General features: G+C 41.7%; 2 protein-coding genes and 3 pseudogenes across 7 annotated transcripts in view; 3 read left to right on the top strand and 2 right to left on the bottom strand.

Annotated features, from left to right (window-relative positions):
• Positions 1-59,512, bottom strand: part of Syne1 (spectrin repeat containing nuclear envelope protein 1) — a 290,715-nt gene extending 231,203 nt beyond the window's left edge. For 4 of the 6 annotated variants that reach the window (XM_045158728.1, XM_045158727.1, XM_045158730.1 and 1 more), the window contains exons 1-31: positions 59,363-59,505; positions 57,569-57,719; positions 57,032-57,190; positions 56,358-56,540; positions 53,379-53,480; positions 51,710-51,913; positions 48,859-49,066; positions 47,148-47,260; positions 44,547-44,752; positions 43,397-43,552; positions 39,324-39,615; positions 37,468-37,640; positions 33,475-33,784; positions 31,808-31,972; positions 27,145-27,501; positions 22,296-22,432; positions 21,629-21,806; positions 18,500-18,682; positions 17,300-17,443; positions 16,832-16,987; positions 14,579-14,743; positions 13,448-13,620; positions 11,419-11,572; positions 8,163-8,306; positions 6,728-6,892; positions 5,147-5,464; positions 4,035-4,190; positions 3,711-3,881; positions 2,350-2,676; positions 794-946; positions 42-209 (exon numbers count right to left, since the gene is read on the bottom strand). In XM_045158728.1, the coding sequence (XP_045014663.1) occupies positions 42-209; positions 794-946; positions 2,350-2,676; positions 3,711-3,881; positions 4,035-4,190; positions 5,147-5,464; positions 6,728-6,892; positions 8,163-8,306; positions 11,419-11,572; positions 13,448-13,620; positions 14,579-14,743; positions 16,832-16,987; positions 17,300-17,443; positions 18,500-18,682; positions 21,629-21,806; positions 22,296-22,432; positions 27,145-27,501; positions 31,808-31,972; positions 33,475-33,784; positions 37,468-37,640; positions 39,324-39,615; positions 43,397-43,552; positions 44,547-44,752; positions 47,148-47,260; positions 48,859-49,066; positions 51,710-51,913; positions 53,379-53,480; positions 56,358-56,540; positions 57,032-57,190; positions 57,569-57,719; positions 59,363-59,445 (5,754 nt within the window). In that variant the 5' untranslated portion in view covers positions 59,446-59,505. Of the gene's footprint in view, positions 1-41; positions 210-793; positions 947-2,349; positions 2,677-3,710; positions 3,882-4,034; positions 4,191-5,146; positions 5,465-6,727; positions 6,893-8,162; positions 8,307-11,418; positions 11,573-13,447; positions 13,621-14,578; positions 14,744-16,831; positions 16,988-17,299; positions 17,444-18,499; positions 18,683-21,628; positions 21,807-22,295; positions 22,433-27,144; positions 27,502-31,807; positions 31,973-33,474; positions 33,785-37,467; positions 37,641-39,323; positions 39,616-43,396; positions 43,553-44,546; positions 44,753-47,147; positions 47,261-48,858; positions 49,067-51,709; positions 51,914-53,378; positions 53,481-56,357; positions 56,541-57,031; positions 57,191-57,568; positions 57,720-59,362 lie in introns of all 6 variants that reach the window. The other 2 variants (XM_045158726.1, XM_045158729.1) reach the window with 1 other exon arrangement.
• Positions 59,513-74,329: 14,817 nt separating this feature from the next.
• On the bottom strand, positions 74,330-258,256 carry LOC101612525 (nesprin-1-like). The gene is made up of 33 exons (XM_045158732.1): positions 258,137-258,256; positions 248,253-248,600; positions 177,215-177,276; positions 157,216-157,311; positions 154,993-155,076; positions 151,830-151,850; positions 151,279-151,371; positions 149,376-149,554; positions 146,493-146,689; positions 143,953-144,062; positions 137,797-137,904; positions 135,438-135,575; positions 132,807-132,971; positions 114,097-114,209; positions 113,386-113,554; positions 107,728-107,824; positions 106,656-106,858; positions 103,807-103,971; positions 103,193-103,345; positions 101,560-101,703; positions 98,838-99,011; positions 95,682-95,840; positions 94,726-94,890; positions 91,684-91,818; positions 89,123-89,281; positions 88,788-88,996; positions 88,102-88,210; positions 85,997-86,161; positions 84,868-85,035; positions 83,312-83,482; positions 81,244-81,384; positions 76,879-77,039; positions 74,330-74,751 (listed from the first exon to the last, which is right to left on the bottom strand). The coding sequence occupies exons 2-33, from the start codon at positions 248,317-248,319 to the stop codon at positions 74,565-74,567; spliced, it is 4,467 nt and encodes a 1,488-aa protein (XP_045014667.1). The 5' UTR covers positions 248,320-248,600; positions 258,137-258,256; the 3' UTR covers positions 74,330-74,564.
• Positions 205,781-206,491, top strand: LOC101608647 (annotated as a pseudogene).
• A 3,824-nt stretch (positions 258,257-262,080) lies between the features above and the next one.
• On the top strand, positions 262,081-262,171 carry LOC123463816 (annotated as a pseudogene).
• Positions 262,172-271,879: 9,708 nt separating this feature from the next.
• Positions 271,880-272,725, top strand: LOC123463566 (annotated as a pseudogene).
• The last annotated feature ends 15,633 nt before the right edge of the window (positions 272,726-288,358 follow it).

Below are 288,358 nucleotides of genomic sequence, written 5' to 3'. Positions count from 1 at the left end.
CCATCCTATAGTCAGCAACTGGAGATCAGATGGACCCCTACCTTGTGATGGGCGAGCTGCTGGGTAATGGTCTCCAGGCTACTCGTCTCCAGAAGGTCAGGGGCCACCAGCCTGCTGGACATCTGCAGGAGCCACTTTTCTACCTCCTGGAGCTCACTGTTGTAATCCTCATGGTCTCTGACTTTGGCCTCCAGGCTAGAGACATGCTCCTGTGAAACCAGATGTCTATCAGAAGTGACTTTCATGGCAAAATAAAATAAATAAGTAAAACAAACCTACTCAAATCTATTCTGTATTTCAATAATGTCTAGGGTAGCTCATGCAGTACATAGAGTGGCTTGTATCAGAAACCTACGGGGATGGGTCTGGGGGCTTAGCAGTGGTAGAATCCATGTTCAGCACATGTAGGGTCCTGGGTTCCAGTCCCACCACTAATTAATTATTAGAAAACTATCAAGAATGGAGGGCCTAACAGGATGGTTTAGTGGTTAAGGTGCTTGCTTGGAAAGCCAAAGGACCCAGGTTAGATTCCCCAGGACCCACATAAGCTAGATGCATGCACTGGTATGCCCATTCTCTCTCTCCCTCTCTCCCTTCTTCCCTCTCCCTCTTTCGCTCTCAAACAAATAAATGAAAATTTAAAAAATTCAAAAGAATGGAATAAAACAGTTATCATGCAATTTAAAGGCCTTGTCCACTACCAGTCCTTTAAACTCTCCAGCAGAGGGGAAGAAGGGAGGGCATACATCTTGGCAAGTCAACATCATTTATAGCAGATTGTTTTCTCTCTCACCTTCCCTATGCTGCAGAGGTTCTGGTAGTCATGTTGAAGCTGATGTAGTTTGTCCTTTAGGGTCACATCTTGTACCAGTTCCAGGAGCGCTTCACCTTTCTCTTGCAATGAGGTCACAGATGGCTCATGGGATAGCACCACTTGTTGCAGAGACTTGCACCACAAAGAAAATAATAATAATGATACTAATGAATAATCTGGGTGTGGTGGCACACCTCTGTAATCCCAGCCCTTGGGAGGTGGAGGTAGGATGATCACTGTGAGTTCAAGGCCACCCTGAGACTAATATAATTAATCCCAGGTTAGCCTGGTCTAGAGAGAGACTCTGCTTCAAAATACAAAAAGAAAAGAAAAGAAAAGAATACACAGAGCTGGCTCAGCCATGTGAACAAGATGAGTATAAACAGATGGATGTCTGTGGCAAGTGGGACATGAGCTGCCTCAGAGAAAGATCAGGTAAATGTTTATTGAATCAGTAACAGAAAGCATTAGAGATAGACATCATGGCTAATCCAGTTTCCAAGTACGGCACAAGCAGAGCACGACGGAAAGGAATTCCATTGAGCTAAGTTGAACACAGTTTATGCTTTTATCTCTCACTTCATTACTTTTAGTAGAGACAAACAGATCTTAACATGAAAGGGAGTGAAGCCACTATTTTTTTTTTTTAGAGATCATGACATCTATTCCAGCTTGAGTTAGATGTGGCCCTAGGGAGATGAATGAAGCTGCAAACTTACTGAAATGGGATGAAAATGGTCCTTAAATATATGAGGGATTTGGTGGGTGAAGGGGAGGAGAAGAGACTGAGATTCTCATGGGCATTTTCACAGGACAGATCTAGGCTAAGGCCACACAGACATATCACTTGGAGTTGCTTGCTCAAACTTCTGCAGTAAAAGCTTTGTGTTAGGCCAGTACACCGTCATTCCTAAAGACCATCAATCACTATGTCATCCAGGCCCACTTGAAATAGATTATCTGCATGTGAGCTTTCATAACTGTCTCAACATTCTGAACAGGTAAAATATCTGTGTGTGTATAAGTATATATAACTGAATCAACATCACTATTTCCAACCTCATTTCTATGGGGTTTAGCTATAGTTAGTCAATTAGAACTTACTGTCTTTAAACTGTGATGTGTCTTTTTACATTTGCCATGTCACATTCTTTGGCCATGGATACCAATAAAAAGAAAAAAAATCAACGTAACTTCTACATGGAATAGATAATATTTATAGATACAGGAGCCTGATACAGATTACTTGGATCTGTATAACAGGATTGCAATTCTCAGAGAGTGATCTCCACTGATTAATTATATCAACTTTGGTTGCCAGTTCTCATAAACGGGTAATAGAAAAAGAAAAACACAAAACTCCAACGTGGTGTATGTAGTCAAATAAATCTACATAGGTTAACACCAGAAAGGATTTGTCTGATGTGAGTTGTAGCACTTGCATGGTCATGCATTTTGGGAATGATCTCTCTCTCTCTCATTTGGTTCCTGTCTGACATCTACACATTATCTGTTAATGGGCAGCAAGGACCTACCTTGTATTTTGATAATTGAGCTTTTTTCTCATATAGTTCCATTTTGGGTTCTTGTGGAGCATGGAGGATTTCCTGGTATTCTGCTATCCACCTACTCAGCGCCTTCCACTTATCTGAGAACTCCTTGGCTAAGTGAAGACCTTTCTCCAGGGACATGTGTTCTTTTCGGACAGTGCTGGTCAGTTCCTTCAGGTGTTCCATGTGGTCATGGATTTCTGTCCTCAATGTCTCTGCCTCACCTTCCTCTAAGTATTTTATAGCTCTTTCGCCTTTCTCCCGGGTTGACTTCAGCAAGCCGTGGCCTTTCTCCATGTCTTTTAACAATACCTGAGAAAGACAGTGGACAGAAAGTGAGTCTTATTCATCTCAGAAATTAATGGTCTTCCAGGTACCTTTCTTTTTAAAATTTTTATTTATTTATTTGAGAGCGACAGACACAGAGAGAAAGAGAGATAGAGGGAGAGAGAGAATGGGCACGCCAGGGCTTCCAGCCTCTGCATACGAACTCCAGAAGCGTGTGCCCCCTTGTGCATCTGGCTAACGTGGGACCTGGGGAACCAAGCCTCGAACCAGGGTCCTTAGGCTTCACAGGCAAGTGCTTAACCACTAAGCCATCTCTCCAGCCCCCAGGTACCATTTTTTGAGTCTACCTGCCTAAGTTTTTTTGAAGTTTGTATCCAGGTCTGACCTATCAAGAAATTAGAAAGCCTCTTTCCATCCAGAAAGCTTTTAAAATTCTTGATCAATGTACAAACCGGAAACTGAAGAACTCAATGTACCTTTTTTTTTTAAATTTTTTATTTATTTATTTGAGAGCGACAGACACAGAGAGAAAGACAGATAGAGGGAAAGAGAGAGAATGGGCGCGCCAGGGCTTCCAGCCTCTGCAAACGAACTCCAGACGCGTGCGCCCCCTTGTGCATCTGGCTAACGTGGGACCTGGGGAACCGAGCCTCAAACCGGGGTCCTTAGGCTTCACAGGCAAGCGCTTAACCGCTAAGCCATCTCTCCAGCCCTCAATGTACCTTTCACCTTCAGCAAATTCCCCAAAGATCTGAGTTTCACCTGGGTGAAGACACTTGGCTATGAGTTCTGCATTCCCTTTTCTTTTTTTTTTTTCTCATGTAAATGTCTAAACTGTCCTTAGTTAAGACCTGGTGGGCAACTGTTGGAGAAAAACCCTTCACACGTAAGTGAAAGCCAGGTTTGGTCTCAAAGAATTTATGTCTTTGAATTGAATCATGAGGATCATCAATCACATGGCACAGCGTGAACACATGAGCTTCCAGTGTCTGCTCACGGGAGGCACTTGTAGTGAGAGAACAGGAGAGGTCAGAGAAGCCCGAGGGACGCAAGCCCACCTCCAGGGTCTTCAACTTCTTCCCCATCATCGCTTTGTCCACTTTATCAATTTTGGAAGCCACGTTCTTGAAGTTTTTATGAGTGGAGCCATACCAATCAGAATAGGAACTGAGTGATAATTCAGCTTCTTCCAAACTCTGAATTTCCTCTTCCAGGAATTTGATTTGCTCCTATGGAAGAAAAGGGGGAAAATGAATTGTAACAAAAGCCCTGGGCAGGAGCCTTCACAGACCACTGGACGTCTTCAGTGGTGCTTAGTGAAGGAAGAGTATTTAGGCCTGTGATGCTGGATGTTCTGCCACGAGGAGTGAGGGTGGACTCACCAGCACTTGGAGGAGCAATGCCTGGTATCTAGAGGTCAACTGGGTGGCCTGGCCACTCATCCTGCTGTCCACATGACTCTCATCCAGGAGCTCCTGTGCTCTGGCTCCCACCTCCTCCACTTCATCTCTGCGCCCTGACAGCTCTTCATGCCACTTCTGAAATGGTACAAGAGTCAGAGAAAAAGCCCCAATCCCAGCCAGTCCTGAACAAGACAAACGCTGGATATATCTCCTTAATAAAACATGACCTCAGCGCTGGTGGGATGGCTTAGCATTTAAGGCGTTTGCCTGCGAAGCCAAAGGATCCCAGTTTGATTTGCCAGGACCTATGTAACCCGGATGCATAAGGGGCACATGGATCTGGAGTGCGTTTGCAGTGGCTGGAGGCCCTGACGTGCCCATTCTCACTCTCTCTCTCTCTCTCTCTCTCTTTCTTTCTCTCTCTCTCTCTCTCTCTTTCCCTCCCTCCCTCCCTCCCTTTTTCTCTCTCAGATAAATAAATAATATTTTAAAAACATGACTTCTGTAGTTTTAAAGAGGTGTTGGATGTAATCCTCGTGAATGATTTTCTAACACTATGATTAGCACTGTATGCTTGTGAGTTTGGGTACTTTTGTATATTTTGGTTCAAAAACTTTTTGAAGAAAGTGTTATACATTTGTCCATCTTCTTTTGACTTTGATTGATTTTAAAATACTTAAATGAATAATGAAAAAAGTTCCCAAGACCTACGTATTCTTTTAGGTATATGTATGAAAGTTACTTAAGAATGAGAATAAAATTAATGAATTATTAATCAGATATTAGAGAAAATTCATATTAGAATCATAAACTTAGTCTTTACAATGTTATCATTTGCATAGTTTTGCAAAGCAAGGCTTATGGACATAAGAAGAAAATACAAAATATTTCCACTAACCTATAATCTGTTAAAGATGAATTTAAAAATTAATTCCAAGGAAAGTACACCATTTCATAAGTAAGTAGAGAGAGACGGAAAGGATCTTGCAAAAATCTACGCTTTGGACAGAGACTCACTCAATGTTTTAATGAAACAAATTATGCAAAGATGAGTTGCTTTGGCAAGCATCAGGGATTTCCAGGAATTATACCTTCATCTGGTGTAGCTGCATCTCCTTAGTTGCCCGGTTAGACTGACGCTCTGTCCGGATACTAACTTTCTCCTCCATCTTCTTGAGCCATTCATCTACTTGCTGAAACTTCTGTTCCACCAGCCTCAGCTTGTTCACGACATTGTTGAACTGCATCCGGGTTTCCGAGAGTCTGTGCTGGTAAGTCTGCCAGTCCTGCCGCAGCGACTCCAACACGCGGTCTTCTGCCCGGGGAATGCCCGCCGGGATCACATCCTCTCTGGTGTGCAGCACGGCGTTGAGCAGCGCCTGACCCTCGGCACAGTGAACTTGCAGCTCCTACAGGGAAAAGGCACAATGACACGCCTCACCCACAATTCACGCTTGGACTCGTCAACATGCCTTAGCCAAGCCACTCCAGCCAACTTGCACCTCACATAAGAAAAATATGATTTGGGCTGGAGAGATGGCTTAGTAGTTAAGGCACTTGCCTATGAAGCCTGAGGACCCAGGTTCCATTCCCCAGTATCCACGTGAGCCAGATGCACAGGGTAGTGCATGCATATGGAGTTTGTTTGCAGTGGCTGGAGGCCCTGGTGTGCCCATTCTCTCTCTCTCTCTCTCTCTCTCTATTTCTTTCTCTCTTTCTCTCAAAATAAGTAAATATATAAAATATAAAGAAAAAAACAAGATTTTACTAGGTATGGTAATACACACCTATAATCTTAGCACTCAGGAGGCAGAGGTAGGAGGATCAGGAGTTCAAGGTCGTGCTCAGCTTTGACGCAACTTAAGAGGTCATCCCTGCCTCAAAAAAATATGAGTTAGCTGGGCATGGTGGCACATGCTTTTACTCCCAGGACTTGGGAGGTAAAAGTAGGAGGATCGCTGTGAGTTTGAGGCCAGCCTGGGACTACAGATTGATGGCCAGGTCATTCTGGGCTACAGTGAGACCTTACCTTGAAAAAACAAATTTATTCAGCCCTATAAAATATTTATATAACATTTAACATTGATGCTGAAGTCTGGAGAAAGATTCCAAAAAATTTCCAATTCAAATACACAGAGTGCTCCACACTTCTCTCAATTGAGTTTCTTAAATTTTATTTTCCTACATGCAAACAAAAAGGTTTATGATTAAAGGGCTAATTGTTTAAAACAATAACCTAGGCTTGTTCAGGATTGTAATGTGCTTAAAGCACCAGAGGCTTGTGGCTTTGTCATTGGCTGGGCAGAGCAGTGCACTTGCTGCTGAGAAAGGAAAGAGTAGACCCTCCCTGCACTAAGAACTCATCCTCTGCCAGGCTGTGTTTCAGGGATCCTGTGGCCAAGAAAAGTTGGGCCAGGACTGTCCTGGAGCACACATATCTGGGAGGTTGGATCATCACACCTGTTCGCTAGCTGCTCCCAGGTGCTAACCCCCTGACTCTGTAAGCTTGAACTAAATCCCTTCCTCCCTGGGCTGGATGCTCATCGCAGCAACTATCCACAACAATACGTATCAGCTTTTGCAGGATTAGAGATCATATAAACTTCCTATGGTTTAATATAAGTAACTCCATATTCACGATGGAGAAGCCTTTGTTTTCAGCTAAATTTTACCTGAAGATCCCGCAAGGCTGTCTCGTGAGTGTGGGTGTCCCCCTCAAGAGCTGAGTATTGGTCAAGTTTTTCTTGTTCTTCACCCAACCAAACTTCGAATGCCTTTAGGTCTCTCTGATACTCTTGGTGTAGGCGAACAAGTTTTTCATATTTTGTTACTGCCTCCTGTGATTAACATTGAAAATGATTAAGACAGGAATGTGTTACTAAATAAGGTATTCACGTGCTGTAAGAAACCACCTTTGGAATTTTTTTTTATTTTTTTTTAAATTTTTTATTTTATTTATTTATTTGAGAGCGACAGACACAGAGAGAAAGACAGATAGAGGGAGAGAGAGGGAATGGGCGCGCCAGGGCTTCCAGCCTCTGCAAACGACCTCCAGATGCGTGCGCCCCCTTGTGCATGTGGCTAACGTGGGACCTGGGGAACTGAGCCTCGAACTGGGGTCCTTAGGCTTCACAGGCAAGCGCTTAACCGCTAAGCCATCTCTCCAGCCCAACCTTTGGAATTTTAAAAAAGCACAATAATTAAATTATTGGAGTAACGAATGATTTCCCAAATGAAAGAACCTTAAAGGTCTATGTACAAAATATAAAAACAAATGCTTCATGACTGAAAGGATCTTAAAGATCATTTTGCTGAATTATTACCCAACACATGACCTAATGAAATGTTGCCTAGACATGCCAAAAATGATGTAACTTTGCTTTCCATAAAAATTCAATTTGGTTAATAAAAAATGTATATGTGCTTTGAGTGTGAATTTGAATTTAGTGAAGATATAATTTTCTGAACTTTGTTTATTAGAGTAGAATGTGTTAATAAAAGACTTTTTTGAGATGGCTATATGGAGCATAATAAATATTATGATGATTATTTCTCATTTTCTACTTTCATAATCAGTCATAAGATGGCATTTACATCTTTATTATGAAGCTTTCTAAAATTGTGAAACCATTATTAATATTTCTAAGTTTTAGTTAAGAATTATTTATTATATTATCATTGATATACTAACAATATCTGAAGTCTTTGGTTTCGCTAATGTTGGCTTTGCAATACTAAAATTCATTTGGCTTCATGTGTTCTGTCCCCACACAGTTGCCATTCTTTTTTTTTTTTTTTAAAAATTTTGTTTATTTTTTTGAGAGCAACAGACACAGAGAGAAAGAGGGGGAGAGAGAGAGAAAGGGCATGCCAGGGCTTCTAGGCACTGCAAACGAACTCCAGACGTGTGTGCCCCCTTGCGCATCTGGCTAATGTGGGTCCTGGGGAATCAAGCCTCGAGCCTGGGTCCTTAGGCTCATAGGCAAGTGCTTAACCACTGAGCCATCTCTCCAGCCCCCAGTTGCCATTCTTGAGATCAATGTATTTAAATAATCATGTTTCTGAGCACTCTTCCTTGGTGAGTCCACAGGACCCTAGTTAACCTACCTTGACCCTCTCTTTGATTGCTTGGTATCGCTCCTGCAGATCCTGAAATTCTAACTGTGTGACATAATGCTCTGTCATGCCTGCTTCCTTAACTTCAATGGTCTCCAGCAGGCTGCTGTGACTCAGCACTTCTTCATTTAACAGCTAGAGAACATTTTTAAAAAGTGACATGTTACTCATGACAAGCATATCAGTATCCACAGTGATTTTAATTGTACAGTTGACAAGTGACCTAAATGCCATCAGTTCCAAACCAGTCTTCAAATGGCGAATTTAGAACACTGGGAGAAGTCCCTTGATCTCCCAACCAGTCTAGGCTGTTCTTAGCTTTCACTTGGATTGCGAAGGTAGTCTCTGAGGCAGAGCCAAATGAAAGACGAGGGCCACCTGGGCCAAGGAGTCCACGGGAGACCTGAGCACATTGTCGTGGGAGGTTCCTGCAGCCTCTCCCAACTCACCCTGTGTCACCCTCCCCTGCTCACTCAGCTCCAGGTGTTCTCCATTCCCTAGTGCCCTAGGGCCTTTCCCTCCTCACCATGCAGACATGTGGCAAGAGGATTCTTTTCCCAAGTCCCCCCAGACAATTTTATCTCCCCATTAAGGGTGTAGTCCACAGGTCACCTCTTTCAAACAGGCCTTCCCTATCATCCTGTCACTTTTCTTTTTCACAGTACTCATAATTATTTATCCATTCATATGCTTATTTCTGAGTGCACATGTCTCCTCTAAAATATGTTTGTCCATTTTTTAAAAATATTTTATTAGAAGCTGGGCATGGTGGTACACGCCTTTAATCCCAGCACTTGGGAGGCAGAGGTAGGAGGATCACTGTGAGTTCGAGGCCACCCTGAGATTCCATAGTGAATTCCAGGTCAGCCTGAGCTAGAGTGAGACCCTATCTCAAAACCAAAAAAAAAAAATATATATATATATATTGTATATATATTTATATATATTATATATATATATTATATATATATTTATTTGACAGAGATATTGGGGAGGGGGAGGGGAGGGAGAATGGGTTCATACTAGGGCCTCCTGTGGCTGCAAATGAACTTCAGAAGCATGTTCCACTGTGCACCTGACTTTATTTGGAAATGGGGGGAAACTGAACCCCAGAAACCAGACTTTTGCAAGCAAATGCTGTTAACCAGAGTCATCATTTCAGCTCCAAATTTGCCTATGTTATTTACCTAGAGTGGGGGAGGGGCACAATGCCTGGAGGGGAGGGGAAAAGTTCTGCAAAGATGTGGATTTTCAAAGTTGTCACATGTTTCAGAAATAGAGTGAGGTTTGGGAAGGTGGAGGTGAAGGAGGTGCGGGGGATGGTGACCATGTCACAGGAGGTGATGAGAATTCTCACATATGAAGAGGATCAGTGTCACCCTGTAGACAATGGGGAACCAATGGAGGCTCTTAGCTGGGGAAGTAAGATATTCCTCCTTATTTGATGATCGCAGTCATTGATGGAGCCAAGAAACACAGTGGGAAATCAGGTGTCTTCTGGTTCAGGTGAGTAGGATGGACCAGCAGGAACTAGGGGTGAAGTGAATGAGAAATAAGGAGACTGGGGAAGGAGGTTTCTAATTTAGTGTTAAAGGATTTCCATGCATAAAATAGGAGTATGGCTCAAGACATGTTATTATATATAGTGAATGTGCCCTAGAGCAGGGTATGGCTAAAAATCAAAACTCTACAATATCTCTTGTTTGAATATTACTATCAATTAAAAGAAAGTTTTTAGAATGTACCTAGTTGAAGAATCTTAACATGTGGGGCTGGAGAGATGGCTCAGCGACTGAAGGCACTTTTTCCACAAGCCTATAAATGTCCAGCAACCATGTAAAGCCCGAAGCAATGTGATGCATGCATCTGGAATCTCAAACTCCTACCGCAATGGGAGGTGGAGCAAGGAGAGTCCGGAAAGTTCCTGTGGTCAGACTGGCCTTCCTCCAGTAGCAAACACTACGAGACCTTGTCTCAAGCAAGGTTGAAGAGGAGAACCAACACCTAGAAGTTGTCTTTTGACCTCTACACATGTGCCAAGCACATGTGTGCCCACCCCCCACCTGGCTGCATATGCACACAAGTAAAAATAATCCTCACGTGCAGAAGTATACTAACACGAGGAATGTGAGAAATGTAGAAAAGCAGTAATGTAGTGCTTGGGATGGAGCTTGGTGTTTCAATGCCTGCTTGGCAAATATGAGGCCTTGGGTTTAATATCCGGTTTAGGGAAAGGGGGAGTCCAATGGAGAAAAAAATATGTAGCAATACAGAAGAATGTGAGGGGCTGGAGAGATGGCTTAGCAGTTAAGATGCTTGCCAGTGAAGCCTAAGGACCCAGGTTCGATTCCCCAGGACCCACGTAAGCTAGATGCGCATGGTGGCACATGAGTTTGAAGTTTGTTTGCAGTGGCAGGAAGCCCTGGTGCACCCATATTCCTCCACCCACTGCTTCTTTCTCTCTCAAATAAATAATAAAAAAGTTAATGTGATAAAAAAAAATAAAGAGAAGTGAGCTGGAAAGATGGCTTAGCGGTTAAGGTGCTTGACTGCAAAGCCAAAGAACCCAGGTTTAATTCTTCAGGACCCATGTAAGCCAGACGCACAAAGCAATGCATATGTCTTGAGTTCATTTGCAGAGGCTGAAGGTCCTAGTGTGCTTATTCTTTCTTTCTCTCTCCCTCTTTCTCTCTCTCTCTCTCTAAATAAATAAATAAGTATTTTAAAACAGTGCTGGCAATATGGCTTTGTGATTAAGGCACTTGCCTGCAAAGCCAAGGGACTCAGGATGCTTGTAAGCTGGACGCACAAGGTGGTACATGTGTCTGAAGTTTGTTTGCAGTGGCTAGAAGCCCTAGCACACCCATTCTCTCTCTGTGTTTATATCTGCCCCCCCCTCAAATAAATAAATAAAAATAATTAAAAATATTTTAAAACTTAAAAATAAAGAAAATTTACATCTGAATGTCAAGTAGGCTTACTTATGAAAATATTAAAAAGTGGACACATTTTCAATGATCTGTGTCATAGACATAGTCTACATGATTGTCATGGCAGAGAAAAACTTCACACACTACTAAACACAAACAAAATCTACTTTAAAAAGACAGATATGATACTTCAGGACTCAGTATTAACTATTCTGTGTATACACTGTTTAGTATAAAAGTGATCATACTTTCGCCTGACCCCGGCACTCTACGGAAGCCGATAAGCAATTTCAAGGAGTGTGAGATCCGGGCCTAACCTTGGCTTTGCCGAGAGTGGTCACTTTCTCCCGCAGCTCTGTGTGCTGCCTGTCCGATTCATTTAGGCTGCCTTCCACTCCATCCATCCAACTGGAAAACTGTCGCACATCATCCTGATAGCTCGTCCATTTAGAGAGAGCTCCTTCAAGCTGACTGAAAGAGATTTGAAAGGACAGTAATCTAGTCTGAGGATCCTGTTGAGTCTGATGTCTGTCCCCTCCAGCTAGCAGTGGGTCCAAAGGCCTGGGACAGATAGCCGAACAGGGCTTATCCAGTCTAGCTGGGGATCTTTGGTGAAGACAGCCTCAGAAAACAAGCAATGGTTAGATCCAAGTTTGTCCACACAAGAGGCAAGAACCAGGGGGCACTAGAGAGGCCTGAAGATGAGCCCAAGAGGGATTCCCAGAGCAAGCCCTTCCTGTAGTCAGTACTCTGGGCAGGTAGAGAATCCACATTTAATGACACTCAAGTTGACGAGGGCCTTCAGAGCAAGAGAAAAAGAAAGGAGTTGTTAAAAGAAGGAAGGGGGATGGAGAGGTGGATGAATGGTTCATGGCACTTGCTTACAAAGCCTGATGACCCAGGTTCACTCCCCCGGTGCCCATGTAAAGAAAGATGTGCAAAGTGGTGCATGTGTTTGGAGTTTGTTTCTAGTGGCAAGAGGCCCTGGTGTGCCTATGCTCTCTCTCCTTCTTTAAAATAAATAAAAAATATTTTTAAAAAAATAAAGGAAGAGGCTGGAGAGATGGCTCAGCAGTTAAAGATGTTTGCTTGAGGACTGATGGCCTGGGTTTGATTCCAAAACACCCATATAAATCCAGGTGCACAAAGTGACACATGCATCTGGAGTTTGCTTGCAGGAGCAAGAGGCTCTGGCATACCCATTCTCATTCTCTCTCTCTCTCTCTTCTTTCAAATGAATAAATAAAATATTTTGAAACTTAAGAGAAGGAAGGGTAAGTCTGGGAATAATGTAGAAGGCGCATAGTACTCAGCTGACATAAGATCTAAAACTCAGAAAATCACAAGAGGGACAGAATTTCCTGAAATGGTCGAAGTATGACAAGTCAGCATTTCTCCTGCGCAAAGGATAGGCACTTCCTTGTCTCAATACAAGTCATCCCACTAACCATCTGAGCCTTGTTTCCTCGCAGAACTTACTATCAGTACCTACCCACATATACTCTCACACTTCCCCTGCAGTGAACGGCCAATAGACTTGAGGATGCTGCCTCCTGGGTCCCTCAGCCTGAGGATATTCCCTGGTGCCTGATGCATTCACAGCTCGAGGGCAAAGGGGACAATAAATGCCAGTAAATATCCCCAGGTCAGCCATCTACTACCCTCCTGCCTCTGATTGCCAAGGGATTATCATTCTACCCTCAACTGCCCTCCTGCCTCTTGGGAGTTTGTTTACTATTTCCCCCTGCCTCCACTCTTGGTAGGGATAACTAAGGCACACAGCATCTGACATTACCCAGTGCCACCCAGGCAGGCAAGTTCCAGCAGCCCATTGCTGAGATCTGTTTGGTTCTATTCCTTTCCTGGCCTCTTTCCCACACCCTGATGCTATCTCTTGGACGTATTATCTCAAGTTTCAAACTGTCTTTATATTATGTGATACATATCTATTGTTTTTTAAATGGGGAATAAGAATAACAACAAAAGTAACACATTTTTAGTTAGTTATATTACAACATAGACAAAATATTGCTGAACTCAAGGTTATACCCACTGCACTCTTTACATTCTTTGGTTCTAATGAGAGGAGAGAGCAAGAGTGAGAGAGTGAGACCGAGGATGGAAGGAAGAAAAAGAAAGGAGGAAATGAAGAGAAGGGAGAGTTATTGATGAAGGAAGGAAGAAGGGAAGAGAGGCAGGAAAGGAAGGATAAAGGGAAAAAGAAAAGAAGGGAGTAAGGAGGAAGGTAGAAAGGAAAGAGGTAGGAGGACAAAATAAGTCTGTTACGGAGGTATTTCACTCATCTTTCCGTCATGGCTGGCCAGTGCTGAGTATGGTTTTGCTCACCTTTTACAACGAATTGCTGAGGACAGGAGAGATTCCCACATATCCTTCACAGCCTGCAGCTGCTGCTGGATAGCAGGGATGCCTTCTGGAGAGGTATTCTGCAGGACATACTCCCCCCTGGTGACGACCATTTTCATCTGAATCTCCTTTTCTTGCCTCACAGATAACAGAGCCTGTAAAATAAGCACAGAAGCCCCCTGTGTTATCTTGCTTGACATTGCTGGCTTCAAGCAGCTCGGAGGTCCTGAAGATAGCAGTATGGTGTGGATGGAGCTCCTGGGGGAGTCACTTGCTGGTGAGTGCCAGTCGCCAGTCATCTGCTGGTCTCTGAGTGGACTTAGCACTGCTGGTCTTGAGTCTCCTCTGAATAATCCTTCTTTCCACTGACATTTTATGTTTCCACTTTTATATTATATTTTATTTCTTTGTGAGAGAAAGAGAGAGAGAGAATGGGCATGCCAGGGCTTTTAGCCTCTTGAAACAAACTCCAGATACATGTGCCGCCCTGTGCATCTGGCTTTATGTGGGTCCTGGGGAATGGAACCTGGGTCCTTATATTTTGCAGGCAAGCACTTTAACCACTGGCATATTTCTCCAGCCCTGTTTCCATTTTTTTTTTAAACAAGGGAGACTGTACATTCATGAATCCTCAAAGATTATGGGATGAAGAGCTTGTAAAGTTCATGGTAACAAGCACAGCTGGGGGAACAGACTTTCAGTTCTCCATAAGCACTGTTTTTTTTTTTTTAATTTTTATTAACATTTTCCATGATTATAAAATATATCCCATGGTAATTCCCTCCCTCCCCAACCCCACACTTTCCCATTTGAAATTCCATTCTCCATAAGCACTGTTTTTTTAATATGAGAAGGTGATTTCAATTCAGAGTTAATAAACTTTGAGTCACCTCATTTCCTAACCTGTATCTTGTTATCTTGCCTCTCTTGGCAGCCTCAGCTGTCTTGTGGTCACCCCACATCTGCTGTGGCAAGAGGTAACTATAAGTGTGACTATCCCACACAAACAGGAACGCGAAGAAATTTCTCATAGACAGAGTACGACATAACCCCAGGCAGATACGGACGAGACCATTCGAAACCAAAGTCTATAAGATATCTACAACCACGCACCTCAAGCTTGAGCATCCTGCTGTCCAGCACGCTTTTGTCAGATGTTGGGTGGCAGTAAGAATCCAGCAGGTGGACTGTATCTGTCATCCACTCTTGGAGTTCTTTCACCCCCAGGGAAAACTGACTGTGCTCTGCGACAATTCTGTCCAGTCTGGACACTTTTTCCTGCAAATGACAGATATGGTTTTTCTAGCTTTCGACAGAGATTTCATCATCTACAGTTACTCACTCTGAAGAGCTAACACTTTGTTTTTTTTTTTTTTTTTTAAAAAAAAAAGCTATTATCTCAGCTTCATATGCTGATGAGATGTAAGTCTGGCCTCACTGTATGAGGTATGTGACATATCCTAAGCAGGAAGAAACAGGTCAGAAAGTCGAACCATTACAATTGAGTGCCCTTCAAAATCTTTATGGGAATCATAGTGTGTTTTTAAATCAGTAACATTCCTTCCCAATGCCTTACTGGGATTCTAATCTCAGCAGCCTTTTGTTTTCGCAAAGCACCTTTGACTCAGCAGATACAGAAACTCCTACTGACCTACACTCCAGCTTTAAAAAATAGTGAATATTTTGCCATATGCTTAAACATACAAATATAATAAATGAGCATTTTAAATAAGTCACTATCATTTTGCATATTTCTGGAGTACAGTGTGATACAAAGCCTAATGTATATTAAGTATTCCTAAATTTTAAAAGATGAGACCATCTCTGTGGTTTATCATAGTTACTAATTTCAGGTAATATCCTACACAGTAAATTAAGACTTTATAAGACTAATCTATAGCTCTGAAAACTTGAAAGTATCAATTACTTTTAATACCTAAGTTAATATCAATGAATAAAAAGCTATTATCTATCTATTTTCTATTTCTCTATTACATGCCTATCTTTCTATTATCTATCTATCTACCTACATACCTGCCTACCTGTTTTTTGTTTATCTATTTGCCCAAACTAATCCAACTTGCAGAAATATCATTGCTTCCGCCACATGAGTACTAGGATTACTGTCATACGCCACTATTCCTGATACAGAAAGTTGTACTTATTTCCTTCTAGTTTCAGATATGACTCAGGGTGCTTTTTTTTTTTTTTTTTTTTGAGGGTTTCACTCTGGCCCTGGCTGACCTGGAATTAACTATGTAGTCTGAGGGTGGCCTCAAACTCAAGGTGATCCTTCTACCTCTGCCTCCCAAGTGCTGGGGTTAAAGGCGTTCACCACCATGCCCTGCTTGACTCAGGTTTTTTAAAGACAGAAAATGTAACTAATTGATCAAGTGATCAGGAGTGCCAATGTAAACTGGTTACTATGAGACTGTGGTAGTTTTTCAAAGATGTTTGATTGAAGACCTAAGTTAGAAAACCAGAAGTGATTTCACATTAAATTAAGGGAGGCCAAGCTAATGATTAAATTCCATGTTAACCTTTGAAATTTAAGAATATAGGAAACAAATGTCTCATAGAGTTCACATAGCATCAGAAAGACCTCTATCCCGGCAACTGGTCACTATCATGGAAGCCGGTGGCCTCAGTGAGGTCCTCTTGGATCCCAGGTACTCTATTCTAAGCTATTTAGAAAAAAATTAATATGTGACAGGACTCATTGCTCATTCTAAGTTCAGCTTTAGACGTGAAACTGAAACTCTCATCCTTAACTTGTGAAATGAATACAGAAAATTTCAAAGAATTTAAAGAAAAAATTCCAGGGTTGGAGAGATGGCTTGGTGGTTAAGGTGCTTGTCTGTAAAACCTAATGTCCTGGTCTTAGTTCCCCAGAATCCACGTAAGCCAGATGCACATGGTGGCACATGCATCTGGAGTTCGTTTGCAGTGCCTGGAGGACCTGGCAGACTGTTCTCTCTCTCCCCTCTTGCAAATAATTAAAAAGTATTCCAGACCAATAAAACTCAACTTGCTTCTGAGTTCATATTTTCTAATGAAATTTAATCTGAGAATCCTTTCAACAAAATCTCTGAAGTTTTCCTTCCTGTATTAACCCTTCAAAATCAAAGCCCTGGGGTATTTGAGTATTAAAAGGAGGCTCTCCATCTTCCAACTTCCCTCAGTGGTTTCAGAGCGCCACACTGAGATGCAGAACACGGGGGACATCCTCAAATTTCCAGGCTGGGGAGGGCTGACCCGGACACTGCACCGTGGGATTGCCAGAGTGGCCCCTGCACGCCCTCTGGTAAGTCCGGTTTCACGACATCAGTCAGTATCACACTCACACGGCACATGCCAGGCGTTTACCTTGGTCACATTGCTTAGCGCTAGATACCGGGAGGACAGCTGCGACACTCTGTGCACAAAGCTCTTGCTGGCAGCTTGTCCTTCCCACAGCTGCCTTGCTTTCTCCTTCAGCCTGTGCAGCTGAGGTTCGCGGCAGTGCACTTCCTCAAGGACAGACTGAAAAGCACAAGCGAGTTAACATTCAGAGGCTGGGGCAGACGAACACGCGCAGGACACAGCTGTGGCCCGAAGAGCATGACAATAAAGACTGGCAAGCAATCGGAGTGCCCCGGAGGAGGCTTCCTTGTCGCCAAGCTATGCACGAGAGGCGCGGGACAGGGAGGAAACGTCAGACCACATAAAATGCATCAGGAATCTGTGAGGACGGGAAGAGGCTACAAGTGCATCCTCAGGTGACATCATCTCATCCGGGTCTCCCAGCATGCAGAGGGAGTCAAGGCCGGGGCAGGCCACCCCAGCCCCGGTCACCTGCAGTTTCTGCTGCTCTCTTCTCTTGGCCGGCAGGTCGTAGAGGCGATTGCTGCTTTGGTGGACGAGCTCCTCTGTCTTGCTCAACCAGCTCTGCACGGGCTCCACACTCACTTCAAAGTCCCTCATCTGGATCTTCAGATTCTACAGGGTTTTCAATAATGCCAGGGACAAAATCAGACACGCACGTCGGGGTAAGCGCTACCAGGCTCAGGTCCCTGATTTCTTCATTCATAACACAGGGACATGAGTTTCTACGATTCTGTGATGACTTTAAAGATGAATTGCATTTGTGTGTATGTTAAGAGCCCACAACAAAGACCAAGGTTTTCTGTCACTGTTTTTTTTTTCTTTACTTATTTTTTATTTTTATTTTTTCCAGTTCTGCCCTCTGGCCTGAGCCCTGCACTCATGGTACCTGTTACATTCCTGGTCATTCACCATCACTGTCTTGCAAGGCGCCCCACAGTGATGATCACTTCATTAAATGGGGGGTGCCTCACTTTAAGAAAGCTGTTATCAAGGAGGACTTTTCCCCTGTCTGACAGTAATTCCCTATCATCATCTCTTTTCTCTCTTATGTCAATTACGATTGTAATCGGAATAAGGAGCCCAAAGTGTTGTTTTCCAAGGAAAAGATGTGCTTGTGAAAGAAGCATCAGCAAATCAAAGGTATGATTTCAGGAGAAAAAAAATAACTGCATGGTGGCAGAACTTGTTATGGCTGTAATAGATTGTCTTTAAGGGAAATGAATTGACATAAGCATTGTTTCTTTGTAAATTTCTCATCTAACACCTACTATCCTATGTTTGCATAAATTATCACAGGCCCTTGTACCCAAGGTACTTTGTTGCCTGACAGGGATATTTCCATTCATTCTCCTCAAACACTTTTCAAAACTGAGGCATTTCAAAATGAAAGAATAAATACTAGGCTGACAGGTGATGGGAACTGTCCCTATAGAGAGAATAATTGGGCAGGTCTGTGAGGACAGTCCCTATGCAAGGACACATCCTATTCCTTGGAATGCCTCATGTTCTGGGCATTGAGCTATACTTTACAGTGTTCCGGTTGCCCATTCACAGGCAAGAGGAGATGACAAAATCATGGACAATCTCACGCTATATTCAAACCAAGGCTGAACCATCAGCATCAACAAGCAGTCACGGGACATGTCCACGGAATTGGCTGTATTTTACCTCTAAGGCAGATTCTTTGTGATGGAGATTCGAATGAAAGTTTTTCCAGTCTTCTTTTGCAGTTTCAACTTTGGCCTGGATACTTTTCGCTTTCTCTTTGGTCAGCAGAGAACTTAGAAGTTCTCCCTTTGACAGCATCACATTCAGCTTATGCTGGCCATTCTCACTTTCTGACAAAAACTCCTACAAAGAATTATACAAAATTAGGTGCAAGAAGATTAAACAAAGCTCTGTGTATTTCTCAGTGAAATGACAGAGAACAAACAGACGTGTGTGTGTATGTGTGTGTGTGTGTGTGTGTGTGTGTTCATGTTGTGGCGTATGGGGTGTGTATGATGTATGACACATGCATTTGTGCATTTAGGTTTATGTTCCATGTGCATGTGTGCAAAGGCCACATGAACACCAAGAAGTGCCTTTCTTTCTTGCACATCCATGTATTTCCTTCACGGGGGGCTCTCTCTTCACCTGGAGCTGCTGTCTGTCATTAAGCTCCACTGATTTGATTCTCTAGCCTCTGCTTCCAGTGGCCTGGGTTAAAGACATGTGTGGCCACACTCAGATTTTTACAGGGGGTCTGGTGAGTCAAACTTGGTAGTCTCTGGCCCAAGAGGCCCTCATGCTTAAGTCACGAACATCTCCCCAGCACCAAATAAACTATTTTTATGACACGCATTAATTGACCTAGATCTCCTCTCCTTTAATAATTAAGTTGTGATGTATTCCATTTGCCTATATAAATTCTGGATTAATCCTCCCTAACAGCTGTGAGCTATCTTACACACTATTATCAATTAGCTGAAAAAATAAGCAGCAGATGAAATGTGGGCCAAGAGATCGTAAGAGCTGTGAGATGATCTGAGCTTGGTGGACACAGTAAACACCACGTGTGTAACCCACGGACCGGGCTGTGTCTTCGCTCTGAGCATGCTAGCTGCTCACGCAAGAGTAAACCCAACCAGGCTCGTGACTCACAGAACTACATAATAAAGTCAAACTCTCTGTTTAACCAAGACACAGCCATTCCCATAAAGAAGATCTTCTCTTGGAAGTTTCAATACAACAAACATTATTAAATAGAGCAGATGACAGTGCTGTCATAGTTTATCAATAATTATAACAGAATGTTTGCTGGCGTTGTTCTTACGAAGAATACATTCATGGCTTAAGCCGTGTCATTCTATCTATAACATGCATATTATGATATGCTTAGTTCTATAATATGTTTAGTTCTCCTATCATCAGGCTAGATCAAAAAATTCCTCTCCATACATACATAAGGAGATTCTATATGCTGGACTCAATACCTGCTAATAATTTCAGATAATAGAGAAGAAGTGGAGCTACCAAAGGAAAGTTATTTGCTCTGTTAAGAAACAAAAGCCTAGGTAGTCCATGCTGTGTCATTTCTAAGTAAAGGACTCTGACTAAGGTCCGGATGTGGTTACTCTCCCAAGGATCCATGCGTTGGAATCTTGGTTCTCAGTGTGGTAATGTTAAAAGGTGGGATCTAATGGGAGATCCCTAGGCCACTGGGGTCAAGCCCCAATCAGAGAGTTCTTCTCAAGGAATAATTTTAGCTGCTCCCTTGCTTCTTTTATTTCCTGCCTGATAATGTGGCCTCTTTCTTCTGTTCTGTGGTACATTCTGCCAGGGGACATTCACCAGAGCTAAGCTGATTCTACCAGGTTCTTGCCCTTGAACCTTCAGAACTGTGAGCTAAATAAAACTATTTTCTTTGCAAAGTAGCCTGTCTTGGGCATTTCATTATGATTAGAAAAATAGATGGGTAGAGCCCCTCACCAGGACATGTGTTTGAGTTGATGGCCACATCATACATGGAATGAGGCTGAGCATCAAGATAAAAGACTGTCCTTAAGAGCAATATGGGTTTCTCCAACACAAATTACTTGGTCACCGAGGTTCCCAAGTGCTACCCCCTTGCTTGAAGCAAAATTGGAAAAATTGTAAATGGAACACATTTTCAAAGCAAAATTTATCCTATTATATCATCAAGCAACATTCAAAAAAATTGAAATGGACACAGACTGTAATATTTGACTGCCTGCCTCCAGTACCGCTCACTTCATGGGCATTTAACTTTCTATATTTGGATGCCCTTTGCAACACATCCAAACTTTTTAAGCATCCACTCAAGACTGCTAGTACACAAAATAAGCAGACACATATGTGTATAAAAGATAATGTCTCTGCTACATGTACAAAATGAGGTTCAAGGTGGCATGTGAAATGCACCATTCACTTGTAGTTCATGAAGGAAAAACAAGCATAAAAAACAAATTAACCATTTAGTCTGCTTTTAGGATGTAGAATTTTATGGTACCATTACCACTGGGGTTCAGTTTTGTGTCCTCCACCCTCACCCTTACTCTCCCCTCCCACCCCAGAGACATACGGGGATCCCATGACCTCACCATTGAAACAGACCTAAAATGAACCCAACATGGCTCAGGGAAATTTGCAGAAATTTGCAGGGGCGGAAAGAATCTTAGAGCCACATGTTGGAACATTACGCACAGAGCCATTGTCCCTTACCCACAACTGACAGCTACCCCCCTACAAGTCACAACCCACATTCCCCTATGAGGAGGGTCTCTGCAGAGGGGGGAGGACAGGGAGGAGGCTAATGATGGTATCAACATGACTGTATACATACTGTGTACATAATTAACTAACTAATAAATAAATAAACAACCACATACACAAACAAAATCTGTCTGTAACTCTGGCATTTCACACCCCATCTCTGTGGATCACTGAGACCCTTTTATACAACAGATTTGTTGGGAGTGATGTGCTTACATTCCTGCTGAAATAAGAGTGAAAATTAAATGAAAAACAAGACCCAATTAAAGTGCTTGGGCACAGTTCTTATTATATACAAAGAGCTTTCACTGTTACTTAAACACTACTAATATATTAAATAGCATGTATTAATGAATATGAATGGACTAGACCCTCTGCAATTGGTTCATGGGCAAAGTTATTTGGAATCTAAATTTATTAAGCAAAACTTTAAAATGCATGCAATTTTAAGAAGATCCAGAAACACTTATTAATCCACTACACACAGAAATAACTGTTGGTATTCATTGGCAAAGGTCTTACCTGGATTTTCTGAAGGCTTGCTGAAACTTCACTAATATTCTGAGGTATATCAAAACATTTGGCAGTAGTGATTTTTGCATTGACCAGCCACTGCTGGAAATCCCTGAAGGCCTTTCGAAATCTTTGCTGTAAGATCTGTTCTTTATGCTGGCAGCCCTTGGATGCTTGCAAGCAAAGACTGAAAGGATGATTTGGAAATTTAACAAAAGGGGAAAAGTGATAAAATTGACTCAAATGATGTTTAACAGACTCAGCAGTTCATAGAGTGTGCATTTGCCTGAATTTAGTGATGCCCTTAACTCTTACCTTTATCATTAAAACCACACTATTAAAAACCCTCTAATTTCTTCATCTACCTTTTTTTAACACATGGTTGCATTATGTTGCCTGGGCTCATCTCTGTCTCATGAGATCAACGTGTCACCCTCACTAATCTTCTGAGTGGCTGGAACTACGGGCAAGCACCCCAAAGTGAAAATTAGCCCCTACTTTGTGTAAACATATTTTGAAGCCAAATATGGAGGTTCACACCTCCGATTCCAGCTATCCCCAGAGTTCAACTAGAGGATGCTTAGTTCAGGAGTTCAAGGGCAACATATGGAGACTCTCACTCAAAATAAATACAGAGTAAAAGACTACTTTGAATAGCAAGAAGATTCATGCTCACCAATTATATTCTCTTATCAAGCCAGAGACTTTCTCACTGTATGAACTCAGGTCTTTGGAAAACCGACAGAGTTCATTGAGCTGAGACTTCAGGTCCTCCGTGGTTGGTTCTGCTTTCTGTAGCTCATCCAGGATCTCCTAAGAAAGGGCAAGGGTTCAAGCACAGAAGCGGTGTGAATTCCATGCCCTCATTCTCTACATCCATCAACCATATCACATATCACTAGTGAGGGACAAATCAGACATTGAATTTGGTCATAAAATGACGTCTATTTTCAGGATTCCTGGTGGTACATGGTAGCAGTTGTGTAATTTGCTTACATTTCTAGTCATGAGTAGACATTGCGATAGTTAATCTTATTTGACGACTTGACAAGATGGAGAATCACCTAGGCAACGTCTCTGGGCATGACAGTGAGGGACCTTCTAGGTTAAAGTAGTTGATGTGGGAAGACCCAGCCTAACTGTGGACAGTATCATCCCGTGAGCTGGGGTCCTGGACTAAATGGAGAGGAGGAAGCCAGCTGTCACCCACACTCATCTCTACTAGCTTTCTGACTATGGATGCAACGTGGCCAGCAGCCTCTTGATTGCCTCTTCAGAACAGACTGTCACCTCAAACTGTGAGCCCACATAAATCCATCCTTCCTAAAGTCACTTTTGCTGAGTACTTCATTGCAGCAATGACAAAGGCAACTTAGAAACACTAGCATCTGGGCTGGAGAGATGGCTTAGCGGTTAAGCGCTTGCCTGTGAAGCCTAAGGACCCCGGTTCAAGGCTCGGTTCCCCAGGTCCCACGTCAGCCAGATGCACAAGGGGGCGCATGCGTCTGGAGTTCGTTTGCAGAGGCTGGAAGCCCTGGCGCGCCCATTCTCTCTCTCTCCCTCTATCTGTCTTTCTCTCTGTGTCTGTTGCTCTCAAATAAATAAATAAAAAATTTAAAAAAAAAAAGAAACACTAGCATCTAATACAGACAACTCTAGTGAAGTTATCAGATGATTAAGTAGTCAAACAACTCAAAATAAGAAGAAAGAGATAACACCCAACCTTGTTCAGAAAGACCTGAATAGATCAATGGGATATGTTTGTGTTGTTTAAAGGCAGAGAAAGATCATTTCAAGAAAAAGCAACATTTATTTTATATTAAATTGTATGCACAAAATTATTTTATGTAGAACATACAGTTAACTAAGGTTAACAAATTCTTATAATTCATAGGTCCAATTGACCTAGCAGCTCAGACTTTTCGCAGGGTCATCTATGGAGTCATGAAATCCTTGCTAAATGTCTGCTCCGTGCCAAGTATATGCTGCGCACTATCCTGTGCATAAAGAATCTCACACTTGAGCTCCGAGCTTAACTGAAGAAAGAGACTCATTAATGGCACCACGATCTTCCAGGTGATGTCAATCAGACTTACTATGCAATTACTTCCTCTGAATTGAGACATTCCATTTCAGAGTGGTGGGGGAAAGGCTGGGGGGGGGGATGACTAAGGAAGCTAAAGAAACAAGACTCAGGAAGTTACCACCTCAGTCGAATGGGGGCAGGGGAGGAGGGAAATAGTGGTACCAACACATGATGTGTCCATACAAAGTGTATTAAAATTAAATTAAAATGGTTAAAATTAAATTAAAAACAAAAACAAAGTTACAAGGACCACACTGTCCCTCCCAGAGATCTTATAAGTAGAGCAATTGTTAATGGAAAAGTGATGTTCTCCAATAGAACTGCCTGAAAGTCGGGCAGGAGCTCCAGGGAGCTGTCCCTCATGCTGGGATGGACATTTCTGTGATATACCTGCGAGTCCTTCACACTTGTGTTAGAAACCTCTCACCCATTCTCATGTAAAAGATTCCATTTAACTGGTTGGTTCACCAAGCTAGACTTAGGTGGAATCTTCTTGGTTTGCTGTTGTTACCCTGACTGGAATGAACATGTGTTTGTTCCCATCTCCTCAGGAAGAGTTCCACAGCATCCTGCCTCTCCCATTTCTTCCTCCCTCACTTCATGGCAAACACAGCCAGGTTAATCTATTTGAAGATTTAGCCTCTTTGTATCTGCCCATTCATTCTCCCTATTCCTTCTCTGACAGCACAATGGCCTCTTAAGTGGACACCTGCTCCACTACTTTCCTCTCCCACATTTTCTGTTTCTCCAGCAAGTTTACTTCTTGGCATTGTCTCCACCACTTGCATCTGGTCAAGTTGTAATCAGGCCTCAGGATTCAGCTCAAGTCCTGGCTCCTCATGGGATTCTCTGCCTTTTTTTTGCCTCCTTGGGCTGCCCATGCCCCGAGAACACATGGCATCTCACAGGTAACCATCACAGTGAGTGCTCTGGCTGGTTTCATGTTTATCTGTCAGCCCAGACTGTGGTCATGAGACCAAGGGTAAGGTTCTCCTGGCTGGTCCACTCATTACTTAGCTCAGTGTTTGGCCTAGAGGTTCTAAAATAACTGTTTCAGTTTTCTTTTCTCCTATTCCCTTCCCATCTCTGTCTTCTCTTCTTCTGTGTGCCTTGCAAAACATACTAGTTAAGCATTCCATCACTGACCTCCATCTCAAAGCCCTCAAAAACACGTGCTTACAAAATTCATACCAAGTAACTAGATATTTTATCTTTGAAATTCTAACTGCTAAACCAGGAACAACTATTTTACACCATATTGAACATTTCATTTAAGGCAGAACACTGTGAGAACTAAAATAATTTACCATCTAGGAAAAACATTAAACAATATTGATGTTCAAGTAGGTTGATTATTAATTACGTGACATTAAAAGTGAAGAGCATTAAACCAAAACTCTACATTTAAAAACTCATGCACAATTTAAACCAAGCCTTTCAGAAGAACCTTGCTCTTCATAAATGTTTCATTAGCTTATATACATCATATGCAGGTGAGCCTGAATGTATTTTTTCTTTGCATAGCTAAAAAAAAAAAGCCTATCTTTCCAACATTAGTAGTCAATAACTTTTAAAGTAAATGAATTCTGTAACCACAATAAACAGGTTTTTTTTTTTAACATTACATTATGTAGTTTGTAGGTGTTCACTTTTGCTTTAGAGGATTTCTTGAGCATTGCCTTGTTAATGTATAAAACAAATACTTATGAAAGTTCCTGATGGTTATTGTGACTGACAGCAATGACAGTACTTCCATAACTGTGAGAGGCTCCTGTCAGAACCAACCTGAGAAAAATCCATTATTTTATAAATATTTCATTATACAATCATTGTATATGAAACATTATCTAAATACAAAGATAAAATTAATGTGATTAGAAATAAAATATGGCCTATTAATAATCCATATATTATTGTCCTCAGGAACATTAACCTTATAGCCAGCTAAATGTAGCTGTGGACCTAAGGAATGGCTGCCTGTCACCGTGAACTTAGCACAACTGAAACCTGACAGTTACTATAGGGCAATCATGTATAACTTCATAGCCCTCTCCCATTATTTCTCTGAATAGTATCAATGTAAGAGATAATAATAATTGAAGATAATAATACAATCTAGATATAACTATATCTTTTTAATAAAAAAAAATCACTCATGAAGGGAATGGAAAGAAAGAAAACCAAAATGAACCACAAATATTATGACTAAGCTGGGTGTGGTGGCACACGCCTTTAATCCCAGCACTCAGGAGGTAGAAGTAGAAGGATGGCTGTGAGTTCAAGGCCACCCTGAGACTACACAGTGAATTCCAGGTCAGCCTGAACTAGATTGAGACCTTTCCTTTGAAAAACAACAACAAAAAATTATGATTAATTTTTTTCATAACCGAACTACATGAAACCATTTCCAACTGATGTATACCATTCTACAGAGCTAATTTATATGCTTTCCCCTGGTGCATTAGCCCAATGGTTAAGAAAAGCATGAAGAAAGCAAAAGTAAAAACAACTAACAAACATAAATGAAATAGCACCCAGTGATAGCTACAAAGATCTGGTTTACGGTGTGGGATGGGTGTTTCAAATATTTGATTCAAAACAAGACAAAGCTGGAAATACTACATGATTTCCTAACGGGCCGCAGCTATTCTGAAATGATTGTAACATAAATAGAAGCAGAGACGTTGACTTCACTCAACTTCCTCTTAAGGACATCCGTGACTCAGAGCTCCAAAGCCCCGCGAGTATGCAAAAGCGTCTCAAAGGTACCAAGGAATGAAAAAAGACAGAAAGAAACATTTTTAAGTCTCTACCCCCCTTTTTACTCCCCTTCTTTGTATTCTAAAAGATTTGGCAATTAAGTTTAAAAGTAATAGCCGGGAACCAAACAGTGAGCTAGAGAGAGGACTTGTGTTAATGCAACATTAACGGACTAATTCGAGTTTAGCTGTCAAAACCACATATAGAAAAGCCAGTCACCGTGAAAACTATCAGCTGTGCTCCAGTCAATTATCAGATGTGTCTTTCAAAGCTATAAATTCAATCACTGCCTTGTCTGAAATAGTTAACTGGCAAGAAAACAGCTATGACTCTCTGTCTATTTATGCCTCTGCCCACAGGCCATTTCCAGGCTGAATGGCTGAATACAGTATTGCAAACTCTTACACCATCAGAAAGTAAAATGTCTCCACTGAAATTGTTTCCAATGGTGTTTTCCCTGAAAATGTTAATTTTTACCCATGTTTAATGGATGAGAAAAGAAAAAAAAAAAGACCTCACTTTCAAATGTAATTAGATACACACTTTTTCCAAATGTGAATCGTACGTGTTCTTAGTTAGCAAGGACATTTATTTCTTATTTTATTTTATTTTTTAGTAAACATGAGAGCTCCAAAAATATTGAGCTTATCCACCAACAGAAAACAGAAAGGCAACTTACTTGTCCTTTGTACCAGCTCTCCACTATTTCCTTATCCGTATTCTTGCCTTCCAGGAGGGTTAGCTGCTGGGCCCAGGTTTTCAACAGGGCACTGAACTGTTCCAGGGCCTGCTCGAGTTGGGCCACCTGGCCTGAGAATTCTCGCTCCGAGAGGGCCATTTCACTGACCACGGTCTCCAGGCTGCCTTGGGCTTGAAACACACTCTCTTCCCAGTGCTTCCAGTCGGCGCGCAGGGCCTGCATCTCGGCGCGCATGAGCTCACAGCCACTGGCAGCTGTGCGCTGTCTCACTGCCGGGGCCAGCGACTCCACTCTGCTCAGGCGGCCTGCCCCGATGTCTCTGGAATCTATCAGCTCCTGTAATGGAATATCACCATGGAAACCAAGGAGGCGGTGAGTCACTTGGGGCTGCAAGTTTTTTTTTTTTTCTTTTTTAAGTGTGTGCAGAAGGGAACTGTCCTGCGAGGAAGTTTGAGCAGTGTGGGCCAGGAACCAGAGCCAAGGCATCCACCAGCTCCCAAGTTATAGGAGCAAGGATCCAGTCCTGTAAGTGCCAGGATGGTGCCACAATCACCCAGGAAGTCTCCTTGTCCTAAAGTAAATCTGTTGGGCCCCCTGAAAGCAGCCATCGTTTTAATATGTGAAAGTGTTTTGTTAGTCCTTAAATATTTGCCTGGAGTGTACAGCTCCTAAAGTTAAAAAAAAAAAAAGCACAAAATCCCTATCTCTTCCTAAGTGGACTGACAATCAAACATGACATGCTAAACATGTATTTAGCCTGTTTCCATCATTTGTCACAGGATGGTGTCATTTATCACATTTCTGGGCTGAGGAGATCGCTCAATGGTTAATGGTGCCTGCTTGAAAAACCTACAAGCCCTCATTATTCATGTAAAGCCAGATGCACAACATACCAGGTCTGTCTGGAGTTTATCTGCAGCTGCACTATGCCCTAGCACATCCATACACACACACACACATGAAAACACACAAACAGATAAATAGAATTTTTTTTTAAAAATCACATTTCCATTCCACAGAGTCAGGTTAACCCACTATAATCAAAGAATGAACGGTATTCAATCTCAGATGATTTAGTACCTTAAGAAAGCATTTTTATAGCCACTAAAATCAATAATTTACAGGCTGCCTTAATTAAATGTTAAGTAAGCTTTAGGCTGGTTTATTTATTACTAATGTTTTCCCTTCAGGGGGAAAACAAACTCACCAGGAATGACAATTTAGAACTTGCTTTCAGTCTTAAGGCACACATATGTAAAGGGTAATATGATGCAATTAAAATACGCATTGTTGAGTAGGTAACTACCAGCATTTCTGAAGAGAGATGATTTCAAGGACATTTCTTTGCTAAAATAATTCCATGGTGGTTATATGTTTACATATGTATTGCTAAAGCCAAGTTGTTGTTAGCATTCATACAAAATTATGTTCACCACTGGACTAAGTAGAAGGAAAAGATGATTATTAGGGAACCAAAAAAATCTCCAAGAAAATCAATTACAAAGTAACAAGAGAAAAACTGAGACATTAGAAGTGATTCATGCTTCATAAATTATGTTAAGCATAAGGTGTATTTTAAGTAATCTGTATGTATGGTTTGTACTTCATTTAATTAGCCTGAAATAAGTCTGTCTTCTCATAATTATGTACAACAGAGCCACATTTGAGTATAAATCATTTGCAGTTCCAAAGTTAATTATAGGGTATTCTAACACATAATCACATGAAATGTGATTTTACGCATGGGTAAATGTGTCCTTACACACGGGTAGTACTAAATATGTACAGTCAGCTTTTCTCAGCCTTGCAATTCTGAAATCCATCTCTGCATATCAGTACATCTAATACTTAGTGGCTTTGATAAAGAAAAGGAACTTTGGAAAGTAGCATGTCTGACATGTGGATCCTAAAACTTAAATGACGTATGTGAACTACTTCAAATTTGGAGTTCACGTAGCACAAACTGTCAAAAATCCGTTTCCCAACATCCTCTCTTAGCCATCAGCTCAATTTTCTTTGGCATGAAAATAGAACAATGTTTGTGATCACTAATTCCACTGATGCCAGTGTGAATGTGGGCATCATTATTACAGAACACTTTTCGGTCTTGTGTTTGAGCTTTGAAAACTTTATCTATATGTGTGTGCATGCACTCACACCTTCATACATGCATATGTTTTACTTCAGAGCTTTCTCTTCTGGGAGATTACCCCTTGGGAGACTGTGGTGGCCATGGCATTTAAGGACAGATGATAGCGTTGTACTATTTTATTTTCTCTAAAGCTTTTTCCTTATTCACTAGCCTATATTAAGGCTTGACCTGAACTTCTACAGGATAGTCTTTGATAGACATTACTTACTCCTTCCCAAATTTAATTTTTTTAATATTAGCTGAAAATGCCACTTTTTAATTAATCAACTTATTTATTTGAGAGTGACAGAGAGAGAGAGAGAGAGGGGTGGGGGGCGAGAAAGAGAGAGATGGGCATGCCAAGGCCTCCAGCCACTGCAAACAAACTCCAGATGCATGCACCACCTTGTGCACCTGGCTTACATGGGTCCTGGGGAATCGAGCCTTGAACCAGGGCCCTTAGGCTTCACAGGCAAACATTTAACCACTAAGCCATCTCTCCAGCCCCAAATTTCATTTTTTTTCCTATTAATTCCTTTAGGTATCCTCCTACCTTTTGGGAATTATTTTATAATGGTCACGGAGAGAGAATGGGAGGTAGGGAGAGAGGTAGAGGGAAAGCAAAAGAGGGAGGGAGAAGGAAGAAGAGAAAGGGAGGCAGGGAAAGGGAAGAGGAAGAAGGAGGAAAAGAGAAAGAGGGAGGGGGAAAGGAGCAGTAGGAAGAGAGAGACTTTTTGACAACCTCCAAAACAGTCTTTGTTAAAGAATTATCTTGGGACTAGGGAGATGACTCAGCAGGTAGTAACACTTGCCACACAAGCGTGCGGGTTGAGAGGGCCTGAGAGGTCTGAGCCGTCATTCCCCGGTCCACACAGAAACAGCCCGGTGTGGCCACGTACCCCTGCAACCCCAGTCCTATAGGGATTTGAGAACAGAAAATCACTCGGGCTTGCAAAACCTGCAAGGTCCAGGGTCAGTGAGAAACTCTGTCTGCAGGAAAAATGTGCATGAGTGATAGAGGAATATACCTCGTGTTCCCCTGGGGCACAGGCTCTCACACATGTACACATATGGGTACATGGCTCATAGACACACACACACACCACACCACATATACTACATGGGCGGGGGGGGGGGGGGAGAATCGCTTTGCTTTCTCAAATTAACTTTCCAAGACATTAATCCATCGCTGCTATCTCCTCTTCCTCTCCTGCTAAGTCTATGTAGCCTTGAGCCTCACTTCCCCCACCAGTGGAAATGGCTCTCAAGGCTACTAAAGAGCTCATTTCTCCAATCAAGTGGGCAACCTTCATTCTCCACAGGGCCCTGGTGACAACCTTTCTCCATCTGAACTTCACTCTCTTTTTCTCCTCTCGCTGTTCTGTCTCCTTCCCCCTTTCTCTCCTTCAGTTCCTTTAGACCTTGAGTATGCCTGGATTTTGGCTCAGCACTCTGTGTTCGAATTGTTGAACACTGGTCTTGGATTCAACCTCTCTAACACCTTCAACTACAAACTACAAGCCGGTGATGTTCATCACTCTGCCTTCGACTCAGCTTCCTAACCCAACTAATGGCATGTATATTCATGACTATCTCCACCTCATGGTTCAAATTCTATCCATCATCCCTGAAATTCCCCGGTTTCCCCCTCTATAATGATTTCTCTCTGCATGCACCTATTTTCCTCAGATGTTGAGCTTTATTAATCTTAAGACTTGATATCCACCATTAACTTATTCATTCATTTTTGCAATAGTGTCTCATTATGTATGTACCCCTGGCTGGCTTGGCATTCACTACACAGACCAGGCTGGCCTTGAACTTGTGATAGTCCTCTTGCCAGTATCTTTGAGAGCTGACATTACAGGCATGTGACACCATGCCCAGCTCACCCAGGGCCCTTCAACCTTAGTCCCCACAGCCACTTAGTCACTCAGAGTATTGCAGGCACCAGGCATTATGTTAAATATTAGATACTGGACCTAAGTTAGCCTGCCAAACAACTCTCTGGGGCTGGTTTTCTCAGAGCATATTTTAATTCGTTTTTTTTTTTTTTTTTTTTTTTTTAATTTCCAGTTAAGAGGTGTAGACCAGAGACCCACAGTGCACAAAGTGACGTGGGCCTCGGCAGAGATGAGACACGGCACCTGGGCTCTCTAGCTACAAAGACCGACCTCCCACCCTGCGCTCAGGTTACGCTGGGCCAGTGAGGGCAGCGGGGCGGGATGTGGTTCTCAGTCTCGCACCCTCCTGTAACGAGCACATTGTAGATATTGAAGCAAGCACAATGCCACACTTTACTCACAAGTGTAAATAAATTCTTTCAACTTGTTTTCCTGAATCTTGTTTGTGTTTAGGATTACCCAGAGGTGAAGGAGTAAACATCACCAAAACTAGGAAGGAAACAATCTCACACCAGAATGTCGTCCACCACGTCCTAGCCACGAGTGTCCCATTGATCGCTGAAGAATACGCGATACAGTGTAGCGTACAAACAGCCCATTTTCTGACCTTGATTTTCAACAACTTTTTCTGGGTGGCTGATGAATCTCCGGACACATCTGACCATCTGTGGAGTTCCTCTTTGGCTGAGTGGAGCCAATCAGTGAATTCCTGGACAGCATCTAAGTACATGAGGTGGTCTTTCACAATCTCTTCCACCTTCCTCATTTTCTCCTAGTAAGGGAAGAATAGGTGGCCTTAGCAGTCATTATTATCATGGCAAACATGAAATCAGGCAACATGACAGTTTTGATCAAAGTCTCCCTGTATCTCTATATTTTGGTTTTTGAATTCCCTAAGCTTAATATTTTTCAAAAGAAGCCATATAAACTAGACTGCAATGCTGTGAGGAAACAATCCTTTTTCCTATGTTTACTAATTTATAAAAAAAATCACAATTATTGTAACTTTTATTGTTTGATCAGTCACTTGAGTCAGCATGATGTACAGCGTGAGGGCTGGCATTTAAAATGAGCTTGTTGAGGTCAAGCCACAGAGGAACTGGCCGTACGAGCAAGGATACTGCTTCCATGGCGAGCCTGATGACCTGGGCCAGGTGAGGCAGACAGACACTCAAGGGCACACAAAACGCAGCAAACAGAAACCCAGAAGCTGCTGAGAACTCAGCTCTAGAGCAGAATTAAAGCAGACCCCCCACGGCTCAGGTAAGTCTGTGGAAAAGGGGCAGGAAAGAGGGTGGGAGGGAATAGCCAGAGACATAGCTCCTCCCACAGCGACAGACTGACGCTCTAACAACTCATAACTTACAACTACGCGGTGAACACCAGCTATCCCCCACTAAGGAGGGGCCTCCGTGCAGCGGGGGCAGGGAGGAGGAGAATGATGGTGTCACCATATGATATGTATCCGTACAAAATTTCTACTTTAAAAAAAAAAAAGGATGAAGGAACATATGCTGACAACAGTTGGTATCAATAGGAAAATCAAAGTAAGGAAAAGCAAACTTTCACTTGATTTCTATAACTTTCACAGATATGTAGAAAGGAAAACTATGGAGGAAACTTGAGATTCATACAGAGCATCAAAAATTCTTGGTATCATATGAAACAGTCTATATTTTCGAGAATCAGAAAATAAGGAACAAATGTAAAACTTCATACATGTTTGAAACCTGAGACTTGAGTTTAATATAACAGCGGGATTGTAAAACGCTCATGGTTGATGGTCAGGCTTGCAAAACAAGCAGGTGAGTTCACTAATGATGTACGTAAGAACAGCAAATAAAAAATATATATATATAAAGAATAATCCCAAGATTCCAGAGAGAGAGCAATGCATGGGTATTCGCCAGTATAGATGAAGAATGATCTTTTTGTTACTAGTTTTTAATCAGCTTTAATGCAATAGTTTCCATCAGGGCCTCTTCATACATTTGTTTCAGACATTTGTCCCCTGATATATGCTGCTGCCATCTGTCCCCTCCTCTAGTGCCCTCTACCATGCCCCCCAACTGACTCCCTTTCCTCCCCCAGTTAGCTCCCCCTTTCTGTTTTCCCAATGTGTGTATGTATGTGTATATAGATTTCTATTTACACACACACACACACACACACACACACATATATATCGGCAGCCACATCAAGCAATTTTACCCATATTTTATTCTTCACCTACATTTTGAAGTTTTTTTTTTTTTTCTTGGTAAAAGCACTCACCCTGGCCACTGTCATTATATCCTGAAACTGTGTCCTCAGTTCTTCCTGCGCCGTTTCCTTGAAATACTCATCGTGGGTCTTCTCATACAGCTCCCTGGACATGGCCGCTAGGTGCTGCAGGGCTCCCGTGTGATCCTCTGCCTCGGAGACAACGGACTGGAAGTGGTCCAACAGGGAAAACTTCTCCTTCAGCCCTGGCTGCAGCTGTAAGGGATGCTCGACTTTCTGATCCATGGATTCCATCCACTGCTCCAACTGGCTTTTCCTCTCTACATAATCATTCCATTGGCTAATCACAGACTCCAGGTTGCTAGAGTTAATGAGGTACATTATAAGGTGAGTTACTCTGGTTTCTGTACCAAAGCCTAATTGCTAAGTCAATATGTCTATGATATTCTTAAAGATATTTTATTTTATTTACTTATGAGAGAGAGAGAGAGAGAGAGAATGGCCATGCCAGGGCCTCTAACCACTGCAAATGAACTCCAGATGTGTGTGCCACCTTATGCATCTGGCTTATATGGGTACTGGGGAATCTAATCTGGGTCCTTAGGCTTCATAGGCAAGTGCCATAACTACTAAGCAATTTCTCCAAGCCATTTTTCCCTGAATGCAATTATATGTGATAAAAATATTTTTGAATTTAAGAAGAAACTCAACTCTTGATCCACCAAAATGAGGGCACAGTTTATCCAAACAAGAGATATATACACTAAACTTTGAAGACACTACAGTCATACACACATCTGTAAATGCCTCTTCCGAATACTAATTGCCTTACCTACATGGATTAGTTTATAGAATATATTGTGGTTGTGAAAACACAGTACCAGAATAACAATTAAATTCCATTTAGAGCCTGGAGAGATGACTTAGCAGTTAAGGTGTTTGTCTGCAAAGCCAAGGGACCCTGGTTTGATTCCCCAGGACCCATATAAGCCAGAGGCACAGGTGGTGCATGCATCAGGAATTTGCAGTGACTGGAGGCCCTGGCATGCCAATTCTCTCCCAACCTCTCTCTCTCTCTCTCTCTGCCAATTTCTCTCTCCCTCTCTGAAATAAATAAATAAAAATAACAAAATACCAATTAATTCCAGTTAGAATATACTAATTCTTAATTTTCCTGTACTTAGTTTAAATTACTAAATCTATATGGTAATTATTTATTGACTGGAATTCAAAATTCAAGGTATCCTTCCTAGTTAAATAATATCATGGGATTGATTTTCAGGTAGTGATGTACATACAAACACATAATAACCATAATTGCATTCAGGGAAAAATGGCTTGGAGAAATTGCTTAGTAGTTATGGCACTTGCCTATGAAGCCTAAGGACCCAGATTAGATTCCCCAGTACCCACATAATTCTATTAAGTGCACAAATGAATGAAGGTTCAGTATGTTTATGAAAAATAGTCACAAATGTAATAGTAAAGGAAGCAGGTTTCAAAACAGTCAAATAAGATGCTTTACGGACTGGGCTAAAGCAAAGATTGTGTTGCTGCGTTTCACAGTCTCTCTCTCCCTCTCTCTCCCTATCCCTCCTTTTCTCCCTTTCTCCCTTCCTTCTTTCCTTCTTCTTTCCCTTCTGACTCAAACGCAGAGCCTCTTCCATGCTAGTGAGCGGCCACTGACCTCCAACCTGAGCCCCGGGAACTACTCTGCACTCATGTTCGCTGAATGCCCCGCCTCCCTCGTAAATGTGGTAAGACTCTGGAGTTGGGACCACACAGTAAATAAATACCCATCATTTGCTCTATCTGTCCCTTTTGTCTCAGTGAGAACCTCGTTTTATATAGCTTAGCATCTTCTCCTTTCCTGAAAGACTTTTTAAAAAAACTTTTTTAAAAAAAATTTTATTTATTTATTTGAGAGCGACAGACACAGAGAGAAAGACAGATAGAGGGAGAGAGAGAGAATGGGCGCGCCAGGGCTTCCAGCGTCTGCAAACAAACTCCAGACGCGTGCGCTCCCTTGTGCATCTGGCTAACGTGGGACCTGGGGAACCGAGCCTCGAACTGGGGTCCTTAGGCTTCACAGGCAAGCGCTTAACCGCTAAGCCATCTCTCCAGCCCAAAGACTTTTTTAAATGTTGGAATCCATGCCACACAGAACCACATTCCTATGCTGTCCCCAAGTATCTTTTGAAAACATATTTAACACGATCCGTGTCAGTTTACTGGACTGTATTCTGCTAGACTAGTCTTTGTGCCTTTAAAGGGCAAAACTGATTTTGTTTTGTTTCATTATTTACTTCAATCATGTAATCCTTGCTGCTGCTTTGAACATCGCTTCTTGTTGGAATAGATGAGCCAGAGCTCTGAATCTGTTTCTTGTGCTCAGCCTTTCATGATAACACCTCGGACAATACTCACCCACTCTCCTATTAAAACTTACAAAGCTGGCCTACTGCCAAGCACCAGGAAGTTATTTATGCTCCAGCAATCTGCTATAGAATAGCAGAGCCACACAGAACCTTACATTCTCTTTGCTGATCACTAAGATTCATTCTACCATGCAGAGCTGGTCTGTCTTCAGAGTCACTACCCATATTCCATATTAACAGAAAAGCCAAGAAATAAATGTAATCAAACAAAACCATATAAGGTTTAGGTGTAACCATCACTGCTTATATTGCAAAGAATAGCTATTATGATTTTTTTGCTATGAGCTTTCATCCTTTGGTCATCTGTACTGGCATCTACTTTTTAAGTGGTTTCATAGCATGTAGCTTACAGAATATGGATTTTGATGTGTTTCAGTCTAATTTAGTTATAACTGATAGTTATTTGTCCAACAATCCAGGCAGATATCAATAAATAATCTAAGAAGAGAGAAAGGATGATAAAAAAATCTTCCATTTGGGGATGGAGAGATGGCTTAATAGTTAAGGCATTTGCCTATGAAGCCTAAAAATCCTGGTTCGATTCCCAAAACACATGTAAGCCAGATGCACATGGTGGTACATGCATCTGAAGTTCTTTTGCAGTTCCTGGAGGTCCTACAGTGTTCATTCTCTCTCTCTCTCTCTGTGTCTCTCGCTTTCTCTCTCCCCCTCCCTCCCTCCCTCCCTCTTTCTCTTTCTAAATTATATAAATACAACATAATATTTTTAAAATAACACAAACTATGTACAAATGGAGTCATTATATTTTGATAGATGGCACACATGTTTTAAGTCAGGTTTAATATATGTCTTTACAAATATATGTCATTTTTTTGTAGTGAGAACTTAATTGTAATTTTTTTCAGCTTTTTGAAATGTACAGTACACAACTGTTACTTACTGGGACAAAATAGCACCGTAAAATTTCTTACTCCTATCTGACTGTTACCTGGATCCATTAACTAATCTTTCCCCATTCTCCTTCCTGCCACTCTCCCTGGCCTCAGATAACCCACATTCTACTGTGAACCTCTGTCAGATTCCACATATATGTGAAGTCAGGCAGTGCTTCCACAGGTCTGGAGGTTGCTGAATGGGATGGTTAGCTGCAAAATGTTCCTTTTTATAGAAGGTCAGCTCCCTGAGCCTCAGCTGCCAAATGACTAGATCTCCTTATCATTGAGATAAGCAGAAATACTCTATTGACTTCCTCCAATCCCAGTCTAGGTTCTGGTTGGGGAATAGATTTACACTGAAACTTGACAGCTGCCAAAAGTATAATCAATTCCCTGTCTATGCCTTTTAAAAGCTAAAAGTTATTAAAGGCTCCCTGTAAGGAGGTATTTTCCTGAGTCCATGCTATATGCAAGATTCCATGAGATAAAAATAATTCAGAAAGAAAACACAGAAACAAAAAAAGCTAATGTACCCATGCCAGTCTTTACCCCCATGGGAAATATAATGCCAGCAAAGCTTTGGCATGCTGACGACGAGCTAAATTAATGTGCTTGGTAACTTTACCACAGGCTATGTCAGCACTTTTACATCATCTTGCAAAGACACGATGTTTTATTTGGACTAGTAACCTTATGAGCAGACAGCGTACCCCTGTGCATGGGCTGCAGAGCTCATGATGTCAGCCCACACAGTTCTGAGCACCTCCAGCTGGGCCCGAATCGCCTGCTGACCTTCTTCGTTGCTACTTCTCAAGGCCTGTTCCCCCTTGCCAATAGCCATATTCAATTCCACTTCTCCTTCACCCTTCATCAAGAGGATGTCCTGAAATAGAACAGGGGAAATTTGTTAGTGGGAACATGAAAAATTCCTTTTTTTTTTTTTTTTTAAAAAAAGTTCTCTTTTCATGTGAGAATTAAGGTGGGGACTATCATACCTTACAGTGAAAATGACAGGCCTGGAAAGATGGCTCACTGAGTAGAAATGCTGGCCATGCAAGCATGAGGTCTTGAATCTGGTTTTCCTGTACTGGCACAAATTGTCAGGAGTGCTGGTGCCTGCCTGCAACTAGTACTGGGCTAAGTGGAGAACTGGCTGGCCAGTGTGGCTGAACTGGTGAGGTGCACATTCAACAAGAGGATCTGTGTCAAGGAACAGCGTGGCTGAACTGGTGAGGTGCACATTCAACAAGAGGATCTGTGTCAAGGAACAGCGTGGCTGAACTGGTGAGGTGCACATTCAACAAGAGGATCTGTGTCAAGGAACAGCGTGGCTGAACTGGTGAGGTGCACATTCAACAAGAGGATCTGTGTCAAGGAACAGCGTGGCTGAACTGGTGAGGTGCACATTCAACAAGAGGATCTGTGTCAAGGAACAGCGTGGCTGAACTGGTGAGGTGCACATTCAACAAGAGGATCTGTGTCAAGGAACAGCGTGGCTGAACTGGTGAGGTGCACATTCAACAAGAGGATCTGTGTCAAGGAACAGCATGGAGAGCTATAAAGGAAGACACCTCACACCAACCTTTGGCTTTTATGTGCACATGACACACAAGTATGCACACACATTTGCTGTTGTGTGAGTGTGGATGAATATGCATGCATACATTCACCCAACACACACACACTTCAAAAAGTGATAGCAGGGCTGGAGAGATGGCTTAACGGGTAAGGCACTTGCCTGCAAAGCCAAAGGATCTAGGTTCACTTCCCCAGGACCCACATAAGCCAGGTGCACAAGGGTGCGCACATATCTGGAGTTCGTTTGCAGTGGCTGGAGGCCCTGGTGCGCCCATTCTCTCTCTCCCTCTCTTTCTCTCTCTCTACCTGCCTAGTTCTCTCCCTTTCTCTCTCTAAAATAATTCAATTAAATTAAATTTTTTAAAAGTGAAAGCAATGAACTCTATGTTATACTATATGCTGGCAGTCAGGAAAACAAGGAGCCAAAGATCAACTTAAGTTCTTAGGAAACTGATCATTTCCAAGCAGAATGAGGACACCTGTCTGTCAAGGATCTAATCTCTCTTCCCTTCACTACCTGGAGAATGCCCATTCACAAGGTTACTTTTGCTAACTGTAGTCTGGGACGAAGGTTTTCCTTGTGTTTCTAACACACTGAGGTTGCTTCCCAGGGACAGTCTACCTACACGTCTCTCTAAGTAACCACTGACATAATGGTCTCTCTAGCTTGACCATGAACTCCTGGAGAAGGAGCACAAACTTCTACCACTAGATTTCCATCAATTAGCTTTGTACTTGGAGCAGAGTAGGTTTCCTTTACTGTTTCATGATTAGTTACTGACTAATTTTAAAAAAAAATAAAGCTAACTTAAAACAAAAATGTTTCTTTTTCAAAGAACATGAAATACCCTCATGTATATTTTGTCCATTTTTCCCTTAATGCATCATTATCTGATGTTCCTAAGACAATGTGGACATAGACTAGCCCCTATGGATCCAATCAAATCAATCAGTAGCCATTGGTGGCACCAGGCTGGACCCCACATACCTGTATCTGTGACAAGCGTCTCTCCAAGGTCTCCTTGCTCCCAAGAGTGCTCTCCGCAGAGGCCAGTCTGTCTTGGAGGTCCTTCACCCGAGACCACATGCCCTGCACTGCATCCTCCAGGGCCTCATGTTCCTGGAGGGCCAGCTGGCAGCTGCGCAGCCTCTCTTTGGTCATCCTGAGAAGGTTCTGGTAGCTGGTGAGAAGCTGGGCACACCGGCGGCTGCCTTTCCCTGTGCTGTGTCCTTCTTCGCTGAGAAGCTGCCCTCTCTGGGACAGCTTGTCAAGTGACTCTCTAGACAAATAGAATTGCTTTTTGTGAAAAAAAAAAAATCTCAAACATTCTGGAGTGCAGGGCAGTGACAAATGACTGTTGCTATTGGAGCAAAAACCAGACAAGAGCTCATGGCTGACATGCCTTTGATATTAGGATGCTGGGAACTGGACTGGCTGTAGCTTTATGGTCTTTCTTAATGTAGTCAATGCCCATTGAGAAATAGGAGTCTATGGAGGCTGTGTCTTCATAGAAATCATAATAACAGAGTCTATATCTTATTAAGAATTCAGTCCAGGGAATGGTCTGCACTCACCCTTAGCATTACTCTATTCCTTTAATATTCTAACCTAGCAAAGTTTCCTGAGGGTTGGAGAGATGGCTCAGTGGTTAAAGGTGCTTGCTTGCAAGGCCTGAAGGCTCAGTTTTGATTCCAAAAACCCATGAAAAGACAATACCCACATAAAGCCAAATGCACAAAGTGGTGCATGCATCTGGAATTCGCTTGCAGTGATAGGAATCCCTGGAAATTATTCATTCTCTCTCTCTCCTACCTGAATAAACCACTTTAAAAAAACTCCCTGAAACTTCTCACATGCTCTGCTGTTATATCTTTATGTGGACGCCTCTGCTTGGGACACCTCACCTCACCTGTTACTTTCCAAGTTTCCTCTTCCAAGTTCAGTGTACATCCCCTCCCCAGGCAGTATCCATGACAACCCAGGATAAGTGGTGGGAGCAAGACTCTTCTCCTGTGCCCTCTGCTCCTTGTCTCCTTCCTCACCTAATATACTTGCTGCACCCACAAGACTATCATCTTGTTGAATCCTGGGCAACTACACTCATTTTCTACTCCCAGGATTCCAACTCAATGTTGGGCTAAGACAAAGAAGGCTTTCAAAAGCCATGGTAGGAGCTGGAGAGATGGCTTAGCGCTTAAGGCCCTTGCTTTCAAAGCCTAAGGACCCAAAACCAAAGGATCTACTCTCCAGATCCCACGTAAGCCGGATGCAAAGATGAGGCAAGCGCAAGGTTGCACATGCCCATTAGGTGGTGCAAGTGTCTGGAGTTCCATTACAGTGGCTCAGGTGCTAGTGTAAATAAAAATAAAGCATGGCAGGATAATATACATATATGTGTTCATATAGATAGATAGATAGATAGATAGATAGATAGATAAGATTTCCTTGTTGTGCCTTGAACATTCTGCTAATCTTATTATGTATCTATGCTAATTAAGGCAAAAGGAAAACATCAGCATTGTGGGCTTGATATGCTAAGTTACCAAGTTCTGAATGTTTCTTTCCTTACTACATCTTGGCCAGCCATTTATTTTTTATCATAAATTAATAATATGTAATTATGTAAATGTATGGTTTATAAAGTGGTGTTATGGTTTATGGATCCAATATAGAGTCATGAAATCAAGCTGGTTAACGTATCTGTCACACTCAAATACATCACATTTTTTTGTGGCAAGAACATTTGAAAATTGGTGCCTTAGGAATTTTGAAATATACAACATTCTATTTTTAACTACTTTCACCATGACATTTACTAAAGCAAAACAAAACACTTTCCCATAGATCTCTTAGCATAAATTCTGAATTCCTTTATTTTTTAATTAGCTTGCAAAGTAGTAGGCTTTCTTGTGACGTTTTCACACATGTTTAAGTCGGTGGACTCCTCCCTCCACCTCCTATTCTCCCCATCTCCTTATCCCACCCCCTTTCAAATGTTCCTCCCCCACACTTCTCTCTTCCCTCTTCTATCTCATGTGTTCTATTTCCTCCCACGTGTCTCTTTCTTAAAGTCATTTTTACATTTTCTCTGCTAGGTCCTTTTCCTGTTTCCCTGGCCTCTACACCCCTCTCTTCCAAGCTTCTGTGGCCAACAGACTGGAGAGCTCAGACTTCTTATCAAATACCCGTCAGGAAAAACCTGGGTATCAGTCAAGAGTGTGAAAACATCTCATTCAATATTGCTGGGTTTACCACAAAAAAAAAAAAAAAAAAAAAAAAAAAAAAAGGAACTTGAAGTTTATCTTTCACTTTTTTTTTTCTTAATGATGGCTATGTAAACAAGCATCCTATGAACCACTTGTAGTAGCAGTTATACAATATGTTAACTCCTTTAAATGACATTATCTTGTAGTCTGCTTATTGAGGCAGGAGGGTGCTAAAAGCAACAACATGAGTAAAACAATAACCAAGACTAGATGTTTCATAGGCCACTACAAGATGACTTGCTGAAGCCATGATAAAGAGTCTCAGTGTCACGTCTGTATACTTTCTTCACAGGGTATCTCCCTCAAATATTTGAAGCTCTGGGACTATGAAGGTGAAAAATGTCCAGATGCTGGGGAGAAGCAGGTAGAAGAATTCAAGAGAACGAAGTTGTACGTGATTTGTCAAGTCTAGTGGTGCACGTCTGTAATGTAGCCCAATCATTTTCAGGGTCAGAAGACATAACTAACAAACAAACCACAAAACAACCAACCAGCAGCCAGGCCACCAACCAACCAACCAACCAACCAGCAGCCAGGCCACCAACCAACCAACCAACAAGCAGCCAGGCTACCAACCAGCCAACCAACCAGCAGCCAGGCCACCAACCAACTATCCAACCAGCAGCCAGGCCAACAAACAACCACTCTAAAATGTGTCCAGCACTTTGGAGGCCGAACTAGGAGGCTCCCTGTGTTTGAGGCTAATATGTTTGCTACAGAGTGAATTCCAGGTTAGCCTAGGCTACAGTTAGACACTTACCTAGCGAAAACAAACAAAAAATTTAATGAGGCCATGAGCCTCATCATTGATAAAATAGGATATTGAGAAATTATACCTGAAAAATAAGAAAGAAAAGAACAAACAAACAAGAAACTAGTGAACTATTCTTAACTGAATTATATCTGTAAGAAGGAAGTTTATTTTTTGGCTTATTTATTTGTGTGTGCACACGTGAGCATACACCTAAGTACATGATGCCAGGCCCTCTTGCCTCTGCAAACAAAGACCAGACTCCACTCTTTGCGTCCAGCTTACATGGTGGCCTGTGAGTTGAACCCTAGACCAGCAGGCTTCGCAAGTAGGCACCTTTAACTGCTAAGCTATCTTCCCAGTCCTAGCTTCTGCTTTTGTTCAGGGTCTTTTGTATATTAATTTTAAAACTTTTTTTTTAATTTTTATTTATTTATTTGAGAGCGACAGACACAGAGAGAAAGACAGATAGAGGGAGAGAGAGAGAATGGGCGCGCCAGGGCTTCCAGCCTCTGCAAACGAACTCCAGACACGTGCGCCCCCTTGTGCATCTGGCTAATGTGGGACCTGGGGAACCGAGCCTCGAACCGGGGTCCTCATGCTTCACAGGCAAGCGCTTAACCGCTAAGTCATCTCTCCAGCCCTATTAATTTTTAGTGTTGATAGCCTTTACTGTTCTTTACTATGTCTCTGAAATTTGGCATATTACTTTCATTACATAGAAGAAATTATATTTCTTTTTTTGTTTGTTTGTTTGTTTTTTTGTTTTTCGAGGTAGGGTCTCACTATGGTCCAGGCAGACCTGGAATTAACTCTGTAGTCTCAGGGTGGCCTTGAACTCATGGCGATCCTCCTACCTCTGCCTCCCAAGTGCTAGGATTAAAGGAGTGCGCCACCATGCCTGGCAGAGGAAATTATACTTCTAAACATGTTAGGTTGTTTATAAACAAAATAAGAACATGCTTTTTATTTGAATTAAAAATAAAGAAATAAAACCAAATAAAACATGTCCAGTCAACAACCTGCTCCACTTCTTTCCACACCTGGCAGCCAGAAGTTCTCCCAGAAACATTTCGGCTTTGTGAACTTCGTTTTTCTTCTCAGGAATATGCTGCTTGCTCTCTCCAAAGTTCTCTGTGCTTAACCTTTCCTCCATTTCATGGACCCACAAGTTGAGTTTTCTGTGCTGATCCTCAAAGCTAAAGAAAAGGAAAATACCTTAGAAAATCTCAGGCGAGCTCATTAGATGTTCTAATAGCTGATGTCACAATGACTTTCATGTGGCAATTAGTACCTCATGTTATAAAGAAAATTCAACATACGCTTGCAGACAGTATCCTACATTTTAGTAACAAAATGATAAACCATAGTATTTTTTGTTTTTGGTGTAAGTAGAACAAAATGTGCCTCCAAGGTGAATTGATTTCATAACTTATAAACGACAGTGGGACTGCGTTTCCATGTCAATATGCACTTAAGTTAGTGCCTTATAACAAAGACCTTGCATTGGGGCCAGTGGAGAAGTGGGGCAGTAGAAGCCCTGGGGAAAGAAGAGGAAGTGGTCTTTGTATCTTAAAAGAATTGATCTTAGCATAAAAATGCAAGCTTTGATTACATTGTATGATTTTCCAGAAATAAGGACAACAATCAATCACATTTGCTTGGCCATCAGAAAGACAATTTGATTCTACTGATATTTTGTCTCCCTGTGGTGAGGCAGAATTTTCCCTCTAATCCATTAGTACAAACATATATTCATTAATATAGATATAGACATATATGATTCGATTCATAGATAGATAGATATGAATTGGAATCTTGATCCACAGAATTCAATAGCTACATTCTGCCAAGATTATCCTAATTGAGATGGACACAGGAAAAACATTGGATAAACTAAAAGCATGCATAACAAATTTCTAATATATTGAGTAAGCTGAATCAACCTTTGGGTCATTTGCAAATAATGCTGGGTATAATTTTTTGGTTTGGTTTTTTTCTATGTAGAAAATAAAGCTAGATGAAGACTTGAGAGACTGAGTAATTAATTGTACTAGAATGAACCTGAGGTAAAGGTAATTCAAAACCTCTTATAACTGAAAGTCTCAATTTCCCTGACTGTCCCTACAGGGCTGTGAGTCATGGAGAACTAGGCAGTGTGTGGCAAAGCCTGCGTCGACCCAAAGGACCTACCTCCCCAGCTCAGAGGCACAGTCCTGGAGAGCCTGCTTGTCTTTGAGACACTGCTTCAGGAATGCTTGGAACTCTTCGTTTGCCCTGGTGATCTGCTCCTGGATGCTGCCCACGATTTGTTTTGACAAATGTGCATACAAAGTTTGTCCTTCTTGAGTCACCACATCAAGCTTGCTCTGCCCATCACTGACTGAGTCTAAGATGCCCTGTTTCAGGAAGCAAAGGGAATAGAGAATATCTGCTACTATTGACAGGGTCGCTCGTGGCAATGCTGAGTTGAGGGGGTAGAACAAGAGGAAGAGAAGCAGAGGAAGCTGGGGGGAAGAGGTCTAAGAAGGCTGGAGTGAGAATAGGTTCCTGGTTGAGGACAGTGCCAGCTAGCTATTGAAACCGTTGAGGAATAACTGAGAACAATGTGCAGATGAAAAAAAAAAAAAAAGATATTGTCATCATGGTCCTGTTCTTACTCTCCCTGCTCTCATTGTCCCAACAGGTCCCATCTGCTCGTGTGGTCAGTGTGACAATCCTCTCACTAGATAGTCTCTGGGCTCCTTCCTTCTCTTCCTCTTGTCTACCCTGCACACAAAGACCATCATCAGGAACAGAACGCTCTTTCTCCACATGCAGCTTTTCCTTGAAAGACCTATGCTTAGGCTTCCTCAAATCAAAAGCACCCCAAAATTCAGTGCTGGCTGTTCCCCCTCTGAGTGCCAGAGTACCATTTCTATTGTTGCCTGGACATTCATTTGTGAAATTCCAATGGGTCTCAAGCTACATAGTGATAACCCCACATTTGATTTTACCATGCCTCTTATAAAACCAGTGTGGTTTACTGCATCAATGTTTTAACACTGACTTCACATGCAATAGGTATTGACAGTATTTTCATCATGCATTGGGCCACAAAATAAACATGTTTGTTTTTACATAGCGTCCTGTGTGGTATAGGTTGGCCTTGAACTCGCAATCCTCCTGTATCAGCATCCTGAGGGCTGAGATCACAGGAAACCCACCACTCTACCCATTGATAATTTTTAAAAGTTATCCACAATACTTAGCACTTTGTTTTTTCTCAGATGAGCATCATGACCCCAAGTTTTAAAAAAATATGTATTTATTTATTTAATAGAGAGAGAAAAGAAGAGAGACAGAAAGGCAAACAGAGAGAGGATGGGCACACCAGGGCCTTCTGCCACTGCAAACAAACTGCAGACACATGTACCGCTTTGTGCATCTGGCTTAATGTGGGTATTGGAGCATCAAAACCCAGGTCATCAGGCTTTGCAAGCAAGCGTCTTTAACCTCTGAGCCCTGACAGTTTTTATTTCTTGCCTGTTAAGTGGCAATGACCTTTCAATCCTGAATTCATTCATTTTCCTTAGCCAATAAAATCCAAGTGACCTGTAAGAGCCACTACTTTAACTTGAATATAATTTGAAATTTAGACCCAAAGTTATTGTAAAGACACAAGGTATATTTTTCTTAAAAACAGACAGGGCTGGGGAGTTGGCTTGGTCAGAAAGTGCTAGCTATGCAAGCATGACCACGTGAGCTCAAATCCCCAGCACTCTAGAATGCGCACACCTGGGCTGGAGAGATGGCTTAATGGTTAAGCGCTTGCCTGTGAAGCCTAAGGACCCTGGTTCGAGGCTCGGTTCCCCAGGACCCACGTTAGCCAGATGTACAAGCGGGTGAATGTGTCTGGAGTTCATTTGCAGTGGCTGAAGGCCTTGGCACGCCCATTTTTTCTCTCTCTCTGCCTCTTTCTCTGTCTGTCACTCTCAAATAAATAAATAAAAATAAACAAACAAACAAAAAAAAGAAAACACAAAAGCACACACCTGGAATCCTAGCGCTTGGGAGACAGAGACAGAAGTTTCCTCAGGCTCGCTTACCAGCTAGTCTACTGCACTTGGCAAGTGGCATGCCAGTGAGAGACCCTGTGTCTTAAACAGAGGGGGCTGGCAAGGTGGCCCACTCAGTAACGTGCTTGCCACACAAGCATGAGAAACTGATTTTGGATCCCCAACACCCACAGCTGTACACCTGTAAACCCAGCGCTTTGGAGGTAGAGAATCCCTAGCTAGGCTAGGTGAGTCACTGAGCTCCGGGTTCAATGAGAAACCCTGTCTCATAAAATTAAAGTGAAAACAAATTAAAATTAAAAGGAGAAATAAAATTAAAGAGGAAATTCCTAGCGACTTCTGACCTACACACACACACACAAATAGAGCAAACGAAAATGATCCCACAATGCTGATAGAAAACCAATACAAGAATCCATGTTTTCGTTACAATAAACATTAAAAACATTAAATACCATGAACACTAAAATTAAGTTTCATTTTGAATGGCTTCTAAAATAAATAAACAACACAAACGGTGTTGAGGCTACCAAGCCAGCGCACGGAGATCTAGACACTCAAACTTCTATTTGTATCTCCAGTGACTTGTCACATTGCCTTGATTCCTTCTGAATCAATAGCCCAGTTCTAAAAGATAAAAACAGAAGAAGGATGGACGGAAAGAAGGAGGTTCACGAAGAGAGGTGCTCTGGGCCTCCCATCGGCGTGGGAGGAGGAAGGATGCCAGCATGCGTACCTGAAGGTCGCGGAGCCTGGCCTCTACAGCCTGGCTGTCACCAGTATGATTGGATGATTCTCTGGCTGCTGATTTCGCTTTGGAAAACCATTCTTGGAATTCCTGCATAGAATCTTTTGAAAATAATGAAAATGAGGAAGATATCCAAAATGTTAAACAAGCTCCTCAGATTATCTGAATAAGCTAGTTCTGCATTTGAACTCATCTCATCTTTGCTTTCTAAAATATTCCAGCAAGAAAATGACAATGTGGAAAATAACATGGCACTACATGTAGCCATGAGTAGTTATTGTACAGCGGAGACATTAGCTCAGAGAAGAGATGGAAAAGCCATTGTTATTGTAGACCTAGAATGCCAGGTTTTCCCATTGCACTTCTTTATTATAGTAAACAACTTGTAAGAGGGCTGGAGAAAGGCTTAGCGGTTAAGGCGCTTGCCTACAAAGCCAAAGGACCCATGTTTGATTCCCCAGGACCCATGTAAGCCAGATACACCGGGTGGTGCATGTGTCTGGAATTCGTTTGCAGTGGCTGGAGGCCCTGGTGCACCCATTCCCTCTCTCTCTCTCTCTCCTTCTCCTTCTCTCTCTCTACCTCTTCTGTCTCTCATAAATAAATAAAAATAAAAATAATTTTAAAAATAAATAAAAAAGAGTGTATATAAGAGTGTAAGGATAAATGCCCAGGGGTGTTAAAGCCACTTTTCTAGGTAGGCATAAACGTCTCCTCATTCTACCATGCTGACTTAGAGTGCTTCTGTAAACCCTCTTTCATGAGTATGTCTAGCCGTAAGAAGGTGAAACAGAGACGGGAAAGAACAGAGAGGCTTGGAGAGCTGGCTTAGAGGTTAAGGAGCTTGCTTGCAAAGCCTGAGTTGGAATCTCTCTCTCCTTGCAAAAAAAATTTTTTTTAATTTTTTGTTTATATTTATTTATTTATTTGAGAGCAACAGACAGAGAGAAAGAGGCAGAGAGAGAGAGAGAGAGAGATAATGGGCACACCGGGGCCACCAGCCACTGCAAATGAACTCCAGATGTATGTGCCCCCTTGTGGATCTGGCTAACATGGATCCTGGGGAATCAAGCCTCGAACCGAGGTTCTTAGGCTTCACAGGCAAGCGCTTAACCACTAAGCCACCTCTCCAGGCCTTGCAAATAAACATTAATAATTATAAAAAGAAGACAAACAGAGAGAGAGAGAGAGAGAGAGAGAGAGGGGGGGGGGGGGGGAATGGGTACAGCAGAGCCTCTAGCAGCTACAACAAACTTCCGATGCATGGACCACTTTGTGCATGTGGCTGGCAGGCTTTGAAAGCAGGCACCTTTAACCACTGAGCCATCTCTCCAACCTGGGCTACTTTTTGAGACAAGGTCACTGAATCAGAGCTCACCAATAAGGTGAGACTACGTAGCCAGTAAGTCCTACTGGCTGCTAGCCACTTGAATAGAAGTCATTTTCCACATGAAGTTCAAGGTCATTTCAATGGTGTACTCCTGCATTCTTTCTCAAGGAGAAATGGGGATCATACTAGGCATAGCAAGAGCCCCCTAACACAGTACTCCTGTTACTTAAATCTCAAAGCACAAGTGAATTTTAAAAGCTATTCTTCTGGGAAGGTTTCTCAAACGTTAGCTGGCAGTTCTAGGGAGCATTTGGCCTGGAATCTTTCTCCTAAATAGCTACTCTGGCTAAAAGCCCTGGGTAAGCTTACCGTTGAAATGTTTTTCCAGAGAATCCTGCAGGCTGGCCTGGGTGTGGGAGCACAGCTGGCTCACGGCTTCATGCTTCCTCATGAGCCCGGTCATTGCCCGGCCCAGGCTCTCCAGCTGCGCCGAGTGGTACTTGCGACACAGGCTGTTGAGATTTTCCTGGGTGGAGCTGATGTTGCCTTGCTGCCCTTGAAGCTCTTTCTGAATATCCTACAGAACGAGAGCACATGGAAGCAAACTGAAGGGTGTTCATCGCATTTTTTAAATTTATTTATTTGAGGGGGGTAGATATGAAGAGAGAGAGAGAGAGAGAGAGAATAGGCGTGCCAGGGCCTCCAGCCATTGCAAATGAACTCCAGATGCACACGCCACTTTGTGCAACTGGTTCATGTGCGTACTGGGGAATCAAACCTAGGTCCTTAGGCTTTCCAGGCAAGTGCCTTAACCATTAATCCATCTCTCCAGCCTTTTTTTTTTTTTGTGTGTACTTTTAAATACTTTTCATATTTATTTATTTGACAGAGAAAGAGAGGGAGAGAGAGAGAGAGAGAGAGAATGGGCATGCCAGGGCCTCCAGCCACTGCAAACGAACTCCAGATGCATGAGCCACCTTGTGCATCTGGCTTATGTGGGTCCTGGGGAATCAGACCTATGTCCTCTGGCTTTGCAGGCAAATGTCTTAACTACTAAGCCATCCCGCCAGCTAATATACATAGTTTTTTTTTTTTTTTTGAGGTAGGGTTTCACTCTAGCCTAGGCTGACCTGAAACTCACTCTGTAGCCCAGGCTGTTCTTTTTTTGTGTTTAGTTTTTTTGAGGTAGGGTTTTGCTCTAGGCCAGGCTGACCTGGAATTCACTATGTAGTCTCAGGCTGGTCTGGAACTCATAGCAATCCTCCTACCCCTGCCTCCCAACTGCTGGGATTTAAGGTGCACACCACCATACCTGGCTTGTGGGTTATTTTTTGTTTTTTGTTTGTTTGTTTGTTTGCTCAGGCTGTTCTTGAACTCATGATGCTCCTCCTATCTCAGCTTCCCAAGTGTTCTGATGAAAGGCCTGTACAACTATGGCTCACAATGGTAGATTTTTAAATTCTGAATCTGATGCTATTGAAATCCATTCAGTAGTATAACTGTCAGTGGGAAGGTGCTTTGAATACTTGTGGTAGCTCTGTATTGAAAACCTCACTGCGGTGGTTTGAATGTAAAATGTCCCCCAGAATTTCATACATTTGTGATTAATTCTCAGATTTGATCACCACTCAGTGGAGCCTTTGGGAGGTGGGGTCTTGCTGGAGAGTAACATTACTGGGAATGGGCCCTGAGGTTTTATAATCCAGCTCCCTAGGTCAATCTTGCTGCCCTCTCCCCACTGCAGATGTATGTTGAAGTAAGCAAGCTTCCTCCTTCAATGCTCTCCCTGACATGATGCCCCAGCAGTTAATCTAACCATATATGCCTTTATTTATTTGTTTGAGAGACAGAAAGGGGGGGTACACCAGGGCATCCAGCCACTACAAATGAACTCCAGACGCATGTGCCACCTTCTGCATCTGGCTTACATAGGTCCTGGGGAATCAAACATGGGTCCTTTGGCTTTGCAGGCAAGTACCTTAAGTACTAAGTAATCTCTCCAGCCCCTTATATGCCTTTTGAGCCAAGTATAGCAACTCCCCCTTGAAACTATAAGCCAAAATAAACCCTTTCTGTTCATAAACTGCTTCCAGTTAGGTGTTTGGTCCCAGCAATGAGAAAGCAACTGCTATGATCACGTCCTAGTCCTCCTTGGTAACAAGCAGTTGTTAGAAATGACTGGACTTTGGGCTCTAGTCTAGCATTTCAAGCAAATGATGTAGGTCCTTATAAACTTTTTCCTAGGATTATGGGTTCAGCCAGTTGATTAGAAACTTCCACAGTTCACATTTCTCAGTGAGCTATTGCGGGGTTCTGCCTCAAAATCCTGCACCAAGCCACAGCACAAGCAGTTAACCTCACCACGCATGCCCCTTGTTTCTAGCGTAGCAAGAGCCTTTCCTGGTGCTGGGGAGATGACTCAGTGGCTAAAGGCACTCGTTTGTAAAGCTTGCTGGCCAGGGGTCAGTTCCCCAGCATCCAAATGCAAAGTGCCATCGATGACAATGAGAAGTGGAGCCAGGAGAACCCAAACCTCACAGGCTAGCTAGGGCTGACATGCCTCGCAGCAAGTAAGAAACCCTGTCTCAAGGAAGTTGGGCAAAGATACTTCAAAGTTGTGCTCTAACCTGCACAAGCATGTTGGGGCATGTACACCCATACACACAAAACAACAACAACAATAATTATTATTTTAAAAAAAAACTAAAAGAGAATCATGTACAAATGCTCAGAAGTTAGTGTAGTACACATCCTTTACAAATAGTTCATCAGGATTACCATCTGTTCACGTTATGTGTTCTTGACAAAACACACACACAGACACACACTTACACATACACACACACACAACATTCTATAGATGAAAGAAGTCCTGAAGAACATAAAAATAATTAGGTGATGGAAAACTATCAGACACCCAAGTTTGAAAACTGATGAGAATTCTCATGGTTTCCATACACTAATAGACCTATGTGTCTATTAATAAGTGTAGGGCATGGACAGACCTTACAACAATGCCCACTTCCAGTTCTTCATGCCTGCACTTAGCTCTTCTCATATTGCTTACTCCTCCGTGTCCAGCATTATAAGTGAGTCAGAGGGGTGCTAGTATTTTCAAGGGTACCCCTGAAAGCAGAGCTGATGCTTTCAGTGGTCCCAGGACAGGAGGGCTAATGTGACTGCCTGTATGGAGCCCCGAATGAGAGAGTCCACCACTCACCTTGACTTTTCTCAGCCCTTCGCAAGTCTCCGCGCGGGCACAGCTGGCCAAGGCTTCCTCCACCGTCGCCAGCCACGCGGTCAAGTCGCTGATGAACCTCTCCACTTGGCTGCTCTGAGCCGTGAAGTCCCTCAGGGTGCCCTTTGCTTCTTCGGTCGTCTCTTTGGCGTGCTCCAGCTTCTGCCTCAGGTCGGCCTCTATAAACTAAATGTGAGGCAGGATGTCGTGAAAAACCCGTGAGGACTGAAAGAACAGCTCATCCAGGAGGAATTCTGTTTGTGTGCACCGCTGTCCAGAACACATTGGCTTCTCCATGGAAGCCACTCCAACACCAGCAGCACTTTCCAGAAAGGAAAATCGGGAAGTACGCAGTGCCAAGGGTGGCAAGCAATGAGAACATGGAAGGGGGTGGAGGGGGCATGGCAGCTAACCATGCATGTTAGGCTGGTGGTTTTGTCTGAGGTTCTGGAAACGACGAAGACCACATGCTCAGAAAGCCAGACAAAGAAGCCTACTCTTAATTCTCCCCTCGCCCATGTTCCGCCCAGCTGTGATTTTCACTGGGTCACGTTGAATGAAAAAGAACTGAACAATAAGGCCGTGTCGTTGCCATGACCTACCCTCCCCAAGAAACATTCCTTGGGGTAGTTTTATTTTTTCTCTTCCTGAGATGAGGTAGTTCAAGAAAGTTGAATGTTTCTAGCCCCTTAGTTGATAAAAGGACCTAAGTGCACTCTAAGCAAAAGTGTGGTGGTGGCTCACGCCTTTAATCCCAGCACTTGGGAGACAGAGGTAGGAGGATTGCCATGAGTTCGAGGCCAGCCTGTGACTATGCAGTGAATGCCAGATCAGCCTGGGTTAGAGAGAGACCCTACTTCTAAAAACCAAAAAAAAAAAAAAAAAAAAAAAAAAAGGCTCAATTCCACAAGCCAACATCCAGGGTTATTTGGTATAATCTTCTTCAAATTTAAAGCTTTATTTTTTCCTTACTTCTGAATTTCAAAGTGTTTGGCAAGTGCATTGGCTCTCACATCCTCTCCTGCTCCCATGGCCTCATCTGCCCATCTCTGGTGGGCTTTTCTGAGAACCTTTGTATTGATGGGACCTCCTGCTGAAGATCCCTCCATGTGCTGGTACACTCTTTCTTGTCTCTTTACATTGCCCTTCCCCAGCCCCAGGCATCTCTGAGGTCTGGGTTTCTGAGATCCACTCATTTTCCAGAGAGAATTGTTCTCTTGGATGATGTCCTGGCTCTCATGTGGTATGCTCACAGGGGGTCTCTTCCTTCCCTCTCATGATTTACTTTTGAGTGGCACCACCCTCTGGCACTAACCCCCAAATGGTACTGAGAGACAGGCCACCCACACAAGCGTTTCTTCTCTGGCTGACACATCAACGGTCAGCCAGCCTGTCATTCAGGGGGGGTGGGGGGGGGGAAGAGGTTGGAAACTACATGTTGGTGGCATCCAGCTGCAGGGGACAAATATCCTGCTCTCTAAATGGTGGCACTGACAACCTTCTGCCTACACTTAAGGAAAGCAGAGGCATTCCACACGTCTTCCTTGACAGTATGGGGTCATGAATGTGCTGTGTGTGTGTGTGGCGCTGGGGAAGGGGGATATGGAGAGACACTGAGTTAGTGGGAAGCGGGCATACAGTAATCACTCACCTGGAGATCTGTTGGTGTTTCTGGGTTCTTAGTTAATTCTTTAAGATCATTGACTTGGGAATGCAGTTCCTCCAATTTCAAGGCCTTGTTTTTAACTTCAGACTACCAAGTTGAAGACAAAGAGTAAAAGATTAACTAACCCAAAATATTGACGTGTTATGCTCCACATTTATTTCATACTTTCCAGAGCTAACATCAAGACAGTAACTTTAGGTAATGCATAGGAAATCTTTATTCACTTTCTGAGTGTGTGTGTGTGGGGGGGTGTCTAATGATTCTGCAATATGGAAAATGCTATACTTAAAAAAGTTCACTTGGCATGTGAAGGAATCTGTGCAATTTTCTTTCTTCCCAACCTTTTATTAGAAAAACACTGTTCTGGGAAAAGTGAAACGTTGACCAAAAGCTTGAGTCAGTGAGAATTTCCAATAGGCTGTCATTTATTCATTAGCAGTATTATTACTGCTACTATGGCAACACTAAACTCTCACAGACAATTTCAGAGCAAATGCACATGAGAAGCGCTCAGTGACTGTACTGAGTCCGCTATTCAGAAGGAACTTGTCAAATAAAAGTTCACAGAGCGCAGATGCAGGAGTCTGATTTGTTGGTACATTGACATCCAACATTTGACCTTCTCTTTGCACTGACATTAACACACAGAAGAACAAAGAGTCATGATTGAGCAAATGCCTGTCTGCTGCTTTATTTTGAGTTTCAAAGGAATATTTAGTAAGTTATGTCCCTCAACTTGAAAAACAAAAACTAGAATTTTAGTTTAGTTTGTGGACACAAACTTCTTGATGTCTTGGGCTAAGGCAAAAGCTAACTTATGCAGGAAGATGTGGGACTAACTGTGAGGCCAGCTGGACTTCTGTAGAACCTGGGCAGTCAGGGGTCTCAGCTGCTCATTCAGGGCACTGCAGGAGCAGAAGGGGCACTGCCAGGTATCTGGCTGGTTCCTGGGAAATGATTTTGTCCCTGTCATTTCCCAGCCAGTAATTTTTTGTCCCCTTAAAAGTCTGTTTTGAGAGACTGAACCTGGTCTTATTGAAAGTGTGTCTGAGGCTCCATAGGTCCTGGGATTTCTGAGGTTGACAGGAAAATGCTGGTGTAACAACTGTCTTTAATATGAAAAAAAAAAAAACCCATGTGTTATCTTTCACCACCTCTTCCGTCAGCATACGTGGAGCAGGGGGTCCCACAGTAAAGTCGCACACTAATCTATGGTGTTTCCAATGTCTAGGGTACAGATGCACTGGACATCAATAATCCAAGGGCCTAGATAATAGCAATGTAGAACAATAATTAGGTAATAACAGTGTTTTTTTTTTTTTAATAGAGCCTTGTTCTGTACCTTGACTGGTCTCACACTTATACTTATCTTCAAGTCTCAAGCACTGATTACAGGTATGCACCATTACACCCAGAAAAAAAAAATAATTTTTTGAAAATTCATTAACTGTGTTGATAGGATTTATCCAGTTGCTCATTTCTCTTCATTGTCTATTATTATTATTATCTGGAGTCTGCATAGAGCATGTGTGGCGTGGTGTGTGCTGAAGTTGCAGTGCATGCATGCGTATAGAGGCCATCCTCCTAGCTTTGCTCACAAACCTTTTTCCTCGAGACTGAGTCTCTTACTCAGCCCACAGCGGCCATCTAAGACCAGTCATCGAGTTCCAGAGATTCGCCCATCTCTGCTCCCTACAGAACAGGGGCTACAGAGGTTCACAGCCACATTCAGCTATTGACCTGGCTGCTGAGTAACTGAACTCTGGTGGCCCGAGGTTCTCTCTGTCCCTCATGCTTGCTCAGCAAGTGCTCTTAGCCACTGAGCCACTGCCCAGCCCTACAATTGGGTTTTTAACAATAGGTGCATTTTATAACTGGCTGACAAAATTCCCAAAAATTTAGCAATCGACTTCCGTGAGCTTGTGTAAACTAGACTTTAATGCCAATTTCACATCAGCAGTAACAACTAAAGAGGCCTCAGTAATCTTCCCTTCTGACTGCTTCTACTGCACATAACTCCTCTATCTCTGACCATCCTTACAAATCAGAATTAGATTGTAAAATCTTCAAGCATTATTTGAGGCAGAGGTTGCTGGATAGCATAGATAATACAGTCATATCTAGTTGAATCAGGCTACTGTTATGCATTTACTTATTTGTCAACCTCTGGGTGTGTGCCAGGCATGGGGCCAGGGCACCAGAGGGTATGATGTGAATTGTCTCGACCCGTATGGACACTACTGTCAATCATATGCTCTGTGAAACAGGTGCCTCTCCCCAAGCTGTTTTCCCTTGTTTTGTTTAATTAATTATAACTCAATTACCACTGCATATTTTAGATACAAGGTAATTATAGTGCAAGCAATCTATACTACAGAAAGTTAGGAAATTTTTTTATTATTATATTTTCAGTACTTGAATCATTGCCTGACTCTTTAGGAATTTCAAGGATGAATTTGAGAATGAATGCAATATACGGGAAGAAAACAGTTTAAAATAAATTGGTAACTACAGCTTTAAAAAGTCAGATACTTTCTGTGGATGCTTGTGACACTTTGACCTTCAATGTTCTTCTGTTTCTCAAGAGGAAATAAAAAAGTATAGCACCAAACATAATCATAGCACACTGTAAGTCCTCAGTAAGCACTTTTTTTGTGAGTGAAGAAAAATAGTCCCTAAATGATAGTGTTACAAATGCTTCCAATTCAGTTTCAAAAAAGAAGGTGCTGTGTTCTCAGAAGAATGGGACATTTTATGGGCCATTAAACTAGGATTTGAAGTAAAGAGCCCAGAATAAGAAATTATTAAAACGCAAAAATGCTAGCAGCCATTCAAAGTATAAAGAGCAGAAGATAGTTAAGAGTTTACAATACTCATCTGTGTTTCTAACTAAGAAGATGGAACCCAGAAATGCCTCATTTTCCCTCTCATAGACATTGTGTGGGCCTAGCATGGTTGCTTTACCTCAAATTCCTTAAGGAACTCTTCAGCTCTTCGGCTGTCTCTCAGGTTGTTGATGGTCTCAGCCAGCTGTGGCAGGGCGTTGTTGGACCATGCCTCAATCTCATCTTTGCTTGCAAGGACATCATCCCATATGGATAGGCTTATCCTCAGCCTCTCCATGCTGGCTTCAATTTTCTCTGATGCCTGGGATTGAAGAGAAAAGCCACACATGCCATCAGTAATAGGAGACTCTAGAATGCTCATTCCCACACCCAGGGTGGCTTAATCTGAAAAATTATGCTCTGAATGACAATTTTTAACCAATAAATTATTACTGTATATGGGTTGGAGTATCTGATTCAAGTAAATGGCAATACATACACAGACTGTATTCATCCTTGAGAGGGTGTTTGAGTTTCAGAGACTCTAGGTTTTCGCCTGTGACTTGGGAAAGTAAGGCTGCACATAGGAGTGGGCATTGGTTAGGTTTGAATGGAAAATTATTCTGAGTTGCAATTTTTAAAGCTATCAAAAAAATTTCAACTTTAACACTAAATAGCTCAAATATCTAAACTTGATGTTTCTTCACTTGGCAGTCAGCGTTAAAGATTCAAAACGAAATTCACATCCCTGATCATTTGGGACTGAGCAATTTAACTGTGTGACGGCGACCAAACTCCAAGGGGCACCCTTACATCCAGCCATTTGTCCACCGTGTTCTCCATGTCTGTTTTCACCAAGCTGAAGTCACTACTGTGTATCTGTTTCAGCTCAGATAACAGGTGTTTGCCTTTGCTGGTGAAACTGTCCAAGTCTTTCTGTTTACAATTCATTTCGTTCTTGGCGGCCTCATGCTGTGGACACAAATGTTTCCTTCATTAGTAAAACAATCAATGATAAAAGCTTGAAACCATTTGCCTCAAAGGAATTTAATATGTGGTTTACTTTATGCAGAAATTAATGACAGTTTATGTGTGCATGTATGTGCACACAAACACACATGAATACACATTATATATGTGTATGTACATATATAAACACACATAAATGCATATGAACTCTTCTCGTATTGCCAGAATCCTAGGATATCAGTATTCCTAGGCAGAGAAAAGAACTGGGATGCTAGAGGAATTACTAAGAGTAGTAACAAGACCAATTTGTGCAGGGAATTGCTTTAAGAACAAACAAACAAACATGGTGACCTACTAGGACGAAGGCATTTTGAATGTTACCTTGGAAAAAGCCCACTTCAGGTCCTCCTGATCCTTTATGGCAGCTCTCATTCCAATGACACTGTTGGCATTCTCTGTAGCTTTGGATACTGCTGACTTCAGGTTCTGATACTCTCTCATTAAGTCAATGAGTCCACAGCACTGGCCCTGGCTGTAACAAATGAAGAAGACTTCTCACTTAGTGTCACATGTCAGGAAGGAGGAGAGCTCTTTCCCGTAGTGCCTAACATATCACCGCATAGAGACGTTCACATATGGGCTCTGGACTCAGAGCAAGCCACATTCTCCTTGCGGAAGTCAGAAAGAACTCTGCGGGTTAATGCTGCTCAATTCTCAAGTCCAACATGTTGTCTAACTCAGACGTACTTAGATGAGTCATCCGCGTGCTTTGGGTTTCTGGATTGTTTTTTATGTTGCTTAAACTGCTTCATGATGGCATATGTTGGGTAAGAAAAGGAAAAAATAAGCAAGTAAAACCAAAAAACAAACAAGAAAGCAGTTAAGTCAAAAACCCATGAGATTTTCCTCTTCCAATTTAATTAACAAATTTTCATTGAAGGTGAATTTCCCTAGGAGTTGGGAAATTATGAAAAGAAGCAGTTTTGCACTATAGTAATATGATGCCTTTGAGCAAGTGATTTTAATCCTAAGATTTTTTTTTTTTGCCCCATAGAAACAGATGTGTATGTCTAAGGACTTGGGATTTAGACACCATTATCCATAATTGAGAAAAGGTAAGAATATAATCAAAATGTTTTAAAAAATTGGTTGATGATTGAATCAATTCCTGTTTTCTTACAATCGCAAGCTGTGCAATATCTAAGAAATCACAACCTAGAGGGACATTTGATGATACGGAATAAAGTTTGTGTGGTAAGGTGAAAAGTTAAAAAGCCGATACTAAGTGTCAAACATAATACAACTTGCTTTCAATTGCTTTCCCTGTAGGGAATGTGGATTGACAAATGTCCAGATGCCATTTGTAGAAAAGAGCATCCTTTCCATGAACATGCCTTTACAGTGCTGTCAAAAGTCATTTGATACAATGTGACTGGGTAGATTCCTGAATCCTTTGCGCACCATTGTGAGATAATGAGCTGCTGTAATGGTGAGAGATGTGTTACCGTGATCATTGAAGTTGTCAAAACTCATAGAATTGGGAGCTGCAGAGATTGATCAGTAGTTAAAGTGCTTGCCTGCAAAGCAAGCTTGAGATCGATTCCCCAGTACCCACATAAAGCCAGATGCACAGTGGTAGGTGCATCTGGAGTTCATTTGTAGTGGCTAGAGGCCCTGGTGCACTGATTCTCTCTCTCTCTCTCTCTCTCTCTCTCTCTCTCTCTCTCTCTCTCTCTCTTTCTCTCCATCTCTCTTTGTCTCTTTCTGTCTCTCCTCTCTCTGTCTTTGCTTGCACATAAGTAAATACATAAATACATTAAAATATGTTTTTAAAAAACACATAGAATTGAATAGAAAAAAAGGAGAATTTTACTGTACATAAAGTATAACTCAATTTTAAGCCATATAAACAGGACCCCCCCAAAAAAATCGAAATTTAAAAAATCGTTACTGTAACATTTTGTATAGGTTGAAAAGTTCTGCTTTTAAGTGTTGAATTGCACACTTGATTTCATATCAAGAGAACAGGCTCAGTCAAGCTCTGTAGGATGAGTATATATGGTGTTGAAAGCTATTTCGCTCTGGATAATATTAGAAATCAACAGAATGCAGACAATGTCCAGCATCACAAAACTACCTGGAGGCTTTAGCAAAATCAGGATATTTCAGACTTACTTCTCGTGAATTAACTTTTTAGTGTCGTCCCAGGTGACTTCCAAGCGGTTGACCTCCCTGTCCACTTCCGGTGCAGAAGCCATATCTTTCTGGGCAATTTGCCTGGCTTTGTCTCTCAGCCAACAGAGCTCGTGCTCATGAGAATTCAGCTCATCCTCCAGCTGGTTGAACACTCGCAACCTGCACGTCCAAATGTTACATTAGTGCAAATCTACAAAAGTGGGTGAACCAACATTTAATATTTCCTTGCCCTGAGCATCACACCCACGGGACTAGAAAATCCATTTTATGGCAGAATGACTTGAAAGTCACCCTGCAGCCCCGGCTGGCTTCTAATTCAAGGTAAATCTTCGTGTTTGGCTCTGATGAGAAGTGGGCGAAGGGTGGTGGGTAACCCTCACCCACTATGGTCGCCTTGTGTGCAAAGCCTGAAAGCGACTCTCAAGAGACGAATGGGGACAATTAAAGGCAAGTGGCTTTCACATTCACTGGGGGATATGATTCCTTTGTGTGGCCATTGAACTTGCCTGAGAAAGCCCCAACTTTGCTTCAACCATCTTCTCTCCCTCCTTCAGACCCCTTGGAGAGCTCTCTACCCATTCCTGCCTCCTGCACGTCAGGAGCTCTCCGTATTGTCTCCTCTCCCCTTCTCTTAAGTATCTCTAAGTATTATGCTCCGGCCTATAGATTGAAGTCTTTAACTTCATCAGGTAAGAATCTGGGTATACTAAATTTGTTGGTGCATTGGTATACTGGTGTGTTGGCAAGGAACCCCAAAACTCCTATTACAAATACTTCCCAAGTATCAAATTATTCATGAATTTTATCTTAAAACATATTTTAAAAGAAATAAGTTGCTACGGATAGTGCTAGTAATGCTTGGCATAGAATCTGATTTCTGGACAAATTAAAAAAATATATATACATCTACAGACACACACACACACACACACACACACACACACACACACACACACACATAGAAGAGACAACTGGCATTAACCCAATGTCTGATACCTCTGCTGCAGGGCTGGGCGGGTGGGTTCTTTTAACCGCTCCCGGTCGGCCCTTTCTTCAACGTCTTCAATGATTTTCAGGAGCTTCTCTCTCTGGTCTTGAAATGCTTTCTTCATGACCACCAGGGCCTCCGCCTCACTCTGCTTGGTTCCCAGAAGGCTCTGAATTCTCTCCACCTCCAAGCAGAGCTGATCAGCGGTGGCTCTGCAGGACGTCCTCTGTCCCATGCTCCCACTTTTCAGATGGTACTGGGCTTTGGAAAGAACACCATCGAGACCGATGGCAGTGGCTTCCAATGACTTCACGTCTTGTATAGCCTTGTGAAGGTCCTTTTTTAACAAGTCTGACTGCTTCTCGTTCATGCTGCTGGTTGCTTCCACTGTGTGCCTGAGCTGGTGGAGAAGTGTGCCCAGAGAGGCCTGGCTCTGGAGGAATTCTGCCAGCTGGGACAGGGCCCGCTGCCGCCTCTCCACAACCTGGCTGGCCTCGTCAAAGAGCTGGAAGCAGTCTTCAGCCTTACCCTGGAGGAGGTGGAGGTCCTCGGCTCTGCCCAGGGACTCCAAGCTTGCTAGGTGGCCTCGAAGACTCTGTAATTCCCTCTTTTTGCTCTCTATTTCCACAGCGTGGTCCTGAAAGGGAAGAGAATTACCGAATCTCAGCTGCTCTAAAGTGAATGGCAGATAGGCTGCAGGCTGAGTGATGTGGAGATGTGTTTTAAGTGTGGGATGGCTTCGTGCTTAAAAGTCATCTACAGAAAACCTTTCAGAAGTCTTTGTAAAAATTTCCGGCTTTGCTTACCTATATATTTTGTTTAAAACACAACTGATTTAATTATTTTTTAAGTCAGAGTTGTGCATTTTTTTATTATGTATATGTATGTGAGTGGAAGTGTTTGTGTGTATATGTGTATGTATACATATGTGTGTGCACACATCCCAAGACCAGAGAACAACCTCAGGTGTGTTCCTCAGTAATGGCTTTCTTTTCTTTTCTTTTTCTTTCTTTTCCCTTTCTCTTTCTCTCTTTCTTTCTCTCTCTCTTTCTTCCCTTCCTCCCTCCCTCCCTTCCTTCCTTCCTTCCTTCCTTCCTTCCTTCCTTCCTTCCTTCCTTCCTTCCTTTCTTTCTTTCTTTCTTTCTTTCTTTCTTTCTTTCTTTCTTTCTTTCTTTCTTTCAAGACAGTGCCTCTCACTGGCTTGGAGACACCAAGTAGGTTAGACCAGCTGGCTCGCAAGCTCCAGGGATTCTTCTGTCTCCATCTCCCTAGAGCTTAGATTATAAACTGGTGCCTCATACCTAAATTTTGGAGATTAAGCTCAGGTTCTTGTACTTGTGAGGGAAGCCCTTTACTGACCAAACCATCTCCCCGGTCCCCAGAGTTGTGTTTTGAGAGTGTTGTATATAAAATTTGACCAGCTCACCATAAACCTTGTTTAAAATTTGCAGAAAATTACCAAACTATGTCAGTATGGTTACTATGAAGAAGCAAGTCTCACCTAATTTAATCTAGACCATAACTGCCTCAGATAACTCTTGGTTTGATCACAAAACTTTACACAGTTTTTTTCATCACTCCAGGTCCATCAGAACATACACTGTAGAAAACATTCCCATATAAATCATTCTCTTCCCCTTTGAGGTATAAATCTTCTACAAGCCTTGGCCACTTAACCCAAGGGCAATCTCCTTGAAATAGAATTATCTAGAACAAAGCACCTTTCTTCAATCTCTCTCTCTGGAGTACAGGAGACTGTCTTTAGTGAGTGCCTTCCTCCAAGCTATAACATGGCCTCCTGTTCTGAAGATATGGGAAAGTTGCTCTCCCTTTTAAAAATTAATTTCTTGGGCTGGAGAGATGGCTTAGTGGTTAAGGCATTTGTCTGTGAAGCCAAAGGATCCAGGGTCAATTCCCCAGGACCCACATAAGCCAGATGTACAAGGGGCACATGCATCTAGAGTTCATTTGCAGTGGCTATGGGCCCATTCTCTCTGTGTCTGTCTCTTTCCTCTGTATCTCTCTCACTGTCTGCTTGCAAATAAATAAATAAAAATTTTAAAATTTATTTTTTTCAGAGGCAGGCTGTCATTCTAGCCCAGGCTAACCTGGAATTCATTCTGTTACCCCAGGCTGGCCTTAAACTCACAACAATCTTCCTACCTGTCCTCCTGCATACTGGGACTAAAGATGTATGCCACCACACCTGTCCGCTATTCCCTCCTTAGAGGCAACAAGACATCCCAACATAAAAATAACAGTGACTATTAAATATTTTCCTATTGAATGCTATTACATGCATACTATATAGCTTTCCCTCGTGATTCCAATACTTGATCAATATATGAATCTTAAACATTTCATGGTACCAGAATGAGGGAAATAATTTATGAATTTTGAATTACATCCAAGCTAAGTAGTTAGTTCTGAAAAAGATAAACCTTTAAAGCATTAGAATTTGTATTCATTTTTGGTATTAGAAAAAACAACTCCAAATAGGAACTTTTTTTTGGCGGGGAGAAGTTTCGAGGTAGGGTCTCAATCTATCTCAGGCTGATCTGGAATTCACTCTGTAGTCTCAGGGTGGCCTTGAACTCACAGTAATCTTACTACCTCTGCCTCCCGAGTGCTGGAATTAAAGGCATGAGCCACCATGCCTAGCCCAATTAGGAACTTTTAATAAAATGGGTATTCTTACCATTTTATCCTAAAAAAAATATTTGCTCTGCTATGAGGAAACAACTTCTTATTGGCATTTTCAATGTGTTTTACCTGAAATAGTTTCATTTGCTTAATTTATCTATATAACACATTGGCTAGACTGGTATATTCAATTATTAGGGTCATTTTCCTATGAATAAAATATTACACTGCAGCAAGCGTGCTTTCCAGTGTTGTGTCCCTGTGTAACTCTGTCTTCTGGATAAGCTTGTCTTCAACTCTGTTTTTATTTTTATTTATTTGACAGCAACAGATAAAGGAAGAGGCAGATAGAGAGAAATAGAGAGAATGGGTGCGCCAGGGCCTCCAGCCACTGCAAACAAACTCCAGATGCGTGCGCCCCCTTGTGCATCTGGCTAACATGGGTTCTGGGGAACCGAGCCTCGAACCAGGGTCCTTAGGTTTCACAGGCAAGCCCTGAACCACTAAGCCACCTCTCCAGCCCACTCGCCTTCAACGCTTAAAGAGTCACTTTACCTTGTGCCGAGTCACCGCCGCTTGATGGTCCGCCAAGCCGATCTCCGAGGTGGTCTGCAGTTCAGTGAGAAACAGCTTCAGCCACACGGAGATCGAAAGCAGCCGCTCATCAAACTGCTGCAGTTCTGAGGCCAACGACTGCAGAAAACTCATCCTGTGGGCACGACGATGTTTTAAAGTATCAGGTGGATGAAGAGAGAGGGTTCGTGGTGGATTTTAGGAAAGGAGCTGAACCCTGCCTCCCCAAGAGCAGAGCAAAAGACAGACCTCTGGATTTTTTTTTTTTTTTTCAGATTCCCAAACTCTGTTTCTACCACTATTTCCCATCTCAGCTAACATGGCCACCATCCACCCATATAGTCCCAGAAGTCATTTTTTTTCCTCCTGGTTTGATACATTTGTTTAATTACATAATGATTTTTCCCAAGTTCCTTTTTGCCCATCTTCCCATTCCACAAAAGCAAGAGCTTTATTTACTCTGCTAACCTGTGCAACCCAACTTTGGAAAAAGTGACTGGGATATGATCACGGATCAAAAAATGCTTGTATAGCCAGTAAATTAGTTGATAACAATAGACGATTGAAAAATCAGAGTCCAGAATTGATACTAAAAAATAGTAATAAGCTTGGTCAAATATTAACACTCATTGAAATGGCCTATATCTAGAACTCAACTTTTAAAATTGGCTGTGATGTTTGAATCCTTGAAAAATCATGCACATACTATCTTTACGTACATAAGTTATACTTTGAATGCCTTCATGCATGGTGTGCCACTCAAAACATACGCTGCTTATTTAATTTTTTAAGTTTTTATTTATTTATTTATTCATTCATTTATTCATTTGACAGACAGATAATGGATACATCAAGGCCTTTTGCTGCTGCAAACAAACTCCACATGCATGTGCGACCTTATGCATCTGGCTTTATGTGGGTCCTGGGAAATCGAACGGCGACCTGCAGGTTTGAAAGCAAGTGCTTTCCTCTGCTAAGGTACCTATCTCCCCAAGCCCCATCCTCTGCTTTTGTTCAGAGCACTAGTGGAGGATCCTGCTCTGGTTTGAAGAAAACTGCTCATCATTCAAGAGTTATTGATTCTCCTGTAAGCCTATCCTCAGCCCTTGGAATGCTCCTCTAGTTTGGTTGTCTTGGCAATCCCCTCTGCTCATCCCTCTCATTGGCTTCCTTTTTATCCCTACACTGATTTGTAAAATAACTGGAATCAAGCTGCCTTTATTCTCATGGCTCAAGTAGCTGACATGGTGCTTGGAATGCAACAGGTACTCAGTCAGTATTTGCTGATTGATTTAATTAAAAACTCAATAAATGTTTTCTGAGTGGATGAACGATTTTCCTAACTAGCCAAAGAGGTTATGTGAATAACCAGCATCACATCTGCAATCAATACTAATTTAAATAGATATCTTATTCTCTTCCTGATTAGAAAGACATAATTATTAATCATCTAATTAATTAAGAATGTATCTATTTTCACTGCATTTGCTGGAAAAGTGGCTTTCTTTGCTTTCCCCAAAGGTCTATGTTGGAAAGAAGTTGAGTGACTAATGTCAGGAACAGCGCGAGGGAAGCTTTCCGTGACTTTCTTTCCCTGGCACACGGTGGACAACACAAACATGACAACCTATTCTCGGCAGCATCTCCGAGGTGGCTTCATCACTGTGTCCTGACCCTAAGAATGATGTTCTGACTTCACCGCTGACGCTCATTTTTGAAGACCTTGATTCACAGCGTGATAAAGGAGATTTCTATCTCCTGCAATCATCTCCTGAACAATGAAGTAAAATGAAAGTGCCCAAAGCTAGCCTTTTTTAAAGCATGGTTCACCTTTAAAATTCCTGGTCACGGGCTGAAGAGATGGCTTAGCAGTTAAGCGCTTGCCTGTGAAGCCTAAGGACCCCGGTTCGAGGCTATGTTAGCCAGATGTACAAGGGGGCACACGCGTCTGGAGTTCGTTTGCAGTGGCTGGAAGCCCTGGCACGCCTATTCTCTCTCTCTCTCTCTCTCTCTCCCTCTTTGTTGCTCTCAAATAAATAAATAAATAAAAATAAACAAAAAAAAATACTGACCACCCTTTTGAAATGAAGAGCCAATGTTCGAAGCTTTTATTTATTTATTTTTTAAATAACTGACCTTTTGCTGATTATCTGGGGTAAATCTCTCCATCTCTCATCCAACTGCTCCAACTGCAGTTTCACCATTTTCACATCCTCTTGAGAGGCGACTGAGAACAGGGACTCCTTCAGCTGCAGGAGGCTGCTGTACACTGAGGCCTGGGATACAGCTTCACCCTGCAGTGCCTGAAGAGAGCGGATGGCTGGGCTCATCCCAGCAGCACTGACCCGGGCGGGCCATGCCGGGGAGGCTGGCTTCGCATTCTCACAAAACGTGGGGCATTGGTCGGAAGAAGGTTTTCGCTACTTGACTTTTGCAAAGGTTTGGGGGACTTTGGGAAGATGAATGTGGCATGCTCATGCTTGATAAAGTAGGAAGGTGGAGGGCAGAGGTTGGCATGCTCATAGTGGAGGCTGAGGTGCTTCAGACACCGGGGCTGGAGTTTTTCAAGAGAAGCAATCAGGGGACATTAAAAAAAAAAAAGAATCTCACTTGTTCTTAAATCTACCCCCAAAGATTGATGGTGAATGCTGAGGTATAAATATGGGATATGATGTATCTCTTGTATAAAACGATTTTTATCTTTTGGGTTTTGTGGCCTCAGTGGCATCACTTTAGGCAAGCTATAAATCAATGACATTACCTGGGGCTTCAGCAATACCTGGTATTATTTTTAATTTTAAAAAAATAACTGGGCTGGAGAGATGGCTTAGCGGTTAAGCGCTTGCCTGTGAAGCCTAAGGACCCTGGTTCAAGGCTCAGTTCCCCAGGTCCCACGTTAGCCAGATGCACAAGGGAGCGCACGCGTCTGGAGTTCCTTTGCAGTGGCTGGAAGCCCTGGCGCGCCCATTCTCTCTCTCTCCCTCTATCTGTCTTTCTCTCTATGTCTGTCGCTCTCAAATAAATAAATAAATAATGAACAAAAAAATTAAAAAAGAAAAATAACTCACTTCTGCCTGGCATGGTGGCACATGCCTTTAATCCCATCACTCAGGAGGTAGAGGTAGGAGGATTGCCGTGAGTTTGAGACCACCCTGAGACTACATAGTGAATTCCAGGTCAGCCTGGGCTAAAGTGAGACCTTATCTCAAAAAAAAAAAAAAAAAAATACTGAATTCGAAAGGATGTTATAAACCCCCTTGTTTTTGTTTTTTTTTTTTCGAGGTTCGGTCTCACTAGTTCAGGCTGACCTGGAATTCACTGTGTAGTCTCAGGGTGGCCTCAAACTCATGGTGATCCTCCTACCTCTGCCTCCTGAGTGCTGGGATTAAAGGCATGCGCCACCACACCCGGCTCTACTTCTATTTTTTTTTTTTTTCCTTCTGTATTGGTGCTTGCTAACATTTTCCTATTTGGCTTGAATTTAATAATCACTGTTGATTTCTTCCTATGTTCTATTATTTCTTATAAGCACATTTTTATAATAAAAATTTCATATAATTCCAAAAGTGGATTTATTGTCAGCTTGAAAGTTTTCAAAAGACAGCCAATCTCATTTCATCCTTTTTTTTTTCTCTCATTCTCTAAAAGGTCAATTGTATTACAATCTAGCCTCTAGGTTACAGAATTTTCTTACATACTGGGTGTGGGTGGGGGGGGAGATAAGGACAAAGTTCGGCTTATCATTTTATACTATTATTTTCAATATACCTTGATGTCTAGGGATAACATAAAGCAAAGTGAGGAGTAAAAGTGGTTAGAGGTTTCACTAACAAATTAGCTTTAAAAAAAAAAATCAACGATGCAACCCCACAAGAGCATTCTGTTTTCCATCTGCAGGCCTCCTTGGACTTGCCTGGACTAGCTGCAGTTCACCCTCGACTTTGACTCTGTCTGCAGAAGTGTCCATTTCCGGGGAGCTGGCGATGGCTTCACACCGCTCCAGCCAGGTCAAAAAGGATGACAGGTCTTTCTCAAGCCTAAGGAGACAGAGAGAAACAACCTCATCCAAAATGACCACGCTAGTAGATGAAACATTTCTGAGGTGGGTGTGCAACAGGAACTGTTGGAAATAATAGGACACGGGTTGTGTTGGTCCTACGTGTGAAAGTGCAATGCTGTGTTTATTTCTATAGGCACTTGCACTTTTGTTCACATCTGTGCAATATGGAGAGATAAACAGACCAGCTCTCCACTCTCAGGGACCTACCTGTACCTCATAATGAAGATCCAGATCTCGTCACAGTAGACGTGAAAGTCCACCTTACATGTGGGGCTGATGCTACCCATGACCACCACGATTCATCCCAAATTCCTACTTAGCAGTGGCTACAACTCAAGGGGGAAAGCTGCTCACCTCTGCCAATGTGCCAGCAGGTTTTCCAGCACGGTCTGTCTCGCTTTGGCCCTGTGTTGTATGTCCTCATACTGATGGTGGAGGTCCGCAGCCTCCTGGATGCTGGAATCTCTGTTCACCACCTTCCGCGTGCTGGCTGAGAAGGTTGTGACCGTACTGCGCAGAGACTCCAGGGCCTGGCAGAGATCCTGGGAAGAGTGCACAGGGAATACAGGAGTTCTGCCCAATCCACACGAGGCGTGGGCCATGACAGTGTGCACATGCCTGAAAATGCAGATGGCACCCCCCCCCCATGTGCTATGTTTGCTCTGACACACACTTACCAATGTAAACTTCAATTTTTAACCAACATGCATCAAGAGATTACCTTTGATAACTAGTAAGATAGGACAATTATAATAACATGCAGCAATAAAGTTTGTTTAAAATATATTGGTTGTTTATGTCTGGAATTTTCAGCAGCATGGGAAAGGAGACCTGTGTTTTCTCCTTGAGTTCTGTCATTGAGAAGTACATCCCCATAAGCATCATAGATGTCCGTGGTACTGAGAAGTGTCCCTGTATCAATTTGCAGTGAAATGTGGTAAAGGTGAGGAAAAGGTGACTTCAGGCATGCAGAAATCAAAAATGAGGTAGACAGACAGTTAAGAATCTACTGTTGGATTGGAGAGATTGCTCAGTTGTTAAGGTGCTTGCCTGCAAAGCCTAATGACCCAGGTTCAATTCACCTATACCCATATAAAGCGAGATGCACAAAATGGTGCATGCATCTGGAATTCATTTGCAGTGGCTTTGATGTGTCTATACTGTCTCTCTCTCTCTCTCCCTATGTCTATATCTCACTGTTTTCAAGTAAATCAAATATTTATAAAAGAGAACATACTGCTATATATTTTAATAACTTCACAGTTCCCTCAACAAAGAGATAAGTTGTAAAAATTGTATTCAATTTATGCAAACTATAAATAAAAATCTTATTTTTGCCAGGTGTAGAATGTTATCTTTCCTGGTAGACTCAGTTACATATTGACATAAATTCATCAAACTGGATTTTTCTACTTTCTTTCACCTTAGTGTTAAAATACATAAACAAGATACCATGCACTGACTATACATGTTAAACACTATGGGCCTCTTCTGGTCACTGTAGCTCCCTTATTCTGGGCTTCGGAACGTAGGTGAGCACACCACACGAGCATCAATAGGAATACTGTGTTTTTGTTTATCAGTTAACTTGTTTATCTTTAGTAGTTCTTTGCATAGAATTCTCCTTTTTTTTTTTTCTCCTTTCTATAAATTCTGATAAAGCCATCTCTCTACCTTGCTAAAGAATGACAATAATCACCAGTTCAGGCATCAGATCAAAAACCAGTCCCTGGAAACATGACACTGACTACATGCTTCATATATCTGAATGCAATCGGCTAATATCTGAAATTCACTATGTACCTACTGTTTTCTCAAACATTTAATTTTTAAAAAAAAAACCTGCTAAAGGAAAAGAAGATCTATTAAATCTCTAATGCGAAATATCACATTCTAATAAAAAGACATAAGTATATTTAATTTTGTTTATTTTCATTTATTTACTTGAGAGCGACAGAGACAGAAAGAGGCAGAGAGAGAGAGAGGGAGAGAATGAGTATGCCAGGGCCTCCAGCCATTGCAAATGAACTCCAGACATGTGTGCCACCTTGTGTATCTGGCTAATGTGGGTTCTGGAGAATCTAGCCTCGCACCAGGGTCCTTAGGCTTTGCAGGCAAGTGCTTATCCACTAAGCCATCTCTTCAGCCCATAAATATATTTTAAATGAATGTATTTAAAATGAATATTAAGGATGAAAACTTATTTGCACAATTGCGTGTCTTGTTACATGTGCTGAACATATTTGATCCATATCATTTCTCAAGTGACAGAAGATGTTTCCAATTTAACTATCATAAAAAAAAATTTACTGATTCCTTTTCAAGTACAGACTACCGAATTTTTGAGTGGATAAATAAGAAAGGTTGAAGCACACTCTTACCAGATGCTCCTGGAGAACCTTGTAAGTTTCTGTCGCTGAAGAACATATTCTAATTGGATCAGCAAGCTTCTCTTCAAACTCAGACAGAGATTTCTGGATCTAAAAGTGGTAGAAGACAAAAATAATATAGAAAACTATACATCAAGGTAAAAGGTTATGAGGGCACAGTATCTCCACCTTTCATAGATAACATGCAATCTGATGATTGTGTTTTTAAATATTTTATTTTTATTTGTTTATTTGTTTGAGAGAGAGAAAGAGGCAGAGAGAGGGAGACAGAGAGAGAGAGGATGGGTGTGCCAGGGAATCCAACCACTGCAAACGAACTCCAGATGCATGCGCCACCTTGTGCCTTTGGCTTACATGGGTCCTAGGGAATCGAATCTGGCTCCTTTCGCTTTGCCAGCAAGCACCTTAACCGCTAAAACTTCTCTCCAGCCCATGATGCTTGTATTTTAACAATGTATTTTGGAAAAAGTCTAAAAACCAATGTGTCCTATTATGCGAAAGGAAAAATATCAAGGCATGAACTTAATGCCACTTTTAATGATGTTCTTAGACCCTGCCAAATGTACCATGTGTATGATTATTAAATTAGTGATTGACAGCCTGGGAGATGATTAGCAGGCCGTTTTTTAATCCACTCTTTCAGGAGTGTTTATGACATACCTGTGTAAATAGCACATGCAATATACAACCTGAGCATGCCTGAACCAATTCTTACTTTTCTAAGATTCTCTTCAAACTTCTGCTCCTGAGATAAATGCCCCAGGATTGTCCCCTCCAGGCAGTGTGCGTGCTCTCGTAGCTCCTCCCAATGTCTTCTTAGCTGGGTTAACTTGGCTTTGATTCGAGCAGATTCTCCAGTGGTAATAAACTGAGCGAAAGACTGAGCTTCCTCCTCTAATGCTGCGATGCTGCCCATCCTACCTTCTATTTCCTGAATGGCGACCTAATATTGAAAATGAGAAAGACGACAAGGTGGGGTGAACAGGCATGCCTTTGGGAAGGGATACAATGATCTGCAGAGTCAGGAGAACTTCCTTGACTGATAGCCAGACACACTGGGATGTTTGAAGAGCAGTTGGGAACACGGGCCATGCTTCCTGATCTCACTGGGGGAGTTCAGACAGACAGACATGCAGTCAGCATCAGTAAAGTGCGTGTCGGTGGCAGGTGAGCTGGCTGGACAGAGAAGAAATACAAGGGCTGCTCCTTGCAGGGAGAGATACAAGCAAATCTTTCCAGAGTCCTCACGGCTCCTCTGAAGACTCAGAGAAGCATACATTTCTCTTATCCAGCACCTTGATCTTGTGGAGTTTATGTGTTGAGGAACTCACAAGAACACGGATATTTGCACTCATTTAGCTTTACCAAGGGTTGGTTATCTTATACTTCACCAAGTTCACTTCATTCCTATGTAAGACCAACCTTTTCAGATTTCTCAATCGTTATGCCTATTATTTCTAAATACAGAAGGCCTTGGCATAGTTGGCCTCCATCCTCAAAAGCCCACACACTTGGTCTAAGATGGTCTAAGTTCTGATAAGTTTTCATTTATCAAATTATCATTTATCAGGGACTCCACTGCTTTCTTCACCGGCTAGTTATTCTACAGCAAAACGTCTGTAGGCCATCGTTATTATTTAGGACAGAAAGGATGTTTTTTTGTTTCTTTTTAAAAATAATATTAAGCAATGTATGTGTGTGTGCATGCATATGTGCATGTGTGTATATGCACATGCATGTGTGTGTTTCTTTGGCACTGAGGATGTCTTATAAGCATTTATGATTATTTAGTTATAAGAAAATAAACATTACTTCTGTAAGGTAAAGGCCAAATCATTAATTCAAAATTTCATGTTGAGTTTCAGTTTCAGAGAAAGGAAAAACACTGATGAGACAATCAGAAACAGCATATATAAGATTAGAAGTCTGATTACTGTTACCTTTGTATTTGTATTTTTCATATTAGTGATTACAGGGGTGTCTATGACAGAAATTTGTTGTTTGAGCATGAATAACATCTTTATTCTTTTCACTGTTTTATAAAATATTCTCAGAAAACTATTCATAAATTAAACCAGGTGTGGTGGCACACACCTTTAATCCCAGCACTTGGGAGGCAGAGGTAGGAGGATCGTCATGAGTTTGAGGCCATCCTGAGACTACATAGTGAATTCCTGGTCAGCCTGGACCAGAGTGAGACCCTACCTCAAAAAAACAAACACAAAAAAAGAAGAAAAGAGAAAAGTACTCATAAATTAAAATAGTATGTATATATATATATGTATGTATGTATATGTGTGTATATATATATATATATATATATATATATATATATGGAGAGAGAGAGAGAGAGAGAGAGAGAGAGAGAAAGAGAGTTCTAGTATGCACCAATAATTGTTCTAGATGTTTACTACAATCAGTGAAGGAATCTAATTTAAGGACAAAGTTCGTCATTCTCAGAACAATATATGTCATGAATAAATGTGAAAATACAGTCTATAGACTTGTACTGTTAGATGTGGCAAAAGCATTTCTACCCAAAAGAACAAGATGAAACATGAACCCAAAATGTGTTCTTGCCATGTATAGATAGTGATTTGGAGTAGCATGTAGTGATGCACAAAGGTGGGTACCAATTAATTTGCCTTTACAAGCAGGTGAATGTTTATTAATTTTATATATCCTAAAATTTATTTAAGGTGAGGAAGCTAGCATAAATGTCACACCATTTTAAATATTCCCAAATAATGTAATCCTTGGTTTGAAGACAGAACAGAAGATAGAGTAGAACTTCTTGTTCTATTGTTGCTTATTTTCAGCAAACACATGTTTCCTGGCATTCATTCAATTAATATATTTTAGGTCATTTGCAAAATGCCATTTTGGACACACTACAATGCCTTCCCAACATAGTCATGTGGAAATCTGAAACTGAATATGTATTTTAAAATAAAATATGTAATCTTAATTTTCCCAAAGAATGACACTGAGATGACATTTGATCGTCATTATATTTTAAAACTGCTGGAATAAGATTAAAAGTAACAGTAAATAAATCATCAAAAGGAATTACAAAGCTTATGTGAAGTTCTGGAAGGAAAAATTTTGAGACCAAACTATTTAAATGTGCTATTTTCTTTTTCATAGAATTTAGTGAAAATGATGAAATGTCAATTTTTAAAGATGGGTTTAAAGATAAAGTTACCTCATGGGCATGCTTCAAGGGTTTGGCATTGACTTTCCTGGGTTCAGCAGAGCCAGCTGGGCATGCCACATTCCCTGTAGCCCTAATCCATGCAGAAGTGGGCGGAGGAGCAAGGCCAGTGTCCACCGTGAGGTCTGCCTGGCGCGTGATCAGCTGCCCCTCCCACCTGCACATGGTGGTAGCTTGTCCTGAGTCACCATGCGAAATGTGTCCTCACCTTGGTATTGACTTGATCATATTTGATAAATTGCAATGGTTTTCATTTGCAAAAATAAATACTGCAGAGAAGGACTGGAGAGATTTCTTAGCGTTTAAGGCACTTGCCTTCGTAGCCTAAAGACCCAGGTTTGATTCCCCAGTACTCACATAAGCCAGATGCACAAGGTGGCGCATGCAACTGGGGTTTGTGGTGGCTAGAGGTGCTAATGTGCCCATTCTCTCTCTCTCATTATCTGCCTCTTTATCTCTCTCTCTCAAATAAATGAATAAAAGGGGAAAAAATACTTTAAAATGCAGAGGAGAAAAGATATTGCTGAATTCTGAAAACTGTGTGTCATGAAACTGTATAAAATGGAGAGATAAGCACTCTAACCTTTTTATAAGCTGTTCTTATAAAATGATGAGAATCTGTCCACATAGTTATACTGGAAATTGGAAGGCCAATGTATCAGAATATATCTGTTCCTGCCACAAGCTCATAATTGAAAAGAGTCACCAGGTCTACCTACCTCCAGAAAGCAAACTTTTGAGCACCCCCTTGTGGTTAGTAAGGGAAATCCCCCCACTTTTTAAATTTTTTTTTAATTTTTGAGACAGGCTGTTTCTACACATACCAGGCAGGTCTGAAACTTTCTATGTAGGTCTGATGGCCTTCAAACCCGTGGCAGTTCTCCTGCTTGTACGTGGCCAGTGCTGGGGTTACAGGTGTGTTTGTCACTGCACCCATCTAACCCCACTAATTCTTGTGCTAAACATTCGGAATGATTTGTATGAAGGGACAGCTGTAAATGATGAATACATTTCATGTTGCATTAATGAATCACCAGAACACTCCATGGCGGGGCACTCAAAATCAAGAAAAAGGATATCGCAACCATAAAAGTATTTTAATGACATTGCACACAGTATTGACTTTGGATGCAGAAGTCAAACAGTTTTCATAAGCAATTTCATCTATACAGTGTTACCCAGTATCCGTCAAGACCACTTAGCTCAACATTCTGTGTGAATTTAATCTCTAAAGAGCCATAGAGCAAGTAGGGATGTGTCCTAGGGTCAAATAGCTTTTGGGGATCTACATATAAGAAAGGGGTGCTTAGAGGCTAGACACATGATAACGTAACGTGTGAGCAGGTCACCTTAATTTGGCTGAGCTGTATTTCCATGGCAGATGATGAAGTTTCCAAGGCATTGAGTTCATTTTCTTTCTCAGTTATCCAGATGGACAGGGTCTCAAAATTACTGCCAAAGTGATCCCACTTGGTTTTCACCATTTCCATGGTTTTAATACTAAAATTAACCAAATCAAGTTAAAGATTTAATATCTTAATATAGAATATCGACACAATTCTGCCCCTGTAAATCACCAGGAGAAAAGACAGCGATGGTCTTTGTGACTCCTTCAATGTTGAAACTGTTTGGACAGAATAAAAGGGGGGTTCAGTTGACCTGATTCGACTGTCAGTTTCTAGCCTTTCTGACTCTACTGAGAATGGTCACCCAATGAGACCGCGCCTGTGCTGGGTTATGAACGCAGCTGCCCTTCGAACGCAAGCATGCCAGCTCCAAAGTATTTGAGGCCGACGTAATCTGAATCAACTCACATGAGTGTGACTAGCGGCCTCCAGGACTTCTAACAATAAATTTCCTGAACAGACCTCAATACTTTGATGGTTCTATTTTCGTGGAGTCCTCCTGGCTCTACTGTGATGCTTCCTACTGGAATATGCCTGGGAAGCCCATCTTTAGGAATCAAGTTAAGAGTTTGTTGTTTGAATCCCATGACAGGGGAAAACTGCTCCGATCACTGGAGCTAAGCCTTTGCGTTCTTGTCTCCCATAATCTCAGTTATTCATTCATACACTAACTGATTCCAAAAGGCTTTTATAAAGTTTTATTCACCAGCCCTGATTTTAGATAACTTTGGCTGCCTCTGTGAGGAGTCTAGGGGGTAGAATTTCAACTGCAGATTCTCACTTTGTATTAGTTATGCATATATGACCAGGTGAAGATGGCTTTCAGGTTAGACTGAGAAACTAAGAGTATAATAACACTGCATTAACCAAAGTCCTTGGGTTAAAGAACAGAGTGTCCCTGGTTGACTAAAAAGGCACTTGAACAGATCAAGTAGTCACAATGACATCAAATGATTGTCAGATATAATATCATGGCAGTCTCAATTGGTATCTTGGGGACGTCTGAGGTGCTTAGCAGTTTAAGAAATACAAGCTATATTATACTGCAAGCTTTTAAGTAAAATAAAGGTTCGGGTGGATATTCCAAGTCATTTACAAGTAGGTTTCCTTCATAATAAACTTTGTTTTACTATTTACATAGATTTATGGAGACTATTCAATATAAAGTCTGAAGTCAGAATTTGTTTTAGATAAAAACATTTATCAAATTTTACAGTTTAGGTATAGGTAAACTTTCATTTTAAGGTCCAAAGTATGATAAATACTACTTTCACATTTTAAAATTCATCTTGGAAGTGATGTCTTATTTCTTAAGAGGTGTAGGCTATGGGGTTGATCTGTCACTACTTAGAAATGTTTAGCCTTAGGCTGGAGAGATGGCTTAGCAGTTAAGGTGCTTACCTACAAAGCCTAAGGACCCAGGCTCAATTCCCCAGCACCCACATAATAGCCAGATGCACATGGTGGCACATGTGTCCGGAGTTCATTTGCAGTGGCTAGAGGCCCTGCCATGACCTTCCTTTCTCTCTAATAAATAAATATTTAAAAAACTGAAAACAGAAATTTTTAGCCTTCTTATTTTAGAGACTATTGGAGGGTGTTTTGGAAAACAAGCTCAGAAGTTTCTCTCTTCCCAACTGTGCACCTAGCAGTAAATCCAGGAGCCAAAAGATGATTTCTTCTTTTCAGATAAGCAAATGCTACATGTGAAAAAAAAAAAGAAATAGATTTCTGATGCTAATTTCTAGATATGGCATATAAATCAGTGGCAACTTGAGTGTCAAGATAAAGTAGACCAGCTTCGAGTTGGAGACATGGAGTTTACTGTTGTGTGCTTAGACCTGGAATCTATGCTATCAAAATATCTTTCTTTCTAACTGGTGATAGCAGAATAATATAGTAAAAAAAAGTAAATATTGGCTATCTTTTAAACTCCTCTACTTTGTACAAAGGCCACTAAATTGAACAGATATGGCTTTCTTGTGAATGTATCAATTAAAGCTGCAATCACCACAGCCCTGTGTACTTCCGTTGCTAGGGAGTCTGGTTTCCTGGGTTGCGGATATTTTCTTTTGAATTATGAATTACTTCGTCCTCCAGACAAGCTGAGATATACAGACACTTGGAGCTTTTCAAAGACTGCTTGGAACACACGGGACGGGGAAAGACTGCATTAAATTGTGTCTCGGGCAGGAAAGCTCATGGCTTCTGAGGCACATACTCTTCTGCAAGGGCATCCTGGAGTGTTTTCACTTGGTCTTTGATGGAAGTGGCCTGCTGGCGGAGAAGCTGCCGATTCTTGGGTCCCAGAGGGATCTCAGACGCTTCCTTTACGAGGTTCTCAGCCTGGGTTGCAATCCCTTCCGTCCGCTTAGAAAATTCCTAGAACAAAAAGAAAAAATAGATGCCATAGCTGTTAGGTGGACATTTCAGACTTTTAAAGTCTGACCTCAGATAAGTTGCATATTCTGTATAGATGAAAAAATTGATGGATTAGATGAATTTCTGTGATTGTGTGTGTGTTTGTGTGCACACGTGTATGTGTGAAATGTTAATGTGTGCAAGCATGTGGAGGCCAGTAATTCATGTCACTCTCCACCTTATTTTTAATTTTGATTTTTTTTTTTTTTGAGGTAGGTTCTCTACCCTACTCTACGCTAGCCCAGGCTGACCTGAAATTCATTATGTTGTCTCAAAGTGGCCTCCAACTCAGCAATCCTCCTACCTCTGCCTCCTGAGTGCTGGGATTAAAAGAATGTGCCACCACACCCAGCCCCCGCCTTATTTTTTGAGACACGTTCTTTCAATGAACCTGGCATTCACTGATTTGCCTTTATTAGGTGTCTGGCAAGCCCGCAGGATCCTCCTGTCTCCACCTCCCTGAGCTCTGGGGTTACAGGTGTGTGCCATTATGCCCAGCTGTTTATGTGGGTGCAGGAGATCCTAACTCAGGTTCTCTTGCTTGTCTGGCAAGCACTTTGATGATTAAGCCATGGTCTCAGGTCACACTATCTTCAGTAATAAAACAGACTTCCTTCTGATGGTGCATTCAGCTTCTTTGCAGAAATATTTTCATTTCATACACAGAATCACCCATCTCTCTCCATCGTTACGCAGTGATTCTGAGAAAAATGGTTTCTTAGTTTTGCTGGATTTGGCTAATTGTTTTAAAAATTCTAACCATCCTTGGGTATGTTTATAGTTACAGGCCAGTTGAAAAAATGATCAGTAGTGACTAATTCCTCAAGCTTAGAGGCAACAGGTTTCTAGGCCAATCAATAGATGCATTGGTCTATTTACATGAGAAACATCTTATCCAATCAGTAACCTTCCTGTACATTTGTCAGTACAGAAAGGGTTTATTTGGTCCCTGGAAAGAGATAGTCTGTTGTTAATGGTGTTCAATCTTGTTTTTATATGCTTCCTTAATGTGAGGTTGAGAAGGTAGGTCCTGAACCGGTCTAATGTGGAGAAGACTCCTGCATCATCACTAGGTGCCCCACTTTGGCGACTGACATTTGAGGCTCTTTCATGTAAAGTGTAGCTGAACATATTTTGCTTGAAATGACGCTTTTAGTCTTCCATCAGCACATTCATTTCTAAGCATCTGCATTCTGGAAGGTGGCAATTATCATTCTTCTGCCTTTCATATAAAATTGAGGAAAGATGCTCTATCCTACCCACTGATTTTCAACAGTTATGAGCTATGTGAATTCAGAAGTCAATTGCTATGAGGCACTGGTAATTTTAGATGCTCTCTGAGTTATGTCAGGTAAATAACGCTGAATTTAAACTAGAATGATAAGCTCAGTGATAATCTTGAATGAAGAAAATTAGGTCTTGTTTCTCCTCATGTAAGAAAATCTGAAAGGAGGTTTAAGTTTTCATTTACTTCCCTCTCCTGAATAGACAGTGTAGAACTATGATGTAAATATTTGTAAAGAGCCAGCCTTTCACTCAAAGCATTTCCCAATATTATTTTATAACACCATATAAAAAGACTGCATTTCACAGGCTGGAGGGAATGCTCAGCAGTTAAGGTGCTTGCCTGCAAAGCCAAAGGATCTAGGTTCAATTCCCCAGGACCCACATAAACCAGATGCACCAGGTGGTGCACACATCTGGAGTTTGTTTGCAGCATCTGGAGGTCCTGGCATGCCAATTCTCTCTCTCTCTCTCTCTCTCTCTCTCTCTCTCTCTCTTTCTCTCTCTCCCTCTCTCTCTCTCTCTGTCAAATAAATAAAAATAAAATATAAAAAATAATTTTAAAAAAAGAGTCTTTCAGAGATCATTTATATAGTTCATTATAAGAACATGAAGGATAACATTACAATAGGACATTTTTATAATTTCAGGTTCAAATGATTTAGTGTCCTCACACAAATATCAATGTTGCCTCAGAGTAACAATTCCAGAGAATACAATTAAGAGATTCCATAAGAAAATGTGTAGTATTAGTAAAACATTACTTGTTACTACCATGCCCATCTGTGCTTTAAAGCAACCCATATTGTTTCCTGGGAACTGAGTCATTGCACATTCAGTTGTGAAGCCCATGAATCACACATAATCTCTCTGAATCCCACACATACAAGAATCACACATAATCTCTCTGAATCCCACATATTCAAGAATCACAACTCTCTGAATCCCATACAAGAATCACATGTAACCTCTCTCTGAATCCTATGCATACAAGAATCACACATAGTTGGGTGTGGTGGCACACTCCTTTAATCCCAGCACTTGGGAGGCAAAAGTAGGAGGATCACCATGAGTTCTAGGCCACCCTGAGACTACATAGCAAATTTCAGGTCAGCCTGGGCTACAGCAAGACCCTATCTCAAAAAGAAAGAAAGAGGGCTGGAGAGATGGCATAGTGGTTAAGCACTTGCCCGTGAAGCCTAAGGACCCCGGTTCAAGGCTCGGTTCCCCAGGACCCACGTTAGCCAGATGCACAAGGGGGCGCACGTGTCTGGAGTTCGTTTGCAGTGGCTGGAAGCCCTGGCGCGCCCATTCTCTCTCTCTCTCTCTATCTGTCTTTCTCTCTGTGTCGCTCTCAAATAAATTAAATAAATAAATAAATAACAAAAAAAAATAAAAAAGAAAAAAAAAGAAAGAAAGAGCCGGGCGTGGTGGCACACACCTTTAATCCCAGCACTCAGGAGGCAGAATTAGGAGGATTGCAGTGAGTTCGAGGCCACTCTGAAACTACATAGTAAAGTCCAGGTCAGCCTGAGCTAGTGAGACTCTACCTTGAAAAACCAAAAAAAAAAAAAAGAAGGGAGGGAGGGAAGGAAGAAATACACGTAATCTCTGAATCCCACACATAGAATCAGAAGTGTAAGGTAGTATTTCCCCATTTCCCCAATTAGGGCTTGCTAGAGACATGGAGAAAGTAATGTTGGAGAATGTGGATGTTTGCTTATGTGTTTTTCCTGAACTACTTAAAGGAAAACACAAGAGAGTCAGGGATCCAATAACAGCCTACTGGATTTCTGTCCCCTACCCTTAATCATTAATATGGGCTTTAAATAAGGGTGAAGGGGTATATTCATGAGGACAGGTGCCGAAGATAAGGTAGAAGTGATACGAGGCAAATCACCGGACAGAGTATAGGAAGAGGGTGAGACCCAGGGTTTACATCTGATGCATATGAGAAAGCAAAAGGGACAGTGGCAGTTTTATGTGACAGCGACTCTCCAGCAAGCTAACTCCTGGGTTAAAGCTCAGCAAAGAGCCCAAAATGGTGCCATCTATCTCAAAGACACCCTGAATCCCTGTAGCATTGATTCCCATATACAAGCACTTTCTACTTGAATACCAAATCTTTTACCTTTCAATCTGATGTCTACATCTGCTTAGAAATTCATCATTCAAACTCCCTTTAGGTCATGTGACTTTCTTAAACCCTCTCCAATGACCCCAGCTCCATGTCATGAGAGTGTAACATTCTGGGTCTTTAGGTTCTCTATGATGTTCCACAACTTTAAAAGTAAATGTCCCTTTATTGAGCTTTGTAACAGAGGATCTTAATCGAGCACTTTGACCCCCTGGCATGATTCCCCTTTCCAGCAATGTCTGCTCTCAGATCAAACTGCTTTTTTCAGTCTTACCAGAAATTCATTCAAGGTTCAGTTATACACATATGTGCCTCTGTTTTGGAATAGGCACTTTCCCAGTCCTGTGACAATCTTTTTTGAGAAAGACAGATAGAGGGAGAGAGAGAGAATGGGCATGCCAGGGCTTCCCGCCTCTGCAAACGAACTCCAGATGCGTGCGCCCCCTTGTGCATCTGGCTAACGTGGGACCTGGGGTACTGAGCCTCGAACCAGGGTCCTTAGGCTTCAAAGGCAAGCGTTTAACCACTAAGCCATCTCTCCAGCCCCCTGTGACAATCTTAGTGGTTGATGTTTAAATTTCTCTTAGGTTCTCATTTCCCATTGTGCTGAAGAGCGCGTCATCATCATAAAATACTAGTAACTGTTTAAATGAGTAACAACATTTAGTTGTGATAGTGGAGACAAGACAGGTGTTATTCTCTAATAAATGAATACCACAGAAACACTCGACCTGGTTTATATACCTTGGTCTGTTCCAGTTCTGAAGATAAGCTTTCCAAGCTGCTAAAACTCAGGAAGCGTTCATGGCTGGAACCTGTTTGGAAAAGGTATCTGACCACTGTCTCTTTGTTGCTCTCAAATCGCTCCCATTTCCTTAAGTTGACCTATATATTTTAAAACAATAAAATAAACAGCATTATCATGTAACAAATGACTGACGTGAACCATAAAATGCTACCTTCATTTCCTAAACCATTAACTTGCAGTAAACTCTGTTTGAGGTGCATTCAGTCACACTGGATAAAGATAAACCTGGAGTCTTCTATAAGAATTTCTTTGCTGGGTCTCCATGACTTCATCTCTGCAGAGGACATGAAGACTGGTTGACTTTCCCAGCTGTTCTGAAGTCTTATACATCTAACAGTGTGATTTACAAGTAGATAGGTGACAAAGAAACAATAATAACCTTTTATTATTGTCCTTAAAAAAAGGAAGGACTGTGTTAGATTTAAAAAGGCAAGGAAAACTGGAGGTTGGTGGACTGGGAGGGGGACTGAGACAGGTTTTTCTTCAGGAGAGAGCTTTATGGAGTCAGTTATTAATGGTTATTAAGTTATTAAGTTATTAAGGTTTGGAAGTGACCAAGACCACAGAGAGCACTCTAAGGCAAAGATGGAGGCTTTTATTCAGGAAAACACGAGCTGCCAGGACTGACTCTCAAGAGTGGAACGCGGCCAACTTTGAGTTACAGATAGTTTGCTTTATAAAGCTCTTCAGTTGGGGGAAGGTGAGGAAGGGAAATAGCTAGGGTGTGAGACCAGAACAGTGACCAGGTGACCTGGGAGATAAGGGGGCAGGAAACCTAGACCTGGGGCATTGTATGGCAAGGAAGAGATGATGGCTGGGTGGTTCCCTGAGGAATGCGGATGACCCACTTCCTTGTGTCTCATCATCATCGTCATCCTGCTGTGACTGCATTTTTGTCCTGACTTAACAATTCACACCAGAGAAAGAATGAGGGTGTTTTGAAGAAAGAGCCTTCATTTTCAGCAAGCAATGTGGGCTTCCCTCTCTTAAAGGTTTCCAAGGCTCATGAGAAGGCAGGCAGACCAAGTTAATATTGGACCTGCACTAAGACACATCTGTGGCCTTGGCTATGTGCAGAAAGTCATGGAGGCTCTGGACAGAAGAGAAGGGCTTATTAATGTGTGACTATAATCCAGGTTGCCTTGGACCCTGACAGCAGGGAGAGACGTGACTTGCTTTTCTGCCCTGCATCCTTGACAGTGCCAGGGATGGGGCCAGATTTGCTTTCCATATTCTCTCCTTAGGGCCTGAAGAACCTGGGCATTCTAATAGAGGTGCAGTAAGGAGAAAGAGAGAAGTAAAAAGAAGTCTTTAAAACGTGTGTGTGTGTGTGTGTGTGTGTGCGCGCGTGTGCATAGTGGGCATATAAAAGACAGAGGACAACCTGGGGGTGTCAACTGTCTTTTCCCACTTTGTTTGAGACAGGCTATGTTGTTGGTTTGTGACTGGGAAGGCCAGTCCCGCTGGGCCTCAAGCCATGTGGCTGTTCTAGATCTGCCCCCGTGGCCGGAGCACTTCAGGATGCACGGGGGTCACAGACGCATGTGTCACTATGTGGCCAGCTGCATGTGCACGCTGGGGACCCAAACTTTGGCAGGTTTGCAGAGTATGGGCCTTTAACCACTGAGCCATCTCCCCGGTCCCTCAAAAACCTTTGTTAGGGTGCTGTGTCAACATCACTAGCAAGCATTAAGGGGTCACCGGAGCATGTATTTACTTGCTCTACTTCCTGGAAGCTTGAAAAGATGATCAGATTAAATCCTGGCTTTGTCACCCACACATGAGGGTGTGGCAGGGGGGAACCAACTGTCAAATTTTCTTAAGCAAGCTGTTTACAGGAAGGCCTCCTAAGGCCCATGTGGGGATTCAAAGAAAGGACTTACTCATGTAAAAGTACTCTAGAAAATGAGAGACTCACAGAGATGAAAACCTGCATCTGCTCTTGCTGAACACGGGAGGTCAACCCCGCCCAAAGCTCCCCTGCGCGGGACGGGCCAGCTCTACCTGAATGCGGCGCTCCTGCCTCTCCCTGCTCTGCTCCAGGCCCGCAAGGCTGTCCTCCAGCGAGCGCAGCTCCTCCTGCCCGGGGCCAGGCGGGCCACCAGCTCCCTGCTGCGCCTGCGCCCTCTGCTGCTGCAGTTCCCTCCTCTTCGCTGAGATCAGCTTTGTCTTTTGCTGGAAGCAGTTGTTGAACACAGGAGTATGAATTGTGTTCGCTGCGGGCTAAGCAGGCCCCCAAGCAACCCTGCTAAGGACAGGCACAAAAAGACACCGTCTCCCGCAGCGTGAGCTGGGACTGCCCTTTAAGTGGAGGGTGGTGGCTAGAACAGAGATAATAATGGGCACCTTGTGCTAATCAGAGCTGGAACCATCAATAAACATTTTGTGTTTTGAACGGTCAATCATGTAAATAATTGGGTTTTGTGATTGTTTTACTTATGCGCAGATTTGGGGGATGTTTCTTATTTTGGGTATTACTCCCAAAGAATTTGGCAAAACTTATTTGGCATGCTCATTAACCAGCAATTGTCTTTCTAAAACATCAAAAGTCTCTAGTTGTATCCTTGGTACTGTGAAATGCAAATATGAAGACATTTCCTTCCTGGCTATATTTTGAGTGGTTAATGAACTGAGATATATTGTTAGGGGAGATCTGTGCTTTAAAGAAAAAAATTAATGAAGAATAATTTTCTGACATAATGGTATACAAATTTTAAGTAATCCACTTACGTGTTTTGCAAGTTTACACACCCATAATTAAGTATCTGGTCCAGTAATTGGCCGGAGTTTTAAAATACCAATATAAATATCTAGAATCATAGTTCTATATTTTAAACAGAAACCTAATAATATTCTAATGAATAAGAACAATTTTATATCAAACAATTCCTTTAACTCAGTATTTTTATGATTACTATTTAAATATATAAAACCTATAGACTGCTATTATACACATACTTTCCAGGCAATTTACGTTTTTGCTATGATATATAAAATTAGCTAGCATTTTATACATTCAATTAGAGGAAATTTTGTCATTTAGACAATTTTATTTGAATCATCTTTCCATTTATATTGCATTTGATACTCAATGCACTCTGTCTCTGCATGTATTTTAATATTTGGCACCATATTATCAGGAAATAAGTTGATTAACTTTTTTTATTATCAGAGTCTGTAAATGTAGGTCAGCGGTTGAGAAGGAGTTCATTATGTGTGAGATGTGAGATCTTGGCTTTAATCTCCAACACAAAATAAAGCTGATTAATAAAAATATATGTTCGCATGCAAAAAAATTCCTTCATTTCCATTTCAACTCTTTTATGAGCACGTGCTTACCTGATGCGTCAGGCGCTTCACGTGAGTTATAATTTCCTACTCTAAAATGTCTGGAAATTTGTACTGTGGAATGCTCCAAAATATTTATCAGAGACAACAGAAGTGCCATCTACTTTTAACCATGCAGCCAGGTACCTTCCCTTGTCCCCTTCTCCTTCCTGGAGCCTCGGAACCAATGTCCCATCAACAAGCAGGTACAGAGAAATAAGAGCCATTTCTACCTGGTGACGCAGTAATAACTGCTGGGCCTCGAGGAGACTTTCCGTGTCTAGGATCTTCTCCGCCTGTTCCTGGGCTTCCTGGGAGTCAGACATTAACTCCTCAAGAGAACTTTTCACCATTTCTTTGTACTCAACGCACTCTCCAAAGTTCCTTAATACCTTCTCAACCTAAATTTTCATGAAAAATAAAATGTAAATTTTATACTTGGTATAGTTTATGCATGTTTCAATGGAGGTGGATTGAAAAATCAACACTGTATATGGCTAAGTTGTACAACATAATATTTGGATATCTTTCCTAACAAAGGCAGTCTTCCCACACACCAAGTCATAAGAATTAAGTATCGATTCTACTTTCCCTTCAAACTTTGCACTCACAAATTGATTAGACTTAAGCAACCACCAAGGATGGAAGAGGCCCTACTGAAATGAACTTTGCATAGTTTCATCAATAGAGAGCCACTGGAATGCACAGTGAGAAGTTTAGAGTGAGTAGTCCTTGGCTGAAACAGAATTTTTCTGGGTTTTTTTTTTTTGTTTTTTTTTTGTTTGTTTTTTTCAAGGTAGGGTCTCACTCTGGTCCAGGCTGACCTGGAATTAACTCTGTAGTCTCAGGGTGGCCTTGAACTCATGGCAATCCTCCTACCTCTGCCTCCCGAGTGCTGGGATTAAAGGCATGCTCCACCACGCCCGGCTTTTCTGGGTTTTTTGTTTTGCCATATGATCTTACTATGTAGCCCAGGTTAGCCTTGAATTCACAATCTTTCTGCCTTAGCTATCAAGTGCTGATATTAATGATGTGTGTCACCATACCACATTTCTAAAGGCTTTTTCTTAACCTTTGTGACATAGCTTCAAGTGACCATGAAATAACAAGAGGGAAAAAAGTGTACATTTATCAACACTGGGCTTTAAATATAGATTATTAATTTGAACTACTCATCAAACAGAGCTCCAGTAATAACCAAACCTTGTACCTATCTTTCCTAATAATTGTCACATAAATAACTGATACCTTTTATTTCAACTACAGTTTCTTTGTGAAACTTGTAGACAAACTGCAGCCTGAGGAAGAATGCCAGAGACGCCTCACCCACATGTGTCTGTTTACAGTGACTGAGTGGCTTACCTCTGCCAGTGACGTCACCAGAGCCTTGAATGAGCTGGATAAGTCTGCCAGCTCATCTCCTCGATTTTGGGAATCCTTCTCAGAAGAAACCTCAATCAAAATTTGAAGCCTGGATTTCAGCCAGCTGAGCGTCTCGCCTTTTTTGGTAACATCGTTTCTGATTTCCTGGAGTGAAAGAGCACTTGTGATGAACAAAGTGCAATTGTGAACCAAAGCTTCCCAGCAGGAAAGAAGACAGCCAAAAAAGGGTTTGTGAAGTGGACAGAAGAGCTAGCTGTTGATTCACCACAGAGTGCCCACTTACGGTGCTTTACGCATCATGGCTGATGAGGACCTACAAAGAAAGATTTACCAACGCTTTTATCTAATAAAGCCAATGCTGGGCTTATTTAAAAAGAAACAAAACACTTCACTGACTACATAGTTAATTCCAGGTCAGCCTCAGCTAGAGTGAGACCCTACCTTGAAAAACCAAAACAAAAAAAAAAAACAAAAAACTTCATAATTAGATTGGCTAGATATTTATAGACATTTCTTTGATCGTAGAAAATGTGCTTCTAACAGGTCTATAGAAAATTCAGGATATCAAATTTCTGACACAAAATATATATCTGTGCATATACGCATCCATGTAAAATATATGTGTGTATACATATATATGGAGAGAGAAAATAAATTATGTTAGATATGGATAATACACACACACATATGTAGGTACACATTATTGTTTGGTTTTCTATAAACTAAAAGCAACATGATACTTTTGGAAAAAGGAGTGGTCCTCTGTCCTGGTTTGTTAAGTTAACATATTGATAGCTTTTGGTTGAAGGGCTTACTTATTGAAAATGTTATGAACATTGTAAAGATTTGTTTTCACTTGATTAAACTTAAATTTCATGTCTTCTGTTGGATAGCTTTTAGAAGTCAATGCCCCAGCTATGAAGATACATAAACAGGGTGTCAGCGAGGGGTACCAGCCGGAGCAGTGCTTAAAAGGCTCCAGCACAGCAGGCCTGGGGGATTAGCAACCGAGGGTGTGGTGATGGGGCCAGCCTGTCCTCCCACAGCCAATTCGGGGTCATCTAAGATAGGGACTTCCACTCGCGGGCCACCGCAGGGCTTTCCCTGGACACATGCATACAAGATAATAAGCAAAATGACCCTTCTGAATCTATACGGCAATGGCATCCAGCACTCGGGCATTTGAGGCAGCCATAGAAGTCCATTACTACATATATACATATATACATATATACATACATACATACATACATACATATCCCATAGGACAGGAACAGCAAGGTAGTATATTCTCTGTGTTAAAATGTTGACAGGGAGAATAGAAGAGACCAAAAAGAAGGAGATAGCAACACGGTAGGATTACTTGGAAAGTGGAGGGTGCTCAGGGGTATAGGGGGAAAGACTAAAAGATGGCAATAGGACAAAAACATGATCAAATTACAGTGTGCTCCTGCATTAAAATTCTAAACAAAACAGTTTTAAAGTGCTGAAGAGAGAAGGAAAAAAATCACAACAGCCTGTGTCTAGAAAACAAAGGCCTCGTGAAGGAGAGAGAGGGTCTGCTAAGACAGCAGTCTGTCTGTCACAGAACACGCACTGGACTCGGGCCTGGGGCTCTGTCATCCTGGCTGGGCCGACGACTGCGCTCTGGCTCGTGCAGGCTGGAGGGAACACGTCTAGCCTGACCACGAGAGGAAGAGGATGCTCAGAGACCTTGCCCAATCCCTTACCACTGTCCGTGCCCAGACCTTGCCCAATCCCTTACCGCTGTCCATGCCCTCGCCCTTGCGCAGTTCACACCGTGCTGGGTAGAAGGACAGGCTCCCTGGTTTTCTCACCTGTCTGCTGGGGTACACACCTGGGCATGCAGTTTCCCACTGTAGCATCTCACGCTAGGTAAGGACCACTAAACTCAATGGAATAACCCTACAGCTCTCGACAGGAACACAAAGGAGCTTCTCTTTAAGAAAATGCGCAGAAACCCAAGAGTTTTAGAGAAAGAGAACAGACAACGGTGGTATTAGTTAACTTATTTTGGAGATTATAATAAGCGTGTCCCTGTCCCATGGTGACGCAGAGCTTACCTCCACGGCACGCTTAACCTCGCCGTGGTTGGCCGCGCCCAGGGCCTCATCCTTGATTCTGCTCACCTGCTGCTGCTTGGCAGCGATCCACGATGCGAACTCAGCAGACCTGAAACCAGGCAAGCATTTTCTTACGAAAGGAAGAAAATAGCAGAAGGGTCAGAAGACATTTCCTGTTTGAATTTGCTCATGGGAATACAAGAAGTGCTAATCCGGTTGATTAAATCTTCTGGAAGCTTGAGCAAGGATTCAAGGAATAGAGAGGGCTGACCCTAAGCTTGGTAACTCGGAGGAAGTCCAGCTAAGGATAATGGTGTGTCCGTGAGCACCTGCAGGTGACAGGGGCCACTTGAAGTCGAACTGCACACGTCCCCCAGCTCCTGTGACACTAATGAGAAGGGGCAGTGGTCTCCCCGTGAGGAGAGGAAATGACAAAAGCAAAAAGGTATCCGACTGCTTCAGCCTGAAGGACACCTGAGTTATTTGGAAATAAAATACTTCAGTCTGTCTGGGACTGAAAGCTCTTTTCAAAACAAACCAAATAAACCAGTTGTAGACAAATGCATGGGCAAGATCATACAATCTGGTTTTCCTTATCCCATGTACTGAAACATAGGTCATTTCGTGTTTTATAGCATCTACAGATGTTAGATTAGGTCTTTCTCTGGAGACGCCCCCAAGACTACCTGCTGGCATAGTCTTCCCACTTGTCCGGGTCTTCCACGAGCTTCAAGTAAGTGCTGTCAACTGCAGCCTTGAGCTCTTTGAGAGCCGCATGACAAACTCCAGGCGTGTCCCTGACTGGGTCCCGGACTGGGAGTTTTACACACAGTTCCTCGATAAGCTGCAGCCTCTTCTCACAGACATGATGGGGACCCTTGTCACTGAAGAAAACCTAAGAAATAATCAATGCTTTTATCACCTCTGTGAAAAGCCACACAGCACCTCTACAAATTCACAGAAAACCTCAAGGCATGTCGTCAGAGCACCAGTGATTATGCACTTGGCTTTTGACATGTACCCTGTGATCTTTAATGATCTTCTCACTGCCTTCCTGAGGCGCCATCTTCATCTCCCGGTCCAGCTCCGTTCTGCACTCTTCCACGGCAGCTGAAAATTTCTTCTTCTCCACAGCGATCTTCAGATGGAGCAGGTGATAGGGGGCTTCCCCCTGAAGGTCCTGCATCCCATAGGAAGAACCAGGGAAAGAAAAACAAAGTCCTGTTTATGACTATGCGTGTTTCAAGTAGAAGTGTCACAAAGGATCTCAATATGCCCTCCCCACATCCACTCTCACCACTGCATGAGACCTCTGAGCCTCCGGTGGGTCAGCTGCCTTGTTTCCAGTGATTGCTCTATTTATTCTCCCTAGTACTCCTGCACAGGACCACTGTTCCCATTTTAAAGATTAGACCCTTGAGGCTCCAGGGCTAGTGGTGAAATTAAGATGTGACTCTAAATCTAAATCACACACAGATGTGTCATTACTCTCTCCCCAGCCTGGGTCCCCTTCTGATTTGTTGACCTCCCTGTGAGGTGGGAAGGGCAAGTAGTAAACTAATTTCACAAAGGCAGCACTCAAATAAAACTTCTTCACACCCAGCTCCAGGGCTTCTGAGCACTTGCCATTTGCTCTCCCTTACAAAGAACAAGGAATCAAACACACGAACAATGAATAACTTTTCATTACATTGCTTTCAGTTCATAATTTATGAACGTGAACTAACTTGTATCGAATAGCACCAAAATAATTAGCTTTATGGTAGAATGTGAAGATAAATGGGTGGGAAAATGCGGAGGGGCTACAGAAAGGCTACCCAGATCATATCCTAACAGTCTCATGTGTGTGCATGTAAAAACATATAATCTTCAGCTGTAATCCCTATGCTATCCTATGTTTCTGCTATGCTAAGCTTAGAAGCTTGGGTTGCTATAGAAACTAAACTTCATTTTAATGTGTGAGTGTATGTGTTCATGTGCATGTGGATGCACACATGGGGTGGAGGCGGATATGAATGATGTATATGTGGATGTCAGAGGACAGACTTGGGGGTCAACTCGAGAATGCCACCCACCTCCATTGAGATAGGGTCTCTCATTGGCCTAGAGCTCACCAGTTTGTCTAGACTGGCAAGCCACAGTGATCCTCGCGCCTGCATCTCCCCATGTGCTGGGACTCCACGTGCACACCACCTGGCCTGGCATTTTACACAGGCTCTGGACATTGAACTCAGGTCCTCATGCTACTGTACAGCAAGCACTTTGCCAGCTGAGCTATTTACTTGGAGCCCAAGAATCTTTTACTTTAATGGGATCAAATTTTGAATCTAAGAAGCAAAAAAAAAAAAAAAAAAAAAAAAAAAAAAATCATGCATTCACTTTCATTGTACTTTTCCTTGGAACAAGAGTGGTGTTTTAGGCCATATTCCAGGATTTTTAAAATTCAGAAACATAGCCGGTGGAGAAAGTTTGAGTTGCCAGGCATCCATAGCCTGAGACCCCTTCACAGAAAGTGAAAGGGTTGGCACCTCAGGAAAGCCTTGGGTAAGAGAGCCTTGAGGGGCTGTGGCTTTAATAAACACCTCTGCTGCCAGGGGCTGACGTCGTCATGTCCACAAGCCTCTATGTTCCTTGGCCCATTGCTCCCATGGTTCCTACACAGCTTGCGATACTAGGGTCACACTGAGCCGAGATAGGTCCATGCCCTGTCCCTCCTGCACACTCTCTAGCTGCTGATGCCACCCAGCTCCTCACCCTCAACACTGATGCTTCCAACCCCCGCCGAAATCATAACATAGAACTCAAGGCTTCATTTACTCTTCACCAATCGGAGTCCACCCTCTTCCTTCAAACTTTGCTAAATGGAACAGTTCTATACTTTGGGTTCTGATTTTACATTATATTATACTTTCATTATTTGCAACCAATTCTCTCTCTCTCTCTCTCTCTTTTTTTTTTTTTTATTCGAGATAGGGTCTCACTCTAACCCATGCTGACCTGGAATTCACTATGAAGTCTCAGGGTGGCCTCGAACTCACAGTGATCCTCCTACCTCTGCCTCCCGAGTGCTGGGATTAAAGGCGTGCGCCACCACGCCGGGCTCCAATTATCTCTTTTAACTGAACTCTAACTTCTTTGGGTGGGGGAAAGGGATTATGCCTTATTCACTATTGACTCTTTACTCATTAAATATTTTTATTTATATTTTCAGATTGTAGCTTTCTAAACTAAACAGTACAAGCATTACGCATGGCAAATGTGTGTGTGATTCCAAATAGCATACCAGCATGATTATTTTTTCGACTAAGACTTCATTAAGTATTGCTTGAAAAAGTTAAACGCCCTTTGTCACTGCTGGAAAAAAAAAAAATCAGGAACCCCAAGATAGTACTCAAGTAATATGCTTTAACTCATGCTGCTCTCCAGTGGAGACGGCCGACTTCTTCCGCGCCGCGCTAGGCTGCAGGTTCGTTTGTCTGCGCGGGGACCCGGCGAGGGCGAGTTGCGGCGCGTGCTCCGCTCTCTCCCTTCTCTCGGGACGCGGCGGTCCCGACCCCGCTGCTCCCGCTGATCCGGACTCACCTTCCACTGTTTATGGAGCTGCCTGACGGCCTCCTGCAGTCCCTGCTGCTCCTGCTCCGGAAGGATGTCCGTGAGCTCATCGCACGCTTTCAGGAAAGCGTTGAGCACCCTCTGGTCCAGCTGGCTGAAGAAGCCCTGACACACACACAGAAAAGCAGGGGTCACGATGCTGTGCGGGGTGAAAGGTGCTGTGAGCCCAGTCGGGGCTCCCCCAGTTCTGCGGTCAGCTGCTGCCCTCCTGAGGGCCTCCGGGCCACACCTAGTCCTCAGGAGCAAACCATTGCCAACCAGGATGTCAGTAAGAAGCTCTCGTATCTGGGGCTTGGGGAGGTGGCTCAGTGGATAAAACACCCACTGCTCAAGCTGGAGGACCCAAGTTCAGTCCTCAGAGCCCACATTAAAAAAAAAACAAAAGCAAAAACGGAGGTCACGGTGGTCTTATGTAATTTTAGCACTAGGAGGGGCAAAGTAGAAGACAGGAGAATTTCCTAGAAGTCCCCAGCAAAGAACACCACCAGGGTATGATCCAGACAGAAAGAGAAAACCTACCTCAAGTGAGTGGGAAGGTGAGGCTAGACCTCGAAGTTTTGTGTGTGTGTGGCCTCCATACATGCTCTGCGTCATGCACTTGTTTACATGCACTCACACACATGTGCACACACACACACACACAGAAATAATTTTTCAAAAGAAATCATCATACTTGACATTCAACTAATTCTTTTTATTAAAAAGTAACTTTCGGGCTGGAGAGATGGCTTAGCGGTTAAGCGCTTGCCTGTGAAGCCTAAGGACCCCGGGTTCGAGGCTCGGTTCCCCAGGTCCCACGTTAGCCAGATGCACAAGGGGGCGCACGCATCTGGAGTTCGTTTGCAGAGGCTGGAAGCCCTGGCGCGCCCATTCTCTCTCTCTCCCTCTATCTGTCTTTCTCTCTGTGTCTGTCACTCTCAAATAAATAAATTAAAAAAAAATCGTTAAAAAAAAAGTAACTTTCAGTTCTGTTGGCTATGATATCTTTGAAAGCCCATTGAGTGATCCTAAAATCCTGATTCCATAGTGATGGAATTATGGTTCACCTTTGATCGGGTCAGAATATGACAGAAGCTCTGATAACTTTCTCTTACTTAAGTGCAGTGCGGGCCGGTCCTGACAGTCCCTTGTGAGCCGTTACCACATTCTTCCACGTGTGCACAGGCTGTGAACTACAACTCTCACAAATTGAAATACTGAAGCCATGACTCCAAACGTAATACGACCTGAAGCTGGGACCTTGGGTGTTATTATGTTTATATGAGGTCATTAACGTGGAAGCTTCATAATAATATTAATGACAATATAGGAAGAGACCCTAATAAGAAAGCACTCCCTCTCTCATTTTCTCTCTCTCTCTCTCTCTCTCTCCTTGTGACAACATGGAAAAGGTCTGTAAACCAGAAAGAGGGGTCTCGTTGGAACCAGTCCATGATAGCCACCTGATCTTCGAACACAAGTCCCTAGAAGTGTGATAAAATGAATTTCTGCCACCAAAGCCAGTGGCCTGATATTTCATTATAGCAAACCACACACCTACAATATACACTTCAGTCTCACATGGTTCCAGGAGTATGAATGTACAGATATTTGGAAACAATGGTGATTCAAAACTGGTTTGGAGACTGTAGAGAGGGTTTAGCAGTTAAGCACTTGCCTGTGAAGCCTAAGGACCCCAGTTCGAGGCTTGATTCCCCAGGACTCACATTAGCCAGATGCACACAGTGGTGCATGCATCTGTACTTCGTTTGTAGTGGCTGGAGGTCCTGGTGTGCCTATTCTCTCTCTCTCCCCTCCCCTTTCTCTATCTATTGCTTTCAAATAAATAAATTAAATAAAATAAAAACTGGTTTTATAGGTATATGAGAGAGATGATCTGTGCTCTTTGGACACTGTGTGTGTATGGAGGGGGGGTGTGGGTGTGTACACCAGAGGACAACCTTGGGTGCTGTACCTCCAGTAGCATTTTAGAGATAGGGCCTCATTGGCCTGTAGCTCACAAAGTGAGCTAGACTGTCTGGCCAGGTAACCCCAGGGGTCCTCCTGTCTCTCTGCTTCCCTAGCACTAGGATCATGAGAATATGCCACCATGCCTGGTTCTTCTCCATCTGGGTTCTGGGAATCATGCTTGTGAGGCAAGCACTTTACTAACTGGCTATCTCCCTAGCACCTGGCCACAGACTTTGGCCTCAGCCTACAAAGCTACATGCCTAATACCACATCACCACCTGAGATTTGCACAGTCAATAACATTTCAGGGAAAGAAAATTGAAAGTACACGTTCCCAGGATGTTGCGCACCTCCACACATCATTTATACTTCACTATTTTCCACAATACTGATTTGATCTAAGCACGTAGTATACATATTAACATGGCCTCCCAACTGAGCATGGTGTGTGTCCACGACTGGACTCCAAGAGACATGGACCTACACTGTGAAGTAATGGTTTCTTAAATGAATGCAGAGGACTTAGCCACTCACCTCAAACTACTTTAGAGAATCTCTATGTAAACCTTTATGACTTAAATAATGAGTCAGTTGGGCTGGAGAGATTGCTCAGTGGTTAAAGTCATTTGCTTGCAATGCCTGAAGGCCAGGTTCAATTCCTCAGTAAAACCAGGTGGGCAAAGTGATACATGCATTTGAGGCTTATGTGTAGTGACAAGAGATCCTGGCATGCCCATTACCTCTCTTTCTCTTTCTTATCCATTCTCTGTCTCCCTCTCTCTCTCTTTAAAATTAAATATTTTAAAGCAATGAAATTAATTTGAGAACCTAAATAATGTTGACTTTCTATCTCTGTAGGTGAACAATTGTCTCATAAGTCAGCAAAGGCATTGGCCTCAGTTTTTTGCCAGGTATTTCCTGGGTCTACTATCTTCAGTGAACTTGCCTTTCCAACTCATCCCTCTTTCCCCCCCACAGAAGATTATCAAGACTTTTCCTTTGCTTGTGTAACACACACCATTCATTCACTCCGGGCAGACGTAGCACATGAAGCAGACTCACTGTGTGTCTCCGCAGGAGCTCCTCGGGATCCCCTTTCTCCTCCAGGCCCTCCTGTGCGACCCTCAGGACCTTCTCCAGCTCTGCACGAGACTCCTCGAATTTCTTCATCAGGCGACTGTTGGTTTCCATATGCTTCTTCCAATCTCCAGTTTTCTTTATCATATTCTTTATAGAAAAAAATACAGTTATCCCATGATATCCTTGGGGGAGTTTATTCAAGGACCCCCCCGAGCGTATCAAACATTTGCACACAACCCAGGCATGCCCTCCTGTATACCATACGCCACACCTAGAGTCCATATAACACCCATTACAATGGAAGTGTCTGGCAGCATTTGTTATATTCCATAGGAAATAATGAGAAGGAAAATGCTGTTCACTGTAGATGCAAGTTTTTCCCAAAATATTTCCATTCACAGTCAGTACAATCCACAGAAGTAGATTTGGAGAATTGCTGGCAATCTTGTTTTTAAAAAATTTTTATTTATTTATTTGAGAGCCATGGGCAGAGAAAGAGGCAGTGAGAGAGAGAAAGAGAGAATGGGCACACCAGGGCTTCCAGCCACTGCAAACGAACTCCAGATGCATGTGCCCCCTTGTGCATCTGGCTAACGTGGGTCCTGGGGAATCGAGCCTTGAACCAGGGTCCTTAGGCTTCACAGGCAAGCGATTAACCACTAAGCCATCTCTCCAGCCCACTGGCAATCTTAATGGAAACATTATCTTTGTTTATTTTATTTTATTTTATTTTTGCTTTAAAAGATACTTGTGAGGAAGACATTTCTTTGGTAAGAACTATTAACTCTTCTCATTATTACTAGAGGAGAAGCACTTAAATGCTGGTGGTCCACATGGCAGACGGTGAGGCGTTGGAGCCACACACTGGATCACGTGTCTGCCCTCACCGTTCGACTTGTCCTGGGCTCAGCACTCTGCCAGCAGGGGAGGCGAGTTACCTGAAATGCGTGGTGAACATCCGCAACCTGTCTCTGCAGCTTCCTCTGATCAAAATGCTTTAACACATTGCTCAAGCTCACAAACTTTTGAACGCTTTGACTGCCCTTCTCAATGTGTGCCAGGGTTTTCTTACAGCTTTCTTGACAGGCTAACAGTTCCTGCAAGGCAAGGAAAGCCACAAACATACACGACAGAATGAAAGATGAAGGAGAAAGAAAGGGAAGGAGACAGAGAGAGAAGACCCATTAAGAACAACATCATATAGCTCCAAAGGTACAGAGGAAAATTTCTTTTCCAAAGAATTCAGTTTTAAGCAGTCTCGGAAGTCAATGCTTTTTATATGAGGCATTTAAATGTCACAGTGATTTTTTTGATGTTTCATGGACATCTTATTAACATTACAAAAATAACAGAGCATGAAAATTGTCATGTGTCTTGTCTTGGAGGAAAGGCATTTTTCCAACTGGCTGATATGTAGTCATGATTTTTAAAGAAAACAATCACACAATTAAGCTACATGAATTTAACACAATGAACATTCACTTTACTGAGTCAAATACAGCAGATGTTACATTTGTGTACCCTAAATTCATAGCATTTGAATTTCTACAGTTCCCAACCTTTCAGCAGTACAACTCCAGGCCCTACACAGACTAGGTAGCAGAATGATTAGCCTAGGAAAAACTTAAACTGTCACATACTGCAGGATGAGATATGACGGTGACCCACAAGCCTTTCCTTACTGTCCCACAGCCTAAAGTCATAGCTATTTTTTTTTAAATTTTTTATTTTATTTATTTGAGAGAGACAGACACAGAGAGAAAGACAGATAGAGGGGGAGAGAGAGAATGGGCACGCCAGGGCTTCCAGCCTCTGCAAATGAACTCCAGACACGTGCGCCCCCTTGTGCATCTGGCTAACGTGGGACCTGGGGAACCGAGCCTCGAACCAGGGTCCTTTGGCTTCACAGGCAAGTGCTTAACCGCTAAGCCATCTCTCCAGCCCAGTCATAGCTATTTTGTCAGTAGACAGAGCAAAAATTATTTAGCCCAACTCAAAGGAAAGTGAATTTGTTTTTGTCCTGAATCCACCCCTCTTTGCACATCAACATTTTCAAATGCTCTGAAAAAAATAAAAACACTACATGACTGCATTTCGATGCTACATTGGTCATCTAGATGCAAATATGAAAAGAAAAGGTTTTGTTTAGATAGACAAAATGAGGGCATGCCTTCACTTTGGAATATCTTGGAGGTAAGAGATGAAATACACATCAATGACATATATAGCATTTTTATTATGGGAAAATTAGTGGCAATTTATAGCAATAGGAAGGAGGAAATGGTACTGTGCGTCAAGGAGAAAGAAGTTTTAAAGCCTTTATTGATGTGTCCGTGTGCATGTGTGTGTGTACGATGTTTGTGTATATGAAATTTGCATGCCACTGAACACTTGCAGAGGTCACAGGACACCCTTGGGATTCTGGTCTTCTCCTGCCGCCGTGTTTGACACAGGTCTCTCTCTGTCACTGGGAAGGCCAGTCTAGCTGGCCTGTGAGCTCTGGGATTCTCTGCAGCCTCCCTCCCACTAGCCCTCTGTAACCAGCATTCTGTCCATGCTGAGAATCGGAATGCCAGTCACCACACTTGCGTTGCAAGGTCCTTTAACCATTCAGCCATCTTCCCAGCCCAAATGAGAGAATTTTTATCCGGCATGATCAGAAGTCATTAGAATATAACTTAAGTTTTAGGGCAAACAGCTATATTTCCACAAAGAGATGTTGTGTAAGACTAGATAACAGACTCCTGATGGAAACAGAAAGCAATTCCACAATCACGTATTTACACATGTTTAGACATATAAACTGTCTATACAGCTATAAAGAATCAAGGGATGAGAAACCTTATATAGTATTAGATAAATTTACCCATTTCTTAAGCTAGTTATATAACAGATGATGCCCTAAGGTAAGTGTGTAGAACATCATAAAGAAAGTTAATGGCAGAGGTGGCACACAGCCTTGGTTGGTTAACCAATGGCTTTCTAACTGGCTAAGAGATCCACTCAGTGGAAAGGAACCCATAGCTGGAAGTGGGAAACAGATCAGAATCTTATGGAGACAAAATTATACTCTCCAATGTCAAGCTCTCACTAGTCTTTGGTTAAAAGAGGGGTTACAACCATCAAATTCTACCTAAATTAATAAAGGCTTATCCCAGCTAACCTCTGCTAACTTCACTCTCTGATAGAGAATCTGTTTTTTTTTTTTTTCTCTTTCTCTCTCCCTCTCTTTCAAAAGGTTGCGAGACCCAAGGAGATAAACTACCCCTCACACTTCAGATAATCCCAAGCTGAAACCATAGAAGAATTGTGGAGGTGAGTAAGAATGTAGCTTCCATGGTAAACCTGACAATCAGCGCCAGGGTGAAGGAGACAGACCCTGAGGACACTCAACACCTACCAAAGCAGAGATCCAGAGGCTCCTAAGAGCTCATCCCTGAAGTAGACTTAAAACACACCCAATATGGCTCAGGGCACTTTGCAGAGGAGGGGGTGGAAATATTATAAGAGCCACAGGGTGGGGCATCATGCCCGGAGGCACTGCCTGCCCACAACAACTGATTGCATACTGAATATCCCATTCTCAATTCATGTTTCCAGTGCACAGAACACAATAGCACATGCTCAAAACAAACTGGGCTTTCTAATTGTGCTCAAGTAACTCCTTTTTAAAAAATATATATATTTATTTGAGAGAGACAGAGAGAAAGTATACTTTCTCTCCAGGGCCGCTTGCCACTGCAAAGAAACACCAGATGCATGTGCCACTTTGTGCATTTATTTGGCTTTACGTGGATACTTGTGAGTTGAACCCAGGCCATCGGGATTTTAAGCAAGCGCCTTTAACTCCAAGCATCCACCTTACTACACCCTGTAAACAGTCTGAGCCTCCAAACTCCATCCACAAAACACAGGACAGGTTTGCATCTTTGGACCAGACATGTACTTTTGTGCTCAGTTATTAGTATTGTGTCTAGAAGAAAAATAATAATCTTTTGCATTACCCGAATTTCTACTGCTATAAGGAACATGTCAATTGTGTTTCAAGTGCTTTCCAATAATTACGTCTCTGCGAGGGCTATTTTATTTCTTACCTGATGTTTCTGTTTAAAGAGAGGACTGGATTGCGCCTCCTGCTGCAGCACCGCAAGACTCTCGTTGACTTTCCCAAGCGCGTCATAGAAGGACGTGATCTGCTTTTCCAACTCCTCCAGTGGGATCGACAGCTGCTGGGCCTCATACAAGAGTGGGGAGTAACATTCTTTGACCTTTGGAAAAGCAAAGACAAAACTCCCATGAAAGGCCTTTAAATCCCACAGGGCTCTGTACACAGTTCTCAGGAACATGTTTTTAGTGACATCATCCTTTAGTGCTTACAAATCTCCAATGAAAATTCTTGTTTATACCTGCTCTGTGTTGTTAAACGTTGCTGTCCCAAAGCAAAAGTACCATGCCGCCAAGACAGACTATAAGCTATGGTGTTTTCAAGTGAAAATTCATCTATGTGGTTCCTCTGGCTGGCATGTCACCTTGTGAGTGATTGCCCACAGTGAGGCAGAGAGCACCAAATTTCACTTCAAACAACATACGACTTATTTGTGCTTTGGCCTTGAAATCAGACCTGAGACAGTCACGAGTCATCACCGTGTTGTTTAGCTGATATGTTTTCTTTTTTATATGTGCTTTATTTTTCAGAAGCTTGCGCCGCCTAGTGAGCATGTGTGACCTTGTGCTTGCCTCTCCTTTGTATGTCTGGCTAATGTGGGATCTGGAGAGTTGAACATGGGTCCTTAGGCTTCACAGGCAAGCGTCTTAACCACTAAGCCATCTCTCTAGCCTGCAGATATGTTTTCCATCTTGATGTTTCCAAGAGCTCCAACTTGAACCCTGAGTTAAGATGAGCTTACTGAACTGCCAACTCCCTCTTCCTAGACACCCATGTGTGTACCTACCCTCCATCAGCTTTGGGCTTCACTATTCTCTGCTTGTCAAGGTCCTACTCATTCCAAGGACACATAATACTCCAATTCTTTCATGACAGTTGTCATGGTAAGGGAATATCTTCCAGTCTATCTGCCTAGTCCTCATCGGTCTTTGTTTTGAAGTCTTTATACCTGTATGATGAAGCCCTTTTCTGGAGTTGAAGAGCACTGAAGAGTGTCTGCCTGGCCACCTTTCTTTTGGATTCTAGAATTCTCTAAAAACTTCTCTCCCTCCTCATTACCAAAGTACTTATGCTCTGACAGTCAGAGAAAGGAGGATAATAAATATATATAGCAGACCATGCTTTTTTCCCATAAACTATAAAGAAATATAAATGTCCCAACTCTATCAATATTCCAAAAATAATCTGTGAGGAAAGTGGAACTGCATTTTGTAATATTGTTACGGAATTAAGTACAAAGTAACATTTTCGTATTGTAGAGTACACTACCTGAATTAAATATAAAGTGATATTTTCATATTGTAGGGTGCCCTACCTGAAGGAGAAGCACACCAAGGGAAAGCTACTTCCGTGAACAGTCCAGGTGCTGTAGTCACCTTTCCTGAGCTCAACAATCCTACCAACCTGCCTTATCTCAATAAGCAGTAAGAAAACATGGCTTAAAGTAAGGTGTGCTAGGATACTCCAGGGATCCCAGCACCCAAGAAATAAGGGCAGAGAGATCACAAGTTTGAGACCAGTCTGGTGCACATAGTGAATCACAGATTAGTCAGGGGTATATAGTAAAACCCCATCTCAAAAAAAAAAAAAAAGTAACACCAATAATAAAAATTTGGCTTACGTATGCCCAAGGGTACAATTCACTTTGACTAGGCTTATCCTACACCACCACCCTCACTCTGACTAAGGTGTACAAGCTCGGCACTGTCCCCAAAAGCTCTGGATAGCTAAAAACACTGACTTTCAGTGTAGCTATACTTTAGCAATTCTCCAGTATTATTAATTCAAAAATTCTAACTTGAACAATATAATAAAATGCATTGAGGATGTACTTTGCAGCAGATATGAGATTGACAAACTTTCCTTTTGCTCTTCTTCCTGGAGTTTGCTATGGAGTCTCAGGGTGGCCTTGAACTCATGGGGATCCTCCTACCTCTGCCAACCAAGTGCTGGGATTTATTTTTTATTTTTTGAAAACTTTTCTTTTTTCATGACTATGGCTCTTCCTGCATCTATTGTTGCATTTATTTCTCATCTTCATTAATTTTACTCTTCTGATTTCACTTGTAATTCACTTCTAGTTTACTTTCTTAGAAATAATATTAATAATAAATAGATATTCTACCTTCATTTGTTTTCTGGTTCCTTCTTATAAAGTGTACAATCCTGTGCAGTAGTAGCACAAACAAACATTCTAAGCGTAGGGCAAGCCCTGAGAGAAGAGGAAGGAAGAATTCACACTGCTTTGGGACCATGCTAGCAGAAATTAGCATTAGCACTGGCAATATATCAGGTAGATCGCAATAAATTCCCATTACAACATACAGTCTTCTTTGCTTCCTTCTCTTTCTCTTCATTGCTTATATCTGTCTCCCCTTGCCCTCTCTCTGTGTTATCACATTTTATTACTTTTTCTTGAACAATGCCTGTCTGTCTGTTAAAACAACGGCAACACTTCCAAATTAGCAAAGAATGATAGCTGGTCTTCACGTCCCAGTTTTATTTGATGCATTCACACCAAATCACTAAACCGGGAATCTCAGTAAGAAATTTTTGGACAAGCAAAAGGCATGAGTGACACAGGAAGTGAAGGGAAGCCCATGGTGATATTGGTACCCCATGGTGGGTTGTGCTCTGAAGTATTTTCGTACCTTGGCTAGCTGCTCTTTGAGTCTGGACATGGTTCCAAACATTTCTTTAGCTTCTTCTTGGGGACATTCTTTGGCAATGAGATGTGCTGTCTTGGTAATCATCTTGTACTGAGCGTCTATCACAGGCACCCTTTGCTCAATATCCTGCACGAAGCATTGAAGCAGCTTGATTGACACGTGATACATGACACATCTCCTTTCAACTTCAAGATTTCACAGAGGGCAGAATAAACATCCATATGGACCATAAACTCTGCACTTATAAACTTTTACCATGTCCAATTATCACTATTACGTAGGCACGCATTATATAGATCCCACATTAGCCATTATAAGTGAAAACTTCCTTTAAAGAGCAGCCAAATGTCCTTGAGTTATCATAAAGATGAGTCAAAGAAATACATTCAAGGCATACTGATGGAGGGTAGAATCGCTACAGCATATAAATTCATGGAGATGCAACACAGAAATACTGTAGCATGCAAATGCATGCTGATGAGGTTAGTATAGTAAAGAAATGCTTTGTATTCAAATGCTTGTAAATTCACACAGGTTAATGTGAGGCAATCCTGACTTTAAGAATTAGACCTTTATTTACTTAAAAAAATGAACATGCTATCCTTGTAGAAAGCTTAGAAGTGTTAGCATAGTGAAAGATTAAATTCCTAATCAATGTCTCACATAGTGATAACTCAAACCAACATTGTATCATTTCCTTCTCCTGTGTGTATTTACCCCCTTTTATTTTACAAAATAAACAAAAAAACTATGATTTATTTTTATAATTTATGATATTGTTAAAAAATTTCCCCCCTCACTAAATATTGCATTGTTCCATTATTTCTGCAGGCAATTCAGAATGTGGACATACCCAATTCATGCAATAGACCCTTTATTTTGGGGGGTACTTATTTACTTGGCTATCTGTAGGTGTCTCCTGGTTTTTTCCTAATGTTTTTACAACTGGATGTAGGAAAAATTCCAAATTGGAAAACTCTTCTGATGTTACTTCATGTGATCAACATATATCTTCAAAAGTTCAAATATAAGGCTGGAGAGATGGCTTAGCAGTTACGGTATTTACGTACAAAGCCTAAGGACCCAAGTTTGATTACCCAGTACCCACATAGGCCAGATACACATTGTGGTGCATGTGTCTGTAATTTGTTTACTGTGGTTAAAGGCCCTGGTATGCTCTCTTTCTCTCCAATAAATAAATAAATTAATTAATTAACAGTTCATGTATATATATTATGTCTCTATACCATATATATACATATATGTATATATATATGTATATATATGTATATATATATGTATATATATATATATATTTACATACACACACACACACATACATAGAGAGAAAGAGAGAGAGAGAGAATTAGATGCCAGTATGGCATCTGCAAACAATTTTAGTTCTCCCCAACCTCCCTGCCACCATCCTCCCTTCTACCCCCCTTATTTGTGCTTTCAGGTAACATGTGTCCTTTTACATGGAAGGCATAAGCATGTGCACCTGTCACAGTGATGCTCGGGACAGAGAAATACAGCTTTGACAATGCCTGGAGCAACCTGGCTGGACTTTACTTTCACAATAAGTTTTTCACTGTATGATACAAAAAGCCCTCACCTCCAAGTCTTGAATCAATAACTTGACATTAATCAAAGAAACTTCTAAGGGCTCGGAAAGTTTCCTCTGGGCTTCCGCTGCAAAGCCAGAGAGAGTGGAAATGCAGTCTGTGTACTCCTTCTTCATTCTGTCCATCTCATCCGCTCGAGCATACTGTGAAGAAAGCCCAGAGGGAGACAACATTTGAAAGTCAGTAAGTTGTGAACCTAGAAACTCACAACCTTCACTTTGACATATTCTCATATGCTCTGGAATTGTCACATGGCAAGGAAGATTCTATATCCTCAGGGTTATTTTAGATAAGTTTGAAGTCAGTCCAATTCCTGTGAAAGAAAAAAAGGAGCTAACATAGCAAGAAAAAACTACAATTTGAAAAGCAAATTGTTCCATCTAAGCAGCTCCATATGGCAGCATAGTCCTGAATCAAACTCTACATCTCCAAAAAGAATGAATAATCATCAAGTAAACAAATTGGTTTTAAACACTTCCATATTCTTCCTTAGTAAGCTTATGTGATAAAACTGTCTCTGGGCAAACTTTATCATAAACACCTTTATCATAAACACACTGATATACAGACACGTTTGAAATGACAGTGAATCTGAAAGACCTACTTGTTTGACTTCCATAAACAAATCCCTCCACCGCCCATTTAGCAGTAGCAATTGCTGTTTCAGATCACGGGAAACCATCTCATCACAAGTTTCAATTAGAAAATTGCCGGCCTCGTTCATGGCCGTGTGCTGCTGAATCCAGTGAGGCAGGTTTCGAAAAAAGTCCTAAGTGAGAAAGTATACATGCTTGTGAATCACAGGCCAAATATTTTTTTAAAAATGGATATGAAAGTAAACAAGCAAGGAATAACATCTTTTTCAAAGGTAGATCTTAATTAAGCTTGCAAACTAGGAACTAGATGTATCAAGTATCTTTTTTCTTTTTCAGATAGATTTCACGGTGTTGCTCAGGCTGGCTCCAAACTCCTGGGCTCAAGAGATCCTCCCCACCCATCCTCCCAAAGAGCTGAGAGGACAGGCACATTGCTAACAAGCTTGTCTCTTAGAATCCTTTTATAACACTACCTATGGCATGTTTTTATTTAATAAAAACAAAACCTGAGGACCTCTTCTTACTTAGTTTTACAGATGAAACACAATCATTTCTGCAAGTTCAGGGGGTTGTGATAGTGAAATACTCACGCATGGCATATAAGGAGAATTATTAATATATAGCATCCTTGCTGGGCATGGTGGTGCACGCCTTTAATCCCAGCACTTGGGAGGCTGAGGTAGGAGGATCGCCAAGAGTTCAAGGCCACCCAGAGACTACATAGTTATATCCAGGTCAACCTGGACCAAAGTAAGACTCTACCTTGAAAAACCAAATATATATGTATATATATACATACACATATACACACATATACATATACATATATATGTATGTATGTAATTATGTATGTATGTATGTGTGTATATGGCATCCTTAAAAATTAAAAATAAAACAGGGTTCTGGACCAAAAATTGGATCCCAGCTCCCACATAAATGCTGAGCCTGTCAGCCAGCCTGTCAACTTCATACGTGTGTACATTCACCAACACACACGTGCATCCACATATATGCAAATGCACATGCACACACAAAAATGACCTGTTATTTTGATTTTAAACTCAAATATATGTGCTGCTTTCGTATAGTTAGCAATCAGAAATAAACATGAAAGGAAAAAGTTTTCAGATTGACTATTGTGTCATGGATATTTGATCCACTAATGCCTGTCCTTATTTATGTGAGGGCACACACTTGACAATCAGTTTCCAACTCATTGCAATTTAAATGCATGAGTTCCCCCCGACACACACACATACACATCACAGTGAAAACCAAGTCTAATTCAAACTCCACTTCAGAAGCCATGTGTGGGAGGATTCCCTACATAAGTAGATGGGAACATTCTTATCTCTGGTTGTTACATTTCCTTGGATCAAATTAACACACAGAACATCTACTGAGGTGCTTCTGGTCTGGTTGGGAAAGCTCCACTCTGCATGGGTACACGGTTACTGCCTTCTCCAGCCACACAAGAGTCCCCCACATCAGTGCAGAGCGCTACAACATTTAAGAAGGATTCGTTTATTTGTACAAACAGAAATAGATGAGCTGACCTTGCATGTCAAGCAGTAACTTTTTTGGATGGATGCATGCACTGTACTTCTTTATGGGAGCTTGACATTGTAATTCCACTTACACATAAATTTATTTTCCATGTGAAAATAGGCTAATTGCAAGGAATATATATATATATGTATGTATATATGTATGATATATGTGTATGTATTTTTTTTAAATTATTTATTTATTTATTTGAGAGCGACAGACACAGAGAGAAAGACAGGTAGAGGGAGAGAGAGAGAATGGGCGCGCCAGGGCTTCCAGCCTCTGCAAACGAACTCCAGACGCGTGCGCCCCCTTGTGCATCTGGCTAACGTGGGACCTGGGGAACCGAGCCTCGAACCGGGGTCCTAAGCTTCACAAGCAAGTGCTTAACCACTAAGCCATCTCTCCAGCCCATGTGTATGTATTTTTACATGTATATATGACCAGTCCATTTCATTTGATATTTACATGTGATATTATAATAAAATACATACATATACATCACATACTCATACACACTTTTAACTAGCTAAAAAAATCATTTCTAAAAAGAATAAATCCTTTGTCTGAGGGCTCATAAAATCCAAAAGAGAACATCCACAGAGATAAAGAAAATAATGTGGTGGCCGCACAAGAATGTTGGTGTGTGTTGCTCCATAAATGTAACATTATGTTATCAGTAGTTGCATCCTCTTTTATATCAGAAAATCCCCAAAGGCTGAGCCCTAGACATGCTCTTCAGTATTAATATTAATACAGAAGTCAGGAGGAATCTGGAACACTCTATTACTCATTAAATTTCCCACCACCCTGTCAAAAATTGATCACTGTCACCATGGCTCCTCTCAGCACAAAAGCTGAGTACTGGATATATCATATAGGGAGCAGTTTTTAACATAACTTTAATAAGTGAGCACATACTGGTCAAAGGTAATTTAGTAATCCGAAAGTGCAAATTTTACAGTGAGAATTCTTGAATCACACTCACAAGCCTGTGATTTTCCCTCATGAACTATGTGATGAAAAACTTCTCACTTCTTGGGCTGGAGAGATGGCTTAGCAATTAAGGCATTTGTCTGCAAAGCCAAAGGACCCAGGTTCAATTCCCCAGGACCCGCGTAATCCAGATGCACAAGGGAGCACACATGTCTGGAGTTCATTGACAGTGGCTGGAGCCCTACTGTGCAATTCTCTTTCTTTTTCCCTCTTTCTCTCTGTCAGATAAATAAATAAATAAAATGTTTTTAAAAGAACCTCTCATTTCTTAATCTACAGCATGTCTTTTTTCTTTGAGATGAATAACTGGTACCTTTTTGGCATTTTCTGATTCACTTAGCATTTTCTCTGCGTCCTCCAGCCAGGCTTGCAGACTGGCCACCGTGTCGCCATAGCGATCCCAGTTGGAGATCACCTCCTCCAGCATGCTCCTGACGCTCCGCACCTCCACCGAGAGGTTCCTCCACTGGGCAGTGGTCTCATTCATGAATTTCATCACGTTCTCAGCTTCCTCCACTGAAGAAGATACATCCAATTACAACTGTCATTTCGCATTTAAAATTCTTTCTGCGTTTTTCCAGTGGTCTTATACACTGGGATACAATTGCATCAGTCACAAATACCAGGTTTTTTTCCCCCCAATAATATGCAGATCTATTTACAAGTTGAAAGCAAACCTATCTTACAGAGTGTTTCTTTGCTGTAACACAAGTTCTCAGTCACTTGTCCAGCTTATTCCATTTTTCTCATTTAATCTTCAGAATGAGGACTAGGTTGAAACATTGCAACTGAGAAAAACGCATTCCTATCTTGTGCTTGGGTTACACGGAGAGAAGAGTATGATTATTCAAGATAGACCCTACACTAAATTGACTGTCATCTCCAAGGCCAGTGGCATGGTCACACAAAGACCATACACTGGAAAAAGTAATTGAGCTGACCACAAAGAAACCTCTAAATGTTAAACTATATGAAGCTGGGCTGGAGAGATGGCTTACTGGTTAAGGTGCTTGCCTGCAAGGAACCCAAGTTTGACTCCCCAGGACCCATGTAAGCCAGATGTACAAGATGGCACACGTGTCTGGAGTTCATTTGCAATGGTTGGAGGCCATGGCTCACCCATTCTCTCTCTTGCCCCACTCTTTCTCTCTCACATAAAAAAATCAAAATAAAATAAATTACATGAAGTCAACATGGCCACGATTTTTAACTAGTAGGTATTAAATATCAAATATATAAAATGGTACATTTCACTGTGCTATTTTTATACATCCATTTAAGTATGATACTTTGACATATTAACTTTTTATTTCCTGCATTTAACCATCTCCCTCCAGCCCTCATCCTTTCCTCTTCCCTCAAACAAATCCTATAGTATGCTTTACCTGAACCATCTGCTTTGATGTACATCTCAGCTGTCTCCTTCAAGATCTGGTATGTCACTTCGTATTGTTCAAAGAACTTGCTGTTTTCTATGAAAGACTGGGGAGTAGGGATGCTTGGTTAGAAGACCTCAACAGGACTATGTGCATCAGCCAGTATCAAGGGTCTCGATAAATGTATGGATATCTTAGCCATGTCTTCCAGTCTCATTCTTTAGCAAATACAAACCTAATTCCTACGGTCACAAATAAGGTTATGCTGAGCATGTACATAGCTGACAATATATGCTTTCCATTCTAACCAGACTAAGAAAGTGTTTTATTTGTGTTTTGAAATGAAAACTTTTCTCCAGATAATCTGGGACTAACGTTTAGAAAGCACTGATAAATTAGGAGGGACATTTTAGTGTCCTACTGTGTTTAAACTGTGGAAGTCTGTTGTTCTTTGAACACTGGTCCTGGTGAATTACTGCTTTGAGGAACTTCAGAGTTAAATGACACTGCACAAACATGTTCCTTTAAATAAAAAGAAGAGCCTGGGGGAGGAGGTAGGACACGGATGAGCCCAAAAATGGTACCAAATGGACTATATTCACTGAACATAAAACTAATTAATAAAATAAATAAATAAATAAGAAGAAAATTTTTAAATAATTAAATGTGCAGTCTGTATTGATAATGCTCTGCTGTTCTAATGATCTAGTACAAAAATTTTAGATTAAGATATATCTATACCTATAGTTTATACCATTTGCATACATAATAAAGTTAGTGTTTGAAAATGTATACAATAAAATTGAGAACACACAAAATATCCTTAGCTAAATTTTATCATTATTAATACCCCATCCCCTCCTGTTTCAGACTATTCTTAATATGATATGTAGAAAACTAACATAGTTATAACTAAAAACATGGCATCAAAACCTCTCTACATTCTCTTAGTAGTAAAATAAGCACTTAAGATTTGAATTCATTAAATAATTGATAGGAATTGTTCTCACAAATGCAAAATCAGCCTTCAACAACTACGTGAAGTCCTGTGCAGCAGACTAATGAGTGACTAATATGAAGATGGAAAAGGCTTACACACAGGCGCAAAGAATTCATAGACCACGCTCACAGATAGCTCTAGAGTTTTACCAATACCTTTCTGCTTTAATATAAAATTTTTAATTTTATGCATAAAATACTTTGTAGGTCAATTTATACTTATGAATATGTATATGCTACTCTTTGGAAGCAAAGTGAATGCAGAAAGCTGTGTGCTGCATGGAAGGGAAGGATCTCATGACTTCACTCAGTGACTTTAATAGGCTTTGCTATTCTCGGCTGGGGACAGAGTAAGACAGTAGTAGTCTAGCTCTTCCCTGAACTTCTCTGATTCCTACTTCTGAGTTGGGGAAAGAGTATTTTATTGGAACTTGCATTGTGAATCATTTCACCAAACAAGCAAGTGACAATTGGATCAACATAAACAGCTGAGCATGGTTGTGCACATCTGTAACCCAGTCTTCTAGGGGAGCAGAGACCCAGAAATCAAAATCACCAGAACTTATGAAAAATATGGCACGCTGTGGGATCAGTAGAAGACACATAAGTGCTGGACATTGCAGATGAGTGCTGCCTGCTACAGGTGAGCACATAGGGTTCCTAAGGACACACATACATGCATGTGCACACACACACATACATGCATGTGCACACACATACATGTGCGTACACACACATGCATGTGCACACGTACATGCATGTACACACATGCATGTACACACACATACATGCATGTACACACACACACAACAAATGCCACCAGCACCACCATGTTACACACACAAGCAAAAAATAGTACCGATAATAATTTATGTAATTTCAGTGTAAACTTCAGGAAGCTAATGAGGAAATAATTGCTGTACATGTCAAAGCAATGGAAAGTAGCAGTGGGCAGGCAGTCTTAAATAACTCTGGCTAGATTAGTTTACAGGCTAAGTATACGTAGAAATGCTTATTTCTAGGTTATTTTTAGCATAAAGGTCAGAAGAGGGTTAGGAAGATGATTAGAGACTCATTATATTTGAGCTTTCCTATTAGACTCAGTAACTGATTGTCAAAAGAAGATAATGTTATTTAAATTTTTATTGGTCTATGTAATTTGATGCCATTTTGGTAAATATGGAGAATCCATTTGACAAGAATTTTGAATGTCCAAACACCTTTTGCCAGGCGACTGCTAATTATACCTTTATACTATGAATTAGGTAGACAGATGAGCTCTCCACAAAAGGGGGGAGTAAACACATATGTATGTTTTAACTAAAAATGCCAGGATTAATTTGCTTCTTCAAAAATTAAGATAAGGCGTTGAGCACTCATCCTTTAAATCTTAGCATTTGGGAGGCTGAAGTAGAAAGATCTTGCTGAATTTGAGGCCAGCCTGGGCTACAGAGCGAGATCCAGGTCAGCCTGGGCTAGAGTTAAAACCTTGCTTCAGAAAACAAAAGAAAATACTGAACTAGCAGGTGGGTTGAGGAGATGGTCTGGGAGTATGAGGGCGTGCTACACTGCATGAGGACCTGAGTTCAATCATAGCACCCAAATAAAAAGCCCAGTGTGGCTGCGCGTGCCCTTTGCCCAAGTGCCAGGAGGTGGGGGGGGGGGCAGTGATGGCGGAGGAGTGCTGGAGTCCACCGCTCAGCCAGTCCAGCTGGAAAACAAGAGGGAGAGAGAGCTCCAAGTCCAGGGGAACACAGCGTCCCAAGGAAAACAACTGGGAAGGGATGTAGAGGACACCCATGTCCTGTTATGGTCTCTACACACATGTGCACATGGTATGCACACGTGCACATAGACACACACACACACACACACACACACACACACACACACACACACCATATACTGCACCATACTACACACAGAGAAATTAAGCCAAATCTTGGGATATCAAATCATATTGAGCAAATAAGTGTGTTTGTGGACTTTTATAGTTGAGGGGACTCCTCAAAAGTTCAGGTAAGACTGATCAAATTCAAAATATTACTGGATGCAATTAAATTTCTACTATGACAGGCATAGATTTAATCAATGTAAGATCATCAATTTTAATCTAAGAACTAAACTGGGTTATTTAAGATTTTTTTTTTAAATTTGAAACCAAGGAATGGCTTCATCAGAGTTGCTTATCTCCACTAATAAAATAGTTGTAAGTGGTAAGAAATATTCACATTATTAACGCTAAAGTCACAAATCCCACAGTTCCAAGATCACTCCCTTTTTTTCATATTAAGTATGGTAACATCTTGTTTTTTATATAGTCATATTGAAATGCATGTTAACTAACAAAGTCATTGTCACCACTTCTAACAAGGACCTGATCAATTCCTCCTGATTTATATTATAGTAGGTAGTCATATCAACAGCACATGGCCAAATTTATTCCCTAGAGAGCAACTGGAAGTATTTTTCGAGGGTTTCTAAGCATGCATTGGCTGCACACCAGGGTGGAAAGAACAACTCTAATGTACCCTCACTCATTTTCATAGCCTTTGTAATTCAGAAACATGCCTACCGTTCTGTCATTATTATTGCCACCTTAACACTTGGAAAAAAGTTAGGAAGGACATTTTTAAGGACTGAGTCACTGATGAAGTCACATGTGTACTAAATGGCTGAGGCATAGTCTATGTGTCAACAGTCCTCCCTAGGCCTGGACCATGCTACCCAGTCCACAACACCAGTGCCAGTCAGGCTACACAGGCGTCAAATATTATCAGATGCATAATATCTTACCTGGCACTAATGTGCACAAGGTTCTTCAATTCGCTGAGATGCAAGGCCTATCAATGTTTTCATTTTTTTAAGTCAGAGAATTTTTTTTTCCTCACAGCCTATAGATTTAGCTAGTAATATCAGTCCTAGCATGTAAGAAATTTTGATTTGGAAATAACTGGACTCAAATCCTTAACTCCACATCACATCAACTGTGTCCCCTGGCACATTTGACTTGGATGTATAAAGCTCAGAGATTTCTATACTATTTCCTTGGTGTATAAGCCGATGTGGAAACACTCAGAATATAGAGTCTTCATAAAATGAAATACAGAGTACGGAATGACCCATAGTTATTAAAACGATTGAAGAAGAAAAAAACCTAAAGATATTGTGGGAAGGAAACATGAGCATTAACTAGATTTTTTTCACTAGGGGATTGGAAAGTCAGGGAATGCCCATTAGGACAAAGTGGGTATGTAGTGATTGACAATTTTAAAAATAAGGTCACAAAGCAGTTTGAAATTAGCAGCTTGGTGAACTTTTTAACTTCATGTAGTAGGTAGGAAGAGCTGACTTATCATTAGCATCAATGTTCTATTTATATGTCTTTTGAGAAGTTCATGAAGAATTAGTAATATCATTGTATTGAAACCTCCACCTGGTAAGACCATCCTGTTAGGTATTTAAATCTGATTGGTGGATCATAAGTAGCTAATTAACTCCTGGGCACAGAGTGAATCCTTTAGTATGACTAAACCTGCAAATATGAATCCATGTCTGTATTGAATATTTATGGGACTAAATAAATAACTTGACTTTTTAAAATAGATTTTTTTCATTACTTACCAAAATAGCTACAAATGAAGAAAGGAACATATCCTAAAAAGAGTCACAGCTTTTGATAAATATTTCCCAGATAATTTTAGTAGATCTACAGAAATATTTTACACCAGTTAAATCTTTGTTTCAAACATGTAGTTCTTGCAACCATTAAAGACTAAACTTAAAGTGCAATGAAATTGATGATGGTTCTGATGCTTCAGGAAGGATATGGTGAAGTTTCAATATATATTCAAATAGCATCTGCTATAAGTAGTCAAGTTATAATTACCCAATATTTTAAAAGTTTATTGACCTATTATTCACAGCTGTGTTTAACAATAAATATAACTGTACAGGACAGAGATACCCCATTAACATTAAATTATTGACTAAATATTTGTGTCAAATAAGTCTGTTGGGGGCACAATTAATTACCTAAGGAAATAAATTGCCTTTATCAAATATATTGTAATAACTATATGCTAAAAAAATGCTGGTTAACAACCATATTCTTCATGAATGAACAGCTGCTCTTCTAGAAGAAAAATAATATTATCAACACCGATATCACAAATCAAAAGATAATCTTTAAAATTCACTTAGCACAGAGATTCATATATAACGCTGAATTCTGCCTAGGTATGCCCAGAATACCGGGGGATGAGCAGAAAAGAACAATCGACCTCATGAAAAGAGGAGAATGTTCATGTACATAACTGAAAATTGTCTACATTTGCCCGCAAGGAGGGTATAGAAGACAGGAAGATAGTCTGTGAGGGCTGCCATCCAGGTTGAGAGGAATAATGAACAGAATGACACGCAAAGGTATGCATATGCAAAGCAGAAACTTTTTCCAAGAAAAGTAAATAAATACCCATCACAGTGGTGCTGTGATTAATAAAGAGAAAGCTTTCTACAGTAGAGTTTGAAGCCACAAATTCTAAAGAATGTAGACTTATATTTCAGATGCTTGTAAGAAGCTCAAAATCTCCGATCCAAGCATCTAGCATGCACACACCTTTACATCCACATGCCAGGGTCAAGTTGGCGTGAGCACTGGGGACTTACAATGTAGTTTTGCAGCAGAAGCTCCACCGACTCTCGCCGCCCATACTTGATGATCCAAGACTTCAGTTTCGACTCGGCTAGAACCAGCAGGGAGAGCAGACGGTACTTCAGCTCGAGAAACTCCATTTTCATTAAGTGGAGCTCGGAAGTGGAGGATACAAAGTGAAACCTGGGAATAAAACAGGGAGCATTCACAGAAAGGTAACTAACAGTAACAGAGAGATGCTTTCCTAACCTGTTACATGACAGCTTTGAATCCGTGCGGCTCCCTGCCCATGGTCAGGGGAGCCAGCGCCTTTTCTAGCTCTCGGTTTAAAAGCGAAGCACCATTGATGAGAGCCTTTGATTTAGTTCTCTCTCCTGCCAACACATCTCTCATCTGTTTCTTTTATAAGCTGTTTTTACAATATTACATAATGTTCCTTACTGTAGTGAATAAAAATACAGCCCATGAAGAAAGCTTTGCTGTGATTTGCAGGCAGTGGGAACATTCCGGCTCACTCTCTGCAGTTAATAACATATTAGCATGTTGGCATTCTTAGCATCGGTAGTGGGTGCCCACTTTGTATTTACCAAATGTAAGCATCCCTGTTAAATCACATAATTTTTATTTCAAAAAAATAAAAGAAATTTGAAAATAAAACAAAAAGGTATCCACCTAGCATATGAAAAACAAACATAGCTTTCATGTCAAATCAGACATCCTCTTACCTCTCGGCCATGTCTTCTAATTGATCAGGGGGTACTGGGATCCCGTTGACAGACCTGGTCCGGTAGATTTCATGAAATGCTCGTTTGTGGGCATCTGTGTTTTGAAGCAGATCCTAAGATATAATTTTAAAAAAAAAATGAGGAAGCATGTTTCACAGCACGCTGGGAAACATAATTCACAGGCTGTGCCGATGAGTCAATGTATTCAACAATTTGTTCTTGCTGCCTCCTTCACAGGCAGCAGCCGGTGCCTGCCACAGACCTTTCTTTACCTGAAGCAGGAGTCCCTGCCTGTGGGAAGGACACGCTGCGGGAGCGGGATCTAGGAATTATGGTATCTTTTGAACACACATGCCCAGCATAACACTCAGACGTTTTAAAGGTATATGAGCCAGAGGAACGTGGAATGAGTTGCTACAGATAAGCCAGCCAGCATTCTCGCGAACATTTTGAGCATGCTGGTTTTTTAAAGCTGAGAACTAAACAAATAAAGCTTAACTCCTTCATGGCAAAAGGCTCATAACTGCCATTTTTAATCTGAGCGCGTGGGAAATAATTTAAATACTGTTTGTTTGGCCATCTCAAGAAATCCAATTAGATTATGTTTTGAAAACACCCTTTTGGTGGGGAAGTTTCCTACCAGTCAACGGAATGTCCTGTAGTGAGCACAGTGGGAAAATGAATAGGATATTTATCAGTGTTCTTTATGAACTGTCTGGGACTCCTACCTATTTGTTTTAGGTTAATTTGAATCTATCTTGACTTATTTGGTGTGATTTTTTGCCTTCCACAGACTTATTTATTTTTTAAAAAATATGTATTTTTATGACCCCTTGCCAATTCCCCACAAGAAGGAAGGAAAGAGTAGGGTAGAAAGAGTTGTATGTTCGATGTCTTAAAGTTTAGTATATTTCCCAGCAGCAGAATCAACTGCAGTGTCCACCGTTGAAAGGGAAGACACATGAGCCCACCCAAATGAAAAATTAACATTGTTTCTCCCAAACCACTATCTGTTGGTGCCCTGCAGAAGAAGACAGAAGAGGCACCGAAGTGGACATGCTCAAAGGAATGGACAAAGGAACCTTCATAATATGGATTAACATTTTAAGGCTCGGAAGTGTAAGAGACATTTTCACGTGGTAGAAAAATCTCAAGATAAACTCTATCTGTCCTGGTTGTTTTGCTCAGTTCACATTTTTGGACTCTTTAAGACCACAAGTAATTATACATTTGTTCAGAAGTCATTCCTGACAGATGGAGAGACCCATGAGCAGCCCAGAGCTGACCACAGGGAATCGCGACAGCCGGGACAGTGGGCTGATCTCAGAGCAGCCGTTGGAGAGGCCCAGTCTCATCCCCCACCTACTTCCTGTATCCAGACACAATCCTGTGGCATATGGTCTTAGCTGAAACTGCCTTCAAATGACTTCAGAGAAACTTGTACCACCACAGCTAGGTTTGATTTGTTATGACTGACAGGTCTTTAATATCTATAATGTTGCAAAAAGCCTTTACAAAACGTAAAAGCAAGCAGAAACATTTTCACACATATGTAGAAGAATCTCCACCGCTGGCATTCGCCTGACTATAAAACAACTGGATACCAAGGAAAACAAGGTTTTAATTGACTTTTTTTTTTTTTTTCTGGATTCGGAGAAAATACAATTGTTTGAGTCTCCCATTCTTAGAGACGCTTGACGCAGACTGGAGAGATGGCTCAGTGGGTGGGACCCCTTGAATGTGCATGAGAACCAAGAATTTGACCGCCGTCGTCATCCATGCTTGCAATCCCAGCACCAGGGGCAGAGGAGACAAGGACAGATGGGCTTGTGGAGAGCTCCGGGTTCAGTGAGAGAGTCTGCTTTTGGGTGACAAGATACAAGAGGGACAGAGCAGGGCACCTCCACCTGGTCTCCAAATACATATACAGAACATGCACATCTGCACAGACATGTGCTTAAAATATGCACATGGAAGAAATGGCTTAGTGGTTAAGACATTTGCCTACAAAGCCAAAGGACCCAGGTTCAATTCCCCAGGCCCCACGTTAGCCAGATGCCCAAGGGCGCACATACGTATGGAGTTTGTTTACAGTGGCTAGAGGTCCTGGTGCACCCATTCTCTCCCTTTCTCTCTCTCTCTCTCTCTCTCTCTCTCTCCTTCCCTCACTCCCTCCCTCTCCCCTGCTTATTTATCTCTCTCAAAAAAAAAAAAAAATGCACACACACCACAATGTACACACACTCACATGCAAAAAGTAAACAAACATGGAAAAAAAAAGAGATCAGAGAAAGGAGTAAGGAGAACACAGTAAACATGTCAAAATCAAGACCTCCTCCATCCACTGACAAATAACAAGAAAGTTGCTATCAGATGAAAGAGATCTCAGAAATCACTAATCACAATTGATCGATTGATGATATGAGCTCTGACTTCTTGGATGGTGGATTAATCTTGAACTTGTACTTCAAAGTACATAAAGTAAAAGCTGACAAACCTTCAAAGAGCAAGTGACCAGTCCACCCTGCTGAAGGGATCTTCAGCACTCCACCCACAACGACGGAGGACGCAGCCAGGAGAGCAGGTGGGCTGTCTGGCTGTGGGTTAAGGGAGGGCAGGGAAGTACAACAGAACGGCCCCTTGTGAGACCTTCAGGGAGTTGTTTTGAGTAGGCAAAGGCCTCTGAGATTTTTGTAGCAGTGCAATGGAATGGCCTGAGCTCCACCTTACAAGGCTCAATGTGGCTGCTCATCTGAGAACACCTTGGCCTCGCTGCCCTTGCTTTCCTTTGCTCCGAAAACAATATCATAATGATCATAACGTCTCACCACCCCTTCTCAGACCTTTGCTGGCACGTACCTTGTGTTCTTTGATCTCTGACTATTGGACTCCCTTGAGTATCAGGGCTTGATCCTTAACTCCATACTGTGTATAGTTTTCTTCAAGACTTTTTCCATGCTCATAGATTGAAACATGGCCCCAGAAGTACAGAGAGGAAAATCAGAAAAAAAAAAAAATGAAGATGTTCATGAACACAGGACCCTTTTATAAAAGGTTTCTGGTCGGTGGACTGACCACTGGCTGTATTGTAAGGTGACCCCTGCCCCACATGCCATGGGTAGCACAGTGAGGGACTGGAAGGAAACTTTTAAACAAAACAAGACACGAGGGCTGGAGAGGTGGCTTAGCACTTAATGCACACGCCTATGACGCCTAAAGACCCAGGTTCGATTCTCCAGGTCCCATGTAAGCCAGATATACATGGTGGCACATGCATCTGGAGTTTGTTTGCAGTGGTTAGAGGTCCTGGAGTGCCCATTAACACTCCCTCTCACAATGTCTCTCTCTCTCTCTCCCTCTGTCTCTAATAAATGAATAAATAAATAAAATCCTGAAAAAAAGGTAGGTTATTTTTTAAAAAAAGAACAAAACATGGGATGAGCATTTCTTTAAAAAAAATTCCAAGCCATGTGTGGTGGCTATAATCCTAATACTTGAGAGGCTGAGGCAGGAGAATGGCCATGAGTTTGAGGAAAGGCTGGGCTACAGAGTGAATTCCATATCAGACTGGGATAGAATGAGATCTTGCTTAAAAAAAAAAAAAAAAAAAAGCAGACAAACAAAAAAAAGACAAGAAGAAATAAATGCACCTCTATAAAAAGAAAGAGCTACATTTGGAGAGTATCTGGGAAGGCAAGTAGGGTTAACAAGTGGATTTTAGAAATGAGAGAAACAACAGCCTATGTCTATGTGGAGGGGGAAATCCGACACAGAAGAGATCAAGACAAACATTAAAGGAAGGAAGGACAGGAAACATCCTTCAGGGGGAGGGGAAGGACAGGCTCTGGTGTAGCCGGGCAGCGGTGGGGACTCAGCTGCGAGCGCAGATGGCTGATCATAGTAACGGAGCGGAGACCGAGTATTTGGGCACAGATGCAACTAGGTGGGCTGATGCGGTCGTGGGAGCTCACGGAACTTCTTTTCTGATGGCTTCTATTTTTCTCAGAGAAATAGGAAGCAATGCCATCAGCTAAGAGTGCGAAGGGGGAGGAGGTGTGGAAGGCTTGAGGAGACAAAGCATGAAATAGCTGTCCCAGAAATGGAGAGGGGCTGGAGCTGGGCCATGCCTTGAGCTTGCCATTCAGTGTCCCGAGCCCACTGGAGTGAGTCACTGTGCTGGGGGTGAAGGAGTTCTCCATCCACAGGAGTTCTCTGTGGGTGGGCAAGATCTGGGCAGAAGGCTGGCTTCAAGCCATGCTGTGGTTTTTTACCAGGCAAGTAAGAAAAGAAGAGACGGGGACAAGACAGTAGAGTGTGTGCACAGGGGTCACCATGATACCGTGGATTTAAACAAAGGAGAGTGACAAGATGGAAAAGAAGGCCACAGGACCACAGAGGCAATAGAATCAAAGACCTATAGGGCTCAGGGGGAGGAGGACTTGATTCCAGAGTTTGGCAGGGCAGTAGTGGAAGATTTCTGTTACCAGAAATGGCGATTATAGGTAGGATGACGAAGCAAGTGGTAAGGGTTGAGCAGAGTTCTTCAGAGAAGGAGAAGGCACCGAGAAGCCAGTATTTGGGGAACATCGTCTAACGGGTTGCTCAACCCATCAGTCAGTATGTCAGGCATTGTCAACCAGGAAATAAAATTCTTGAGAAAGCTACCCAGGTAAGGGTGGTTGATGACCCAACAAGATCGTGATTCCTTACGATCTGAGAGCTTTCAGGCTGGAGGGATGGCTTAGCGGTTAAGGTGCTTGGCTGCAAAGCCAAAGGACCCAGGATCCATGTAAGCCAGGTGCACAAGGTGGCGCATGCATCTGGAGTTTATTTGCAGTGACTGGAGACCCTTGGGCATCCATTCTCCCTCCCCACCCCAACACTTTCTCTGTCTATCAAATAATAAACATATAAATAATAGTAAAAAGACATGAGAGCTTTGCTTTGCCAGAAAAGCATTGCTCCCAATACACGTTGCAGTTTCATCTGGCTACATGTACTCAGCAGGCATGACTAAAGCTTCTTGCTGTGACATCTGTGACTATTAACTACATGGCCCTGGACAAGTCACTTAACTTCCTACCTATAGTTCATTCAGCTGCAAAAGAGAATATCGATAGCCACCTCGTACCCTATGAAGTGTTCAGCAAAAGTGTATACTTGTGCTGAAACGTGGCTTAATCTTCCATAACAGTCAGCCATGTTACTGTTTACTTCCTAGAAAAGGATCGTAAGGGCTGGAGAGATGGCTTAGCGGTTAAGCACTTGCCTGTGAAGCCTAAGGACCCCGGTTCGAGGCTCGGTTCCCCAGGTCCCACGTTAGCCAGATGCACAAGGGGGCGCACGCGTCTGGAGTGCGTTTGCAGAGGCTGGAAGCCCTGGCGTGCCCATTCTCTCTCTCTCCCTCTATCTGTCTTTCTCTCTGTGTCTGTCGCTCTCAAATAAATAAATAAAAAATTAAAAAAAAGAAAAAAAAGAAAAGGATCGTACGAGCATCTGGAAAATGGGAAAAATAATAGAGGTATATTTGTTTGAACAAACAAATCTGACACACATGGGAATTAAGTTTTTAAAACTACAGTAAAAAGAGACCATTGTAGAACTCGTTATAATGAGAGCATTATAAAGAGAGCTCATTTAAAATGCATTGTTGATTGCAATACAACTTGTAAACATTGCCTGTGTAGTAAGGGATGACCTTGTGCTACCTGGTTTTAAATGTGTTTAAAAAAAAAAAACAAAAAACCAAACTAAAGCTTCTAGGCTTAAGTTTTCTTGACAGGAGTCAGAATTATTTTATAGACGGGAATGGCAAAGTAATCTCAAGCATTCTTGGATACGTATCCAGTGATGCTGTGCTTGTCCCAAGTTACTGTATCTCCAAGTGAGCCACGGCAGCAGCGTTGAATCATATCAAACTGACTGACTGATATAGTGCTCTTGAGGAAACTTGGAATTTTAATTAACAATGAAGCAAATTTACCTACACAGCTTAGCTTGTTTTAAGTATCTCACAAATATATTTTGAGTGAATTAGAACTGATCTCATAACTACAATTACATGGTTCTATGACTGAGCCACTTTAAGTACTACTGTTGTTTGGGCCTAGTTACCAATTCTACCTTAATAAAAAGATCATGCTGTCGTTTGCATTAAACTTGGTCTTGACCTCTGGCTACCTCTGTTTTTTGGTTTTTTTTTTTTTCCTGTTATATTTATTGCATTCTTCAGTTTTAGTTTTGTCTGTTTTACTTCCTGCTTGTAGTTCAATCTTCTCTAGATCTATTCAAACTCCTCTTACTGTCTCACTTCATATCTGAGTTATGTGGCTTGTTACATTAGGTTGGTGATTGGGTCTCTCTCTCTCTTTCTCTGTCTCTCTCCTTGTTAAGTGCCCAAATCATATACAGTCAAAGAAAAAAAAAAACAAAACACAGATGAGCCTGTGAACCATCTGACTGAAAATCCATTCTCTGTTAGGTATTCTGAGGTAATATTCTTGTGAAACCTTATAATGTTCTACAAATGCACACAGTCCCATTTGATCTACGCTAGACCACCTACACCAGATTTAAATATGTAAGCAACAAGGACAGTGTATGTTTTTTCACACCTCCATTTTGGTGGCACCACACATTCACAGACGGATCTTGCCTGTAACCAATTCCTGCTTCCCTGGTGCTGAACACTGCCGTAGAGGGGACCCTCAGTGCCTCGAGCTTCAGTGTCTCAATGCCCCGATGCACACTTTCCCAGACAGCACACTGAGCCCGCCATAGACATGCATTGCACATGTTTTATTTATTTATTTACTTTTATTCTTTGCTCTTTTCTTTTTCAGGTGGAGGTGCGTAAGAGTATTAAGGTATACAAGCACATGCATAGGAGTGTGGGTAGCAGCCACAGGTAAACATTAGATGTCTTACTCAATGGCTCTCCGCCTTATTTTTCTAAGGCAGGGTCTCTCACCAAACCCAGAGCTCACTGACTTGGCTGGTCTAGCTAGCAAGTGAGTCCCAGGTGCTCTCTGCCTCCACTTTCCCCTAGTCAGGATTCTAGGTCCGTGTCACCACGCCCATCATTCTACGTTACCTTTAAACTTCCTTTCTGTCGCATCTCCACTTAATCTACTGCAGTTTCGACAGTTGCATGTTTTACACGAGGTTATTGTATGCCGCACATATTTCATTGCTAGTTTGTTCAAGTGTTTTTGTCATTCGCTCTAGGACTGTTTCCTATTTAACCTTCCAGATGCAAGGGGTCAACCACATGAAAATGCTGGGCGAGGTGGCATGTGCTTGTCCGTCTGTCCCACCATCAGAGACGCTGAAACAGGCCGACCCTGGGGTTCTCTGTCCAACCAGTCTAGCCTGACAGGTGAGTTCCTGGCTAATGAGAGACCTTGTGTCAACAGTAAAGGGGGATGATATTCCTGAGGAATGAGGCCGGAGGGTATCTTCTGGCCTTCCTATAGACCTACACCCATACGCAGGCCCACATAGCCCCCAGCATGCACACCGACACATGCATAACAATAAATAAACAAGAAATATAAAGATGCAGTGGGTTCAGGTGCTTCCATGACCCTCTGAAGGCCAAACCTTGCCTAATCCCTGGAAATCTTACTGAGATTTTGACCTCATCTGAGGCCTGAACTCTTGCTCCCCGCCCCCAACTTCAGAGAACTGAGGCATGACAGGCGGGTGTGGGGAGGGGAGAGGCTTATGTGGAATCTAAACAATGCAGCAGACCTTCAAGTCACGCTGTCATCTGAGAAACCAGATGACACAGAATATGGTCTGCGTGTTTGTGTGTCCCCATTGGAGACAGGCAAAGGAGGGGAGAAAGGTGATTAGCAAACCTAAAACTGTCTGAGCACATCCACCCATGAAGTGGGATAAAGAACCCAGAAACAAACCCACACACCCACGATTAATTGATTTTTGACAAAAATTCTCCAAAACATAGCAGAGGAATGACAATGAACAGTTGTTGGAAAAACTGAATTATACACCAAAAGAACAGAATCACCTCCTCATATACATTACACACATTAAACATGCAAACATAGGTCATAAACTTATGAAATGATTAGAAGGCAATATCCCTAAATCTTCATGGCTTTGTGTGCACAAGGTTCTGATCCTAAAAGCCAAACAGGCTAAATGAGGACATAATCAAGCTGAAAATCATCTGCAGACCCAACGAGTCAGCTGGCATAGAGAAGACATAGCATTCAGATAGGAAGAGAATGTTTGCAGGTCACTCACAGGTCATAAAAGGGAATTAGAGGGCTGGAGAGGTGGGGCTTGCCTGCGAAGACCAAGAACCCAGGTTCCATTGCTCAGGCCTCACATAAACCAGATGCACAAGGTGGCACATGCATCTGGAGTGCATTTGCAGTGGCTAGAGGCCCTACTATGCCCATTCTCTCTCTCTCTCCCCCCTCTTTCTCTCTCTCAAATAAATAAGTAAGTAAGTATATAGTAATTAGCATGACATGAACAAGTTAAAAGGAGGTGGCTCAGCTTACTGTTTTTGAGGTGTCTGCCCATCATGATGGGAAGAGTATGGCACTCATAATGACCAGAAACCAAACCAAGAAAAAGCGAGAGAGAGAGAGAGAGAGAGAGAGAGAGAGAGAGAGAGAGAGAGATAGCCCATGTTAATGTAGACTTTCTCAAATTTTCCCTTTTATTCCATTTGATCCCCCAAATGCATATAAAGCTGCCCATATGCAGGGTGGGTCTTCCCCCGTCAGTTAATCCTCTGTGGAAAAAGCCTTCACAGACACACAGGAGGTAAACTCTGCTAATCCCCTGGGTACTTAATCCAATCAAGCTGGCCATAAAGATTAACCATCACCACAAGGGGACAATATCAAAAAGGTACAAGGAACTAAAGATGAATGGAAAACAAAGAAAAAAAGGAATCAAAATGAATAACAAAGGACTAGAACATTCATCAAAAGGAGACAAGCAAATAGCCAAAAGACACATGAAAATGCTCAAAATGTTTTTATTTATTTGGGAGAGAGAGAGAGAGAGAATGGGTGTGCCAGGCCCCCCAGCCACTGCAAACAAACTCCAGATGTATGTGCATCTGACTTACATGGGTCACAGGGAAATGAACCTGGGTCCTTTGGCTTTGTAGGCAAGTGCCTTAACTGCTAAGCCATCTCACAATATTGAGTCATAAGATAAATACAAATTCAAACCTTAATGAAGTGTATGACTTTGCACCTATTTTGCTATTCCTATCACAGAAGACACTTCCTGTCAGTGAGGGTATGAAGAAAAGGAAAGTTTTATGCATGGACGGTACAACAGTCCCCTTGAAAATAGTCGGCAGATGCCTCATAAGGTTAAAAATGGAAATTCTTGAGTAAGAGGATAAAATAGAGACTTTCTCCATGCATGAGAAGAATCAGGGTTACAAAATACCAACTATATTCCAAAGGGAAAAAGCGATGAAAAGCATCAGGAATCAACAAGGAGGTGTACAGAGCAGTGAGGACTTCCCTCTAGCCTCATGACCTTCCAGCCCCTAGGCTTTGGACTTGGTGTGAAGTCCCTCCCATGAGCAGGTCTTATGTCTAGTCAGAGAGCAGCTGACTGCTCCCATAGCCTGTGTGCTAAAAGCAGAGAGTATACTCGTTAAAACGTCTTCTAATAATTTTTGATCCAGGCTGTTCTCATTCTTGGTTTGAAAAATCTGCTTTTAACAGAATGGCAACAAATACTGACTTGGGAGACCCAAGATGCATCAGCACATTAAAAAAAAAAAAAAAAAAAAAAAAAGAAGAAGAAAGAAAGGAAGGAAGGAAGGAAGGAAGGCAAATGCCCAGCAGCAGTTCCCTCTATCACAGCTGCCAGGGCCCGGGAGGGAGGTAGTGGGATGAAGATAAGTGCTGCTCTTCTGGCTGGCTCCACAACCTAAAACTCAGCAAAGCAGCAATTCAGAGGATGCAGAGAGCTTAATGCTAAAGGTGACATAAAACACACTCCAAAGTTCAGGGAACACGGCAGAAGAGGGGGCAGAAAGAAGGTAAAAGTCACAGTGTAGGAAGGGATTTTCAGAAGTTTTGCCTCCTCCACAAAGGTTGGCCAGTGCATTAAAGGACCTCACCGTGAATGCCTATAACCACGCTGGGGAGGGTCCTGAGAGAAATGAGGCCTGGAGTGGGGAGGGAGAGGGGTCAAGAGAGTATAACTCACAGGGAATATGAGCAATATACAATGTGTTCATAACTTTTTCCATGAGTAAAAAAGAATTTTAAAAAAAGAGGTGTACAGGAGAGCTATAAAACCCACAGACACAGAAAGGCGACCCAGGGAACAGGACGAAACATCCACAGGGCTCCTGTCACAGGTGTGGGAGGAGGGGTACGTGTGTGTGTGTCTGTGAATGATCGGGAAGGCCCCAGTCGAGACCCCAATCGTAAAGCATTCCAAGCAGCTGGAGCAATGGCAGAACGGAAGTCATGGGCATAAGAGAAACACCCAGGTTTTGCAAAGCTCAAATTCAGTATGCCACATCAGGCAGTCAGGGAGACGGGGAGGGCCAAGCACAGACCAGCTGAGAGACCTGAGCCTCAGCTTGGACTATGGAGGGCTCTGTGACGGTGGCCCTGCCTGTGTCTGTGACTAGAAGCTGAGTCGGACCCCCGAGGATTCGGGGTTCAGGGCTCCCGGCCGGAAGCAAGCTGGCTACTCTAGCCTTAGAGCTCCCTCACTGCTGCCATGTGTTATCAGATACCTGGCAGGCCTGAGAGCCGCAAGCACATATGACTTGATTTATCCAATCTTCCTCCCACATAGTGGTTTGCTGCTGGACAGAATCAGAGATTCACGGGCCCCGAGGCCAGCACTCCCTTGGCTTTCCCTCTAGTGCAGATCTCACAGCTCCACGTTCTCCCTCACTCTCCCATGCGCTTGGATATTTACAGCTCATGAGAATAAACCCTGAGATGATTAGAAATTTGCCCAACTCCCAGGTCATGAGACACCGGGGCCAGCAGCTGCTCCCAGTATTCAAAGAAAGGGAATGTCTAAAATGAATGCATCCCAAAGCTGAAAACTGACCCTCGATGGACCCAGGCCACAGCATAGGTCACCAGCCCAACCTGAACCCCAGTAAGCTATAGCTACAACTCGCTACCGTGCCCCTCAAACTCAGCAGACTCCAATATTAGACGACCTGAAAAGAAGCTGTTTTTCTTCTTAGCATTTGCCTTTTTGCTGTAGGGTTTGTATTGTTTTTCACATTGTTGTATTTTAGGAAAATCATTGTCTTTTCTTTTTCATGAACCTTTTTTCTTACTCTTCAGTTAGGTTTTGTTGTTGTTGTTGTTGTTTTTTTTGGGGGGGGTTTCGAGGTAGGGTCTCACTCTGGTCCAGGCTGATCTGGAATTAACTCTGTAGTCTCAGGGTGGCCTTGAACTCACGGCGATCCTCCTACCTCTGCCTCCCAAGTGCTGGGATTAAAGGTGTGTGCCACCATGCCCGGCTCAGTTAGGTTTTTATTTTTTATTATTTATTCTTCTTCCTTGTATACTTTGTACTTTATTCAAACCTGCTCATTTCCTTTTCCCTTTATCCTACTCAAAGATGAATGACTGATTGATTGACTGATTTCTACTGTGTCTAGGAATGTCTGTGTGGGAGCACCTCCACCATTTTCGTTTGTTTTGATACGGAGTCTCTCATTGTCCTGGAGCTCACCAAGTAGACCAGACTGGCTAAGCAGTGATGCTAAGGAACCAGCTGCCTTCACTTCCCCAGTGCTGGGATTACAAACCCAGGCCCTTGTCCATTTTTATGTAGGTTAATGGAATCAACCTAAGGCCCTCATGCTTGGAAGGCACGTGCTTTATTGATAAAGCCAGCTGTCCAACTCACTCATTTATTATCATTACCTTTATTTATTGTGAACTCCATATTTCTCCATTGCTATTTTCCTACCTGTGGATATTGTTGATGTAATGGGTTTAATGATTTCTTCTGGCTATTTGGGTTTCTCTTCCCTTTTCCTGGCCCAGAGATAAACAGGGATGGAACTCAGAAGCCTACCCTAGTGGAACCTTGACACCAGGCCTGAGTTTAACTGTATTTCCAGGTTTGGTTTGTTTGGGCGATGTTGCTGCTACAGTAGTTTATTTTCTTCTCTTTAAATGGTACCGGAGCTCTCATCAACACCTTCTCATTGGCTGGAAAGATGGCTTAATGGTTAAGTGCTTGCCTTGTGAAGCCTAAAGACCTTGGTTTGAGGCTCAATTCCCCAGGACCCACGTTAGCCAGATGGACAAGGGGGCGCAAGCATCTGGAGTTCGTTTGCAGTGGCTAGAAGCCTTGGCGTGCCCATTCTCTCTCTGTCTCTCTCTGTCACTCTCAAATAAATAAATAAAAATGAAGCAAAAAAATTTAAAAAAATAAAACTTCTCATTGGCTGGAAAGATGGCTTAGTGGTTAAGGTGTTTGCCTGCAAAGCCAAAAAGACCCTGGTTCAATTCCCCAGGATGCACGTAAGCCAGATACACAAGGTAGCGCACACATCTGGAGTTCGTTTGCAGTGGCCAGAGGCCCTGGCATGCCCATTCTCTCTCCCTCTTTCTCTGTGTCAAATAAATAAATAAATAATTTTAAAATATATTTTAAAAACGTCTCATGAAGACCCCTAGATCAAATTAAAACAGATATTCCCTGTAGCACACGTGCAGACTGCAACTTAGAAACACAAGAAATATGAAAAGGCAAGGCAATGTGACTGCTGCAAAAAACCTACAACTCTTCAATAACTGACTCTGAACACATTGAAAGGGCAGAAATATCAGATAGTGGATTCAGCAGTCTCGTTTCTAAAGTGAGCAAAGGCCTCCAGGAGGATTCAAATAAACAGAATCATGAAACGAAGAGGTCAATTCAATGCCCAGATGATCAATTAAGTAGCACGGGCAAGAAACTTAACAGATGTGGATAGAGGGACCAACAATATAGACCAAAGGCCTGTAAGATGCACCTAATAAATTACAGCAGAAATGTTCCCCAAATCTATGGAAAGAAATGGACATCAAAGTCCATGAGACATTTAGAACCCTCGATAGACATGACTAGCAATTACCCGTTCTATGTTGTTTTTTTTTTTAAATTCAAATGCCAAGAATGCAAAACAAAGAAAGAAGACTGAAAGCTACAAGAGAAGCAACATGTGACTTACCAAGGCAACTCTGTCAGAATATCAAAAGATCTCTCAGCATGAAGCTTAAATGCCAGGCAAGCTCTCGGACAGAAGTATTTCAAGCCTTGAAACAAAATAACTTCTAGCCAAAACTACAGTATGTTCCAAGCTATTCTTTAAAATCAGAAAGATAAAGACCTTTCATATAAACAGAAAGAAAAGCAATTCATGATTAAAGTCATTGAGTGTTATGGGAGATATTTAATAGGAGCATTACTACACAAGGGAGAAATATGTCCACACGCACAAGAGCTTCAGGAAGACAAGTGGAAGTGAACATGAGGAAAGAGTCAAGCATCATACATTCAAGAACCAGAAAACCTCTATGACCCTTTCAACATTCACCCTAAATATAAACAGTCTTAACTCTCCAATTAAAGACACAAGCCTGTTAAATGGATTACAAACAAAAGCCAAGTATTCTGTTCTCTGTCTACAACAAACTCGTCGCAATAGCAAAGAAATACAGAGAGTGAAAAGGTAGAAAATGATATTTCAAGAAAATAGAATCAGAGAGCAGGCCGGAGTAGCGATCCTTATATCTGAAAAAATTAATAAGAAGATAAAGAAGGTCACTAAATATTAATGAAGGGAACAATACATCAAGAAGATATAATAATTGGGATGGGTTGAATAAGATGTCCCCCATAAGCTCATGTTTGGTCCCCAGCTGGTGGCAACTTGGGAGATGGAGGTTTACTGGAGGAGATGGATCTCTGGGGATGGACTCTGAGGTTTCCAGTGTGAGTTTAGCTTATTCTTTTCCTGCTATTTTCCACCTGCTTTGGCATGAAGGTTAGGTCCAACCTCTCTGCTCTACTGTCTTTTCCCTGCCATCATGAAGCTTCCCCTTAAGGCTGTAAGCTCAAGTACACCCTATCTTCCCATCACCTGCTTTTGGTCCCATGCTTTGTTCTAGCAACAAGAAGGTAGCTACAGCCAGGCGTGGTGGCGCACGCCTTTAATCCCAGCAGTCGGGAGGCAGAGGTAGGAGGATCGCCGTGAGTCCAAGGCCACCCTGAGACTACAGAGTTAATTCCAGGTCAGCCTGGACCAAAGTGAGACATTACCTTGAAAAACCAAAAAAAAAAAAAAGAAAAAGAAAAAAGAAAAAAGAAGGTAACTACAAAGATAATTATTAATATAGCTGCATTAAATAGGAGTGTATCCCATTTTATAAAATAAAAACTACTAGAGATAAAGGGACAGATAGCTCCAGATACAGTCATAGCTGGTGAGCTCAATTCTCATCAATATATATATCACCTGGACCAAATATCAACAAAGAAGCCTCAGAGTTAAGTTAAACAATCGATCAAATAGGCATAACAAACATTTACAGAATATTCTACCCACCATCTCTGGAATACATATGCTTCCTTGAGAGGCCCATGGAAGTTTCTCCAAAATAGATCATGTTTGAGGGAAAGAAGTGAGTCTTTAAAAATACAACAGAGGGGCTGGAGGGATGGCTTAGTGGTTAAGGTATTTGCCTGCAAAGCCAAAGGACCCAGGTTCGATTCCCCAGGACCCACATTAGCCAGATGTACAAGGAGGCACTTGCATCTGGAGTTTGTTTGCAGTGGCTGGAGGCCCTGGCATGCCCATTCTCTCCCTCCCTCTCTCTCTCTCTCTCTCTCTCTCCCTGTCTCTCTCCCTCTTTCTCTGTAAAATGAATAAATAAATAAAAATAAAATATTTTTTAAAATACAACAGAGGAAGGAAATAATTTCTTGTATATTATCAGATTGTAATTGGGTAAAATTGGAAATCAGCCACAAGAAAAACCATAGAAATTTCAAACAATACATGGAGATTCAATAATATACATCTGAATGATTGACTGGTCATTGAAGAAATCAGAGGGGAAATTAAAATTTCTGGAGTCAAATTAAATGGAAAAAACAAAAACTTTCAAGAACCTTTGGGCTACAGCCAAAGAAGCTTTCAGAGGGAATTTGCCTACATTAAGAATTCAGAGCTGGGCCGGGCGTGGTGGCACACACCTTTAATCCCAACACTCAAGAGGCAGAGGTAGGAGGATCGCTGTGAATTTGAGGCCACCCTGAGACTCCATAGTGAATTCCAGGTCAGCCTGGACTAGAGTGAAACCCTACCTCGGAAAACCAAGAATGGTGGCACACACCCTTACTCTCAGCACTTAGGAGGCAGAGATAGGAAGAGTGCCTTGAGTTCAAGGGCACACCCTGAGACCATATAGTGAATTCCAGGTTAGCCTGTGCTAGAGTGAGACCCTACTTCAAAACAAGAAAAATGAATTCAAGGCTGGAGAAATGGCTTAGCATTTAAGGTGCTTGCCTGCGAATCTTAAAGACCCAGGTTTAATTCCCTAGTACCTATGTAAGGCAGATACACAGGGGCCACAGGCGTCTGGAGTTTATTTGTAGTGGCTAGAGGCCCTGGTGTGCCCACTCTCTCTCTATATATATATCTGCCTCTCTCGTTCTCTCTTAAATAAATAAAAATATTAAAAATTCAAAGAGAACTCAAAGAAATAACGAAATGATGCACCATAAGGTCATAGAAAAATGAGAATAAGGTCCTGAGGAGATGGCTTAGCACTTGACTTACAAGCATGAAGGCTTGAGGTTGATCTCCACCACCCATATAAACATTAATCATGGCCACCCATGCCTGAAACCCAGTCCAGAGGCAGGCAGAGACAGGATAACTGCTGAACTTCTCTAGCCAGCCAGTCCAACTGCAATCCATGAGCAATAAGAAATTTCTGCTTAAAGAAACAGCACAGAGCCGGGCGTGGTGGAGCACACCTTTAATTCCAGCAGTCAGAATCACTGTGAGTTTGAGGCCACCCTGAGACTTGTAGGGAATTATAGGTCAGCCTGGACCAGAGTGAACCCTATCTCAAGAAAAAAACAAAAAAACAAAAAAACAAAAAACAGAGAAAAGAAAAGAAACAGCATAGGAAAGCAATAGAAGAGAGAACACCTGATTTTCCCCTCTGGCTTCAGTATGCATATGCGCAGTATGCATGCATCTGTACACACACGTGCATATTCTATATACACACACACATGCATATACCACATGCATGTGCCCCCACCACATACAACACACACACCATACTACATACATGTGCCCCATAGTCCACCACACATAACACACATGCCATACCACATGCATGTGCCCCCCACCCTTCCACACATAACACACACACCACACCACATATATGTGTCCCCCCACACCCAGCCACACATAATATATACAAACCCCAAAAGAAGGACAAGTGACCGTCAAAATCATAAACCAAAAACATAATGAAGATGTGGGTGGGAATTAAAGAGGTTCAGAATGTAAACAACTACAAAAAATTAATGAAACAAGAAATTGGTTCTTTAGCATATGAACAATGTTAACAACCCTAAGCCAAACTAACCAAAAGAAGAGCAATGTTAAGAAAGTCAGAGATGAAAATTGGAGTTTGCCATAGGTACCGCTGAAATCCAGAGGATAAGTGGGAAATCTTTTGAAAATATATATTGCAATGACTTGGAAATTCTTGAAAAGGGCTATGAATTGTAGAAACATATGGCCTAATAAAAGTGAATGGAGAAGATACAAAAACAACCTAAACATATCTATCACAAGCAACGGAATCAATGCAATAATGCAGAGTTTCCCAGGTAAGAAAAGTGCAAGACTGGACAGAGTTGTTGATAAATTCTACAAATCTGTAAAATAAATAAATAAAGGAAAGAAAAAAATTATGGATATGGCTCACATGGTAAGAATGATGGCTGTGCATCAGGACCTTAATTCAACACCTGATACTTATGTAAAAATCCAGGCATGGCCACGCATACCTGTATCCTCACCACTGAAAAGTGCAGAGATAGGAAAATTGCTGAGGCTCACTGATCAGCCAGCCTAACCAACAAAGGTGGGCTCCATGGTTAGTGGCAGACTGTCTCAAAGAAATGACGTGGAAGAGCAATAGAAAACACCAGACAGACATAGTTCTGTGGCCTCTGTATTTGTATTTATAGGTACACCTATCTGCACACACACATGCATGCAACACACACATACACACACACACTACTAAAAAAAATACAAAACACTAATACACTGTCCAAACTATTTCATAAAACAGAAATGGAAGTAACACTGTCTACGAAGCCAATATGAATTACCCTGATCTAATCCCCAAACCAAAGAAGAACATGACTAAAACTGAGAACTATAAACCAGCTCTGGCCAGAAGTCGAGATGGCATGGCATTCTTGTGCCTCTGTATCTGCAGTTCCACAAACCAGCTTTCAGAGAGGCATGAGTTAAAATATTCCATGATTTTGCTCTTGGATGTGGTCCAGAATCAATAGTAGTCTATTTGCTTTAGGCGCTTAATAAATGCATACCAGTCATTTGACAGAAAAAAATATATTTTTCTACAAATCATAAAAGTAGAAATCTCTGTGAATCAGATTACTTTACAAACATAGGATAAAACCTGCTGGGCTAGAGAGATAACTTAGCGATTAAAGCACTTGCCTGCGAAGCCTAAGGACCCACGTTCTATTACCCAGTAAGCCAGATGCACAAGATGGCACCTGCATCTGGAGTTCATTTGCAGTGGCTATAGGCCTTGGCACACCCATTCTCTCTATGTGCCTCTTTCTTACTCTTAAATAAATAAATAAAATAAAATTTTTAAAACCTGCCAATGTGGACAGAGAAAAGGGGAATAAATTCAGCTGTAATAAAGATGCATTATATGATGCTGGGGAAAAATAACATCTTTAGTGACTTAAGCCTGTATTAATACAAAACTCAAAGAAGCATTTTGGAACTGATATACAACTGATCATACTTTAGGTTAAAACATCCCAAATAACTAATGAGCCATCAAGCTCTACCACAACTTCCTAAGGCCTCCTCTCCCTCACTTCTCTGACCCCTCCACATAGCACCAGGACATGGAAACTTTTGCCTGTCTTCCTTTGAGAATAAAGGTAGAGGGGAGGGGAAGTTTAGTCAAAGGCCAATGACAATATTATTTGAACTCATGTAACCTGTCAGCTTATCACTTATAGAAGGTAATATATGGCAACAGAAATAACAACAAGAAAAACAACTATAAATAAGAAAGTATCCTAGAAAAATATCTGAGGAAATCAATCAAAATGCAAATTAGAGTATTTTTAAGACAGAACTCTGACCCAGGCATGGTGGCTCATGCCTTTAATCCCATCACTCAGGAGGTAGAGGTAGGAGGATCAATGTGAGTTCAAGACCAGCCTGAGACTACATAGTGAATTCGAGGTCAGCCTGGGCTGGAATGAGACTCTACCTCAAAAAGCCAAACAACAACAACAACAACAACAAAAAACATGGGCATTCAGAGGTCCCACCAATGCAAGTTCTGACTAGACCGCATCTCCAGAGGACTCTAGGGCTATTATGATGGAATGTTTTCAACCAGAAATCCTACCTTATGCTGTTCGAGTTTCCTCTGTATTGTGTTTGCTGTTTCCTCATGAACCTGCTGAATGGTGATCTCCTCTCGTAGGGCCACCTCTGCCCTGTACAGCCAGGCACCTATAGTGCCCAAAGGTGCAGGAAGAGATTTATCAAGCTGTATATGCCAATCAAACAGCTGAAATTTAAAAAAAAAAAAGAAAAATGAACATCTCTATTACATAAGATAATTGCCAAGACTTCCACAAATGATTTGAAAATCTACAAAAATATTTAATTTAACTAATGCAAGCAAATTCTGTTAATATCAAATAAGCAAATATCTATATTCTGAGTCTGATACTTTGAGGGTGGTAAGGCAGTTACAAACACAGAAAATTTGAGGAGATAAAACCTATGTTAGACATGGAAAGATTTTAATGCTTAAACAATTTTCTTGTGGGAACAGTAATACGTGCCCAGTTATTTCCAATGTGGTTTTTGCTTAAAGGGAAGGGCCCCGTTTTGCTGACATGGTCCAAGGGTGGAATCATTAATATAATGTTGTAAGTGTCTCTTAGTGCTCAAATGAGAATCCCACTATGTCTGTCTGTGGTTGTTTAGATTTAAAATACTGCCCATAGACTCATTCATGTGTTTAGATATGCAGTCCCCAGTAGATGGCACTGTTTGGGAAGGATGTGCAACATTTAGGATTTGCACCTTTACTGGTGGAAGTGTGTCTTTTGGGGCAGACCTTAAACTAGTAATGGCTTAATCCCCCTGGTCCTTATCTATTTCCTTCTGTTGATGTGAAGATGTGACACAGGCTTCCAGCTCATGCCATGATCTCTCTGGCCATGATGAAACTTCTCCTTGAAACTGCAGACCAAAATAAACCTATTCTTCCCTAAGCTGTTTCTTTTATAAAAATATTATTTATTTATTTTATTATTTATTTAAGAGAGAGAGAGAAATAGGCAAGGGAGAGAGAGAAAATGGGTGTGCCAGGGCCTCCAGCCATTGCAAACAAACTCTAGATGCGTGCACCCCTTTGTGCATCTGGCTTACGTGGGTCCTGGGGAATCTAACATGAGTCCTTTGGCTTTGCAGGCAAGCACAGTAACTGCTAAGCCATCTCTCCAGCCACCTAAGTTGTTTCTTGACAGGTATTTTTTTTAATTTAATTTAATTTTTATTTATTTATTTATTTATTTATTTATTTGAGAGCGACAGACACAGAGAGACAAGGACAGATAGAGGGAGAGAGAGAGAGAGAATGGGCATGCCAGGGCTTTCAGCCTCTGCAAACGAACTCCAGACGCGTGCGCCCCCTTGTGCATCTGGCTAACATGGGACCTGGGGAACCGAGCCTCGAACCAGGGTCCTTAGGCTTCACAGGCAAGCGCTTAACCGCTAAGCCATCTCTCCAGCCCTTGACAAGTATTTTGAATGAGAACATAACTGAGACACCTCTTATACCATCAGATAAACCACTAGAAAAAAATGGGATTGTATAGACAGTTCTAGATAAAGAACACATCTCAAGATTCTTTCTATATGATATGCCCAGGATTTTCTAACCTTCTCTCTGTTTCTTTTATTTTACAATAACAAGCATTATTTGCCAGTTAATAGTAATGACAGATGGGGTAAAGTGATTAGAAACAGAAACTATGCTACTCTTGATGAAGTGGGTGGAAAAAATTAAGATTGTCAAACTAAACAACTTGAGTCAGATATTATTAGTGCTAGACTAGTTATGGAGGTTTGAAATGTTGATAATTAAGGTTTAATAAAGGACATTTATCAAATTTATTGGTCACTTTTCCTTCAGATTCATGAATGGCCACATAAACAGAGTTGATTTAATTATAGAATACACAATCATGTCAATACAGAAAGAGTATTGACCATTGATGAATCATGTAAAAACATAGAGAGTGGCTGGGCGTGATGGTACATGACTTTAATCTCAGCACTCAGGAGGCAGAGGTAGGAGGATCACCATGAGTTTGAGGCCACCCTGAGACTAAATATAGAATTCCAGGTCAGCCTAGACTAGAATGAAACCCTACCTCAAAAAACAAACAAAAAATACCTAAAGTGGTCAATCCCTCCATTCCAGGAGATCTTTTACAAGACAATAATCACCACATCTAACTAACCAAAAAAATCCACTGTAGTATTTACATTTTCATTGCTGGAACAAACCAGTTGACCAGATGCAGCTGTTGGGAGGAAAGTGTTTATCTCAGGCTTACAGTTGGGAGAAGCTCATCATGGTGGGGAAAGTCTGGCCCTGCGGCAGGGCATCACTTTTTGCCACATCAGCTGGGTTGAAGAGGAAGTGAAGCTGGGCTACATCACCCCCAAACCTGCCCCCAGTGACAAACCTCCTCCAGCCAGGCTCCGCCTCCCAATTGCCACCACCTGGGGGCAGAGTATTCGATACACATGAGCCTATGGTGGGCATTTCATTCAAACCAGCACATCCACAAACGTGCAGAAACACTTAACAAGAGGGCCTCGATGCTCCCCTTGTTCCGACTTCAGACAGAGGCAGCAGGACCGGAGGCAAAGACACGGTGCAGGGAAGGATGATGAAATCCACTCCCGACTGAATCACATAAACCCTAATGAAATTAATCATGGAGAAACTTACCCGGGAGGTCACTCTATCCCAGGCTTGTTTTACCAAGGCTTGGTCAAGTGACAATTTCCCATCTCTGTGAAACGGCTGTATTAAATGTTCAATCTGTTTCCTTTTGATTTCATATTGAACTCTGAAGTGCTTAAATGACTAAAAGAGGGAAACACAACAACCATAGGGTAACGAGCCCAAAACAGTAAAAGCAAATGAAATTCCATTTCCTAAGAGTGACCCTTTGTATTTGGGAAGCACTCAGTCCACGTTGTTGATAGTAGCAGTGGAAGCTACGATGCTAACAGCAGCTGCTGCACATCCAGCCCTGACCCTGAACTTGACCCTGCGCGAAGGGCTTCCCACACTGTATCCTCTCTGCTTCTCCCCGCGGTGTTTCTCGGGCCTGACAACACGGCTGTGCACTATTACTAGGAAGCCCAGAAGTGACTTGGCAAAGACACGTACTGGAAGCAGGACTGAAGCCTAGGGTTTCTCGTTTCCAGTTACAAAACTAACATATGTGTCCATGTTGGTCAGGAAAGCACAGTAATATAAGTATATACTCGTACTTGTGACCAGGGTAGTTGTTTATTAAAAAGTACAAAACATGTTATAAAATTACTTAAATCAAAATAATGCTAAGTTAAGTACACCTAAATTTTTGTGTTTTTTTTAATGTTTAAACAAGCCAACATAAACTTGCTCTCCTTAAGGGGGATCTTATTTACATAACAATAATAATTTGATTTTATAACACTAAAAAGTTAAGAATTAGCCAGGTATTGTGGCTCACTCCTTTAATCCCAGAACTAAGGAGGGTAAAGAGTCTGGGGCTAGCCTGAGCTACAAAGTCCCAGGTCAGCCTGGGCTAGAAAAAGACCCTGCCTCAAATATCAAAAAAATGGTTAAAACAAATGGATTACATACATACTTAAACATAGGCCTGATACCAACATAAAAATTAGTTATTTTGAAGTTACACATCTACATTAGGTTAGCACACTCCCATATTAGGACACCCAAGTATAAATATCAATAAAAACTAACCATTAAAATGTGCACTTATGATTTAGCATATCCATAAATGTGACACCTAATCGAAATGAGGGTTGGCTATACAATTAAAATGTATAATGAATGCTCAAAACAGGAGAAAAGCCCAACAGAAGCTAGCCAATAGCACTTCTAAACAAATTTCAGAATGATGAACATGTAAATTCACATGTTGAACACTTGGGGGAGCTGGTGAGTAAAAACTTTACCGCAGATTTCATCTTCCATTCCCCTCTAGCATAGTGGAGCTTAAAAGACAACAAAATATGAAATTAAGTTTTAATTCCCCCCCCCCCACAGAAGTCTATGCTTGGAAACCCTAGAAATGGCTTATTTGTGATAAGCCAAAAATAAGAGAAAATGCTGACAGAAAGCACAAAAGAAGTGTTGCCCCAGGTGCATGCTCCTGCTGTATGGTGCGGATGGCCATTAGGAGTCTGTAAGTATTACTCCAATCTATATTTTCCTAGTGCTCTGTTTTACATAGGCAGTAACATCCAGCATGGCAGATACTTTTATCGCTTGGAATTTACTTTTTGATTACTTGTGCTACAACTAAAATAGCAATGAAGTAAATAAGCACACCCACTCAGGTCTTGGATTTCAGTTCTCAATTTACTGGCTTAATCATTTAACTATTTTTTTTATATTTATTTGTGAACACACACACAGAGAAAAAGGCAGAGAGAGTGGGAGAGCATGAGCTCACCAGGGGCTCTTGGCACTCTAGATGCACGACACGCTTTGTGCATCTGACTTTATGTGGGTACTGGGAAATTAAGCCTGGGAGAGATGGCTTTGCAAGCAAGTGACTTTAGCTGCTGAGCCATCTTCCTGGCCCTTATGAACTAAAATTTCTATAAAAATAGTGAATGCATGGATCACCAAGGCCTGTGAAAGGGATGGCATCTTGGACTAGTATGGGAACAGTACAATTTGAAACTACCTGTTTAGAAAGAAGTCATGTTATTAGGTTATATTCAGACAAGATTATATATATATAATATCTTAATATTATATATATACATATATATATATAGTATTAAAAATATCTTTCTCTGGGCGTGGTGGCACATGCCTTTAATCCCAGCACTCAGGAGGCAGAGGTAGGAAGATCACCAAGAGTTTGAGGCCACCCAGAGACAACATAGTAAATTCCAGGTCAGCCTGGACCACAGTGAGACCCTACCTTGAAAAACTGAAAAGCCAAAAAAAAAAAATATTTTTCATTAACATAATTTAAAGATCATGCATAGATAACATAACATATTTACCATGCCCAGCAAAAGTTTCTGAAATCTCAAAATCTCCTTTCCACCCTTACCTGATATTTGTCCTGCGGACTGGAGTCTGCCGTCTGCGCCCTTGTCAAATCTCTCTCAAATTGTTCTATCCAAACTTTTGTTTCCTTCAAAATTAGCTTGTCTTCTCTCTGAAAGCCAAGAAATGTACAATTTTATTAGTAATTGAATTTAGTTAATCGCTGATTATGTCTAATATATCACTATATCCCGATCGTATCTAAAAGTTACTTTCTCCTTGTTTCCCCCAAGTTTGGAATGACGAAAGAAAACTGAATCTAGACAAAAAAAAAAAAAATCCTTTTTTTGTGTGCACGTGTTAACGTGTTTCATGTGTGTTGGTGTGTAGATGAACAACATATGGAATCCATGTGCTTGTGATGCCTATAAGTTAACAACAGTCGTCTTGTCTTCTGCAATCACAATTTGCTTTGTTTAAAGAGACAGGGTCTGGGTTGGAGAGATGGCTCAGCAGTTAAGGAACTTGCTTGTAAAGTCTAATGACATGGGTTTGACTCCTCAGTACCCATGTAAAGCCAGATGCATAAAGTGGAAATTGGCACATGCATCTGAAGTTCATTTGTAGCAGCTAGAGGTCCTGGCACACCCATTTTCTCCTCTCTCCCTCCCTCGCTCTCTCTCTCTCTCTCTCTCTCTCCTTGCAAATACATAAATAAAATATAGAAAAATAGAGACAGAGTCTCTCACTTGAACCTAGGACTCATGTAGCTAGTGTAAGTAGCCAGCTTGACCTGAGGACCCTCTGGCTCAGCCACCTAGGTGCTAGAATTATATATAGTACATTGATAGTACATATATAGTACTTGGCTGGGAACCCAAGTCTGGTCTTGGTCCTTACACAGCAAGTGCTTTATTTACTGAGCCATCCTCTCAGCCCCCTAGTAAAAGATCATAATTCTCTCATTGGTTACTAATGATCAACCTTCTTTTTTTTAAATGTCCTATCAGCACTTGGGGAACTTAATGTTCCTTTAAGTTGGACCACTAACTTGGTAAGAAATATGTGCTCAAAACAGGTCTTACATTGAAAAACACTCAGAATGAGCAAGAACTGGAATGAAAACATAGCCTGGGGGGTACTTCCCAACCCAAAGTCTTTGGTAATCAGGGAACTGTTGGGAACGGGATGGATTTGAGCTGAATTTAAGGAGTTGACTTCTCAATAGTATTGCACCCAGGGAACATATTGCTATTGTAAAAAGATATTAAGGGGCTAGGGGGATGGCTTAGTAGTTAAGGCATTTGCCTGCAAAGCCAAAGGACCTAGGTTCAATTCCCCAGGACCCATGTTAGCCAGATGCATGAGGGGATACACATCTGGAGTTTGCAGTGCATGGAGGCCCTGGAGGGCCCATTCTCTCTCTCTTTCTCTCTCTCTCTCTCTCCCCCTCTTTCTCTGTTAAATAAATAAATAAAATATTAGAAAAAGATATTCGGGGCTGGAGGGATGGCTTAATGGTCAAGGCATTTATATTCGTAGGTCTGTGCACAAGGGTATTAATGAGTATTACAAAGCCATCTGTTGAATATATACATTTAGCATTCATTTTCATACTTGTCCCCATAAATAGAAGCAGGGCCATTCCATTCTAGCTTTGATTTAGTGAACATTTTCTAATTTTTCATCAGGATTTTACTTTAACAATGCCAAGGAGACCACAAATATGTTTAACATGCTGTTTTGGCGCTTACAGTAGCTCGCGACCACCCATCTCTCAGGCTTGCCCTACCATCGGAATCATTGCCCGCTGCTCTCGTGGTTTGAATGACAACTCAAGGTCACCTGTGCCACCCACTCAGGACTGACACTGGCACCGCATGGACGTCGTCCGTGATTTCTCCCACTGTCTGTTTTCACCGAGGAGGACGTTGCTTGCCTAAATAACTTAGTTTTCTTTTTCCCCTGAGGCCTTCTCTGAGAAGTTCTTTTTCTGTTATACAGAAGACTGGGTCTGGGGGTTTGTCTCTAGTCTGGTGCTTCTTAAACTTTAGCATGCCCTGAGTGAGCTTGTGAGAACCCAGATGACCACACACACACACACACACACAGACACACACACGCACACACACAGACACACACACACTTCCTGGCTCGATAGATCTGGCTGGGCCTAGACCCAAGAATTTGTATCCCGGACAAATGTGCAGGGGACCCCAAGCGCACTCATCTGTTGCTACCCAGAACCACAGAGGCAGAGCCCTCCTCTGGCGACCTGCCCCAGCCCCCATCTATCCAGCCACGTGCCTGCCACCTGTTTCCTCCCTCACTGTCTCCCCCCGCAACTTGCAACACGGCGTCTGGCATTCAGTGTCGCTCACCACAGGACTAGGGGGTAATGACTGATGGGTAACATAGGTATGAAGAGAAAGAACTGAAACGGGAGCCAGACTATGGAAAGCACGGGCTCGTCCCACGATGCTCGTTTGAAATGAGCAGGTGAATGCGATCAAAACACACGCTATGGCCTGGGGAAATGGCTTGGTGGTTAAGGCGTTTCCCTGCAAAGCCTAAAGACCCTGGTTCAATTCCCCAGGACCCAGGTAAGCCAGATGCACAAGGGGGCGCATGTGTCTGGAGTTCATTTATAGTGGCTAGAGGCGTGCCCATTCTCTCTATCTGCCTCTTTCTCTCTCTCTAAAATAAATAAATAAAAAAAAATTTTTTTTAAAAACACTTTTTAGTATGGTTTGCTTTTTATGCTCAGAAAGGACAGATGCTGCACACTTAGGAGCTCAGAAGAAATATGTCCTCAGTTTATGTCCCAAATATCAGTGGCCAGAGCGGCCACTTACTGACTGCGTCTGAGAGAGCAGGAAGTTCACAGCCAGCCTCTGAGGACAGGCCTGTCTTCAGCCTCTGCTTCTGGGACTCACTTGGGACTGCCCCTATGAGCAGCTGTTTGTTCCTAATTGAAATTACTTCACAGTCATTTGAGAATTATGTTCCCAAAATAATTTTATAAGAGTCCATTTAACAAATGACTTTGTGGTGACAGAAAAAGGTAAGAAAGAGAGAGAGAGAGAGAGCTAATTATACATTCAATATTCTCCTTTCCAGAGGAAAATAAAGTTGAAACTGATAGAGTCACATAGTCCGTTGCCCAAGTGGCTTTTCTTACACTGAAAATTATCACGTGTTCAGAAGACATGGCATACTATTTGCATATGGAAGACCAAGTTCTGAAAAGCTAATCTGTCAGCATTCTCTCCATATCTCTCATACACACACACACACACACACACACACACACACGTGTGCACACACACACACACACATTCATATTTATGCCTTGTTTATATCTGCAGAAATTCATACTTCATGGAGCATGAGATAAAATTAATTAATTGAATATTTGGCATGAAATTAGTTACTTGTGATTTTCTATTCTAATGCTGATGCCAAATCTATTACATTGATAGATGTTTAACTCCAGACCTAGATGGAATATAAAGAAAACCACAAAAGCTAAAGAAGAATGTAAATACTCCATAACTTGCATGGTGGCAAATATAAAACCATTCAATCCTCAAATATTTTAGCACCTACTGTGTCTGTGAACTTTACTAAGACATGTGACCCAAGACTGAGCAGAGATGTGAGGACACAGACTGGCCAACTTCCTGAATCCTTACCTTTTTTCAATGGATTCCTGTTTGTTATTTTTTGATATGAAAATACTCATTTCACTTTGTTTCTACATAATGTTTCAAGAGAACAAACACAGTTATTATAAATATCTTTTTGATAGTGTTAGAACATTGATAATATCTTGTAATGAAAAATTAGTGAGTGAGTCCATGAGAGTGGCTTAGGTTGTCACTAATGTTTAATCACATATATGTGCATTATTTGTTCTGTTAGAAAGTCAAAGCAAGTATGGTGAAGGTATTAAAAGAAATGTTTACAGAAGGATACATGCATGCAAAGAGACAGCCAACACGCTGTAGAATAGAGACTATTTGAAATGCCCACTCAAGACTGCTTATATCTTACCTTACAACTTTGGAAAGAATTTGCAAAATATGGGAAAACTGCAAGTATTTCCTAACAATAGGAAAAGATAATATATGGGAAAAAATACAAAAATAAATCAGGGACAATGACATAGAAAGACAATGGAAATTCATTGACAAGGGATCTGCCTAATAAATAAATACTAGAAAATTTTAAGGGTGTAATTGTTTTAAGATGTTTCCTTAACTTTTGAAAAGACAATGTAGTTATCTGAAAAAATTACATGTTTATTTAAATTTGAAATATTCACGTGTGGAAATGAATGTAATTTGGAACTGTGCTTTGAGATTGCATTAACTATTTTAGAAGATGAATGACATAAAGAAAGATGAAATGAACACATTCTTCTGGTTCCTATTTGAAAATCGGGGTTATGCTTCCTGGCCTTTACTCTCTCTAGAATGGCTTGAATGTTTTATCATTTGGTCATTATAATGGTTTGCTTTCCTTACTAATCTCTAGAGCCTCAAAATGTTCCAAAATTCCCTTTGAGATCAGGACAATGAAATCGCAGAGGTGCATATTGAAAACTCGCTTTCTCTTTTCCCTGTGACTATTTTGCCTCATAATAAGTTTATAAAAAACAGTAAATGCAACCTGCTCCCCTATTATTTGTTAAAAATACAATTTCAGAATTAGGAAAGTCACGTCCATTGCTGTCACAGTGAAAGCAATGAGGTAATGTGGTACCTTGTGTGCAAAATGAAGCAAACTTGCTACAAGGAAACTTGAAAGTTACAATTAGAGTAGGAGGGGGCAGAGATGGCTTAGAAGTTAAGGCACTTGTCTGCAAAGCCAAAGGACCTAGGTTCGATTCCCCAGGACCCATGTAAGCCAGATGCACAAGGTAGTACATGCATCTGGAGTTTGTCTGTAATGGATGTAGGCCCTGGTGTACCCATTTTCTCTCTCTCTCCCTTTCAAATAAACACATAAAAATTAAAGTTAATTTTAAGAATTAGAGTAGGAATTCTGCTTCTGAAAAAGAATCTTATAACGAACCTTTCTTATAAGATTGTTTGTAGGCATTTATAGCAGTTGTTTGGATGAATAAGTTTTGTACAGCATATGACAACATGGTTCTTCATAAAAGTAGTGGGGAAAGAACTGTGGAATTGTATAGGCAGTGCTGTGTGTGCGTGCATGTAGGGGGGGGCACAGGTGCATCCATGTGTATGTGTCTATGCGGAGCCAGAGGTGGACACTAAGTGTCTTCGTCAATCATTCTCTACCTCATTTATGGAAACAGGATGTCCCGCTTGGAACCTAGAGCTCACCAATCCGGCTAGTCCAGCCAACCTGCACGGCCCGGGCCTCTCCTTATGTGCCTCCTAAGCTGGAATTACAAGTGAGTCACTGTGCCCGTCTGGTATCGACATGGGTGTTGAAGACACAAGCTCACACTGGCAGGGCAAGCTCTCTACCCCGTCAGCCATCACCACAATCTCAGTTTTGATTCTTGCTAAAACACTGTGAGTCTACATAGGCATAGAAAAATCTAGGGAATGAATGCTAATATGTTAATTTACTTTATATTTACTAGGATAGGATAGGTTCTATTTAGAAGTTCAAATACAGATACTTTTTTTTAAAACCAGGTTTTAAAAATGTATAACAATGAACATAGTTCGCTGAACCATGATGAAGAATGATACTATTAACCTATTGAAAGCCAAGCAAACCAACCAAAAAAGTAACTATATCTTTTACAAATCGTGCCTTTCTTTCATGATTGTAGTAAATGAATATAATAAAATCTGAAAGGCAAAATTATATCCCATCAGTTCAAGAAGAATTAGGAGGCTCAAGATCTTGGTATACAATTGATATACTTAAAATCACTTCAGCCCTCAGATAACTAATAAGCCGTTTCCCCACACTTGTATCTTTCCTTAATTATAATTCATCTAGCACTTACTAGTAGTAATTTTCCTTCTCTGAGGCATCTATCCAACAAATCAGATAAACATTCTCCTGGAATCACATCCCCACCTGCTAATAGCTATACCCTACTCAGTTCTCAGTCCCAGCCAGTTGCTCACGTACTAAAATGCATTCTAACTTAACTTCTTGGAAATGCTATGCATAAAAATTCAAACTCATCCACAGGTTGACTCTTGGCACGCTAGAGAAAAACACCTACCTCGTTCTCTTGTCCATCAGCGCCTGCACTGTGGATGTCGGGATAGTGCTTCAGAAACTGGGCTACATAGGTCATAATAGATTTTTCATCTGGCTTGTCCACATCAACATCTGAAAATATGACAATAAAACAGCATGCCTTGAATCAGAATAATATAAATTCTGAAATGTAGCTATTACGGCAAAAAAAAAAAATACAACCTCAATGCAGAAGGAAAACAAATTTACCACTCACAGTAATTTAGTCTCTAGGATTCATGGAGGATATTTTATGACTCAGAAAGAGGGTGCTTATCACAAAGAGTTTTTAGGAAAGTAGTACATGTTCCAGTCAAATAATCTCAACATTAATTGATCATAAATCTAAGATGCTGCATGGTCATTCAGGCATTCTGCCCAGTTAGTAGAATACATGTAACTTGTCAGGTTCAGGATTGAAGTGAACGGGGAGAATAAGAATGCCCATAGAGGTAATGCTTAGTGGCAACCTGTCTAGTGATAAGCACGGCCAATTACACATAACCTCCTTATACTGAGAAACTTTCATATAGAGCAATAAGTGATGTCTGATATTTGATTTCTTACAGAGCCTCTTTGCTGTGGCTACTGTTTCTAAATTATAGTACTTTGTACGGCCATGTACATTTTAAGGGAGATAGCCTTAAAACCAATCTCAATCCTTGTAGTCTTGAAGGTACAGATATTTACCTAATGAAACAAACATCAGTCAAAGTAATACATACATATTCAGTAATGACACATGGTTTTGGACACATAAAAAGAGCTAAGTGTTGTAAACAAATTTTAAGTATCCATGTCAAAGTCATTAAAAGCAATACCATTTTGCAAAGCAATATAGACAAAAAAAATTCTAACAAACCCCAAATATCATAATCAAAAGAAAAGCAAACCTAGTATTTTATAAAGATTCCTTTTGACTAAACATAACTTTTAGGGTTCATCAATGTAGGGTTTAAAAAGTGCTATAACTCACCTAACTTACTATTTGACTTAAAATAATAAATAATCTCCTAGAATTACTTGATGACTGAAATGTAATTTTAGAAATGAAAAGATACCGAAATGACTGGTATTGAAAATGCAATGTAAAAGATGTGTAAAACTGTTTTAAGAAGGGTGAAAGTAGAAAGCAAAGCAATATTTAATATACTATATATGACATGATTTAATTAGGTACTAACATTTAATGTATAATGTGTTAATATGTACCATATTCCAATCCATGTGTACCTAAGTTAAAAGTAATTGTTATTTTGCCGGGCATGGTGGCGCACACTTTTAATCCCAGCACTCGAGAGGCAGAGGTAGATGGATCTCCATGAGTTCAATGTCACCCTGAGACTACATACATTTTAGGGGCTGGAGAAATAGATGGCTTAGTCGTTAAAGGCAGCTACTCACTAAGTCTGCCAGCCCAGTTAATTCTTCTATGACTAATCATATTTGCTTGCAGTGTATGACAATGCTAACACAAGAGAGAGGTCTCAGCTATCGTGTATTACCAAGCTGCTGTTTCCTATTGTCCAGTATTTTAAAACTGTATGTAAGACATACGGCATGCGCTGACAATCAGTGGGCTTTTCTCATTTTCCCACATACCAGTCATTTATGGTGAACCAGACTACAGGATTCCCATACAAGATAATTTTAGGAACAATGCCATTTACGTAATAAAATGGCTACAGATTCTAACATTGACATAGTTAATTCTAGGTCAGCCTGGACCAGAGAGAGACCCTACCTCAAAACAACAACAACAACGAAAGTCCTATTATAGTTATTGGTCCATTTAATCTTTACCTCTAAAAGTTTATCAATCCAAATAGGTTAAAGAACTACTGAAGGAGAAGTGTTTATTAGAAAAATAGAGGACTGTTTATACTTGGGACAGCATTATTTCAGCAGCCTGAGTTTCTGATAAAAAGCTCCTAGGGTAAGGGAGGAGGAAAATCCTTTTAAGCCCTTTCATTCCCCACTGTGGGTGTTTGAATCAGATACTCCCCCATAAATGCATGTGTTCTGAATGTTTGCCCCCCAGCTGATGGCAAATTGATGGGTGGAGCCTCGCTGAGGGAAGTGTGTTGCTGGGGAAGGGGGAGGGTGACCCTTGAGTTCTCTTAGCCTCTAGCTTGCCAGTGTTTGTTAGACTTGCTCTTTTGCTTATTTCCACCTGCTGCAGCAGAGGTGACGTTCAGCCTCTGCTAATGCTATGCTGTTTCGTGGCATCATGAAGCTTCCCCTTGAGACTGTTAGCCAAAATAAGAAAAAGAAAAAAAGAAAAGAAAACTTTCCCTCCATCAGCTGCTTGGTTGGGTTCTTTGTTCAGGCAAAGAGAGGTTACCTGAAACAACCACTAAGAAAAGTTTCATCTCTCGTTTGTGCTTCAAATTGATGCCTGGTCTATGGGAGGTTTCATCCTTGACTATCTTGTACAAAAACAAAGTGGGCAGTTCTTGTCTATGTTAATCACTGAGGTCCAAAGCAACATTCTAACTTTACCAACGATCGTATTTTATATACCTTCAGGGTCCAACAGCCTTGGGATGCCCAGCTGCACTTCAGCAATAGTGAATGCGTCTTCCAGATTTTCTCTGTTGGTCCTGCTTTTCACCTTCTCCAAGTCCACCAGCTCAGGGCGGATGGCATGGATAACTGAATGGAAGGCAACCCCGCTTCTCCAACTGCGCCCAAAGTCCTTCACCTCTATTCCCATCTGCCTTAGTGTGAGAAACACAGAAAAGAACGTCACATTCGGAGTTAATACAAGAACTTTTCTCATGGTCTCATGCAAATCTTAATAATTTTCACCAATGATGTGCTATGTCAGTGACCTGTTTTTGAGTAAAATTAAGCACAATAAAAATTTGAGAGCATAACAAGTTGTAGAAATTCTAGTAATATATGGTTTTCTTTGCTTTCCTTTCATTTTCCTTTTTTCTATCCTTTTTCAGACAAGGTCTCACTATGTAGCCCACATTGGCCTTTAACTGTTTATTCTTCTGTTTCAGCCTCTTGATTCCTCAGAGTACAGTTATCACCACGTCCAGCATACATGTCTTCTTTTCTGTGTGGAATTCTACAGTAATTGGGATGACCAATTTGAAGTACATTTTAGGGGCTGGAGAAATAGATGGCTTAGTCGTTAAAGGCAGCTACTCACTAAGTCTGCCAGCCCAGTTAATCCTCCTATGACTAGTCATATTTGCTTGCAGTGTATGACAATGCTAACACAAGAGAGAGGTCTCAACTATCGTGTATTACCAAGCTGCTGTTTTCTAATGTCCAGTATTTTAAAACTGTATGTAAGACATACGGCATGCGCTGACAATCAGTGGGCTTTTCTCATTTTCCCACATACCAGTCATTTATGGTGAACCAAACTACAGGATTCCCACACAAGATAATTTTAGGAACAATGCCATTTATGTAATAAAATGGCTACAGATTATAAAGTTGACTCTATGTCGAGGAATAAGTTACTTGAAAAGTACATGCTGGGATGATGCAAATGGCAGTTAGTATAAAAGTTACCCACAGTTTGGTGGCATAATGATATCGTTTATTCTTTTTTTTTTAATATTATTTATTTATTTATTTGAGAGCGACAGACACAGAGAGAAAGACAGATAGAGGGAGAGAGAGAATGGGCGCACCAGGGCTTCCAGCCTCTGCAAACGAACTCCAGATGCGTGCGCCCCCTTGTGCATCTGGCTAACGTGGGACCCGGAGAACCGAGCCTTGAACCGGGGTCCTTAGGCTTCACAGGCAAGCGCTTAACCACTAAGCCATCTCTCCAGCCCTATCGTGTATTCTTACAGAATGTTCATGGCATAGAGCAGGCACCTCCCCATGCCTCTACAGTTTATGCAGTGGCTCAAGAAATGGATTTCACTGATGTGTTGCTGGGTAGAGAAGAACCCTGGAGTTCATGATTATATAGAGTGGTACAGATGATGTTACCCGTATTCAAGTTGCAAGAATGACCTTGAACTATCACCATTCACATCCTAGAAACCTAACATAGCAAGTGTGAAGCTAAGCTAAATGCAGCATTCAACTTGTTTCCCTCAAGCTACTATGTGATTAAATTAAAAGCATTACTTCTGGTTCAGATGGCTTGATGTCACTGCGTTTGCACTATGACAAGCATCAGCATGTGATCACTTGTCCTTGTCTCACACCATGTGTGTTCCCTGGCCAGTTAAACTGTAATGGAGGTATTAATGGCAAAGTGCTGGCTATCAAATAGTGAACAACAAACCAGGGTTTGCAAATGTAATTTCTGCTACACATTCTAATAAACCACAAAAACGTTTTTTGAGGAAATATCTGTTACTGCATCTTGAATGATAAATATCTAACCCAAATTAGAAAAGCATTAATATAGCCTAAAAGGTGAGCAACACTGCATTCATGAGTAACACTAATTATCTTTAGCTTTCCACTATTCAGTTTTGATCTTTAATCGCTTTAAAAATAGAACTCTCTATGTTTAGTGTCCAAATATCTTTAAAGTGTTTGTTTATAACTATTTTCCAAAAGCAGTTCATCAGATTCAGATGAGACACACACAGGCCAAACAAAGAGAAAGTGAATTAGTTTTACATGTCATTTAGGAAGCTCAAGAAAAAAACAAACAAAAAAAACCTTTCATATGAGGAAATTTTCCCCTGGCCTCATCAGACCACAATATATGGTAAAATCAATTGAAAATTCCATTGACATTGTAGTGAAAAGATACTTTTTGAGGCCACTGATTGTTTACCCACCACTATAATGAAAATATATACCTATCTAAATTTTTATCATAGCTATAAATTTGTAGCTCACAGATAAATCTGTGTTCTAGATAAAACTAAGACCAAAAGAGGAATATTTTAAAACTAGAAAGTTTTAAGAAATAACAAGAATTTTCCAAAATACAGACCTTATTTACATTGCTACATTTTTCATTTGTTGAAAATTTTATTGATAATTTTAATGCATGAACATGCCATAGTTTTATCATAGTCCCAACCTATTACTTTCTCCCCGAAACCTGTTGGACATAATAGTCTTATTAAGAGATGATCAAGTATAAGCTTTTAGAAAAGTATTGTATTTAATAAGATCATAAGCTCAAAACAATGACCTCATTAAAGCACCCTCATGCTGCTAACAAAAACAAAGACTTAATCAATTTTGTTAATCACACAATGAATAAGGAATCGATTTTACTGCCCTATTGTTCTTGGTGATTTCCTGTTTATATTTTTAAATCAAGGAGAGTGAGACAACATCTAAAGCAAAGATGCTCATTCAAATACATCTTCAAACTGCACAGTCATTACAGGCTACGTAAGTAATGAATTGGTAACCACACTGTTACCAAGTTTTAGATTTAAACAAACGCTTGGTACTCACTTGCCTACTGCATACTGAACCCATTTTAACAGAGCCTTCTTGGCATTGCCCTGGATCTTGGTGGCCACCTTGCGTTTACTGGGCGGGCTGGCAGTCTCAGAGCTGACTGTGCTGTCCACAGAGGATGCACTGCTGGACAAAGACTGAAGCTGGGGCAGGTTGCTGGTCAGCTCTTCGATCTGTTTATAAGTGAACAACCAGAAAGCATCAAAATTATCTTCGTTCCTCTTTGCTCAGAGAGTTGAGCAAATGAACTTACTGCAACTGATACATCTTAGTATCCTTAACATGGCTGAGAAACCGTCAGCTCTTACAGGGCATGGCTGACACCTTAGGCCTTCTGTTTTCCATTGTGTGTCTAACACAGCCACAAATATTTATTAACTACATAATTAGTTAGTGCTATGGTTTGGATTTGTTACCAGGAGGTTTATATGCTGAGAATCTTGTCACTGGTATGGACTCCTTGAGAGATAATTAGGAGAGCTGCAAGATTTTGTGATTGGTACCTTTCTTATGAGGCTCTAGTGAGTTCTGATGAGAGTAAGACCAGCTTTCCCGGTCACCATGGCTTCTCCTCTCACCATGTGATCACCTGCTCCTGCCAGGATCTAATCCACCGTGCTAAGACGAGGTGGGGAGCTGGCCCCAAGCTGCTTATACTTTCAGTCTCCAAAACCATGACCTAAATAGAGTTGTTTTCTTTATAAATTACAGTCACAGTTATGGTGTGCCAGAAATGGAAACAGATTAACTAATAAAACAAACTGTAATGATGACTCTAGAAGCAATGGCAAGTTAATTTTACCTAATTAGGTTCAATAAGACTTAGAACTCCTTCCTGAAGGAGAAAAAATAAATAAAATGAAATTTTCCTGAGCTCCTTAAGCACCTATATTTATTTCCATTGTGACATATCTCCTATTCAGTGTGAGAAAGTCTCCTGGAAGACTTTGGGTGGAAGGCTCATGTTTCAGGGAGAAGAGGAAATTCTACTAGCAAAACATGAGTGTATGAAGGTCACAGTTCTGCTAAGTCAAGGATCATCCCCAAGGGTGTGGCAAAGGAGAGCATTAAAAACTGTCCATTCTCTCCCTTCTCTTTAAAAATATTTAATTAATTTATTTATTTTAGAGAAAGAATGAGAAAGAGGCAGATAGAGAGAAAGAGAGAATGGGCACGCCAGGGCCTTTAGCCACTGCAAATCCAGACACATGCATCCCTTTGTGCATTGGCTTACATGGGTCTTGGGGAATTGAACCGGAGTCCTTAGGTTTTGCAGGCAAATGCCTTAACCGCTAAGCCATTTCGCCAGCCCTCCCTTCTATCTTTTTTGCTTGTATGTGTATGTAAAGCGGTGAGGGGGAGGTCTATGTACACATATATGCCCATGTAGAGCCCCCTTATGCTCGCCTGCAGTGGCTGGAGTAGAACACCAGGTGATCTGCTCCATCACTCTTCTGTCTGCTTTTATTTGAACCAGAGTCCCCTGTTGATCCTGGAGCTTACCAATTGTTGACAAGCTCCAGAAATTTTGGGTCTCTGCTTCCCTATGGGTCTGAAGTTGCAGACATGCATGGCTGTGCCCAGCTGTTTATGTGAGTCCTAGGGTTCAAACTCAAGCAGTCCATCTCAGGCCCTCATGCTTGCTCAGGAAGTGAGCTTAAAAACTGAGCCATATTTCTCTTCCCTCTCTCCCCCTTCTCAACGTCATATTAAATAAAGAATTAGCCGGGCATGGTGACACACGCCTTTAATCCCAGCACCTGGGAGGCAGAGGTAGGAGGATCACTGTGAGTTCAAGGCCACTGCGAGTGAATTCCAGGTGAGCCTGAACTAGAGTGAAACCCTACCTCGAAAAACAAAATAAACAACAACAAAAAATAAAACTATGGCACAATACCTGGAAGTACAGAATAATGGTCCATATGAGCCCAAGAACAATTGACGGCCGGCCATCAGCTATATCAGTGGAGTTGATGTTGACTAATTTAATCTGTTTAAAAAGAAAGCCCATGCTAGTAACTCACTAGAACATTATAGTTCAGCTTGTTATGCATCAATTAAGGTTCTGTTGGACATCAGTCAGGTTTGCTCATGCTTGCATCATGGTACATGGGGGTAAAGAGGGTTAGCCATGACAACAAATGAGGTTGCTATGGAAACCTCAGGGGCACTGGTTAGGTGTATACAGTAGGAACAAGTATGAAATGAATTTCAAGATCTTCTTTTGCTCAAAATAAAAATAAAAAAGTCATGCAGGGATTGCCAACAAAAATATCAAACAAAAACTTAGTAATTCTTTACATGGAAAAGCTGACTACAACAGAAGAAACCATAATGGGTAGTGTAAGAATATGCACTTACTGTGATGGTTTCTACCAAATAGCATGAACCTTAGGCTCTCTTTTACCTATAAAAATCCACAGTTAAAAGTTCTATCATTGTACTAACCGGAGATCCTCTGTACACGGACTTGCATGGGAAACAAAGAGAAGACCAAGTGACAGATAAATACCCTCCAAATTGGCATCAGAGATAGCGAACTCACAGCACAGTCTAGGGTACGCATTTGAAGGAACAGCAAATACAAGCAATGCACTGTAAGAGAGACAGAGGTCAGCACTCCATGGCCGACTCTGGGGGAACAATACAAAACATGGAAGGATAAATGTCCATCCGTGGACAGTTGTCCACAATTCCTCGTTCTGATATCTTACTGTTTTGTACACAGATAGGTGCTTTATTTTGCTGTGTAAGCCCAAGCAGACGGACTTTGTGGGGAGTCTCTCTGTCAATCTCTAACCGTGCATTCAACCAATGCACATTTCTTTTCAGAACTCTTAAGACCAGGAAAGTGTGCTAAGCCATTCCAGCTCAGGCAAGACTTCATGAAATGTGTTTATAAAATTCAGAAGTGTGTAAGTTGTGAAGTATTATTTATGTTACATTTAAAACATGATAACCTTGCTTATTTGTTTCCATTTAATTTTAGTTTTGATAATGAATACACATATGTAATGGATTTTGATCATTTTAAGTTTATCTTCTATTTTGATAATTTCTTACATATATACATACATGTGTGCTTATAATTATGTAAAGTTACATGTGTACACTTCACCCTATTATACTCTTTTATCCACCCCATTTCTGGAAAACCTAGTCTTCCACAAACTAGTTCCCTTCCTACTTTCATGTTTTTCCTTTTTTTGTGGACCACTGATTTAAATTAAATTTGCTTGCATGAGCATGGGTTTGGGTCATTTCTTAATAGTATAGACAACTTACCAGTGGCTACACCACTGAAGAAAATCTCTCCCCTCCCTCAGCAGCCATTACCTGACAAGCAGCTCCTCTGGAAGGAACAGTGCTATGTTTTAATTACTTAGTATAGTTCTGTGAAAGTGGTCATTATGAAAATAAGTCTGTTGTAAAAAAATGTCTTTATTGTGTTTTTCATAGGTTAGATCAGCGTAAGTTTCATCCAGACATTATTTAATAAGAGAAAATTTATCTTTAATTTAATCCTTTTTTTTTTCAGAATAACATAGGCACTATTGTCATATGGTTGATGTAGAAGTTGGACTATCCTGAAATCTAATAATATCTGCTTCAACATGGTTTCATTAAGCTATGAAAAACTAACTCAAGGTGAGCCAGAAAAGATGTGGTCCAATAAGAATGAGATGAAAGTGATCTATAAACACTGCCAGTATTTTATACAGAACAGCTAGGGCTGATTTTCTACACTGGCCTGGTATCTTCAGGATCTCCTACTTATGAAGTTCACAGGAATCAGTGCATTAAACATATTTATCAAAATGTGACTTCTTTAAAGTACAGAAACAAATTTTTCTTTGAGTTCATGTCTTGTAGAATGCCCTCAACAATATATGGGTGGTAGATAGGAATTAATTTAAGGCATGCAGACTGAATAATTTAATCATCCCATTTTCTGAGAATATATGGATATCCATTTATAAAGGTGGTTTTGATATTGCCAGTACAATCATCCTAAGTTACCACATAAGGCCAGTATAAACTTTACAATGCTGGGCTGGAACCAGAGCTATCAATGTGAACCTATGGTTATAAGAATATATATAGAAGCTATATATGTATACATGTGCACATATGAAATCTAAAGACAAAAACATATAGACGTGTACACATAATATTAGGAAACATGCATATTCTCTAGACCTGTGTGCTGAGAGGGCCTAAGAACTAGGACACCCCAGCATAACCAATACGCAGATGGGGGTAATGGACCATTACCAATTGCAAGGGCAGAGACCCCTTGGGAAAGAGGCTGATTCCAGGACCTAGCAGGGGAAATATAAAATAAGCCTAGAAAATATGTGGTTAGAGAATACAAAAGCGATGAGCCCACAATCCCAGGAAGTACCTTCCAGAGGCTGCCTTGCCAACTTTAGTATTCATGGTCTTCAGTAGTCATCTCTGTTTGTTTATTGGTCATTTCAGGTGTTTTTCATTGTATCTATATTCATGGAAATTATTCTACAAAAAGATGCCCCCTCTCATCTGTTTGTTTATTTATCTACTTATACTAAAGTGAGTGAATGAAATCCTCACAATCTAAGGAATATCATATTCTAAATCATTTCCTGTAAGTTATTTCTCAACTATGTAATGAAAAATCGTATTACCATATGATCTCAATGTGTCACCCAAATTTCATCTCTTGGCAAGGCAGCCTCTGGAAGGATACTGGGGTGAAGTAAGGTCATGAGGGTGGAACCCTCATGATGAGGCTGGTGGTGTTATTGATCAGGAAGTGGGTTGACACATGGTTCCTTTCAACACGTTCAATGTCATGTGGTGCAACAAAAAGGCAGAAGCTTGTTTCAGGCTCTTGGATATCCCACACTCTAAAACTGTCAGACACATGAACTTCTCCTGTTTCTAAACTGTCCAGTCCTGGATGTTTTCCTACAGCCACAGCAAACAGACTGAGACACCATTTTATTAAAGGATTAGTGATCACACAGGCAATAAGGCACATCTCAATCTGTATCTGGGAGCAATACCACACCACTTCCTAGGAATTCTTACCAACAATGTAGAGCTTCAATCTAATCATAAATCTAATCATAAATCCAAATTAAGAAGCAGTTAGCCAAGCGTGGTGGTACATGCCTTTAATCCCAGCACTTGGGAGGCACAGGTAGGAGGATCGCTGTGAGTTCGAGGTCACCCTGAGACTACATAGTGAATTCCAGGTCAGCCTGGACTAGAGTGAGACCCTGCCTCAGGAAAAAAAAAAATGCAGTCTATAAAAATAACTAGCTACGAGTTTCAGAAGTGTCAAAGGTCAAGAAAGAAAGAATAGCAGAGTCACAAAGTAAAAGAGACAGTCACACAGTGTAATGTTGAATTGAATCTTGGACAATCATGGAATTAGACTAAGTTCTATGCTTTTGTTAATGGTATCCTGACAATTTTTATTTTCTTCTTTTGATAATAATTTTATCATTATATACTGTTGACACTGGAGAAAGTTGAGTGATATTTAACCATGAAATCGCTTTTTTGTACCTTTTCAATAAATCTCAAATCATTTCCCCAGAAATGATTTGCTTTGGTTTCTTACCTTCCTTCCTTCAAGGAACTTGAGGGCTGTGCCGATGTTGGCCACAGCGTGGATGCGCTTCACGCGGCGTCCTTGCTCACAAGGCTGGGAAAGGGAAAGAGGAAGATGAGGAGACATGCACGTGTGAAAAAAGTTTCCTGGGCTGGGTAGATTGCTCAGTGGGCAAAGCACATTTTAACCAAACCAGATGACACCATCTCAGATTCCCAGAACTTATGTAAAGGCAGACATAGAGGAGAAGAAGCTGTAATCCCTGTGCGCTATGGCAAGGCGGGAGAGGGAGACAGGGAAATCCCAAGGCTCAAAGGCCAGCTGGCCTAACAGAGACAGAGGGAAGCAGCAATAGAAATCCTGCTTTCAACAAGATGAAAGGCAAGGACACTTGCATACACACACATACACACAGTTTCAAATACAATCTAGATGGATTAAAATACACTTGAGGAAAAATTAAGAGCTCCAACATTGCTCTGAGTCATCTATACCTTTGTCTTTGACTCCATTTCATTCATTCATTATTTATTTATTTGAAAGAGAGTGAACAAAAGAAAGAGGCAAAGGAAGAGAATGGGTACAAATGAACTCCAGACACACGCATCACCTTGTGCAACTGGCTTTATGGGGGTCCTGGGGAATCAAACTGTGGTCCTTAGGCTTTGCAGGCAAGTGCCTTAACCACTAAGCCATCTCTACAGTCCTGTATTTTCCTTCTTTTAGCAAATCTATTACAGCTCTCCTGAGAGTGTGGAAATGCTTTCCACGTTGTTCCCAAGACTTGTACTGTGATCCAGCTGGCTGATGATTCTTGCACTTCTCACCTGTTGTCCAAGCACAGTGTCTCTACTTTCTCTTAGATGTACCATACCTAGGAGCACCGCTGAGGCAGAGGAAATGTATTTTTTTGTTGCTGTTGTTATTTTGATTTTTCAAGGTAGGGTCTCACTGTATCCCAACCTGACATGGAGTTCACTATATAGCCTTCGGGTGGCCTCAAACTCACAGACATCCTCCTATCTCTGCCCACCCTGTGGCATTTGGTCAAGCCTGAGGTGACAGAGTGGTGCTGTCAAAGTGAGTGGACATGTCCATGCCTGTAGCTAAAATGGAAGGTGGGCCCTGATGGGATGCCAGTCAGCACCAGAACGAAGACATCCACTTCGCCAAGAATCCAATTAGATCAAAGATCAACACAACATTCTTACCAGCTTGTACTTTCCAACAAACTTTCACACAATAATTAATCTGAAGATTCCCTGCATGAAAGTTAACTGTTAAATTATTTTCAGACAAAAAAAAAAAAACTCTTGAAAATTCAGTTATCTATGCAATCAATAAAAATGGCCAAGATGAAAGGAAAAGGGAAAAAAATTACTAATTTCAGCCAGGGGTGGTGATGCATGCCTTTAATCCCAGCACTTGGGAGGCAGAGAAAGGAGGATCACCATGAGTTTGAGGCTAGCCTGAGACTACATAGTGAATTCCAGGTTAGCCTGGGCCAGAGTGAGGCCTACCACCCTACCTTGTAAAACTAAAAAATAAAAAAAGTAATTTCAGACTGTGTCTAGTGTGTTACACAACTTTTGAAAATTATTTCCTAAATTTCTTTCTATTGCAGTAAACATTAATTCATAAATTATTTATGTTTACAAGTTGCATAAGCAAAAATACATACGTTATTATTCAATAATGTACAAATATATTTTATTGCTAACTGCTAGTGTTGTCTTCATGCTGCTGTTTCCGTAGAATATCCAAACACACAGCTCTGAACATCCTGTTCTTGTAGCAAATTATCAATACTAGGAGGATGTGGACAAAAACAAAATCAGAAGAATAGCACATTTCTTTCAAGCTTAATCTTCAAGAAACAGCTGGGTAAATAAATATATAGATCTGGATGACTTCAAGTGAGGTAGATGCTAATGTGTGGCTGATCTTCCCAGATCCCACAGAGATGCAGTTGTTAGCCATGCCCAATTACTGATGGTGTCCTCTGCGTTTACAACACAGGCAGTAACCAATAGTTGTAGCACTTTCTGTACAAAGAACAAGAAGCAGACATATTCCTCATTCCCAGGAGGGAGAGAGAGGCATTTCCACAGTATTATCAACTATAAAGAGAAGTCTCTCTTGTGTGAGCAGCACTCCCTAGGTTCTAAACCCAACAATCCCCAAATGCCAAACAAAAACCACCGAACAGTTATGGTCAGAAGAAACCCGTACCAGTTTCTGCCCAGACAGGACCTCCAGTAAAGCAAGCAGCTTGATACCATCTTTCATGTCTTCAAAAAGATCATCCACCACCATGGGGGGTTTCCTCTGCAAAAGTAAAATGACGCTCATTGTGGTGAAATTTATAGGAGAAATTACTGTACAACATATACATATATAGTCATTACACACACACACACACACACACACACACACACACACACACACGCGCACGTTTGATAGCTAGTTAGTCAGCCCTTCATTCATCTATTCTGTGTGCTATGAGCTGACCTCAGGGCCTTATGCATGCCAGAATCATTCAGCTACACTCCTAGACCACCTTAATTTTTTTGTTGTTGTTTGTTTGTTTTTCAAGGAAGGGTCTCTCTCTAGCCCAGGCTGAACTGGAATTTACTATGTAGTCTCTGGGTGGCCTCGAACTCACAGAGATCCTCCTACCTCTGCCCTCCAGTGCTGGGATTAAAGGTGTGTTCCACCACACCCGGCTAATTTTTTTTTTTTTTATTGTGGATATAATTACCAGTTACACTTGGATAATTTCAAAAAGCAGGACAATCTGATGGAAGTTCAACTCTTGATTCAGAAACCTTGTTAAGTTTTCATGCTTAGGCATTAACTTGCATGCCATCTTGTTGCTAGAAAGATTTTTTGACAAGGAGAGATGGGCTGGGATAAGGGGAGGAAAAGAGGGCATTCTCAACTGAAAATGTAAGAGAGACTAAAGTACAGAGATTCCCAGACAAACCCCACTGATGAGATTCTTTGGCTGTGAGCGAGCAAAGCATCTTATGGGGCTCAACACGTGCAACCCTTCTAGATGGAGTTCCCATGAGGCTTAGCGACCTGCTATGGCAACACTGGTCCAGTTAATGGACCAAGTTAAGTGTTCCTGGGGTAAACAAACCTACTGTGTTCTGCTTACCAATCTGGTATAGCCAGTAGACCTCTCAGCAAAGCCCTGAACCCACAGGAACAATAATCTCAAACACACAGGACCAGTGTCAGCCTTTCTCCATGGATGCAAAGCAAACCAAAGACCGGGTACCAGTAATGATCTTCTTTTCATGAGGGTTAGCAAAATGTTGAATACGCTAGAGTACATCAGAGACCCAGAAGAAGGGTCCACCGGGGCTCAGTAGAAAGTAAAGAAATGGGGTTCATGGTGAAGGTCAATAGACAAAGGAAGGCGTGCTCACAATGCCTCCCAGAAACACAACTTTTTAATCATTTATCATGGGAGTTCAGACTCCATAGTTTTCTGACTCCTGCTAACTTTTGTTAAAGGCTTATTGTTTGATTCCTGACGTGAAACTGTCTTATTTAAAAAGCAACAACAACAAATATGGGGCTGGAGAGATTGCTCAATGGTTAAGGCACTTGCCTTAACCTAATCCTAACGACCTGAGTTTGATTTCCCAGTACCCATGTAAATCCAGATGCACAGTGGTACATGCATCTGGAATTTGTTTGCAGTGGCTAGAGGCCCTAGAATACCCATTCTCTCTCTCTTTCTCTCTTTTTCTGTTTCTCTCTCTCTGCTGCCTTCCTCTGTGCTTGCAAATAAATAAATATTTTTTTAAAAAAATATATGTTCTATGTACAGATATTGGAACACCAAATGTTCTGTTAAAAGTGACTTTTTCTTCTCCCTGCTGACATGAAGCATTTATATTTCTGTGACCACTGCATTCATTATGGAGGCTCATTGGCATAATTCTAATTTTAAACATATTTTTCTTTCTATATGGAATGAGCAGCTGAACACATTTCATTCTCATGCTGTGAAATGTATGTTCAAAAATAACATAGTTTTCAATTCTACTCGTTGCCATTTAATCCCACCATTTAATGCTGCTTCTTAATTACATAGCAAAAATGTAATAGTGACTTTATATTCTAAGCATATAAATGAAATTATTTAGTATAAAATGATCCATTATAATAAAAAGTATTTCATGCAATACAAAACAAAATTAGTAGATTAGCTACTTTTAGGCTCAATGAATAATCATTATGTATCATTCAAAGTGCCTATTTGTATCCAGGTAATTTAAATGAAGAAAAACAAGGAAGAAAAAGTCCATACATGTGTGATATATTTAGTGAGCAAATATAAGTGAAGTTTTTACAGCATATATAAGGGGGAATTTAAATAGATCGTGAAATTCTCATGAAATAATAAACATTGCAAAAAAATTGGCACCAAGCATGTGATAAAATGCATCCTGTTACTAAACATGCAGAGCTTTCAGCCCCTTTCGGGAATGTTGGCTCCATAGTGCTGCTGGAGCTTGGAATGATCAATGGTGGCCACTGCACGGGTTTGTCACCCACAGACCTCCGCCCTGTGTGCCATTCATTCGATCTCCTTGACCCGTTCATATCAAATGTCTGCCAACGAGCCTGGCGTATAGGCCTCCTGTCTCCTATCTTTTCTCTTCCTCACTCTCTCTTCCTCTTCCTCTCTCTTCCCCTTCCCACCTTCTCTTCTATTTCTCCCAGATCCTCTCACTCCTCCTCCCCTTCTCTCTCTCCCCCTTTCTCTTACTCCTCCATAGCTGTGGTCAAACTCAATTCTGACTCCTTTGCTCTTAGCAAAATATTCTGTACATAGAAATGACTCGAATTTTTCCCGTTAGGACAAAACACTTCATCTCTGTTGCTGTCTGCCTGACTCAGCAAATGAACATAAATATCATATGAAACCAGTAAAGCCCTTTCATATACCAAAAAATCACTGCAGAAAAAATTATCAGTAATTATTTGGTATTTTTTAAATCCCATATTTATAAGTTATTGCTGATGCAGATCATGTGTTCAACTATAATGAGTGCCTCACATTTATTGTTCTGGAAAACATTCTAATAGAAAATGTTAAAGCTAGAGTATTTCATCTGTAACATGTACAAATACAGCATTATGATGACCACTTGGGTCAGACATGAGTCACATGGAAACCAAACCAAAGGAAAGAAGAAATGAGGGTAATTTATTGGCACCTGACTTAATGGAAAAGAGCCTGTGGTTTTGCTTTCAAGCACTAGTTAGGAATCAATCAAGCACTTTTCAAGACAATAAATAAACTGGCCTATTAATGGAAGACTATGCCTTTCTCATAGAAAACTTGCAGTAATCATGGTTATTATCACATTCTTCCTTTAAGTCACCAGTTCATTTAATAGAACCAGAACATGAAGCAGATGCACCTCTTCAGTAGGTGGTGGCGGAAAAGCAGTGAGAGACAGAGGGAGAAGAAAACAAGTGCTCTGCTTCTGTGCCAATTCCAGAAGCTTCCTCAAACTACATCTGTATACTACAATCTGGCTCCAGAAAGACTGTCTGATTTCCAAAGTATCTAGAAACTCAGAGAATACACATACACCTGTGTTGTTGGGAGCTGTAGCTGCTCTTTGACCATGAGAACTGCAGCTGGTCTTGGATCTCCGGGCACAGAGCCCTTATCGTATGGCCTTGGCACACAGTCTTCAGACACAGAGGCATCTGTGGAACAGACTTTAGGCACGTAGGCACTGTCTAGAAAGTTTTATTTTCTGTATATAAGCTTGTGCTTGCTGAATAAATTTGAGACCTTGATCAGAATATAGACTTGGTCTCCTTCTTTGTGTCTCTTGTCTCTCACCCAGGTTAATTTCCCCTCGGGTCCTTGTTTAACTCTCTGCTAGCCAGGGCACTGTGTTGTCAAGGAATTGGCATTGCCTGGTGAGCCCTTGGGTAGACAATTCAACTGTTGGCGGGGGGCACTGAGACTTGTTCCTTGCTTCCTTACACCTCCCTCTTTTCCCGCACAGCAGCCCTTGATAATGCGTAACAAGAACCTTGCTCTTTTTCTCATGACTTCATGTAGACCCAATGTTCCTCCTTGAACTTCATGAAACCTGCAGAGGTGTAGGTACCTTTGTTGAGTGGCAAAGCCTGATGTATTGGGGCTGCCTGGGCCCAGGCTTTGACTGAAATAACCCCAGTTAAATCCACACTGCTTCCTAAAGGCAGGGCTTTCACCTGCAGGGTTTGAGCAGTAAGCTCATTCCTGGCATCTCTCATAATGAGAGTCACACGGTAGGTCAGTTAATTTTTTATCACTTCTGTGAGCAAATACTGGACCAGAAACAACTTAAGAGAAGTCAAAGGTATAATCTAGGCTTACAGTTTCCATGGGGAAGTTTCATGGCAGGAGCACATTAAAGTCAGGAAGCGAAGGGTGAATTGGAAGTGGGGCCTTGATATGAAATCTTAAGCCCCCCCCCCCTCAGTGACCCACTTCCTCCAGCAAGGCTCCACTGCCTACAGGTCTCACAACCTTCCCAATCACTTTCATTAGCCGAGGACCAAATGTTCACATACGTGAGCCTATGGGGGACATTTTATAGTCAAACCATAGTGCACAGTATTTGTCATGTGGGTACTGGCTTATTTCACTTAGTATAATATGTTCAAGTTTCCTTTATCTTGTAGCTGGTATCATAACCCCCTGGTTTTTCTTTGGCTAAATAATTTCCCACTGTACATAAACCCCACAGGTTATGAGTCCTCTCCTCTGCCCTTTCACAGTTAGGTCACTCCCACCTTCTGATCACAGCTGTATAATGCTACAATGAACATATGTGTATCATTGTTTCTTTAATATCCCATTTTCAAATCTTTTATAAATATATCCAGAAGTGAAATTGTTGAATTTTGTCATAATTGTGTTTTCAATTTTTTTTTTTTTTTTTGAGGAAATCCCATTCAGGTTCTCATGGTGATAGACAAGTAGAAAAAAGAAAAATCCTACTTTGAAACATGACTATCACGACTTTATTGGTGAACATCTATGTATCTCCTAGAATCTTAGAGTCCATATTGACCAGTATCACACAGCTAGAGAGTTGAGTTTCAGCTATAAGTATTTAGTCTTAACCAAAAGAAAAGAGAGAGAGAGAGAGAAAGAGAGAGAGAGAGAGTGAGAGAGAGAGAGTCAAAAATCACCTGTCTCCTGCCAAGACCAATATACTCTCATTGTGTTTGGTCAGCATTGTACAAATTGCTTGTTCCTCATGGGGAAAGTGTTCACCACATATATTATAACACCCACTGCCAAGGCATGCTGCTTACGAATTCTGAACACATACCCTATATGGCTTAATGTTTTTTGGATACTGATGAGAGATTCTTTGAGGGAGGGAACTAGCGCTGGGATGAATAGAATTGCCCTTCTTAGAACTGAATGAAGCCTTATTGAGAGTTACACCAAGTGTCAAAGAGTCATGGTAGTGTTAGAAGCCAGAGAGATACAGATAGAGGTAGAGAGATAAAGAGAGAGAGAGAGAGAGAGAGAGAGAGAGAGAGACAGAGAGAGACAGAGAGAGAATGGTATTATAAATCCAAAGCACAAAGGACGCTGTCCCTTTTCATGAGATACTGGGGGAAAAGTCTGTGCACAGACTATGTAAATGAAGGCACCTGAGACAATGGAGAAGAGAGTGGGAGATAATAAAAAGGTCCCTGGTTCTTTAAGGACTCTAAGCAGGAGGGACTACCCTGCCTTGCCCTGTTTTCTTGCTATACTAACAGCAGGGGTGTGGTTTGAGGGGAAGCAGGAAGGCAGAGTTAACACAGTAAAGTTATAATTCAAAGTTGCCTCAGACCAGGAAAAAAATACAGTGACCACACCTACGTGTTAACCCTGGTGAGACCAACCAAAGTGGAAAAGGCGACGTCTAAAGGACTCTCATGCTGCAGCCATGTCTGTAGGTGGGACACACTGTTGGGCGCAGAGCCGTTCAGCTTGAAGCAGTCCTGGCCTCAGTCACAGAAGTGCCTCTATGCGGGGCATAGAAAGGTGCTTAGGCAAGAGATGGAGGGCTCTGTCATGTTCTGTGCAATCTGGAGCCCTCTGTCACTCCCAGAACCAGAAAGGCTACTACATCTGTTTCACATACGGTGCAGGTAGGAACATAGGAGGAGGGAAAGAATATGGGGAAAGCTTCTCACTCCAGAACCAGTGTACAGAAACTCCCATACCTTGGTGGTTATCTGCAATGTAGGCAATACACACACGCACACATAAAACACGGGAACAGAGAGCGGAGTGGGAGAGACAGGCTGGCCAGCCGATGTAAAGGGCGTTACCTCGCCAAAGGTTGGCCAAGAGCCCACCACACTAAAATGTCTCCAAATGTCAAAGGAGCCTTGGACCAGACTGCCAAAAACATGGTAATAAAGCAGACAGTAGTCATGGAAAACGAAGACATTCTCTTTTGATCCCCAATTTCTCCAGCAACAATATAAAGTAACTCAGAGTTTTATGCATATCCGTTTCTCTTTCCGCACCTCTGTGAGAGCACATTGTCATAATTTTCCACCACTCTGGTGAAGGAGGGAAGAAAACTCCCCTTCAGTCTCATTTCCTCTAACGGATAGTACCATTATTTCCACTTCCTCCCTTATTTAATTCATTTCCAAATAAATGCCCCAAAGTCAGTCACTACCCTCCAGCCCAGTCTTTAATCTGCTGAGGAAAACTCTAATCTCAATAATTTTCCTAGTAATTTCTTATACAATGTGGAAGCAGTTTACAGCCAAAGTTCTTTGCTCCACATAGTACAATGCTGGGGTTATGCCTGACCACTCACTATGGCTCATACCCAATTGCCGGCCCATGAACAAATCTCCTTGGCTTTATTTTCAAAATTCATTCAGAATCTAGTCACATTTAAGGACAACCATTACCAACACAGGTTAGTTTTCTATTCTGTTCCCTTGTACACTTTTAGTACTTTGACTCTCACGTAGCTTATTAAATAGCCTGTACATGTAAGAGATATGAAATATATTTCTCCAGTCTAACACTCTCCCAACTAAGCTATTCTGGCTGGGCAATGGATATATTTCTTTTATTTTCATTACTACTAACATACTCTTTATGAATATATCAAGTACTGATACCATCTTTTTCCTCCTTTCCTGCCCCCAACCTAATTTTTTTTTTTTATTTGAGAGTGACAGACACATCATGGGTAACATTCTTTATTTTTTATTTTTTATTTATTTATTTGAGAGCGACAGACACAGAGAGAAAGACAGATAGAGGGAGAGAGAGAGAATGGGCGCGCCAGGGCTTCCAGCCTCTGCAAACGAACTCCAGACGCGTGCGCCCCCTTGTGCATCTGGCTAACGTGGGACCTGGGGAACCGAGCCTCGAACCGGGGTCCTTAGGCTTCACAGGCAAGTGCTTAACCGCTAAGCCATCTCTCCAGCCCCTAATTTTTTTTTCAAAATATTTATTAACCTGCATGAAGTTGGTAGGAACTGTACATATGTGGTCAGCATGTTAGTAGACCCTTTCAGTTAATGAACATCATTCAGTTTGAAATCCTGATTTTATTTGTAATTGTTCAGTTGGGTAAGAGACTCGGGAGGAAGCTAGCTTCATTCAGGCAGTTTCAGTTGGGAACAGAGGCCCAAAGAGAGAAGTGAGGTCACACTGCCTTGGCAGGGACGGAACTTGTCTACAACAGCTGCTGCGCCCCCTGTTGCCCAAAGTCTAGCAAGATACCTAGATGGGTGACCTCCACTGCCCAGATGGGCTGGCCCTGAAGAAACAAATGGGCAGGCCCCTTGGGTCTTCCCTGCACATACCTGAATCTGACAAAAGAACACATTCTGAATCAACTCCAAGGGCTGTTTTTCGAGCTTTTTTCTAGCTGTGGGCCTTCTCATGCTACGCTGCAGTGCTTGGACACACATGAGTCTGCTTCTCCCATACACACCCAGGTTGGCTGAATAAGGGGCAAACAGAATACTATTTGCTGATTTGGATAATTTTGCCTCTGCCTTGTGGCAACTTCTCACTCTAATTGCATGCATGACTCTCCTCCAGTCTCTGAATCCACCATGTGTACATTCCCCTCACACTCTAGATTACCACGTGAGCACTTTCTCTAAGCTCTGGGTCTGCCACGAGTGTAGTTTCTCTAAACTCGGGGTAGCCATGGGTGTAACTCTCTTGACTCCTCACTTCATATCTAAAATTCTTGGTCTCTTACAGCCCAGTGTGGTAGTGCACGCCTTTAATTCAGGAAGCAGAGGTATGAGGATCACCATAGACTGAGATCTTACCACTAAAAACCAAAAAAAAAAAAAAAAAAAAACATATTTACAAATAAAATTCTTGGTCACTGCTTTGATATTTTCCCTCTGCTATTCTTCTTTGAACCACCACAGTTTGTTCTCTTGGCTTTCTTCCATGGGGAGAATCAGGGTAGATTCTGTGGGTATCTCCTCTGAATCTTCCTACATAAGCACCTAGGCTCTATTTTCCATGTGTTTATGGCTCTACCCGAGTGAGTCATTTCTCTTCAATGAATCTAACCGACTCTGCTGTGTTTCCCACATGGGAGTGTGTTTCCTACGTCCCATGTGTGCATGACTCTGCTCTAGCCTTTTTCCTAGTTATCAATTTCCCTTAAACAAACCCCACCATTTGTGGTTCCTCCCTAAATAAATGCAATAATTCATAATTTATCCTTCTTGAGTCTGTTTTTTTTCAATTCTTTGTTAAAAATAGGACAGGACCAAAATTGGGGTTCATAAACTTAGGGGGCCCCCCTCCTTAGCCCCTAAAGCCTGCAGCAGTTACGTATTAGGAGGTTAACTTGTTTATTGCCATATTTAGGACTAGCAAATTAAAAATAGGTTTATTTCCCTCAGACTTATCAAGGTGTGATTAGCAGATAACATATATCAGAATATTCAGAGCCAGAGAGAGAGACAGTTCAGATGACAGGACGTGCCATGCACACGTCAGGGTCTGGAATTGGAGCTCCAAAACTCACATGGATAGAGTAACGTGTGTCTGTAACCACACTGCTTCTACAGCAAGACCACAGGCAGAGAGAAGAATCCCCAGAAGTCGCGGGCCCACCAGCCTGGAGACACACATCAGTGAACAAAACACTCTGCCTCAAATAAGGTAGAAGGAAGGAGAGGAGCAACATTGGAGACTGTCCTCTGATGGCCACATGCACGAGGCCACTGCTCCCAAAAAGAAAAGAAAAAAAAAAGAATGTATTTATAGTGTATAAGGCAATGTTTTGATATGCATATACATCATAAACTTATTAAACAGATGGGCATACTCACAGCCTCACGTACACACACTAGCTTTACAAAAATAAAGGAAGTATGGGATGGATCTTTCCTATTACCCTTCCCTCTTTACTTCCTTCATCTTCTTTTATTTATTCCCAAATAGTCTCCCTGAACTATGCAAGGAAACAGATGGGGGTACAACTCAATTAAGGAAATATTTCCATGTAATCTTTCAATCTTGTTGATGGAAAAAATAACTAGAGATGAAAGCAACTGTTAACGTGATATTTTATAACCATGAAGAAGTCATCCAGCCATAATTAGCATGGCCTATTTAAACATAGAAAATCCCATGTGTTGCTTTTAAAGTAATATATGCAAATAAATCAGTATTTAAAACAAAAAAGATGTGCTCCTAATGGATCTCTCCTGTGTTTAACTACTGAACCTCCACCTCACCCAGCCCTCCAATATATGTTGAATTTATAATTACCAGTGCTGCAGAATGTTCATCGATTTGGAAATAGGATTATTTTTTAATTTTTTTTGTTATTTTTGCTTACTTATTTGAGAGAGACAAAGAGGGACAGAAAGAGGCAGATAGAGAGAGGGAGAGGGGTGGGCCAGGGCCTCTAGCCACTGCAAAAGAAATCCAGACGCTTGCGCCCCCTTGTGCATCTGGCTAACGTGGGTCCTGGGGAATCGAGCCTCAAATGGGGGTCCTTAGGCTTCACAGGCAAGCGCTTAACCACTAAGCCATCTCTCCAGCCCTGGAAATAGGATTCTTTAAAGAGCAAATAAAGTTAAAATGAGGTCACCAATGTAGGTCCTAATCCAATATGGTCAGTGTCCTTATATGTTAAGAGGAAATTTTGACATAGACAATGCCATGCATACGGGCAGAGGCTGGGGTGGTGCAAGGCAAGATATTCAGCATCAGATGTCAGGCGAAGACGAGGAGATTCTTCCTGGACTCTGCGAGGGGTCCTGGGATGCTGGACAATCCACTTCTCATTTTAGTTACTTCTCTGTATCATAGTGTGTGATCAAAGTCCTAGCCATCACAAAATAAAGTGTAATCGTGTTTTAAGTTGTATTTTTTCAGCTCTTCTAACAAGTACGAAAATGATCCTCCCATGCCCAATTTCACTCCCAAGACATGTTTGAGATCCTCAGTTCCCATCCTTGGTAGGTCCGTCAATATAAACGCAAAGACGGATGAAGGAGGTGCAGCTTACGGAAACACTAAAGCTTGAGTGACAGCTCTCTCCTCAAGAGGGCTTAATGTCACACCATCTACCTTTCACAGATATCATTACAGACTGAATCAAAGGGATCTATGCCCAAATATAACAGTCTATGTCATTTGGCTAAATGAAAGAAAATGCAAAGCTGCAAGCATTGAATCACAGAATGCAATCAGCATGCATATTGATATAACATACTACATTTTTTTCTAACTAAAAAAAAAAAAATGAACTTACTCTAAATTTTGTTAGAAAAATTTTAAATCATTCCCTTTGGGTTGTCAGTCCAGCAGTATATGATTATACTAGCTCATGGGTCTTGAATTAAATTTAGGAACTTTCTACATATTTTGAAAGGTGACAGAGGTAACATACTGTCATGGACATATGTTTAAATGGCTAACCTTCTATAATTCTTCTGGATATTAAAAAAAAAAAAAATGCCCTTAGCCGGGCGTGGTGGCGCATGCCTTTAATCCCAGCACTCAGGAGGCAGAGGTAGGAGGACCACAGTGAGTTTGAGGCCACCCTGAGACTCCATAGTGAATTCCAGGCCAGCCTGGGCTAGAGTGAGACCTTACCTTGAAAAAAAAAAAATGCCCTACATAGGTCATCTGCCTCATCCTCTCCAGCATTCAGGAAACATCACAGAAGATGGGAAAGAAAGAGTATAGTGGTGGAGGATGGGGAGGAGTGCTGTGGAAATCTGTCATCAGGACATGATTAGCTCATTGCACCCAGGGGCTCACAGATCTTGAGGTGCACCAAGAGGCAGGTGGCCATTCTCTCATACACAGTATAGGGGCCTCGGGGGCTGCTTCCCTCTCTGGTAAACTGCTATCAGTTAATGGTTACTGGCAAGGGGTACTCATCCTTACGCTATGACACAGCAACCAGTGAGTGATGAGAAGTAAATGCGTGGTAAACATGATCATATCTACCCACATCTTTTAAATGAAAACGTCCAAAGAAACCAAACAAAACACAGTTTAGGAAATGACCTAGGCATAGAGACCAGTGCACTTAAAACTTTTTGAAAGTAAATAAGCAAAAGTTTTGGGCTGGAGAGGTGGCTTAGTGGTCAAGCGCTTGCCTGTGAAGCCCAAGGACCCTGGTTCGAGGCTCGACTCCCCAGGACCCACGTTAGGCAGATGCACAAGGGGGCGCACGCGTCTGAAGTTCGTTTGCAGTGGCTGGAGGCCCTGGCGCGCCCATTCTTTCTCTCTCTCTCTCTCTTTCTTTGCCTTTATCTCTCTGTCACTCTCAAATAAGCAAATAAATAAACAATTTTTTTAAGTTTTAAGGAAAAATGCAAAAACTACACTGTCACTATGAGGGAGATATCTGTGGCCACTAAGTGGGGACTCCTTGTTTGAGTGCTTCTCATTAGTCTTTCCTGGGCCTACCACAAACCTGGCAACATATATCCCTGTCTGCGCTCTCATTTTAGAGAAGGTGAAGTTTCAAACACTTTGTGGTACAAATCTATGGCCTCCTCCGAGCTCTCAAATTCTTGTCTTCTCAGGAGCCTTGCATCTCCAAAATAGCCTATCATACCTTCTATAAAATGCACTCAAGACCACCTGTCATTCGAGGATCCCTTCCCAGACTGAATCTTCTTCATCCACACTCTATCTAGTGAACTGTGTGCATCCAGTGACTATCCCAACATCCTTGCCTCTCTCCCGACACACTAGCTCACCCAAGTCTGCTTTTGCTGTCACGTGACCACTCCTACGATAGCCGATGACTTCCTCACTGCTGACTCAAGTACGTCCATTAGTCTCCAAAATGAAGTAGCTTTTGTCTGAATTGAACCCATAGCCTTTCCCAACACTTCCTCCATTCCCAGTCTCCTTGAATGATCTAAATTATGTTCTCACATGGGAAATCCAGGAGCCATCCTTGACTCTCTCCTCCAAGAGTCCAGTGAATTTCTACCATTTCTCCCAAGTCCCCTCCTGAGCACCATTTTAATCTAGCCACTGTTCTCCATGTTCTTTCCACTGCTTTCTATCACCTCCCATCTAACTCACGACAGGTCCCTCCAACTCTCAACTGCACTTGTTCTGCTCCAATTCATGAGAGGGGCGGGGAGGGTTTAGGACTTGTGTGATTATTTCATTCCCCCAGGCTCCGTAATTCCTGTCTTCTTCCACCTACAACTGAAGTTCCAAACTTTCTCAGTGACTGTCCTCTGACAAGTTCGGTTTTCTTTGTTGCCAAGTTACTCCTGTATCTGTTTTTGTGAGTGTATTGTGTGTGTGTGTGTGTGTGTGTGTGTTTCTTTTCTTGTTATTGTTTATTTGTTTCAGATATCGTCTGACTATGAAGCCCAGGCTAGCCTGACACTGGTAATCCACCTGCCTCCGACTCCTGAATGCTGGGATTGCAGATTTGCTCATTTCCTTCACTGTTCCATGCTTTTTCTCACTTCTGCTCTGTTACAGGGACTGGTCCTACCCCGGGCAAGCTGAAGACACTTCCAGGCTCTGCTCACAGGTTTCTTCCTCTGAAAGTCTGCGGAGGCACTCGCTGCTCACCTGCCCTTTCCTTCTCATGGAATGCACAGCGCACACCTCACCGCAATGCCTGTCTATTCTGATGAAATATCGTGTCCACACCACTGCCTCCACAACACCCAGCGTGCGGAGGAACACATCATTGTATCCGCAGAACATAATAGTTGAATGCATATCTGGAGTACAGCCTTTGTAACCCCTGCCCCAGTTCACCTTCAGTGTGATGGCTTGCGGAGCTCCGGGAGTTAACTACAGGAGATCCTGAGGCTAGAGCCCTATGATGGGATCGATGAGTTTTCTTAAAAGAGGAAAAGAGACCAAAGTTCTTTTTCTGCCATGTGAAGACACAGAGGAAACAGCTCTCTAAGAACTGAATCCTCCAGCACCTTGCTCTTGGGCTTTGCAGCCTCCGGAATTGTAGGAAGTAAATGCTAGATAAGCCATCTGTCCTATGTAGCCAGAGCTGACCAACAGAGCCCAAGTTCAGGGGTTGGGGGGGTGTGGTGGTTTGATTCAGGTGTCCCCCATAAACTTAGGTGTCCTGAATGCTAGGTCCCCACCTGATGGAGATTTGTGAATTAATGCCTTCTGGAGGGATTGTATTGTTGGGGATGGGCTTATGGGTGTTATAGCCAGTTTCCCCATGCCACTGTTTGGCACACTCTCCTGTTCCTGTTGGCCACCTTATGTTGGACAGGGGTTGATGTCCACCCTCTGCTCATGCCATCATTTTCCCCTGTCATCATGGAGCTTCCCCTCGAGCCTGTAAGCCAAAATAAACATCTTTCCCACAAGCTGCTCTTGGTTGGGTGATTTCTACCAGCAATGTGAACCTGACTGCAATAGTAAAGTGGTATCGAGGAGTGGGATTGCTGCTAGACATCTGACTAAGCGCCTTTGGCCTTTTGGAGCTGATTTTCAAGAGGAATGTGGGAGGATTTGAAACCTTGGCCAAAGAGATGCCCTACAGTGCTGTAAGTATAGCTTGATGAACTATTCTGGTCAGAGCTGCAAGAATGCAGTAAGAACTATGGACTGTGAGGTTTGGCTTATGAGAGTGAGAAAGAGCTTTGTTTGGACTGGGCTAGCAGTTTGTGTGAGGCTTGCTGTTATGTGTGTGTCCTGAGAAATTGTGCAGGGTTGTCTTTCGTAGAAATGAACTGGTGTGAGCAGAGGGATATGGCACAGAAATAAAGTCTTTGGGTGAACTGCTGCCTGTTCAGCTGCAATTGAGAGATTACAACCTTTGAGACTGGGCCAGCTAACCTGCACTGGGGCAATAGGAAGAATGTAGACTCTTTTGGAGGGGGCTGAGTGCTCAAGAAGTGTTCTGTTCTTCAAAGTCTGCTTTATCCCCCCCTAGATTAACACCCTACCTGGTATTGTGGAGTATAAGAAATGCAGGAGAGAGTGGGTCATTGAGTTTGCAACACGGTTTTGTGTTTTGGAAATGGCCATGGGCAGTGTGAAGCAGTTTTGCTGGTTGCCTGCATAGAGACCCCATGGGGCCATGAGGATGAACCATGGCTTGCAGTGGAGATGTCAGGACCACAAGATGGCTGCTAAGGAAAGCTGCCAGCCCCAATGAAGTTTTCCAGGACTGTGAATAGCCTAGCTGAAGGGGTGGAATTGCAATTCCAGAGACATGGAGATTTGTCACTGACTAGAGTTGTTCGACTTGAAACTACAGAGTTTGATGTTTGCCCTGGGTGTTTTAAATCTTGTATTGACTGAATATTCTTTGCTATCCCTGATGCCATCTTTTGTAGTGTGAATGTTTATTCTATGCCATTATGATTTTTTGAGGTTATTTTTTGGTGTTATGGCTCATTTAAAAGATCTTAGACTATGGGGATGTATGAACATCACTGGAATTGATAAAAACTATGGGGACTCTTAAGGTCATACTGAATGCATTTTATATCATGTATGGATATCAGTTTATGGAGCCAGGGGCAGAATGCAGTGGTTTGAATCAGGTGCCCCCCCCCCATTAACTTAGGTGTTCTGAATGCTAGGTTCCCAGCTGGTGGAGATTTGGAAATTAACGCCTTCTGGAGGCAGTGTATTGTTGGGGGTGGGCTTGTGGGTGTTATAGCCAGTTTCTCCATGCCAGTGTTTGGCACACTCTCCTATTGTCCACCTCATGTTTTCCAGGGGGTGATGTCCACCCTCTGCTCATGCCAGCGTTTTCCCCTGCTATTGTGGAATTTCCCCCCTCGAGCCTGTAAGCCAAAATAAACCTCTTTTTCCCACAAGCTGCTCTTACGTGGGTGATTTTTACCAGCAATGTGAACCTGACTGCAATGGGGAAGGGGAGGCAGGGGTAAAAATCTGGCTTTGTCACTTCTGTGGCCAAATTTAAGAGTTGACTCTAAGCTTCCAGTTTATGACTTATAAAACCATGAGAAATAGCACACTTGGCTATGAGAATTAAAGGGAAGATTTATAAAGGTACATCATTGGCACATGCTAAGTGCTCACTCAGTAAACAGCATCTCTGTGACTTAGAAACGGGCTTTAACAAGGGCTGTGAACAAGCTCAACCTAGTCCAGCATCTGAGCATTCAGAGGTAACTCAATAGCATGATATAGTTTCTTCTAGATCAAAAGGATAATTACACGCTCCTAATCTAAGAATGGAGCCCCATCTGCAAAACAAGTATCAGAGGTATAAAACAGCCCATTAAATTCTGTTAATGATATATTATACTATATTGACAACTTGTGATCTTCAATGGTTTACATATTTGAAGAAGCATCAAAACTTCAATTAGAAAACAAACATGAAGAAATGAATGGATAATTATGCATACAAATGTGAATTATCTACATCTGGGTACTAAAAATAGCCTAGGAAACTACAGAGGGTTTCCCCTCTGCTTAATAACATATTTAGTTTAAGAAAAGTATCTTCCACATAGCATATTGTGCTCTGTTTACAAGTTTATCTCTTCATAAGTGTTGTCATAATATTTATAAAGAAATGTTATAATACTGTGGAGTGTCATCAGTAAGAGTTGAATATTTAATTACAAGGAAATTGTCCATCAACTCACAATCAAGAAAAACAATCAAAAACAAAAATAAAAAATTTCCTATTAAAAAACTCTCCCATGACACCTTGGCATTTCTGAACATGTTCTCATGTATTCTGAACATCCTTAGAAAGGACAGAAGACCCAACATTTTTGTATTTCCTCTATGCATCCTGTTTCTTAAACCGGCCATGGCCTGGTATTAAAGTTGATTTTGGAGATGGCCAATTTACAAAGATGATATTGAAAAAAAATCGACATGTTCTTTTCCAAACACAAAGGCTCATCAATTACCCTTTAACATAGTTTTATGTTATTTGTAGTTTACTTATTAAAGATAGGAAGATAAAATTCCAGAACTTAGGATTTATCATTATAGCTTAAATCTATAAAAATCCTTATGGCTATTTTTTCAGACAACAGAGATTCTATAAAATATTTACAAGTTGCATTTTAGAAATTAGTCAGGGTTGGAGAGATGGCTTATTGGCTAAGGCACTTGTCTGCAAAGCCAAAGGGCCCAGGTTTGATTCTCCGGTATTCAGGTAAGGCCAGATGAACAAGGTGGCCAATGTGTCTGGAGTTCGTTTGCAGTGGCTAGAGGCCCTGGCTCACCCTAGTCCATTCTCTCTCTTTCTGTCACTCTGGCCCCTCGCTCTCTTTCTCTTAAATAAATATTTAGAAATCAGCCATTTCCCCATACTCTCTGGCTAACTCAGTACTTGACTTAGCCTATCATGGAATATTAGAACTAACATGTTATTGCCAGCAAAGACAAATCAATAAATAAAACACCTTCTGACTGGGTCATTTTCTTGCTTCTTACTAATATATATCAGCAGAAAATTGTAGGATATAGTGTTTAGGGCACAATAAAATTATAAAACACAGCTTAATTTTTTGGAATTATATGGCTTCCAGATTATATATTTTTTAAAAAAAATCCAAGCACAACGGTATAATAGAGAGTGTCACACACAGCAACATCAGAGAACAAATTAGCTCCTGGTTACACCATGCCTGGGTCTACTTTCCAAGCTCACGTTGGAAATGTGACAGATATTCTCATTTGCTTTATGTAAGACTTGAGACTAAACTTGGGGCTTGTCTCATGCTGAATGTTTGTTTCCTCCAAGCTCATATGTTGGAACCCTAACCCCCAGTGTGATGGCATTTAGATCCTATTTACAACAGGTAGTAACTGGGCTTTTTCAGGATCATGAAGGTGGGGCCACTGTGGTGGGATTAATTTATAGATTTATATGAAGAGCAGACACTAGTGCTCATTTCCTCTTGGCTTTATGAGCAGGCAGAGGAAGACAACATGAGGCAAGCCAGGCAAAAACACCTTCACCAAAAAACTGAACCCATGGGCTGGAGAGATGGCTTAGTGGTTAAGCGCTTGCCTATGAAGCCTAAGGACCCCGGTTCAAGGCTCGGTTCCCCAGATCCCAAGTTAGCCAGATGCACAAGGGTGCGCACGCGTCTGGAGTTCGTTTGCAGAGGCTGGAAGCCCTGGCACGCCCATTCTCTCTCTCTTCCTCTGTCTTTCTCTCTGTGTCTGTCGCTCTCAAATAAATAAATAAAAATTTAAAAAAAAAAACTGAACCCAGGCTGGAGAGATTGCTTAGTGGTTAAGGTGCATACCTGTGAAGCATAAGGACCCAGGTTCGATTCTTCAGGTTCCACAGAAGCCATCTGCACATGGTGGCACAGGCGTCTGGAGTTCATTTGCAGTGGCTAGAAGCCTTGGCATGCCAATTCTCTTTCTTTCTCTCTCTTCCTTTTTTTTTCTCTCTCTCTCTCTGACTCAAATAAATAAAAATAAAATAAAATAAACTGAACCTCCTAGCACCATGATCTTGGACTTTCCAGCCCCTGGAAGTATGAGATATAAATATTTGTTGTGTAAGGCACCGGGCCTTTGATATTTTGTGATGGCAGCGTGAAGTGACTAATACAAGGCCTAAATTCAACTGACAAAATCAGTAGTCTAAAAGCTAGAGAAAAGAGAACAAGTGTTGTACAACACACGGAGCCAGACTCCACCTGACCCACGATTAAAGGGCAACAAGTCCGTTCAAAATGAGCAGCAGCTGTGGTTCCATCCATGGGCAGAATGCTTTTGTCTCCTAGGGAAATGCCCTACCTTGTTTATGCAATGAGCAAAACAGAAGAAGCAACATGGCCGCAAGGAGCTCTGGACGAAAAGGGAAGATGTGGGTCAAGTTCCTTCTCCGTGGATTATGTTTTCTATGTTTTTAGTCTAAATATGGCTTTGGACCTGCTTTATAACTGAAAACCTGTAAACTGGGGAGATTTCTGCACATTGCAGATGATCAGAAAACATAAGAATCTGTGTTCGTGAGGGACGTACTGAGACCCTGGATTCAATTGCAGAGACTGAATAGTGACATGTGTGTGTGTGTGTGTGTGTGTGTGTGCTTGTGTAGAGAAAGATGAGAAAAGGAAAGAATAAAATCTATTATATTAAGATTTCAGTGGGTCAATCGTCGATATGATATATGATAATTTTCTGGGCCTTTCCAAACAACAATATTCATGCAAGGGTAAGGAAAGTGGGAGAAAACAGGTAGTTTTAGATTCTTGTCTGGACTCAAATCTCGGGAGCACCCATTGTCAGGGGTGTTAAGATACATATGCTTCCAAAGAACCCAAGCCAAACATTGATCATCACTTCATCTTTCACCATATAATGTCTGGGCCTTCCACATGAAATAAGAGACATACAGGCTTTGTTGATTCTTATCAGGAATCCCTGTGTGGTCCTCCATACTGTACATGGGAGATGTTAGATCGACAAAGGAATTCCAAGAATTAACACATGCCTTGAAACCGCAGTTTACAGTGTCTCTGAGAAGGTGACACCCGAATGTGCAAACTGTTTAAGATACGCGCAACTTCCTCGCCTCTGGTGCAGGGTGGGGAGAGAAGGGACTAGAGTCTGGATTCCACAACAGCTGAAACAAGAAAGGCAGGGAAGGCTGGGGCATGGGAACTGGAGGGTGGGTGTGAGGCAACACCTGACGTTCCTGGAGTGCTTGCTTATGCTTCTTCCCCATGTGGTCAGACACTGCTTTATGAATGAGGGAGGCCTGCACTATGAGCAGGAGTGAGGTCACCAAGCCCGGCTGGAAAAGCTAAAGCCCACTTCTGGCAATCGCAATAACCAGCGACCCCTTGACTGTAAAACAACTTGACACAGTGACATAGGAGTGACAGGCACAAAATCGCAAACTCTAAAACCATGCTTATAGATGCATATTGGCTAAGATTACGTAACATTTGCAGAAGCTCCTCCTACAAAGAGAAACCACACAACTATACGAAGATTATGTGCTTAAGGACTTCAACTTGGCACTTTTTCTATTTTTTATAATACTAAACAACTGAAACCACCAGGAATAGGCAACTGGCTGACTCATGGAAGATAGGGATAATAAAATAGATGCAGAGGGCTGGAGAGATGGCTTAGCAGTTAAGCGCTTGCCTGTGAAGCCTAAGGACCCCGGTTCGAGGCTCGGTTCCCCAGGTCCCACGTTAGCCAGATGCACAAGGGGCGCACGCGTCTGGAGTTCGTTTGCAGAGGCTGGAAGCCCTGGCGCGCCCATCCTCTCTCTCTCCCTCTATCTGTCTTTTTCTCTGTGTCTGTCACTCTCAAATAAATAAATAAATAAATTAATTAATTAAAAAAATAGATGCAGATATTGATGTGGCTACATAGTAATACGGAAATACATGTTGAGTTAAATAGAGCTTTCTACAACAGTCCTGTGCAAAATCAATTATATTCTATCATGTGGGTCTGCATATTGGAACTTGGTAACATACCAGTATAGAAACAATAACCAGAGTAATAATTTCAAGATTCTTAGAACTGACCAGAAATAATCTCTTGCCTAGCTACTGGTACATTTCTTTTCTGAGGCAAAGTTACTGAACACCAGAGTTAGGTAACAGCTAAAGCAACCCATAAGACCAACATCATCGATCAGTACTAGTGACAATAGCAACAGCAGCCCTGATTTATGACTTATTGGCTCAAGTGACATAACTGGGTTATTTTCTTTACCTTGGCCAGATGGGAGTTGATCCATTTTGTGAAAGTGCGTTTCTGTACGATCTCTTGTTCATCTACAAGGGAAAAGTATATTTGGTTAGATCACAGGACAGGTCACAAGTTACAGCATGAGAAGATCGGTGAGCCCACTGTAGGAGCAACGATAAAATGATTGTTTTGTGTGTATGGATGCACTCACTCCATGTGTACCTGTGTCGGGAGGCCAGGAGGATGTCAAGCATCTTTCTTTCACATTCTTCTGCCTTATTTCCTGGAAAGAGAGAGCCTCTCATTGAGCCTGGAGCTCACTGTACGTCGTTGTTAGACTGGCTGATGTGTGTGCCTCCGTGCTCCTCCTGCCTCCAGCCTTCTCTAGTCCTTTCTTGCAGTTATAGTTCCAACAAGAGACTGGATTTTACACTATGGCTATGGAAATGCATCCACCTTTGCAATGTGACTCTGTCTCACCTCCCATCAAAGGGCAGAATTGATTTCTCTCTTTCCTTCCTTTCAATTTGATCTCATGGTGCTGGGTTTGATTAATAATGCAGCAGAGAGGACATTATGTCTTCTCGTCCTCTTTAGGAGATCTGGAAGTTTCCAATCTTAGTGGCCCTGGATCACTGTCTGAGAACTACTGTACAGGCAAAACAGTCTATTTCCGGGCATTGCTTATCCATATGGAAAATTTAGATGGCACATCTAATAGCCAGAACCAACTGCCAGATGAGTGAATGACATCTTCTTAGATGCTGGAGGTCAGCTAAACGTATAGGTGAACTCAGCCTCAGTGGAGCCCAGGAAATTCACCATGTAATTCCAAAGACTTCAAGATTGGGCCATCTGACGCTTCCTCTCTCCCACGTCCCAACAACCCTGACTGCAAGTTCCTCATGGAAAGAAAGCATATTCCCCAACGTTGTATCCCTAGCAACCAAATCACTTCCTGACACGTTGTCTTCCACGGGTGTCTTTCATAAAGCCATCTATACTCATAACTATCCACCCAATCGACTTGCAGACCCACAGAGTGTGAGGAATGTTGAGCCGTGGCTGTTTTCAATCCACAAAGTTTTAAAGCAGTTTATTATACAACCAAGGGTAAAGCAAAGGTATTTACTCACTTGACAGACATCTATTCCTACACATGGGTAGTGTGTGTGTGTACGGGCACTGTGTGTGCCCTTCTCTTCCTCCATCCATCTATTCCATAACACAAGGGCTCTAGGCTTACCTAGTTGGGCTCATCTTCCTGGGCCTTTGATGTTCCAATCAAATGAATACAGCAGTGGGAACATGGGACCCAAATTACTCTACATAAGATCCAGAATGACTGTACAGGAGAATGGACACATACAAAGAGAGAAAGGGGGGGGGGGCACAAAGACAGATACCTAGACCAATGGCCTTGACGAAAAATGAACAAAGCAGGTTTTTTGAGAATCTGGCCTGTGTTGAGTGCATTAATCATGACTTCAAATCTTTTTTTTTTTAAGTAACTGTCAGTCACTGTGTTCTTGAAACATTAGGGACTAGAGTTTGGGGACTTTGGGGGATTGTTTGTTTCATATGTAAAGCCAGTGACTAGATCAAAAGAACCCAGTCTCATTAAAATTACATTTGCAAAATGTAACATCAGTCCCCTTAAGTATAAGGAATGATGAGAAGAGTATAATTATCTCAGCTCCCAAACTTGTTTCCTAACCTCGGCATCTTTGACATTACAGACAGGAAAATTCTGTCATGATAGGCTATCTTCTGGATAACTGGGTGTTTGGTAGCATCCGTGGCCTCAACCCTTTAGATGCCAGCGGCTCCTATACTCCAGTCCAGTTATCAAAGGTGTCTCCAAGAATTGCCACATTTCTACTGGGAGGGGGGCATGAAAAATCATCCCAGTTGACAGCCATGACCTAACCTATGTCCCTTGCATTTATGCATTACAAAGGGCATGGACCAACACAAACCCTTACTGTTAATGTCACTTTTACTTGTTTAAAAAAATATTTTATTTCTTATTTATTTATGAGAGATAAAGAGGCAGAGAGAGAGAGAAAATGGGTGCACCAGAACATCTAGCCGCTGCAAAGGAACTCTATGCGCGTGTGCCACTTCGTGGATCTGGCTTTGCTGGGTACTGGGGAATTGAACTCTGGTTCTTAGGCTTTGCAAGCAAGAGTCTTAACCACTGAGACATCGTTCCAGCCCTAATGAAGTTTTTTTAAACTGACTTTTCATTCACCAGTTAACGACTCCCCCCCAAACCTCATTCTTGTATAGATAACCCACAGTTAATATGTTTTTAAAGTATGAATCCATCACTCTGAGGTGTGTCAATTCAGAAGTACCAGAACGCAGGTGACTCAGATGTCACACGTCCGTTCTAATATGATTAACATATTCTATAGCATTTGACTCTGCCACTTAAATCCGATCTTCTGTGAAGGAAAGAGAATGAATTAAAAAAGATGTTATCCCAGTAGTATTCATGGCTTATTTTGCCCTTATAAACTTTAAAGCATATTCTTTTTCAGAAACATAGAAACAAATTAACAAAAGATACAAACTGATAGACGTTTGTGGTTATTATTAGTTAAGATAAAGTCTGAACCATTTATTGTAAGTAACATTTTTCTTTATTACTTTTAGGCCAGGAAAATATTGTAGTATGTCAGTCAAATGGAAAAAAAAAAAAAACCCAACTTTAACATTTACAGAATTGTAGTGTCTTTGTTAGACTGGGGTATTAAGCATGGGTAGTTTATTAAGGACACACATCAGACAACGTGTCTGTAGGGATGAAGTGACAGGGAAACTCTTTCATCTCAGGGGTGCTCTTACTTGTAGGTGGGATGGAGAGAGGAGGTGGGGTGCTCTTACTTGTAGGTGGGGATGGAAAGAAGAGGTGGGGTGCTCTTACTTGTAGGTGGGGATGGAGAGAGGAGGTGTAACGGCCTGAAAGTCTCAGGCAGACTAAAAAAGAAAAAATCATAACGTGTTGGTAATCATCTGGTGACAAAAGGGACCTGCGTAAAGACTACTTATCACCTTCTTTTGATCCTTCTTAATGTGAATCAATTTTCCTCGGAAGAAGTATGAATGTCTGATTACAAGTCACTGTGACAGACAGATCCTGGGTGGGAGTGATGCATAGTAGCTGTTAGAAGCAGCATGTAACATTTTTAGACTCCCAGAGATTCTGACTTTGAAACACAGCTGGGTTCTTAGATATCTGCACACAGGATAGTGCGCGCGTGCATGTGTGTGTGTGTGCGTCCTGAAGAGAAATGACCACAACAAAGGAAAGGAGCAGTAGCCACACCCAGTGTGCAGGCCACAGGGCTCACCGTGGCCATTCCTGCTGCTACCTCACTCGGTACCTTTTGATCTAAATGATGACAATACATTTAAGTGGTTTTGGCAAAGTGTTCATTTTTTTCTAAGAGCTCTTTTCTTCCTCTGTGAATGTAACTGTTATATTGTAGTTCTTGCTGAGAAATGTTCACGTATTGAAGAAGTGGTGCTTTATGTCTGAATCACATTTGAATGCCCATGCTCTTACACATATCGCTTTTGCTTTGCACAAGTAAGTGTTTGCACAAGTAAGTGTTTGCACAAGTAAGTGGTTAGTACAGCAGAGCAGGTTCATGAGCCAGAAGGTAAACAAGAGAAGCAAAGCAGAGGGATGTTCAAGACTCTTCCGGCATGTACCTGGAAACACTGTGCTAAGTGAAATACTCGTGACAGAGAAAGACAAACATGGCATGAACTTTCACTCATGTGAAAGAGTATTGTAGATAAAGAATCTAAAATAATTTGACCTCATAGAACTTGATATCAGAATGATGATTACTTCTGACTGAGCCATAAAGGGAGAAGAAACGATGAGAGAGGTTGATTAACAGGTCACAGCTAGATAGGAATAATAACGTCTGGATATTTATGACACATGAGGGCGAACATGGCGGACAATTATGCATTATTCCCCCAAAGTAGCTAGGAGAAAGTATGTTTAACAAACTTGTAAAAAGCAGTTGGTCAATGTTCAAAGAAATGACTATGCTAAATTAATCATTACCTAATATATTCATATAATACTCCTAAAACATCAGCTCCTAAATAGATAAGAATATTATGTGAGCCAGGCGTGGTGGCACACAACTTTAATCCCAGAACTTCAGAAGCAGAGGTGGGAGGATTACTGTGAGTTCGAGGCCACCCTGAGACTAAATAGTAAATTCCAGGTCAGCCTGGGATAGAGCCAAGCCCTATCTCAAAAAAAGCAAAGAGTATTATATGCTAATAAAAAATAGCTTAAAAAGAGAAATGTGTAGGACATTAAAATAAGTATAGATGAAATGATAAGTACTTATAAACTATAACAACATTGGGAAAATTACAGAATAGTAATCAATGTTTAGTTACTCTTACACTAATCTAATCTTGACCAAATCCATAAACTGATTATTTGTTATGCTTATTAACTAGATTTCCCGGTGCCTTGCCCATGTACCAGCAAGCCTTCTCTGACCATCTCTGGGTGGTTTGGTTCATTGAAGTCCCATGGGGAAATCAGAATCAGACATAATAGTCCAAGCTTTGTGCAAGCAAACAATAGTTAGGAGCAGACGGTGACATGACACACATTAGCACATGCAAAAGGCGACTGTTAGAAGATGGAAGACAATGTGACGTGGGAACTGTGAAGCTTGCTCTGCCATTCGCTAGGGGAGACACTAAACAGGGCACACCACACTCCCACATTTATGGCTTTTCCTACTGAATTCCAAGTAAAGACATGTGTTCAAGACAGCAGAATAACTGATCTTGTTGAACAGTGTTCTCTGATAGAACTGAAACTATTGAGGACCTTTGATTTGCCACATGTAAAAAAGTCATTTTGTAAAAGCAAGATAGCATGTGATTTTGCAAGAAAGACACCATGTGTATGAAATTTTTTTTTTTTTCTGTTGCAAGATTGGAGCAATATCAGTACAGTAGGAGGAAGGGGAATACGGAAAATTTCTTGAAATATTTTCATACTAATATTCTACACTATTAAGTTGAACCACAAATGCTAAAATATCACTGGGTCAAAATAAAATGTATCATTTCAGTTGGGGCAAAAATACAAAAAGTTGTTTTCGCAGTGTTCAGAAACCTGGTGTTGAAAATTTAGTTTAGGCTTTGCAATAACATAGTTCTCCCCAGTAAATATAACTTTTCCTTAGCAAGTGCTTTCAATGTTGGGTCTTGCTATTTAAGAAAAAAAAAAAAAACATTGTCTTGGGCTGGAGGGATGGCTTAGCGGTTAAGGCATTTGTCTGCAAAGACAAAGGACCCTGGTTCGATTCCCCAGGGCCCACATAAGCCAGATGTACAAGGTAGTGCATGCGTCTGGAGTTCGTTTGCAGTGGCTGGAGGACCTGGCATGCCCATTCTCTCTCTTTCTCTCTCTGTCTGACTCTCTCAAATAAATAAAACTTAATAAATAAATAAACACTATTATCTTCTTACTTAGCAGGTTCATTATTATAATCCTATATTTTCACATTTTGGCATTCTTTATTTCACAGTCATGCTAATAATATTTCATACTCTCACTTTATCATAAACTCTTTTCTCTACAACTGTCATTTTTTAATTTTTTCCAAACGTATTTACAATAATCTGACACAAATTCACCGATATTTTATCCTGCTTACCCCATTAAGAAAATGTAAAAGAAAAAAAAAACAACTAAAATCATTTGAGCAGAATATGAAATGAAAACAAAGAGCCTGGAATGAAACTAACCATAGGATCAAACCGCAGTTCAAAGAGACGTTGGAAATTCTAGGCTCAAATAAAGTCAACCCTCCAACACTGCCTAACAGGCCCTTATTAAAAACTGTACTCCGGGACGAGACCCGTCACACACAGAACACTAGAGGGCGCTGTCGCTTTCAGCTGCTTCAGGTCTGCAGCGACATTGTGACCTCTGTCATTAAAGATCCACTTAAGCAGATCTTGGCTCACTCCCTTAATAGGAGCGCTGGGGAGGCTGAGGTAGAAGGACCACATGGGGCCAGCCTGGATCACAGGATGAGCTCCAGGTCAGCCTGGACTAGATCTACTGAACACTCGACCTGTGGCCACCTCACCTCTTCAGTTCCAGGAATTCCACCTGGGACAGCGCCTAGTGAGCCAGCCCAGCCTCACATGCTCAAGCAAATTTACTGTAGCATGTTAGTTTTACATTTATTTTTAATAATAAAAATCCAACACTGGGCTGGAGAGATGGCTTACTGGTTAAGGTGCTTGCCCATGAAGCCTAAGGACCCAGGTATGAGTCCCCAGGACCCACGTAAGTCAGAGGTGCAGGTGGCACATGAACCTGGAGTTCTTTTGCAGGGACTAGAGGCCCTGGCACACCCGTTCTCCCTCCCTCTCTCAAATAAATAAGAAAAATAAATTTAAAATTAAAAAATCCATCATTTTTTTTAGAATGTCTGTGGGGAGCACATTACTGTAGACACCCACTGCTCTTTTAACCTAATTTAAACTTAGCAACAACCCTTTGGGGAGACACCTACTTCCCACCCTTCACCTTCCACCCACACCCTCATCCAAATTAGACACTTTAAACAATTTAGGGATTACCTGACAAATCAATTTACCTAGTGTGGCACAGACAACAGGTGATAATACACAATTATTTCCCTTTACTAACGCCTATGTCTCCATCATTTTATTACACTCATGTCCCAATCACCCAGGAATGTTACAAAGTATTTTATATATAATATCTTAGCTGAATATAGGCAAGGTAGACACTACTCCCAACTCAAAGATGTGGCAGAGCAATCCTGTCTCTGAAACTATGTAAATACCAAAATCAAATAAAAACTTTCTGGTACTTTTCCTTTCTTTACCACACTAGAAATGTTTTGGCTGGAATCCAGGTGACCAATGGAATGCTGCCAAGATAAGCCAGGTCCTTCCCACAACCTTTCTAAGCTACAAACTAGTGAATTGTCCTCCCTGGTGACACTTTGACCTCCTGTTTTTAGTTCTCCAACATTCCATCCCAGTTCCCTCTGCTTCATTTCCCTCAGCAGGAGACAGAACGCAACCATATGTTCCTAGAAGATGGTTCACATACACATATCCATAGAATTATTCCCCTCCAAATGTCTATCTTAGCATTTGCATGTTTAGATGTCAAGGGTCACATAAAGAAGGAAACAGACTCTGGAAGGGATTTTGTCAACAGGCAGGTTTTGAAGATGTGCTCTCAGCTTTAAGGATGTGAGGGGAGCAGAACTGGGCAGAAGGAGATGTTGAACTGAGGAGCAGTTTTCTGTCTGAAGCTTGGCATAGTCTTGCAGAGATATTGTAAATGGAAGCAAGGAGCTGAGACTTCGCACCTGGGTATTGGTCAGTTGCTGGATGTGGACTGGCCCTAGGGAAGGGACATCTGTGTAAGAGATGTTTTGCTTCTTTCTTAGAGGCTGAGGGAGAGTTGTGGGGAAGTGATAATCTAGGAGAGTTCAGTAAGCAACACCATCCCTCATGGAAATGGAGAATGGGGCTCTCAAAACTGAAGGGTATTATTCAGGCTGGGTCTCAGAACGTCTACTTGTAAGCTACAGTGTTAGCTACTAAGACCTAAAATCAGGTTCTGTCAAAATGACAGAGCAAAACCAGGTGTGGTGGTGCACGCTTTTAATCCCAGTACTCCGGAGGCAGAGGTAGGAGGATCACCATGAGTTCAAGGCCAACCTGAGACTATATGGTGAATTCCAGGTCAGCCTGGACTAGAGTGAGACTCCACCTCGAAAAACCAAACATACAAACAAAATGACAGAGCAGCCTGGTGGTACGTGTCATGTTAGAAACATTCCATTCAGTAGGAGTCAAGACTAGCTCCCACTGATGCTGGACTCCAAAGCAAGTGCTGTACCACCATGAGATGCTGCCTCCAAAATAAAGACTCATTTCTTTAAAAAAAGGAACTATTGTGATTTTTGTTATGATTGTTGCACTTTGTTATATCTGTGTTATGCCTTTTGCCAAAGTGGAAGAGAAATTTTTATCACATTTTCATATTCTCAAACCCCTTCAGTGTCAAGCTAGGAAATTATGTTCTTTGATGGAAACTCACAGTCACTGGAATCAAGGAAATGTTAGCTGAAATTATACAAAATCTAAATAAACTCACATCTCTAGACGAATGTACAGAAGTTTGTAAGTTTTGGACCTTTTGTACGTTGTGAAGCATCGTAGTACTAATTTCAATCAGCTCTCAAATGCATGGTGTATTTTTCTATAAAACTTTGAGGTCATGAGTGCATGTTAAGAGCAAGCACATTATCAGGCCCAACTTTGCCTTCAGGTGCCCACAGCACAGCATGTGGAAAGGTACCCTTCACCCACCAAACTCTACAGTGACCCTCTGCCTTGATGAGTTTTGGTATCAGACCCCAGCTTTGGACTGACCCTCACAGATCTAGGCTCCAAGACGGACCCAGTGGTCCCATCTGAACAAAGTCTGACTTTTGTCAGACTTTTCTGGTTCAGACAGAGTCCTACCAGGTTGGCCGCTTGAGATCTTAGGCTTCAGAATAGCCCCCATTTACCCAGTGCCCAGGCTCACTACAGTAGATAGTAGCTCAGACCCATCCCAGTGGACTAAAGCACCAGGTAATCCCCTAGGGACTCAGGTGACAGACCCATATGTACCCATACCCAAATACAGGCCAGCCTGCTTTAACATCTAGCACAAGGTCTTCTAGTTCTTGTTATATATAAGAGAATGTCTATAATGGAAGAATATTTCTAAGCAAAATCTTTATCAAGCACAGAAAGTATGATTATATATTCAAAACACCAAAATATGTCAATAAAGAATACTGTACTTGGAAAATCAATCATTGAGGAAAGAGATATGGAAATTTTTCCAATATGAGCTGAGGGAATTCGTCACCTCTGGATCTATCTATCTTGCAAAAATTGCTAAAAGGTGTTGTTCAAATGGAAACCAAAAAGGTCCTAATAAAATGAAATATACAATAAGAAACTCATTATCTATGTAACAATATAATTGGATTCAAAACACTCAATTCTTTAATGGTGATATATAAGTAAATAACTAAAATGAAAGTTTAAAACAAATAAATTAAAAATAACTATAAGCCTGGTGTGGTGGTGCATGCCTTTAATCCCAGAAGTAGGAGAATCACCATGAGTTCAAGGCCAGCCTGAGACTACATAGTGAATTACAGGTCAGCCTGGGCTAGAGTGATACCTTAACCCCCAAAACCAAGAAAAACAAAACCACACACACACACAAATCAATCATAGTTGCAACAGTGTGTCCCTAGTTATTCAACATAAAATGATACAAATTGTGACATCCACATCATAAAATATGGGGGAAGAAGTTAATGTACAGAGATTTTGTATGTAGTCTAAGTTATAAGATGTTTCATATGCATTTAATGATAATCAGAGAGGGGAAATTACAGTTTTTTTTTATTACAAATGACAAAGAAAAAAGAAAACATGCTCAAATAAACAAACTACAAGACAGTAAGAGGGAAAGAATGGGATACATAACCTGAAAAAAATCATAAATCAACAGAATGGCAGTAGTAAGTTCTTGCCTACCAATATTTACTTCAAACATAAAAATGGATTAAATTCTTAATCAAAGTACATACAGTGATGGAATTTTTAGAGTCTGCAATGGACATAGTCAAGGATGTACATCAGCTCAAAGTGAATGGATGGTTAAGATTAAAAACAAAGGGTAAATGAAAAAGACCAAATGATGTAGATATTGCTATATTTGTAAATGAAATATAATTTAAGTTAATATTTGTCACAAGGCCTAGAGAGATTGATTGGTGGCTAAAGGCACTTGCTTACAAAGTACAATGGCCCAGGTTCAATTCCTAGGTACCCTCATAGAGCCAGACACACAAAGTGGCACACGTGTCTTCTGGAGTTCATTGCATTTGCAGAAAGCCCTGATATTCCTACCCTCTCTCCCTCTCTCAAATACATGGAAGATAGATAAATAGATAGATAGGTAGGTAGATAGATAGATAGATAGATAGATAGATAGATAGATAGATAGATAGATAGATGATAGATAAATATTGCCACAAAAGGTCATTGTATGCTGACAAGGAGGTCAGTACATTCAAAGACTATCACATTTTAAATACATATGTGCGTCCACATTGGGGTACCTAAATTTATAAAGCAAATGCTAACAAAATGAAGGATGAAATTGATGGCAGTACAGTAATAGTAGGAGATCTCAACACCTCACCTCCAAAAATGGATAGATCATCACCGCAGAAAACTCAGAAGGAAAAGGTAAATATAAATGCCCCAAACCATGTGGAACAAAAAAAGTTCAAGACCAGATAACACTCTTAAGCATAAAAAAAAAGCTGGAGGTATCATACTAATTTCACATGATATTATAAAGCTACTATAATCAAAACAGTGTGGTGCTGGGAGAAAAGCAGAACCAAAGAACCAAAGGACAGAACAGAAAGCACACAGGACACATATACAACACACTATGTAGATGGTTGACCAAGGTGCTAAGGATATGCAGTGGAGAAGGCTCATACTTTCAGTAAAAAGGTGCTGGAAAAAACAAAAAACAAAAAACAACAAAAAAAAAAAACAAAAAAAAAAACCAGATATCCATGCAGGAAAAAAAAATAGAATTAGATCTGTTCCTTACATTAGACATTCTAAATGGAATAGAGATTTTAATATAAGTCCTAAAGCCATAAAACTACTAGGCAAACACTTGGGAACAGCTGCTGGACACTGGTTCAGGGACTAATCATCTGAATACCACCATAGGAGTACGGACAACAAAAGCCAAAACAAAAAAAAAGTAGAATTACATCAAACCAGAGAGTCACAGCTTCTGCACACCAAAGTGAGTTAATCCACAGAGCGAGGCGTCACTCTACAACTGCTCAGGGTGAATTTCTAAGATGTGCAAAGCACACAGACAACTCAAGCCCAAGCACACTTGTGACCTGGTTTACATGAGACGAAGAACTTGCACAGGTGTGACTTAAGACACTGAAAGTAGATGAGAAATTCCTAGCGTCATAAATCATCAGAGAAGGCAAGTCAAAACCACAGTGAGATGTCAACCTCACACATATTGGATAACCATGGCCTAAATGACAAAAGATAAGTGTTGAAACTATACAGAGACAAGGGTGTGCAGAGAAAAAGCAACGCCTGTCCTTTTGTTAGTGGGAATTTGAATCACTGCAGCCGTCACTTATAAAGAAAACAGTGTGGAGGGTCCTCATACAATTTTTTAAAACTTCCATATGATTAAGCAATCTCAGTTTTAGAGATATAAACCAAGAATGTGAAATCAGGAAACTAAAGAGATGTCTGCACTCCCATGTTCATTGCAGGATTTTTCACAATTGTTAAGAAATCAGTGTGTCTATCAGTGGATAAATAAAAAAAATAAGATAGACACATAGATGATAGAGAATTGATAATATGCAATACTGTTCAGATCAAAAAGGAGAGACAATTCTATCATTCTGATGACAGAAGAACATGAACATCAAGCCACGTACCTTAAAATTATATCTATACCTACATCATCTATATATAGATATCTATGTATGTATATATGTATAAAATTCACCAGTTGCATTTCAATAAATCTAGAAAAAGTTTCTAAGAAGAATAAAATAAAAGATGAGGTTACATTTGGTGTAAAGGCTTGACATACGTCAACATACTTAAACATGAGACTTTAAGTCATAGTACAAGAAATAAAAATAAAATTAAATCATTCACAGATGATGATTTTTCCGAGAGTGGGGTATCAACAGTGACCATTGAAGAATATATTCAGCTCTGTCAAGTAGGGCAACCCTTATTTACAGATGCCTTAAGTTGTCAATACTATTTTTTAAGAATACCTATGTCTGACACATCAAACTTTTCACTATTCAGGTTCTGTCTATATGTGTTTGCTTTGAGTTTTCTAAAACCATAAGTATAAATCAGTATTACACACTTCATTTCCCTTCATTTTATGGTCAGGTACAATAGAAAAAAATTAAACTTTCAGAGCTATTTTTAAGTCTACTCCATGCATTCACTCTTACCATTATTTATTATTATTACTACTACAACTACCATTATTATTATTACAATTGCGACAGGAGTTATAGTATTTAAAAAAAAACAAATATTCACACACACAAAAACAGTAAAATGTACCTTTTATCGCTCCTGGAGTCTTGTAGTTTGCTTTTATCATACCTCACCTATTGTGCTGACTTTTAAAGTTGTCTTAATTCGATCAGTATCTAAAGCAAACACAGCTTTCACTAAGGGAAGTTCACGTTCTCTTAGCAGCAATCTCCTTAAATTATCACTATAGCAACACTCCGGTGAAGGCATTCTATTCCTCTCTCATTCCTCAGCCTTACCCCCTGCGAACCGAACAAATGTGCAGCTCCTGGTGCCAGCTTTGAGACAGAAACACTTTGAACATTGATTTACAAAAAGTGCTTCGAATGCATTTTCAGTGGGAGAAAACAAAGACACATTTTCCACTTGGTATTCAGTAACTCGGGCACTTTCAAGTTAAGATCTGAGTGTTGTGATGCGAGCTGTCCTCAGTATCAGAGACTGTGCCTGGCAAATATGAGGCCCTGGGTTCAGCTCTCAGCATCACAAAAGTCAATGATTAAGTAAAAGATGTGAGTGTTAATTTGTTAGGGCAGTCCTTTCACAGTGCGTACCTGGATCAAATCACCACTTTTAAAAAGTCCCAGAAATGTAAGTTTAGAAAAATGTTTTAAATTTCTCTATATGCCTCTCTATCTCTTAAGTGGATAAATAAAATATTTTAAAATATTTCAGTTTTTAAATTTGGAATATGAGAGGAGAAACTAAGTGAATCTTTTGTCAACCGATATTATGTCATAATAATGAATTAGTAACAAACAACAAACATCATTTAATTTATTTACATTTACAGAAGATATAATTTTATATTTAATTTGTTAACTAAACTTGCTAAGAATTTCCCCAAATGCTTAATACACACACACTTGAAAAACTATAATTACCAGGGCTGGAGAGATGGCTTAGCGGTTAAGCGCTTGCCTGTGAAGCCTAAGGACCCTGGCTCAAGGCTCAATTCCCCAGGACCCACGTTAGCCAGATGCACAAGGGGTGCACACGTCTGGAGTTCGTTTGCAGTGGCTGGAGGCCCTGGTGCGCCCATTCTCTCTCTCTCTCCATCTGCCTCTTTCTCTTTCTCTCTCTCTTACTCACAAATAAATAAATAAAAATGAACAACAACAAAAAATTATAGTTACCATAGTAGAAATGCACTTTCTAGGAGCCAAGGGAAATCACACATTTTAAAAAATACAAAAGCAATATTAGAGAGGTTTTACTTTTTTTTTTTTTTTTTTGGTTTTCCAAGGTAGGGTCTCACTCTAGTCCAGGCTGACCTGGAACTCACTATGTAGTCTCAGGGTGGCCTCAAACTCACAGCGATCAACCTACCTCTGCCTCCTGAGTGCTGGGATTAAAGGCGTGAACCATCATGCCCAGCTGAGAGGTTTTACATTTTTAAGAATATAAAATAACAGTTAAGTAAAAAAAACCCATACAAAAGACAAACATCTGGTGGATGAATGCTCAAGGAGTCATTCTAAAAGTTCTACACTACACTGCACAAGACAATTTAAGAAAAGACTTCCAGGGCTGGAGAAATGGCTTAGCAGTTAAGGTGCTTGCCTGCAAAGCCAAAAGACTCAGGTTCAATTCTCCAGGTCCCACATAAGCCAGATGTACAAGGGGGTGCACACATGTGAAGTTCATTTGCAGCAGCTGGAGGCCCTGGCGCGCCCATTCTCTCTCTCTCTCTCTCTCTCTCTCTCTCTCTCTCTCTCTCTCTTTGCCTCTGTCTCTTTCAATAAATAAATAATAATACAAAATAAAGTAAAAAAGAATAGACTTCCAGATAAGAGATCCTTCCAGATTTGTTGTTATTTCCAGACCTCAGGTAAACTAATTCCTTGCTTTGAAATTTCAATGCAGAACACATCAGTGAGAGCCACTGCTGTGCCTGTTCATGTGATGCCAAATAAAATTAGATGAATTCAATTTGGTTTTCTTTCCTATTCATGGTGATGAATATTTATTGTTAAGTGAAACTTGTTAGCTCCCCCCCCCTAATTTTTCCAGTCAATAATGCTAACTAATCTTATGAATTATAGAAAAGACAGAAAGAAATCAATTTCCTCAGGCATAGGTCTGTGCTTTGGGAATATCATAGACACAATTTGAAATCATGGCACAGCCATTTACTGTGGGGCTTTACAAAGTTGACTTGACTACTCTGTGCCTCAGTTTACCCATTTGTAACACAGAGGTGTAAATAATATCGCAAATCTCACAGAATCACTTCAGAGATTCATTTGACATTTATAGAAATGCTTTATCCAAAACCTACCACATTGCATTTGTTATCAGCCAGTGTGAGTCATGGTTATGCTAGATTTTAATCATAGTCATTTAAACATGACAACAATCTGTGTCCATGGAAGAGAACCAGCCATTTCTTTCTCTAATCTTATTAGTGGAATATGCACCTGACAAAGGCAGGCAAGCTGAGTCACTTCTACAAGCTGGAAAAAGCCAGATCCTTTACTGACATGCTTCTCTGTCCTATACTCGCTTCCTAATTTGACAAACTAGGGTTTCGTGTACAGTTTAGACATCCCAGAAGACATTTATTGCACAAATCTGAACCACCAGCTTTCATTTATATTTATATGTTTAGAGCAACTAAATCAATTCTTTTATAAATAAGCTCTTCCTGAAACCTTAAGAACCAGGCATCACATCTACTATTCATTCCTAAGGAGTAGCCATTTCTTCTGTAGTATTGCTGGGTAGCAATTTAAAGCCATTTAGGGCTGGGGAGATAGTTCAGTGGTTAAAGGCACTTGCTTGCAAAATCTCTCAGGCCAGACTCAATCTCCCAGTACTCAGATGAAGCCAGATGCACAGGGCTGGAGAGATGGCTTAGCAGTTAAGCACTTGCCTGTGAAGCCTAAGGACCCCAGTTCAAGACTTGATTCTTCAGGACCCACATAAGCCAGATATACAAGGTGGTGCATGCATCTGGAGTTCATTTGCAGTAGCTGGAGGCCCTGGCATGCCCATTCTCTATCTATCTGCCTCCTTCTCTCTGTCACTCTCAAATTAAAAAAAAAAAGCCAGATGCACAAAGTGGTGCATATATTTGGAGTTCATAGCCAAGAGACCCTCATATGCCATTCATTCTCTCTCTCTGCTCATGAATAAATGAATAAAATATAAATACATCCATAAAGCCAGTGAAAGATTCTTTTGTGTTCATCCCAGGGGTTATTTTAAGCTGCATACTTGCTAAGACTGTCCCCAAACAATATCACTATTTTTTTCTCTCTGTCTCTCCTTCCTTCCTTCTTTCTTTCTTTCTTTCTTTCTTTCTTTCTTTCTTTCTTTCTTTCTTTCTTTCTTTCTTTCTTTCTTATTTTTGAGGCAAGCCCAACAAACTAACTTTTTTTAAATGCAAGAGAGCAAGAGAAAAAGAGAATTGGTATGCCAAGATCTCCTGCCACTATAATTGAACTCCACACATGTGAACTACCTTATACGCATATGGTACCTTGGGCGCTTGCATCACCTTGGATGTCTGTCTTATGTGGGATCTGGAGAGTTGAACATGGGTCCTCAGCCTTGGCAGGCAGATGCCTTAACTGCTAAGGCATCTCTCCAGCCCAATATCACTTTTTAGCAATGGATCTTCAACTTAATGACTCCTCATGGTTTCACCTGTATGCAATGAAGGGTTTTTTTTATAGTTTATTTTTATTTATTTATTGGAAAAAGAGATAGACAGAGAGAGAGAGAGAATGGGCACACCAGGGCACTGCAAATGAACTCCAGATGCATGCACCACCTTGTACATCTGGCTTACATGGGTCCTGAGGAATTGAACCATGGTCCTTTGGCTCTGCAGGCAAGCACTTTAGCCACTAAGCCATCTCTCCAGCCCACACTGAAGATTTAACAGAGTCAAAGGCTGCTGAACTTTACATCTCCCCATATTCAAAAGCCCCCTCATGAGCATATGATATTGTGAATATAAAGCATCCTCCAAAAGCTCATGTTTTTGATCCCCAGCTGATGGGGCAGTTTAGGAAAGCGGGGAAGCCTTTAGGAAGTGGAGTCTTGCTGGAGGAAGCACGTCACTGGAGATGAGCCTTGACATTTTATAGTCCAGCCCCACTTGCCAGTTTGTGCTCTCTAGTGCCTCCCTGCTGATGTGAAGATGGGACAGCCCGTTGTCTGCTCCTGCCATAATTTCTCTGCCAGGATGGACTTGTCTCAAAACTGTGGACCAGAATGAGCCCACAGACCGCTGCTGGTCGGGTGTTTTGTCCTAATAGTGTGAAAGTAACAGATGCAGAGCACATTTCCATGAAGCTGAAAGAAGAACAGAGGAGAGATGTTTTCCAGTGACTTGGCATTATTTCCAGTTGGTAATCAGCTACTTGAAGGAGAAGATTGTGAGCAGAAAAAAAAGTTACCTTCAGAAGGGTTTGGAGTCCTAAAAGAGGACCCCAGTTTGTAAACAACTTAAGCAATGCTTGTTGTACATTGCATGCAAGGCACTGGCTAGACATACTGGAGATTTCAGGTGAGGGGGGATGCAGGAGTAAGGGGAGAAGGGAAGACACACCAAATCCGGACCTAACACCATTAAAAAGCCTACATCTTCAAACATCCTCACAAAGTGTTTTTCCTCTGACAGCCCTCCCTGTAAGTGTGGAGTGGGCCAGTCCTGGGAGGGGGAGAAATAGGAACTAGCAGCGGCCCTACTTCATTCCTGTCTTGCCTTCAGGGTTGACCATTGTTGGAGGAATTGTCAAGTCAGGCATCTCGACCCATAGAGACAAGAGCAAAAGACAAGGTAGGAAGACATGGGGTAAAATGAAGGCCCCCGGTGTATGCAATTTATAACCTGTCTGCTTGTCTCAAAGCAGTGTAAGCAGCCACCAGGCCCTTTGCTTTTATTGTTGGGTTGCTCCTTCAAGGGCGACGTTTCTTTTTCTCTTCAGGAAGAAACAATACCAACGCCAAGAGAAAATAACCGCTTACGAAATAGCAGCGGCAAGGACGTGGTTCAGGAAGGAGGTGCGGAGAAGACCCGGGGAAGATTCCAGAGCAGGAAAATATAGATTCGGAGGTAATTTTAGCACAACCCCCTCACCTTTCAAACGAAATAAAAGCATAGTTGAAATGGCATTTTGGCAGCGAATCTGAGGTTCACAGTGCCCGTAGGGCATGGCTGAGTGAAATCATCCAGGAGGCAGATGCCAAATGGGCATCAGGCAGGAAGATAACCCACAGAAGAGCAGCCAGCAAGGGGTCGTGGCAGCCTCTGGGGAAGATGAGTCTCACCAACAGTGGCAGACATGGGAGGCAGCCCCGCTTTTCAGGCTACAGTCAGTGACAGCAAAAACCTCCACAAACTGTGTTTTTGTGCCCCTGCAAAGTATTTTTTTAGCATCTCAGAAACATGGCCTATGTTTTTGATTATTTTTATTTATTTGAGAGTGACAGAGAGAGAAAGAGGTACAGAGAGAGAGAGAGAATGGGCGCACCAGGGCTCCAGCCACTGCAAACGATCTCCAGACGCGTGCGCCCCTTTGTGCTTCTGGCTAACGTGGGTCCTGGGGAATCGAGCCTCGATTCCAGGGTCCTAAGGCTTCACAGGCAAGCGCTTATCTGCTAAGTCATCTCTCCAACCCAACATTGCCTATTTTATATGTCTAAGATATAAACATACTGACAATGTAAAGTGATCACATAGTCTGACAGCGGTAATGCCTGTGAAATCTACTCAGAACAAAAAAATTCAGCTTAATTTATAATACTGTTACTGACACTCCTATACTGAACCTTAGATCACTAGAATTTTTTTTCTCTCTCTCTCTTTTTTTTTTTTTTTTTTTGCTTTTTTGAGGTAGGGTCTCACTCTAGCCCAAGATGACCTGGAATTCACTATGGAGTCTCAGGGTGGCCTCGAACTCACGGCAGTCCTCCTACCTCTGCCTCCCGAGTGCTGGGATTAAAGGTGTGCGCCACCACGCCCGGTTTGGAATTTTTTTTTTTTTTGTACTACTGTCCTACATAGTTACAGCCTGTGTCTCCCTGTCCTGCCCTTTGCCGTGTGTCCACTGGCCACTCTTCCACAGCATCTGAGCATTTCACTGGTTGTTTGATTCTACTGGTTTATGGTATGCTGCAGTTTTCTTCCTATATGAGGATGTGTCACTTAGCATCATGTCTCCAGGTTCATCCCTGCTGTCAAATATAGCTGGATGTCCTCTATGAAAGTTGAAAAACATTCCAGTATGTATGAGTGAGCATGTGTGTGTGTGTGTGTGTGTGTGAGTGAGAGAGAGAGAGAGAGAGAGAGAGAGAGCACGTGCTCACGCGTGCGTATTACAATATCTTAACCTATTCACTCCTAGGAATTGAATTTACTTTTTCTGTAAAGCCAGATGCACAAAGTGGTGCATGTGTCTGGAGTTTATTTGTACTAGCCAAAGTCCCTTGTACACTCACTCACTTTTCTCTCTCATATGTGTGTGTGTGTGTGTGTGTGTGTATCTTTTAAAACAGTAATTTTAAATCATGCTAACTCTAATGAAACAGGTACTTTTCACAGTGATATGAAGTTGTTCATTGTTTTCCTGACCTATGACCATTGCAACTATCACAATTCCCATAGCAGAAGAGATCTTCATGAGCGGATTGCTCCGCAAGCCTGTAGAGGAGCAGCTGCCCAGAACAAACCACTCGGACGCTTCTTGAGTTGCTGTCCCCATCTTGCCATGGATCCCTCCCACCACCTGCTGAAGCAAAGGCAGCAAAGAACAGTAAGAGGACAGAAGAATGCTTCCATGTCACAACGACTTTGGCCTCACATTCTCTCATGATGTGAGTGCCAACAAATTACCATGGGGTGAGTGAGCATTTACTGAGGTTTGTGAAAAATCCTAGAAAAACTGTGATCTTTGAAACCAAAAAGAGCTTCTTGGGTGCTTCATAAAACAAACATGGGAGGTCTGGTTCCCTCATGAGGATCATTTCAGATATGAAAAAAGAAAAAGAATGGGATGGGAAGGCAAGGCTTGTCCCATCAGGTACTGAAACACAATGAAAAGCTAAATGACTCATCACTGTGGATGCCAAAGAAGGCACACACCACAGAACACAAATCCAGAGAGAGCTGGCTCTCCCTAAACAAGACAGGATGACTTAATGAATGGCTTGGAAACATGTAGCAGACAATTTAGACTAGAAAAAATCCATTTAGGGCCTCACTTTTCAACAAATTTAATCCCAAATGGCTGGGGGAGTTAAAGTAAATGAAATAACTATGGCAACTACCCCAAATATGAGAACCTCCACCTCCCGTGTGAAGACACATATTTCCAGTCTAAAAGTCACAGAAGAGGGGTTCATTTATCTGCATAAAAATCTAAAAAGTCATACCCAGCATATTGTAAATATAAAGCCAAGTAGTATATTTGAAAAAATATTTTCCAAAAAATATTAAGTATTTAAATAGAGACATTGAGAATAACCTTAAGCCCTGATTGCATTGTTAAATATGACCTGGAAATTTATTAAGTGGATTTTAAAACACATGACATGTTATTCATGTTGAAAATAGAGATTAAGTTGTTAGCTATGCTTAGTTGGAAAACCTGCAGGTCTGTGTTCAATTTCACAGCCACCCGGGGAAAGCCAGACAGATGACTGTTTGCAGCAGTTAGAGGCCCCAGTATGCCCAGCCCACACACACATGTGCACATACACACACACACACACCACACACACACACACACACACACACGTGCATGCTCAAATAAATAATTATTTACAAAGTGGAGATTAAAACAATGAGATAATATATACGTATTTGTTACTTCTCTCATATCTGTTGACAAAATACTCTGAAAAATGTAACTTACGAAATAAAGGGTTTATTTTGGCTTATATCTTAGCAGGAGGCATCGTGGCAGAAGTATGAGGCAGCTGGCCACATTGAGTACACAGCCAGGAAGCAGGGAGGATTAAATGCTGGGGTCAGCTCACTTTCCTTGCATTCATTCAGTCCAGGACCCCAGCCCATGTGGATCTTCCTACCACAATTAACCTAATCTAGAAGCTTCCTCAGAACATACCCAGACCAATATCTCCTAGCTGATTTTAGTTCCAAACAAGTTGAGCCAAGATTAACCAATATAATTTCCCAGGACAATTCTCAATCAAAAAGAGACTTTGAACTACAAAATAAAAACCCTCTTATTCTTGAAAGCCTTTATTTTCAGTTATTATAAAGAAGAAGAACACACATTAATGTTAGTTTAGCAGTGGTTTACAGAGCTAAGATCTGTTGAGTCAGTATCATTCAGGAACTTAGAGAAATTCTCAGCCCCAAACCAGGCTACAACAGCAGCTCAAAAATCCACCTTGAAAGGTCTCTCCAGTGATTGTAGTGTACGCTCAAGCTTAGAAATTAGTTCATGGATCACACAACGTAGAAAGTTCTGTGGTATAACATGTCTCAGGCATCCTAACAGTCTGGGTCTATTTAGTTCTAGCTGTTTTAAATTTAATTTTATTTATTTAACAGAGAAAGAGGGAGAGGAGAGAGAGAGAGAGAATGGGCGCACCAGGGCCTCCAGCCACTACAAACGAACTGCAAACACGTGTGCCCCCTTGTGCATCTGGCTAACGTGGGTCCTAGGGAATCAAACATGGGTCCTTTTCTTTGCAGGCAAATGCCTTAACCACTAAGCCATCCCTCCAGCTCTAGTTCTACCTTTTATCCTTGGACTTCCTCATGCTGGAATGTGGGCAACACCAACACCTGTCTCATAGAGTTATTGGAGTTGATATTTAAAAATCATATTAAGCAGTGCTTGGTGTGCAGTCTGGCTTGTTATCAAAAAAACACTTTAATTAAAAAATGGCCAATAATAAAGATAACAACTATGCGGTTGAAAATGAAAAGTAGATTTGCATATCATCTGTAGCAGGAGTAGAAAAGTAGGTCATAATGAAGTCATATTTTGTTGTAAAAGTAAGGAGGAAAAGGCAGGAACTTAAGTAACTCTGACAATGGAGAGACACACACAGTTAAGTCAGAGATCTTTTGAGAGATGACTCTAGAAATGTGGGTTCTTGTGGTCAATCTAAAATCAGTTGGCATATAAAAGCCACCTTTCTTTTGTACTTTGATTTGATTATCTATATTAATAACATGTCCAGAAATAGCAGAAAGATGATGTAAATCCATTCTGTGATGAAATAAACACCACTTTATTAAGTGACAGATGTTTCAAATATGATTGTATCCTGTCATCAAGATGTGTTCTTATGCTAAAGATACCATAGCCTTCAGTTACAGGACCATAAGAAATCAAGTTAGAACTAAGCTAAAAGCCTTCTTCCTGTAGACTAGCTGTCACAGTGCTAGAAAGTGGTATGTAGCTTGCTTGAGCTGAGGGACAAATGTCATCAACAGTCTTAACTAGTAATGGACCAGCTAGTCAGGCAAGATGCATCCACTGGTATAATAGTGGCATGAGTGTTATGAGGGTAACTAACTGCTCTCTGATTGGACATGAGGTCCACTTAGCAGGAGGGAATTCATGCTTAGTACTGAAAACCTAACCTAAAGCCCATAGCTGGAGGTCATAGACCGTAGGGTGAAGTTACCACTGTTGTTTAACTAAATGAATAGGTGTGCCCATCAAATTGTCCTCCAAATACTTATGTTTAAAGAGGGAAAAAGATGCGGTGTTAGCAATTTTAGTCTAAACAATCACTCTTGATTTATAATTTAGTTAGCAAAATGATGTTGAAACAAAATGCACAAGTCTAAAAATTATTTTAGTGTTGTCTACACTCTGACAACTTCACTAAATTCTTTAATGATTTAGTTGTTAATGGGAGCTAAATTATCCTGAAGTCACAGCAAAATAAAAGCGTAATCATAATTCTATTTTAATACTCTTGTTCAACAATGAGTAATGTATTGTAAAAGTGAAAGTACTAAACTGGGCGTGGTGGCCCATGCCTTTCATCCCAGCACTCGTGAGGCAGAGGTAGGAGGATCTCCGTGAGTTCAAAGCCACCCTGAGACTCCATAGTGAATTCCAGGTCAGCCTGGGCTAGACTGCGACCCTACCTCAAACAACAAACAAGCAAACAAAAAAGTGAAAGTACTAACATTTTCCCTATTTGGTGTAGACCTGATTGGCAGAGAAGCCTTTGAGTCGTTCACACTGTTACTCAGAGCTCTGACTACAATTTTCCTGTGAGCAGAATCACCTGTGCTTTTGACTCTAGCAGTTTGGATGTCACTGAGACTCATGAAGACCAACGGGTCAGCTTGGCCCTTCTGGGGAGCCCCAAACCCCAGCCTTCTGTCACTAAAATCAGAGCTGCCGGGGGCCGTCTTGGGCTCTAGCCTTACAGTGCTCTGTCAATCAGAGCCCTCAATCCAAACAATTAGAGGTGGGTGCTACCCTCTGCCAACTGCCCCCGGGAAGTCAGACTCACTCCACTAACTGTCCCCAGTCAGGGACAACAGGAGCGATGGTGTCCTGATCCTTGCCCACCTTTAGCATTTGTGCTGCCGGAGCAGGGGTGACGTGAGCAGGAGTGGAAGACCTTACTTCCCTGAAGAGAAAAGGGACGTGACAAAGCCTTGACAGACAGCAGTAATGGAGCCTAATGAGAGGCGAAGAGTTCTCTTGACACCCCAGCTCAGACTCAGAGCGGGCAGGTCAAAGGTAGGCTTTCTCTTGTCGGGAAGCAAGAAGAAAAGGGGCTCAGCTCAGAAATCAAACCACTTCTTTCTTTAAATTTTTATTTATTTATTTGCAAGGAGAGAGAGAGAGAGACAGATATAAAGAGAGTGGGCATGTCACAAACTCCGTGCCCCTTGTGCATCTGGCTTACATGGGTCCTGGAGAATCAAACCTGGGTCCCTTGGCTTCACAGGCAAATGCCTTAACTGCTAAACCATCTCTCCAGCTCTACTTCTTTAACTGAATGTTTACTCTGACTTTTTTTTTTTTTTTTTTGACCCAGGCTGAGACCTTTGTCTTTTAGTGACCTAATTTCAGTCACTGTAGGAGTAAACGTTGTAGTGGACAGCTTCATGCTGCTGGGATGATCTTCCCAAACAAGGCACAGTTTATGGGTTTGGCTAGGCTTTACTGAAACTTACAGATCCAGGGGAAGTTCTGTAAGAGCGGAGGAAACTGGCCCCCTTGTCAGAGGTCCATGCAGAGAAAAATGTCACCACCAGCACCATGAACAAGCACACTCCAGGAACCCCAGGCAGAGCTCAGACACTCTGCATACCTTCAGCTGGAATTCCAGGTCTGCCTCCAAATACACTGTAGGCCTGACCCCAGGATCCATTCACACAGACACTGCCTCCAGCCAGCCTAGAGATCTAAGTTATAAGCTTTAATAAACACCTGACTCTATTGGGGGGACATTCATTCAGGCTGCCACAATAGCATTACAGTGTACTCAGGTCTGAGGACCCTTTCACACCACATGAATGGAAATACTCCCAGCTTCTTTTTTTTTTTTTTTCTCTATCTTCCTAGGTTGCTTAAGGCCAGGAAACAAAGTACCCATTAGTCTTGCTTTCTCTCTCTCTCTCTCTCTCTCTGTGTGTGTGTGTGTGTGTGTGTGTGTGTGTGTGTGTCCATCCCCATCTGAACAGGCCACAAACTCTCGACACATACATAAGTTTTGCTTCTAGATTTCTATCCATACTGGGGACTTGAACCCAGGTTGTTCGGCTCACAAGCAAGCACTGTTAGCCACTGAGCCATCTCCCTGGCATCTTCTTGCTTTTGCAAAACAGCCTTGGCAGTGACCTCTAAACTGAGAACTGGCACAGTGCTGTTGTATCTGGTCTACATAGAAAAGACAATCGAGCAAAGAAATGAAAATGCAAAGAAACCAAGGGAACAAAGCAATTCCTTAGAGAACACAAAGACACTTCTCTGCAGGAGTTCTGCAGTGCCAGGAATCTGGAGCTCAACCAACCTTCCTTTAAGGGCCTTCCAGGGGGGTGGATGGAATCGCATGTAGTCCTTCCCCATCTATAGGGAAGAGTGCCTGCTACCTTTTCATGAGAAGGAGACACTCTGGAGAGCTCAGCAGAGTCTGAGGTTGGGAAGGAGCCACACAGAGACTAGAGAACTGGGTCGTAGCAAGAAAATTGGCTCATTATGTCCGTGTTTGTATTGGATCCGTTATGACGGGAGAGGAGAGGTGGCTTTTTCTCTAGCATATAAATAATTAGTTATTTGTTTTCTTAAATAAATTTTTAAAGTGTAAAATAATAAAAAAGGGGTGCTGGAGAGATGGCTTAACCGTTAAAGTTAAGGCATGTGCCTGCTAAACCTAAGGACTCAGGTTCCATTCCCCAGGACTCATGTAAGACAGATGGCCAAGGCGCACATGCGTCTGGAGTTCATTTGCAGTGGCTAGAGACCCTGGTACACCCATTCTCTCTCTATTTGCTTCTCTCTCTCTCTCTCTCTGAAATATGTAAAATAAATAATTTTTTAAGAATATTTTTAAAAAGTAACAAAGGAAAGTATAATATGTGATGAAACTTAGTTTTAAATTGTTCCTGCTTACTTGTTATAAGCAGCTAATTTGTTATTTAGAATTGACATTTTCTTTTCAAGGTAGGGTATTGCTGTTGCCCAGGCTGACCAGAAATTCAGTATGCAGCCTCAGGGTGGACTCAAACTCACAGTGATCCTCTTACCTCTGCCTCCTGAGTGCTGGGGTTAAAGGCTTGGACCTCCATGCCCAACTAGAATTGATTTTTAATTTTAATTTTAATTTTTATACATTGTGTGTCTGTGTGCATCCACAAGCTTCCATATCCCAAGAAACAAACTCCAGATGCAGACATCACCTGTGTCTGGCTTTATGTGGGTGCAGAGAACAGAACCCAGGCCGGCAGGCTTTGCAAGCAAGGCTCTTTAACTGCTTAGCCACCTCCCTGGCCCCTAGAGTGGATTTTTTTTAAAATTAGTTAATGCTAGCTTATGCATCCTCACATATTTTTTAAATATTTTATATTCATTTATTTATTTGACAGAAAGAAAGAGGGAGAATGAGAGAGAGAGAGAGAGAGAGAGAGAGAGAGAGAGAGAATGGGCGCACCAGGGCTCCAGCCCCTGCAAAGAACTCCAGACGCCTGTGCCCCCTTGTGCAACTGGCTTACGTGGGTCCTGGGGAATCGAACCTGGGTCCTTTGACTTTGCAGGCAAACACCTTAACTGCTAAGCCATCCCTCCATACCTCCTCACAGATTTTTTAACTATCCTTTCCAAGAGATTAGCCTATCTATAAGCATAGGAAAAATTTCTTCCAATTCACACTGAATAAAGACAGGTGCAGGGGCTGCCTAATCACATTGACACTGACCTTTTGCCTTAGCATCTGAGAAGATGGGTAAGAGATCAATATATGTTTATGTGATACCTATATCCAATGACATTCCTGAAGGAGTCTCACTGGTAGCTGTATATTGTTCATGTAACACTTAACAATTTTGAGGTGGAGCAACCAAGGTTATGTTTGCTACAAACTTATGCAAATTGAAACTTCTACAAGATACACTATGTTCCCACTTTTGTGGATTTTGACAACTGATGTTCAGTTTTTCTCATGACCCTTGAAGGGGATCCACTCACCAACCCCACATATTCACTGAATCTTCAGAACAACTTGCCTCAGCCCTACATGTCTAACCCTTTGCAACAATGTTCACTTCCTATGCCAAAAAGAAGACATTATTCAGTTTGGATGGGCTTCAAAGAAAACAAAGAGAATAAGGAAAGATCTCCACTGAATTCCAAAACTGGAGCACTTTTGTAGATTAGGAAATAGCTTCGGAGTCTGTGACCCACCCCATGTCACAAAACCCATCTCAGAAGGTCAGCAGTGATGTTCATCATTGTTCCATACTAGAAAGTTCCATACTCGCTTTCCTCCAACTGACCAAAAAAAAAAAAAAAAAAAAAAAAACAAACTATGGAGCAAATCTTTCTGGAAGGCAATTCACTTTATGCTAGGAAATGAAGAGATATGTAAACAGAGAGATGATGCAAGATGCATAGACTTAGTTAAGATGATGCCCCAAACTATAGATTGAAACTGATCCAATGAGTTCTGTTCACTGCTGCTATGTTTTTGCTGAGGGGATGGTGTGTGTTGGTGTGTTTGCTATCAGTTTCACTTGCTAGCATAGACAGGCATCAAAAGGACACAGTAATACACCAGCCACAAAAGCTGGTGAATACAGGGTGTTGCTTCTGGTCTAATCAACATGTAAGGAATATAGACACCTGCTGGGGTATGAATCATTCACACCTCATTGCCAAGTGCTCTAATTACATAACACCTTATGTTTGCCTCAGGCCTTGGAAAATAAAGAGTGGGCCACAGAAGAAAAGAGGATTATATTTCTTTATTTTATCTTATTTTACTTTATTTATCTGACAGAGAAGGAGCAAGAGAGAGAGAGAGAGAGAGAATGGGGGCACCAGGGCCTCTAGCCATTGTAAACGAACTCCAGATGTGTGCAACCTCTTGTGCATCTGGCTAATGTGGGTCCTGGGAAATTAAACCTGGGTCCTTTGGCTTTGCAGGCAAATGCCTTAACCACTAAGCCATCCATCCAGCCCAAGGATTATATTTCTAAGAAGGAGACACTTAAGAGCAGATTCTGTGGATTAAAGAATACTAAATTGAAGTGCCCATCAAGGGAAGAGACATCTCCAAACAGGAGAAGCTAGAAGGAAAAGATGAAAACATAGGTGGGCTCCATTCCTTACAACTCCCCTTCCCTCAAGTACCCACCAGTTTGTCATTCATTGTTGCTGTACAAATTGTCCAAGGATTCTCTCACAAACATTTATTATTCTAGCATTCTAATCCACATGTTCAAGAATCAGGGCGAATATTTTTTTTTTAATCTGATTCGCTTAATCAAAGTAATACTGATTAATAATAATAATGACATTTACCCATCCAAATATCGAACTTATCCCGTAAGACAGACTTCAATAACTATGAAACACAAACATTTCCATTTTTGATTCAGCAGAACACTGCCAAGGCAAGGCTGTGTTTTTCGTTATGGATTGAATCCAAAATGTCCCCCTAGGCTCCTGTTTTGAGTGTTCTGTGCCCAGCAGGTGACTCTCTTTTGGGAGACTATGGAACATAGGCCTCTCTGAGTGGGTCTTTGAAGGTCATACTCTCCTTGTCTCTGGGGTCTAGCTCTCAGCTTCCTTCCTGCTGAGATGTAACACCCTTGTTGCTCCACATGCTGCCACGGACCAGTCACTCCCCCACTCCTTTCCCACTGAAATGGACTGAAATCCTCTGAAGTAATGAGCCAAAATAAATGCCACGCCATGAAAAGGAGAGCAGAAGATATTTTAAAGAATCTTCATCTCTCAATGGTTGTGGCTGAATCACGTTTCTCCCAACTTGTATATGAGAAGTGTGGTTCATGGACCCGTAGCAAATGCAGAGAATGCTTGCTAGAGACGTACACTTCTGGGTTCTGAATCTCACTTTCTGAAGTGAGAAGTCTGCATTGGAACACATGCAACTCCTAACCAAACTGAAGTTCAAAACCCACTGCCTTAGCTCCCTGCTATAGAGTTTGCATGTCTACTTACTGCAGCTAGCTGCTAATACCCAGGGGGAAAGGGAGTTCGTGAGTTGAACAAAAATGCCATTCCACGTTCAGCGTGTGGTGTCGTGGGAATAAACTTCTTCAGATCAAATACTTTCACCACGACCACTGCGTGACCTTGAGCAAGTGCCTTAACACAAGCATCAGCTTCCTTATCTCTAATATGGGCACATTAACAACTGTCTTCATGCTTGCTGAGCAATTAAATTCTGCACTACTAATGTACAAAGGTATACAGTGTCGTATCCAGACCCCAAAAGTCCTTGAAACCATGTTTTGAAATTTTTATTTATTTATTTGCACATGGGTGGGGTAGGGAGCACCCCAGGGTCTCTTGCCACTGCAAATGAATGTCAGTCTGGCTTTATGTGGGCTTGCTGGGTAACTGAACTCCAGGCTGGTAAGCTTTTCAAAGCAAGCACCTTTAACCTCTGAGCCATGTCCCAAAGACCCCATAATGCTCCTTCAATCATCGGCTTATATTGTGTATTTTCTTTATCTTAGCAACTTGATATGACCACAACCATATTAAAATATTCAGTTTAGGCTCTCTCTCTCTCTCTCTCTCTCTCTCTTTTCCCCTCCCTCCCTCCCTCCCTCTCTCCCTCTCTCTCTCCCTCTCTCTCTCTCTCTCTCTTTCTCTCACACACACACACACACACACACACACACACACACACAAGAAAAAAAAATCACTTCCGGGAAGTTAAAGCCACACTTTCTCTGCTATTCTCGCTGCAACATGGAAGCTGCCAGCAGAATGGCTGAGCCGGTTTCTGGGGAGCTGGTATCGGTGGCCCATGCTCTTTCTCTTCCAGCAGAGTCCTACGGCAACAATCCTGATATTGAGATGGCTTGGGCTGTACGAGCAATGCAGCATGCTGAAGTCTATTACAAACTTATTTCATCAGTTGATCCACAGTTTCTGAAACTCACCAGAGTAGATGACCAAATTTACTCTGAGTTCCGGGAGAATTTTGGGAACCTCAAGGTAGATAGATGTATTGGACCCGGAAGAACTCAAATCTGAATCAGCTAAAGAGAAGTGGAGGCCATTCTGTTTGAAGTTTGAAGGGGGTGTAGAAGACTTCAACTATGGTACTTTGCTACGACTGGATTGTTCCCAGGGCTACACTGAGGAAAACACTATCTTTGCCCACAGGATTCAATTTTTAGCAATTGAAATAGCCCGGAACCGTGAAGGGTACAACAAAGCAGTTTCTGCCAATGTTCAGGACAAAGAAGGAGCGAACGAAGCTGTGAGTGGAGAAGAGAAAGATGAAAATGTTGTTGACAGTGGAGAAAAAGAGGAAGAAGTCAACAGTGAGGGAGAAAAATAGAAAACTATCCGAGGTGGAGAAAAGAGAAGTCAAGAAAGACATCAAGTGGAGTATCTGAGACAGGCAGACAGGGAGCAGCACTGCAGGCACGTGAGTCAGCTGAGCCCATAAGTATCACTGTGCTGTCTGTAGAGACCTCTTTGGTTAAATGTCCTTGTGTTATCTGAGGATCCAGAAGGATCTTTCTAGCCAAATAATCATGAGCTTTCCTGGGTATTCCTCTGTCTAAATTGTTAGTGGAGTCTGAATTCTTTCTTGATTTGTGGATCCTTGGTTTTGGTTTCTGATTTAAGTAAGAAATTTTATAAATAAATTACATTTTGTTCATAGGGTTATTTCTGTAACTGACTTTAAGAAGTATTTAAAGCTATTCAAATATTTTTGGGTCCATAATCTCATCACTATCTCTTATGTAAAACCATTTGTGTCTGCCTGTTAATTTTTCTCACTGTTCTCTATAATGAAGTTCTCCTAACCTGTTAAATTGTACCTTCCTGGTTTTGGGATTAAAAGTCCTTATATAACTGAAAAAAAAAAAATATTCAGTTTAAATGAAGTTTCTCTCGTAGTTCTTGCAGCCTGATCAGTAATATTCTGGGAAATGCACATTCATCACCTACCACTGAGGACAAAGGGGCCTTGAATAATCAGCAAACATGCCTGTACATGTCTTTTTGGTGGCCCTTCAGTTAGCTATTCAATTCTTCCTCGCTGTGGTGGTTTCTTTTCATTTTACAACGTACCAATATGTTCTAATAAATTTTAAATAATATTAAATTTATTTCATGTCAGCTACGATCCTTATGCACTTATCAGTGTGCATTATTATTCTAAATATAAAGGATATGTCCAAAATACAGAAATATTTCCCTGTATGAGCAGTTTCTCCAGTGGTTCAAAGGAGACCAAATGTACCAGTGCTTTTAAACAAACAGACTGTATGGTCAGAAAGGCTATGGATGGGGAGGGGGTAGGGAAGCTCACAGATTAAAAGAATTTGTCAGGCATTTGTAGCAGAAATACTAGCAGACACTATTGTCTTGATGTTTGAGCCCTCTATTGATGTGGATTAGGAGCAAGACAGATTTCTCTAATAGGTAGTTTACCTAGGAACTGGCCTGAACATGACCAGGGGAGAACTCCTCTCATCCTGTCTCATCCAAGGTGGCTGAAAGCAGGGATTGCCTTCCTCATCCTTCCTCAGCAACAGTCAAAGCTTAAATTCACAGCTTAGCCCCAGGGAAGGCCTTCCTGAGTCAGTGTTTCTCCTGAGCCTACCATCCAAGGAGGTTCCTCCCTACACACCTGAGCCTGGTGGTGAGGCTCATCCTAGTAGAATACCTGATTCATATGAATGGACCTGGGGAGCCACGGGTGAGAGACCCTTCCCCAGAGAGAGATGTTTCCCTATGTGAGGGAGATTTTCCCGGCTTCCTCTCTCCCTTCCCAACGTGGGAAGGAAGGGAATATATTTTGGCCTTTCCTCTTACCTCAACTCCTTAAAACAAATCCCATATTTACCCTTCTCTCACTCTCCTTTATAAATTCTTTACTTCCATGGACAAGCACTTGAGACAAGAGCTCATGTCATGAGAGTTCTAACCCCACTCAGAAGTTACCTGTGCATCATTATCTATACCTTACAGTACTCCTGTGTGCATATACTGTTATGAGCTAAAGGATCAAGAGAAAATAAAGTATATGCTAGGGCTCGGCAGTTAAGGTGCTTGCCTGCAAAGCCAGGTTGGATTCCCCAGTACCCATGTAGAGCCAGATGCATAAAGTGGCACATGAGTCTAGAGGCCATTTGCGGTGGCTGGAGGGCCCTGATGCACCCATTCTGTCTTCTCTCAATCTCTCTGCTTGAAAATAAATAAATAAATAAATAAATAAATTTTAAAAGGTATATGTTAAACATTCTACAAGGTCAAATGACTGACTAGAACTTTGTGATTGTGGAATGTTGGAATGCTCCCTCTCCAGAGCCTAACTACCATGTGTGATCTTCAGTCCTCTTAACAGCCAATCATTGCCCACCTCTGTGCCTGACCCAGCACCCTTTAGCTATCAGGTAAGATCTTTGGGAAGCAATAACACACTACTCATTTTCCACCAGCCCAAAAGCCAAGGAAAAAAAAAAAAAAGCACCCAAAAAATCTAGAATGGAGTTTTCTCTGCTTTGTTATAACCCACCTATCTGATGTTCTCAGCCATGTATTTGAAGATAACTAAGTATGACTTTTCTTCTCTGACTATAAAAGTTTATATGACTTTTTCCGCACCAATACACGGTATTTGGGACAACAGAATTCTTGGGTCAGAATAAATTAACTTTATTCCCTTTGAGGCGAGACAGGTGTTTTATGTGCTGGTGTTGCAGGGTCTTTGTCTCCATTAGTTTCCAAGAGTCTATTGCAGTCAAAGTTCTTGATGATGGATCCTTAAGCAATTTGCAATGTCCACCTCCCAAAGTATAATTGTTTTGGTATTAAACTAACTCCTCATGCTAACCCTGGTGAATCTCTCAGGTGTAAGTCGGTGGAGAATCATTGCTATAAAAGGGTGGGTTACTGAGAAGACAAAATGATCTCTGGTGAGCAGTGACCCACAGACCAAAGGGCTTTCTGAATCTCAGCATGTTTGGGGTCATAGCAAATGCAAGGATGGATAGCCAGATTCTTGGTCTCCCTATTAAAATGAGGCAGAGGAAGTGTAGAAAGTTAAAAGTAGGGGAAAAATCCCAGCTCCGTCTCTGAGCTTCTCCAAGTCCAATCACATGCAGTCGGATTAGATTAAAGAAAAGTAGATAACACTCCAAGCAAGCAGCGGAAGTAAAGATGAGATTTACTTAACAATTGAGTGCTAACAAAAGATCTATAAAGAACAGATTGCAAGAAGGATCTATCACAATCATTTTTATACAAAAGAGCTTTCTTAGAAAGAAATCAAGGAATGCATAAAATGTCAGCTTTCAAATGATTTATATCTTAAGAAAGATTTTTCTATAATTTTAAAAAATAAGTCAAATTTTGAATATGATGGAAGTTTGGGTTTTTTGTTTTTTTGTTTTGTTTTGGTTTGGTTTTTCGAGGTAGGGTCTTGCTCTAGTCCAGGCTGACCTGGAATTAACTGAAGTCTCAAGATGGCCTCAAACTCACAGTGATCCTCCTACATCTGCCTCTGAAGTGCTGGATTAAAGGCATATGCCACCACACTGGGCTGGAATGGAAATTCCTAATCACAGATGCTAATGATGTTCTTTTGTTCCTTGCCAATATTAAAACCTGTCACCAAGACTCAGTATTAGGAAGAATCTTACTGGGAGCTACATTTAAGGCAATGCCTTAAAGGGCTCACGGAGCTGGGCCAGGAGTCATGCATGCTTCCAGGCAGAAATATGACCACCGTGCCACACGAGATAGGAGAGGTTGCACGTCCCACTGCTGGTAAAATGTCAGCAAGACTTGTGAGAATAAGTGAGTCAAAAGATGACATGGTTCTGAGTTTTGAGTCGAACATTTTCTAACACTGAAAGTGTTTCTGAGCACTGTAGAATTTTCCAGATAGGATTTAGAATAAACCTCTGGTCATTAAGCTAGTCTCCACATCTCCCTAGAATTACATGCTGGACTATTCTTGGCTGTTTTTTTTTTTCTTTTTAATTTTTTAGTTTTCTAAGCAATGTGCCAATAAAGCAGTTTACTTATTTCATAATATAGCTTGCTGGATTACAAAGCACTATACTCTCTGATATGTCTTACTCAGAAACCACTAGAAACTAAAATTGCTTGAAATAACTGACTCCGTCTTCTTTCCTTCCTGCCCTTCCCTCCCCGGGGGCTGCTGCTGACACGGTGCAAGCTTGCCTGGGTGAGCCTGCACGTTTGTAAGGTGCAGTCTCTCTACTGAACACGCACGCACTACACAGCACCAACAGGTTTTCCCTGCAACGGGCAGAGAATTAACAAACTATTTTTCTTTTTCATTCATGCAGTTCAAACAGGTTCATAGTTTCTTTTAAATATTGTTTGTTTATTTCAAATTATTTGAGGGGGGTCAGATAAAGAGAGAAAATGGGCACAGCAGGGCCACCAGCCACTGCAAATGAACTCCAGATGCATGTGCCCCCTTGTGCGTCTGGCTAACATGGGTCCTGGGGAATCGAACCTGGGTCCTTAACTCTTTGCAAGCAAGTACCTTAACCTCTAAGCCAACTCTCTAGCCCCTGCTTGTGATAATTCTTGGTAGTGTCATCAACACACTTTTGGGAAACCTTGCTATTAACCCAGTAATAGAAAGACCATAGACTCTATTTTCCCGGCCTTTGAAATGGGAGTTGGGGTGTCCTTGGAGAGAAGGGGTGTGTTAGAAGTGTTAGAAGCTACCTCCCTGACCCATCTCCCTTCAAGTTGGTCTTGTCACGTGGGACACTTTTACCTCCTCCATAGCATTGGTAAGAATTCTTAGTGCCTCAATCAGTGTAAGATCTCCCATGGTCCTGCCCGGACTATCTCTCACCACTCTCAAAATCTTCCAGTTAAATCTTAGTTCAGGTAGCTCTTGCATTCAGAGAGAGCGAGCTGGCCCTGTTCACCCCACACACAGTGTGCACGCATGTACGCATGCCCAGACTCACAGCAGGTGGGGTTTCCTGCACATGATGGAGCTGGAGGGAGGGTCCTAGAGACCCTATGCCTCCCAGAGGCAATAGTGGAAACTGGTGATTGCTGGGAGAGGGGAAGTCATGTCCTTTAGGAGTGTCACCACTAGGGAATCTCCCATTCTCCACTAAATTACCTCCCACCTATGATCATGCAAATGACCCTAATTTAAATCAGTGGAATAAACAAGGCATAGAAGTAGGATGTGGATATAATGGGAAAAGGGGAAAGCCGAAGGGAAAAGAGAGGGTAATTAAGAGGAATGGGATCAAAATGCCTTGTAATGACAACATCAAGTTATCAAAGATAAATTAACTATTTTTTTTAAAGATAAACTTTATAATTTATAGCAACCCTGAACAGTTGCATGCACAAATTATAGCAGCAGAAAACTCAGAAGAAAATCATGTTATATAACCTTGGGGTAATTTATTCTAGATTCAAAGAGCTTTTGAAATGTAAATGGATGTCTCAAATCACAAATAAATACATCATAATATGTAACAAACTGTAGTCATTCCAATGAAGTTTCAAAACTCACTTCTATGAAATTATATTTTGGGGCAAAATAAATGACTGTATTTATGTAATGATGGGTCGCACAAAACACAATTTATTTTCCTTTTAGCACAATTAAGTTACATTAGTTTCTCATTTCACACTATTGTTCAGTCATCTTATAGTGTAGTCTTCTCAACATTTACTGTTATTCATAGTTCTACTACGGAATTATAATTTCTAAGTACTTTGTGAAAATTTTCCATCAAGATATTTTTAAATGTTTTAAAAATTGTTTGGTTGGTTAATGGCACTGGCTTGCAAAGCCTGGTGGCTGGGGTTCCTTCCCCCACTGCCCACGTAAAGCCAGATGTGCAAAGTGATATGAGAATCTGGAGTTCAGTTGCAGTAGCCCTAGGCCCTGGCATGCCTATTGTTATTTTTTCATTCTCTCTCTCTCGCTCTCTTTCTCTTTCTCTCTCTCTCTCTCTCTCTCTCTCTCTCTCTCTCTCTTTCTCTCTCTTTCTCTCTCTCTCTCTCTCATTCTCTCTTTCTCTCTCTCTCTCTCTCTATATATATATATATATGTATATATATAAGTGTGTGTGTGTGTATGTGTGTGTAACATGTATAATATAATATATAATATGCATATATATGCAAATAAATAAATATTTTTTAAACTCTTTGGGTTTTTATGGGGATTGTGTTGAGGCAGGGTCTTTCTATAGGCTGCCCTTGGATTTATGATTTCCTTGCCATAGCCTCCTGAGTGCTAGGATTAGAGACATGTACCACCGTACCCAGGTATAATAATTTAAAACCTTTATCAGATTACTATATTTAGCATTTATTAATTATAAATAAAGAGAAAATCATGAAGATCTATTGCAATGATATTAGTGTTTTTCTTACAGTGTAGGGCTCCTGAAATGTTATAAATCTTATAGACTTCATAGCTAAATAGAGAACACTAAACAAAAATACTATTTAATAAGCATAAAAGTTATTTTATACCAAAGGGAATATGTAAATATGTATTTTTACTTATTTCTACTTAAATTATAAACCAGTCCCCTTCATAATCAAGAGTCATACACTAGAACTAAAGGAGTTGGGAGAGGAGGGGTCTTTAGGATCAGCACAATTCACATTGCCTTCCTAACACCCCCAGCCCGCAGAGGCTTTGCTAAGAGGACTAGGTACTAAGACTTCTGACATTTCTATTTGGATGTCCTGTCACACTGTTCTAAGCCCCATTTCCTTACTGTGAGGTGGACAATAGTATGCACCAGCTTCCTTCCTGCGGAGGGAAGGACAGTGCAGAATAATGAGAAAGCTATAAGTTTCACCCAAGCTATCAAATACCCGTATGTGTTCTAACAGTTTAGCAGAAAACTGCGGAAGCCAGAAGCCCCTGCCTCCAGAGGCTTGGGGAAAGTGTCTACCTGTTTTCCCAGCTTCCATACAGTCTCTTGCCTCAAGGTCCACCACCAGCCTCCAGCCCCTACATGCTAGTTCCCGAGAGTCAGCACACCTCCTAGGCTAGCAGGTACATCTCCTATGCAAGTGGAAGACTCTGACAAAGAGGAGCAGACCTTATGGGTCCTTGGCTCCTCCACATGGTTGAATTTATTGGCTGTATTCCTGATAGTAGGTGTGGACAGATTAAATAGTGGCTGAGCCCTGGGACAGTAGTAAAGATGAAGCAATGGTTGTAGATGAGAACTCATAAAAAAAAAAAAAATACATGGGCTGGAGAGATGGCTTAGCAGTTAAGCACTTGCCTGTGAAGCCTAAGGACCCCGGTTTGAGGCTCGATTCCCCAGGACCCACATTAGCCAGATGCACAGGTGGGCACACGCATCTGGAGTTTGTTTGCAGTGGCTGGAGGCGCGGGCCCATTCTCTCTCCCTCTCTCTCTCTCTCCCTCTCTCTCTCCCTCTTTCTCTGTCACTCTCAAATAAATAAAAATAAACAAAAAATTTAAAAACATAAATAAATAAATAAATAAAATACATTTAGCACAAACCACATAGGGTAGTTCATTCTGATAGCCTCAGCACTTGAGAGGTTAAGTTTAAGTCCAGCCTCGGCTATATAATGAGTTCCAGGCCAACCTGGGATAAAAGTAAAACAATATGTCAAAAAATAAAACTGACCTTGCTTGGATAAAAATCAGTAGAAGAAAGCTTTCTAGGTATGCATAAGCCCTGGTGTTTAATAACCAAATGTGTGTGTGTGTGTGTGTGTGTGTGTGTGTTTACACACACATATACATGCATATATATATATATATATATATATATATATATATATATATATATATGGTTTATATATATGCATATATATATATATGGTTTATATTATTGTGGAAGTTTGAACAGATGGCCCCAAATATATTCAGTTTTTCTATTTGTTTGTAGTTTGCATCTGCAGCTACCTGGCTGGAGGCAGTGTCACTGGGTGGATCTTAAGGTGTGGTGGTAGATTTTAGATTTCAATCTAAAGATATGCAAAGTATGCCTTGCTGGATTTCCTGAAGTGTGCTTTGGCTTTTTGGCTTGTACTTCCCTCTCTCTCTGTCTCTCTCTCTCTCTCCTTGGTCCTGTGAAAGCAGGCCAGCTTCTTCTGCCATTATGGAACTTCCCCTGGATCTGTAAGCTTCAATAAATCCCTTCCTCCATAACTGTGCTTGGTCATCTCAGAGAACCTGAATCTGTCTGCTGCAATTATATTATAAAAAGTATATATGTATTTAGTAAATATAAATATGGGATATACACATATCCCATATGCCACTATAGTACATCTATCTATCTATATATTCTCCCATATTCTGCAATCAACAGCTTTTTAATCTTAGTTTTGCACCCAAGTAGAAATAGAACCATGAATGAACATCTCTGTTTGAAGAATTATGGTTAAAAACAGATGTTTTGGGGTTGGAGAGATGGCTTAGCAGATAAGGTGCTTGCCTGCAGAGCCTGGTAACCTGAGCTTGATTCCCCAGTACCCAAGTAGGGCCAGATGCCCAAAGTGGCGCATGCATCTAAAGTCCAGCAGTGGCTGAAGGTCCTTGTGTGCCCATTCTCTCTGTCTCTCTTCTATATCTCTGTTTGAAAGTAAATAAATAAAATTATTTTTAAAAACAAATGTTTTCTTCTTATGTTCTGTTTTGGTTGATGTTCCTTTCCTTATTTATTAAAACCTTTATATGTTATGAAATTATGTGACTTTTGTTGCCTTTGATAAATATTTTCCCCAACTTTTTCATTTACGTATTTTGTTGTGTAGACATTTTGCTTATGTTTAATTACTTTACTGACATTAATTAATTACATGTATTTATACAGTGTAATGCACTCACTTAGTATGTGTACACAAATCAGGAATCACAGCATTTCTATTTCTTTAAGGATATATCATTTTTGTGTCAAAAACATCAAACTCCTAGTAGTTCTTTGCTTTAAATAAAAAGACAGTAAATTGCTATTAACTACAGTCATCCTGTGGCTCTGTACAACATGAGAATTTATCCTCCTGTCTAACTGTATTCTGGTATGTAATATACAACTTCCATCTATCCCCTCCCCATCCCTTTCCTAATCTCTTGTGGCTAGGATACTCCACTTTGGGTCAGCACTTGTAGCCTCCCCAATACATCATGTATAAACATGTCTATATGCTCAGGTGAACTTACCAATGTGGGGGTTTTTTTGTTGTTGTTGTTGTTTTTGGTTTTTTGAGGTAGGGTCTCACTTTAGCTCAGGCTGACCTGGAATTCTCTATGTAGTCTCAGGGTGGCCTTGAACTCACAGTGATCCTCCTACCTCTGCCTCCCAAGTGCTGGGATTAAACACGTGTGCCACCACACCCAGCTCTGAGTGTTGGTTTTTTTTTTTTGTTTTTTTTTTTTAATTTATTTATTTGAGAGCGACAGACACAGAGAGAAAGAGAGATAGAGGGAGAGAGAGAGAATGGGCGCGCCAGGGCTTCCAGCCTCTGCAAACGAACTCCAGACGCATGCGCCCCCTTGTGCATCTGGCTAACGTGGGACCTGGGGAACCGAGCCTCGAACCGGGGTCCTTAGGCTTCACAGGCAAGCGCTTAACCACTAAGTCATCTCTCCAGCCCGAGTGTTGGTTTTTAACAAGTAAAGAAGAGATTTCTCTACTAGCACTTTATAAAAGAAAAAAAAAAACTTTTATGCTTCCTTTTAATTAATTCTATGACTGGACTCATCTTTAAACTACAAGAAATAATTAATAAGTGGTTTTAGTTCATAAACTATCAATTCAATCAAATATAGTTAAACCCTTTTCCACTTGAAAAATCTGTGTGTGTGTGTGTGTGTGTGTGTGTGTGTGTGTGTGTGTCTTTTGGATGACATATTCCATCCCAGCAATATCTTTGTCAAATTGAAGGGACTGTCATGTTCTTCCCACTTCCTTATCTGGTTTTTCTCGTACCTCTTCTTCTAAAGATTCTTTTCTGTATGTTGTGATATATATTTTTTTTTCAAATGACATTATTTATTTATTTATTTTAGACAGACAGAGAGAGACAAAGAGAGAGAACTGGCAAGCCAGGGCCTCAGTCACTGAAATCGAACTCCAGATGCTACCACCTAGCACGCATGTACAACCTTGCACTTGCCTCACCTGTGTGCATCTGGCTTTCGTGGGATTTGGAGAGTAGAACATGGGTCCTCAGGCTTCGCAGGGACTAAACACCACCCCACTATCTTTACCTGGAAGGGCGCTAAGTCAGGACTTTGGAGTGGGCAGTCCCTTGTGTTTCTGTTTCCCGAGTTCTAGCTTATTTGAAAACCCAGGGTTACCATGAGTCATCACAGGAATGGGGTGTCATTCAAACTACTGTCTGGAAGAAACTTCGTTCCTGGGGCTTGGATCTCAACTGTCATAAGTCATGGTTATGGGGACGGTGAACGGATTTGGTAATTGATTGATGGGCCTCTTGAATACTTCTCTGCTGGCATGAGTAGGTTGTTGTGTCTAAGAACAGTCGCTGGTGGGTGTGAGGATGATCTGGCTGAGACATCTGTCACCCCATTGATCATCAGGGTCGATTCCAATTGTGTGGCTGGCTGGGTGGTGCTCCCTTCCTCCCTCACTGCTCCACGTGCTTCTTGGTAGAAGAGGACGTTTTTCCCAGAATAGAGGAGGACAGGTCTTTGGTCAAGAGTATATGAGAAGCTGCACTCTTTTGCTAGAATCTCCAAACACATTCTCAAGAATAGTGACCATGGCATTGCTCTGGCCATTTATCCTCATTCAGTACAGATGCCAAAAGATGTTAAAAATATTTCACCCTTGTCTTTCCTCTCTTTGAAGAAGCTATGGGCTTATAGTCTAGGTGACATTAGGACTCTTCACTGTCTCACCCTCATTGGCCTCATCATGCTCTCAGATGTCTCAAATCAAACCAAGCACTAGACAGACAGCTGAGAATAAAAGAGCATGAATGTGAACAATAAAAAGCCAGACACCTAAGTAGCTAGCTGCACTGTGAAGTCAATGGTAATAAAAGATGTATGCCATAGCTCTGAGCCTGTGTCTAACAGCAAGCAAAACAGAACATTTCCACAGATGGCAGTTGGTGATGTGTAAAATATTCAAGTATTAAAATGATCAGTAAAATAGCCTCACACAAAAGGGCACAATCTATTCTATAGGTCCTTTAGTCTGAGTTTTGGGTTTGTTTACTTGAGTAGATAGAATGAACAGTGAAGGAGAGGCCTGACCAGTGGTTGATACAGCAAGTGAGGTCTAGCTTAGATTTGGAGAAGTGAAAAGAATTGGCCCTACATTTCAGCTGTCACTGACTGGGAAGGAGTGAGGTTGGGTTGAATCACACTTGCCAAATGAAGTCTTTTGAACACAAGTTGGGTTTCCTCTGTCTGCAGTTCTGATAAAAGTTACAGGGAGAGAGAGAGAGAGAGAGAGAGAGAGAGATACATGCATATTTTAAAGAGGCTCTGAAAGTGACTAACTTCCTTGCTTCCCTGTTTTGAATTTACAAAAGACCAGTAGGACAACTACCCTGAAAAGTTTCATCCTTCCTGGCTCTGGTAGGTATCCTAAACCTTTACTGTCTTCTCAGATACCCAGGCATATTTCCCTGTAGCCAAAGAATAAGCAAGGACTCACTCAACCAGGAGATTAAAGAGGCAATACTAGAAAATGCAGAGTTTTACACATGCATATTTCAATCCTCTCTTTTAGGAAAGACCATGGGCATTTGTTAGCCATTTCATGGGATCAGGGAAGAAATGCACACTAAGGAAACATTCTCTTAGAGATTTGGTCATCTGGGAAAGGCTACTAATAAGCTTGGAAAACCATTTGCTACCAGTAAATTTTCACAGAATCTTGTTTATTTTAGAGTCTTATCTTTTAAGGTGGCTTTAAATAAAAGCCATTATAGTGAAAAGTCTTAGTCCTCTTATCAGAAAATCATTTTCAAAAAAAAATGAGTTTGGTGACAAATAGATCTTAGCAAAAGAAGGGACAGATGACCAATTACCATGAAAAGCACAACAACAAAACTAATTTTCATTGTCTGAAAAGTCTGAAGTCAAGATTTGATCCATTACTTGTTATCACCATTAATATGTGATGTTGCGTGAATCAAAAATCACATGTTCATGCCACCAAGGCAGAAGGACATTAGAGAGAGGTGCAAAAGCCCAGCACTACAATGGAGCGGGGAACCCTCAACTAAACACAAGAAGACAGACGTCCACTTGAAATAGCAGTAGCTGAAATGAAGTAAATGATTCACCAAATCTCATTCTAATTAATATGTGTATATGCATTCATTCAAATCACACCCATTTGTTTGCTAGTTTGAATGCACAGTTTAGTATGTAAACACACCCTTCACTTAACAGAGGAGCAAGAACCAATTTCCTGTGTACAATGATTTCTTATTAACAACAACTTTGTAAACTGTATATATGGGGTGGTTTCAATGTGAATGTATGCCCCCATGACCTGAGGTATTTTTGATTAATATTGAGCTTACCACTTGAGTCTCCAGCAGTCTTGTTGGAGGAGGTGTCACTGGGGGTAGATCTGTAGTCCAGCCCTACGAGGTGTGTAGAAAGCAGTTTGAGCCTTGGCTATTGGTGCTTGCTGACTGTTGGTGGCGTCTCTCTGCTACTGATATATGGAAATGGAACTGTTTCTTCCAGCATAATGAAGCTCCCCCTGGATCCTGTAAGCCTGAAATCCTTTCCTCCCATAAGCTGCTTATGGTCAGATGTTTGTTCCAGCAACACAAAAGTAACTACAACAGGAAAACTGGTACCAAGAAGTGGGGCTGTCACTGTGGTGAGTCTGTCCATGTGGGTTTCGGTCTTTTGTAATGTTCTTGTAAGAGAAATGTGGAATGACTTGGTACTTTGTTCTAGAGAAGCCTTGCCGCGCTGTAAGCAGAGCTTTATGGGCTATTTTGTTGAGAATTTGAAAAATGCTAAATGTAGAGAGAATTGTGGACTATGAAGGCTTGTCTTATGAACTTTTAAAGGGGAAGGAGAGAACTTTGTTAGAACTGGGTCCCTGGTGGAGAGGTTGGCTAAATTCTGCCCATGCCCAGAGAGTTTGATGAAGTTTGAACTTAGAAGTAATGAACTGGTACGCTTGCAGGAAGGTAGAGGACGGAAAGACATGAAAGATGCATGGCTTATCACAGGGAATTCAAGTGAATTTGAAATTGCTGTTATAAAAACTGGTTTTAGGTTGCTTAAGCTGCAATTGTTGATTACCACCATCAAGGATGGACCTAGAAATCACTATGTAGTCTCAGGCTGGCCTCAAACTCACAGTGATCCCCCTACCTCTGCCTCCCTGAGTGCTGGGATTAAAGGCATGTGCCACCATGCCCAGAAAAACTTGGGACTTTTAAACAGTGTTAAAGTTGGTAAAGATTATGGGTACCTTTAAAGTTGGACTGGATGCAATTTTCACGGTAACATGGTTATGAATATGTGGATGTCAGGAGCAGCATGTGATGGCTTTATTGTGGATATATGTCCCTGTAGCCTGAGGTAACTTTGATTAAGACTGAGCTTGCAACTGCAGTCTCCAGCAGCCCATCTGGAGGAGGTGTCACTGGTGGCGAATCTATAGTCCAGCCCTGCTAGGTGCACAGGAAGAAATCTGAGCTCTGGCCGTTCATGTTTGCCAACTGTCTTCTAAGGACTGTCTTCTAGTTCATTAATGCCTACTCCCTAACTTCTTAGTGTGCCTTGGTCTGCTCTAATCAGATCTTCACTCTCACTATGCTAAATGTCTATCATTTCACCTTCTAAGGGTCATTTTTACTTCTGTGTTATGTGATATGTTAGCACATGTCATTGCTCGTTCCACTATCTCTTTCAAAACTCCATTCCATTGGATGCCGAGCCACCCCTTCTCCTGTGGTTCTTCTTGCCATGTTGGTGTTCCTATCTGGTGTCTGTTGTTTTCTTTTGCTAAACTATAATTTGAGGTGTGCTGCATTGCTTTCTGGAACAACAAAAAGGAAAACATCTTTCATCCCACATAGGATGCTGACTGATCAAAGCAATGATTCCTTCCAAGTACAGTTCGGCAAATCATTGAGTTGACTGGGGTTACTTAGCATAGATGATTCAAAGGAAACTGTATCAAGTTTATCCCATGTCAACATGGAGGATGAAAACTTCATAGTGGATTCTCCTCCTAAGTTTGATTTTCTACCTTCCTACATAGTCTGTCACCCCCAAGACCATGTACAGATCTTGGGGCAGGAAGGACTTATGTCAGGTGAGGGTCTTGTGATTCTCCTTCCCTCCTTCTAACAGACAGTGTTATTAGCTCCAAAACCATTACTGCAGGTCTAGTGATTGCTGTATTATTTTGCCTATTTAATTTCTATGACAGGGGAGGCGGGGAGCATCAAGATATTCTGTAGGTTTGGCTAGAAAAAAATGGTTTAGTATTTAAGGCACGCTTGCCTGCAAAGCCTGAAGACTCAGGTTTGATTCCCCAGTACCCATGTAAGCCAGATGCACAAGGTATTTCATGCTTCTGGAGTTCATTTGCAGTGGTCAGATGCCCTGACTCCCATTCTCTCTCTCTCTTTCTCTCCCTACCCATCTATCTGCCTCTCTCTCTCAAAAACCAAAACTATATATATATATATATATATATATATATATATATATATATATATATATGATATTCTGTAGGTTACCCCAGCATTTGTCTTGCCCCTTGACAGCAGTGGCCACGCTGAGCCTGGGGTGGGGTATGCAGTTACACAACAAGGCTGGACCAGTGAGCAAGATTCCTTCCTACTGATGCCCACTCTTTCTTCAGTAGCTTCTGCCCAGATCAGTGCCATCCATTTGCTTCTCAACCAGACATCTATATTTTGTGCCACAAACCTCTCTCTCAGTTGCAGCCTGTTCAATAAGACTGATTTCTCAATGTCGCCCCTGGGTGACTCATAACAACTCCAAATGAACATTTCTAAGACACAATCCTTGGTGCCATGCCTGGTTCACCAAGTTCTTGATGCGTCGGCTAAATCTGTTCTTTAGGACCTGAACTTTGTTTCGTCTATGTGCCCTGGAATGCCCTCTCTACTTCAAGCTCCATCCTTGTTGTTCAGGTCTTAGACTGGAAAGCCAACATTTAAACTTGCTTCCGCTGACAACTTCAACTCAACCAGCCCTGGAGAAGTTTATTAAACCGTTGGTGAATGAAACAAAAAAATGAGCAATTTATGCTTTTTTTAAAATTATAATACCCCAAAATGATGCCACAAAATCTTCTAAACTGCCTTGCCAGAAACTATATATTCGTTCCCAAATTTGGAAATCCTGAAAAAGGAATCTGTCAACGCAACTATTGCAGGAAGATGTAGCTGATTCTGCTTGTGCCAGCAGGGAGATCTCTGCTAATTCTGTGAAGGGTGAGAACCAGAGGTCAGTAGGGTCAGGCTCCTACAAGACATGAAACTTCAAGCCATAGTTACCTCAACAAGGTGCGGCTGGTTTTCTATCCAACTCTGAAATTCTGTGCTTCTGGGGTCAAATATTCTACACTCCAGTGAGCTAATGGGAGACTTTGGTCTTCCCTCTGCTTGTACATGGGGACGATTTGAAACACGTAGCTGGCTTCCCTACTCAAGACCCTCACAGGGATGACGCTGACTCAACAGGCTTTTTAAACCGATCTTTGGTGTTCTCACCCAAAAGAGTGTGCTTAGCCCAAAGAAATGTTCTATAAACAAAATGTTCTTCTGTGATCTATATTCCCTGGCTGGGACTTCTTTTTTTTTTTTTTTAAAAAAAAAAAGATGATTGGCATATAGCTAAAGTATATTTTTACCTGATGATGTATTTTTTTTAAATAATTACTTTCTCATTTAAAAATGAAATGGTTATAGTTTTGAATGCTTGTCTATATTTATCTATATTTGTGGGTGCACATATTCATGGGGGGTTGCACATGAGCTTCTGTGCGGATGTGTGTGGAGACCAGAGGAGAAACTAAGGTGTTGTCTACTTTTATGATTTTTCAAAATTATTTGTTTGCAAGGAGAGAAGGAGAGAGAAAGAGAAAGAGAAAGAGAGAGAGTCAGCTCACGCAATTGAGCACACCAGGGCCACTTGAAGCTGCAAACGAACTCCAGACACATGAGCCACTTGGTGCACTCACTTTACTTGGGTATTGGGGATTTGCAAAGCAAGTGCCTTTAACCACTGATCAATCTCCTCAGCCCTCGGGCACTTTTTTGGCACAGGGTTTTTCACTGGCCTGGAACTTGCCAAGTAGGCTAACCTGTCTCAGGGATCCACTTGTGTCCCCCTCCCCAGCCACTGGATTGAACCCAGGTCCTCATGCTTATAATGCAAGCACTTTATGAACTAAGTTATCTCCACAGACCCCATCTCTTATTTCTATCTCTGAGCTCTCTACCGCACATAGTGAACAGGAGTGTTATCCATCTAGTTAAGCTTGGGGTAAGTGTCATCTATAATCAGAGCAAGAGGAAAAGATACAGGAAGTACAATTTTGTTGGATTACTTCACTTATATAATGCTAACTTTGATACTTATAAGACAATTTTTAATTTTTTTTAATTTTTATTTATTTATTTGAGAGCGACAGACACAGAGAGAAAGACAAATAGAGGGAGAGAGAGAGAATGGGCGCGCCAGGGCTTCCAGCCTCTGCAAATGAACTCCAGACGCGTGCGCCCCCCTGTGCATCTGGCTAACGTGGGACCTGGGGAACCGAGCCTCGAACCGGGGTCCTTAGGCTTCACAGGCAAGTGCTTAACCGCTAAGCCATCTCTGCAGCCCTTATAAGACAATTTTTAAAAGTAATTTAAAATAAATCTACTATCTTCCCCTTGTGTTCAATTGCCTAGACTCAGCTGAACCTGGCACTGCAGACTCATTTACTAAGGAGCTTGGATTATCTCCTGGAAGATCGGCTCTACAGAGACCCAGGGACGGGACAAGCACAAGCGCACCTTCTGTTCCAGGAATAGGAAAGTTTCCATGTGTGTGAGGAAAACATAGGAGCCAGATTGGTGGATAAATAGAACTTAATATAACCAATTATTCTCTTTTAAATCATAGGCATTTTGTATAACAGGGTAGTTCTTTTAATTGAATATGAAATATCAATTTTGTTTATATGCACTACCCTGGAATATTCTTAGTATTTTAACAAATCAGTATACATTCAAGTTTTAATGCCAAAATGTAGTCCCATATGTAAGGAAATTTATTTTAAAATAGAAAATAGACACGTACATTACAGTAAGTAAAACTGCCTATAACAATTTTCTCTTTGCCAAAAAAAACCCTGTGCCTATGAAATGGTTGCTTTGTACTTGAACAGGTCCAGGATAAATATCTATTGAATTTGATTTAGCTTAGTAGTCCAGATACACGTCATGTTAAGAGTAAGTAAGCATAAACTCCAGAGATGACATGGATTTGTCCAACTATCAAGTGTATGGCTCATGAGAAAACAGCTCCATATTTTCATGAATTCTTCTGTTGTAACTATTACAAACCTATTCATAAGGGAAAGCACTCAAGGTACAGCTTAAATATCTTGTGTTACAGTCAAATGAAAGTATTTTTCTCCCTAGAAAGACCCTCCCCTTTCTTTCTGTAAAAGCAGTATTATTTGCTTTTGAAATCATCAGGGCTCATATTGTTTTCGTATTTCAAAGAATTGGGGCATGTGCTCCATCTAATTTCTCAGCAGAATGACTGACAAATGAAGGGTCCTTTCATGCACTTATACAAAGTAAGAGAAAGGGAGTATCTCCTGGGGCCAAGGGAAGAGCAAAGCTTAAAATACCCAGACTCTGGAACTGGATTTGCATATTAAACTGTTGAAATGATCATCTCAATTATTGCACCAATGAAATCACATTTCTCAGTTGTGAATGGTCTCTTAGCAATACCTCCCATAACAAATACAATTTTAGTTTCAGAATGTTCAACTGCACAATGTCAAGGGAACGGAACATACTGTTTTTTAAAATTTTTTTGTTATTTATTTATTTATTTGAAAGCGACAGACAGAGAGAGAAAGAGGCAGATTGATAGATAGAGAATGGTTACGCCGGGGCCTCCAGCCACTGCAAAGGAACTCCAGATGCGTGTGCCCCTTGAGCATCTGGCTAACGTGGGTCCTGGGGAATCGAGCCTCGAACCAGGGTCCTTAGGCTTCGCAGGCAAGCGCTTAACCACTAAGCCACCTCTCCAGCCCTGGAACATACTCTTAATTTTCAAGATTAAAATAAAAGCATATGCTATTTATAGAACACAAGATGAAAAGGCAGCGTGGTGATGAACCACTGGTATGGACAACTCTCATTGCCTCTAAGAGACTGGGCGAGTCTTTTCTTCCTATGCAGGAAGAAAGTTGGGTAAACCAGGCATCAGTGATTCAGCAGTTTGTACATATCCATTCAATATTTGATCAATATCTGACAATTAACCAGGTGACCAGCCAGAGCATGATGTGTCATCCGCAATCATGCTACTTGTTTTGTCGCTATTCTCTTCTCTTAATTTAGGTGACTTGCTGCTCTTCCTGTGGGTCAGAGAGGACTACAATGGCAGCAAGTTCAAATGAGCTCATTCTCTTTCATAATAGGTCAGAGGCCCCTTCTCAGTAATCTTACTATAATCAAATCATAAAATGAGTACACACATCTGGATTTAATTTTCACCCTTCAGGCAAAGTGCAGAAATAGCACAGCTCCAAGCAAACTTAATGGTTTTAAAAAGTCATTTCACTTAAAAATTCACAAGAGTCAAAATTACCATTCCAAATGTATTTAAAGCACCAAATGTACACACTCTGAGCTCCCCGAAAGGTCACCAATTGTAAGAACATATTGGCTAAGAATGGCTGTCCTAAACTGCCAAGGAAAACATCAACATCAACCAAACCTATTGCCCTAACAAGCTCTGGGGTCATGGAAGAAGAGCATTTTTGTGCAGTCCTGTTTGGATCCACTTATCTGATGGTATTAGGTTATCACCAACCCACAGAGCTTTCTAGAACTCCTCCCACTTCCCTCTCTTGATGTGCTGAGTAATCCTACATGGATAATATTATCGGATCAAAGAACTAAAAATATCTCTAGTTCCCAAAGGAATACTGACAAAGAACAATGATGATTCTTTGAATTAGTGCTCTGAACATTTCTTATCTACATATAGTCACATCAGTCAAGTGTTTTTTTTTTTTTTCTCTCTCTTAGTTTTCAGATAAACATGAGCAAAATAAAAAGCTAAATAGAGCTTGCTCAATTCCTTTGGTCATACCCCAAGTACTAGTTATGAAATTGATCATTCCTACAATCCAATTTCTGTTGCCTGGCAATAGGAGGAATTAAAATCCAGTGGATGGGTTCGCTTGAGTCAAATGTATTTAAGGATGTTACTGTGTTTACATCATTGCATCATGTCTTGCATTGGTACCTGATATCACTGACATGTATTTAATTATGCACATGCCCTATGGTGCACTGGGTTATCTATGGTGCTACAAGTCAATGGCCAAGTATAAGATATATAGAATATCTGGTAGATGAAGAGAGGAAGACCACATGCCTGTATACACATAACTACTTGGAAGGTGAAGAGAGTTAGATGAGTTGAGGCAAAAATGCTGTAGGTCTTGAAGTGATTGGACAATTTACTTGAAATTTCTCTCATTTGATACCAGTAACAGTCAGATATGCCCAATAACACAAGTCAGCATCAACCAGTTTATTTAGTGTAGTAACAGCTGATGTGTCTTCAAACGTCACACACAACAAAGATGATCAGTAGAACCACCAGAGATTAGCTCTGATGTGGCAAAAATATATATATATATCTGGAGAGGTGACAAAATATGACAGAAGACCAAAGGACATAAAGAAACAGGTGCTGGAACCCAGGACAGAAAGAAATACATCCAAATATCCTCTTTGCATAATTTTCTTTCAGACACAGAGATTAAAATGCACTGTGAAAGTGAGAAGTTTTGTGCTGTTGTTCACTAAGGGGTGAAAATTATGCTGCTAAAACTTTCCTATAAAAACATACATGAGGGCTGGAGGGATGGCTTAGCGGTTAAGGTGCTTGCCTGCAAAGCCAAAGGATCCAGGTTAGATTCCCCAGGACTCACATTAGCCAGATGCACAAGGGGGCGCACACATCTGGAGTTCGTTTGCAGAGGCCCTCGTGCACCCATTCTCTCTTTCTCCCTCTTTATCTGTCAAATAAATAAATAAATAAAAATAAAATATATTTTTAAAGTACATGAAAAATTCTCTTTTGTTTAGTGTCCTTTCTCTTATCTTGTTTAGGAAATTGAAAGCAGAATTTTGGAACCAGTTGTGTCTGGGGAGTAGCCATGGTAACTTTGTACACTGGTGAAAGAAATGTTTGTTTGTTAACCACAAGCAAAACTGAAATAAAATGAGTTGGCTGAAAATCTGTCCAGTTTGTCTCTTCTAAGTAATGATAATCTCTTAGCATCAACCTCTATGTTTAAATTCCTTGTTCTTTTTGACTGTGCCTCAAGCACTCAAAATTCTCCTTGATAAATAGGTAGGAACTAGAGTGGGTATAGGAAAGATTTCCTCTAGATGGCTCTTTATTTCATAAAGATAAAAAGGCTGACGAGATGGCTTCACAGTTAAGGTACTTGCCTGCAAAACCTAAGGACCCATATTCTACTCTCCAGATCCCACATTAGCCAGACACGTAAAGGTGAGGCAAGCACAAGGTCACACATGCCTATTAGGTGACAAGAGTATATGGAGTTCAACTGCAGTGGCTAAAGCCCTGGTGTGCCAATTCTCTCTCTCTCTCTCTCAGATAAAAAAATAGTATAAACTCTGTAAAGGTAATTCAGAGAATAAATTCACTTACCACGACATTTAAAAGCTTTTACTTAAATATACCTACAATAAATATTTGAGTACGGAACTAAACGTCCAGGGAGGGTATAAAGAAATAGTTTTCACTTTTTCTTGATGGGAACCTATGGTGATTTGATTCAGGTGTCCCCATAAACTTAGGTGTTCGTAATGCTAGGTTCCCAGCTGATAAAGATTTGGGAATCAATGCCTTCTGGAAGGAGTCAGCCAGTGTCCCCTTGCCAGCATTTGGCACACTCTCCCATTGCTATTGTCCACCTGATATTGGTCAGGGTGTGATGGCCACCCTCTGCTCATGCCATCATTTCCCCTGCCATCATGGAGCTTCCCCCTTGAGCCTATAAGCCAAAATAAACCTCTCTCTTTTTTTTTTTTAACCATAAGCTGCTCTTAGTCTGGTGATTTCTTTTTTTTAAAATATTTTTGTTTATCTTTATTTATTTGAGAGAGAAAGAGGCAGGTAGAGAGAGAGAGAATGGGTGCGCCAGGGCCTCCAGCCACTGCAGACGAACTCCAGATGCGTGCACCCCCTTATGCATCTGGCTAACGTGGGTCCTGGGGAGTTGAGCCTCGAACCGGGGTCCTTAGGCTTCACAGGCAAATGCTTAACCACTAAGCCATCTCTCCAGCCCATTAGTTGGATGATTTCTACCAGCAATGCAAACCTGACTACAACCCATGCTGTGATCCTCCTCGTGCATTTTGTATGCCTTATAGTTGCAAGCTTCAAGGCAGACAATTTGAGATGACCTGCAAGTCTAAGAAGACACTAAAGATAATGTGAAACAAGAATGATATTGCTGTCCGGAGTTGTCTGAATTGAGGAAGTCTTGCTCATCCAAGAGAGGACAGGAGGCATGCTAATGGTGCACACACCATGAGAGCAGCATTTCCACAAAAGCAGAACCACTTAAAAAATTCAACAGGGAGTTCCCTGCTTTAAAACGACGAAGAAGCCAAGCATTTGTGGCTTATCTCATGACAGGAATCACGGGTGATGGTGACAGATGTCAACACCATGAGCGTTAACAGACATAGCTAGGCACAGGCTTCTATATTAAAGAAGTCAGCGTTCACCAATCTGTATGTTCAACAGTAACCACAGAATGCATTTTAAATAAGCAAGGGGAGAGGGGACAAAACTTGGGGCCGAAATGTAATGATCAATGCCACTGAGATGTCCAATAGTGACAAATATGGCAAATGGAAAACAACACATTGCAGCCTACAGGGAGATGAGAAAAACTGGCAGTAGATATGAATGAAAATGTCTAATTTTCCCAAGGGACAAGGACTCCAGGCAGGAGGTAGCCCACTGAATAGACATGGAGAAAATAATGAAGTTCTCCATACCGGCAGAAGGAGCACCATGAGTGTGCATAGGAAAGATGGCAAACCATCCCCTAGAAAGAGTCTGGATTTTAGACCTAGCAAGGGTTCCAGTAGGGCTCTGAGCTTTTGACGGGTTTGAAGCACCCTTGAGATGCCTAGTTCCTAAAATACGACCTGGTCAGAGGGAACAGGCATATGTCAAGATGGGCAAGGGAAGAAAACAAGAGGGGTCAAGGGATACAGCTCAAGGAGAGAGAGCACTTGTTTAGCATGTGCAGAGTTATGTGATCAGTCCTCAGCACTATGGGAGAGGGAGATGTCCCTAGGAACCACGTAAGCCAGATGCACAGGTGGCGCAAGCATCTGCAGTGGCTGGAGGCCCTGACACCCCCATTCTCTCTCTCTCTATCTATCTATCTGCCTCCTTCTCTCTCTGTTTGTCTGTAGCTCTCAAATAAATAAAAATAAGCCAAAAAATTAAGAAAGGGAAGGAGGGAGGGAAAAAGAAGGAATGAGGGAGGGAGGGAGGTAAAGGAAGAAAAGAAAGAAGGAAGGAAGGAAGGAAGGAAGGAAGGAAGGAAGGAAGGAAGGAAGGAAGGAAGGAAGCAAGCAAGCACAGCATGGGATGTGTGTGTTCTCTAGAATACAGGAGAAGGAAAAAGTGCTCTTCTATGAAGTAGGCTGGATGGAGAGACCTCCCCTTGCCTCTCTGTGGCAACTCCTGGGAAAGGCAAGTCCTCACCTTTTACAAAGGAATCACAAAGGAATGGATCTGAGCCAGGTTGGTACTAACAAATAATGCTAGGGCCAAGCAGGCAGAGGATCATTGCATTTCAGGCCCAAACGAAGAGTCTGTAAGTGAAACTATCATGGCCAGGACTTAGCATCTTGCGCCCATGACACTCAAGACCTCTCACAACGTCTCACTTCCATTTACAGCACAGACAGATGGGGCTGAGAGTGGACATAGCTGTCTGCAGTGAATCATGAAACAGGAAAAGTCAAGTCAAGGAACTTACTGGCCTTCATTAGTGGTATAGTTGAGGGGTATTTTCTGGCTTGTATTTTGTAAGTTAATAACTAAAAATTTTCCTTTATCATGTCTAATGCACAATGCATTTTGGGAAACAATATCGGTACCATTTTAAGTGAACCGCTGCTTGACAGCCCTGCCCTGGTCACTGAGGCACAGTGATGGATTGTCAGCTTCTGACACTGATGTGTCTCGAGAAATTCCCCTTGGCACCAGATCAGGATAGCATGAGAATGTGCTTCTGGGTTAGTAGTTCAAACATCTGTGGAATTCACTGGAAAACATTTCAGATTAATAGAAAATTTATCCCAATGAATTTTCAATTTTTAAGTCACTAATATGACCATGATTAGACTTTCATAACCTTGGAAACTTGTCTATTAAAATGAGGGTTAAATATGGCTGGAGTGATAGCTTAGCAGTTAAGGTGCTTGCCTTCAAAGCCAAAGGACCCAGGTTGGATTCCCCAGGACCCACATAAGCCAGATGTACAAGGTAGCATATGTGTCTGGAGTTTCTATGCAGGGCTAGAGGCCCTGGCGTGCCTATTCCCACTCTCTCTCCCTCTCCCTCTCTCTCTCTCTCTCTCTCTCTCTCTCTCTCTCTCTCTCTCTCTTTCTCTCAAAAAATAAATAAATAAAATATTTTTTAAAAGATGATTGAATGAATACTTAAAACATATAAAAATGTGTGTGTCGCCGGGCGTGGTGGCGCACGCCTTTAATCCCAGTACTTGGGAGGCAGAGGTAGGAGGATCGCCATGAGTTCAAGGCCACCCTGAGATGACAAAGTTAATTCCAGGTCAGCCTGGACCAGAGTGAGACCCTACCTCGAAAAACCAAAAAAAAAAAAAAAAAATGTGTGTGTCTTGAAAATTTCAATTGAGAAGGAAAAAAAACATATGTCAATAGATAGCCACATTTGTTAAAGGGGGTAAAAAAACTATACACAGCTAAATATTAGTTAAACCAACAGTAGTACATTTATAACATGGAGTATTATCTGTCATTCAATTAGGATATAAATTGATACTGATATTTGATGCTATATATAAATCCTCATACAAATATTTCATATGAATATGTATATGATACATACATCATATGAATACTTCACATGAATACATATGAATACAGAATTTACATTCTGCAAATTCACTTTTATAAGACATTAAAAACACCCAAAGAGTAGTCATCAAAATACTTATATCTGTCTACATATCTATTTATCTACTCTATATTTTTGTTTTTCTTTAACATTTTATTGACAACCTTCATACATATAGACAATATAACATGGTTATAATCCTACCCCCTCACCTTCCCTTTCACCCTTCAAAATTCCTCCTCCAAATAGTTTTGAATTTAGTTTTCCTGTTGTTGTCTTTTTAATTTTTTGTTTATTTTTATTTATTTATTTGAGAGCGACAGAGAGAGAAAGAGAGAATGGGCACGCCAGGGCCTCCAGACACTGCAAATGAACTCCAGATGTGAGTGCCCCCTTGTACATATGGCTAACGTGGGTCCTGGAGAATCAAGCCTTGAGCCTGAGTCCTTAGGCTTCACAGGCAAGAGCTTAACCACTAAGCCATCTCTCCAGCCTTCCTGTTGTTTTTGAGGCGGTGTCTAACTCTGGAATAGGCTGACCTAAAACTCACAGTAATCTTCCTACCTCAGTCTCCCAAGTCTTGTGGTTAAAGGTGACAGCTGCTATGCCTAGCTCATCTAGTCATGTTGGAAAAAAATTATCACTTTATTTTTTTATTTCTATGATTATTTGGCCTTAAGAAATTCACATTGTGGAAATTAAGTTAATGTTAATTTTGAAAAAGGCTAAAAACCTATCTAGTAAAAATATTTTGGTTAGTGTCACTGATAGTTTGCTAAAATTAACTGTTATAGTTTATATGTTTATACTTTTGCCTAAAATGCAGAAACCAGGTGTGGTGGTTTGATTCAGGTGTCCTCCATAAACTTAGGTGTTCTGAATGCTAGGTTCCCAGTTGATGGAGATTTGGGAATTAATGTCTGTTGGAGGCAGTGTATTGTTGGGGACTGGCTTATGGTGTTATAGTACATATATCCCCTTGCCAGTGTTTGGCACACTGTCCTGTTCCTGTTGTCCACCTGATGTTGGCCAGGAGGTGATGTCCACGCTCTGCTCATGCCATTGTTTCCTCCTGCCATCACAGAGCTTCCCCTAGAGTCTGTAAGCCAAAATAAATCTTTTTTATTTTTCCCACAAGCTGCTCTTGGTTGGTGTTTTCTGCCAGCAATGCAAACCTGACTGCAACACCAGGGCTAGAGAAATTGCTCAGTGGTTAAAGGCATTTTCTTGAGAAGCCTGATGGCCTGGGTTTGATTTCCAGGGTCCATGTGAAGACAGATGCACAAAGTTGTGCATGTGCCTGGAGTTGATTGGCAGTGATAGGGTGCCCTTGGGCACTCAAACTCACATACACACGCTCTCAAGTAAAATAAATAAAAATATTTTAAAATATTATTTATTTCATTAATTTATTTGAGAGAGGGGAAAGGGAGAGAATGGGTGCACCAGGGCCTCCAGCTATTGCAAATGAACTCCAAATGCAAGCATCACCTTGTGCATCTGACCTATGTGAGTCCTGGGGACTCTAACCTGAGTCCTTTGGCTTTGCAGGCAAACGCCTTAACCACTAAGCCATTCTCCATCTCAAAAATGCTTTTACAAAATAAAATAGGGGCTGGAAAGATAGTTTAGCAGTTAAGGTGATTGCCTGAAAAGTCTAAGGACTTGTGTTCAACTCCCCAGATCCCACATAAGCCAGATGCTCAAGGTGGTGCATGTGCAAAGTTGCCCATGTGGTACACTCATCTGGAGTTCAGTTGCACTGGCTGGAGACCCTGGATTGGCAATTCTCTTTCTCATAAAAGATAAAATAATGCCAGGCGTGGTGGTGCATCCCTCAGAAGGCAGAGGTAGGAGGGTTGCTGTGAGTTCAAGGCTAGCCTGAGACTAGGTAGTCAATTCAGCCTTGGCTAGAGCAAGACTCAAGCTTGAAAACCCAAAATAAATGAATAATGAAGGAAAAGAAAACAGAGAACTTTCTAGTTTTCCACTTGCTCTCTTGTAAAGAAGCAGTACCAGCACTGCTACATTTTCTGTGTTGCATTATTAATTAGCAAACCAGCAATGAAGAAATTAAAAATGGATTCATGCCCCTCCTAAACCAGAGAGGACAGCCCCTTGGTAGTACAAAGTACTGATTGTCCTTGAAGTGGAAAGGGAGTGGCCAATGTTCCACATCAATAATCTGACCCACATCAGAAGCTATTTTGGATAACAGGAAGTAATTATGTTTGTCAGCATAAAGGTTCATATTAATGTGAATCCGATCAGAAAGGGACTCTGCTGAGAAGAAATGCCTGGGTAGCGCTTCGGACTGCTGTCTTGTTCTTAAGATCTCAGCATTTCCCCCCTTCATTTGTGAGGCATCAACAACGGGGCCGATTCAATCAAATCAATTCCACATTCAAGCCCTGAAGAGAGTCTGCTGAGCAGTCTCTCATGGTGTGAGGCAATTTTTACATTTCTGAGCGCAGATCTTTGACAATGTTTTCATAGCTGTGATGAAGGTTTGGAGCTTTTACAAATTTAAGAAAAGATTTTCTTCCTTTTCCTTGGAACTATATATGTTCGTTAGAAAACTGCTTGGATTCAAATTAAGTGATGGAATACAGCACTCTAATAGCCCATACCTCCCCAAAGTCACAGTGAGAGCGTTTTCAGGAAGGTTGGTAATTACCAAGTGTTATTCTCAAATGTTCTCCACAGACAGTAGCTGCCAGCGTTCGCCAGCACAGTTAAGGGCTAGGTCGGCGTTACACATCTAAGGCATAAATAAAGCACCCGCGCACTGTGGGGAAGGAAGTGAGCAGCCTTGATCCTCCACACTCGCCGTCAGTGGCTTGGCAGGGCATGGGGGGCAACGAGCCAGTTTGCTGTCTGCAACCCAGTGGCCATCTGGAGTGTGGCAGGAGCTGAGCTCATTGGCAGTTCTGACAGAATGTGGCCTAGTTCTGAAACCCAGGCAAAAAGAGAGAGCTAAAGTGGAGAAGGGCCACCACCCACGCGGGAGGACCAGCCCAGCGGTAGCCTTTTTCTCTCTCTTTAATAAATAAATAATGAAATTTTAAAAATATTTAAGCCAGGTGGTGGTACATGCCTTTAGTCCCAGCACTCAGGAGGCAGAGGTAGGAGGATCACTGTAAGTCTGAGACCACAAAGTGAATTCCTGGACAGCCTGGGCTAGAGCAAGACTCTACCTTGAAAAAAAAAAAAAAGTTAATATGGGATTAAGCATGATGTTTAAGAGAAAAAAGAGAAACCCAGGGGGAAAAAAGGCATGCCAGAAAGCAAGAGTATGGGTCTCTAAAAGCGAATCATCTATTTTATTTTTTATTAGCCTACAAGGATAATGGAAATGTAGTGCTTGTAAGCTCCTTCTAAAAGCACCTTCACGTGGTCAAGAAACTATTTCAAAGGTGCAAGTTAACAAGAGGAAAACGCATGAAATTTCAATATACTCAGAGGAACGTCCTTCTTTGTGTGTTTTTGTGAGCAATTATCACACAGGTGAGACATAGATGATACTTAAAAAATCAAACAAAAGGTGGTCTAAGCCATTATTGTGTATACACATTACCCAGGCCTTAGGTTAATTTCCTGTTAGATTCATTAACTATTGGAAATAAATAAGCATCCCAGCATTACAGTGCAAAATGATTTCAAGATATATCCTACTCTCAGTGTCTGAGAACAGTGAATTTGACAATGCTTTCTCTGGGAAAGTTTGTTACAACTTTTAACTTGTGAGTGCAGGAGCACTACACTCAGGGATTCTTTACAACTTCACTATAAGACAAAGTCAAAAGGCAAAATAAATGTCTGCACATTTTTTTCTGACAAGAATCTCATGTATCCCAGGCTGTTCTCGAACTTGCTATGCAGCCAAGGATGACTTTGGCCTCCTGATCCTCTTGCCTTCATCTCCTTAGTGCTAGGATTGCACAGATGTGTACAGCCAGATCCTGTTTCTCAGTTTATGTACTGCTGGGGGTTAAACCAGGGCTTCCTACATTTTCTGTAAGCACTCCACACAGTGAGCTATATCCCTAGCCCAACCCATCTCATATATATAGCATTATGTGATGTGCCTTACCCAGCTGACTAAAGTACTGCTAATTGTAGGGACGGAGAAATTAAAGGGATTATAATTAGTCTGAGTATATCCAGAAATAACAAGAGTAATTGCTAGTTTCTCAACACGATCATTCAATATAACATACATATCTTTAGTGGGAAACTGAATACACAAATAATTAATGTTCAAAATGATATTATTTTTGCTTTTAAAGAAAGATATAGGAAAATTTCAATTCTCTAGAATTCATTTTGACGGTAGGTTATTTTGTATCAAAAAAGGAAGGGCCCTAAGTGCTCCCTCGGATAATTAATTAACCCGTGGAAAGGTTGGGTTACAGACTACTTTTTAGCTCAGCCAGGAGAAGAGATGTAGAGGAGGGTGTATCCTCTCGCCTCCTATTTATCCTATTTATACACGGCATACAGATATGATTTTCAAGCATCTTCGGAGTCTCTGTATATTTTCTTTCCTCCTCTTTTCATTCTTTTCCAACATCTTTTGTGACACCCTAAACCTGTAGGAATCCTAAGTCCTAAGCTCCTGGCAGGGCTGGTCTCATTGGTACAGCAACGCTGGGCACATGGTGGGCCTCACACACAGACCTGGGCATTACCACTAATCAGTTATTCTTAACAACTAAGCAAGGGAGCTCTACGCTTATATTTTGTAGTGGTCAGTCTCTGAAATTTATCAGTTGTCTCTTCCCCATACAGACACAGACATCATTATCAGCTATGTAACAGAAAAACAATGAAGCTTTATGCATTATTATACGATATAGTCACCCCTAGTATCTCAGGGACTAGAGCCCCCCAAATATATAGTTATGATCTTGGCTTGTCAGTTCATGGACCAGGGACTCTGTTCATTTACCTGCAAAATAAGACATCAAAGTTTGATTTGCAAGTTTCCTTCGTAACTAAACAGCCACACTAACCTATGTAAAACTAGAAAACTGCCTTTAAGAGCAAGGTTGAAGCAAGAAGAACACTGTGAGTGCGAGGCAAACCTGGCTACCTAGCAAGACCCTAGGAATAAAATGGCCTGTATATCCATGACCTCACAGTTCCTGGTACTACCTCCATAAGATCCTCACAATAGGAGAAAAAAGAAAAAGATGACGATCCAAATAAAAGGGAGACTAATTGAGGGGGCAGGGGATATGACGGAGGGTGGATTTGCAAAGGGGAAAGTGGAGGAGGGAATTATCATCATTTATGGTCTATAATTATGGAAGTTGTCAATAAAAAAAAGTCACAAATAAAGTAAGGTGGAGGTTGACTGAAAAAAGAATAGCTAAATAAAATAAAACAGTAAAGTGATTTCAACTCAGACAGAGTAAAACATCAAGTGGAAACACCTTAGACTAATAGTTTTTCGCCAGCTCAGGTTACTCCATTATATTTATCTGTGCTATGGAAAATCATTGAGTTAAGTCCTTATTCATCAAACCTGCACTTAGACACCATCACATCCATCACTCAGTTTACAAATTCTTTGTCAATTATCTTCTCATTCCTAGAGACTTCGTACCCCAAGGATAGAGACCTTGCATGGAATTTTCACATTTGTATGCAGAGGATTTGGACTCAATGGCTGTCCAGTAACTTCTTGTTAAAAGTGTGACTGTGCAGCCTGGTTTAATGAGCACTTATCAGTGTGGTATTATTTATGGTGAGAAATGGACCTCTGAAGTTGAACGACTGACCCTCAGGTTCTAATATTCTGCTCAAACTAAACAGTTCCTTACAGACTGATACAATAAATATCACCATGGAAATATTGTTCAAGGTTGCCAGGAGGATCGTTCAGCATCTTTCAAGGGGCATCAAGGCTTGTCCGCCCAGGTTCAATTCCTTAGGCACCTATGTAAGCCACATGCAAAATGCGGTGCTAGTTTTTAGTGCTCATTTTCAGGGGCAAGAGGCCTTAGTGAGCATCCCCTCCCCACCCAGCCATGCAAATAAATAGATAAATATAAACTTTTTTTTTTTTGTTTTTCTGAGGTAGACTGTGACTCCAGCCCAGACCGACCTGGAATTCACTATGTAGTCTCAGGGTGGCCTCGAACTCACAGTGATCCTCGTACCTCTGCCTCCCGAGTGCTGGGATTAAAGGTGTGAGCCACCACACCCAGCAATAATAAACTTTGAAAAATAAGAACTGTTCAAAGCAGAACATTTGAAAGGGATATCTAGCTCTGGTTGGTGGTATTAGGCAGACATCATAGAGGACAGAACATTTGAGCTAGGTCTTGAAGCTTGTTCAAAGGGAGAGGGAAAGATGGGAAATGTGAAGAGAAAAAAAGGCGCAATGTGATTTTAAAAAGTGAGCTTGGGAGGCTGGAAAGATAGCTCAGTGGTTAAAGGACCCTTGCTTACAAAACCTGAGAGCCTGATGGCCTGAGGCACAGTCTTCAGCATTCACATGAACCTAGAAGCACAAGGGGGCACATAGTCTATAGTTCATGTGCAGTGGTACAGAAATGAAGAAAGGAGTCTGGGTGTGGTGGCACACACCTTTAATCCCAGCACTCTTGGAGGCCAGAGGCCAAGGTAGGAGGATTACCATGAGTGCAAGGCCAGCCTGTGGGATACAGTGAATTAATGTAGGCTTTTAAATAGGAAAAGGGAGGACTGGAGAGATGACTTAGTGGTTACGGTGCTTGCTTGCGGAGGCTAAGGACCCAGGTTCAATTCCCCAGGACCACCCATGTAAGCCAGATGCACAAGGTGATGCATGTGTCTGGAGTTTGTTTGCAGTGGCTAGAAACTCTGGTTATGCCCTTTCTCTCTCTCTCTCGCTCTCTCTCTCTTCTTCCCTCCCTTCCTTCCTCCCTCCCTTTCAAATAAATAAATAAAAATATTTAAAATAGGACAAGGGACAAAACGCACTTGTGTTTTAAAGATCTACTGCTACCCTAACAAGTCTAGCTGAGCTGATAGGCTTTAGAATATTGTAAGAATTCCAGTTTTCTGTTGAATATCAGCAATGAATGCCCATCCTAACCAAAACTGGATAAAATCAGATCATCAGTGTGAACTACAGAAAAGCCAAGGAGCTGAAAAAGTGGGCTATGAATATATAATTAATGTAATCGTTAGCACAATGATTGTTGTGGCTCATGACATATAACATATAGCATTGTAACAGCAAATAAAAACAAACAAAAAATGCAATAAGATAGATTCTGGAGATTGCACAATTCTTTCCAAGCTAGTGAACAAGTCAACCCAAACGATCAGGAATAAACAAATAAAAGTGACTCAAACGCCATTGGGACAAGGTTGGTGACGCATGTGATGAGAAAGGAAGCAAATGAATGTGGGCAATTGTAGGATTCAAGGTAAATACTGTTTTTATGTGGGTGGAGACCAGTGTTTACTAAATATGAAAGATTAGTATCAGTAGAGGAAGGAACTGCTTGTTTTTAATCCAGGAGTTCATTGTGAACACTGAAAAAAAAATAAAAGGACATAAGTTACCAGAGAAACCAAAGAATTCAAAGTCATAGATGGATATTCAGATGTTGAATCTGTTTGGGGATGTCACCAATTTCCATCATGTTCCAATCCATTTATTTAAAAAAAAATGAATAAACACACTATCATTTGCCTATCTGAAGCATAATGACAAAATTATTTATATATTAGACAGCAACATCTCAAATATTTAACATAAGAACATAAAAGAATGCATGATAAAATTAATTCTTATAAATAATAATAATTTCTTAAAGTATGGCTTGTCATTTATATTGGGAAATAAGTATTTGGAGATTTAGGTATTTATATGTGAGTACACCAACAAAAAAAAAAAAAAAAAAAAAAAAACATGCATCACATCCTCATCATTCCCAATCTGAAAGAAAATAAGAGAATAGTCCCCTGGAAAGTGATTTCAGTTTTTAAAATATTTAATTAATTTATTTATGAGGAAGCATGGGTGTGTCAGAGCCTGTTGGCTCTGCAAACAAATTCCAAATGCATGCACATGTGGTCTCATAAGAGTGCTGGGTGTCAAATCTGTAGCCAGCAGTGCCTTTTAACCACTTAGCCATCCCCCAGTCGAATTTGTTGTGTTTTTAAGTCTTATAAGATACATAAAGGTTTAATACATAAAACTTGAAGTCCAGTATTTTGGCCCTTTAAAGGTATCTGCCGCTGTCAATCATACATTTTGTAACTCTAAAGCTCATGGCTACTGTGGGGTTTTCATCCCTCTTGTGAGACCAAGTCCAGACCCAACACAGTCAGACTCGAGGGGCTGACTCCATGACGATTCACAAGAGTTTTCCCAAGTGCAAACACCATTGTTCCAATTTAGCTATGGCATTTTGGGGGAGAAGACCAGCCAACCTTGAAGGAGAGGGAATCCCAGAATCCTGACAGTGTTTCAGCTCACCTAGAAACCTGGTGTCACACATATTCTTGCCTGTCCACAAAGCAGGCGACTAGAGGAACTCGTTACCCAACGACCAATTTAAATAAAACAATGTCACTGGCTGCATGATGCTCTAGAACGTGAGAAGAAGAATACTAGTTTTGCAGGTGGGAAGAATCGGTGAAGAGAACAAGAATGGGCGTAAGAATGAATGTGCAGGATTAGCAGTGTGCTAGGGAAGAAGGGAAGAAAGATGCGACCTTCACGTGTGGGTACCATCCCCGCCTGAGTTTTTGTAAAATACACAATTCTATTTGCATTCTCAAGGAACTACTCTTATCCAACTAACTTCTGAGAACCTTGCAACTCCTTCAAGGTCTTGCTCAGAGCCATTCTTTATTATTCCAGAAATGCTTTTTGAAGCTGCCACTCATGTGCCTGCACCTGATCAGGCCTGATGTCCATACCTGACATACCCAAGACCTTTTGTGTACTAAGCTTATCGAAGCAGGTAAATATTAACCACTTTGAACACTATTAATTGTCCTCTGTTCTTCCCATGGGTTCCAGATCTCCCTTCTGTCTTCCTCCCACAGTGTCTGGAACATTTTACTCTTATGTTTGAGACCCTTCTCATTACCCACACCCTCTACTGATGAATGCTCGACTTTTCAAACCCCTTCTCTTCTCTGCTTGGCTCCTGGTTGTGTCAATGAATTCCACAGCACTGACTCCTCTCCCCCGCCCCCTCTCTCTCTGTTGGTGACACCCAGAGGTTCTCTCCTGCTGTGCCTTCATCCTCCTTGCCACGCTCATATGAATTCAACCCCTTTCTGGAAGGCCGAGCAAGCATCTATCTTGTAATTCGTCCCAAACAAGCTCTTGAATTGTTTTTCTCATCATCATGATCTTATCTCAAAATTGAGAGGGACAATTTCCAACATTTCTCTCTCTTATTCTGTGATCAAATGCTTGACAAGAAGCAATTTAAGGAAGGAAGCATTTCAGTTTGCAGTTCGGGGTTAGAGCCCATCCTGGTGGGGAAGCAGGGCACCAGGACCTCGAGGCAGGAGTCACATTCAATTCAGTGAGGAAGCAGAGTAACAGAAGCTTCTGCTCACCTCACATTCTCCTTTTTATGCAGCCTGGGGCCCATGCCCATGGAATGATGCCACCCATTCCATCTCAATAAACCTAATCTAGAAGGTCACTCACAGGCCTTCCCAGAAACTTGGTTATATGGTGATTCTAAGCTCAGTCAAATTGACAAGTAGAGATGAACCATCACATACATCTAATGTATCAGAAAGTCATTTTGGTCATATTTTCAAAATTTATTTATACTGTTACCACTTCTCTTCCCACCCACTGATATCAAGTCCCAATCGTGGTTGTCTCGACATTAAGAATAGCCTTTTTATCTGGGTTCTTGGATTTGGCCATTGAAAGTCCTTGTGACAATTACATATTACAGTCACTCAACAAATACCCATGAAGCAACCATACTATGGAGTATGGCTGTTTGAATCAGATGTCCCCCATGAACTCATGTGTGCTGAATGCTTCTTCCCAAGCTGGTGGCAATTTTGGAGGTAAAGCTTTGCTGGAAGAGATGTGTGGCTAGGGGCAGGTTTGGGGGTATAATAGACCAGCTTCCCCTTGCCAGAGATTGGTTCACTCTCCTGCTGATGGTTACCACCTGCTGAGTCAAAAATGATGTCTAGCCTCTGCTCATACCATGTTTCTTCTGCCATCATGAAGCTTCCCCTCAAGACTGTAAGCCAAAAATAAATCCTTTGGGCTGGAGGGATGGCTTAGTGGTTAGGCGTTTGCCTACAAAACCAAAGGACCCAGGTTTGATTCCCCAGGACCCACATTAGCCAGATGCAAAAGTGGGCACACATGCCTGGAGTTCATTTGCAGTGGCTGGAGGCCCTGGCGTGCCCATTCTCTCTGTCTCTCTCCCTCTTTCTCTGTCAAACAAATAAATAAAGAAAAACAAAATATCAAGAAAACAAATCCTTTCCTCCCATCAGCTGCTTTTGCTCGGGTGTCTTCTCACAGCAATGTGAAGATGACTATAACATGGAATTTAGTCTAATGGGTCGACAATGAAGGAAAGACCCTGTGAATTTGACTCAATTCTTCCTCTCAAGGCTTTGCCCCGTGGGTTGAGTGGATTAGACATATACAGAAAGCAAATGCAAAGCAATGCATATTGTCATGACTGTGCTACAAAATACCACAGGAGTTTAAAGGAAGGAGTGAGGATTTTTTTTAAACTTATTGATGGGAAAGCTTTCCTTGAAGTCATTGTGTCTAAGTTGGGTTTTAAAGGCAAGTCAAGTTTTAGCTCTCTATGAGAATATTCCTGCAGGTGTCCTGGGACATGCAATCAAAGTATTTTGAGGCATAGCAAATACTGTCATTGGGATGAAAGATAGAGATACATAGGAGGCAGTTACGCGCTAGATAGGTAATAGTGTCAGAATAAGGAAGCTAAGAAGTTGGTTGATATTTCAATTGAGATATTAAGGAAGCGGTTTTGTTATGCATGTTTAGTGTTAGATGGTTAATAAGATTATATTTTTAAAAACTACTCTAGCTGGGCATGGTGGCACTCGCCTTTAATTCTAGCACTTGGAAGGCAAAGGTAGGTGAATCACCATGAGTTTGAGGCCACTCTGAGATTACACAGTGAATTCCAGGTCAGACTGAGCTAGAGTGAGATCCTACCTAAAAAAAAATAAAAAATAAAAAATAAAATCAAAAAATTACCATGGATGGGGATGGGGATGGGGATGGGAAGATACTCAGTGGTTAAAGATGTTTGCTTGCAAAGCCTGCCATGCCAGGTTCAATTCTAAAACCACCCATGTAAACTAGATGCAAAAGTGTCACAAGGGTCTAGTATTCTTTTGCAGTGGCAAGAGGCCCTGACATGCCCACAGACATGTGCAAATAAAATAACATGGAAGTAATATGATATGGTGTTGTGCTTTGTGTTTTATTTGTATGTCTTAGGCACTCAAAACCGTCAAAGATCAGCCACCAACTATATGGAGTATAATAACATAACCATAGTCCATCCAAGATCAATTTACATGCATGTAGTTTGTGAACCAACTTGATTTATATTTGACTGACATAACATTAATATTTTTTAACTTTCTTTTTAAAAAATATTTTTACTTATTTATTTGAGAGGAGAGAGAGTATGGGTCTTGTAGTTGCAAATGAACTCCAGATGCATGCAACACTTTGTGCATCTGGCTTTACATAGGTTTTGGGGAATCAAACCAGGCTGACAGGCTTTGCAAGCAAGTCCCTTTAACCATTGAGCAATCTTCCCAGCCCCAACCTTTGCGTTTTTGCTTTAGTGTTTTTCTTTTTGTCTACTTGAGGGTCAGTGTTTTGTAGGTCATTGAAGTCCATGAGAGTAGAATAGAGGAAATAGCTCAGCAAACACAAAGGTTGTAGGACAGAGCACAACATGAACGTGAGAACTTCAGGACATAGGAAATAGTACAAACACACAGACACTCCCTGAAGCTCCGCAGACGGAACACAACACAGGGATATATCTTAAAGAAAGTTTATGTCCAAAATCCATTTTCAATTAGAACCAAATTTTAGACTTTTTTTAAAAAGAGAGCAGATAAAATGAGACCCAAATAAATGTTTTCTTCCTTCACTTTTACACATCTTAAGATGTTTTAAGTTCATTAATGAAGGGATCATGAACATTTCTTTATGCATTAATTATCTACTTAACCGTCATTTTCTCAAATATAGAGGAATGATTCTTTGTCAATTTCAACCTGAAATACTGTCACATAACATTCATTCAAGTAGGAAGAGTGAGATTAAATCTAACTGAGTGAGAGTTTCAGCCCATACATACTAAATTAGTTTTTGGTACTGTTTTGTAGTTGCATAAAAAAGGATGTTAGGCTGGACATGGTGGCGCACGCACGCCTTCAATCCCCCCCTCGGGAGGCAGAGGTAGGAGGATCGCTGTGAGTTTGAGGACACCCTGAGACTACATAGTGAATTCCAGGACAACCTGGGCTAGAGTGAGACCCTACCTCAAAAAAAAAAAAAAAAAAAGGACGTTAGGTCAGAGTAATAACAAGATAAAACTTAATGTGTCAAGGCAATATAAAAAAATTGAAATGTTCACAAGATAGCAAAGTTGCCATTTCTTCAGCTCATAGCTGGTGTATTTAAATAGTAAGAAAAGTATGCCTTCATTATTTATCATTTTATTCTATTTTTCAACCAGGTCTTTTGTCAGTTTGAGACTTTAAGTGGATTTAGAATACTGTATCTAACAAAATATTTAAAATAACTCATAAGTTCTTGAAGAAATAACCTTTGTAACCTTTGTAGTAAATAGCTAGTATATTTTATAGATATAAGTGCAAGATTCTTATCTGTTTCATTTTCTTTGAAATTATTCAAAACACTTAAACATCAAATTTAGTATCCTACCTTACAAAAATGTATTTATTGTTTCTAATTTATTTTTAAATTTTTATTGACAACTTCTATACTTACAGACAATAAACCATGACATTTCCCTCCCCTCCCCCACTTGCTCCTTCACAACTCGGCTCTCCATCATTCACCCTCCCTCTCTCCATTAGTCTCTCTTTTATGTTGATGTCATCATCTTTTTCTCCTACTCTGAGGGTCTTGTGACAAAACTTGCCCCAGTTGCCTAGAAGTCCTCTTGCTATCTCAACTTCCTGACAACTGGGATTACAGGTATGTGCCGAGCTACTATGTTCAATCCTACTTTTTCATTAAACTGCTTTTTATATGATACTTGAGCATGCTGACTTGTATGCTATTTTAGTGTTGACCACTTGCTTTATAAATTCACATTTATGTAACATGTCACTGATATATTAATCTAAAAATTCCTAAAGTTTAGCACTTTAAAATGAAAAAAGCAATGGGTAAGCCAGAAGTGGTGGCACACACATTTAATGCCAGCACTCAGAAGGCAGAGGTAGGAGGATTGCCATGAGGTGGAGGCCATCGTGAAATGACATAATGAATTCCAGGTCAGCCTGGGCTAGAGCGAGACCCTATCTTTACAAAACACAAAAAAGCAATGGGTAAATATCAACAAATATTTTAAGTCAAAGTCATCCAGAAACCTTATGAAATGTTACAGAAAGCTTTGCAATACAATAACAGTGTTAAATCTTATAGCCTGAAAAGTTAAGATACCAATTTTTCTAGATATAACCTAATCTAAACTAACTCCAGAAAAGTCTACTAAATGCATCTCCTTATCATTTAAAAAGCTGTGTGTTTCTGTGTGGCTGTTTGTACAGATAAAGTTTTTATGCCCCTGTATATTACTATTTTACTGAATTTGCTTTTAAGCTTATACTGAAATTGATTGAAGTTCCAGAAACATTCATTATTCTTAAGGGCAAATGAAACTCTGCAATGCAGTCTGACGGCTCATCCATAATTCAGGCTCCAGCCTAAAACATTATGCTCAAACAGGCACACATAGAGGCAAAGGTGAAATACTGAGCTGCCACAGTGGAGCTAAATGACAGAGCAGTCTGTGTGTGCCCCTGATGACTGGCGCTGGACTGAAAATTAAGAGCAGAGAAAACAGACCACCATGGCAGTTGTAGACGAAATCAGCAGGATAGTAAAACCAAGTGGAAAGTGCTCCTTTTATTAGTTATTTATGGCTCTGAAATGACAACAAAACCCAAGGGGGAAACAGAACCTAAAAAACATTAGTTGCTTATTACCTATCTGGGCAGAAGAAACCAGGGTTCTAGAAGGATGTTCTTTTGAACTTAAAATTGAAAACGGCAGGGCTAGCTCACCTTAAGCAAATATAAACTTTTCTTTCCTCAAATTACTTTCTTCATAATGCCAGCTTTGTGTGTATGAGGACCTTGATTGCTGTTCTGAAGGTTCCAGGAGGTAAGCAAGGTTTCCAAATCCCTTTAATAGATGACCTACCACCTCTGCCAGACAGGCCTCCCCCATGGGCATCAGTAAGGACACACAGTGAGAACAGAGAGAGGAGAATGCATCTTGCCAACAGAACCAGCAGGCTTACACAGCAGGTCAATATGCTAACAGACATGCCAGGCAGATCGCGTTCACCTCCTGCCCTCTCACTCTCACTCTGCCTTCACTGACGCAGGCTAGACGTGTCACATTCTGCAGCCCCACAGACCTTATGTTTGCAGCCATCAATGGCAAAACACACAGAGTCACTGATGCTTGGGGATTTCCTCTCTGAAAAATTTTAAGGCTTACTATTGAAACTCTGTCAGCTAGATACCCTTCTGACTTGTTATAACTGTGATAGAAAGGGAGAATAATTTATAGAAGCACAGTCACGTCATTACACAGTGAAATATGTAAGACCATTATCATTCTTCTGAAAATCTGGACCATTAGAAAAATTTGGGGCACATTATCAGGACAACATTCTTCTGTGACCATTTGACTAACTCACCATAGCACAGCATTTATAAATCTTGTAATAGAGCATCTTTAGTAAATTATCTTCCTGAGTCTCACAACACAATCCCAGGAAGGTCTAAACAGGGAGGGACCTGTCCATCATTTGCAAATTGGCACCTAAAAGCATAGGTATTAAGCACTGCCCTCTGCCATGAACCTGGAAGGGGAATGGAGACACCAGTTCTTGTCCCTACTCCACACATTTTTCAAGGGAGACGGTGTGTGTGGGGGGGAACACTTGTAAATCCATTACAAACAACACACAGTGAAACCACATTGAGATATCAGTGCTCATGACTTCAGAAAAGGATGTCCATTCAAACCAACGACAGAATAAAGAATTTAGCCAGGTGTGGTACCGCACGCCTTTAATTCCAGCACTTAGGAGGCAGAGGTAGGAGGATCACCATGAGTTCAAGGCCACCCTGAGACTGCACAGTGAATTCCAGGTCAGCCTCAGCTGGTAAGACCCTACCTTGGAAAAAAAACAAAGAATAAAGAATTTAGTATAGAACAATCTCTATCTGACTCAGTGGGAGTCCCTTCAAATCTCTCTACGTCTTTCCTCTGCTGACAACACGTAGCTCATCTGAGAATTTTAACACAATAAATTCGTAGGTAAGTCTACTTTGTGACCTAAATTATCTTCCGCACACTTTTAGAAGGGTCCCAGAGGGTTCCTTTCCATCATCTGTAGATGACATCACTGAGGCAAGAAGTGAGTCAGTAATTTTCCGATGGGCACAGAGCAAAGAAATTCTAGTTTCAGAGTTCCACCTACACAGATCAAGATCGTTCCTAAGGTCCCAGTGCTGGGCTGAACCAGTGAGAATATTCACAGCCTTTGGGAAAATGGTATGTGTATATATATTCAGCACAGATCCATTGTCTTATTTGGCACCAGAAGTAGGTGGATTATTCAACAGTAAATGGCAAACAAGTCCCACTCACAGTGGGGCGTGACACTTCAGCCCACCTAGGTAAGCACAGGGTGAGATCATCTGACCACTGAAGTACTCAGTCAATGTGGTGGCCTCTTGGTAGACAAGGAGAAACCAACCCAGTCTTACTTACCCCCTGATTTTCTATGACTATAAGCATATTCTGGGCCATGAACATCCTGAGGTAATAGTTGTGCCTGTAATTTGGAATTCAAGAACACCCAACCAGAATTTCAGGCTAGGCACAATAAATACATTGGAGAAAGTAGAATAATGGCAAGTCAATTATAGCCAGAATGAAACCAAATGACCCCCTACTAGAGATGATGCCAGACCCCTTAAAGGATTCTTTCCTGGAGACGATGTTGGAACACATAGAGGTCAATCTGCAAGCTCGCAGCCTTCTAAGTTTATAACTTTTCAGCTCCTTAAAGTACACATTAGAAGCATGTGGAGGAAAACTGGGATTGTGACCAGGAAGCAAGATTTTCATAAACCTACAGGTGATCATCGCCTTTATAATTCAAGGATCATACCATTGATAGAAACTGGCAATACAGAGCTCATCTGTGGGTCATACCAATATTTCACTGTTAATTATCTTATTACAAAGAAAAAGACCAGTGTGGTCTCAGATAAAGAATACCAGGGAGGGATATGATATTATTCAATCTGCTGCCCTTTAACCATGGATGGCATCATGTCATTTCACATCCCAGGGCCGCCTCTGCCTGATCATGTTTAAGATATTACTAGATATGGGCTGGAGAGGCGGCTCAGCGGGTGAAGAGAGCTTCCTGAGTAAGCATGAGAACCTGAGGCAGTCTGAGAGACCACTCAAGTCTGGTCCTCAGAATTCACATAAACAGCTGGGCACCTATGTCTGTAAGCCCACTCCCATAGGGGGACAGAACTCAGAGAGTCACCAGAATTAATGAAACAAACAGCAAGCTCCAGGATCAATAAAAGACTCCAATTCCAATAAGAACGAGAGGAAAAGCAATGGCGTGGGCCACCCAACTTTCCACTATGGCCACTTCAGATGAGCAAACCTCTCCAGCGGTGAGTCATGGGGCACCGCATGGGCACTTACATATGCATATGGCACATGCACCCCTCCACACAGCCCCATGCATGTTGTGAAGAAAAATTACTACATACAGGGGCTGGAGAGATGGCTCAGCAGTCAAGATGCTTGCCTATAAAGCCTAATGATCTGGGTTCAATTCCCCAGTACCCACACAAAGCCATCCATGTATCTGGAGTTCATTTGCAGTGGCTGGAGGCCCTGATATGCCCATTTTCCACACACCCCCCCACCCGACTCTGTCTTCTCTCTCCACTTGTAAATAAGTAAATAAAATATTTTTTTTTTAAATCACTAGATGCATAAGGTCTTCTAGTTGGGAAATGCCACTGGTTCATTTATTTGACAACAGCACAGCTATTTGTCTGGTATCTCCATGACAACCCTGCCAAGGCACTACCATTGGTATTGTATTTTCATTGGTATTGCTGAAAACAGGATTGTCACAGGTAGCAATGACTGACGTCCCAACACGCCACTGATGCAAATACAAAACCACTAAGAGCTGCCTCTTTGCCCTTTCTGTCCACTCCAAGAACACAGCATCACAAGGCACCGTGGACTTGTTTGAAAACACTAAAAGGTACGCGGGATATTCCTTGATCTTCTTTGCTACACTTTCACAAAATTGAACCGAACAAACTCATATCTTATAAGGGTGTTGGAAAACCAAAGTGAAATCTTCTGGATTACCTTGTAGCCTCTGCATCACATTGGTGATGTCTCGAGAGGACCGTGAGGCTGCTCTGGAGGTTGCCATTATCCTCCCCTGTAGCACGAAGCCAACACCGAGAGATGCCCCCCAATGCCTAAGCTGCTCCACAAATCGAATGCAGGCTTGTCTACACCTGTCGAGCCACAGGAGGATCCCCGGCACTCATGGTGGTCAGTGAGGAGAGAGCATTCCCAGTGACTGAACTTGGACAGCGAGGAGATGGCATTCTTGGTGAGTAGACTTGGTCAGTAAGGGGACAGCATTCCCAATAACTAGACTTCTTTTTCTTCTGTTTTCATACAGCCCTCTTACAGAAACTCAAGAACCTGAAAAACAAAACAACAAAAATTACAATATGAAAAATACGTATCTCGGCCATCAAAGTGCCAAAAGACATTCAGTTTGAATGTCTCACTCATTAGCAAGTGAAATAACTCACATATAAAACATGCATAAACTATAGTGCATGGTGCACCTTTTAAAATTCACAATTTGATAAAATATATAAATAGAAAATAAAATTATTTGGGTAAAACAAAGAGGTTAGCAAACTCCTGACACTGACAAATGTGCTCAGAACGAAACAATGCTCATTTGTATCCCACACTTTCTTTTAAAACCATAACCTTTATTAATTTATAACTTACAATCAACACAGTGCATTTTGGGCTGGAGGGATGGCTTAGTGGTTAAGCACTTGCCTGTAAAGCCTAAGGACCTGGTTCAAGGCTTGATTCCCCAGGACCCATATTAGCCAGATACACAAGGTGGCATATACATCTGGAGTTCGTTTGCAGTGGCTGGAGACCCTAGTGCACCCATTCTCTCTCTCTATCTGCCTCTTTATCTCTCTGTCTCTCACTCGCAAATAAATAAATAAATAAAAACAGCAGCCAGGCATGGTGGTGCACGCCTTTAATACCAGCACTTGGGAGGCAGAGGTAGGAGGATTGCCGTAAGTTTGAGGCCACCCTGAGACTCCATAGTGAATTCCGGGTCAGCCTGGGCTAGAGTGAGACCCTACCTTGAAAAAACAACAACAGCAAAAAAAAACAGTGAGTTTCATTTCTCAGTACTCAGAGATTCTTTTATCTGCGTTATTATCTGTGTTATTTTAATTGTTTGGCAAACAAATTTGTACTGTTTCACTGTACACTTTCCAAAAATATGATCATATCCTAGCTCCACATAACAAATTTATGAATGAAAACAGTGTCCATAGTGCTGGGAATGTAGCTCAGTTGGTAGGGTGCTGACCTAGAACTACATAGACTGGGAGTGCTGGCATGTATCTATAATCGAACACTGGGAAATAGTGGTAGGAGGACAGAAATTCAAGGCCATCCTCAGCTACACAGTGGGTTTGAGATCAACCTGGGGACAATGAGATCCTGTCTCAAAAAAGAAAGAAAATGAAAACAGAATATAAGTATTTAAATTATTTAATTCTAATAAGCTTACTTTCAAATATTCTCACTTCAGCAAGCAAAAAATATACTCGCCTTAGCTTTTACCTCTGGCTACAGAAAGATTGTAAAGGGAGTAACAAGACTGGTAAGGGGTAAACTAACCAGAGAAGGACATTGTCCTTCTAAGTCCTTAATTAATTAACAGTTCTTTGGTTAATGCAATTCATCTTTCTGGACTTAGGTGATGAAAAAGAGGTGGACAGGAAATTGGTGAAATCTTGACATTGAGAAATGTGCTCTGAGGAAGGATTTCCCAACCCTGGGGTTAACTGAACAGAGAGTTTTGCCAGGCGCAAGATAATCAGGAAGAGAGAACAGTGAGAAAAGCACCTGCAGAAAGAACCTCACCCCAGGGCCACGGGGGAATTCCATGGACAGTGGCACTCCATTCCAATCCTAAAGGATGCTGATGCACAGTAAGGGAATGGAGGTGGGGGAAAGGACGATGACAGAAGTCAAAGTCTAGGGAAAGAGCAGCACGTGCACATGAAGGGGAAGCGAAGTGAAAGACGTCTACGTGTGTTATACGAATTATGCTACAATCTGAATGCGTGTTCCACACAATGGCATCATCTGTGAAGAACTGCTAAGTTCACAGAGCATCATAGTGAGTTGAATTTTATTTTAAGTGCCCTTATGAATACTGGTGGATGCCAGTCTCTTTTGGAAATGCACAAACGCAAGTCTGCTAGTATCTTTTCTGCAAGTCCCATTTGACAAAAGATGGAAAACATCGCTTACTGTGCTGCTGCCCAAGTGTGTAAAAACACCAAACGGGTGTGCTGGGTGTGCTGGAGCATAAGGTCCCAGCGATTGCTCACTCAGAGACCCAGTGAGTAGCATCGAGCTAAGGAGGTAGAGACAACCTTCACTCGGCTACCGTTCTTGGCATCTTCTAGGCAAGAGATGTTCACTTCAGTGGGTGGCTCTCCAACAGACTCTTGGAGGAAAAATAACTACTGACAACTGAGCTACCATGCATCACGTATAAGTTCACCACAGTGATGTGCCCATTAATAGTGTGTGTGTGTGTGTGTGTATGCATACATACATACATACATACATACATACATACATACATATATATATTTTCCATATACATATATATATACAGATAGATAGATAGATAGATAGATAGATAGATAGATAGATAGATAGATAGATGGGGAAAATATTCCCACAAAGACTTGCTTAACTGGCAGACCCAGAGTATGAGAAGTTCCTGGGAGACCTTATAATAACTAGCACCTCAAAGTGTTAGAAAGTTAGGCTCTGCAAATGCAAGGATATAACATTCTGATGCCCATCTATGTATGCATTATTTATCATCTATCTATTTATCTACCTACCTACCTATCAACGTCATTTATCTATTATCTATCTATTCATCATATATCATTTATCCACACCTAACTAATAAGTAAAGGTGATCAAGAAATTCATTTCAAATTAGCTACCAGTCCTTGCTCAGCCCTGGAATTCACAGATGATGAAGATATAACCATATGTTCTATCCAGAATTACAGAATTGAAAGGGATTTCTATAAGCCATCACATCACTTCACCCTACTTCCTCCCTTTCCCAATTCAAAGCCAGGACACAGAAAGACCAATCCTAAAATCAATTGATGTTACTCTCTCCACATTAAAATGGGATCTCCCTGCTTATATCTGTGTGTGTCTAGTATTACTGCCACTGCGTAACCAATACGCCCTAAAATCCTGAACTCAGAGCTGGGACTAATAAATTTAACATAAGTATGAGGCACACAGAACATAGTGGGAAATGCAACATAGGAGAGATCATTGAAAATCCCAGGAGTACAGAGAGATGGCTCATCATTTAAGGCACTTACCTGCAAACCCTTAAACCTGGGTTCAGTTCCCTATATCCCACATAAAGCCAAATGTACAAGGTGGTGCATGTGTCTGGAGGTTTTTTTTTTTTTGCAGTGACTAGAGGCCCCAGCATGTCCATTCTTCTTCCTCTCTCTCTATATTCCTCTCTCTCTCCCTCTCATAAATAAATAAATAAAATCCCAAGAGTAGGGGATGGGGATATGACTCAGCATTTAAAGTTACTTGCTTTGGCTGGGCATGGTGGCCCATGCCTTTAATCCTAGCATTTGAGAGGCAGAGGTAGCAGGATCACTGTGAGTTTGAGGCCACCCTGAGACTATATAGTGAATTCCAGAACAGTCTGACCTAAAACAAGGTCCTACATTGAAAAACAAACAAACAAACAAAAAGGCGCTCGCTTACAAAGCCTGCTGGCCTTGGTTCAATTCCCCAGATATCCATGGGAAGCTGGATGATGCAAAAAGTGGTGCAGCCGGGCATGGTGGCGCACACCTTTAATCCCAGCACTCGGGAGGCAGAGGTAGGAGAACTGCCATGAGTTCGAGGCCACCCTGAGACTCCGTAGTGAATTCCAGGTCAGCCTGAGCTAGAGTGGGACCCTACCTTGAAAAACCAAAAAAAGAAAAGAAAAAGAAAAAAGGAGTGCAAGCATCTGATGTTTGTTTGCAGCAGCAAGAGACCCTAACATGGGCTCACCCCTGACACACAGGTAAAAGTCAATAAGCAAACAAATAATGAATTAATTAATTACTCCCAGGAGCTCATGCAGATATAAAATCGGGCACAGAGAATGGGGTCGGTCTAGACATTCTGGCACTGTGTCCTGGGTTAGTACCGATGGCCAGGTGAAGCCAATGGAAGCTGCTTCCCAGGTAGTAACTAGCGAGAGTAAAGGCGTCACCATGAGAAGCGATGTGACTGAAACATGGGCCTGCCCACGCTCTTACTCTGCGCACAGTGGTACGCTGTCATACTAAGTTCTGCTGGAGGAAGAGGATGGTGTAGGCTCCTGTGTGCTATGCACAGAAGTGTCGTTTCAGTTCTCGGGGCCGGGGGGGAGGGGGTCTTAAGAAACCATGGGTGGACTCTGCACTGGCAGGGAGAGGATATAATTTAGATTAACAGCTACCACTTATAAGGGTGTATTTGAGGCACTCAAGGCTAGAACATCTGGGATGGCATCTCAGGACTGCAGACAAGGGACAAAAGACTCAAACTGGATGGAAGAGACAAAGTGGAAGGTAAAAGCGAAAAAATCTGTAGAAAGCAGATGCTGCAAGATCCAGTGAGTGGTCAACTGGAACCAGGGAGGGCTGAGGTGGGTGGAAGTAGGCAGGAAGGAGAGATACACTCACAAGGAAGGAGGAGAGGTTTCCAGGATGGCCAAAGGAGACAAAGAACAGCAGATGACAGTCTAGGCAAGATGGCGTTGTTCATGGAGCTCAGCAGAAGAGGGCTTGCCCAGGACAATCCTGCCAAGCCATTTCTTCACTGTCCCCTCACAACTGCTCCCTATGGAACACTTCCGGCTCACGGCATCACTGAATACTGAGCTGAGGATCCTAGCTGAGCTGAAGCCCTCCCCGGATATACCAGCATGCATTGCCCTGGTCGCTTTATATTCAGCATACTGCGCTTTCACCTTCCTGCAATCAGACTGAACATTTCCCTGGTACAGGGCATATGATGGTTTCTTTCTGCAGTGCTAGGCATGGAACTCAGGGCCGCATAATAGCTAGTCAAGTGCTCTGACACTGAGCAGTGCCCCAGCCCCAGGCCTCTGACTTTTATTGTTGTTGTTTTATTTTTTGATTCTTTGAGTCGAGTTTGTAATACTTCATGCCTGCAAAGTAACAACCCCTCCCAACCCTTCCTCCCTAACACAGAGAGATTGATGCAATGTCCTTCCCTTTTCAGGACTGAGATAAGTCGTGTCATTTTCATCATTCTTCTCTACACATACATCCTAGATTGGGAAATTATGACTTTTTTTTAACTTTAACTGATACTTTAGTGTCATGAGACTGATAAGAAATTTCAAATTAATAAAATGATACTGAATGGACATTGGGAGTTTCTTAATACAAGTTCAAGGCTTAACTTTGTGCCACTTCGGTGGTAGTTTTGAGCTGGTTTTGTGAACAGAAGTCCTTACCAGCTATTCCGGAGACTTCGAAGACAGTCATATGAAAAACACAGAGAGAAACCTAGAGCTGATTCTAATTCTATCTGCTACTGTTCACCTACCTAAAGTTAACTTATAGAAAAAAAAATGGCATTCATTTTATTCTGCTTAAATGAAGTTTTAGAAAGGTAAGTAAGGGTGTTCATGTCCGTGAGATAGCATTTGCCAAACATGTGTAAGGCCCTAGCACTTCCTAAGTACACTGGTGGATGTGATCTAGAGAACTGTGTCATCAGGAAATATCAAGACCACCAGGAACTGACTATTGCCAGGGTTATTTAACAGGTTCTTTTTTGTTGTTGTTGTTGTTGTTTGAGGTAGGGTCTGCTCTGGTCCAGTCTGATCTGGAATTCACTATGTAGTCTCGGGTGGCCTCGAATTCATGGCGATCCTCCTACCTCTGCCTCCTGAGTGCTGGGATTAAAGGTGTGCACCACCATACCTGGCTTTTTTCTTTTCTCTAAATGTCTTTCATTTATTTGAGAAGAGACAGAAAGAATGGCTACCAGAGCCTTCACCTGCTGCAAACAAACTCCAGATGCATGTGCCCCCTTGTGCATTTGGCTGCTTATGTGGGTACTGGGGAATCGAACCTGGGTTCTTAGACCTCACAGGCAAACACCTTAACTGATAAGCCATCTCTCCAGCCCTTCTTTTTAAAAAATAATGCATATTTTTTTTGAGAGAGGGAAAGAGGCAGAGAGAGAAAGAAAGAAAGAAAGAGAATGTATGGGCACGCTAGGGCTTCCAGCCATTGCAAACAAACTCCAGACACATGTACCACTTTGAGCATCTGGCTCATGTGAGTCCTGGGGAATCAAACTAAGGTCCTTTGGCTTTGCAGGCAAGTACCTCAACCACCAAGCCCTCTCTCCTTCTTCTTCTCTCTCTTTTTTTAAGGTAAGGTCTTTCCTTAGCCTGGGCTAACCTGGAATTTACTATGTAGTCTCAGGCTAGCCTCAGACTCACAGAAATTCTCCTACTTCAGCCTTCTGAGTGCTGGGATTAAAGGCATCTGCCACCACCATGCTCATGCCTGGCTTAATAGAAGCAGTTTTCAGTATGTGCAAGATTATGTGGGGAAAGGGAAGAAGCTAGGCATGGGGATAGAGACAGAAGACTGGGCAAGCATCAATGGACTAGATAGCAGTCGACGGCCTCTGTACCATCTCCAAATCTTCCCAGAAAAAAACAGTTATTGAGATTCAATGTGGCCAAGTACATCCACCAAGCTTTGTAGAGATTATAATTCCTGTGTCTACTATTTCATATTAAAGATGCACCGAGGAAATATTTGTGAGAGACAACGGTGAGTCAATTGTAGTGAAGATAGAACTGCCCCTCGGGTTGCTGACATAGCAGAGGGGGGATGGCGTAAATACAAAGTAGGGTGGCTTTGCAAAGGAGACGCCCAGGTCAGCTTGGGAACAGCTGCCATCTGCTGCACCTATTGCACAAGGGCAGAGGTCTGCTGTTTGGGATTCTCAAATCCCCACGATGCCCTCTTCCCAACACTCACACCCGTGAAAAACACAAGCAGTGAAGCGTCACGCCTCCTCTTTCCCTGCCAAAATGGACAATAGACCATTAGAACACTTTCTTGTTTACGTGACTGAAAAGGATGAAACTAAGGCAATCAGTAGGAGAAACAATACCACGCCACCAGAATATACCTTAACACAATGCAACTCACATTTTAGGCATTAGGAAGTTTTAGGAGAAAATGTTAAACCCTTAAAAAAGAGATGAATCATTTACAACTAACAACAACAAAAAAAAGAGGAATGGAGACCATGAGCAGATTTGCAAGAGTATGATGGGCGGTTACTGATTAAATTACAGAAGCATGATGGGTGGTTATTAATTAATTAATTAATTAAAGGTCTAAATATGAATAAGAAAGCACCAATACTGAAATCCACACTTTAAAATATTTAAAGACATTTCAGCACGCTCTCCCTTCTTTTCAGATCTTTTGCTGGAGTGAGTTCATATAGTGTGAAATTCTAATTATTAATTATTAAATAATTTACTTAATTATTATTTATTTAATTATTAAAATTTTTTAAAAAATAAGATGGCCAACCCCCCCACAGAAAACAGGAGAAAGAACTTCCTCAAATTAATATAAAATATACTACTTAATGTATTTACGCATGTTGTCAGAAAAAAAATGCTGCTAATTATTCACTCTTGGGAATAATTTGGGATAATAATAAGAAATGATACCTTTCCTAGAAAGACAAGCATAAAGAAAAGCAGGGCTGGGGAGATAGCTTAGCAGGTCAAGGCACTTGCTTGCAAAGCCCGGAGCTCCAGCTTCCTTGCTTTCATGCGCACTTGAAGCTGGATGCACAACTTGACAAATGTGTCTGGTATTCACTTGGAAGGTGACCCAACATACATTCTTCCTCTCCCTTTCCATCGCTCTTAAATAAGTAAAAATAATACTTAAACCGAAAAGAACATAGAAAAGTAATCTCACGAGACAGAGTAAGAAACAGACCAGCGTAGTAACAGTGTCATAATTCAATTTTTTTTTCCTGCAAGTCCAGAGAATGAACTACACCCAATGCTATCTACCACCTTCTTTCCCTGTTCCGTTACGTACTTCGCTCCTTGCCTAACATTAGTTCTCCCTGGATTGGACCACAAGGAAGCACGCTCGGAGGAGATGTCCCCACTGAGGAGTCACACTCACCATCAGGCCACTGGGTGTGGCTGCAGCGGCTGAGGCTTGTGGGCAGGCTACCCACCTTGCCCACTGGAGGGCTTCTTGTGCCCTGTCATAGTCAGCCCTCCACCTTATCACAAGCAGCTACCCATTCTGCAGTTGTGACAGGGAGCGTGCCAGGATGGCAGAGGGCAGGTTTAAATGGCAAACTAGCTTCTTGTATCCCTCATTCCCTGGTAGGAGTGAATCGAGGGGAAAGAGCTTCATATGGGGGCAGGGAGAGAGTTTTGTGGAAAAGCATCAGTACAGAAAGGTAAGACGAAGCTGTCATTGTGAGCACTGAACAAGTATTTCCCAAGACAGTATCATAACCCTAGTCACCGCGAGATGCCTTTTATCTTCCACATGAGACACTAAGTTAGTGATGACCGGCACACTGTGTTCGACATTTGCCACAAAGTAATACACTGATCCAGAAACCCAAGAGAAATAGATGCGAACTTAACTTCACTGTTCTGGCGTTAGGAACTTATTTTATCCATAATGTTAATCTTTTCTCATCATAAGTAATAATCCTCATGAGTCATGATTAAATCGGCATTTTACGGAGATGTAGGTCACATTAATAACCTCTGCTTGATTGAAAATGATTATTATACATTTTCTTGTATAGGTCTGGCCTTAGTATCAACTACTATCATTAGTGTAGCTCTTAGAGCAAGCCAGAATAAACGGGCATTACAAAATAATCATTTGCGGGGCATGCTGGACAATGCCTTTAACCCCAGCAATTGGGAGACAGAGGTAGGAGGATCACTGTGAGTTCGAGGCCACCCTGAGACTACATAGTAAATTCCAGGTCAGCCTGAGCTAGAGTGAGACCCTACCTCGAAAATAAAAATCATCATCATCATCATCATCATCATCATCATCATAATCCGTGGGCTTTTATAATACCGAAAAAGAAAAAAGAATTCAGGGACATAGAAGTTTTCACTCCAGGCTGAAAAAGCTCAGAAATGAATGTTGTAAGGTGCTAAAGGTGGCACAGTTTGTATTTCTCTCTGGGCTGGACCTGACTCTATTTATGGAAGTGGCCTGGACTGGAGGCATCAAACCCTGTTATTTTAGCCAGCACACGCAGCCTTCTTTCCCCCGGGAGACTTTCCTTTGCAAGGCGGCTGGTGGCCGCTGCATTCTGCAAGCTAGGCGCTAGCCGGGCCCTGAGCGGTGCACCTGTGTTCTTCTGAGTCTCCATTTCCCAGGACCGCCCCCTGCAGCGGCAGAGAACCCGTCTGCAAGGCGTTCTGCAAAGCGAGAGATGACAGTTATCTTGGCCTCTAGCGTAAGCTCCCGCCTGGACGCAATCTCGTGACGGCGCCAGGGAAGGGGTGCGGGGAGCCGCCTGGGCCTCCACGCAGCCATCAAGCCTTAGGCTCAGCTATCCCTGTTCCCTCCTCCAGCCCTTCCTAAAATAGTCTGGAGGGGGTGAGGGGTGGGGGAAGGGGAGGAGGTGGAGGATCCCAGAATTGATTCAGCGCCCTGCATCTCCCATGTGATAGTAGCCACCGTAAGGGCCCTGCAGGAGAAGTGAGGGTGGCACCGGCTGGCTGCCTTCTGCAACCACATCCCTGGCGCCCAGGCTACGGACCACAAGCGGAAACGAGGACTCACGAGACAGGAGTGTTCACAGCAAAATCCACGTACGAGATGCGCGGAGGCTCCGCGACCTCCTGATCGCCTTCTCCAGGAGTGTGTCACACGCACGCACGCGCACACACGCACACTCACACACACCACCGCCACCCTCTCCCTCCCAGCCGGTTGTGCAAAACACAAAACTTGCAATGATGTGTCTGCTATGTGTTCCTGCACCTGTCTCTGTCTGTCTGTCTGTCTGTCTGTCTCTCTCTCTCTCTCTCTCTCTCTCTCTCTCTCGTCTGTCCCTGGGTTTCTGGTTTTTATTTTTATTTTTTACCTTCTTCTTCTCCTGGCCTCATCCAGGTTCCTGCAGAGAGGATGCGAAGCGAGCGGACAGACGCCTTCCTCCCAGCTAGCTGCGTCCTCCCCAGGGGCTCTGGCAGCGCGCGCGCACGAGCGAGCGTCTGTCTGTCTGTCCGTCCGCACGCCTTGTCGCCTGGGCTCGGGCGGGCGCGGTCTGCACAGCCCTGGTGACCGAGGACAACAGTCCCAGCCCTCCTCCTCCTCCTCCTCGGGGAGCCGGCGGCTCTGCCCTTCCTCCCTCCTCGCCCTCCTCCCGCGCCTGGCGAACGGGTCCTCCTCCCGGCTGCACACGGGGGGGGGGGGTGCGGAGGGGAGATGGGGGCTCGGCTCCTGTGGGAAGGGCAAGTCGCTCTGTCCAGTTCAACCTCGCAGCTCGGGTCTGGTGGTCAGGTTACCCGCCACACACACACACACACACACGCACACACACACCCCGCCCTCCCTGGCACCCTCCGGGATGCGCGGGTCCCCTTGGCAGAGCTGGGGGCGGAGCCCCGGAGGCATGCTCGCTGGCAGCCTTCCCCCAGCCCACCTCCTAGACAGGCTTCGTCTCACGCGCTTCCTTCCTCGCAGTTACTAAGTCCTCCAGTCCTTTGGCGACCCACCCCCTTGGCAGGGCTCCGCGCCGAGGTCCCTCTCCGGGGGGTCTAGGTGGAGAGGGGGGCGGGAAAGCCAGATCCCTCCCGTCGCCTCTGCTGCTTAGAGACGAGACGCGACGCCGCGAGGTCCAGTCCGCTCACTTGCGTCCAGGGTCTGCCCGGCAGCGCTGGCCTCTCGGAGCAGAACCCGGCTGGAGAGGCCCGCGGGCTTCCCGGAGGTCCCAGCAGGGATGCGGTGCGGCTCCCCGGAGGAGCGCGTGGCCGCCTCCTCGTCTACCTCCGAGAACATCCCAACAGCTGACCTTCGGGCTGTCAGATCTGGAAGAGACACTGAGCGAGACGAGGAAGGCTCGATAGTTTGGGGATGGAGCTTACATTTCTCGAGAGTACGCTGCTCACCTTAAAACGCATGGGTGCTGGCAGCTGCACCGCGTGCAGGACGCATCCGTTTGCGTCCTTCCAGAGCCCTTCTCCCGGCGTAAGGGACCCGGGTGTTGCCTGGTAGCATCGGGAGAATTTATTTTGTTGCGGTTTTAAGGTTTCCAAGCAAAGTCAAACACAGTCTTGCTTCATCAACAGTGAAATCCAAGTCCAGAAGGATTATCACAGCGAACTGAAGCTCCGTGGCAAGAATTTAAGACTAATAATTACCTTTTGAATTGTCAGTCTGAACGAAGTGATTTTTGTTCCCGGAAGTAGCTGAGTGGAAGGATTGCTTTATAAAATGTTTAAAGTTTTTCCTTGTCTCCTGTCTCTCCCTCACCTGCAGCCAATATTTCCACTGTGGACGTTCTTTCCATCTTTTTTTTTTTTTTTTACATTCTTCCAGTCATTTCTGATTCTCAGCAAAATCACAATAACTGGGCTGGGGAGATGGCTCAGTGGTTAAAGGCACTTGCTACTAAAGCCTGACATCCGGGGTTTGATTCCCCAGTGCCTACATAAAGCCAGATGCACAAGTTGGCACATGTGTCTGGAGTTCATTTGCAGTGGCAGGAAGCCCTGGAGTGCCCGTATTTAGTCATATTTCCTCCTCTCTCCCCTTACAAATAAATAAAATTTATTCATTTATTTATTTTTATTATTTAAAAATAACAACGGAAGCCCAGTGTGGTGGTGCACGCCTTTAATCCCAGTACTCGGGAGGCAGAGGTAGAAGGATCACTGTGAGTTCGAGGCCACCCTGAGATTACATAGTAAATTCCAGGTACATCTGAGCTAGAGCGAGACCCTGCCTCAGAAAACCAAAATAAAATAATAATAGCTGAGGGGCTGGAGGGTTGGTTGGCTTAGTGGTTAAGGCTTTTGTCTGCAAAGCCAAAGGACCCAGGTTCAATTCCCCAGGACCCAGATGCACAAGGGGGTGCACACGTCTGAGTTATTTGCAGTGGCTTGAGCCTATAGTGCACCCATTCTCTACCCGCCTCTGCTGATTTCTCTCTCTCAAATAAATAAATAGAAGTTTTTTTGAAAAATAAAGGCCTAGTGCTAAACAAAGTACCAGTGCTGTCATTACTACTTGTATGATTTTTAGCTGGTAATTTGCCTTTCATAAATTCAGATTTGTACAAACTCATAGGTTTGTAAGCCCATAATAGTGACTCATTCCTAGAGCTGTTAAGGGTACTCAATAAGCTAGTGCCTGGCATGGAGTCAATAATTCCAAGATGTAATTAATATTGCTAATATTCTAGATGTTTCTGAAGTCAGACAATTAAGAGAAAAAAAAATCACTCTCCATTTTACAATAGCCTAACTGAATTAGGATACCAGTTCTCACGAGTAGAAAAATACATTCCAGACCCTTTTTGGAGACTGACCTAGGCAGTAACTCAATTTTTCCCTCCGCCAAGCCCCAAGTCTGTCTTCCTCACTATCTCACTCTTGCAATAGTGGCATGAATGTCACGGGAGTAACCAGCTGCTTTCTGATTGGGTTTGCAGCCCCTCCATAGGAGGAGGCTTCACAGGCAAGCACTTAACCGCTAAGCCATCTCTCCAGCCCCATTTAACTCTAATTCAGTAGAGGGCACGGGAAAAGAGGACAAAGGGGGGTGGTAGAAGGAGATGATGTAAAATTTTCAATAAAGCTTTTTTAAATTTTTATCTAAAAAAGGAGTAGTTAGCATACCCCATAGCTCTTCGTGTTCTGTTTCCTACCATAAGATAGTAGAGCCGTAGCAAACTTGATCTCCCACATTTTTACCTGCGGTAGGCTTTTTACTTCAATCAACCAAGATGTTAACAAGCAGCTGCCCGCCTCTACCTTCCAGTTCTCCTTGAAATCCAGAGAAGTTCCTCTCTGAGGGTTAATACCAGGTCAGGGGACAAGAGTCGCCATTCTCAAAGGCTTTGTACCCGTGTGACTTGAAATACTACATCATGCAGGAGCCAGTCCTTGTAGGTATTGAGCAGCAGTGAGCTAGGTGCCCTGGTGCCACAGGGAGGTCAGGAGTGCCGCGGCTGCCAGCTGGCAGCATTGCAGGTGCCAGCCAAGCTCAGCAGGTTGCTGCTGCCACCCAGAGGTCGAGATGCTGCAGCAAAACAACTGCCATCCCCAGGCAGCCCTACTCCGAGGTGGTCAAGTGGTACAGTCACAGCAGAGTTATGACTATTGCCTCTGGAGGCAGAAATTCTGGATGTGACCCCTCCTTGCCTTCCATATCTCCTAGGAAAGCATGATGGAATGCAGATTTCATCCAAACCCTGTGGAGAAGGAGCCCAGGGAATATCATATCCAGGCTTCCAGCTCCTGAGATACAGGAGAGAACAGAGCCAAGTGCTGGGAATGTAGACTAACCTACTAGCAAAGTGTTCTGTGAAATGCAACTTCGGGGTTGAACAAGCTGATGCAAGTGTCTGTTTAAATTGAAACTGAAAACTTTCACTTGGAAGAGTTGATTTTTAAAATCTGTTATAACTTTTATAACAGCAATTATTATTATTAATTATATGAAAGTAATATAACTAGAACTTTACATTTTGTACTTTATGACTAATTTGAAGATGAATGTGAATGCTCACTTTGGCAGCACATATACTAAAATTGGAATGACACAAAGATTACCATGGCCCCTTCACAAATCTGTGAAGTGTTCCATATTTATTGTTTTGTTGTTGTTGTTTTTGTTTATTCGTATTTATTTGAGAGCAACAGACAGAGAGAGAAAGAGGCAGAGAGAAAGAGAGAGAGAATGGACGCTCCAGGGCTTCCAGCCACTGCAAACGAACTCCAGACGTGTGCGCCCCTTGTGCATCTGGCTAACGTGGGTCCTGGGGAATCGAGCCTCGAACCAGGGTCCTTAGGCTTCACAGGCAAGCGCTTAACCGCTAAGCCATCTCTCCAGCCCCATGTTTATTGTTTTAAAAAGAATGTGAAACATAATGTCACTCCAATAACGTTCCATCTTAGAGCGATCCCCTTTACGACGTATTCAATTTACCTCTACTGCTCAAGGAACTACTCTCATCTACCTATGTCCCATTCACTACATTGCAGCCACGCGCATTTCTTGATGTTCCTGAAGGTTCCTGCACGAGCTCCTGCCTCAGGACCTTTCCATATGATATCCCCTCTGACTGGAATTTAACTCTGAAAGTTGCTCATGGTTTATACCTAATTTTTTCAAGTATTTTATCAGAGAATCACTTTCTCAATAAAGTCATTCCTGGATGCCCTGTGTAAAAATTTAAAATAACCTCCATTCTGCTTTGACCATTCTTTCTCCAATGCTTATCCCCCCACACACACACCTTCTATCACGTAGCATTAACAGTGTGTCTATTTTCCTTACTTATGTGGTTTATTTTCTGGTACCTTTAAAACATGAGTTCCTCTAGGCACATACCTTTCCTGTTTGTTGACTTTGATGTTCTCAGCATGTAAAACACAAGACACATAAAAAGGTACTCAGTGATATTTGTTGAATAATAGATGAGAATGTAGTCATATAATGTCTTATGGAATTCTACCTACCATTAATTATATATACTTGAGTGATATCAAATCCACTAGAAATTGTTATCAACATTCCTTTACTATACTTATCCACAACAGACTATCCACACAGGAAATATCAGGTTTCACTATGGAAAGTGGCAACAAAAGTATTATTCTTTATTTTAGATTCTCTTTTCGTCTGACAAGGTTTTAACACCTCAGAAGCATTTCTTCTGCCTCTGTTCTTTCAGGAGGTTGAATACACAATTATACTTTGCCTGAAATTGGTCCTGGTAAGTTCAAAACTCTATAATCCCTTGACAAATACACTTCTGAGATTGAATGCTGCTTAACATATTTCCTTTGGGTTTAAGTCACTGTCTACATTGATTGGAGCATTTTCTTTATCCTTTGCTATCTTTTTTCAAAGAATAACAACATTCTCAAGATATTCTCAAGGTTATTTTACAGGCTACCACCTTTCTATAGAGTCTTTGCAAATAACAACTTTCCTAAAAGCTGTTTGGAACTGATCATTTGTTTACAAGGCAACTGTGCCAGAGATGACATCAGGTCAAGGGCAAGTTTGCAAGGGGCTTTGAGACATTATTAATTGGATATTTACAAGGGGTTTTTCAGAGTGGCTGCATGAGCTAGCTGACATGGGCCCCATGGGCCATTATAAATAAATAACTCATCAGGTTGTTACAAGGGAAAGATCACTATTAGTGAGTTTCATCTTCCTGGTTTATTTCACTAAGCTGGCAAACTTGTAGGAAATCATTACAGTTAATTTTCTGTGTAAACATGTATCAGTTCAAACTTATGACTCAAGCAGAGAAAAGGAAATTGACACTGGCCAAAACAAGACTAAAACTGAATTATATCTGGAAAACCCAGGGAGAAAGGCCTCAAGACTCACTGAAAGCTTCGTCCAGGAACTCATTTCTTCTTTTGCTCTCTTCTCTGGCCCTTTCATTGGGTATAATAAGGATGATTCATATGTTTGTAGCATGTCTACTAACAATATTTGAGCTAGTTTATAGTCGATTTATTCATTGAGAAAGGAAATACTCATGCATAGAGGTTCCCAGATAGGTTTTAAAATTTCGCCACAATTAGACTAGGTTAGTTTATATGACCAACATCCTTCCAATACTCACTATGGCCAGGAGGAATGACACGTTCTAATGGCTTTTACCTAGTTGGAATCCATGTCTGGTGCTAACTTGACATAGTAACTTTCCAAAGCAAATAGTCTACATAAGCAAGGTGAAGATGCCTGTACTTGTTTTGAAAACAAACAGAACACATATTTCTACATTAGGACAATTTGATGTGAAATGTGTTTGCTTTTGTGTCGTCCAAATTACAAAGTGTAGAGGGGGCTTCATTGACCTGTTTGGCACAGCACAGGATCTTGGAATGGATAAAAGTGGAGCTACCCCTAATGCTGGCCCAGAAGAAAACAGAGACAGGGAGCTTGTTAGAACTGGGAGCACCGTACCAGGTAACGTACTGATGAGAACAGTAGCTATTGAGGGACACGGGTCACTTCAGAACAGCCTGAGGAGGGAACTTGAGGAATTACTCGTGTGATGTTCACATTTTCTCTATTTCTTTTGGGATGCTTCATGATGCAGACCAAACTAAAAGCCCAACGATGCAGGAGCACAACTGTGTCCATGGGCTCTTCCTTCCAAGGCACTTCTGTGGAGAAAAGACACGGGGCAAGTTATAGTGATGCATGGAGAATGCTGTGCGTAGAATTCAAGCGAAAGACTGAGAACTATGAAGAAGAAAAGAAAAGAAAACCAACGCTGGGAAGACAACCAACTGGTGTGCTCTGCTCTCTATTCATTTGCCTTACCAGGAAACTGCAAAAACTGCATTCTAGGGCTAGAGAAATGGCTTGGCAGTTAAGGCACTTGCCTGCGAAGCCTAAGGGTCCAGGTTTGATTCTCCAGGTCTTACGTTAGCCAGATGTACATTGTGGTACATGCATTTGGAATTCATTTGCAATAGCTAGAGGCCCAGGTGCACCCTCTCTCTCTCTCTCTCTCTCTCTCCCTCCCTCTCTCCCTCCCTCCCACCCTCCCTTCCTCTATCTCTAATAAATACATGAATGAATAAAATGATTTTTTAAAAACTGCATTCTGTTCCAATGATCAGTATGTAAGTACTCTTCTACTCTGGTGATAAAGAGCATGAATCAGTGATTTTCCTTAATCAACTAGATGTTTGTTTTCAGTTCTATTACTAGTTTTCAGTTCTATTACTAGTTACCAAAGAATGTCAGGTAGTTGGCAGGACATAGTACTTAAATTCTAGGAAAGATTATTTGCCAAAACACACTGTCTGTAAAAGGTTGTCACATGGAGGATATTTCTTATCCCCTCCTTCATGAATACAAAACAAGAGAGAATGTGTTCACTACATACTGAATATTTTAAACAGAAGTAGGCCTTGTTTGTATAATCTGATATATTATATCCTATCGTTTCTTTTCACTCTTTGGGTAATCTTTGAACACAGTTCTAAGATTTTCTACCATGTTCGAAAATCCTTTTGGAAGCCAACAGAGCCTAGAATGGATTTAAAAATTTATTTTACCTCCCCACACACAGAAATGTCCTACATCCCAGAGTGGCTAATACTGTGACAGAATTCGTGGTAGAGAAAACAGAGCATATGTCATCCCCTTCTAGAGCTAGCTTTGGGAGATTCAGATGGACAAGTCCCACACAAGAGAGTCCTTAGCTTCCTCTGTCATACGTTGTTGATGGCAACAACAAAACATGAGATGATTGACTCAACCAGAAAAGAAAGGACCAATAGTCCAGGCAGATATGCAGTAAGGGTTAAGCACCATCATTAATTCATTTATTGAGTCCCTACTACATATGCACAAACCAATGTTTTTTTTTGGGGGGAAAACTGGACCTTTAAACAAGACAGGAAAGATCATCATTTCCATTTTCATATTCCAGAGGGGAAAGTAGACTCTGAGCAATGCCCATATACCATGAGCTGCATGGCTCCTGACAGCTGCTAGCAAGGAAAGGTAAAGCAGAGACCATCAAAGGTGTAGCCGGCAAATGGTTAAACCCTCCGTTAGTTTAACTAATGAGGAAAGTGTCCGAGGGAAGTCAGGAGGAAGTTCTAGCAAGAGCACCACAGGACAGCCCTCCAGGGAGACCTTGACCTTGAAAAGTGTTCTATTTGAGGAGTGGGAAGGAAGCTCGTGCTACAAGAGTGCACTGGATGAGGGGGGGCAGGGGAAATGCAGTCACAGAAAGAGCAGGTGGTGCTGGGGACAGACCGGCCCCATGAGTCCATTGGGTCGTTGTACAGGGAGTTTGATATTTCAAGTGGACTGTCCAGAGCAGAGCAACGGTGAGAGTAACTGTGTACTGTGTTGACAATAAGAGTGAAGAACTGGGGAGAAGGACAGGTACTGCTGTAACTTCCAAGTTTTGTGGTGAAATTAGGTCCTGTTATAACATTGCTGAGACATGGCTAGTGCAGAGGACTGTGTCTTCATAAATTGGTTAATGGAATTATCATGGTAGCTGTTTAGTTATCATGGAAATGGGTTTCTGATAAGGAGGCTGCGTTTGGCCCACCTTTTTTGGTCATGTACACAGTCATTTGTCCTGCCTTGTGTGAGTCAGCCCAGAGATCCTGGTCAAACACTACCACCATGCTATTGGATTTTCCAGCATCCAGAATAAGGAGTCATGTTTACCTTTGAATGAATGTGTGTGTGAATATATACATATACGTGTGTGTGTGTGTATTTCACAGCCTAGGATATTCTGTGTTAAGATAGACCAACTGGGAACCCATGGCAGTTACACAGGTGCAGGGTGGTGGTGGCAGACACCAGGGTGGTTGTTGCCAATCCAGAGGGTGAGAAGTGAGCACTTTCTCAATGCATTCTGAAGCTTATAAGATGTAAGTGACAGAACAGCACGTAAGCAATGCCTCTATTGCATTGTAAGACCCAGGGGTTGTTTCCAGAGATTTCCCAAGAAAATATTTGCATGCTAACAGGTCTGAATTGAAAGCATGGCATTGTTTGTGGGGCAAGTGTCAAGTGAGATTCTCTACCAATCAGAATGAATAAAGACTCTCAATCCAAGGTGAGGTCCTAGGTGAACTGAGGTGTGTAAATACTGATGAAAGAGTGGCTACAGATCTAGGCAGGAGATCAGCATATCTAAGAAGACAGGTATCAGGGAAGCCTAGCATACGTTGTGGTGATTTTGGCCGTGGTAGATGTAGGTATTAGGTGGTAGTTTGATAATTGTAGAAGACAAGCCCTGTGGGCTCAGAAACAGTTACGTTACAGAGATGCGAAGTACTAACATATCGCTAATAAACCCTCACTGGAGTCATACTGGCAGCATATCTAACCTGCCGCTTCACTACTGTGCTGGCCAGGCTGTTACAGGAGGTTGAAATCTTATTTAAGAAATGGATCAAGCGATGGGACTTGAAGCCGGGCAAGTTAAGATACTGAAACAATGCACTTCAATTCCTTATGTGTCTGGAAGATTCAAGCGCAAACAGAAAGTGGAAGTTAGTACTTGTTGCAGTCAGGTTCGCATTGCTGGTAGAAATCAAGAGCAGCTTGTGGGGGAAAAGAGGATTATTTTGGCTTACAGGCTCGAGGGGAAGCACTCCCTGATGGCAGGGGGAAACAATGGCATGAGCCGAGGGTGGACATCACCTTCTGGCCAACATCAGGTGGACAATAGCAACAGGAGAGTGTGCCAAACTCTGGCATGGGGAAACTGGCTATAACACCCATAAGCCCACCCCCAACAATACACCACCTCCAGGAGGCATTAATTCCCAAATCTCCATCAGCTGGGAACCTAGCATTCAGAGCACCTAAGTTCATGGGGGACACCCGAATCAAACCTCCAAACCTCCACAGCACAAAATGATCAAGGTCATTTTTATTCTTCTGCACCTCCACTGCCTCAGAGGCTGCACCAAACGCTTCTGCGGGGTAAACACCACCAGCGGCTTCTCTTGCTATTCCTATTAGTGTGTTTGGAGAAAAGAAGCAAATTATCAGATCTCTATATTTCAAACAGAGTCGCTTCAAATACACTGTGACTAGAACAAAAATAAGAGATGACAGCCACACCTAACATGACGTTTGAACCTGCACTGTGTGGTGGGCGACATGTTAACTGTCCCATGAGACCATAGTGAAGCCGAAACCTTCCTTCCATCCGGTCGCTGACTACAGTCACCGCAACTTCTCAGTGGCCGAGATGTTTGCATTGGTGGGGCTGCAAACTGATCTGCTGCATTGCCTGCCACGCAACAGTGCAGCATCTGCATGTCATGTAGTACTTAATACATGACTGTGGTCGTGAATGACGATGTCACTGGTCTATGTATTTACTGTACCACGCATTCAGTCCTTGTACTTGCTAGAAAAAGAGATGACTGTGTAGCAAACGTGTGGTGTGTTCATCAGCTCCAGCTCCAGCTGTCCACATCTCGTGGTCATAGCTTCTCTTCATGGTATTACCCTAAGTGATGTTTCCATTAACATAAAATCACCTATGGGCACATCTCTCAAAGCATGTTCCTGTCAGTATCTGTCACACGAGTGGTCAGTTTGTGTAGTAATGGTAAGGAATCATGGGAGTCATGTTTTTTTGTTCTTCCATTTGTTCTTTCTTTATTAATTATAGACCTACTTAATATGGATACTTCATGAGTTGGTACCATTCTTTCCCTCATCCCTGCCCCCTTCCACTGGGGGCTCACCTAGTGGGATGCAAGTACTCCCCATGGGGTTGTGGGCTATAGGTTGTGAGAGCAGCAGTCAGGTGTTGTGGGGAGGCAGTCCCTCCGGGCGTGATGTCCCAACCTGCGGCTCTTACAGTCTTTCGGCCCCTGCATCCACAAAGTTCTCTGAGCTGTGTCTACTTCAGTGATGAGCTCTTAGGAGCCTCTGGATCACTGTTTGGCTTTTTGGTTATTTTTGAGGTTGGGTTTCACTCTAGCCCAGGGTGACCTGGAATTCACTATGTAGCCTCAGGGTGGCCTTGAACTCATGATGATCTTCCTACCTCTGCCTCTTGAGTGCTGAGATTAAAGGTGTGCACCACCATGCCCAGGAGGAGTCGTGTTTCATTGAATTCTGGGAGCAGAATGTGGTTTGTCCAGAGACAATGTCTCCAAAGACCAGAGTGATTAATCTTTGTGTAGAGTCATTATGATTTGAGGAGAGTCACGGGCTGTGCGCTGTATTTAAAAAAGTCCCACCCACCTTCAGCGCGGGGGTGGGGGGTTTGCATCAGCTTACTGGGATGTCCATAACAAAATATCAAAGATTGTGGGGGACATAAATAAGAACAATGCCTTGTCTCACAGTCTGGGAGCTCAAAATCAAGATGCCAGCCTGGAAGGACACCACAGGCTTCCATTTCTGAACCAGAGCGATGCTATGGGAAATGAGAAGAAATCCAGTCCTCGCCTGGCAAACCCTCATGGTGCTGGAAAGTGCAATGGGAGCTACTGGGTGACAAACGTCACCAACAGCAAGGATAAGCAAGAGATCCGGCAAACCATACAATACACCGGCCTGATAAGAACTGTACGATTGTGCAACAGTGGCACAGTCTTTGTAGGTAACCAACTGCCCTCTGATTAGACATGAGGCCCTCTTAGTATCTTAGTAGAAGAGAGCTCAAAACTGGCACAGGGAACCAAGTCAGCACCTCCTAGTCATGACAATTAGTACCCAGAGAGAAGCCCCTGGCGTTCCCTGCGCTGCACGAGTCCAGTGGGTCTTCTGTCAAGCTCCCACGTATATCCTTTAATCAAAGTTGCTCCCATCCTTGGTTGGAGAATCTGCTTTATTTTACAGATACAGAGAATACTTGGGAAAGCCAAGATCACTCAACACGAGAAAAGACAGCCTAATGCTTGCAATGAGATGTGCCACCTCTACCACATCTCCCCTGGGGTCCAGAAGAAATTTAGCCTATGACAGGGGAATGTGAATTCGAAGCAAGAATGCCATTGTGAGCTTCTAGGTGGGGGAATTGACATCCGAATGAAGCTGGTAACAGTGCAAAGAACAGAGCATTGCCAATGGGTGACATTTTAGGCAATAGCTGTGCTAAGCACAGAGGCTATGAGAGAGATCATGACAAAAATGGGAAGTTCTGAGCCCTGGGAACAAAAAGGCAAGGGGAATGAGATTGTCTCTTTTTTGCCTTTATTTTTTTTCCTTTGGTCCTAGCTTCCTTTCACTAAGTACCAACCCCACCTATGTATTCTTGGTTTTCCTATCTCCTCTGAAATGCTACCATAGCAAAAATTCTGATATTCTCAGTTTCGTTAATCTTCCTTAATACAATCCCAGGAAACAAATCCTTCTGGTCACTTCTCCCATGTGCTATTCTGTCGCCTCTCTGAGACACGTTGGCATTACAACTGTTTCTTTTGATTACTTTATCTATCCAGTAGTTCCTCTGGATTTCTTGGTTAACATTTCTCCTTCCCTTTCTGCTGTCATATCCCATTCTGTCTCAGTAATTGTGGTGAATTATTTTCATGCCTAAGTTCACTTGTTGATTTACATGTGTAGAGAAAACTTTAAAGGTAGTATATTTCAAAGGAAGGAAACAAAATGCAAATTATGTACTGATTTCCAAGTTATGCAATGTGTTTTGGGGATGCAATTTCTCATAGTATTTCGAAAATGGGAATAGATTAATATGGGAACCCACACAGGATATCATGGGAAAGAGGCCTTAAATAAATTTAGGGATAGTTGTTATAAAATAGATTATAATGAAAGTTGCATTATTTGAGAATCTTTTACCAAGTGTTTGAGATTTATGTGCTAGCAATATTTTCTATATGCTGCATCTGAATTATCGAAAGAGATTGATAATAATACATTTTCATGGACGCCAGCATCCTATGTTCTGATTCTCCAGACCTGGGCTGAGGTTTAGAGATCTGCATTTTGAGCAACCTCTGAACATAGCCAAGTTTAGGAATTTGTTTCAAATGTATTGCCTGTGCCCAACATCAAGGCCTGAACACTGAGCTGCAATATGACCATTTTAGCCACTACTGTAATTTCTCCTGAAAGAATCGAAGCATATCTGTTGACTTTGCCTTTGAAATTGATGGAATAGAACAATCTTCTAGGTGGTTTTGGAAAGAAATGTCATGGTAGTAGTGTTCAGATGGAGAACTCCTAACCCATACCCCAACTAATAGTAAAAATACATAAATACATATAAATACAGGGAAAAAATGAAGTGAAAAGCAATGTTTCCCAACTGTATGCCAGGCACTGAGGATGAAAAACAATGGCCCTCAATTTCAACAGGTGGACAATCTCTCCACCTGCACTCTTCATAGGCATCATGGAAAGATACTTACATGAATAATAATCTTATGAATGCCAACCTAAGGCTGATAGAATGCCTCAAGACTAATGGTTTATAGAAGATAGTATGACTTTACCTCAAAGCCTTCAGAGTCATTCTCTTACCGAGGACTTTTGTGGCTCTGAGCACCATCTAAGTTTCCCCAGATACTGCTGTCAAAAAGCTCAGTGGGGGCTGGAGAGATGGCTTAGCGGTTAAGTGCTTGCCTGTGAAGCCTAAGGACCCCAGCTTGAGGCTCGATTCCCCAGGACCCACGTTAGCCTGATGCACAAGGGGGCACATGCATCTGGAGTTTGTTAGCAGTGGCTGGAAGCCCTGGCGCACCCATTCTCTCTCTCTCTCTCTCTCTCTCTGTCACACTCAAATACATAAATAAAAATGAACAAAAAAATTTAAAAAAAAAGCTTAGGGCTATCTGAGGAGCCGGTGTTGCCGAGATTGCCAAAATGTTTTGGAGCTTTTAACTGAATCGAAGAAAATCCAAAATAAATTTGAGACTGTAAAGACAGAAGCTGCAGCAAGGAAGATTCAGTGCCAATGCAACAAAAAAGACAACCAGAGTTAGTGGAAGGAAATCTTCCTGTTTTTGTGTTTCCCACTGAGCTCATCTTTTACACAGATGATCAGTCAAAACACAAGCAAATGTTGACTGTGTATAATACCTATGAATTTGCCTTAAAGTTCAAAGTTTTGTGTACTACTCCAAATAAGTACATCGTCATCGATGCTGCGGGTGCAGTAAAGCCTCAGTGTTGTGTTGATATTGTCATTCATCCTGTCGCTATGGTGTAATCGACAAATTTCATCTCCAAGTTTCCGAGCAAAGCCAGAGGAAGGCTTTAGGAAGGAAAGAGGTTATTGCCACTCTTCTCCCATCTGCAAAAGAACAACAAAAGGAAGAAGAGGAAGAAAGGATAAAGGAACATTTGACAGAAAGCATATCAAACAGAAGTGTCTCTTCAGGTCCTAGTTTATTAACTGTCTTCCTGGGAGTGGTGTGCATTGCGGCCCTGATGTTGCCTACACTGGGGGATATGGAATCGCTGGTGCCTCTCTACCTCCATTTAAGTGTGAATCAAAAATTAGTGGCTGCTTATATCTTAGGTCTTATCACAATGGCTATACTAAGAACATAAGCAAGGATTAAAACTGACTGACAAAGTAAATTTATCATGAATATGAATGTGGACTGCCTTTTATCTCTATCCCACTCCATTAACGCACTACAAAATTATTGAATGATTTCAAATAACTGCAAATGTATAATATATATTTTCAATTAGTGTTTAATTTTGTCTGAAGACTCTAGCTCTTTATGTTACAGACAATAAGAATACTTCTGAGTGATACCTATTGTGCAAATAACATTAATTAAAATTATTTTCTCTTCTTTAAAAAAAAAAAAAGCTCAGGGGTCAGAATATTCCCCCAGCCTGGCCCAGCTCATGGCCTTTTATTCCTCAGGGCTATTCCAAACTAGTATCTTCATAGATGGCAGTAAGTTGACTGATACGTCTTGACCACACTTTGGTACGTGTCACCTCCACAGTCTAAGAAATTTCAACACATAGGAGACTTGTCACTCAAGGCTAAGAGGAACAAGGCACAGCCCCACGTCTCCCCGGCCCAGGGGATAGCTGCTTATCTTGTATCTTATCTCACTACACCCCTGGAAACTTAAGCAGTGAGGTAGGCCCCCAAACCTACAGAACATCCTCCTTTTATCTCAGGTCAATTGATATGTATTGCAAAGGGATTTTAGGTACTTGCTACTTTCCTGTTCCCCAAGTCCAACTAGAATGTCATTCATGTTTTGGATGAGTGTGGTATGCTGAGAAACGTCACCATCACAGAGGCTGTCCAGGACGACACACTGTTAGCAGGAGAATTGATGTAGCCCATTAAACATGTCATTTGTGATCTTCCGTAGCAATGAAAATTGCTTCTAATTTCCTTTTCTATGGGCACAGGAAGAATTAGAATCTGAATACAAAGTCCAAAGATGAGTTTGCGATTGTCTGGTAGAGAAACACTATATCTGGAAACACAGGAGCACTGGGTCTAACCGCTGGCTGAACTTGCTACGACTTAACTGTGATTCTCTGTAACCCTCCTGGCTTATCCCAAGAGTGAATAAGAAATACTCTCAAGTCTTAGAGAGATGAATGTATATCAGATTAATGCCGCAGGTATTCACACTTGAATATTCTTGACTACCCCAGGGAGCTGGGGACCCAGTTTTAGTTTCCAAGATCTCCAGTCTGCTTTTTTTCAAATTGAGTGGCTCTAAGTCTGGAAACCAATGCTGTGGTTTTACCAGGTATTAATCATTTTGTTTCTATCAGACATTTGGAAGCTGGAAAAAATAACCATAGTATATATGTGGCTTCAAATAAGTTAGTAGACAATACTTTAAGCATGAATAGAAGCTAAGAGAATTGATGCTTCCTCTACCACCCTAGACAACCCATAGACCTGGAGGGAGACTGTCACTGACCCTACATCCTTGCTCCTAACCATGGTCCTGATGTTTCAGAATTTCCCAGAATCAAATCACTTCGGGAAGAACTGGCTATTTCCTCTCCCCAGTCATCTTGAAAATAGCCTTAGATTCCTTATAGAATGTTCTACATAAGACAGCTCTTACCTATAACCAGTTTATAGGATCCTTCATCAAAGCTTCCCAATTTTTCTCCTCAAAAATGTTGACTCTGGGCTGGAGAGATGGCTTAGCGGTTAAGCGCTTGCCTGTGAAGCCTCAGGACCCCGGTTCGAGGCTCGGTTCCCCAGGTCCCACGTTAGCCAGATGCACAAGGGGGCACACGCGTCTGGAGTTCGTTTGCAGAGGCTGGAAGCCCTGGAGTGCCCATTCTCTCTCTCCCTCTATCTGTCTTTCTCTCTGTGTCTGTCGCTCTCAAATAAATAAATAAAAAATTTTAAAAAAAATGTTGAGTCTGAGATGGGTATGGTGGCACATGCCTTTAATCCCAGCACTTGGGAGGCAGAAGTAAGAGGAACACCATGAGTTTGAGGCTACCTGAGACCATATAGTGAATTCCAGGTCAGCCTGAGCTACAGCAAGACACTATCAAAAAAGCAAAGCAAAGAAAAAAAAAAGTGAGCCTCCAGTTAGATTTGAAAACAAAGAGGCTGTATTTCTTCACTTTGGCAATTTGAATTATGTTTCAGCAAAATACACCTAGAATTTTCCTCCTACAGATGTCATTAAGCCATACATATGATAGATGGCCTGAGAGCTTAATGGGATTGTTGTTATGACATTAATCTTTTTTCATCAGTATGATGTATGTGAGGCTGGGAAACTTTATAAAGAAAAGACGTTTGAGGGCCAGGGAAATGACTCAGCATGAGGACCTAAGACCCCCTGAATTTGATCCCCAGCACCCACATAAAAAGCTTGGCATGGTCACACATGTCTGTGACCCCAGTCCTGTGAAGGGGACGACCTGAGACTCACTGGGGGTCCTACAGCCACTCTGACCAAAACGATGACAGCTTGAGTTTCAGTGAGCAAGTTCATCTCAAGGAGACGAGAAGGAAGTGTGACAGAGGGCAACACCCATGCTCTCCTCTGGCCCCCACAGGTGTGCACATGAGGCGCATGCACCTGCATACACATGTACATGCACACAATGCCATCACACCATGCACATATATGCATGTGCCGAAAATTACAAAGAAGGGGGGGAGGGAGGGAATTAACATGGGATATTTTTTTATAATCATGGAAAATGCTAATAAAAATAAAAATAAATTTAAAAAAAACTTACAAAGAAGAAAGTCACATTTAGCCACAGTTCTAGAGTTTAAGGCTTGGTGCGTGTATCGGCTGGGCTCTGGTGAGGACCTGATGGAGGGACACAATGGTGTAAGCACAGGTGGGAAGAAGTGATCACACCTTAAACCAAGAAGGGGGCTGGAGAGATGGCTCTGCAGCTAACGGTTCTTGCTTGCAAAGCCTGATGGCCTGGGTTTAATTCCCCGATACACACGTAAAGCGAGAAGCACAAAACGGCATATGTATCCAGAGTTTGTTTGCAGAGACTGGAGGCTTTGCTGTGCCTATCGTGTCTCTGTATCTCTCTTCCCTCTGTCTCTGCTTGAAGATAAATAAAAATATTTAAAAAATCAAAAAAATATTTTCTTCGGTATTCTGAAATTTCAATGGGATGATGTGATGAGCTATGGCTGATTTTATTGCTTCTTTTATTTTTTTTATTTTTTTATTTATTTATTTTTTTTGGTTTTTCGAGGTAGGGTCTCACTCTGGCTCAGGCTGACCTGGAATTCACTATGGAGTCTCAGGGTGGCCTCAAACTCTCAGAGATCCTCCTACCTCTGCCTCCCGAGTGCTGGGATTAAAGGTGTGCGCCACCACGCCCGGCATTGCTTCTTTTAAAAATTGATTCTGCACTCCTCTTCGACATACTATTTCTCCATTTTAGTTAAAATTTTCTCATTTTCCTTATCTTTTCTTTTTCTTTTGTTAAAGATTTTCTTTTTTAATATGTTAGTTTTATTTATGAGAGAGAGAGAGAGAGAGAGGCAGATAGATAGATAGATAGATAGATAGATAGATAGATAGATGATAGATAGATAGATAGATAGATAGATAGATAGATAGATAGATAGGATGGATGGATAGAGAGAGAGAGAGAGAGAGAGAATGAGTATGGCAGGGCCTCCAGAAGCATGTGCCACCTTGGCTTAAGTGGATCCTGGGGAGTTGAACCTGGATCCTTTGGCTTTGCAGGCAAGCCGCCTTAAGCACTAGGTCATGTCTCCAGCCCAATCTTCTCTTCATCTAGACTATTTACTAAGCATTGTGTTTTGACAGGACCTAAAATCGCCAGTGAGGGATTATCTATGTTAGTTTAGCCTCTGCACTTGTGTATAAGGGATTATCATGATTAAATTGATCAAGTCAGCACCACGCCATGGAGCAGGGTTCTGGACTGGACAAAGAGAAGAGAACGGGCTGAGCAGCAGCATTCGCCACTCTCTGCTTCCCCACCATGCTGAATGTGCCCGGCCACCATGCCTTCCCGACCAGGATGGACTGTAAGCTGAGATAACCCTTCTTCCCTTGCACTGACTGCTGTCAGGGGTTTCATCCCAACAACAAGGAGATAACTAACACAGCGTCGCAGTCCATGAGCGCTAGCTCACAGTTTCAGTTAAGGAATACTTTCTTGATAGGAATTTCATGAGAGCTATGTGCTGTGTGGCATCCCCTCATGGTGGGAGACATGTGACTTCTTGCTGTTCTTGTTCTTAATGGGTATCTTTTAAAAGATTCACACCGGGCGTGGTGGTGCACGCCTTTAATCCCAGCACTAGGGAGGCAGTGGTAGGAGGATCGCTGTGAGTTCGAAGCCAAGCTGAGACTACACAGTGAATTTCAGGTCAGCCTGAGCTAGAGTGAAACCCTGCCTTGAAAAACAACAACAACAGAAAGATCCTACAATTTCTTTGATATGTTAGTAATGTTCTATAAGAAGGTATTTGCTTCAACTAATATAACCCAGGGGTTTACTTTCTCAGTTTACAGTTTTCAGAGTTTTTGGTGAGCTAGTGTTAGTGTTGGTAATTATTATTCTCCAAATGTCTGTGATCATAAGGTAGATTGTCCTCCTCTGAGAGGATTGTTGTTTGAAGCCAGGTATGTTGGTGCACACCTTGAATCCCAGAACTCAGGAGGCAGAGGTAAGAGTATTGTTGTGAGTTCAAAGCCAGCTTGAGACTACATAGTGAATTCCCGGTCATCCTGGGCTAGAGTGAGACCCTACCTCGATAAACCAAAATAAGAAAGAAAGAATTGTTTGTTGTTTGAGTATTAGTTATCTGGTGGCAAGTTAGGGGTGTTTTTATTATTATAGGCTTGTTTATTTTTAAATTTTATAGTTTTTTAGAAGTTTATAAATATCACATTTAAAACAGCATTATAGTTTCCACTGAAAAATCATTGATGGGCCTACCAGAAAGCAGTGTCCCTGGATTGAAACTGGTTGACAGACAATTTAAATGCTCTTGACTCAAATAACTGAGTCTGGCTTCCAGAGAGAGGCAGTGATCACATTCAGAACGTATTTTTTTGTTTGGAATGTGTGTGTGTGTGTGTGTGTGTGTGTGTGTGTGTGTGTGTGTGTGTGTCTTCATTTCTCTCACTGGAGGCAGAATTATTTGTCTGTCTCCATAAGGAATTAGTTGACTGAGAGCTCTCTTTCTATAAAGTGGGCATGTTGGCACACAGCTACAATTCCAGCACTTGGAAGGTGAGGTGCAGGGCTTCGTCAATACTGCAGATTTCCCTGGAACGCTATTCTACAATGTCCCCTTAATTGGAGCGTTATGTTTCTACTTTCACTTTTCATTTGCCTGTGACATTTCATGGCTTATTTGGCCCAAATGGCTGTTCCTGGTGTGTTGCTAAATTTACACACATCTGTGGATGTCATCCAGATTTCATGTTGCAGGATGCCCTATAACCACCCATTTTCTGTTTGCATACCTTCTGATGCATGTGTGAGCGTGTGTGACATGCATGCTCGTTATTAAGAGAAGCTTGAATGAATGCACCCTGGTCCCCATGACCTGACCTCGCTGAGCATCTTCAGGAAAGAAGGGTTTGTTCTGGCTCACGGGTTGGGCGCTCAGTACATCATGACAGAGGAGTCATGGAATGTGGGAGCCTGGCTTTGTGGCAGCAGCAGCGTGAGGCTACTGCTCACCTATGGATGGACCAGGGAGCAGAAAGCAGGTAAGAAGTGGGGCAGGCAGTAAGCTAGAAAAGGGCTATAAGGGGGGAAGGAAAAGGGTGAGCTTAAGGGGATGGTTCTGTATATATGTAAGTAGATGGACAGATTACTGCAGGTGGAAAGGCCTAAGCGAGGTCGGGGGACAAGATTGAGTAAAAGGAATGTGGGAGGAGGCGTAATCAAAATCCAAGATATTGTGAATAAGTCACATGGTAACCTACTTTTTTGCATGACAGCACACACAGAATCCATACACTAGATCCATACACTTCTCTTTTCAGATGGCAGTGACCACTGGGATAACCCAAAAGGCACATAGTGCTGGGAAGAAGTGACAGAGGAATGTTCAGCACTAAAACATCTCTATCACACCTTCAAACGCTCAGGGTCCATTGAGGAAGAGATGGCAGAACGAATGTAAGAGCCAAAGGAAGGGTAGGAAAGTGCCAGTGCCAGGGATGGGGTATCTTCCAGTGAGTTGTGGGCCAGGGAGGTTTTTGATGTCCCCAAATTATTACAGGCTGTTGTCTAGGCTCTTGGTTTCCCACCAGGACTAGATGATAAGACCCTATTGCTGAAGACTCCACATGCCTGGGCTGCAAGGACACTGAGAAATCAAACCAGGACTGAGCTGAAAACCTTCTCCTGGTAGACCAGCTGACTGAAAGCTGGAAAAAGCTACACTTCATGAAGCCTTACGGGAGACAGAAGCCATCAATGGTGAAAGTAGTGGACACTGCAAGCCTCAAGCCAGCTATGCCAAATGTCCAAACGGATACATTAGTGGCATGTCTGTTGTGGGGGAAACTAACTGCTCTGTAATTGGATTTGAGGCCCACCCCTTGGGAGGGAATACATGCCTGGTACTGAAAACCTAATCAAAAGCCTAGGGTGAGGGAGGTCATGAGCATTAGGAGTGTAATGCCTGATCTTGTCTGGCTAAATGCATATATTTTGCTCACCAAACTACCCTGTAAGCATTTTACTTAATATTCAAACCCATATAGTAATGTTACTCTTCCTTTTGTTTAGGGAAACTTCTCTTTTCATAGTAGTGACCACTGGGATAACCCAAAAGGCACATAGTGCTGGGAAGAAGTGACAGAGGAATGTTCAGCACTAAAACATCTCTATCACACCTTGAAATGCTCAGGGTCCATTGAGGAAGAGATGGCAGAACAAATGTAAGAGCCAAAGGAAGGGTAGGACTGCTTACAATGCAATTGACCAGACAGAAATTGGCCTTGATATCCATGACCTTGCAGTGCCTAACAATACCTACACAAGACCCTCACAATAGGAGGAAAAGGTAATGACATCAAAATAAAAGACAAACTAATTGAAAGGAGGAGGGGATATGATGGAGAGTGGATTTGTGAAGGGGAAACTTGGGGAGGGAATTATCATGGTTTATTGTCTATAATTATGGAAGTTGTCAATAAAATAGTTCAAAAAAAAAAAGGGAAAAAAAGAAGCCAGGCAAGGTGGCACACACCTTTAATTGCAGTACTCATGAGGGAGTGGTAAGAGGATTGACATCAGTTCAAGGCCAGGCTGGGACTACATAGTAACTTCCAGGTCACCCTGAACTAAAGTGAGACCTTACCTCCAAAAAACAAAACAATAAGGAAGTAAATAAAAGAATAGAAGGAGAAGGAAAGATACAACTGTTTGTGTATCTGGTTCTTTTCTACAATTCTAACCCTGAGTATTCCTTTCTGACACAGTTTGTTTGACTAATTACTACAGGGAGCAATAATGTGTTTTTAATTCCCACAAAGAGTAAGTTTTATAGTTTTTATTATAGCTTCCTTTTTTACCAGAAACTTAACTCCAAATAAATGCAGCATCAACTGGAATTGAATATCAATCTTTATTATTCAATCCCTTTTAGTTGTTTAGGATAGAAATATTCATCCTGGGTCTAGAAAGATGGCTTAGTGGTTAATGCACTTGCCTGTGAAGGACTGAGATTCAATTCCCAGGACCCACCTAATCCAGATGCACAAGGTGGCTCATGCATGTGGAGTTCATTTGCACTGGCTAGAGGCCCTGGTGTGCCCATTTCTCTCTCTCTCTCTCTCTCTCTCTCTCTCTCTCTCTCTCTCTCTCTCTCCCTCTCAAATAAATAAATAATATAAAAAAGAAATAGTCACTCTGCTTCAACAGAAGGCATGTCGGAATGTCATGAAGGTCATTGGCTCAATCATAAATTTTAATTTGCATCACCATGTTAAAAGTAATCCAATTTACTTAAAAGTGAATATAACAAATTAAAATTAAAACCTTGATCTGGGGAAATGACTAATTAGAAATGTGCTTGCCACCTATGCATGAAGACTTGCATTTGGCTGCCCAGAACCCATAAAAATGCCAAGAATGGCAGTGTCTACCTGTTAGATCAGTGCTCAATAGGCAAGAGAAAGGAGGATCACTAGATAGTCTGGTCAAATCAATGAACTCCAGTGAGAGACCCTGTCTCAAGAAATAAGCAGAGGGCTAGAAAGGTTGCTCAGTGGCTAAAGGCACTTGCTTGCAAAGCCTGATGTCCCAGATTTGATTTTCCAGTCCCCACGTAAGGCCAAATGCACAAAATGAAGCAAGTGCATGGAATTTGTTTGCAGTGGCAAGAGTGGTGTGCCCATACACTCACACACTCTCAAACTTTCTCTCTCTGTCTCTCTCTATATGTATATGTGTGTGTGTGTGTCCACATACATTAAAATATGTCTATATGTATATCATATATATATATATGCTTTCAAATAATCAATAAAAACATTTTAAAAAAATTACTAGAAAGGGCTGGAGGGATGGCTTAGCAGTTAGGGCACTTGCCTGCAAAGCCAAAGGACCTTTGTTTAATTGCCCAGGACCCATGTTAGCCAGATGCACAAGGGGGCGCATGCGTCTAGAGTTCATTTGCAGTGGCTGGAGGCCCTGGCACTCCCATTCTCTCTCTCTGTCTGTCTCTCTCTGTCTCTCTCTCTCTCTCTCTGCCTCTCTCTCAAATAAATAAAAATCAATAAACTATTCTTTAAAAATAAGTAGAGAGCAAATGAGGAAGATACCTGACATCAACTCCATGTGCACACACATAAACGCTTGCACTCCCCCACACATGGCCATACACAAACACCTGACCCCACAGGCAGGCACACCATACACATATACAAAAAAAAAAAAAAGATAACAAATGTCCATTTTCTATCAGAAAAATGAAACTTGAAAATTTTTATAAATTTAAAAATTTTACAATATACTAGACCATGAATATGGCTGAAATTTAAAAATAAAAAATAAATAAGCCGGCATGCTTTTAATCTCGGCAGTTGTGGAGAAGAGGTTCAAGGATTGCTGTGAGTTTGAGGCCAGTCTGAGACTACAAAGTGAATTCCAGATCAGTCTGGATTAGAGTGATGCCCTACCTAAAATAATAACTAAATAAATAAATAATTTTTGCATAGATCATGGCATTTTGTAGTCACAAATATTGCTATTGTTGAATATTGTATGTTATTGAAAAATAAATTACAAGAACAACGGGCTGGCCCCCTACAGATGTTTGGTTTTCAGTGGTAACATTGTACTCTTTAGCTAAAAGGCCACTGATAAAGTCCAACGACAGATCGGACAGCGGCTGTACTGGCTATACTCCTTGCAACCAGAACCCACAGGGCCCCACTGCAGCTGACTAAAATGAGATGTTGTTTTATGTTTGTAATGGAGCAGTTGTGGGCTAGATCCCAGCGTGGTTACCTCTAGGGGTGATAGCAGCAGAGATACAGAGCTATGCAATGCCATCTGCTGGTGAGACTGTTTAACTCCTTGCACTACTTCCCAGAGGGTGGGAAAGATCCAACAATGCAATCTTTATTACATGGCTGATTTTCCTAAACCAGGTCATTAGGATACATTTGTTTGCTACACCAGCGAAATAAAAAAATATATATGACTAAAAGAAAACCACCTGTTTCTACATACAAAGAGTTGTTCAGTTTTAGAGTCTGGGACGGCAAGTTTTCTGTTCAGCATTGAATTCTTGATGCCAGATACTATTGGGAACACATACATCTGATCAATAATAGTAACGGGCCTTGTTACCGTCTTTACAAGGTCTTGGCTATACTTCCCTGGACCAACGGAAATTAGTTCCTGAGTCTGAAATGTTGGCATCATGCTCCCTTTGTCTCATCTAACTTATTTCAACTGAATTTTAGAAAGCCCTGGCATACTAGGAAAGGGGGATTTGGTTGCTCATTCACACCTCTGTTCTCTTCCAGCATCCAGGGTAACTTCAGACAGCTGAAGTGTTTCTCTGGGACACACTCAAGCCTGAGCTCCTGCCCAGCTCTCTGGCATTGTCAAATCGATTCCTTATTTCCCCATCATGGCAGGTTTGGCCATAGTGATGTGTGGTTCTCATAATGTTTTAAGTAACTTCACAATTTAGTGATAAGCCATATTCATCACTCTCTTCTGCCCCAGGGGCTGGGTTCTAGACCACTGAATTTATTTTTGAATAATACAGTGGCAAGCAATGTGAAGACTTGCAGAAGGCTATAATGTACATCGAGAGAGAATGGGAAAGATGGGGGGGAGACAGAGAGAGAGAAGGAGGAGGGGTAAAGAGAGAATTGTAGTATTGCCCCCCATTTTTCTTCTTAAAATTTTCAGACATACATGTTCCTCTGGAACAGGAAAATCACTTGGAAAGAAAAGCTGTTTCCTTAAAGTCTTGCAGTGAGAAATGATTCCTTCCCTTCCCTCTTTGATTGTGCCGTTATTTTAACCATAGTTTCTGGCAGCTGTCTAGGTGGAAATCTGGTCAGACGAGTTCTTCCTTTTCTGCCCTTGATATCAGAGCCGTCCCTTTTACCTGTCATTTACTCCTTTCACACCATATTAAATTCTCTTTGCGCCCTTCCTGACACACTAACTTCTCTGCGGTGTTTTTCTGCCCTGGCTTTGCCATTTCTTCACTGTTCTGTGATGACCACGGTCACAGATATTTTTGGTTTAACAGTTTTGAAGTGAGGCCTTATAAAATTTCTTCCCCAGCAAATAAGCATGTGATTTGTATATGGGTCTTGACAGCTGCATTCTCTCCCATTTGTTAATTAACAAAACAGTGGTTAGCGTGTATAGGAAGCATTTTTCACCCATGATATGAAATATTTAGAGACTTATCTGGAAGTAAGCATTATGTCACCCCACTTGAGAACGAAAGGGCCAGGGGGCCAGAAACCAAACATGGCAGGTGCCAGGAGCGCAGCAGAGTAGGATCCAGAAATGTCTTAGTCCAAATTCCATGTTCTTCTCTTGATATTTATATATTATAGACTTTCCGCGTCTGAATATACATTTATACTATCACTTCACTGCAATGTAAAACTGGAAATAACCTGTAGTGGATAATTTTTCCAATTTGAATGCAACTAGAATCTTCTACGAGGCCAATCTCCAGGCATGAAAGAGTTTGTAGATTAGGTGAATTGAAGCAGGAAGAGCCACTCTACGTGTGGACAGCGCTATTCCCTGAGTTAAGGTCCTGAACTAAATAAAAAGGAGACATCAAGCTGAGCACCAGAATGAATTACTTCCTACCTACTGACTATAGATTGAACAGGACTTTCCCACCATGATGGGCTGTGTCCCCTGGAAAATGTAAGCCAAAATAGACCTTTCTACCTATAATTTGCTTCATATCATATATTTCATCAGACCTATGAGGAAAGTTATTACTATAAATCCCAAAGAAATAACTATTATTTTAATGCCTTCTCTGTTTAGGATGATTATAAAACAGCAGTGATGGATAAAGCTCTTGTGATGATAGAAATCTGTCTGTGGTGTTTCTATGGCATCTGTTAACTATGTGAGCATATGGAACATATGAAACTGGGATGGAATGACCAAAAAATAAAAATAAAAAACAGGCTGGAGAGATGGGTCAGCAGTTAAAGGCATTGACTGTAAAGCCTGGTAGCCCAGGGTTTAATTCTCCAGTACCCACGTAAAGCCAGAAACACAAAGCGGCACATGTGTCTGGAGTTCATTTGCAGTGGCAAAGGGCCCTGATGTGCTGATATGCCCATTTTCTCTCTCTCTCTCTCTCTCCCTCTCTCTCTCTCTCTCTCTCTCTCTCTATATATATATATATATATATATACATACACATATATATACATATATATACATATATACACACATATCCCTCTCTGTCAAATAAATAAATAAAATATTTTTGCAGAAAGCCAAATTTGTCATTTTAAAAAATATTTTTTTGTTCTTTACTTGCAGGAAGTAAGAGAATGGGCATGCCAGGGACTCTAGCTGCTGTAAACAACTCCAGATCCATGCATCCCTTGTGCATCCGGCTTTCCATGGGTCCTAGGGAATACAAACTGGGCCTTCAGGTTTTACAAGCAAGCACCTTTAACCACTGAGCAATCTTCCCAGCCCTGAATGCTTAATTTAATTGATTTTCAAATTACATAACGTTAAGGATAAGCAGTCAAACAGGGCTACTAATTTGAATAAAGAGTGATAAATTATTCAAACTTTCCTGCAGTTGTTCCCACTATACCAGTATTACAACATCATATGTCCAGTCCTCAGCCTTCTGTTCCGTTCAGCCACTTTTTGTTTGTTTGTTTATCAAGGTAGGGTCTCGTTGTAGCCCAGACTGACCTGGAATTCACTATGTAGTCCCAGGCTGCCCTCAAAGTCACAGAGATCCTCTCACCTCTGGCTTAGCGTGCTGGGATTAAAGGTGTTTGCCATCACACAAGGCTCATTGAGCCACTTTGAATTCACTGGAAAGTCAAAAGAAATAACTTGAGGTCTTGATTTTTGCCATGGTGATGAGAGTGAAAGGTGACCACTTTTGATGGTCATTTCTAAGATCACTATGATGAGGTGGAGATGGTGGCCTTGCATCTTTTCTCTTTCTTAGCTTTGCACTCAGTGTTGAACACCTGACACCTCTGTCTCTAATTGGGACTTAATTAACTTCAGTGAGGAATGGAATGATTTTGCTCTCACACCACTCTTAGTCCTTTCCTGCAGAGTGTCATTTCTTCCTCATTGTAGGTTTTGTGCACACACCTACTGCTTGCAATACGGAGGGAAGATTTTCCTTATCCACTTACAGCCTCTTCTCTAAGTCAGAAATCATTCTTCATATGTAATCTGTGCTCTAAAACATTAAACACCATAAAATAAAAATCATCATAGATGAGAATGGACTTTAAGTCATAAAAATTTTAAGTGCCTCACGAACATTTTAGTGAGCAAAAACATACAATGAAAATCTGTTTGAAACGAATGAAAACTAAAAGTTATGGAAGTCTATAATATAGATCCACATAATTTATTTCTACATCATCTTTTAAAAATATTTTATTTTTGTTTATTTAAGAGAGGAAAGAGGCAGAGAGAGAGACAGAGAGAGAGAGAGAGAGAGAGAGAGAGAGAGGGAGAGAGAGAGAGGGAGAGAGAGGGAGAGAGAGAGAGGGAGAGAGAGGGAGAGAGAGAGAGAGAGAATGGGCACACCAGGGTCTCCAGCCACTGCAAATAAACTCCAGATGCATGCGCCACCTTGTGCATCTGGCTTACATGGGTTCCTGGAGAGTGGAACCAGGATCCTTTGGCTTTGCAGGCAAACGCCTTAACTGCTAAGCCATCTCTCCAGCCCTATGTCTACGTTATCTTAAAGTGTCATTCAGTATTTTGTCATTGCTTGATTTTGTATGTTATCATTATTATCCTGTCAGGAGAGATTATTCCTTTTGCACACGTATGTGTGCTATCTGTGTAGTGTGATGTGTATTGTGTGTGGTACATGCCCATGTGTGTACAGACGTACATGCCCCATGCGCAGGTGTGCAGCATTCAGAAGAGGATGTCAGGTGACCCTCTCTTATCACTTGTCCTCATGTTCACTTAAGACGGGCATCTCTCCCTCTACCTGGAGCAGCTGTTAGTCAGTGAGCCCCAGTAATTTTCTGGTCTCTTCCATCTTCTCCACTGCCCGTGGAACGGGGTAATAGATGTATGTAGACATTCCCAACTTTTTATGTGGGCTCTGGGGAGTGCACCTTGGTGGTCTCTGGCCCGAAAGGCCCTCATGCTTAAACAACAAGAGCATCTAACCACTGAGCAATCCCCAGACAAGGAAGATATTCTAAAGTGAGATTCTTGTGCTTCCCTTTGGCTATCAGACTAGCAAAACAGTGGACCTCAAGGAACTGAAATTTCCCCCGGAGTCTCATGCCAATGACAGAAATAAGCTGAAGCTCTGGTGCAAACCAGAGGAAGAACTCGTCTCCTAGGAAGAGATTTTCCCAGAATTCTGACGATTTCTCAGACCACACTGCAGGAAAGAGTGAAGCCAAGACGATGGTGGCCCACACCTTGCCCAGGACTAATGTCTAGCAAAACCCTGAACATCCTGTCAGATCCCTGAAGATGGATTTGGAGGGTCACTGGACCTCTTATTTTTTTTTTCTTCTCCGTGAATAAATCCCTTTTTTTCTGCTTTTCACTGAAATTTGTCTCATTAGCTGGCATATTTAGAACAAGTGGCCAGGGCCACTTGGGTTCACCTTAAAATCTCCACTAATATTAGAAAAAAAAATCACTATTTTATCAAAATAGTCCTCTGAACTCTCCTTTAAATATTTATTTATTTATTTTCAAGGAGAGTGAGAGAGAGAATGGGCACACCAGTGCTTCTTCCTACAGCAAATGAACTCCAGACTGCATCCGCCTCTCTGTGCATCTGGCTTTTTACATAGGTACTAGGGAATTGAACCCAGGCAAGCAGAATTTGACAGAAAGCACCTTTAACCGCTGGACCATCTCCCTATCCCTGAAGTCTCCTTTAACTAATGAATCCACGTATTTTGGTATAATAAGTTATAATTATCTCTCTGAGAGGGTATATACTAATGACATATGATCCACCTAACATGACTTTGGTAACAGCCAGTTTGGGTAATGTTGGTAAACTAATTTGTACCAGTTACTTTCTCGTTGCTGTGGACAAATATCTGAGCAGAAGCAACTTAAGGGTTTTTGTTTTTTGTTGTTGTTGTTGTTGTTGTTGTTGGCTTACAGTTTGGAAGGGAAGCTTCATAGTGGAAAGACAAGGTCCGGAGCAGAAGCAGAGCTGGTCACATGTATTACGGTTGAGATGTAGAGAAGAAACAGGAAGTAGGGCCAGGCTATAAAACAGCAAGGCCTGCCCCCCACTGAAGCACTTCCCCCAACCATGCTCCACCTCCAGAAGGTTTAGGAATCTTCCCAAAGGGCACTACCAGCTGGGAGCACACATGAGTCTATCGGGACGCTTTACATTCAAGCCACCATGCTAGCAGGTTCAATTTTACTTCAGAGAGAATAACAAAATTTCAGTTGCAAGATAAAAAATGTTCAAGCACTGAACATGTTGGACTTATGGGGGTTTGCTATCCACAATTGTAAACTGTGTGATTAACCCCAATCACTCCCAGTGGAACACAATGCAACCGATTACGTCCAAAGCTTCAAGGACACTTCTCTGTTGTCCTCCCCTGGAATTCTTCACTTAGGGTGTGAACCAAGTAAGAGGAAATGAGTCTTTAATATGATTTGAAAACAATTACTCCAGTGCTAGCTTGCTTCCTACTTGCAAAATTTTTATGTCCTGTTACAGATAGATATAGAGACTCATGGAAGGAAAATGGAAAAAGAATTTAGAGTTTAACATTTCTCTTAATATATATAAAGCTTTTATATTTATAAAATATTTATAAAGCTTTGGAAGAATTTTCATTTATAATTTTTTTTTTAAATAGTACATCTGGTAAAAACACAACTGGGAGGATTTTGTATCTGGACATCTTATATGAGCTTGTCACCCAGCAGCTGCTTAAGCACTGTCACCTCACTTAGACCTGCAGGTAACCAAAGTGGGATAGAAAGATAGGGAAAACAGTAAGAGCACAGAAAGAAGATCAGGGGTTATGTTTCTAAGATCTAATCTGCTTTTACTGTGGACAAAAGTCAGGGATCTTCAGACTTCAAATGCTACTAATAGAGGCCAAATGGCTCACTGTGATAACACTTCTTTGTTTTTGTTTAGGT

Source organism: Jaculus jaculus, chromosome 9 (genome assembly GCF_020740685.1).
Source record: "Jaculus jaculus isolate mJacJac1 chromosome 9, mJacJac1.mat.Y.cur, whole genome shotgun sequence".
Lineage (NCBI taxonomy): Eukaryota > Metazoa > Chordata > Mammalia > Rodentia > Dipodidae > Jaculus > Jaculus jaculus.
Note: the sequence above shows the minus strand (reverse complement) of the source record. Positions and strands in the feature narration are given on the sequence as shown.

Excerpts from the sequence above, each read along its gene's own strand:
- LOC101612525 (XM_045158732.1), bottom strand. The coding sequence starts at position 248,319 with ATGGCAACCTCCAGAGCAGCCTCACGGTCCTCTCGAGACATCACCAAT. Across the intron at positions 155,077-157,215 it reads TCCTGTCTGGGCAGAAACTG|CCTTGTGAGCAAGGACGCCG; the intron begins GTACGGGTTTCT and ends TCCCTTTCCCAG. Across the intron at positions 106,859-107,727 it reads CATCAAAGCAGATGGTTCAG|TGGAGGAAGCTGAGAACGTG; the intron begins GTAAAGCATACT and ends TATCTTCTTCAG.